We start from the raw sequence: 255,592 nt of genomic DNA, 5'->3' as shown, positions 1-255,592 counted from the left end.
AATCTGCCTTAAGCACCAGAAACATTAAATCTAAATGAAGAAGATACCACAACACAGAAACCTTCCTGAGCAAATTATGGGATGAGTCCTTTGGACCCAACACTTTTCCTAACTCATGACCCACTACAGAGCTGCTAAAATCAACACCTACAAGCTGTGAATCACTGTTTACTTCAACGGATTCATCCCTGAAAAATGATTTTGTACAAATGGTATTAGCTAAACCCTACTGCCATCACCACAGTCAACTCTCCAATAATTGATACAGTAAAAGAAAATATGCTTGAATCTTTGGGATACAGCAAAAACATGCATTTGTCTTCACTTCAAAGAATTATAATGAACAAACTAACTAGAAATGTTCTCATCCTGCTCCCAGAAGCATTAAATTACAACAGCCTTAATTTGGCTGACCTAAATCATCACTAAGAGACAACACAAGAGAGGTTAAGCCTGCGATAGATGCACAGGACGATGATTCCAGAAGTCTGGATTCTGTTTCTTCCCATTTCACAGAATGTGCAAAGCATTTTCAGTAAAAATGCCAGCTCCTCTTCAATTGCATAGAAGACTTTCATTTCCACATCTGAAATGACAGTGATGTGGGACTTTGGCCTCAAATCCTGCAATGACATCTAGCAAGAGTTCACACAAAGATACCATTTGAGTTTATGGGACTCAAACACCAGTTTATATTCCCAGATCCTATCTACTAACATTCTACTCGAGTTAATCCAAGTTGTTTCTATCCTCTTAACTAGCGGCAGAGAGGAACATCATCTGCACTGACACAGTATAATAGAGAATTGTTCAGCTATACACCTTGTCATCACAGCAGAATGATGTAGTCTACAAAAATTAAAATGTAACTCTCAGAAAATTTCAAATATTGAGCAGACCAACTACAAGTAAGCCAGACCCGAGTGTGCTCAAGAACCAAAGATTTCTTCCTTAATTCAAGTTTTTATGCAATAATCAGATGAACTACAGTGAAATCTGTGGTACCGAGCCACCTAGTGGTTACTTTCAGAAAATAAAAGGCTCATTTTCAGAAATGAAAATCAACAGGTGAGATACATGAAGAATTCAGGTAACATAAGCGATACAACAGTAGAAAGGAATACATCTACACCACTTGCAGTTTGCTCTGTGTCCTGAACACAAAACTGGACGTCCTCCAAAGACAACCAAATGTTGGGTTGGTTACTGGTTCATACACATCCTGCCAGTAACATTTTACCAACAAGTCTTTCCATGAAATAAAAATCACTAAGCTTGCAAACTGGAATAACCAGTGCTTTCGCTAAATTGTCAGTCACACTCATGCAACAAGAGTTTTATTCTGAGGGGCACTGAAGATGGGGCAAGCAACAGAAAAGGAGAGACTGAAGAATATATTTACCGCTATCATAGAAACATGGTTTGCAAATCAGTACTCCAACGTATAATCACTGAATCTGCTCCCTGCTTTCCCACCATAATAAATTGTAACTTAAAACTTGATTAATTTCTTGGTTGGAACTCCTATAGAAGCATAAGCTGGGACCTAAGACTTTGCACTGTTCTTTTAATTATTTGATTTTATAACAAAATAAAAAGAGCCAGAGCTCTTGAAATGTAGTGCTTTTATTGAGGTTTTATAATGACATACAAAATACAGTGTATTATCAAGATACTTATAAAAACGAATAGAGACACGATATCAAGTGCATGAGAAATATCAAAACACATTTGCATTGAAGATACAGGCTCCAAGGGAATCCTGTCCAACTATTTCAAAAAGGAACTCCTTAACAGTCTTCTCAGTAGTCTCTCTTCTTGTGAGCTACTGCTCGTTGTCCCTTGTTTTTTTTAAAGCAGTTGGAGAACTGTTACGTAGGAACAGAAACATAAAACTACCTACAAAGTCCCCATTGGATGAAAGCACAACTATGTTGCAGTTTTCACAGGAGACCGTAAAAAAGTAGTTCTTTGAATAGCCATCCTACTTGAGAATGATTTGGTAGGTTAAAGATAAGCCAAGGTCCAGTTCAGCAGTATTGCAGATGCTGTCAGAATACACTCCTTTTTGCAGTTCGCTCCATTTCAATATTTGGTCTCCCAGCTCCTCCAGCTCCATCGCGAGCATCTCTGTTTTTGTCAATGCAGCATCCTAAAGCAGAAAAGAGTTGGATTTCAATCTCTACACATCCTGTCCTTCTAGCAAGACATAAAAATAACCTAAACAAACATCATTGAATTCTTAATGCTGGGGAAAACAGACGGCTCGGTTCTTTTGCTACTCACCATATTCTTCATGACGCTTGGTATCCGAGGGATGCTTCTTACAGTCTGCAAATGGCTTTCAAGGTTCTCAATGAAAGTCACAGCCTCAGCCAACAACTCTACTACATACCTGTAACCAAGAATGAGCCCCCTACTCAAAAGTTGTGCAAAACAATGAGGATTTTCTACTTCTAAGCTCTTATTTCTTTCCCCTGTGGGTTTTCTTAGGCCTCTCTTCCAGTTTTATGTGAGTTCTTAACCATCTAATTAATTTCTCTGCAATTACACTTTTTTTTTTATGACTCTCAGGACCAAGTATAGCAGGAATTACAGAAGTGAATATGCTCTTCTTCTCAGAAACTGGACTAGAATTTTAGACCATGAGAAGAAGGACTATATTTTTAAAACAAGTACTACGCATGTTTGGGAATCATTCATACACTTGTTCTGAGCAAGTCACAGTGGAAAGCAGACACCAAATGCTGAAGTAACAATTCCTTCCTATAGAGAAGCATAATGAATCAAGCATTTAACATACCTGCTTAAAACAATACATTACAATCTTCAGAAGACCAATAAACTAAGCAAATATTCATAAAAATATGTATCATTACCTTTCTTGAATTTCGCAGTGAGTAAACAACTAGCTTTTAGTTGAGGCTCTACTACCATTTTCTATTTCTATTCTTCTCAATGGAAAAGCAAATGAAAGCAAGCAATTTTTACTGCCTGTTGGTTCAAATTAATTTGGACTCACGCAAACAAGAACCATTATTTTCAATACGCCTACTTGTGGAAAGTAGCCTCAATAGGCAGGCTCTCCTGACATCTGGGCTTTATCAACATCTTCCTAAGAGTTCTCTTCTCTTTCAGTACGGCTTCTAAGTGTCTGTTCATATCTTGCAATATTTCGCATTTCTTGCCTATAAAATAAAATAGCAAAGTTGAAACAAATGTTCTGCTAAAACAAGAGCAAAAGAAGGAAAGAAAGAACAAGACCGAAAGAAAATGTCTGATCTATCGCACTGGAGAGTTTAAACTCAAGAAAGATACCATTTATCAGATTATTTTTGTTGAAGTGTATAGGACTTAGTATCAGCATGCACCTCAAAGTCGTAATACCTAGTTTTAGAGATACAGCTTTGTTAATTATTTTACATCATCTATAGTTTTAAGTGAACTGTCTTTGAGATGAAACCAACCTTTTAAACTATACCACAGCATTGAAGCATTACAATATATTTTACTAGCCTAACACAGTAGCAGCAAGCTAGAAAGTTTTTAAACATCCATCAAATCATAATGGGAAAAGCGTGCATTAATAAAGAAACAAATACATATGCTCCCAAAACACTAAAATAAAAATCCAAGTAATTTTAGGGGCATACAGACATGGTAGAAATACACTGAGTTACTGGAAAAGCAGTAAAGCAGCACACAGGCCAAGGGAAGCAAATCAGGTTACTGATGATCTCAGAACTCCTGATGCTCCGCTCACCCTGGGGAACTGACCACACACAAGAAGCTATTTTGGAGAATTGAGTTACGCACAGAGCTTCTCTGGAGACAACAGAGAGTGAAAGTTCAAATAGTATGGAAGCATTCTTTCAGGGCTAATAAAACACCTGCCACCTCCAGCAAGCTATCCAGTGGAGACAGCTGCAATAACTTCCAGAGTTGTCATGTACTCAAACGAAACATTAATCTGCTGACGAAGTCATTTAACACTATTGGTTTTACTAAGGTACACCAGCACTTACCTAAGTAAAAAGGGTGAGCAATGTCTGCTGTCTCCTTCTCCAACTGCAGAATTTCAGCTTTCAGTTTCGTCTACAACAATAAAATCACCAAATGAAAATATATTTTTAACATAATTACCCAAATATTGTTGACCCTCTTGAGGTGGTGGAGAAAGTATAAAGGGAGAAAGCAGGAAGATGGGGAAGAGCACACATGTGAAAGAGTATTTGCATGAGAGCATGCTACCACGCTCTCTCAAGTGCTTCTACTACTGGGGGGGGTTTGGCCTATAGGAAAAGACTGCTTAAAAACAGCGATTTCTTGGGAATTTGGGCTGGAAAAGACAGATCCTGCAATTAATTCCTAAAGCATAGAAACTCTTATCTCCTACAAAGCAGTTTCGTAGCCTATATTCTAAAGGACCTCTCACAGCCCCAACTCATCATTTTCTGGCAAAGATTGGTTTGTGTTTTTTCAGCTGAGGGAAAATGTCCCTCAGATGAACGTCCCAGCTTTATTTCTTTCCACTGATAAACCAGCACAAGTGCAGATACCTTTCTGTGGCTGAAAGAGTTGTGGTCATTTTTGACTACACAAGAGAAGACCGAGTGAAGTACAGAAGAGGATGACATATCAGCCTCTCCAGACACACAGAGAACTGCTGCTTTGCTTTTCTTGATCACTGAGGACAAAAATAAACCTGCTTCGCTCATAGCACAGTGAACATTTGTCAGAGAGTACTTTGCATGTGAAACCTTCCAGCAAAGGAGGCTAAACAGCCACCTTACTGGGAGCCAGAAACCGTTCGTTCCTTCTGCCCATCAGTGCAGAATGATGTCAGTTGTTTAACTCATTCTCAAAAAAAGTAAATGGTGATTTGTCACACTGCTCTGCAGCTGCTGGAGCCCATATTGCATAATTTAATAAACACAGGTTTTATACCAGTTTTTCAGTTTTGTAGAGTTTTCTGATGCTTAGAAAATATCATCATAAAATACAAGCCAACAGCCAATTTAGGCAGTAGGAAATGATTGAGCTTATCTCTTGCTGACCAACAAAATAAATGGTCAAGTTGCCTATACAGGAACACATTTTTGTGAATATAAGTCAATTAGAAACTCTCATTTGTTCTTCAGTTTCTTCAGAAAACTTCGGGTAATGCTCCAGTCAGAGATGCAGGCTGCCGTGTCTTTCCAGTTATACTGAAAACCTTTGTTTCATGATTTTGTTCTTTTCTTGATGGCAACTCAGTCCACTGGGGAAAAAGTGCCAACTGTTAAGTGGCTAAACTGATAAAAAAAACCCCAACAAATCATGAAACAAGAGCACATTGCAGTCAGGTATCTCACCAGGTGCCATATATTATCTCTGAGTATTGAAGCATTGAGTGTACGCTGACAACAGTAAAGGCTGTACCTCATTGATTTCGGCTCGCATGTTGGCGATTTTTTCCATCTCTGAGAATTTCACAAAGCACGGGTCATTTCTACAGGTTAAATCCAATGTCTCCTGTGAAAAGAAAGCAGCAGGGAAAAAATGCAAACAGCAGCAAGAAACATATCATCAGGCAAATTCTCCAGATTGGCCTTTAATAGTCTAAAGTAACTGTTAATCTCTCGCCCTATGCAATACAGTAAGTTTCATCTGAACAACTCATAAAATATATGCATTATTTGGGGAAAATGAAAATAAAATTTCACGAAAGGCAGCACGAGAGCAGTCTCAACAATCGTGGCTTGGACGCTGCTGGAACGGACCAGAGGCCATCAAAAAGCCCTCACGTCTACGCTCCAGAAAAACACCCAGCAGAGGGTTCAGTAATTCCTAGCGAGGAAAGCTGCCATCAGCCAAAACCGTCAAGAGACCACGCGATAAAAAGGAAAACTTTCCTGTTTCAAATTAACAAGCAAACTAAGCTGCGGCCCGGACACCGGCCCCGGAAGGACGGGCCCCGAGGGATGAGGAGAGCTGCGACCTCAGCCCCGCCTGCCCCGAGCCTTTACCCGCAGGTACCGCTTTGTTACGCTGCTGCTGCTATTCCCCGCCGCCGCCATCTTGCGCGGCCGCTCTCCACGGCCCGCTCCCGGGCCCCGGGCCGTTACCTGGCTCACGACGCCCGCCCCCACACACCGCGCCAGCAGGGTGGCCGCCGCCGAGGGCTGCTCCGCCTCCCAGGGGCTGGGGAAGGCAGGGTCGCTCTCCGCGCTGCTCTCCCACCACAGCTCTAGGGGCCCTCCCCACTCCTCTTCCACTGCAGCTCCAGGGGTCGTCGCCTCAGCTCCAGCGTCCCACACATCCCACCACTGGAAAGGCCAGGCGCTGGCGGCATCCATTATGGGCTGGGGGGCGGGCGCTGGGTTGGGCGCGACAGGAAAGGGAGTCGACGCGCGTCCGGTTCCGGGGGAGCCGGTAAAGACTTAGAGAGCGTCGGTTGTGGAAGGGCGAAGGCGGGGCGCGGGGAGTTCTGCCGCCGCCGCGGAGCCTAGGCGTGCGGCGCCTGTACAGGTGGGTTGGGCCGGGCCGGGCCTGGCTGCCCCCGCCGGGGCTCCCTGCGAGACCGGGGTGAGGGCTAAGCGGTCTCTGTGGGACCGGAGGAGCCGGGGCGGGGGTGAGGTCGGGGACCGGGGCCTGCAGCGGGTCATTGCCGGCTTCGCCCCTTGCCCGAGGGTCCTGCTGAGCCGCTTCTAGCCGTCGCGGCAGGGAGCGCTGCTTCTCCCGGGCTCCTTGTCCCGGTTATTTATATGCTGTATTAAGCTTTATTCCCCACCTCCTGGCCACAAACCTGACGCTAATCCTCCGGCCTGTAACCCGGCCTGGTTTGTCCTGGGGATTAAACTCTGCTGGAGTTACAGGAGATGGATGTGGTGTGTCTGCATCCAGAGTTGCCGCAAAGGAGTCCAGTCTCTGAATGAAACAAACGTTTCCCAAAAAAAGCAAATAAAACTGTAGTTCTGACAGCAGTTCAGTGCTGGGAGATGCAACTAAAATCACGGCCAGTCTCCATGGAGAACCTCCTTACACTATTGGGCCCTGAAAGAGGCAAAATGTGGGAAGTATGCAATTTTTACAATTAGTTTTAACTATACTCATTGCATCGATGATCTGAAAGGTCCCTTCCAACCAAGATGATTCTGTGATCATGTCAATATTCAAACTACTATAATGAAGGCACTTCGAGCTAGGTAAATCTTTTAGGTCCTAGGTGTATAGTTATGAGAGATGAAAATGCCGCACTGAAATGGTTCAGTATGTTGAAATGCTTGTGTTGAAGACAGTAGACGTAAAATGACTTTTTACATTTGCTCTATCACAGAGACTTTGGATTGCAGTTCTCTAGTGAAGAATAACTGAGAGAAACTGGCTGAAACTTTCACTCCAACTGCGTACGCTTGACAGAGAACTGTTAGGATGGGAAATAGTGCATTAAAAGCCCACCTGGAGACAGCACAGAAAACTGGTGTGTTTCAGCTAACGGGAAAGGGACTTGCAGAGGTAATGTAACTGTAGGGGAAATGTGGCTTTGTGCGTGCACGACTGACACTTTTGGAGAGAAATTCCCACTTCGTTGTCATAATGCACCAATATATGTATTTCTCATGAGTAATGATGGATAATATTATTTCAGGAATATTTTTTTTCCCTTTCACAGAGCAGAATTTTGCTTGCACTGTCTTCTGATTGAGAACTTACCTGTCAGGGCACTTGTATGGTTATGAGCTTATGCTTTAGAGTGCATGTATGTTCAAGAAGCACTTGTTATGATGCTTTGCTTTTTAAAAGGCTGTAAACTTAAGGGGAAAATGTAAATTTTATAACTGTATTGTTACTTAGAAAGATATTCCACAATTTGTCATGTTTAGATACTTATGCTGTAGTCATATGAATAGTCTGTACAGGCTGTTCACTGGGCTGTAAGCACCACAAAGTTTATTACATTGAAAATTGTCTTGACTTCCACTTAACTGCGGAAAAACACAGAATGTCCTGGAACCATAAGTCGAGAAACAATTCACGGGATAGCCAAAATAACTCTATATTGCGATAATTTTCCGAGACTTCTTTTCTAAAGCATCTTCTTCCACTATCCTACCTTCTGTCTTCCCTTTTCCTCTGCCAGACTAAAGGAGGATGAAAACTACTGGTCTATCGGCCAGGGACTCGCTGGTGGTGATTGTCAAGTTTTTCTTTTTTTCAGCTCAGTGCCAAGTGTGCATTAAAGTGGTACAGGATGTAAGTAAGAATAAGGAAAATGGTTTACATAATTATTTAAAAAGGAAAGCAAGAGAAAAATTTCCCAATCCTACTCTGCTAAAATAAAGAGTTGTTAAGTAGCTGTAGAATATTTTTAAATGACAGGAATGTTTAAGAGAAACACACAAGAGGGCTAAAACATAAATGAGTTTGTGTCATGGTATTCTTCCTTCTCTCTTTTTAATTTAAATTCTTTGGCTTAAAAACTGCTCTTCCTAGATGTTAGGCTGTCTCCTTTATATCCTTTTTCCCTTCCTCAGATGAAAAAATATTTTTAAAAATATCTATTAAGCAAATTTTCCAACTTAGTTGCACACTGTGATGATTGGACATTGTGATACAAATGACAGTATGTAATAGTGATACAAATTTCAAGTAAAATTTTCAGCTGTGTAACTTGAACATTCAGAGTTGTATCAACTATTAAAATGCTGTATCTTTTCTTTCTCCCCCATAGTTTCCTGAAGATCTGCAGAAGCTAGCAAGCAACTTAAGGACAATAGACTTGTCGAACAACAAAATAGAGCTCTTGCCGCCACTCATTGGAAAATTTTGCTTTTTGAAGAGCCTTGCTCTGAACAACAACAAACTGAGTATGCCTGCTAATTAATATCTCCACAGATTTCTAAATTAATAACCTGACTTCTCTGAGCAGAAACTAAATGTAATGATTTAACTCTCACAGGATGTAAATGGGGAGTTTAGTCACCTAAACTGAAATCTTTGGAATTCATGTACAGGAAAAAAACCCCAAACCCATAAATTCTTCAAAACTAGTTGCCAACTTAGTTTTAATATCAGTTTTACAGTGACATGTAAGTACTTAAAACTGTAATGTTCCTGTGCTGTGACTTGTCTGATCTGAAGGTTTGTGTCAGGTGGTTTAGTACTTGCATGGAGAACAGGTAATAAAAGATGACCTGTAGAAAATGTTGCTGGCCATTCAGTGGTTGTTACCGTTTTTGTTGGATAAACTTCCAATGTTAGAGAAAAATTAGGATGAGGTGAAGAAACTAACTTTTTTATGTGTTAATTGTGTATTATCTGCCTTTTTGAAAAACAAATGTAATTTACAAACCTCTTTAACTTAATCGTGCAACTCAGGAGTGCTACAGGTGATAGACTAGTGCAGGTAGAACGAGGGATGAATGAACGCCAGCAGAGCTTACCCGATGAGGTTTATGTGCTGGTATGATACAGTATGAATTATCTGAGAACTTACTTTTGAGTGAGTTGTGTAATACCTCTAAAGGGCTGCAGCAGAACCGAAGCTGTGAATTGTGTGGTATTTCAAATGTCACAGAATACGGTGGCAAAGTGGTTAGTAAGGAGTATAACCGATAGGCTAAAATCTTCTCTGAGTAGTGTTTTCAGCCTGTGATTTGAAGGCCTGCCTTGTCTGCAGATTGTATTTTATTTGTGGAAGATGGTTAAAAAGCACGTTTTCAGTGGACTTAAGTTTCTGTGCAGGGATCTGTGCCTTCCTTGGAAAGTGGGGAGGAATCCTGTGAGAAATTAATATAGCACCGGTTTCCATGCAGAAGCTTATTTGAATTAAGTGGGTATGAATGTTTACTGCTTTTCGTTTAGCTCACCTCTTTGTTTTGTCATTTATTTCTAGCTGCTTTACCTGAGGAGCTGTGCAAGCTGAAAAAACTGGAAACACTACACTTGAATGGCAATCACTTGAGGCAGCTGCCGGCTGCGTTTGGACAACTTTCAGCTCTCAAAAACCTGAGCCTCTCCGGAAACCAGCTTCGGACTGTGCCTACACAACTCTGTGGCCTTCGCCACTTGGATGTGGTAGATCTTTCCAAAAACCAGATCCAAAACGTGCCCGACACTGTGGGAGAATTGCAGGCCATTGAACTCAATTTGAATCAGAACCAGGTCTGGTAACTGAGATATTATGGGCATGTGGATTTAGGACTTAGAACATCCACAGAACATAAGCTGAGACCATCAAAACTTTATACCTAAAATACTATTTGTGCTTCTGGACACAACAGATATGAGGCATCATAACTAGAATTTCTGTACTGATACATCCAACTGCCTGATCTGACTAACTAAGAAATCCTGAATTTAGTTGTAGAGAAAATTATTTGAACAGTTCTTGAGGAGGAGTCTGATAAACAGAAGCGTAGGTTGCCTGTCATCATGGAAGAAAAAAAAATTACTTGGGATTTTTGATCATTATTATTGTTGCTTGTGCATTGTTAAGTAGTTACTGTTAATGTAGATTATATTTACAACATGGTAATTGGTTCATATTAGTCTGAAACAAATCACGGATCACTAACATTTTAATCCTGTTTCTCTTTGTTTTTTTATTCCTGCCAGATTTCCCAGATCTCAGTGCAGATTTCCCACTGTCCACGCCTCAAAGTCTTGCGTTTAGAAGAAAACTGTCTAGAACTTAGCATGCTTCCTCAGAGCATCCTCAGCGACTCCCAGATCTCACTGCTTGCAGTAGAAGGCAACCTCTTTGAAATCAAGAAACTCAGAGAACTGGAAGGTTATGACAAGGTTTGTGTCTTTTTTTTGTGTCTTTTTTTTTTTTTTTTAAAAGAAGCTTCTGGTGAAGTCCTTAGCCAGTACCTCCTCAGAATACTAAGCTTTAATGCTGGTGAATTAAAGTACATACAGTGTATTGGTATTGTCACTGGTATTGGATTCGTAATTAACCTCTGAAAAGAATTTCAAGGGTTCTTCAAAGACTAACTTTCTCATAGGATTCAGGATCAGTGTTCTTTCATCAGCATCTTTTGAAGGGTAGCTATTAACAGGTGTGTGTCTTCACTTGCATGGGACAAAAAATAACAGATGCTTCCTATTATGCAGCATTCTTACCCGTTTAATGTTAGTTCATCCTTTACACTTGAGATTTGACTGTTCAGCACTGTGGGGAGTTTCTTTCTAGAACATTAACATGAATTACAGCAAATAGCAGAAAAAAATTTGGGTTTTTTTTGTTTGAAATTAAAGCTCTAATGGTTATGTCTGGGAAATGAAAATATGCTTCAGATGCAGAGTGCTTTTGAGTCTGAGAACAGAAGCTTATCTGCTTTCAACAGTAATGAATCTTGTATTAATTTCTGAATCTTATTTTTTTTTTTGTTTTCTTTGTAGTACATGGAACGATTTACAGCTACAAAGAAGAAGTTTGCATGATCATTATTCTGACCCTCTGTATTCCCAGTAAGAACAGTTAGTGACTGAAGCACCTGCTTCATTGACTTAAGCCAAGACTGATGAAGGTCGATGATCAGAGTACTTCTCCTCTAGTAGCCTGAGATGGTCTGTTAAGGCCACATGGAATAAATGAACTAGAGACCGTGGGTATTGAACTGATGAATCTGCCCTGGGGCCAGTTTTGATTTTTTGTGCCACTATAGCTATTATCACAACACATGTTCTCCTTTGTCAGGGGTTGTTCTTTCACAGAGAAAGGGAATGAGGGTTTCAAAGTTTCCAGTTCCCTTTTGTCAGGAAGGTGGCTGTTGATATGTAAGAGGATTATTTCTTCTGGAAACATTTTTCCATGATAGCACGTGGAAGTTCTACCACCAAAGCAGATCTGAAGCACTGTATGTCGCAGTAATCACTACTCTACAGAGAACTTTTACAGATGAGGTTTTAGTTTATAACCTGTATAAGTTTTTTTATGAAGCACAAATAGTTGTGGTTAAGTGTTTTATTAACCGCTTCTGGTAAACAAATCATGGTTTGAGCATCCTTCGTTTACACTTTACTGTGCGGGTTTTCTTTTCCCACAAGTAAGAATTGCACTACAGTCCACTTCTGCTTGAGCTGTATCAAATAAAAATGAGGTTCATCTTCCATGTATTCTGTAAAAACGTATATTGCTGGAAAACATAATATCCTTGCACTGACTCCTCGTGTACAGAGCAATGCTGAAAGTTTTAGTTGTCAGCCTGCTGCTGCCTTATTACCAAAAGCACCTAGAAAGAGCTATAAATGTATGCAATTATGTAACTTATACTGAAAAGGAAAATGTACTTGTTTATTTTAGTAAATAATTTTCAAAAAAATCAGTTCAAGTTTATTTGGTGTAACTGCTGCTGTTGTCACTTTTCGAAATAGTGCTGAGCCATTACTGAGAGCCATCACTTAGGTACTTGGTTCCATCAGTTGTTGGCAACAGCTGTGCTTCAACTGCTTTGAGAATACAGAGGATTGGAGTACATCAACACTTTGGTAGCAATTCAGTTAACATGTACTGCGTGCTCAAAGCAGTGAAGTAGGAGTTGTACTAAGTACATTTCTTGGCAAAATAAGCACGGTGCCATCTATTCCTAAGGAGACTGTCTTACCTTAACTACTGTTCTATACTTAAGCTTTCCTGCATGAGACAAGAAAGGCGTTTGGACAGCAAACTCCTTAAAGTTGCTGGTCTAATTTTAAAATGTATTCAGTGTCTTATGCCACCTGCAGTTAAGAAAATTGAAGTGACCTCTCTGCCAATCTTTTTCCTCAATGTAACCACTGTAATTAAAAAGTAGCAATAAGTTGTTCTTTTATAAGATGCTCAGAAGAGGTAGATAGTAATACTTATTTTAAGACAGCGACAGGGCCAGGGAACTATGTAAGATTTGAATTAAGAGTGTTTTAGGGAACATGAGCTCCTTATTCAAAGGACGGACATGATCCATCATTAAAAAGGGAATCAGGTTTACTTAAGAACCCCCATTCCAGGGGTCACTTTGTGGGAAAACTACTATCTTCCTGTGAGAAGTAGCTGACAGACAGTGGTTACACAGCTACTTCATTTTGCAAGACATAACTAGGGAAGTGCTTTAAAAGCACAACCTCTATGATACTATAATGCAAGGCCCTGTATAGTCAGAAATCTCTACAGCTTTATACCAATAGTCTCCACAGATTATGACGAGCAAATCCAGCAGTGAGTAGTTTAAACTTCCAGGCTTAGTTTTACATTTTAGCTCCTCCCAGTTGATACCTAAATCCCATTTGAAGTATTAGCTGCCTTTCCCCCCCCCCCCCCCCCCCCGATATTTGCCATCCATGAGACCTCCACAGAACAAAATCCCTCAGTTAGCAGATTCCCCCTTTTCATTCACCAACTCGGACAACTACAAAGGACTGGTCAATATCCATATGTATGCACTTGGCAAGGTTGTGCTCTTGTGGTTTTTGGGGTTTTTTTTTTTTTTTTTTGAACTGGAAATACCTGCTCAGACACGCTGCTTCTCTCATTTAACGCTTGTTTATCAGGATTCTTTCATCTTCAGCAAAGATGTGTAAGACAACACAGTAGATCAGAATATTTAAAACTGATGCAGTCAGCTATAAAAAAAAAAAATATTACTGCTTTTGGAAGTGTTTGAGAAAAAGTCAACATTTCTCATACTAATGATCACTAGCAGATTTAGAAACCTTCCAGTTACTCACTCTTAGGTTCCTCTGCTACCTTGGAGCTACAACAGCTACCAAAAAGTCCATAAAGTAAAAGGGAGAAACACCATGCAAATACTAAATGTTAGTCCTGGGTTAACCAGATTTGTTCCAGAACAGCAGAAGACTATTTCTGTTTCAAGAAAAAAAGCTGTCTGATACCCTCACATGTTCTAGCTCACAGCACTAAGTAACTGTGACTAAATCAATCCCTTAGTAGATTACATGCAATGCTGAAATGTACAGAACAGTGTTCTATTAGTAGTTTGATATTGTGAATTTCTTATTTTTCTCACCACCCCCACTCTACAAGTGACAATATGAAACAATGTTATTTCCATGAATAATTATGCTTGCAGGATTTTACTTTTGGAATTAGAGGTAGAAAATGTTACCCTAGTTAACAATATAAACCATCCATCTTCTTTGTGTCAGTCGTATTTTACTTGCTCTCCAACTTCCCATTTATTCAATCAGCATTTAGATAGTGCTTTGCTGTTTCAAGTGCAGCAAAAGTGAATTAACAGCTGCAAGTCACCGCATTGGTTACACAGCACATTGTGTCATGGTACAGCCTTCAGATAGGAACATTCTACACATTGCTGCGGAAGCAGCACATGCTGCAGTTCATACTATAGCCACCCCGCTGGTTAAAAGGCCTAATTCATCTTTCATCAAGGAGTAGGCTAGCTTGAATTTACCAATTATCTTACATAAGCAGGCTGTCCCTATTTTTTTTTTTTCCATAGTGACCAGTAGAAATACACTATATGAGAAGTACTTCTTCCAAGCCATTCCCAGATACGCTATCCTCTTGCAGCTCAAAACCACTGCAAGTCAACAGAACTCTGTATTTCTCCTCTACCTCCTCTCTTAAGAACATATGGGAATCCAAAGTTTGAGCAGAGAAAATACAATTTAAATTGCCTTGCAAGTGAAAATTGCATTGGCAGTAGGTTGAATCACTAGATTTCCCCTACTCAGTATTTGCTAGGCATCTGTTACCAGTATTTGACTGGTAAGTTTAGGTTATGTTACATAGTTCCTTTATCATCCTGAAGTATAGTCCCATGTTAAATTGCAGACTTTCATAGAAAAAAGATGGACACATTTCATAGGCTGAAGTTAGGAGATGTTGATGATGCAGGGATGAAAACCAGTGTTAAAAAAAACAACACAATATTCCTTTCTTTCCAACCACACCCATTCCTTTGTTAGCATTAGGATTTCTGAAATAAAAATAGAAGGGAAACTTCCGAGCTGGCAGAACGAGCTGCTACTGTGCAAGTTTTTCAAGGACAGGAAACTAAATAAGAACATTTATAAGAGAAAATAGTTTTAAAACACGTTCAGTTATAAAAGTATGTATTTTTGTGCACAATATGTAGTTTAACAATCAAAAGCAGAAACTGTAAACCTTCATTCTTAATAGCATTCAGAAGTACGAAGATGTACAAGTGTTGATTCCATCCCACAGATACGGAAATTGAAGCATCTATTCTATAGACAACAATGAGACAATCCAAGGTGATGACTGCGTTGTTCGCGAACATAAAGGCACCAACTCCCTCACGGATTTGGCTCTTGCTGCATCAGAAAATAGTATCGATACTCTGCTAATAGTCAAGCTTAGAGTCTCAGAAATTATTTCCTTGTGTGGTACTCACTGCAATATTTCCATTCTGATATACCAATCACAGCATTTTCACAGCCAACGTACTGAATTGTTGCTAGAGCTCAGGGAAGTGAAGAACATGGACATGTAATGGCAAGGGAGAAAACCATTCCAACGTTTGGAACTTCCAGATGCTACAGAGCAGGTTGCATTATTGTAAGCAGAAAAAGGTAACCACTTTAATCTTCTGTTCCAGGAGACAATCATAATTAAATAATGTATACTTTGCTTTCACAACCAGCAGCAAATATCCCTTGAGTTAACCTAAAGTTTCCAAAAAGGGGGAAAAAAAAGTATACAAATCCCCTATGATTTCTCATGGAAGCAATTGTTAGAAATTTACTATGCAATGTTCTTAAAAGTACTTCTTTGCTACTTGGGTTTTCAATCACAATTTTCATTTACTAATGGGGTAGATAATGAGCTTTTAAAATTCATTACCTTTCCAACTATTACTGGAAGCCAGACAGAAGCCTACTGCAGTATCCAGTCCCCTAAAAAGGACTTTACCATATTCACGTAAGATCACTGGCCTATTTATTACATGCAGCAGCTCCATCCTTTGGTCAGGTGTTTTTTTTTTTTCCTTTAAATACCAAGTTTTCCTGGGAGTGAACTGAGAATATACCAGTAATACTGACTGCATTTCTACTAAAAAGAAAACAAAACACTTAAGACTGTTTGTCTTGCATTTCAGCAGATTAGTGTCATCTCTCTAACCCTGGAATTCATTATTAATGGCTGCAGGATACTTGTGGACTGTCTTTCCAAAAAAACACCCCATAATGCTACTAGTTTTAATTATTCCTCCAATCCATTTGGTTTGAAGATTTTTGTCATCCAACATTGAGCATCAGAGGTTAGTCCAAAGTATCATATTCACCTTTAAGACATAATCTATTGCTGGGTGGAGTTGAAGTTATATAGGTTACTTGAAGTTTACTTGCTAAAAAAAAAATTTGAGAAAATCCTGGGAATAAATGAAATTATATTTCAGTAAAACCAAAATGTTTTTCTTCTTCATAGGAAGAGGGCTTTACCTCACCTGGTCAGAAACCCCTCTATTCTGCAACAGAACATGAACATTTTAGTTGCAAGCAACTTAGACGTAATATTTCTAATTGCCAGTCCCAAAGTCTGCAATAATAAACCGGTCAGGAATCTATTTAGAACTAGTTTATTTAGAACTAGCAAAGAGTTCTCAAATAGGCACTGCTTACTCCAGACTTGTGACAAAGAAGTTTCATAATAAGCTTCTCTGTTTTCAGTAGGTTTAAGAAGCTTCCCCCAAAGTCACTGCTGAGAGCGAACTCTGCACCAGGTCTCAGTCATTAATTTACACTGGAGAAAGGCATAAACTGACCTCCAGTGAAAACTGGCCAAAATGAAATCTGACACGGGATGCAAGAAAGCTGCATGCTTTTCTACTCAGTTTCTTCCAGTTAAGATGCATAATTCAAACATTTAAAAGTTAACTTTCATACGAGGGGCATATATTTTTCCATGAAATAAATACTTTAGGGAGACAGCTTTATGTTCTTCTACTCACATGTGCATAGGGTTCAGATCAGGTATATTTACACACAACAAATACTACCAGAACAACACAGCATGATTTCCTAGTCATGGCCTCCAAACCGATGTCAATTTACAGTAAAGAAACAGAAACCTTTCTATCCCTCCAGTTACCTTATCCTTAAAGTTCCTGTGGTTAGGAAGTGTTTTAAAGCCCTCAACCCACAAGCAGTAAGTAGTGGCCTCTTCAATTCTGTAATGCACAAACTCAACCCCAAACCCATCGTGTGGTTTGGACTGGAAAACTATGGTTAGCCTGCAAGAGATACAAGTCAGACAATATTCACCAAGTCCCTACTTTAGTGAAGACACTCAACTTATGAGGTATTTCAAACAGTGCAAAGTGCCCTCTCCAACTTTCCACAACTGTGAGTTCAGGTTACCCTGCTTGTTCAACTTCAATAAAGGACTATATTTTGTGTGCAGATAAAAAAAAGACTGGGAGGGGGAATAAAACATGCAAGAAGATTCTCAAAGCCATAACACTTTTAGCCCTGAGAAGTTTAAAGAAAGTGAAGGCAGATGAGTGGGAGGAAGTTATGTTGGCTGCTTTCTTAGAGTCAAGGCCACATTTACATAAAGTAATAAAATAAGAGAAAATTAATCCCTATAGAAAGGGTAATGCTTCATTTTTCCCAGCCCCTCATATTTCAGAATAGGAGAAGTTTCACAGATCCATGAATACGGTGGTTTGCAGCTGGAGAGACAGTGTCATTGAACAATGACAGCAGGCTTTAATTGTCAATTAGTTTCTTGGCTCTGATGTTGGCTTGCTCAATGCGTTCCCTGTTTGTATCAGCCTGAAAGAGAGAAATTAGTAGGTCATTTGCAGACTTCATTCAAAACAATTTAAAAATTCAAACTGACATAAACTTCTGAATTGCAGGTTATCATCATTGTGGTAGACAGAAGGAGAGTAACTTTTATAAGCTGGGAGAATTCCCTCTCTCCCCCCTACCCCCAGCCAGGATACGCTGTCAATTTTGGCAGATCCAGAATCAGAAATAGTTTTTTGGCTTTAGTTGACCCTCAAAACATACAGCAGCTTGCCTGAGCAAGTCAGGAGGAATATTAACAGAACAAGGGGATAAAAATTCCCTTTCTCCAAGTGTTTAGACCTAACAGAGCAGCTTTGTTGCTATGGACTAGAAGCAGCAGTCAAAACTTAAAAATGACCTAAGGGCATAAAGTCAGAATTATTTTGTTTAGTGCAAGTCCCTGGTTTTCATCCACACACCCTCTAGTGTCCTAGTGTCACAAGCAGTATGGCATCTGTAAGAAAAGTACTTCATGATTGTTTTACTATTACAAAGCATTGAAAGTCAGCCACAGCATCTGGGCTGAACAAATGTCAAAATACAGTTTTACTGAAAGGTATGATAAGGAGCTTTGAAATAATTCCCTGATTATCCAGTCTGCAGTGGGGAACTAGCAGGAGGGGTAACAAGCAAAAAACCTGCCTCTGCCCTCACCATGAGGAGTGGAACTCCTGACGAACTCTGTGCCAAGCATTAGCCATTTCACACCTTCATGCTGCAACAGGGTGGGAAGAGGATGTGGCCAGTTCAAGCCCTTCCCTCCTGTTCTTCCCTTCCTGCTCTTTGGGTCAAGGGTTGGAGAGGGGCAGCAATCAACTACAGAAAAGTGAGAATCTAACCTGTTAACAACACTCTGGAAACACACTGATCTAACCACTAGATCTTCTAAGAAAAAGCCAGTAACATCGGCTTTTATATTTGAGGTTTATTCAGACTAAGAGTCTTGCATAACGCTGCAGGCTACCAAAAATCACCCAGTCAAGCCTATATGTTTCCCAGGTGAGCTGAAATTTTTATTTGTTTTAAAAATAAAAATAAAAGCATGAACTCTATTCTCAAGTTAAGCTTAATATTGCTCTTTGTTTCTTTGCATGATACTGTCCTTTGGAGATTTACCCTCAACATTTTGATTTGGTTTCCACACTGTTCACTAGATTTAAAGGCAGTTATCAGCAGAAAAGGATAAATTTAAATACCCTGAGACAGGATGCCAGTCTCAAAGTCAGGAATTGCACTTAAATTTTTATTTCTGTTTTGTAAAGCCATTCTACACATTTATACGTTTCATCTGTTTTAGGAAGTTAATCTTTAAAGTAATACAATTTAAAAAAATTATAATAAAGATCTTACTGGTGATGACTAACTCCCTGTGTGGATGAAGGCACACCATGTCCCTGTGCACCTACAAAAACTATTATTCCAAAGTCTCCCCAGCCCAAATATAAACCTGTCCATAAGAATTAGATCAGCAAGTTACCTGTGTTTTATTTTAAGTTTAATGAGCACAGTGACTTTTTAGGAATTCCAGAAGAGTCTTGCTATTGTTAAAAATACCTATTCCCAACCACATACAAGATTCCCTGCAATCAACAATCCCCAAGTTACACCTCCAGTAAATGTTTGTCCTTTTGATCCGGCCAAGTTTAGTTGTTTTCAGAGTAAGCAGTGTCCTGTGCTGTATTTTTAGGTTTCCTGACACTTGGAATTTTCCACTACATACCCAAACACTAAGATGTATCTCTTGTTCAGATCACTGCAACCTAGAGGATGGTGCAATCTTAATGCATATTTGTTGCAAATACAGGTAAATAGGACAGTGAGCCCAATGCTTGTAACTTCTCAGTAACAACCTCTAAGCTGAAGGCAGAGAACACCTTTGACACTTACCTTTACATTTATCCGATCTATTTGTTTATTCTGGGCATCAATCTCATTGCCCATATCCAAAGCCATGTTTTTCAAATTCCCAAGAATATTTCCCACTTGAGCAAGATTTTCATCCATTTCATCTTCTCTGGCATCATTTGTTATCCTGTTCAAATGATTAGGACAATGTTTCCAAGAATCAAGAACTTGCTTTTCGCTACCCTGAATTACCTTTAATAGAAATTGTTTGTTGCACGGTTATCTGGCAGACAACGCATTCAAGGCAATTTTTCCCCTTTTAAAAACCTCACGTATTTCCATGCAAGTGGCCCACCAAGAAAAAGGTGCTAAGTTAGCTGCTATTACAAAAATAGCCTTGGAATTTAAACTTCCTCTGGTAGCTGTTATTTTAAGACACAAGTTGGTCTCAAATATACTTTATGACAAAAGTCCTTGATATTTTTAACAGTCACCTCAGTAACTGAGCACTAAGCTCTATGGTCCTCTCATCCAGAAGCAGAATAGCACCACTAAGAAAAGAAAAAATGAAAGTACAAGCTGAACGCTACAATACTGAAAGTGTGTCTGCCATCTCCTCTCCAAGCAGTAACAATTCCTCCAAGCAGCAGTAAACCACTTCCTATTTAGCAACTTCACCTAAAGTGCCTCTGAAAGAAGCTGACAACTGGTAACTTAGGATTTCTGCATTTGAGATTGAGAAATATGAAGAAGAAAACCTTGTAATATATCCGCCACTTGGTCCCCCAGAAGTCTGAGGCTGCTGCCGATTTATACTTCTTGGTTGCATGGATATGACATGATCTGCCGAGTTCTCTGTTCCATCTCCCCAGGTTGCTCTGTATGCCTTGCTGGTCTCAAAGTTCTTTGTCCTACTCCGTAAAAATAAGAAATCTGAGCTGCTACATCAGAAATATGGGTTCCTCACTGAGGTTCTGTATTAATCAAAGATTTTCAGAAACATTTGTCTTGTGCCTGAAAAGATTAGATTTTCTATAGACAAAGCCTTGTCTATACAATAGAATTTCTTATATCAGGATAGTACAGTCATAACTGAATTACTCCAGGGACAGTGATTAATTTGGTCTTAAGCTTTAATACAAGCACAGTAGTTTCCTTGAAGTAGTATACTTTACCAGAAGAGAAGCTTATGACAGTAACACGAAACTCCCACTGTCATAAGATAAAGTTGCATTTACAACAGGAGTTAGTCTAGAGTCAGAATTAGTTACTTTTCAGGAAAGAAATAGGGATGAAGGAAAAAACTCCCTCAGATACAAACAGCTACACCACACAAAAAAAACCTATTCATCTTTACTGGTTTATTTCTCAAACATTTTCTGTTGCCATGTCTTTCTTTTTAAAGCTAATGTTTCTCAGGTTAATTTTGATTATGAAATAACAGTAATCATGTTTAAATAGCTCCTTCATTCTCCAATTCAATTGTATTAGCTCCATTAAAGTGACAAATCAATTTACCATTGTACTTTTACCACATAATTCAGAAAAAAAAAAAATCAAAGAAAAGCACACTGACATGAAGCAACCTCAAGGATCACAGACCCACAAAAGCAGGAGGGAAAGAAAATATGTAACAGAAAAATAACTGATCTAAATTGGGGTCAGTTCTCACGAACCCTAAAGAAAATATTTCAAGTAGACTACTCTTATGTTCACCTAGTTTGCTGGCATTTTCACATTTAAACTAGATAATCCAGACTCCACTGCCACTTTTCTGCTTCTTTAAAAGCCTGTAAAGGGAAATCTGAAGTGTCTTTCAGTACATCTAACTTTAAAATTACAGATAATCAATTTCTATATCTATAGTGCCTTTCAGTAGCCCAGATGTTTCACATTGGAAGAGATGTGAAATTAGCTGTAATGAAGAAATATACTCTTCATTCTTCTGGCATTTATGTAATTGAAATGGGAAATTGTATCTCACAGGTCAGATCCTGCAAAAAGTAAAGTAATCTAGTAGGCATACAAAAAGGGGAAGAAATGGAATAATTTCTCAGTTCATAATGGAACTGATGCACCCAGCAGAACCTTCAAGAAACCTAAACCACTCAATTCTAGCTCCTTGTGGATACAGAGACTTAGAGACCTCTTTAGGTTCACAGCAACTAGATCAAGCATTATTTTTTAATCTCATTCATACCAAAGTCACAACAGCAGCAGAGCTTGTGTGCTTCTGGATTAGCAAAATCTTAGGTGCCAGAGGTAACTGAGAGGAATTTATTGAACACAAACAAGTGGCCTGAAAACTACTTGCATATCTGAAGTAGACAGCTAGAAACAGAACTGTTACTCAAACTAAGCACAGTTAAGAACAAAGCTTCTCACCACCTGAGTTTTTAACAGCTGTCTTTCATATTCATGTTTTTCAGATATGTTCCCTTTCCTCATGTTTCGTTTCTGTAAGAGTAAGGCAATTTATACAGCCTGTAAAACCAACAAGGGTGCAAGCAGTTTTTGATTTCCACACCTAACACACTCCATAGTAATTGACGTTTTCCATTCACATCAGTATTACAACACATCACAGTCACAAGGAGACCTGCATGCAGACATCATGCATGTGCCAGCACAAATCCAACAGAAGCATCACTTCAGACAACATGTTAAATGTACATCAGCACTAATAAGACTGACCTTGTCCTAAAATCCGCTTTCAGCAGTTAAGTGAATACAGCTTCTTATCCTAGTCTTCATTTTTAGAAAGCAAGAGTCAGTGTTAGGAGAGAATGGAGAAGAAAGAATAGTAAAGACCAGCAAGCAGGTAAATTGTCATTAGTACACAGATTATATTAGAGCCCTGCCAGTATTTTGTGTTTTCACAAAGTTTTTATAAATACTCTAAACCTAGGAGAAACAAGGAAAGCAATGTTTATGTCAGCAAGTGTTCTGTTTAGCTTCATGAAAAAAATGAAAAGTTTCAGAGATAACTGGGTGACAAATAACTGTCAGAAAAATTGATGTACCAGTAGGTACATGAAAGGCATTCACAGTTTCTTCTTCTTCCCTGCCCTCTACCTATCTAGTAGATTTTTCTGCACATTACTGCCCATTTTTGCATACAACTATTTCTTTTACTGTTATCTGTATTTGGAGTGCCACAGGAGTTCACAAATTCTGAGCCTGCTTAGTGTCAATAAGCTGCTCAGCTTCAGTGAAATAAGACTGTCAACTACCGAAAACAAAGACAGTGTGTCAAAATGCTCAAAGTTCATCAGCTTGATCAGAGTAACATAAAAGAGTAAGCACACCGATCCAGAGGTCAGGACAGAAATATCTGCCTTTTCAAGATACTAAAGGTCTAAGACTTTCAGCCTTAGAAGCAACATTTATGTATCCTAAATGATCCTCAAAGTATTATTCTGTTGGATTAGCAGACTCAGCTACACCAAGGAATTTTTACCTAGATTTCTGCTCTGAGTTGAATGGTAAGGGTTTTTTTCCTCATGCTAAAGAGCTAAAAATGAACAAACATACAACACTGTCACTTCAGTGGTCACTCTTTTAAAATAACTTATTTATCCTTCACTTGCAAGAGCCATGATCACATCCAGTTTACCCAAATCAATTTGATACTTTGCTGCTTAAAGATAAAGCTAGCACACCTCCAAAAAATAAATATTGTTTTCCTTATAATACTGATTCCTGGTCATTGTTTAGGTGCTTAGAAGTACAAACCAAGAGCCATACAGAAGATGACATTACTCCTAACTGACTTGGCTATGGCACCCATAACACTGGTGTGATAAAGCTATGTGAAGCAGGTCTGCAAGAATTTATGTAGTCACTAGTGAAAGTTTTAAGCTTTAACACCAATGTCTGTTCTCCTACTCTCTTCCTCCCTAAAGCATGAACATTTAAGTGCCTAGAGAACCAATATTGCCTTCTTCCTCCAAAACAGAAGTTTTCTTGATTTTAGTTTAATACAAAATGTACTTTTGTAAAAAAGTGATTTTTGCAGTTGAGTTTCTAATAGACAGGCACTTACATATAGCTATTTGCACTCCAATTTGGTCTCATCTGTATGGAGATTGATAGTATTCTACTAAATATAAGTTTTAAGGAGATTAGGGCACAATTGTGCAGGATGTTATACAGCAGCTACGTTTACAGAGAAAGGCGCACAATCTATGGTTAGATGCAATTAAGCTTCAGCTGCTCTCATACAATTTTTAAAGGGTACAGCTCTACAAACCAAAACAGTCAACTTCCCTAGAGTTTCAGCATTTTTTAATTAGATCTTATTAGAGACCACCTTCCAGTATATTCTAGAACTTCAGACCCAAGTACCAATTTAACTGACCTGTTACAAGGACAGACACAGAGCCCACAACATTTGTTGAGCTCTGTCAGCGTCTTCTCAGCTTCCCTCATATCCTTATTTATCTGGTCCATGCCTTCTTCTATGCGATTTAGTTGTTCTAGAAGAGAAACAATTAACTGAATAAACACAGATTGGGAGAAGGTGGGGATGGGATATTAACAATTCTTTCAAGCATGAACCTACAAGTTTCAGTTTCATCTTTATACCAAGCCTAATGCCTGCTTTCTTTCCTGCCTTCTGGGAATTTTTTTATTTTTAGGAAAAATAGTCAATGATATACAGTGATTCAGTTTTTTTTACTACATTAAAAATATTTTCCCTATATTTACAACAGCACTTCTGTTGCTGCTTTTAGAATAAATGCAGACAGTTACATTCATGCTATAGTGGAAAGGAACAGCTTCTGTATTATAAAAGCTGTATAATATGTTAACTAACATGGTCTCTCAGCTACTTTAAGATCTCTTTTAAATACTACAAACACATGGGAATAGCCAATTAGCAAATCTCATTTTCATATAAGTAGTCTTTAATAAGCCTTTAGTTTCAGCAACAACTCTTGCATGATAATCCTTTTTCTTAAACATTGATTTTTACTGTTAAAGGAAGAACTCACCTCCCTGTTCATCCAGCATGGTGATAGTTTTGATGCCAACATCCTGGGACTACAGAAATAAATTTATTTGCAGATATAAAACCAGATTTCAAAACATCAGTGCAAAATCAGAAGATTACTATAGTAGATTTGATAAGCCAAGCAAGTTCATATCAAAACACTGTGCTAGGAATAACTTCCTTAGTAAAGCTAGGCTAAGTTTGAAATTAGGTTAACAGGCAAGATTATTACCAGCCTGACATAGGATCTACCTCAATTAGTGGGGTTTTTGGCGAGTTTTTTTTTACATTACAACAAGATGATAAAATTTATTGTAATACTCATTAAACCATGACAATGTCAAGCTAAAAAAAGTAAATTTAGCTGTGCCTTGTTTTGAAAAGTGCCATTTACTTTATTCTTTATTCCTACACCCTTCAATAGGGCTGACAAGGTCTTTAGTCCTGGAAACCAGAGTAAAAGAAAGCAAAACAAAGCCTGCAAAAATGTTCTTGAGGATTCAGCAGAAGAGATCAGGAAGAAATAGCCCATCCCTAGATTTAGAACCAAGAAAGAGAAGTCAGCAGCGAGGAATATAGCATGGTACAGCACTTTGCTGGCTCGAAGTCTTGAATCTAGCATGCAAGCTGTATCCATGCTTTACTGTAAACTCGCAGCATAGAATTGTCTATATTAGGAGTTATTTTAGCTTCTATAAATCGTCAAACTATGATACCATGAGAAATTATGTTGGCTCATTACATGTTCCTAATATTTGTTTGAGAGGTATTCATTAGGTGACAGTGATTCAAATGCCCCACTGATACCAGTAGCATCCTCAGTCCCAGAGCAGCCTGCCACCATCTGGACAGTGAGTACAGGTCCTAAAGCAGCAGTGACAGAACACTTCAGGATCCTTACTCATTGGATTATTTTTTTAGTGTTCTCACACCGACCATAAATTGTCTCAAGTCTTCAGCACTAGAAGTCTGGGTATTAGCTTCAAAAGGCATTACTGTTTAGTCTCTGGATTCCCATTTGTTTATGGCATAGCCAAGTACTAGTAAAATTGTCTTGCTGAATCAGTTAAGCTTTAGGTCTACCAGAGCTGACTAACAGCTATCTTATCTTACTCCCTATCAACAAGATGCTCTGTATTTTTTGAAATTACAACACCAAAAGTAAGCTTTCAGTCATTGCTACGATGGGGCATGCAAGCCCTAAGAGTGTAGAGGAACAGATTTCTCATACAATATCACCTAGATAAACCCAAAATACAGAGTATTTGTTTCAAGTCATGTACAAGGGTGTTAAGTTTCATCATCATACTTCACTACCTTTAAAGTTAAACCTGATGAAGAGATCGTAAGAAGGTATAAGTAGAACTACTTTTGTTCAGAATCAAAAGCAGCCCTACCCTACTACCCTACCCAACTCCTCAAAGACATTTTCACACTGCTCACATGTAAAGTGAGCTAAAAGACAAATGGAAAATATTACAAGAAGCAAGGAATGCAGCAGCCAAAGCCATAACTGACCAGCACAGAAGACTCTTTGTAACTGATGTGTAACATTTGGATATTAGGCCATTTTGCTTAAGAGGAAAACAGGTAGGAAGGCATCAATATTGATCCTCTGTGATCTGACTTTACATAACATGAAAAACATTACGTTTAACTCATTGCAACTCTACTACTGAATTAAACTAGCAACTTCTAATATTGAGAAAGACAAAAAAGTGATTAAGATCACTTTGTGATAGTTAACATGCTGCTGCTTATACTTAAATTAATAAATCCCCAGGGAATTCAAAAGCTTTTCCTTACCTCAATGGCCAAGCCAAGAATCCTCCTTGTGCTTTCCAAAGACTAGAACGAGAATTTTAAAATGGGTGTGTTAACAACATATATCAGTGTCTGAAAGTCATCTTTACCAGTTCATTGCAGTAAGGCAACTAGTATACAAAGGTTCATCAGCCTGTCTATAGGTAATACACACTACAACACAGTCATAGCAGCAGCATAATAGAGGGTTTTTTCAGTAGTAGTTAAATCCTTGGGTTTTAGTACTTGCTTATCACATTGGAAAGTCATCATAAAGGAAAATATATTCATTGAATTCTGGTTAAATAAGAGAAGTCAACACAAGAATAGTGTAGGTAGCCAGACTGCATTGTCTCAGTAATCGGGACTGGGAGATCAGTACTTAGTCAAGTAGGTGGCTTTACCATTCGGAAGTCTAAACTCATTCCTAATTTTAGGAATAGTCTTCAGTCCAGTATTTACCAAAGTGAGAGTATAAGGCTATACCCTTGCAGAATCTCTACCCTAGACTGTCTTTATTTTTAAAAGTTATTGTAATCTTGGCAGGCAAGTACTATAATCCCAGATGCCTTCCTATAATATTTACCTCATCAGTGACCTGGTTGGCCCTCAGCTGAATTTCTTCAGGTGATAGTTCAGCCATGATGAGGAACTATTTCTTGTAAGTAATCACGTTAATGAGAATCTTCCCCCTGTATAAGAGATACCAGGTAAGCATCAGAACTTAGAAGACAGATTGAAAGCCTATATATTCTGCTTAGTACAACACCTGGTTAGGAGTAGAACGCACTGAAAGAATTATTCAGCTGATATGACAGTTTCCTTTCCAAGAGTTGACTTCCTAAACATTTTTTGAAAATTCTATCTATTGTTAGTTAAGGTAAAAATCAGGAAATGAAGTCTTAAAATAAAAAGCTTCTCCATGTTGAAAAAGCACATTGGTTTATCCAGTAATCCAGAAAGAAATTCATTAAGCATTTAAGTTACTAGAGTAAGCTTTCAGTGTTCTTCCCCTTCCCTTCAAGGGATTTCAACAGACAGGAAGGGAAACACTTTCACAGACCAAGCACCACCCAAAATGATTCCAGTAACACCCTAGAAATAGTTGTTCTTATGTATGGTGAATCCCTCAAACACAAAAGGATCTGCAAGAGTTTCAGGACTTATGTCTGCAACTCTAGCAAAGGTTTTCAAACCTACCTTTCTCATAATAAGGATAGGCTCAAGATTTTAATAACTGAAGTCCCAACACACCATCATTTAACTTTTGCTATAAACAGGAGATATATTTTTGCACAAAGACACAAGAGGAAAAAGCAAACCCACCAAGAAGTGCACTCTTATCAGAGCTGGGCTTTTTACAGCTAAGAATAACAATTTTTGTTGAAGGGATGGTAATAAAGCTGGCACTCCTAGCAATGGGAAAACGGAGCTCCCAGGCTATAAAGCTGTCAATGAGACAGCACATAACCTGAGCACTAAGAGGATTTTTTTAAATGAATTTTCCCCTTAACTTTAGATTAACCTTTGCTCTTTCACATGAGTAGCTTCCAATTAAGTTTACGTTATCCACTGAGATCACTCCAACATCTTGCTTAACAGAACTATGTTCCATTCTTCCCCTACAAGCTCAGTATTTTTAGAAGACATAACACTAGTAACTGCTCCTAGAAGGTCAAATCATTGCAGATTCACTCAGCTGTTAGCTAGAGAATGGATGCTGTCCACAACTCCTTGCAGGAAACGTGCGCACCTCTGAGGGTGAATTGAAATCAAGACACCTTTACAGGTGAAGTACTTCAGAATTTCGAGAATACTTCAGCAAGTCTGGTCTTTAGCACCTAACATACCTCCTCAGCCTAAGACTTTGAGGACCTAGAGGAGGTTTTTCTAAGTAGCTGTCAACTGTCTAGTTTTTTAAAATGATGGCAAAAACTCTCACACAAGGCCTCCAGTAGCTCAGTTTGCAGTAGTCCAATTTCATTATGTAATAAGTGACTTAAATTTTCATTAACAGGTTTAAGGTCCTTTCACAAAGTTTTAGGGCAGCTCCGTCCGAACTTTGAACTTGGGAATACCTTCAAGCTGCTTTGCAAAGCTAAGGATAAGTAAAGTAAGGACAGGGGGAAAGGACCTATTTTCACTGAATTAGATTAAGCACAAGAAAATTACATCAAACTAGTTCTTAGCGTAAAGACCTCACATTTACTTAATATTCAGAAACATGATGACATTTCAATTTTATAGTTGCTCTGAAAAAAAGCAATATCTGGTTTACTGTAATTGTTGCAGGTTTGGCCAGCCTTTCTCTACTCCGGGTGTCACAGAGTCAGGTACTTCTGCAGCTTAGAGCCATAATACACATCTCATCTTGGAGAGCAAAAGGGATATCATATCCACACCCTATGAATACAACAGCTTCCCGAGAATCCAATGGCAATTGCATAACAGGGCCGGAAACAAAGCTGTATTCCCAGAGCAAGCCGGAGATTTCTTTTTCAGCAGCCCTGGTGTCCTGCTTCCTTTTGCAGCCGTGGGTTCAGCCTCCCCAGGAGGTCACACACCAGCACAAGCACAACTGCTGGCCGAGTGACATAACCCTGGCTCAGAAGCTGTCTCTCAGTGACCCCAAAGCTCTACTGCAGCCAGTGCTACACACTACAATACCAGCTTCTTCGTTTTTGAGGCAAGGGCATGACAACAATATTCTCTAGCATGCATAAGAAAGATTCATTTATAAAGTAAGTCTTTAATGGGTAATAACACTTATCTTTGAACAGATGTTTGCAAATACATTATACTACTACTTTCACATCAAGAAAGCACCCAAAATCTGAAGAGAGAACTTATACTTTATCAGGCCAGTTAGTGAGTTTTGTTTCATTGAATATACTGCCAGAATGAATTTCATTGAACATACTACCATTGAACATACTGCCAGAATATTGTCCTGTACTACTAGAATCACGAATTCATGGAGAAGCCATTGAAAAAAACAAACCAGCAGCAAGACTGAAAACGGAGAAGGAAGACGACGGCAGCCAGCACTTCCACCTCCCAAGCTAGTAATTCTTGGTGGTACAGTTTGGAAGGTAACATATTACTGGAAGCTGACAGTCATGAATTTGACAGTCACGAATTAACTTCGGGACCGAAGCTCATGTACACTACACTAAGTTCACCCTGGCTGACAACTGCAATATTAATAAAGTGCTATGAAAGATAATGCCATGTTGAAATCTGATAGTACTTACATTGAGAGACATAGCAATTACATAAAGTAGCTCCTTCATGTACTATTAGCTGTGGAACTATTGCCCTCTCCACCTTTGTCCTGTCTATGCTAGCTCACGAGGGAACTAGCAATCCATTATTTGACATAAGTTAGTAGTAACACACTAAACCAGAAAGTGTCTGAAGTTGCATTTGACACCAGGCAATGGCTTGAAAACACAAGCACTTGCCACCAAACCTACCAGTTCTAAGAGCTGCGAGAGCAGCTTAGCTTCCCCCTGGCTTCCTCACAGCCTCCTGAACAAGTCCACTGCCAGACAGCAAGTTCTATGGAAACCCACAGCATCCCTCTCACTTTCCCCTGAAATCAATGGTATTGGGTCTTGAAACTATTTATGAATTGACCTAACACTAAAGAAATCCAGCTGCAAGATAGGATGGAAAAAAATCCCTCCTACACAGCAGATATCCATAATACAGAGCAAAACACTTACTTCCACAATTCCTCAAAGATGAGGTATGCACATGCTTATCTTGTGATGTTCATATTTGGACACTTGTAGTGTTCTGCTGCTTGCGAGATGAAAACATAATCTAAAGTGATAGTTCAGATGTTCAATTTACAACTGTTAGGATAACTGACCTATGTGGGAGGATGCTAAATAAAACCACTCGTAACACTTGGTTAAGAGACAAATGTTCTGACAATCTTTTATCACCGATAACAGGGTACAGCTACTTGATGGCCTTTTCTGATCATTTCTTGAGGTCTTATGTCACCTCAAACAGTGACAGAACCTTTTTTTCCTCTAGACTTCCCAGCAAGCTTACCCGCCTTCACTTTTTAGCTGTTGCCATTAGAGCTATGTAAAACAAGATAGCATCTCCTTCTTAAGGCAGGCTTAAGAACGCATGCTCTTTGAACTGGTTCAATTACAATATCTGTTTAAAGCTGAATATCTAAAACTGATGCGTTAGACTCCACAAAGCCATAGCTTTACTCCCACTAGTTTGTACAACTCAGTTGGCCAGCATTGCTTTCATAAACATACACACAGCCTGTCCAGTCACTCTGTAGAGGAAGCGAGTGCCATGAGGCAGAATAGAAAGACATTCCCTAGGCAGTAACAAGAAGACATCTCACCATACAGCATTTTGTAACAACCAAAAATGCACACAGGAGTAACTGAGAAGAAACCAAACATTTCCAGAAAAAGCCTGTTGCCAAAGATACATGCTTGATAGCTGCATGTCTAACTGGAATAGCTGGAACATACCTTGCAATACAGGGATGAGCTATCTCTAAAGTTAGAGTACCCAAGATGAGGCCATTTGTATTGAAATAACTCAGCTATTCCAACAGAACACAGCATACATACATAAAGAAGAGATACTCATTCCTCTGTCTTTCTGCCTAAGAATCAGAAAGCACCCACTGAGGTATCCAGCTCTTAAGTTAATGGTATATGACAAAATTACTTTATACCCAAAACATTAAGATTCCTCAATAAAGACAAAATATTCAGGGAGAAAATACTTGACATGGCTAAGGTGTTCCTGGCATGTATTTTTATTATAATGTAATATTTGCTAAGGCAAGCATTTATTTTAATATGAATGTTCAATGCCCATTTCCTTTGCTTTCCCTCTCCTACCATTTAAAAAGCCCTAGACACAAAGTAACCAAAATAAAAAGAAAAATAAGTCTACAGAGAGACTTCATAATAATATTACAACAACATCCTGCCATTTTAGTTCATTTTCTCTCTAGAGTGGTAAGTTTTAAACAAGAAACTAATGTGCCTGAATACAAAGTAGAACTCCTTTAAAGAAGGATGTAATGTCAGCTGTATTTACTTTTTGTTATCAGAAAGTACTCTGCAGTATTTACCAAGTTACCAGACTGCAAGGATTAAACACATTGAGTGCAACTCCCCCTCTACCCCTTAAGAAACTGGAACCTTTAACCCCTCTACCCAGGAAAACCTGGCACCTACAGACTACACAGAATTTAGCTCACTACAAAAATACGTTTTCTTGAATTAACAGGACTTATGAAACTTTTCTACCAGGAAACTTAGAAGACTACAACATAATCTTCATCTTAACTATCACTCTCTTACGAAAAGGAAGATTCATCAAGAAAGAAGAGCAGCAAGGAAATAAATACAGGGCCTGCAAATCATAAGCATTTGTCTTTTCTGCCATGTTTTATTGTGGAGATTGTGAGCACAGAAAAAGTTCTTTGAAATTCCAATTCTGATCACAAGCTTTAGATAAGATTTTATCTCTTCACAAGACTACTCATATTGTGCTAAGCCATCCAATAAGATCACTATTATAATGCAAATTAAAATTAGGATATTACTCCCCAAGCCAGTTGAGGATGGATTAGACTTAAGTTACTTCCATCCCTTAGACAAGGGGAACAACGAGATAAGGGAAATAAACTTACATCTGCACAGGCTTCCCTCCCCACCCTTACTATGCATTTAGTCATGGCTCCAAAAACCCTGAAAAAACTTCAATTCAGTCTCCTACGTGAAATTGTTAGGTTGAAGAAGGCTGAGGAAAAGACACAAAGATGATCTTGCAGAACTGTTTAAAAACTCAAGGTGTCTCCAAGGGACACTACAGGTGCTTTTGTGCTGATGGTGCCAGATCCTTTCAAAGCATCATTGCCTTAGAGATCTTAATTTGCTATCCCATATAGCAGCTGAAGCATTTTAGTAAATTCTTTGTTTCGAAAAAACTGAAGGTGACACATTGATACAAGCTATGGCTACACCTGTATTAGCAGTAGGATGATCCTGTGAGAGTACAGTGCAAGTCTTTGTTTGGGAAAGTACCGCTCATGTTACCGCAGCTCAGTATTTAACCAGAGTTCTGCCCCAACCCCAATTACTGAATTGAGAGCTAATGCCTGCCAAGCCATAACTTTCGTAAGACCGAGTGCAATAGGAGCAGCGGCCGACTGTCTGCAAGTTTAAGTCTCCAAGTTTAAATTACCTGCTTGTGATCAGGAAGCTAACACAGCATCATTTCATCCAACAGCAGCTCCCTTGCTGGGATTCCCTGACAACAGCGCATTAAAAACTTCAGGGAAAAAATAAAGCATTTGAATGGACAGAGGCTCAACATCAAGGTACTGTTTTATGCAGCCAGCTACAGCGTAGTAGTCATCTTTGGCACCCGTCTTCCCAGAGCACACAGTAAAAAATTAACATGAAATCTTTCTTTGTTGTATCCATCATTGGTCTAAGATACTCCTCTGCACAACCACTGTTTTTTCTTACAAGTGTTTTATTTTTCATTCAGAATTACTTGTAAACTTCATGCCAGCTATTTATGCCAACACTCAGTTTCTAATGTAAACAAGTTTCAAAAGCCATTACAACAGTGAGGTTTATAGTCTTCTCAAGGGTTTTTCAATCCCAATTCTCTTCAGAGGCATATAAGACACTTCCAGGTAATGCAGCTAGAGTAGGCAATTTACATGCTGTTTGAATATGCTTTTCAGCACTAGCTGAGAAGCAATTCTAAGGCTTATTAGCTCTAGAAAACCACAATTTACTCTCTTGTTTTACGGCAGCCATGGCATATTCAGGCTGTGCTATCCAAAGCACTCAAAACCCATAGGAGGTTTTTGCCTTAACGATCTTTGTGAATTTAAACCAATTACAGGGCACCACAAGGCCTAATAAAGTGCTTGCTCAATTGCAGCTACACAGTCCACAACTGGAAAGGACTGTACGCAGAAGAGGCTGTCAGAAGTGACAAGTTTTCTTCAACCAGACAGGTCTACTCACACCAGACCAATAAACTGTTCTGATCATCTGCACTTCCACAATCCAACTTGAACAGCCATAAGGTTTTGTCCGGCATCTCTGGCTGACATGCAGCAGTTCTGTGCGGCTGACAGACTGAATGCCCTTCAGAAATCTGCCATACATCCATCACATTTGCTAAATATCATAGATTAATTCCCCACCATCTGGGGGTCCTCTATTTGAACCTAGCCCCTTCTCTGCCAAGTTACCCATCTAATCAAGATCACATAGTTTTCTTCCTCTTTCACTGATAACTCTAAACTAGAAGTTAAGCACAAATGCTTCCTTTTTTTTCTGTTGAAGATATTTTGGTAACATCAATAACACACAGCAGGCTGTGCCTCGGTGCCTGGTTCCATAAATGGAGAATAAGCAAGACACCCACAGTTTTCTTTTGAGTAAGAAGTAAAGTGAGAGAAGAAGAAGTAACCAGCATAATACTTTTGACCATGGAAGACAATAGCTGTGAGAGCTGGAAGTCGGTATAAGATTATCTCTTTAATGCCAAAGCCATAAGGTTTATTAAGTCTGCCTTCTAGAATAATTTCTTTCTTTCTCTCGAGCTATTTTCAAGCTGTGAATAAAAACCACATAAACTTCTACCAAGTGTTCTAGCAAGACTAATGCTTACATCTTCATGTTGTTTTCCTCTTCAAAAATCTAGTGAAAGTTTTTGGCAGTCGACTAAATGCAGCAGAGTTGAATGGAAAACTTTCATACATATATGTCCAAGTTACTAGCTCTTATCAAGTCATGATATGAAAGAATGCTACCCTTTCTATTTCCCAATAACTATATTTGACTACCTCTTCATTTCAGATAAATCAGAAAAAAACACTTGTACTTTATCCTTTTCACATACACCACTAGTAAGAATACCAAACTATTAAACCTTAAAATACTACAATTCCCAGTTCACTACTTCTTTCCTTGGATGTTTCATATATATACCAGGGGAAAAAAAACTTTAAATAACAGCTACTAACCAATACATGTAAAAGTATCATTGAGAAATGCAGCCTATGCCTTCTTTTGGGTAATCTTACCACAAAGGTAGGAACTAGGAGATGACACAACCCTGCTGTTGCAGCAACTGACTGAAAGCCAGTATCTCATGAGCTATACTTTTAGCCACCAGTGAATTGGTACAGCCTCAGGTGATCATGGATGCTCTCTCAGTTCCTTCTCTTGTGAAGCAAGCTGTTGCCTTCCCCAAAGATGGAAAAATTAATGAAACAATATTCTTAGAAAAATGTGAACATTAATTATGAAATTTCTGTGCATTCTTGAAAAGATTAAAAATTAGACAGTTTACAAGTTAGATGGCTTTGTATCAAGGGTTGGGGTTTTTTTTGTTCTTTCAAATTCTTCTTATCACTAATATAGAAGGAGTTATTTGTTTTAAAACCCTTCCTTAACACAAACAGTTCTCCTACTTGCTAGCTGAAATTCCGCCCAGCTAGTGCAGGGTGGTACAAGCTATCAGCACCAGAATGTACTTCTCCATATGATTATGCCTACAAGATAAATGAATAAAGCATCTGTGACCCTGGGGAAAGAGGCAAGTACCCAAGAACAAGACACTACTCTGCATGCTTCCTGCATTCTCTTATCAGCTTCCTGAACACACTGCACAGAGGCGATAGCGCAAAGAATAGGCGCTAGTAACGCCACCTCCTCTGTGCAGTGCTTTCAGTTCTATACTCAACAATTCATTTTTGTCCCTGGAAAAGCCCCGTGATACCTCCTCTAAATCAGTTACTGGCCAACGCAAATGAGCAATCAACCCTAGACCCACATACAGACCATAACAGATTCCATTTCTTCTAATGACACACACTGTGCTATATGAAAAGCTACTTCAAAAACTGCAAAGCGGGGAGGCCAGGCACATAATTAGTTACTAGACTGTCAGTAAGCAATTAATTGCTCAAGTCAATGAATCAAGCAATTGGCATCATAGGAGGCTTCTCCTTTGTCCCTAAATACCTTCCTACATAGCTGTTCCCTCTGCAGCACAGAATCAGGTTTGCTTATGAAGGAGAAGTAAAGCAACACCCAGCTGCTTAGTTCTGAACGCTGAGTACCTACTGCCCTTTCTAAGAGAGTGAAAAAGAGGAAGGCAAATAGATAAAGTTGCATACAAAAAATTTCCAAAGTTTGTTTAGCTCATTTGCTCACGTTGTCAAATCACATGTATCGACTGGATAACCTTCCTTGTGTGGAACAAAAGTGAAAGTGAAAAAAGAAAAAAAAAGTGAAAAATAAAGCTGACTCTCCATTAGCTTCCCAGAAGTGCCAAGGGCATCAAGATGCAAGATTAAGAGAAGCACAAAATCACAGCTTACTTTTGCTGTCTGTTGCTTACTACGTACTACAACAGCATCTCCCCGACTAGTCTAAGGACAGCAGGACACCACGCAAGCTTCGGAAAGTGTAGCAAGAGGAGGCTTTTCTCCCGTACCCTACGAACGGCCCGATTCGGCGTCTCTCACCGAGCAGGCACGGAACACCTGGACGCCCCTCGCAGGGGACGGCCGGGCGAGGCCTCCCAGGGCACCAGAGGACGGGTGCGGCCCGTGGCTGCGGCTCGAAGGGCACCCCCCGACCCGCGCCCTACCGCCCCGTTACCCCAAAGCCGAGGCGGGGCGGCCCCGGCTGGGCCCCGCGATGCGGAGCCGAGCCCGCCCCGCCCGGGGCGCTACGCGGCAGGGAGGCGCCCACAGACCGGATCCCCCAGCCAGCTGCCCCGCCCAGAGAACCACGGCCACCGTACACCTACCGGCGCCGCCGCCGCTCACCTCACACCCCACCGGAGCCGAGCCGAGCCGCCACTGAGCCGAGCCGCCCCTTTAAGAGCCCATCTCCCGCCCGCCCCCGCTGCGACCCGAGAGCGCCTCACCGCCCGCCCCCCGGAAGCGAGAACCAGCACCGCCCAGCGGCGGCAGCGCTCCGCCACACCCAACATGGCGGGGAAGAGCAGACACCCCTGGGGCAGGCAGGGCAGAGCGGCGGGTACTCCCAACATGGCGCCAGACGAGAGCTTGTGCGCGTGCGCCGTGGTGCCGCGCTAGTCCTCGTGTGGGCGCTGGGTCAGCAAATAGGGCGGTTTGTGACAAACAGCCCTGCTTAAATCAGTGGGGCTCTCCTCCGGGTGTCCTGGCTTGAGCGACACAGGACTAAATTCTAATGCCTGGAAAAACGGCGCTTTTAGAAGACCGCAGTGCCTGAATGTGTGAAACCGCCTACTTTATAGCCAGCTATGGCGTGTGGGATTCAAGGTCTCGGTGTTTTTGAGCCTTGCCAGGTGCGGGGATGAGGAGGAGTGAGACCTGGGCACTTGACCTAAGCGGCCCAACAGGATTATTTCATACCATAAACATCACATTCTATATAATTAATTAAACAGAGTTTGCCGAGAAGTTCTCTCTCATCCTTGATGGTGGCAGTCCAGAGAACTCCTTGCCCGGTGCCAGACCCCTGAGCCCTTCCCTTCCTCCAGAAGCTGTAGCGCTCGCAGTGTCCCACATTTGCTGTCCCCGGCTGGGAGTGCACAGCTTCCTGCTGATAGAATGGGCTGAGTATAATCCTTGTATATTTTACATTGGTGTCAGGATCAATATCGGTTCTTTAGTATTATCAGTGTTAATTAGCTAGTCTTATTCTATTAAATCTGTTTATATTTCAACCCTCGGGTTTCCTTGTTTTTTCCCAATTCCCCTTCCTGAGTAGGGAGGGATCATCGAGTGATGGAATAATTGTCTAACCAACAAAAAATTGTTGTGGGTTCCTCAAGCCATAACACCAGGTAAGTTACTCTCTATAAAGAGGAAGCGTGTGAGCCCCTCTGCTATTACCAGAGAAGGAGACTAGAAAGGGAAAGCTGCCATTTGGAATCGCAGACCTTGCCTGTTGTGGCTGAGCCAGTGAGCCTTTCCTGAGGTGTGTTCCTTCTCAGGTGTGGGTAACTTCTTCCCTGTTGGGGCTGCCGTTCAGACCCCGTACCTGCCGTAAGGCTGCTAACTCGGAGTGGTGCTGGGAGCTCTCGCAGCATCAAGGCCAGAAGCAGCTCGCGTGGCTCTTTAAGCCTGTCTGAAGTTCTTCATCCAGTGACACCGCTGTGATCTCGCAACCGGCCCTTGGTTTCCCTTCTCTGCGGATGCTTGGAGCCCCCTTGGGCTTCTTAAAAATCCCCAGTGGATTAAGGTTTATTGCACACTGCACAGCCCGGGCATGAGCACATGTACTTGTCCTTCTGTCCTTCACATAGCTCCTGGAATGGATTTTCCAGCCGCAGCCACCCGGGCCCAGCACCACGTCCTCGGCAGCGTCTTGCTGCTGAGGTACCTGTGGTTTTCAGTGCCAGCTTTGTAGAGCGGCAGCATGTGACACTATGTTTACAGCGCCATACTTACACAAAATAATAACGTTTGTTAGCACTATCGGTTGGTAAATGCCCCTATCCGACAGGCAAGTGCCGCTGCCCTCACCTGAAGTGCCTCTGCCCAGGCGTCCCGCCGTCAGGACTACATTTCCCGACAGGCACCACGGCGGCGCGGGCGTCCCTCCCGGCGTGCAGCGCGGCGACTTTCCCGCTGTCTCATTGGCTCTTCCGAGCGGTTACCCCGCCCCGCCGTGCGCCGCGGGTCTCTGTGGGGTCGGCCTGGTGCTGGTGCTGTGAGGGCGGTGGGCTCTGGGGCAAGTGGTGGCCGGGCCTGCTCGGTGCCGGCAGGGGGATGGGTTTCCGGGCTTCTGCCCTGTCGAGGGGTGCGATGTGTGAGTATCGGGGGTGGGTGGGAGCAGAGGCCCGAGGGAGCTCTGTGGCGGCAGCGGGGATGATGGGGGGTTCCTCCGGCTCTGGCGGAGGGGGTGGCCTGGGGAGGGGAGGGGGCAGGCCTGGCCTAGAGGGGCTGTAGGCCTTGGGGTAGGCATACGTCTTGCTTTGCATTGTGAGTATCCTTTGTCGCTGGAGTAATCTCTTAACTACGTTATTCAGTTACATATAAGATTTGTGAGAGCAGTTTCTCTGTTGCAGATGTGTAGCTATCATGCTCTATATGCCTGCCAGCAGTGTTTCTAGTGCTGAAGTGTGGCTTTGAGTACAGAGTTCCTTAGTTAGCTTCCTCATGACATACAGCTAAAAGACATGACCTAGTGAAAGCATGTGTGAATATGTGGTCATAAGTGGTAACCTAAAAAGGGTGGGACTGATAGTGTGAAACGTGTTAACAGTATAATGAAATATGAGGTATTTAAAATTAAGTATTCATCATTGCAAGCAGGGTAGTTCACATGCAAATTTAAGCACACATGAACAGTTCTTAATACAATTTATGAACTTCAGCTTGGAAAAGTTTATGAACATTAGATAGAAGTGGCATTGATGATTAAATTTTATGCTTCAGTGTACTTTATTGATAGTGGTTTGGTTACAGTGGTCTCATGCAAGTAAGAAACTTTCCTTTTTGCCTTCCATCCTGCCCCTTCTGAAGAGCAGCTTTAAAGAAGTTTGTAGAACAGATGAGTTGTGTGGAGTGACCTGAGAGAGAAGAGGATTGAGGTTTGATGAACTTTGTTTTCAGCATGAGTTCCTGGGGCTGTTTTTCCTGCATCTCTGCTGGTTTTTTTGTCGTTTGGTACTTCTTTCAGTCAAGCCTCAATTACTATATTAAAGTAATTGAGCATTTTGCAGAACCGATAGATCTTCGTCTAAAAACCAGTTAACACTTAAAAAAAAAAATTGGTTAATAGTTTTGCCGAACTTTGAAATTATCTCCCCATTAGGACTGCAATATTTGGGATGAATATTGCAGGTTCTCCGGGACAATGCCGTGTAGCTTTGTAACTTCTTAGTTTGGAAAATAGATTCCTATCCTGAAGTCTCTTCTGTTAAAGATAACTATTAATTTTTTTCTTAGTCCTTGCTTCACTTCAGTTGAACTAGCAGTAAAAGGCAACTGCACTTGCATCATCACATATGTTCCACTATTGACCGATATTTTTTGGTGGTTTTTTGTATGTAAAGTTTGTTAAATAGGCACTATGTTCTAGTGTTTTCAATTTGGAACAAATAATTGGTTTTAGCCAAACATGTTAGTCTGTTACCTGAGTCACTGTGACCAAACTTCAGGTAACTTCTAGTCCATATGTCCAAGAATGTCACATGTTTGAAGAGATGTCAGCTAAATGCGTCTTAATTTATGGAGGGCTCTGATATCCAGTACAAAGAATAACAGTGGCCACTATCCTAGAAATACAGGTCCAAATTGTGTACAGGGATGCTAAGACTTGTATTTAACTTCATCGAGGTAAAAATAAGGTATTTTTCTACTTTATCTTGTAAAGATAAAATTCATAAGATACCTGGAATCAAATTTAAATTCATAAAATTCTTTTTAACATCTGGTAATCATCTTCCATGAGCTCTGCCACCAGATGGTGTCATAAGATTTGAGATACCATGACTCAAGCTGATCACAGAAAAATAAGAAGATACTGTGCATTACAAATAACTTCTCTGTTTTTGTGAAAATTTTGTGAATTTGTTGTGAATGTTTTTTTGTGAAAATGTTTTTCATATTTGTAGTGTAGATATTTCACATCTAGTCCAGACTATTTTATGTTTTAATCCCAAATTGGTGGAGCCCCTAATGTTCAGCCCTGGGACAAACTACCTGTCTTACAGAGGTGTGAGAATTCAGACAAACTCTTGTATTTCTATTGCCTGGTCGTTAACGACTGCTGTCTTAATGTTTGGAATCCTGAACTTGAATTTACTTGGCACCAAAGCTCCATACACTGACATGTGACCTCACTACCTTGGTTTGAGTGCCTCAAATCACTTTCCAGTGATTCTTAATACTCTGTAGTGACTGTATAAATAGAAGAAGTCTGATGACTGAATGCTCTTCTACGGGCTTTTTTGCATCTATGTATTCTTAGGGAATCTGCGTCATTTTGCCAAGGCCAGGTACCTGCTTCTGTGGAACTGCAATAGATGGGATGCATAGAGTAGTCTGTTTTGATTTATTTTCCGAGTCCTTGCTCATAAATTCTAATAAAGAGACATAGCATGCATGCCTGTGAAGGGTATTATGAGCTTAAATACTCTAGGAAGGGAAAAAGATACAGCCAAATGTTACAGAAATAAGTGTAGACTTACGTGGCAGGTATTTCTGTCATTCTTATAAGGGTCTGTTTGTTGAGGAACCTTTTATAAATTGACACAAGACTGTCAATAAGCTGACATGAATTCTTTTGTAAGTCACATAAATATCTAAATTGGGTAGGTTATCTGTCCCTCATATTGTGGATCGCTGTGTTGCTTCTTAATTAGACTTTGTCTCAATCGTTAGCAATTACGTTTGAGGCTGTAATGGTAGTAGGGCTACAAAGAATGTCCCCCTCCAAAGAGTGCTGATAGGGGTCTTAGTTGGAGTACTGTGTCTGGTTTTGGACATTTTTTTAAGAGTGGTGTGAGGAATTTGGAAAGAGGAATTCTAATAGGCTCAGGAAATGTGATGTTTGAGAAAAGCATCTGAAGAAAGAGTTTGCATGTCTAAAAACGGACTGGGAGTATAGGGGAAAACAGAAGCTTTCCAGGTATGTGGATTTTAGGTGTCCCTAAATGACCGCATACAGCAATAAGACCAGGCTGGATGGGGCTGTGAGCAACCTGGTCTAGTGGGAGGTGTCCCTGCCCATGGCAGGGGGGTTGGAACTTGATGATCTTTAAGGTCCCTTCCAACCCGAATCATTCTATGATTCTATGATAATAATGCTGAGCAGCTCTCCGTTTCAATTGGGGCAGTGTATATCCCTGAATCTTCCAGTGCGTAAAAAACTATCACAAGCAAGATAACAATAAGGTATTTACTTTTACAAGGAAGGAATTATCATTTCAGTTTACAGCAAGGAAAATATAGTTTGGGTATGAGGAAGTTATTAGCGTTGCTTGTATATAGGGAATTAGAAGATGCAGTTGGATTGTGACTTAAGGTGTATATATTCTTCTGGTCTGTACCTCATTCTTGGACTTACTTGAAGTAAAAATACATATCAATGAAAACTCTGTGTTCATGCCAGGTCTTCCTGTGCCCGCGCTGGTCTGTTTGTTTAAGGTATTTCTCTACAGCCTCCTTATCTCCAGTGTATACCTTCCCTATATAAAGCCAACTGTTCTCGTGGAATAGCATGCAAACGGTTTCTGATAGGTGTCTTCTAGGCTAGTTAGTGGATCAACTTTATTGCTCTTAAGAGGAACTTAAAGAACTTTGACCTATGAAATTACTCTCCCCTTTTGGCTCAATGTCAAAAATTTTGAGCACTTGGCCACCCAGTTATAACATTGGCTGTGCAATGGTGCTCTTTCAGTGCTGAGGGATCTGGAGTACCCTCAATCTGTCATGAGGATGAAGTTATATCTTGGAAAGCAGGGAAGAATTTAGCTTAAAAGTCTTACTTCTGGTACAAATATTTTAAATATTGGGCTGTTATACAGTTATCTCCTTTGCCATATTACCAAAAACCACCTGTGACTACAAAGTAGCTTGTGTGCTGCATGATGGTGTGCCAGAGGAGAATAACATTGTTAGTCATGACGTAACTTTAGTAAGTCCTGAAGTTTCTGGCTGTTGATCAGGTTGGGTTGCACAGATCAGCATCTCAGAAGAAAGGTTAAAGTGCTTCCCACATATGCCCATAAGTAACATTAAGGTAATTGGTAAAGTTACAATCTAGCAAGCAGATGCATAGTGAATTCAAGGTGCCTCAAGGCACTTTTCCTTCCTTGGAAGGAAAGATAGTCTTCGAATGTTGGTGCTTTATTCCATGTAAATTTTGCTTGAGGTGATGAAATTTGAGCGTAGTCCTGGGTCTTGTTATGATGAATTACTTTTGTACAGCATTCTCACAGCAGTACAGGGCTTTGATGTTTGGAGCAGCATGTAATACAAGGAAATGGTTTTATACTAATAAAGTTTTTCCCTAAGAAAATCTGTCTCCATTACTAGGCTTTACTAGAATCAAATTAGATTGGGAATTGTTATTGCTGTGTAACATTTGTTTATCACAACAGGTGGTTGGATACAGCTTTCAAAGGTCTATGTGGGGTTCTCCAGGTTTTCCAGTGAAAAGACCGGGCTTCTTGGCAGATTAGCAAAATAAGTTATGCTGATCATCAAACTAGTTATGATCTAGCTTAGCAGTGGTTGTTTAACTGCTTTCCAGGGCCTAAATACACTTCCATTCTGAATTCTTCTGAGCAAGGGGATTCTCTCCAAGTCAAAATGACCTTGTGTCCACCGTTTCCTCCCATCAACCAACTAATGATTTCATGAATGCGCTTCTTGTTGAGTTGCTTTTCCTCTCTGCTCTCCTCTCCTGTGTCTGTGGCAGCTGCGTTACTGTTCTACAGCTCCACTAGGATGGGTGCAATCGGTTGCTGCAGGAGAGGTCACTAAAGCAAAAGGAACGACATCCCTGTGAGGAGCCGAGGAGCATGTTGCTGCAGAACCTTCTGCCACAGTGAACTTCTAGACTCCCATTCTTGTCAAGTGTAGAGTTTCCACTGCTGTCTGGAGGGACGTGCAGCATTTAGGCAGGCCTTCAGACGGGCCAACACTGCTGAGCTCTTTGAGGCCTCCTGAGGATTTCTAGGCAGCTGGAATGCTGGGCTGCCTGCCCCACTCCATGGCACTTGTGGCTTTATATAGTCAGAGTGTTCAGCCACTGATCTGTAACAGATTTAACCTTGACGTACATTTTTAATGTATGTTATCCGGTAAGGTTGAATAACTGTGGACAAATGGATGTTGTAGCAGGAAGTAGTCTAATGCCTTATTTTCTTTGTAGACTATTTTTACTTGTGAGAAGTGTTCTCCAAAATCTCTGTAGCAGACTTGCTTAAGTTGATTAAAACTCTGTGGTGTTTCCAAGCTCTGGGCAGGTGCAGCCTATGGGCAAGTTGCATTTATATCACATTCTTGTAAAATGCATCTCTTTAAAACAAACGTAAAAAATCACCCACTGAACAGTTACATTCGCTCAAAATAGAAAGTTGTTTTGAAGGCTTTATGTTTTCCTTTTGTATGGCGATGGGTTCTTTTTGGCAAAGCCTTATCTTTGCTTGCAGTTTGATGCACAGTTTTAGAGTAGCTCGTTTTCCCATTAACGTCCCATAAGAGGTAATTTCCTATGCTATGCAGCAAGCTGATGATTCCAAAAGCACAAACTGTTAAATCTGATAAAAGCTTGAAGGTTGTTTGAAGTATGGGAATTTTTTTGTTAAGAATTCAAATATGCCTGCATTTACGTACAGAAAGCTATGTTTATAGAGTTTCTCCATATGAGGTTTCTCTGTTCTGTGATTGAACGGAACAGTGTATGATGAGATGAAATGCTGTTGCTGACTATGTGGCTCAAAAGGTGTCTGGTTCTTGTTGCTGTTGCATAGTTAATGAGGGAATACATTGAATTTATAATGCTTCTTGAAGTACTTCATGGAGGTTCTCTTACGGTGAAACTGAAGTACTTCAATAAAGTGAGCCTTGGATTTAGCAGGATTTGGGAGAAAGCTAACGATGAGGCAGAATGGTTTATCTCTATGTAGACAGTAAGTCAAGAGGTGATCTGGAAATAGAATGTGTGTCGGTCTTCTCCCGGTCCCTGTAGCATCTACTAAATCTCTGAACTTCTGAGCCCTTGCCTGTAAGGGCTTCTCTCTGTGGCAGTGAAAGTTTCACTTTTCATAGTGACATCCAATAGCATTTGAATTCCATTAGTATTTTTAGTACTCTGTCATAAGTAATGACCAGTTGATTGGGCAGTTAGCCTAAAACTCTTCCTGTAATCGTGTATAGTTACTATATGTTTTAATTAGCCAAAACAGGTGTAATGTTAACTTTACTTGTGAAAGCTCTTTAATGTTATGTGCTAACTGGTGTGAGCAAGTCACCACACTCAACTGGCCTGCTTTTCCTGATTAAAGTCCCATGCTGCTGTTCCACTCCTGTGCAGAATGAATTCTATAAATAGTTGAGTAATCTTGAACAAGATCCTGAACACATGTAGGGAATTATTCTGCTAAACTACAAAGTAGTGCTAGTGAAGAATGTTGGGGGCGTGGAGAATATTTTAATGCAAAGGAAATATCTGAAATTGGTGCAAGGATAAGCACCCATGCTTTTCAGGAGTAACTTCATATTAATCACATTAAAACCGCTCTCCTATATTGGGGAGGCATCTAAACCTTTGTCACTTGTGTATCATCATAAATAATTCTCTTAGCTCTCTTGCGTTGCAGCTGCGCAGATGACCTGTGTATAAACAGTATGTTGATCATGTGCTCCTACGCTCACCTAATAACCTACTGGAAAACCGTGAGGCTGAAATATCTCATTTTCTATCTGTACCCATATTTGTTTAAGTTTTCCTTGGCTCCTGTCTCAGTTTAAATACATTTAAAAACAAGTTCTACTCTTTATACATGGTTTCAAATGATTGCAAAATACTTTGTTCCAAAACTTCTGTGTTTTGACCTGCCATGAAGGCAAGTGCCTTTGCATGCGCATTACTGCTATCATATAATTTTATATGCATGCTTTATGTGACCTAGGCTGGTGCAAATTTCTGAATGATCTTGTACCTTTGTCAGGTCCATTACAAATGAAATAATATATTTGGATGTGTTTTAGAGTATCTTTCTTGAAATGAGCTGTGCAGTATGCTTGATTGTCAAAACAAATACCTGTTGTGATTCGAGTACATCAGGTGCCCAGGTGCTAAAGCTAGGAGTGCATGTTTAAACACCATCAGGTCTTTCAGTGAGATCAAGAATGGCACCCTAGGAGTGCTAGATGGGGAACATAAGAGGATGACTGAATCTCCTGTTGTGTGTTAAGTGTGTTTGTATTGGTATGATGATGTGGATTTTTTTAGAGAAGAAACTAAAGGTGAAAGGGCTATTGCTACTCTCAGTTCCTTCCCCTTTAGGCTGGACAGATGCTGGTGCATATGTTAACTGTAAATGGACATGCAAATCTGGAGGAAAAGAGTTATTTGTCAAAGAACCACATTTTGGAAATAGAATGAGTGTGGTTTTAAGTGCTTATTTTTGTTTGCTTACCATTGGACAATGCCACTGAATGTCATAGCTGCTTTAACTCTAGGTCTAAATCTGGACTTGGTCAAAATCCAGTTCTTGCCTTTTGCTCACAGGTTCTAGTCAGTACCAGATTCGGAGGGTTTGAGGCCCCTGATATAGAAGGTTGATGGTAAATAATTAGAATTAACTAAACTAATTAGCTGTGGAGATGATCTGTCGAAGGCGGCTCTGGTAGGTTAAGTTTGATGGTTATCAGCTAAGTTATCTCCGAGTTTGACTAATATAAGATAGCAAAGCTTGGGAGGATTTGTCTTTTTGTGCAGAGATATAAAAATGCCTAGTAGTAAATCCACTTTAGGGTGAGGAACTGCCTCTGCCAAGTCAATAAAACGTTACTGTAATGCTTGATCATTCTGCATTTTAGTGTCTTTTCAGAGAAAGAAAAGGGCAAAGATTACAACCTGTTGCTTAAGCAGACATGTCCATCTTTGTATTGTAACCTAGACTGTTATGTATCTCTCTAATTGCTCTCCTAATGAATTCAGCTTTATGATAAAATACATATGGCATTTTATTTGAGCTGCTGCTTTCATTTGCATATATGCAAATCTTAAGTAGATCAGTGTTAAAATGTCTAATATTCTCGTGCGAAGTCTTGAATAATCTTGTACCGTTGGGAATTATTAATGAAAGTCAATAGCTTTCATTAATGATTCAAATACATATGATGCCCATGTACAGCATGGTATTAGAGAATGTATCTTAAAATGCTGTCTAAATTGAGTATTTCAGTACATGCATATGTGTAGCTCTTATGGAGGTTAATGAGAAAAATACTGAATTTAGGCTCTATTTTATAGTGAATAAATGGACCGATAAACCTTGAAGACTGACGGTCTTTCACGTCATGAATGGCCTTCGTTTCATTTTCCTAAGGCCTTATAAATCTCTTATTTGAGCTGACCTGTGTACCGTAATAAAGATCTGAGTTTGATCTGCTTGGTTTCCCCCATTCCTTATCTCCCTCTCATCATCCTGGTTGAAAAGTGTTGTGTTAATCTGATCTGAGTAGCTGAGAGGATTCCTACAGATCTTTGTTTGCTTGTAGAATGAGTGCTGTGTCTTGGAGGACAAGGAACAAAATGAAAGAAAAGGAAGGCTACGTTTTATTATAGCTATTTTAGATGACTATTCAAAACTACCTGATCTTTTTGTGAAGAATATTGATTATGCGCAAGGGGTTTGTGTTCTTTTAAACTCAGCACAAGTGTTTTCATGAATAGTAACTTATTTTTACTTTCCTTGCTAAAAGAGATTAATGAAAAAAAAAAAGTAATCCTGAATGTTGGTTCTTTTTAAAGTATTTTTATTTGCAGGTATGGGATAAGATCTTTCCAGAATATTAAGCATGGTTCGAGAGCGAAAATGCATATTATGTCACATTGGGTACAACTCAAAAAAGGTAAATAATTAATGCTTTACATCTATCGGTAGATACAAGTATGAAGGTGTAATATGAAATGTGTGTAAGAAATGCTTCCATTTTTAAATTATGCAAAGTAGGAGGATTTTTCCCTCTAACAGGAATATTATTGACGTAGGTCCATTACAAATGAAATAATATATTTGCATGTGTTTTAGAGTGTCTTTCTTGAAATGAGCTGTGCAGTGTGCTGGATTCTGAATGTTAAAAATATTGGTCTTTGATTTTTATTTTTTTTTTAATCTTGTTGTATAAAGATAATAAAGTGAAAAGCACTCAAAACTCATTTGGCTATAAACTGTGCTATGTTAAGAGTACTGTAATGCACTTTTTTTTTTTTTTCCTTTTGGGAGATCTGTGTTTCCATATGGAAGGAGAATGTGGAATTACACAGCACAGCATGTGTTTTCATTAATGCATAAATTTGGTGTGTTGTCTTGTGTATACTGCATATCATGCAAAACCTGCACTGAAAACTGTTTCTTAATGGACCTTCATATATTGCTTAGGCGCATGGCACATGGATATCTTGCAAATACCAATGTATTAGTTCATGCAACTCTTCAAGGTCGAAGATGTTGCTTTCCCTTTGCAGATGGGATTGCAAGGACTGAAGAGGATAATGATTAGTATCTGTTCTTTGAAGATTTCCAAACACTCTGGCACAAACGCCAAGAGAAAGTTAAATCTTCTGAACTGCTTCCTTTTGCTGAATTATGAACATTCTTTCTCTTCCAGCAGCTCTCTTTCATTGACAATTAGTTATACTACCACTGCAGTTCATGGATTAAGGTTGCTGTAAACAACAAGCTGACGTCGTATGCACATCTCAGTTTCTGCAGTGCATCTGGCAGAGTAAAATAGTATGTGATGATGAAACTACAGCTGTGTCATTATACAAATACAGTGAGACTGCTGAGATTGCACAGGCAAACAGTGTTTTGATTACTATGATTCTGGAGAGTGGTATCAATGAGACTTTTAATAAAAAATGTGATCAACAGTAATTTGTCAAAAATCAGTCTAATAACCTTTGGTACATGCACTCCTGTTTGTCTCCTGGAATTCTGCTCCCCTTCTGTTGAATTGTAATGATTCATGTGCGTCCTTCCTCAGGAGAGGTAACATTATATGACTTCCTGAGAGTCTGACTACTTGTGTTTTCATGGTCATAGAAACGGGAATGGCAACTGCTACAGCCCTACAGGAGTAGAATACATGTTCCTGCAAGGCAGGAGAGTTCTCAAAAGTGAGCTTTTCAAATACAATACACCGTTTTGTTTTGACCAATTTTACTTTTTTCCCCATGTTGAAGGAGATGGAAGAACACATGAGAAGCATGCTTCACCACAGAGAACTTGAAAACCTGAAGGGAAGGTATGAGAACAATCTTGCATCCTTCCTCTCTATGCAGTTTGTATGTCACACTCTGGAAGTATTCATCTCCTATTTCCCATACAAGCTGAATTACACAATTTATTTTTATGCATCACTTAGTTGCATGCCTTGTGATAAAGCTGACAATGAACATGTTCTCTTCATGTCGAAAACTGAGGAGGCAACCAGTGATATGGAAAAAAGATTTCACTGCAGTCCAAGAAATACAGGAAAGAAAATGAAAACCCATGTTTTTTAGGTCTTGGCAGTTTCATGCTGGGTTTCTTGGAAGCACGAGTATTCTGCCTTCGGCAGAATTGTGAATACTATTTTTTTCCTTTTTAAAATGATTTTTAAAAGTTTTCAGTGATACAGAGACAACTGTTGATCTTTCAGACCACTCTGAGAAGGCTGATGTCTTGGATGTGAAGTTTGCATCTGCTTGAGTGACTGCCTCTTCCTCTGCCACCGTGGTCCAGATTCTTGGTTAAGGGACCTAACCATGGTGGATGATGTTTTCCTTCCTTGGTTTTATTTAGAACGTGTGGAAAGCAGGAGGAGGGAGTTAAGGGGTGTTCAGATATCGTGATAATATGGAATCAGGTTGTAACCAGAGTGCACTTAGAAGTGCTTTCAGGTGTATGTGCTTTGAGGTAGCCAGAGAGATCAGATAGTCTGCACTTAAGTATTTGACTTACGGACTAATTTTTAATCATCTTGCAGCACAAACTTTATATGGAAATGGCAAATCCCTTTTAAACACCTTGTAAAGGACTAAGAAGCGATCCTCTTTTAACTCTTGGAGATGTGGGATACTAATGCTAGTTAAGTTGTGCCAGGTTGAATTCTAGTAGAACTCCTAAACTGTTTTGTTTTATAATGTTTCAAAACTAGAGGGACTCTGCAGTTTATTTCTCTTCAGTAACTTTTTATATACGGAGCAGACATGTACAGCTGCAGAAAAGCGTCCACATTTGGAGTACAAGCTTGTATTACATATGTGCCATAGCTGAGGACGCTTGCTTGAGTCAGCTGTATAGTATTTTATGCTACTGTTGTGTATAATGGTGAAGTATGGCTGTAGTTCATCTAAATCAGCAACCTAATATGTTTTTAGGTTAAGACTTCCAGAAAATCTGTAGCGTATGTGTATGCCCACTTATATCTGCTAACATTTCAAATTGTCTCTCTAAAATATAAAATAACATTTATTGCAGGACAATAAGTAAAAAGATACTGCTTACTTCAAAGTGCAGTCAGCAAATAACGTCTGTTGCCTGATTTCTACTTCCATTTAATGTTTGATTAATTTCTCCGGGGCTTCACAACAGGTTAGTAAATTGGGAAACTTCCATCTTCAGAATTTCTGTCATCAGCCTGTCTTTCGGCTGGGGCTGTGTGGACTATCAAAGGATTATAATATGTTGGAAAGAAAATTAAATGATCTTTTCCTCTTGAAATTAAATTTGTTTTAGTGGGATTCAAAAAATCTTCAACTTGTCCAGATTAGAAAAGTTGTTATTTGTCACATTGGAAACGTATGAAAGCAGCTTCTTGGAAGCTATTTCTTTTTTTTTTTTTTTCAAATAAAAATTACTTTGTAGTAAAGAGGGAGGGCATAAAAATGATAAATTCCTCACATTCCCCATCCTCTTCTTTCTTTCCTTTGCCATGGCCATCCCTTGATCAGCCCTATCCTTCTTAGGATTTTTTGTTGTTGTTCTGAATTCAGCTACTTACTTAAAAAGAAACGAAAACAAAACCAAAAAAACCTAGATAATTTTGTTTTCTTCTCTGCAGTCCCTCACACAATGGGGTCTTGGGAGCTAGGAACATTCTGACACTGTGTCTGGAATCAAGCGTATCATGCTATTCGGTATCTGTCCCGTTGGGCGTGAAAAGGATTTGTTCTGTTACTGAACAGCTGGGAAGGGATTGCTCAGAAACCAGAACGTCCTCAGCACTAAACACTGCCGTAGGGCTTCTGGTCGGCTAACTTGTACAGCCTTCCTGTTCTGGACTTTCTTCTGCTGACAGTGGTTCTGAGATTCTTTCTCACCACAGAAAGTGGTGTGGATTACAGCTTACAGTTTCACATATTTTTCCATCTTATTTTTGGCCTTCTAAGGTAATATTTTTTTAGTTCATGACTCTTGAAGGTAACAATTTCTAGAAGTTATATGTTGTGTCTAAAATGGCAGTTCTTGGTTTTCCATTTCCATAATACTGAAATTAAATTAAATTTGTTTCCTCAGCATTACATTTTCTATTATTAAGGTAACTGTCTTCATTCTTTCAGAAGAATGTATGGAAGATGTTTGTTCTCAAAATCAATAATGAACTTCATTTTTCAGTGTGCAGCAGCAGCCTTGTTCTCTGTGCCTGTGCTGCTTCTTCCTCCCATTTGAGTGTAGTAGAGGTCTTTTAGGAGTCTTACAGCCTTACAAAGCAAAAGGTGCTCCAAGTAGAAAATAAGCACAAGCAACAGCCTTGTGAGTGTGGTTGAATTGTGCAACAGAGGATAATACCACTTAAGAGTGTTGTATCACCATCTCACTGCCTTCAAATTTGACATTCAAGTAGAAGTCACTTTCTAGACTTCCTGTAGGGAAAAGGTAAAGGAATTGCACGCGTTGTTTCACACTTTTCTCCTTCTAAGCTTAATTTAGTAATCTCAAGGGCTAGAATAATTTTCTGAAACATTTTGAGACTCTTCTCTTCTTGAAATCTTGCCCCATGTGATATAAAAGGAGTCAAGTACAAAGCTTTAGTGGTTCTTTTGTCTTGTTTCTTTTTAAATTGAAAGTGAAATATTGCTCTTGTACAAGGGATATTGAGTCTGCCATCTGCAGTACACATCCAGTCAATAAAGCTCTTGGATGTTTTCATACAGAGAATACCTGTTATTTCAAACTGCTTTTGGCCTTCGTGTTGATGGCTAAGATTGTGTGGTATTCCTGTATGGTGAGGAAATGTGTAGACATGATCAGTGTGTGTCCTGGAGTGTGCCCAGTTCTGGCTGATATTAATGGGGTTAGAGGAAAGAAAGAAGTGGAGGAAATCAAAATTCCTGTAATTCTATCTGAACTCCTAGCCAATTCAATTAAAGCAGTTGTTTGAGTAGGAAAAGTGTGTTGGTTTTTTCTTCAGGTTCACATAGGTTAAGAGCAGGACAGAGAGTTCCAGTCACTACCCGCTCAGGTCTTCTTTTCTTTCCAGAGTATCAGTTGGTACAAGAACTGCAGCTTAGTAACTACTAACTCCTAAGGCAGAAGCTGTAGAAACAAGTTCTTTGTCCTTAGGCTGGCTGCTAACTCCCTGGCTTTGTCCAAAGTATGCAAAACTTACATTTATTTATTATAAAGTCTATATATGAGGATGATGAAAGTTTTATGAAAGAATTGAAAGATGGGTCTTCTGAAAGATTTGGATTGTTCTCTTAAAATCTAATTAGTACCACTGAGGTATGTTTCTCGTTAAGTGCCCCTATGACTCAAGTGGAACTTTATGTAAAAAGAGCACCTTTTTCAGCAAGAAGCCGCTTCCTATTTGCAGTTTGCCTTGTGTGATGACACAAGTTAAAAATAAGTCCTATTAGCAATGCGTAGATATGCCATTTATGAGTCTGGAGAGGATTGTTCTGATAGCACTAGGAAAATTTGCTGATTGTATTTGGTTATCTTTATTGGGTTAATGAAATACTATATATAGGCTGTCTGAGCTTTGAATATCTATTAGTGAGTGTGAAGTGTGCAAAGTGAAGTACACCCCTCTCTGGAAAACACAGGCTAAATTTGTAAACTACTGACTTGGTAAATGAAATTTACGTTTCATCTGAAATTAGTTAGGCTGCAAAAAACAAAAAGATTAGATGTACAAAAGTGTAATTTTTATTAATTGTTCTATTTGAAATAAACCCCTCTCTAGCTGTGCTTGAATGACTGCATTGGTTAAGTATCTCAACTGTGTTAGGGAAACCACAGATTTCCAGGATAAATAAAGGATGGCAGCTGACACTCCGTTAAGCACTCCAGTAAGGATATTGGCTTAGTACCTTGAGTGAAGGTGCATCTTTTGATCTTTTTCTCATTTTATTTTTGACTTTTTGACTTTTCTCTGAGGAGCAGGGATTCATGTCTGCCTTTTTCCTTTACAGTTCCCTTTTTTTTTTGACCCCAGTCATGTCTGTGTCTTATAATGCTATTGTTACAAGACTTTGGTCTCAAGTGTGCCATGGGGGCATGCAGGTCTGCTTCTATGAAGAAAGCCTTGTGGAGTCAGGCAGCGGGTCCTAACTTGGTCCTGCTGAGTGATTTGCAGTGGATTGCGCTCTCATTAAGTTTTTCCTCACTTTTTTTTTAACTGGTGAACGTATTTTGCTTGTTTAGGTTTGTTATTAACAACGTATTTCTTTAACAGTAGAGTATTGAAAAGATTTGTCAGGAGAACAAATAAGGTATTTTTAGAAATATGAACTGAAAAAGAAAGGTAAAAAAAAATTGTAACCTTAATCCAGTATTCACTGAAACATGAGTAAAGCCATTTGTCTGACACAGCTGTCCACTTCCTCCAGCTGAAATAATTTCTGTATTTTTTAAGATAAGGCCTCTAAAGTAGAAGGCAGACCTCATGCACACTTGAACCAAATAAAGTACAGTGAACTGAAGACACCCTCCCATCACTCGCTGTGCTGTGGAGTCTTTGGATTCCAGGCAGCGGTCTCAGCTGTCCTGGTTTAGGTTATGTTGTGTCAGGATTGGCTGTATCCATGTACTGCCTCCTCCCTTTTCTAAATTTCACTGGGGGAAGGCTCGAGTCAAGGATTAAATGTAGAAGCTGTCACCAGGCTTCCCCAGTGCAGCTGGCACCATGGATGGGCTTCAGAGCAGCTCCTGCTAGCTCTGTAAGCCTTCCACTCTGCCTCCTCGCTCACTATGTTTCCTCTGAAAAGATTTTGAGTACAACAATTCAAGAAGAATTCCTCCCCCCAGTTAATGCAGCTTTATTACCAAGTCTTTTACCTCTTGATTGTTGGAAAAAAATCTTCTAAAAACTGACCATCAAAAAAACTAGACCTTGAAAGAAAAAGCCAGAGAATTCAAGTAACTTAAATATACTGAGCAAAACCTAGTTGCCTTGAACGTGAGCACATTCAGAGGAAACAAAGTAAGACCAGAGCTACCTGCCATGCCTGTTGGCAGAGTTGAAAGTCCACCCTCTGCCTCTCTTCCTAGGGACAGCAACCATGAGTGCCGGGTGTGCAGAGTGACACTGGTGGGTTTGTCAGCATATGCCAAGCACATCTCCAGCCAGCTGCACAAAGACAATGTTGATGCCCATGACAGAAAAGAGGAAGGGAAAGAAGAGGCAGAAGAAGAATACCTCGACAAAGAACTCATTCAACTGATCAAGCAAAGGAGGGAACAGAACCGGTGAGTTTTCCTTTCTCCTCGTAGGTCACAGATTTGCTTTTAACACAGTTGGGATACACTCCTAAGGCTTAGGTGCTCATGAACTGTAAACCACCTGTAGCCAGTGTACTTGTTACAAGAACAATCCAAGACACCTATGTAGATATTGTAGTTTCAACATGTAAATGTGATTCTGCTGAATGTTCTTGTTCTGCTGATCTACTGCTAGTAAGGAAGTCAAACTATTCTCCATTATGGATAAAAACAGTCCCCAGTGTGGAATCTTGCGTTTTGAGAGTCCTAATGTTTTTATTTTAATATTTGATACCCATTTAACTGAAAGGCTTAATAAATGTGACAGTAGTACTAATATTATTTGGGGCATGAGGTGTCTATAGGAAGCTGGCTTTTAGAAGCTGTTGCTGAAGACGCTTTGTTATAAAACTTTAATCTGTCTGGTTTTAAAGTGAACTGGATTGTTCTGTCAACGTCACACTGAAATCCCATAATCCTTGAATGAAATTTCCTCCCTGCTTTATCTTGCTGCTTACCTTTAGCTAAACATAGTTCTAGTGGCTCACTGTGAAATGGAACGCTGCAGAGAGTAACAAGTAATGCCTTTTATCTTCCATGTGACTCTGCAAGCGTGCGCTGCTAATAATGATGTTCCAGCTGGGAATAAATTGTTTGAATAGATTTACTGCATGGCAATGGTATTAGAGGCATATGATTTTTATGAAAGAAGCTCTTGCTTGCTGTGGCTAGATACTTCAGTCAACACCTCCAAGTACACAAATCTGGGCAGATTATCTGATTTTGACACCATTCTGTCATACTGGGGTGTCCCTGCGCTGCATGATGGTCGTGGTTTCATATTGGTCAATGTAGGTAGCAACAATGCCACTTTTTCTGCTTTTATGGTAAAAGAGTAATGCTGTCAGTACAGTGGTATTCTGAGGCAACTAAAATTTTAAAAAAATCTCTCAGCTGGATGCTGGTTTGGAGGGGGGGGACAAAAGAAGGTATATGGATTAAGTTACTAATACAGAAAATTGTTTCCATTAGATCATAATCTAGCTAAATCAGCTCCTAGAATTTAACAGTATCACTTAGACATTGTTTCTTTGAATTCTTGTCTTAGAGCTCACTTTGTCTTATGCAGTGGGCTGTTTCCCATTAGAGAGTAATTATTTGTGCATCTTTTAGCAAAACTGGAATGTGTTGAAAACTTAAAGGGTGATACAATATAAATTTTTGGTTTACTCAAATCAATTGCTATTGAACAGTAGTGTGAAAGTTTGCTGTCTTGCTTGTCCACGGATCTAAATGGAATGTATTCCTGCAATGTGAGAAAAAAGCATTTCTGTAATCGGTTTTTGGAAAAACTTTTATTAAAACTCCTCCTTTGGTAGAACTACTTAGAACATTTAGACTGCTGACCCCAGGAATAGCTGTCGGCATTAAGGTAGAATTTATCTTTAAATGTACATGTGGTAATTCACCACGTGTTTGTAATAAGTTGCCAAGTACAAGTACTATCCAAAGGGCAGTAGATAGTGGTTCTGGGAGGCTCAGACAGACTCAGCATTGCACGCTGTTGGAGTCTGTTGGTTAAAACAAAGACAAAATATTTTTTGTTCTGAGGTACAGCTTCTGTGGATGTATTACGTGTGTTTTAACTTAAGCTTTATAAACTGAGATGTGCTCTCAGTTGTTTTCTCCAATAAGTAGAATAACCAGCTAACACCAAAAGAATAGTCTTCAGAAAAAATAATTATCTCACTACTAAAGAATTTTTCGTCTATCAAGATTACTCAAATTACAAAGATTATACAACAGAAAGAAGCTTTCTTTTTGTTTCTTATTAGCCCAATAACTAGTAAATAGAAATGAATATTCTTTTCTGAGTTAAACAGAAATATTTAAGAATTAGTCTATTGAGCTGTTCCTGCACCAAATCAGTTGTTCTTGTGTGAGCAATTTTGAAATAAAGGTACAACACTAGTTTTGAAAGTCAAATACTACAGAAGCCTGAACAGTAAAGCAGCTAAATAAGTTATCTCTGTTTCTTTTTATTTAAAGGAAGAAATGTTTTCTTCCCAGTGCAAATAAAATGCATAAGGCTTACATGCTCTTTGGTTTCAGTAGAACGGCATCAGAATTTAGGTTTTTCTCAATTGTTTTGTAGGCAAGCTGAACCAAGCTGTGCAAACCAAGAACTGGAATGTGACGATAGGAGATCACAGAGAAGGCGAGAAGAAAGAGCTACTTACAAAGAAAGAGAAGCTTATGATCAGTCATCGTGGCATCATCATAATGCATCACAAAGGGACTGGAAGTGGGAAAAGGATGATTATATTAGTTCTAGACAAGGCAAATTTTCACACTCTCAGAGGAACCTTAATATAAGCAGACATTCAGGTGGCCCAAGGGGACGCTCTGGGTGGCACCAAAATGTTTCAGGAGGCTCTTCAAATCGGCATAACTATGGGAATTCTGGAAATGTTTGGCATCCAAGTGGGCGGGGAGGAGGAACATCAAATTGGCATCACAGTGCCAGGGAGAGAAATTCTACTTGGCACTCAGAAGGAACTGGTCATTTTTCCAGTTGGAATTCCAAGAGTTATGGAGGAAACTGGAAATCTAGTCCTCATGGTGCAAATGGCTGGAATTTTGGAAGCTCAGGAGATACATATTCATCAGAGCCAATTAAATATAATAAGGAAAGGTATGCATGGCAGCGGCAGGAGAAAGATATTGATGTTCTGTCATACAGAGATCGAAAAAATAGGAGTGACTCACTTGATTTCACTAGTGATAAACTTCCTTCTGAGGGGGCATTGGATTTTTGTACATCGAAGCAACAAGAAAGCAAAACTTCAAGAGCCAGTGGAAAAAGTGGCAGTCCTTCCAGAGATAAAATACATCGCTGGACTCCCTACCCATCCCAGAAAGCTGCAGAGCAGCAACCATGGTCTGAAGATAATGTTTCTAAAAATCCAGATAAAATGGATTCTGTATTTATGCCTCTTATTGATTCATCAATGAAAGGAAAAACCTGTGAAGCCAATGTTAGCCTTTCAAAACCTAAAAAATGGGAAGCATCTCCCCCTTCTAATGTAACCTCAGATCACCTTGATTCTTCCAAGGTAATGAAAGACTGTTCCAGTGCTGAAAAGCCTGACAAAGATGATGGCAGAAGTAATAGGATGCCATCACTGAAATCCCCTCTTCTGAATATCACAGATAGAAAGTTATCTTCCCCAAAGCAAGATACAAACAGTCTCTTAAAAAATGTCAAGCTTCTGCTATTCTCAGCTAGTGGTGAAGAGCAGAATCATTTGAATGCACTGAATTTGGAAACAAACGGTTTCTCCTCTTATTCGTCGAAGCTGCATGGTGCATGTGCTGGTAACTTACAAGACAACAAAGATGTGCTTGGTAGCAATCTTGGAGAGCCTGTTAATAGCTTAAGTGATGCAGAGCAAAACCCCAAAGATGTTCAGTCCAACCATTCCTTACAAAATGCTCCCTTGAGATCTTGCAAGGATACAAGTGACCAGAAAAAGGAAGAAACTGGGGAAGTATTGCCAAAGAACGAGTTCAGATTAGATTCGTTAGAAGATGTGAGTGATGATGATTTAGCAGGAAGTGAAAAGTCAGAAACAAAAGTTGAAAAGTTGGGTTCTTCTGTTAGTCCTTGTTTACCCTGTGACACTCCAGAAGGTAAACCTGCCACCCCTGAAAAGGAAAACGATGAAAAGCCGGCTCCTGCCAGTATTGCTTCTACTGATCTGAAAGATTCTACATTTCAGAGGGAATCCACAGCTTCTCCATCGAGCAGTCAGGACCATTTGCATGTGGATTTGAAGATCTCCTCACAGGATGGAGAAGGGGATGAAGAGCATGTCAAGTCACGTGATCACTTTGAAATGGAAGGTTTTGAAAATCCTTCAGATCCTGAGCTGCAAAAAGGAGGAAGCCAGTCACTAGGCGTTCTTCTTCCTGATTTAAGCAAACTTGGCCTCCCTGCCTCTCTGCAAAGAGACCTGACAAGACACATTAGTTTGAAGAGCAAAGTCGGTACACATCTTCCAGAGCCCAATCTCAATAATGCACGGCGCATTCGGAATGTAAGTGGCCATCGGAAAAGTGAGACTGAGAAGGAGTCGGGGCTTAAACCCACCCTCAGGCAGATTCTTAGTGCTTCCCGGCGAAATGTAAACTGGGATCAAGTCATCCAGCAAGTAACCAAGAAGAAACAGGAACTTGGCAAAGGTTTACCAAGGTTGGTAGCTTTCAGATCTAACCATGCCTTTGTGTTTGTGTGTTGAGGGGGGAGGGTTGTTTTTCTCCAAATCTGAAATGAATTCCAGAATCCTAAAACTAAGACTTCGGAATGAAGCTTGCTATACCATGATCTTTTGTGTATATAAATAATTTTGGGATTTTTTGATTGCTTGCTGCATTGGCTTTCTATCCGTAGATAAGTAATAGTAGTCTGCTGCTTAGAAAAGATTCTAATAGATTCAAAATTGTTGCTCAGTATCTGAATATGGACACTAGCAATATATTTGCTTTTCAAGTTCTAGTAAGTGGGAGAACATAAAAATCAAATCAAGATGTGAACAATGCCATGACAGTTGTTTATTTCTTCATTTATTCAGGACTGTAAGAAGTGCCTGCATTGCTGCAAGCAGAATAAATGCTGCTTCTTCATATGTTAATCTTTTAATTTGGTTCACAGCTTGGTTTTGTGTTTAGAGTAAGAAAATACTTCACTCTTGAAACTTTTTATAAACCTGAAGTTTTTGAAGCGCTTTGAAAAGATGTTACGTGTTCTTATTCCAAACTTGGTTTGGAATAATTACAATAACGTGATTTCTGAAATCATGCTGTCGGTTCTTAACCACTAAATCTCATGATCATGAGTCGCCAGATCTCTTAAAACAGTAAGGTGCATTTGGGGAAGGGGGAGGCTTTTTTTGTAGTTTTAGCTGGCTTGTTACATGTGTATTTATCTTTCTTTTTATCTTGTTAAAGGTTTGGTATAGAAATGGTGCCTCTTGTTCAAAATGAGCAAGAGGGTCTAGAACTTGGTGAAGAATCTGACCTGTCTACTCTGGAAGGATTCCAGTGGGAAGGAATTTCTTTAGCAGTGCCTGGCTCAGCCAGAAAACGTAGCTTTTCTGAAAGCAGTGTCATTGCAGACAGAAATCCTTCTGCTTATAGCTTCTTCAGTGAACAAGCCAAAACAAAAGAAAGTGGGCAAAGGCAAATAATTGCAGCCAGCCACTCACATCACATAACATCTGGGTATGAGGCAAGCACTGGCATTGAGGTTGACTTGAAACGGAAGACGTCTTCTCTTCCTTTGTCGCCGTTTATGTCTGAGAGAACTGAGACTAGTGGAAGGAGACACAGCCTACAGGCCACTTCTGAGGTCACAGGCCTCACCAAACAAGACCAGGAGAGCCCAGAGAAGAGAACACCCCTTCTTGAAAAACAAAATGTACTAGAAATCTCAGAAGAAAATCGTCCAGCTTCAAATAATGCTTCACTTCTTGCAGTGTCTAATAACATAGATGCAGCTACAGACAGTAGCTGCACATCTGGTACTGAGCAGAATGACAGCCAAGGAATTGGAAAGAAACGAAGAGCAACTGGAGTAAGTGTGCGATTTTGTCCAGCTTTGATGTGCTAAAATTTTTTTTTTCCCCTATCAATCATTATTCAGCTTTGAAATGATCTCTGCAAGGAGGACTTTCTCCATTTGATTGTCTTGTACATTGATAACTTCAAACTAATTTGCTTGTTTGACTTAATTTTCTTTAAGAATCTTTTCCATTTCTGCCTTCCTAGTGCAGGACTTAATCGTTTTTTAATTAGTAGGAGTTTTGATTTGGTAACTGGCATGCTATGTGGGTAAATGAGAGCTATTAAAATATATTCGTGGAAGTACTTTGTGTTGTAGCAAAGGTCTTGGTGTTTCAAAACCTAAATGGAAGCTAAGCTGTAGCAGAAACTTATTTTCCTTAGATGTTCCCGGTTTTATGGTCAAGCAAGGAAAGACAACCCTTTTTACAAAACTATATACTTCAATGTGAATTTGTTTCGCTGTTCTGTCTTGGACTTACCCAAAGGAGAAAAAAAAAAAGTTTCCCATCAAAGTCCTCAAAATGGTTTTGTTATATGCAGAAAGTGATAGTTTTAATTCCTCAATTCCTCATTGATTTAATCCTCTAGACCTTCAAATAAAATCGTAGAGCAGAAAATCTGACCCAAGTGCAGTCCTGAACATCTGAGGTAGAAGGCTGTTGGCTTGTTTAGTATTTCTTCCTACTTGATATGAAGACATGGCACTTGCTTTGTTGCCCTCCCTCTTTTAAGGGCAGAGGAAAGGACGAGTTATCCAAAAAAGTGCAAAATTACTTGAATATTCCTCTCTGTGGGTACAGGTAATGCTTGAAAAGACAGTGAATGTTTGACTTCTTTAATTTAGGCAAAATTGCTCTTGTAACTTTTGTTAATAAATTATTTTACTTGCAGGAGGGATCTTCTCCTGAAATCCCTAGTCTAGAAAGAAAGAATAAGAGAAGAAAAATCAAAGGTAAAAAAGGTGAGTATCATACAGATGTGCATTTGGTATAGAGGTTATAAATACCTAGTAGTATTTTGACTTGGCTAAAATGGTAGTTCCTTAATGTTACTTTGGTTCTTCTTGGGCTCTTACTGAAGGTCATGGAGTGGACTGTTCTTGGGTCTGCAACAGATTCTTCAGTGAAGAGTCCCATCTTAAGTTGTCAGAAGTTATTTCTAAGAGAAGACTTTGTGCCTTCTTTCTGCCTGAAGTTCATTTTCCCAATTGCACAGCTGGAGCCTTTGCTTTCCCCTATTCAGGGAAGAGAGGTTTGTTTCCTCTTCGGATGAAGTTCTGAAGGGAAAAGGACCCATTGCTACCTTCTAATTCAGCCATGCAATTTTCCTTTTCTACTTTTGTCTGGTCTTACCAGAAAACGTCTAGTCTGCATAGCTTGGGCTGTGTTCTGGTTTTGACATCATCAGCAATACTTTTTATTTTTTGACTCCTGCTTCCCTGTCCTTAATGGAAGTCAATGTGGAATGCTTCACTCCTTCCTGCTACTGACCAAAGAAAACTCTTATTCTGACATTAGACAGGTCTTTTTTCAAACATGTCTTAACACATCCACATCACCACTAATCAAAACTAGCCATCTGTGTTTTAGGGAGAATGTTTTCATTGGGAACTAAATCATTACATCACCCTCTGGGAGCTTTGGAGTCCAGATGATAGCTGTCAAATGTTCCATTTCTCTTTTTAAAATTGTTTATTTCTATTAAGAGTTGTTTGGAATGCAGGGCAATTAATATGGATCTTCTTGTGGGAACCAATATTTCACTAATTGAAAAGGTGGGGTCTTTTATCAGCCTCTGTCTTCAACATCTAGTGTCCCTTATGCAGAATAAGGACACCTTTGACTTAGTAAAATCTCTCTTTCCCATTACTTCAGCATCATCACTATTTCAGTGAATCTACTAGAGGAAAGTACAACCTGAGTGAAACTAAGTGCTCAAACTTAATTTGCTTGGAGAATCTGTCTGTAATGCCAGAGGGGTTTAGAAAGGAGCATAGGAGGATCTTTTACTGAGTACAGTGCTCAAAGACTCTTTTTGAAGAGATTGCAAACATGAATCTCACAGCCCAAAATCATCCTGGGTAGTAAGTGATTTTTTAATCATTGGGTTCTCTTTCTCTTAAGCTGCCTTTCCTTGGCCTCTGGATTAACTGAATGATTTAAATCTTGTTTAGCTTAAACTTGCCTTTGCCTTTTTGATTACATTAATGGAAAGTATGTATTTGTACTTTATGTACACATGTACTTCAACAAGAGCTCTTTGTGGAAGAGTGCTGGCAAAGCTATGATGGAAAAAAAGTTACTAGAGTCAAGGCTGAGATCCTGCAAAGAGTAATACTCAACTTTGCTCTTCTTTCACGTACATGTGACTGTTCTGTGCATAGATATTCTTTTTCTTTTATCACTCTTGATGCTTGGCCTAATTTATGTGATTTTTACTTTCTGAGGTGGTAGTATTTATTTTAGATATCATGTGTAACATATTGTAATATGCAATTATACTTTACATTTTGTTTCTTTTTTTAGAACACTCTCAGGTAGACCAGTTGTTGGCTATTTCGCTGAGGGAAGAAGAGTTAAGCAAGTCCCTGCACAGCGTGGACAGCAGTCTCTTGCAGGCCAGGGCTGCCCTGCAGGCTGCCTATGTTGAGGTTCAACGGTTCCTTGTGTTAAAGCAACAGGTAACAGTGGGCTTTTGAGACTGTGTGAACTAGAAGTTACAGCCTGAAAAACTGCATTAAGTAGGTGTGATTGAAACCACAACTGTTTTGCAGATAACCATGGAAATGAGTACACTGAGAAGTCAGAGAATCCAGATCTTGCAGGGACTACAAGGTATGAGATACCATAAAACTACAACAGTGGAATACTGACTCATATTCTTTGAAATCATCACCTTGTAAAAATACCATATAACTTGAATTCACTTGATTAAAATGTGCAATAAAATTGTAGGATTTCAATATTCAAGTGTGCGTTGTTCAAGTGTGATCTGTCTCCTTTGCTAGTGCCACCTAGTGGCTTTTTTACCAATTTTTCTCTTCCATGTCTGTCCACAAGAAATGAGCCCTTGGCATCACTAAATTTTATTGTAAAATATGAACACTTTTGTTCTGTATTTTGTTTGCTCTCCTCTTTTGCTATTAGAAACGTATGAACCTTCTGAACTGTCAGAGCAACTTTCCTGCAGTGTCTTAAGTGAGAGAAGAAATAGCAAATCTCAGATGGCAGCTGACTTAATTCCTGCAGGCTCCTTCCTGCCCCTTTTGGACACTTTATCTTCTTCTGTACCTCCACTGGGAGCTTCTGTTCATGTAAATACACCGTCACCATTCCAGTCTTCTGGCATCACACCTACCGCTCCTCCTGACTCCTCAGTACAAGTTAAACGAGAACCTGTGTCTCCAAAAGGCTCGGAAGAAAATGTGAATTCCGTACTCCAGAGCTCTCCAAGTGCTTCACAGGCAGAAGAGGTGGAGCAGAAGGATGGTATGTGTGGCTTCTCTTTGTTTTAAGAGAACTAGTTTTAAGAAAATCAGGAATTTTTTTTTTTTTCCCTGCAAGAATGTAAGTTGGGTCTCAAATCTGCAGCCTTTTTTTGCAGGGGTGAACCCCATTAACTTTTGTAGGACTTTGTCAACTTAATCTTAGAAACTGGGACTTTCTTCACAACACATCCAAATGGTTTCCTCGTTTCTGAAAATGCTAAGCACGTGCAAATTGTAATTATTTGCACCTACAGGTTTCTAGTTTTCTTTAAAAATAGAACAAACATGAATTTGCAGGTTACATCATCTCAGAAAAAATTAGTTAATTAAAAAAAACCCAGACCTTAAAACCTCCCCTGTAATTTTTGGCTTGTATTCAGCATGGTTCTAGTTTTATCCTGGAACTTCCCATCTGAGGAAGGTGTGGGGCAAGATCACAGAATCTTCGTGGTTAGAAAGGGACCTTTGAGATCATCGAGTCCAACCATGAAGATGTTCACATTTAAGCTGTATCTAGTTGGATGTGTAATTCTGAAGCATCGGATTTGTACTGTGGGGTGTTAAACAGTCCAACAGCTTTGTCTAAGTGTTGCTGGTTTCTAAGGGACTGAAGCAGGGAAATGTTTCAAATCCAGCCAGCTTCTCATTCGTGTTTAGGGATCCCACCCAATAAATGCAGTGAACTTGAACCATCCAGTTCTGGCTTATAGTTATTGCAAATGCAACTGGGGAATTTTAGGGTGTGGAAAACACAGCTGCGAGATGCTGCCTGTGCTCTTAGCCTGTCTCTGTTGAGAGGTTGGATTTATTTGTTCCTATTAGCTTCAAATTAAAATGACAAGGAGAGTGTGTTTGCCCCATCATTCAGTCCACCGCACGTGAACTGAAAAGCTTACCCTGATGGCCGACATTGCTGCCATTCCCAGGATAGAAGGTACGATGCTGCAGAGCAGGTTGTGCAGGACTCATCTACTTTGAGTTAGGTCCAAGTAACTTGGTAGAAATAATGAAGGCAGATGGGTTAAGCACAAGGTCTTCAAACTATGTCACTGAGGAGCTGAGATAAGCATGCATTGGTTAATAGTGGTCCTACAGTAGTGGTGACAGCTGGTAGGGGAGCACACAGTGAAGGCTGGTGGCATCTTAAGCCGACAATGTAGGATTCACCAAAGGTTGTTTGTCAGAACTTCAAAATCATATAGTCAGCCAGGAACATGAATGATGTGCCCTATTCCTTTGCTTCTGGGTACATAGGTGAACATTTTATTCCCAGGGTATGTTTTTTAAAGGCTGCATAGCTGACTGAAATAGCAGATCTGCATGTGCACATAGCTTTCAACGTGTAGGTATATGTACTTTATATGCACAATTAAGTATAAACAAAAAAATGCAGGGAAAGCAATTTTGCATAAATACTTATTGCTGGACAGATTGAATGTAACACTAGTCTCTTTTCTTCAGAAGAGACCAACCAGAAGACTCCAGTGTATCCAGTTATCTCTGCAACCATATCCCTATCAGAGCTGTCAACTTCTTTCCAACACACTAATCAAGATGTTCGCAAGCCTGCTGCGGACAGGGGAAAGGCTGGACTTCCCGAGAACCCTTCTCCTCATTCACTCGTTGTTTCCAGCAAGACAGAAGCAAATGATGCACTGACTGAAAGCTTTATACTGGATCGGTGTAGCACCCCTCTTCCAAAGCATTCAGTCCTTCTAGAAATGCCAATGGATAAAACCCCCAAATTGTCAGCGGAACTGTCTGAGCAGCAGGCGGTAACCACTGTAGTCCCAGCAGAAAAAGGAAACAGGAGGAGGAGAAAGTTAAGGAAGAAGAAAACTCTGAGGGCAGCCCGCGTGCCAGAGAACAGTGATACAGAACAGGATATAATTGACTCTAAGCCTGTTCGGAAAGTAAAGGGTGGAAAGGTTCCTAAAGGAGAGAAAGTTACTACATCCAATCCTCCAAGACAGGAGAATGGAGCTACTGCTCAAACAACAAGAAACAAAGATGAGAATGACAGTGATGCTTCTCTGGAGCTGGTGGAAGTTCCAGCGCCCCAGTGTGAGGTTGTTGACATTGGCTCATCGGAGTCAGGAGATGAGAAACCAGACAGTCCATCGAAGAGGGATTCACGCAGCTCTGTGGATCAAGCAGTCCTGGAGGCATCTTGCTCTGGTTATGATGAAGTGAGCTCTACCAGTGAGATTGGAACAAATTATATGAATGATGGGAAAAGAAGGTAAGATTATTGTAGCCCTCTAAAGTAAAAGCATTAAACAATATTCCTAAGAGGCCTCTCTTTTTTTTTTTTTTTCCCCTATTCAGAAAGTCTTACATCAGTAACTTTTAATTTCATTCAGGAGTGAAATAAGAGGGAAAATTTAGTCCAACAACTGAATGTGCCTTGTCAGCTACTAATTTCTCTAATGCAAGAGCAAGGCTGCCCTCCAAGGAAAGTCTGTTTTTGAGCCTATCTGTTACAGCCTATTTTCTACTAAGTGCAGAGTCTTGTGTTGTGGAGTATTACTTACACCAATATTTTGTCTGAAAATGAACGTGCAAAGTCAACTCTCCCTACTCTTTATTTCTGTGTTACAGCATGGCTGAGACGCAGACTTCCGTATCATCACTAAGAGGATCAAAGAACTCATCAGGTATATCTTTTCAGCATTTCTTCTGATACTTTGTGTAGAGTATCTTGCAGGACTTTGAGTTAAGTCTCAATTAGACTGCTTCCAGAGGGGAATTTTACCCTGAAGATAAAAACCTGCACTGAAAACTGAAGTAGGAAGTGACGCATACTCGCTAACGTCATTCCTCATTGAATGCATTGGGCCTTGAACCCTCCACATCCCCCCACCCCTTCCCACACCAACACTTCTGCTTCACAGTCTCTATAGAGCTGTAGGACAAACAATAACACAATCCTTTTTCTATCTTAAAGATCTTTCTGGACTTAACATCGTATAAAGGTCTTTCTGGCAATTTGTATTGCCTTCTGCCACGTACAGGCTCCAGCTGGGACCCACAATGACTTTAAGGTGCTGAGCTCACAAAATAGTTCTGCTGTTTGGTGATACAAACAACAGCGGCGTGTTTGCCTGAGTGTGTTCACATAGTCAAAGTACGTGTGTCTCTGTCCTACAGAAGTGTCTTCAGAGCCAGGTGAGGATGAAGAACCTACAGAGGGAAGCTTTGAGGGACACCTAGCTGCAGTGAATGCTATTCAGATTTTTGGGAATTTGTTGTATACCTGCTCAGCAGACAAAACTGTTTGTGCCTACAATCTGGTTGTAAGTAAGGTTGTGGGGATGGTGTTATGTTAATTGTAATCACAAGTTGCAAGTCTGTTTTTGTGAAGCCTCACTGTGTAGTTAAGGAAGCAGCTGCTTTTTCAAGCACTTAAGCTTTTTTTGTTCTATTCTTTCCTTCAAACCTCTCTTCTCCTCCTCCCCAACCCCTTCTCCCTTTGAGAGGGGTAAGGGGAGATAGATTGCTGCATGTGTCCTGCTTTTTTTAGCTGTCCTACCCTTCTCTGTCAGGCACAGAATCCGAGACACATTATGGGCCTTTATGTTGACAGACCCTACGCTTTCCTTTTTAGAGCAGGAAGTGTGTGGCCATCTTTGAAGGCCACACTTCAAAAGTGAACTGCCTCCTGGTCACGCAGACAAATGGGAAGAGCGCTGCACTCTACACTGGCTCAAGCGACCACACTATCAACTGTTACAATATCAAGGTACTCAAACTCTGTGTTGGTTAATATGTACTGCTTTTTTATGTGACTGTTTCTTTGCAAATATAAATGGAAAAAGCCTTTTAAACCTACATAAGATGGATGTGAGCTCCGCTTTATACCTCAGAATGGAGCAGGAAAAAAACCCAACCAAATAGAAAACCATGAAATGATCTACTACCCTAATCTTTTGGGTAGCTTGTCAGCAGAGTTTTTGCCAGAACAGCACGACGGGATACTGAATGTTGGGAACGTTAAAGTGCAGCATGGTTGTCTGGCCATGAACATTCTGTTTGTCTTGCTGTACTTCTAACTACATTCCTTATGGAAGGCACTGACTGCTCTGTAGAGCAGCTATAGATGAGCAGGTATCTATTATTCTGAGGACAGGTGGAAGAGTAGACCAAGACTTCCTGAAGCTGGACTTCTAAGAGTAAGTGATAGGAAGGCTTGTCTAATCTGTCGCTTGGTGGACTAGAAAGCAAATATCTGCTTCAAGGGGCAAAGTGCCAGAGGTTTTTGACTCAGGCCAGTGATTCATGGCACTTCCCTTTGAGGAATCCCCATGAAATCACCCAAACTCAAGCATGTAACAGGGTGGTTTTCACATATACATATATATAGTCTATAGTCTAAACTTCTGTGTACATTAGAGGTTATGACAAGAATAAAGCTTTTAGGGTTACGACTGGTTGCTGAAGTACAGTGAAGTCTCAAAGGTGGGAGTGAGCTGATTAAAACCAGTGTCAAACTGCCATGTGACACCAGACTTTCAGATGTTTTTCTCCAGCTCTCTTGGTCCAAAAAATGCAAGTTGTAGGTAGAAATCATCATTTGCTTCAGGCTTTTTTCCCCAGAATTGTTTTCAGTTAATGAAAATCTTTAAATTTCTTTCTATTGCCAGACCAGAGAGTGCATGGTACAGTTTAAATTGGAAGATAGAGTGCTCTGTTTACACAGTAGATGGCGGATCCTTTATGCAGGCCTTGCAAATGGCACCGTGGTTACTTTCAGCATAAAGGTTAGTTTCTTTAAATATTGGTAACTAAAACCCTGCTGTGATGCTCTTTCTCTCCGCTTTGTTTCTTTCCATTCTTCCTCTTGAGTAGTAAGTGTATTTGTAACTTAAGTTATTTTTGGTATAAGCGATCACTGTTGGCCCCTTTTTGTCCTTTATTTTGTCAGTGCATGGAGCTTTCCCATCTCCCCTTCCCTCCCATTGCCTTTCTTTTAATTGCTGTATTTTTGTCACGCTTTTCCTTAAGGTTCTACTTGGTCTACCAGTCATGTGTCACGAGAGGTTTTTTGACACAGTTGGTTATTTGTGAATCCTGCTTTCTTGCCCATCAAAGTAGTGGGAGAGACTTTAATGTGTTGCTGGTTTTGCCTGCTTCGTTTGCAATTATAGAATAGACTCATTCACGTGGTTTTTTTCTGGCAAAGAGGCTTAATCAGCAGTTGCCATATTTAAAAGTGAATAAAAATCATTGTTTAAAAAAACTATTTTTCTGGTTATTCTTATCATGGATCCTAGACTAATTTCTCAAGTTTATCCTTACAAATTTATTCTGGTTTGCATTTTTCTCATAACACTATTTCCTTTCATTGTTTTAACTCGGAAAGAGGATTTACTGGACCTTTGCTAAATAATTAAATATTTTTTTAAAAGGTAGAAAATCGAATCGCACCATAAGGAGTTATTTCCTTGATTTGGAAACTTGGTTGTTAAGATTCAACTCTTGCTTCTGCTGGAACGGTGTGTTGCTAAACTGAAATCAGATGCTATAACAAGTGCAACACAAAAAGGAGCCGGTGCTCTAGTCGGTGGCATAGCAAAGCTTTAATTCTTTAAAAACCATTTTTTTCCTCCCTCAACAGAACAACAAGCAGGTTGATACCTTCGAATGCCATGGCCCTAGAGCAGTGAGCTGTCTGGCCACAGCTCAGGAAGGAGCACGCAAGTTGTTGGTAGTGGGCTCCTACGACTGCACCATCAGCGTGCGAGACGCGCGGAACGGGCTGCTTCTCAGAACCTTGGAGGGTCACAGCAAGACTATCCTCTGCATGAAGGCAAGTCTCTGAAAATAGGGTTTTGACGAAGAATGCTTAAAATGGTGTGTTTTTTCTTCCTCATCTAATAATGAGCAGATTGTGGTAGGAAACAGAGGAGGATTTCTCTACTTTAAATGAGAAAAACTGAGTAGTTTAGTAGGAAAATTGTCTCTGGCTGGATGCCATAAGTCATGTTCCCAACAAAACTGTTGGGGGTGCATATGTAGGAAGCATTTTTATTTCATGTTGTTAGACTCAGGGAATCTTGAAACGTGAGTTTGTCAACAGAGGGAAAGTTGGGGAAAAGATGAAGCTACTTTTCACATACCCAGATTGTACAAACCTCAGATAAAGCTGGAAAAAATGTTAGTCTAGAAAAGTATTCCTTTATTAATAGAAGAATCTCTACCACTTATTTACAGGTTTCTGGCTCCTGAGATTACCAGGTGGAACATATGCTTGCCTGACTGCTTTGCTGTGACCGCTGTCATCTAACAGACAGGGGTTGAATTCCATAAATTGTATCTGTCACTTCAGATATTATGGGGCAGTGGCACAGCCTTCTTTGCTCTGTGGACTATCCCAGTCCTGCTTCCGTGGCAGCATACTGTGGTCCCTTCTTGATCCACGGTGGATCTGTTGAGCTTCCTTTCTAGATTAGTGCTTATCAGAAGCACCATCTTTCTACATCCAATGTTTCCAGGGAACCAGTGGGCTTTGCTGTGCGTGTGCAGAGCAGCGTTCTGCGTTCAGTTTGCTTGATCGCTGAGCTGCTGCTGAGCTGTCCCTGAGACTAGTCCACAGGCAGGATGGGGTGGCCTGGTGGGCTGCAAGTTAACAGTTTCTAATGTCAATTGTGAGGTGTCAAAAGTCATCGTTAGGATAGTGTAGTACATTTTCTAGCTCTTCTGTAAAGAACACAGTGTGTGCTTTTTTTTTTTTTTCTACTCTCTGTTAGTTTTAAGACTATCAAACTTAGGAAATATCACAGTACAACTTTAATCTCAACAGTGCCTTAATATTTTGTTTGCCCATTTCCGTGTCTGTTACAAATATAAAACTATTCTTTGGTGTTTCATTTTTTGTTTGTTTTCGGGTTTTTTTTGGTAAGGTTGTAAATGATCTGGTATTCAGTGGCTCCAGCGATCAGTCTGTCCACGCCCACAACATTCATGTAAGTCTCATATATAAAGTTGGAATGACTTTTACTACTAAGGCAATTAATTCCTTTGCTATAAGGTCAATATTTCCAGAATTTTTGACTGGTGGGGCAGAATAGCTTCCAGAAAAGGAAGTCATATGATTTTGTTAATGTGGCTATGCACTATAGCTAACTAAGGAGGGATGCAGAGGATAAAATACCTTGGGAAACATAAACATGCTGACTCTTTTAATATGATGTGCAGTGCCTTTTTATCTGGGGATCTTGCTTTTGCAAATATTACTACAAACGTGCTGATAATGTGGAATGGGTTCAGAGCAAAGCCATGTGAGAGATTCTGGTGGGGGAAGAGTTTCTTTATTGCAGAAAAAAAATTGAGGAACACAAACAGCATTCCAAACTAGCTAGTTCAAAAGCTGTTTTACTGTTGTGAGTGCTTGTTCTGTAGGCCGCCATTCTCTTCCTCTTTTACACCATCTTTCCCTTGTGCTAGCAGAAGCATTCATGTAGCTATGCAGTAAGTTAGATTAAGAACCTTATCAGAGATAAATTTTAATTGACGAGAAAAAATTGTATATTTCTGTGTATTTAACTAAATTTGCTCACTGATCCTTGTGGCTACATAAAACTGCTAGTGCTAATAGCACAGCACTAGTTGCAGGATAGGGGGGACATGTAATTAATGACGGAAAGAGGAGAATTAGGCACTTTTCATAGGGATATGTATTTCTATTGGACTGGAATGGCTTTGTATTAACGTGGGTAAAGAAAAGGATAAGTAGTATTTGATCATAATCTAGAAGTGCCTTCACAGGAAATAGAAGCCTAATAAAGGGTGTTTCCATTTTTTTGAGTTGCAAGCATTGAAGCCACCTATCCTATCTAGGTTAGAGAAAATGGGTTTGTTCTGTTGTGTTTTTTTCAAAAACAAACAAACCAACCAAAAAGAAACATCAATTTGCCTTTGATTTTTCTTGAGACAGACTGGAGAGCTGGTAAGGATCTATAAAGGCCATAACCACGCAGTAACGGTTGTGAACATTCTTGGGAAAGTGATGGTGACAGCATGTCTGGATAAATTTGTTCGTGTTTATGAACTGCAGGTAAGAAATTAGATGGTTACTAATGACATTTACCTAATATGTGTTAATTAATGATTTTGATTGAAGTCAAATAGAAGTCATCTTTGTACTTACTGGTCTCTGGCCCATCCTTCTTTTTCCTGTCACTCAGAGTATATAGTTTTCCCACCAGCCAAAATACATGGGTTTTAAAGAATATAGCCTAAAACATTTATTATTTTTTTTTTTAGAACCTGGGCTATCCTAAGATAATGACAGCTCAGAAAAGTGGGGAAACGTTAGTTTTGTCTGCTTGGAAGAGGAAGTGCTTAGTTGGACAGAAAGACTTGCAGAAGTAATGTAAGCAAAAGTGAGCTTTCATGGTGGCTATGAAGGTTGGAATCCACCGGGAGAGTTTAGCTGCTACCCAGGAAACTGCTCGTGGAAGCACTGTTATTCGCACGTCTGTGAAAAATGGCTATTAACTGTCACACTATTAAATGTCTCTTTCTGTTTCTTTCAAGTCGCACGACCGCTTGCAAGTCTATGGAGGCCACACAGATATGATCATGTGTATGACCATCCATAAGAGCATGGTAACTTCCTTCTTTTCACTGATCTCAAAGAGAAGGTTGTAATTTCCACAAGCGTATACAAGACACTTTAAATTTATTCAGATAATGAAATCAACCTGCTGACTAAGGCAGACGAACTTAGGAATGACGGCCAAAATATAAAGTTTCTATAACAGCTTTGTATTTATGTAATATTATTGTCTGGGGAAAAAAATACTTTCTGGCTTATTGTAGTCTTAAAACAACAGCTTTGTTTGCAGTGATGATTGCAATGAAGAGTCTAGAAAGAGTAAAATATTCCCTTTTTTCAAGCATAAATCCTGTTTGAATTTTACTGAAGACAGTCATGCAGATACTAGAGGTTTGACTGTGTGTGAAGTTTTTCTCTAGCAACCTTTGATAGAACCTCAACAAAGGTGTGCAGTTGGTTTAGGTGCAGAGATTTCTTCCTGCATCTGCCCTGCAGGATGGGTTTCAGAAGTACTTCTGCATAAATAACTTGCTCAAAATAGTCATTAAAAGCACTTAATTGTCTGCATGTGTAGGGATTTGAGTGCAAACTGTCTTTCAGATAGTAAAATAAGAGGTATAGACGTATAGTAATGTCTGTAATAACAGAAGAATCGAGTCTAACAGAACTGATCTCCTGCTAATTGCAACACGTTTTGCCCAAGCTTCACTTCTTGTTTGAGCGAGCTGGAGAGCGAAGTGCCCTCAGGCTTTGTGCTCACGGTCTGAAGCTTCAACTGTCTCCAGCAATTTTCTGTTTTGGGCATTCTCAAATCCAAGAAGTGTTCAAAGGAGAAGCTTAGTGTGGAGTGAACGATTATAATTTTCTGTAGTAGTCCTTAGCAAGGTGTAGCAAATTGGCTGTTACACCCTAGTGATGAATTTCCAAGAGGCAAAAAGGCTTGAACAAAGATAACAAATGAAATCTTGAGCTTGCAGATTTTTCTGTATTATGTGAGGACTTTTTTTAATAATGAATGTTCTTTGTGGAATTACAAGTGTCTGACATGCTTTTCTTTCCAAAAGATGATGGTCTGTAGAGCATTTGCCTAGCAGAAGTGTTTTTTAAGTTGTCATATTGCCTGCATTCTCAGGGTCTGTATCAGTCTTCTCAGCCTGAAATCTCGGTGTTCTTCCTCACCCTTCCTCTCCATCCCTTTTTGATAGAAATGTAACTGGTTAAATCCTGGGAATGCATTCGAGTTCACATTTACACCTAATATTTAAGTGGGTAGTAGCATTATATTTCAAAGTTTTCTAAACTTGTACACACGTGACACTACCAACAACAAAAGTTATGGAAACATTTCTTTTTCATTAGTAGGTTTTTGCAAACTATGAATGCAAGCCTTAAAAGAATTAGCTTAGACCTGTTTTTTAAATTTGAAGCCTTGCATGTTGTTATCTTATTGTTGTTAACTTCATATGCTCTACACGGAAGCCTCTTTCAAAATTATTATTCCCAGCTTGCTTATCTGTAAATATTTCTTTTACAGATCTACACTGGATGCTATGATGGCAGCGTCAGAGCTGTGAGGCTTAATCTGATGCAGAATTATCGTTGCTGGGTAATGAGCAAACCGATTTTAGCCTTCCTTTGTTACAGTTTTTAGACTCATTTTCTGGGGGTGGTCCCTTCTCAGGCTTGGATAGCTTGATCTTTAATTTTTTTATAATTCAATAATACTTTTTCAATGCGTATGTAAATTTTAAATGTAAGTATATATCACTAGTTCCCTTTTTCACATTCTTTCGTATATGTGCATGCTTTGGGGCAAGTCAGTAGTAACATCTTAAAATTGCCAGGAAAAAAAGATGATTTTAGAAAGTGACATTTAACTGTTTAAAACCAAAAGCTTCAGCTGAGTGATGTACCAAAGCGGATTTACTCTGCTAAATAAGTTTAAATTCCTAATGACTCTGTCTCAGGTAAGCTTAAATCTTGAAAAGGCTTAGATCCTCTCTTCTTCCTGCCATTCTTGCGGATGGTCTGGGCTTGGCTGGAGGCAGGAAAAAGCTCTGTAAAGCTGTAATTAAAGGAATAGAGACCACTGAGAATGGAAATGGGATAAAGAGGTTAAAAAGTTACGGGAGGCAGTGTGCATGTGGGCAGTGTTGGTAGAATATTGTTAAGTTGCACAAATGAAGGCATTAGCTAAAGTTCTTTTTCCCTGGCTTATTCTGGCATGTTTTTTTCTCCCAGTGGCACGGGTGTTCACTCATCTTTGGAGTTGTGGACCATCTGAAACAACACTTGCTAACTGACCACACCAACCCAAATTTTCAAACCCTAAAATGTCGTTGGAAGAACTGTGATGCTTTCTTTACTTCCAGAAAAGGTTCCAAGCAGGTATGTGGTTGAACTACCATGGTTGTATTTGGTTGTATAAGGTACATACTTTAACCCCAATTGTGGGACTTGATCCTATTTCTCTTAAAAATGGTTAAATTCTTCTAGTCTTAACAGGCTTAACTGCCTACAGTCACAGGCGTACAAGGCTAACAGGGTTCAGCCTGCACCGGCTGAAGAGTGCAGCCAAGCGTGATAACTTGAGATGTGGTCCATCCAAAACAGTTTGGTCCTAAAACATTACGTGGAAATGGGAAAATTCATGAAATATTAGAAGAAATTCTGCTAACTGCACTCAAGAAGTTATTAAGTTTTTGTAGGAAAAAATTTATTTTTAAGATGAACAAACATCAGTCTTGAAACAGATTTTTTATCCTCTTAATTTTCATCCATCACTACCCCCTTTCATTGTTGTGGATGCTGATGCTGTTTATTTTTCACTCGGGATTGGTTTTGCTAACAATCTTTAAATAAGTATAATGCATAAATTTCTGAATAAATGTTAGCGCACGTGGGGAAAAAAATGAAGAAAGCGTAAGAGTTAGATACCAGTCGGATTAAGTGATGTGGAGAGGGTTGGGGGTGGGTGGAAGGAGGGCTGTCACATGTAGACTGACTAGTAAAATCCACAGTTTGCTCCTTGGCCACATAAACTTGTTGAATATTCAGCAACCTTCTTGTTGAATGCTTTTCAAAGTACGTGATGGAAGGAGGATTCTGAGAACTAAGAAACGGGAGTAGAATCCTTAATTTCTCTTTAAGCACTGGCTTTGAATATGATGTGTTTATTTGATACACGTTTCCAGTCAGAAAGGAAGCTGGGTTTCATTTGCCTTAAATCACGTGGTATGTGAGACGTTTTATGTATGTGATTTAATACTTTGGCATTGATTATTTTTTAATTTATTTTTTTTTAATTTTTTAGAAGTTCTAAGCCAAAAAATGTATATTATCCAGAAGGTGTCTCAGTGAAAGTGACAAAGAATCTTTTGCGAAGTTTTTGATGATGATGATGACCTGACTTCTCTGGTCCTTTTCTAGGATGCTGTAGGACACATTGAGAGACATGCTGAGGATGACAGCAGGATTGACTCGTGAAGCTTTTCACCTCCCACATTGGGAAGTAATTTTATATGTCAGAATTATTCCAAATAACATCAATTTCTTACTCCGGTCTTTCCACTTCCTTTTCCCACTTGGAATGCAAAAATGGAGTGAGTGGGGCTGAGATGCCTTGCTACAGGGACTGCAGGTTGCACTGCACTCTGTAGAAATAAGGCTGGTCAATTAAGACTTAGCCCAAATTGAAGATTCTTGCAAGTTGTTAATTCATTGACAGATAAGAATACGGATAAGAATATTCCCTCCTCTTGTCTGCCTTGGTTTTTGTGTTGTGGGTGGGGTTTTTGGGGTTTTTTTTTTTTTTCTTTTAAGAACCACAGTCTGAGAGTCTTTGGGAAGTCAAGAGGGGTGTTGAGAACTTAACTTACAATAGGTGCTGGTGTTTGCAAACAGCTTGAAACGTGTTAAGTGTCTAAGACATGTCTGTTTTTATGTTGTATCCAATTTTTTTAGCCGATTTTAATAAAATTCTGCAAACCAGAATATCACAAATTCTAACAGTGTAACCTGAATATCCCGTGTACATTTTGACTTTCTTCATAAAAAGAAAAGGTAATTTATGGAGAACTGGAATAAATTAATTTTTTTTAATGTTAATTGTAATTTATTTTTTATTCCTTGTGTAAAAGTCGCTGAAACTGGCACGATGTATACACTGATATTCTGCCCTAAATACTGTACCTCCTGAGGTATTTTGTTCATTTAGAGGAAAGCAGTTGTTTCTTGAGAGGTACGTCAGGAGCAGCGAAAAAACCGGAATAGTGGCTCCACTCACGAGCTGTGTAATCTGTGTCTTTTTAAAAATAGGTCCTTATGTACAGGAAAGAAGTGAGTGGTGTCGGCTTTTGTTTTAATTAAATACCAGCACAACCACTGCTATCTTGATACAACACCGTAGTCGGATTCCTGTTTTCGACTGGAATCTGAGTGACTGAGCTTTGCAGTCCCGTATCTTCATGGCACAGGAAACCACGAGAACCTCCAAGGCTGCCTCAGTGCAGCAGCTTTAGGGACTGATTTGTTTCCGTTGTGAACTGGATTAATTGGCCTGGGCCGTATCAGGTTCACAAAGACTCAACTGGAGAGAATGGAGCAGGATTTTAAAGTCTAAAGTTCCCAAGCAGAAGCTGAGGATACAAAATGCATATTGCATGTAAGAGTCTTGTTTCCTACTAATGCACAGAAGGTGCCACAGCAAAGCCAGTGCAGGGGGAGGACTCCTTCTACTTGTTGGGGTTCCTCTGCAGGTGTCCCTTGGGGTGGAAAACTTCACCCATTAATTTTAGTGAAATGTATGTCTTGCATTTGCGATCCTCTCACCCATAACAACACTCATTTAGCAAAGAGCTCTCTTAACAATGAGACTAATCAATGAGGAGCTTTGTGTTCCCTTTTGCTTAACTTGCTGCTCAGGGTAAAAAAAGCAGAGGTTTCCTTAAACTCTGACAGAAGGTAAAGACAGCCCAGTGTCAAAACTGACACAACAAATTGAATGTACTATTTTTACTGGGCATCTCTTTCACCGCTACTGAGGCTTGGTGTGCCAACCATCGACCAAATCAGTTTTATAGCCTCATTCTTTGACTATAAAGAAGCCTTTTTAGGCCAGGAAAATGACTGAGGAAAACCCATGGATGCTCCATGGGAACTTAAGGAACTTCAGGGCCTTCTCTGAAGCACACTATTTTTGTATTGTTTCGGCAGACAAGTATAATTTCTCTGTAATTGCTTGACATCGATGTATTTTTTTGTGAGAGACAGGACTAAACCAGGAGTGAGGTGCCGTAGCATCCTACTTCAAACTCATGGGAACCTCTGAGGTTCTAGTGCTTTTGTGGTGATTTGTTTGGGTTTTTTTATTAAGCTGTTTGTGGACAGGAAAAAAACCACCCCAGTATGTGGCTCAGACCGCAGGCTGTTTTGAGGGTGGTTTTGGTTTGGTTTTTGGGGTGTATTTTTGTGGGTTTGGTGTTTCTTTTCCCTTTCTTTCTGTGGTCTGTGGATGAAGCAATTCAAGAGAGAATCCAGTTCAGGGCAATCTCTGAAGAGTGTGACTGTTCTGCGTGCAGGCTGTATTGCTCTAGAGCCTCCGAGAGTGTGTGGGGGGGTGTTTCATGACCTAAAAGCAGAAGACTGGGTAGTACTTAAACCATTTCCAATATTATCGATGTTCTAGAGTTTTTCTGAGTTTGGTGTTTTTTTGTTTGTTTTTTTTTTCTTTTTTTTGGAACCACAAGGAGGGAGCGTGTAGAAGTGTGGCGTGAACAATGCGAATATCTTGAGCTGTCCTTCCCGGACCGTGCTCGAAGTGAAGGTGTGGAGATGTGCGTCCTGAGGACAAGCACGTGGAGTGATTGTAGACTTCTGAGAAAATGGTGTGTAAGAGTAGATTTTGTTACTTCTTCCTTGGGATTCTTTACCTTCTCACAGCTGTTTTGGGGAAGGTGTAAAGATCTTTCTCAGTAGGTGTTGCAACAAACACAGTTATTACCCTGCATTTGCATTCCTGATCGCTTGTTGGGTTTATCTTTTCTAGTTGCTGGAAGCAGACTTCCTTTTCCTGTAGTCCATGATATTTCCTTATCTGTCCTTGAAAACAGTCCTCCTGAAAAGCCTGGACTTCTGAAATCCAGCTTTAGCTTTAGCAGGGGTATCTTTTTGCTACTTTGTAGGTAATTTCAGATATATTGTAAGAATCTTAAAATGGATAAGAGGCAGGAAAATAGCAGAGCTGCACAAATGTTTATAAAAATTTGGCTTTGTAAATTAAAAAAAAAAAAGTAGAAAATGCGCAGGGGTTCAGAGGAAAATGCGGTGCTGCTTTGTCCTGAGGATATCTTAAAGGGATTTGCTCTGAGGTTGTTGTGCAGCTGTGGAGATCTCCAGGCTTCTCTGGAGTCCTGTGGGGAGGTTTCCCACTTGTTCAGCGGGAATTTGGTGCGGCTTTTGCTATTTCCCTTCGCTTCTTCCGGAGGCAGTGGCAGGAGAGAGGTGCCAAGGGAAGGTCCTGGCTCGCTAGCCGTGAATGGGATCCTCCCCGGTCTTGCAGCTTCGGGGTTTGACTCCTGATACACCTCCGGTCGAAGAGTGCAGGAACTTCGGAAGGCAGGCAATTTGTGAAATTTAATGGACTAATATTTGCACGAGAAGCAGAACCGCACACACCAGCAGCCTGTTTCGGGTCTATTTTTGTTTTCGATTTGTTTTCTATGCAAGTAAAAGCTTGTGGGTGGAAGAGTGCGTAGAGTGAGGGTTTGTTTTGAGGTTAGCTGTGTTTATTTTATTAGTCCAGTGCTAAATAAGGAGCTGTGGTGCTGCTGTATGGCTGACTACACGTGGCAGGCCCTTCGGGGGGCAAGCCACCGCTTTCCTCTTAGCAGGACTGAGATTGCTCCTGTTCAGCTGGGAGCCCCCTCGGCGGAGAGAGGGCGCTCGGAGGCGTTGTGTGCTTTTCTGATACAAAGAACGGGGCGGGCGCTACTGAAACCAGTTACAACATTCTCTTCAAAAGGGTGAGAGCTTGCTGCGCCACAGGCATATACCAAGCCCTGCCCGAGCCCCAAAAGGAGGGCGTGAGTAGCATAAAATGATCAATTCAAGTTGACATACGCTGCAAAACTTAACCTTCCCCCATCCCAGTAGCCTCACACGTACTGGTCTATATTCATTGCTCCTTTTTCCTTCAAATCAGAAGGAAGAAAGAGCAGGTAACTGGCAGTGCAAAATGCGCTATGGCCTAACGCTGCCGCTTCTGTGTGCGGAAGGAGCCGGAGGGAAAACCGCCGCATCTCTTGGTGCGAAGATGCATTAAATATCCCAGCTTCTGCTTGCCTCCTGGCACCTGCCTGTAGATTTGCCCACTTTAAATGTACGATCAGCGCACGAGCTGACATCTGCAACACCGCGGGCGTTTGGCTGCGCAGGGTGTCTGCAGCAGGGCAGTTCTTTATGCGCATTTTCAAACCGTACAATAATGCCAGATCAAGGTGAACGATAACTGAAAACTCCCGATAAACTGTAGGTTCCCAGAAACCAAAAGTTGTGGCGTTGAGAAAATATTTATCCTTCCTGTTGAATTAAAACACGGGTACGGGTGAATTTTGGTTCTGAGGCTTGTTGTGGTACAATCATTCAAACGGTCCCAAGTTGTCCGGAGTCGCAGAAGATGCGAGGAAGGATGAGGAAACGGTTTCAGCTACTGTTTGTAAAATCTTTAATAGTGAAAGTAAAGAGCCATCTGTGTAGGTATAGATTCTGTTACATGCGCCTGCCAGCTTCTCTGATTTCATTTTGCTGTAAGCGTTAAAACAGTCCTTTTGAAGAATGGAAATGGAATAAAAGAACATGATTGAATATTTAATAATTTAAGCTGTGTAGAACGTGTGCACAGATTGACCTTGGGTTTCTTCTTTCACTTTGGTACAAAGCTGTGAGCGTAATAACAAAACTTTACACAGCAAAAAAAGAAGAAAAAAAAAAAAAAAACCAAAAGAAAAATAAAAGTTCCTTATATTGTTATGGTTTGTCAGTCTGGTTCTTTTTTGTTTTGAACAGAATGATTCCTTCACAGGATTTGGTAGAACTTGACTTTGTTCTGGACTTCTTTCCTTTAAGAGGATGGGCCCCTTTGAAGCTCCAGCAAGGGCAGGGATGTTGCAAGTCTTTCCTCCCAGCATGGGGGAATCTCAGCCCTAGTCCTTCGGCGGGGAAAATGGAAACTGTCCACCCAGCTGGTGCCACCAAGGTGACCCACTGACTCCCTTGCTCCACGGCCCCTTGCAGAGGGAAGTTCTCTAGAGCTTTGGTAGTTCGCTCACTGGGACTTTGGCAACTCAAAACTGGTGCTTAATCAAAAATTCTGATTTTGGTCTCTTGACTGGTAGATTCTGTTTTTCTCTGAACACCCCCAGGGGCACCTCTGCCATGTTTTCCTATGGAAAATAATAGCTTAGTGGAGAGAACACATGGCTGGAGCCCAGGGCTCCTCCTGTTCCAGTCATCTTAAGACCTTGATTTGGGTTAAAATAAAAGTTGAGTTTAAAGGAGAATAACTCTTCTTTGGATAAGCTATAGCATATTCTTACTCTTTCAGAGTAAGTTACAGTGCAGGACAACATTGAGAACTTCACAATCAAAAGGTTTTCTGTTTCTTAGTGGCCTTTCAGTTAAATGTGCTTCTTACCAGAATACCTTTCAGTGGATGCTATGATTTGTTTTTACAGTTTTGCTTCACAGCAGTGGATTGCTTTGTTACTTTTCACAAGTAGAGAACCAAGTAGAAGGTTCTCCTGGCCAAGTCTGGTCTCTTCACACCTCATCTTCCACATTTTGGTTTTCCTTTCATTTTTATATTGATTTCCAGTTCACCAGTTCTGAAACGCTGTCGTCCTTAAAGCTGGTAATGATGGAGCTCTCAAACTTAAGTGCTTTATATTTTTCAAGCATTCAAGGAGCAAAGGGGCAAGTGTTTGAGATATTAACCCGATTCCACGCTTGCCATAAAACGCCAGAAGCGGCTGTATATTCAGGAGAATGACGGAAGCATTCTCAATGTTTCTTCCTCCTGTTCTTTCATAAAAATAAGAAACAGCCCTAAGCGTTAGACCAAAATCCAGTTGATTTTATTTTAGTTCAATTAAACTAATTGAACTTACACATTCTAATAATCTTCCCAAAGCTGTCATGCTACCATAGTGTCCGATTCCGCTACGAGTCACTTCTTACAACAAAGAAATACACAATACTGGCAGGAAATAGGACCTGGGGGTGGGGATAAAGTGTGTGTGTGTGTGAGAATATATATATATATTTGTATGTATATACAGAGGTTTTCTGTCTCAAATGGCAAACAACTTTCTCGATATTATGGAGGATGCAGTAACTCTAAAACACGTGTAAAATGTCCAATGTGTAACTAAGATACGATGGGGGTACTACAAATGAGACCAAATTGCTCAGTTCTGATACTTTTGGGGAGGCGCTGGCCCGAGCCGTGCCGGGTGCTGCGGGCTGTCGTGCTGTGCTGTGGCTCTGGCGCAGCAGAGAACCAACCTGCAGCCACATCTCCAGCAGCAGAAGTGATGGGGACGCATCACTATTAACGTCATCTAGCACAGTCTCACGTCAAACATTCAGTCAACATTACGAAGAGGCTGAAATGATGGTATCAAAAGCAGGACGAAGAGTTAATGACTAATTACAAAGTGGTGGTAAACACCTCTGACTTTCACAGTTCAAATACAGTCCCAGTTTGGCCTGACTTGAGGGAAGACTTTTCCAGTTGTCAGCAGAAGTGAAATAACCGTGTACATGCCATGTCTTTGCCACACAGAAAAAGCTTAATTCAGTCATCAATAAATTAATCCTTGTTGCCTGAAGGAAAATGTCAGGGAGTTATAAAAGTAGTTACAGAACGCGTGCACTGGTCTTCTACTGGAGTACGGTTGTCTTTTTCCAAGGGATTCTTCCCACGCGCTGTTTATCTCGGCGAGTGAAGCACGTAATTAGGAAATGCTCATTTGCACTAGGGGTGAATGAAGCTTGCGGCTCAAAACAGACGCCTTGAGCCTTGTCTCGCTGAAGGTGGGCTCTGGCGCCGGCGTCACGCGTACATCGTGAGCTGCAGCCACTGAAAGAAGACTCAGAATTGGACGATGAAGGACTTGTTGGCATCCTGCAACAAACCCTATCGAGACACGGCCGTCCCTGCGGCTGGAAGGCAGCTGCTCACTGACCCTCAGTATGAGGCACACGGGCAATGGGGAACCGTATCTGAGGCCTCTTGCTCCTGTTCCTCCTTCCCTTGCGAGAAGTGAAGGGGTTTTTTGTGGTCTCCCAGCAGAAGACATGCTTTTAAGTTGAAACTTTCTAAGTCTTCTTAATCAGATTTATAAAAAGGTAAATAACTATGTTAAGCCCCGTTATCAGCGGATGCCTTTAAACAAAAGTATGTTTGATTTAAATTGCCTCATAAAAAAAACCCTCAAAGGTTTTTTGAAGCACTTTGAAAGATGATATGAGGAGTCCGCAGCTTTGCCTGTCAGCACCAGCTGGAGTCTCTTACAGAGCGGCTGTTGCTGGCAGATCATGGATGCAGGTATTTTCCGTGTAAAATACTTAGCAAAATTTTTAGGAGGTTTTGTGGACTCTTACCACTTGGATGACAATTTCAGACCAACTCTTGTAGGCTCCTTTGAGAACGTGTGCAATGAGTAATACAAATAAAATCTAGTATTGTGGCTTTGTGTTAGAAATACTGGTATAAACCAATTTACCTCCAGGACGTTGAGCTTAATGATGCCATCTCCATCTTTATCGAAGGCGTGGAATGCTCCTAAAGCAAGGAAACAAAAGCGTATAGAGTAGATTAAATTACTGTGTGTGTAAAGATGATCCCAAATAGCAAACCAAATCCTGCTCCTGCTGTGTTGTGCAAACTTGTGCGGATATGTACTCAGCGATCAGCACGGATTTCTGCCATGTTCTTCCTCATCTAGCTGGATCGATGGGCTGAGGCCAATGGAATGAGGTTCAACAAGGCCAAGTGCTGGGTCCTGCACTTGGGTCTCAACAACCCCACGAACGCTACAGGCTCAGGGAAGAGTGGCTGGAGAGCTGCCTGGTGGAAAAGGACCTGGGGGTGTTGGTCGATGGCCGGCTGAACACGAGCCAGCAGTGTGCCCAGGTGGCCAAGGTGGACAACAGCATCTTGGCCTCTATCAGAAATAGAGTGGCCAACAGGGCTAGGGAAGTGATTGTCCCCCTGTACTCCGCTCTGGTGAGGCCACACCTCGAGTTCAGTGTCCCGTTTTGGGCCCCTCACTTCAAGAAAGACATTGAGGCAACGAAGCTGGTGAGGGGTCTGGAGCACAAGTCTTATGAGGAGCGGCTGAGGGAGCTGGGGTTGTTCAGCCTGGAGAAAAGGAGGCTGAAGGGGAGACGTTATTGCTCTCTACAACTCTCTACCACTACCTGAAGTAAGAGTGTAGAGAGGTGGGGTTTGGTCTCCCAAGTAATAAGCAATAGGACAAGAGGAAACATCCTCAAGTTGTACCAGGGGAGGTTCAGATTGGATATTAGGAAAAATTTCTTTACAGAAAGGGTTATGAAGCATTGGAACAGGCTGCCCAGGAAAGTGGTGGAATCATCTTCCCTGGAGGTATTTAAAAGACAGGTAGACGTGGTGCTGAGGGACATGGTTTAGTGGTGGTTTTGGGATTCTACCAGTGTTAGGTCGATGACTGGACTCGATGACCTTAAAGGTCCCTTCCAACCTAGATGGTTCTATGGTTCTTTTCTATAATAGAAAGAGAAATGCAATGGCGTATTTTCTTTTGTGTTGTATAAGATGGCTGTCATATTATAGATTCTCTAAGCATGTTAATTATTAAAACTATATGCCGGCAGTAGTGCTTTGAGTCCAGCAGTGCGTGTCGGGGGTGAGGAGGGGACGCGGCGCAGTAAAACCGGGGCAGGACTCACTGAACATGGCGTCCAGGCGCACGAAGCAGCAGATGAAGCTGTCGAAATCAATGTTCATGTTCTTGTCGGCGTAGCGCATGGTGATGATGTCGTAGAGCTGGTTGTTCAGCCGAAACCCTGCAAAGGACCAGAAAGGGGGCTCAGCTGGGCTGTGGCCGGGGGCAAGCGCCGGTGCTGGTCAGGCCTCCAGGAGAGGTTTGGCCACAGGCGCTCCCCGGGCCCAGCTGAGGGAGCTGCGGCCGCTGGATGAAAGGAACTGAAGCTGCAAGGAGCTTCCCTGTGTCCAGCTGCTTTCTTAAACCAGGAGTAACGTTCTGAAATTGTGATTTGGGAGGGCCAATAGCACATGAGTTACCGCACGCTGCAAGCATAAAGAAGAGAGGTCTCCACCAAAGATTTTGCAGCTCAGCTGAGCCTGGTGAGAGCAAAGCCACAAAAACTGGGCAACAGAAACGTAGGAGGAAGCTGCTGTGAAAACAAAATTACAAAATGGTCAAAAAATAGATGAGGTAATTCCTCGGCGTGGTGTTGCCAAACCATGGCACTGACATGGCAGCTTCGCAAGGGCCTGTTGTGATTTGGGTACTGATGGTTCTTGGCTAAGTGCAAGGTCAGGTACAGCCTATGGGCTGCAAGACTGAGACATTTTTATTGCAAAATGTGTTCTTAGTTCTAAAGTCAGGGCAGGGGAGGTAATTAAATAATTATTTTTTATTTTTTTTTTACATTGAAAACTTTTTTGGTGAGAACGGAAACCTGGAAAATAAGAATGACCCGTATTTCTACTGCAGCAGGAGTCCAAATCCAGGTGTAAGTTTGTCCTTAACAAAGGATCGAATCAGATTTTCTGATTAAAGAAGCCATCTTGCTCCCTGAGAGAAGCAGTAACTGGTACAGCCCCCTGCTGGGGCAGGCCTGCTCTCCAGGGAGAGGAGAGCACCAAAGGGCTTGAGACAAGAAGCAAGAATAGTCAAAAGCCTCTCTTTGCAGAACAAGTTTCATTAACTGCAACTTTTGCAGAAATACTTTCTTCTTGGTGTGCAGGTAGGAGACTGAGCCCACAGTGGCTTTAGTGACACTAAGAAACACATGCAGGACTCGAGAAATGACCATCCGGTTGCCTCTGATGCAAACTGGGACATTAACCTGCTCTGCCTGGGTTTTGGTGCCTGTACACTTGGGTTGAAGGTTTTCCCCTGTTCATTGATTGTTACTTACACAAACATAAAGAATCCACAGCTTAAATGAAATCAAATGTCTGCAGCGCTCCCTGGTTCCCCTGAACAGTAGGACCCTGAGTGCAAGATCCTTAAGGCAGCAAAGCCTCATTCACTAGAAAGTTTAAAGAGCTGAAGAGCTCCATTTGGTTGGTAAGACATACAAGACTTGCCATTTAGATATTTGAGAAGCTCTGTTGGGGGAGAAAAAAAAAAAGGGATTTTTTTAATTTCTGTGGGGTCTCTTTAAAAAGCTGCACTGCGTTCCTGATTTCACCTGTGACAGATCAACCAAAATAAGGTTTCTTTGGCTGTTGGGCACTGAACACCGGGAGAAGTACCTGCATCTTTGACCGCATTGCGCATCTCGTAGCTGTTAATGGTTCCTGAATGATCTGTGTCGTAACGCTTGAAAATTTTCTGAAACAAACAAACAAACAAACAAATACACAAGAGAAAAAAAGCTCGTCCTTCTGTTGAATGTACCCAGCAAGCAGGTACGGGGTGTGTGACTCAGGCACTCGGAGGCTTTGCCGTTTGCCTTACATTGCTGCTGCTGGGCTGTTACCACAGAGCTCCTCTCAGTCACAAAGTAAAATAATTTGGATCCATGCTGTGAGAAGCAAAAAGCTCTCCCCTAGAGACTCAACTTGTTTAACTTGAGTTTACGCTGTTAATCCTCTCTCTTGATTGTCCTAATTAAGCTATTTGCGAGCCCTTAATCTAGTTCCCATCACCACCACCCTCCAATTTGTGTGCCTCCATGCTAGTCTCATGGGGGAAGTCCTTATATGAGTGCTGGAGCTTCAGAGATTCAGGCTATTTGCTCAGGCTGTGAGTAGGAGAGGAGAGACATTCCTTTTCTTTTTAGAAGCTAATTTGCAGTATTTTAGGATTTCTTCTTGTTGTACTGTACATAGAGAGGTCTGGTTTTCCTACACAAGCTTTTGTGCTCCAAAAGCAGTGAAGAAGAGCGCTGTGGATACCAGCAATACCTGCCAGCTTTTAATCTTGTCCCAGAGGTGTCGAAATTCATCGAAGTTTATCTTCCCTGAGCCGTCTGTCTGTGATGCAAACATTCAGGTAAAAATACCACAATATTTTTAACAAAAAATTAATTAAGCGTGCAGCTACTGGTGAAGGGATGAATGTGAAACTGAGTTCAGGATCTCCTCAGTGTTACAAGCTGGCTGAGCTACTGAGTGAAATATTTGTGACCATTTTGGTTATTGTTTATAGTATTTTCTTTCAGGAGTGTGAAGAACTATTTGTACTTTGTGTAGAAACAAACACCTGGTACAGCAGAGAGGTTTGCTCCTGTTGCTATTATAAAGTACATGAACGGGATGTTTTAGTGGGATCTTTCCAAATATCTCCAAATGTGGAACGTACTCAGTGTTTTTAAGACAACTGAGTTTATTCCTAAAATGAAGCTCTTTCTGCTTTGCTTAAAATGAACTGAGAACTAAGCAAAATGTTGACTAAGGCCACTTAAAAAAATGTGTTTAGGCTCCAACTATTACAGCTCTGGGTTGTAGTTACAGTTTTGTTCTGGTTATGTTTGAGTGCATTTATGTTCTCTCAAAATCATGGGTTACGTCAAGTAGGGAAACTGAGGGATGTTGTACCAGAGGTAACCCCCTATGGCATCTCCTAGTGTGTCTCGTTATACTTGCTGTAAGACAACTTCTGTATATGTTGCATGCTAAGCACACAGTGGAATGTATAATGCATATAAACTTAGAGACAAGAGAGAAACATAGTAAGTTTGTTGGCCAGAACTGTAGTTATGTTGAGTTGGTTTAAAATAAAAATAAAAATCATCTTTAGTACCTGAGCTGGCCGGTCGCTGATACCTAAGGAAGGATATCGTACTGATTGATTCATCCTGTAGTTCTCTGTTTTGAGACATTTTCATCTGCTGGCTACGCTAATGTTGAGACGACTGGAGTTAAGTTGTGCCAAACCAGGAATGCCATTTTATCTGAGTACGGACTATAACGTCCTGTTCTGCTGCCCTGGCTTATTAAGCTGTGTGTGTCTAGTGGTGGGAAATATAACTCAAGTGGACTAGTGGGGTATCAAGCACTCCCTTTCACCAGAAAAGGATACATCCATTAAAGCAATCATGCTGCGGCAGGATTCCAGTTCAAATCCTTCTGTCTTTAAGTCCTTATCTGAAATAAACGATCCCAAGTGAAAATAGGTCACGCAAGGCAGCAAGTGCTTCTTCCTCTTAGGTGTAATTCTACTCAAAGTAGAAGCCAAACCTACTTCCTTCATCCAGTAAGAAATGAATAGTAGAGAAATCTGAACAGACTCTAACATTATTGCTTGTGAGTTAGAGATTACTTTTGTTGACCTGTCATATACAATAAAAACCACTGGAAAACTCTAAACCAGCTTCCAGGTAACTAAGCAAGCCCATGGTCTGTAGGCTCAAGTTTGCTCAACAGGGAGAAAAACCTGCCTCTCCATTAGAATTTTTTTTTAAAGGGCATTTGCAGACTGCTTGAAATGCTGTATGATCCTTTGTGGTGCTTCCAATGAACTTTTGCTCATTTCTGCATTATCACTACTTGATCACTGCTAGAGAGCATCTCTATGAAAAGTTCAGCTCGCTGAAGTCTTGGCTGTAAAGTCTATGGAAGTGTGACTAGGAAATTTGTGAGGCTGAAACCATAAATAATTTTTAGAGTGAAACTTGGGGGGGGGGAAAGGGGTGGCGGAGAGGGTTACGGTATATCACAGACTTCTTTTTCCAGGGTTACTGAAAAATATGCTCAAACTCACGTTTTTTAACGACATTATTGAGAACGTTCCTGAGTTCTTCAGCATTGATCTCCATGTCCTGGTGGGAAATGTGGTGAAAATATAATTAATTACAACATTCCTTATTAAGCAGATGGCTTAATGGGTGTATATGCTAAAAATATGAAGTCTTTGGTCACTCTTCAGAATGGCATATATATGCTTCCAGCTAGAGCGCATTGTAGTTTGTATAAACATTGGTCCAAATTTTTCTTGAGGCTGCAGTACCAGGTAGGTCTAAAGTTACCATATAGTGCTTATTAAACTACAACTAGAACAACGACCGGTAATTTCAAGCCACTGTATAAGCCAAAAAGCAAAATGCGAAAACCCCTGTAACCCGTTTGCAGCCTCTCGATTTATGCAGTTCTTTGACCTGTTTTCACTTGTAACTTCTCTCGTTAAGCATATACTGGAGGGCATTGTATTTCTAACTTGTTTATATGTGCTATGCAAAACAGCACCAAAATAGTAGTGATAGAAGTAAAAGCCCAAATTTAAATCAGGCTCCCTTGTACACAATGGGAATTAATATATGTGCATATGAGGATAGCTGTATACTTAATTGGATTTTGATCTGATTTTGCTTAGCGTCAGACCTCAAAGGAAATTTGATGGAAGGAAATTCAAAGGAAGTTTTAAAATCAAGTGTTTTGAATTTGTGCAGCAGTTGATGTAGGTGCTGCTGTGACTTGGTTGCTTTGATGGCAGGGACAGGGATCAGTTGCATACTCACATCCCCTGCAATCTGTCGGAAAATATTCCTGAACTGTTTTTCCTCTTCACTCCCATCACGAGCTTTTGCTGAAGGGCGCTGAAAAGAGAAAAGGAAAGGAGAGATACGTTAGCCCAGCAGGGAAGGGGCCTGGGGGGCTGGACGGCTCAGTTGCCCTCATGTGAAGGAGCCTCTTACTGAATCTGGAGCTCTTTGGAGGAATGGGTTGTCCTCCTAGTCCTTTCCCCTTTTTTTGGTTAAATGTGTTCCTTGGCAAAACTGTTGAGTATTTAAATTCATCCCATTGCTCTCCTTTCTCTTGGAAGGAGCCTAAATAATTACTTTCACTGACAGATGTTTATCTTCATGTTTTTTGTTTCAAAGCATTGCAAAGGAGAAGTTTGGAGCAGAAGAGGCATATCTGCTCCATAGCCACCCTGTAGGCCATGAATTGACTTGGGCTTGAGAGCTCTTTGCAGTGGGGAGGGCCCTTGCTGGAGACAAGCAGCACGTGAGACAGCTTCACCTTCTCCATTTTCTTCTATCATCTCAGACACATGCAAAGAGCAGCCTGATCTCTGAGGCTCATACTGGCAAAGGAAACTACATTTCTCCCATCACCCCCCAATATTAAATTACAGGAATTATGTGTAACAAAGCAAAGTGAATTTCTTTGCTTAGTTTGTACTTTTTTTTTTGTCTAAATGGTTCCCACTTTGCCTCTGCACGCTCTGGCAGTTGTGCAGCAGAACAGCAGGCTCCCTGTAAGAAGATGCTCCAGCTGTGCCTCCAGACGCCAGGAGCCTGGATGCAGGATCTGGCTGCTGCATCTCACATCCCTCACCCACCCGCAGGCAGAAACTCTGGATTCGCTGCCCTGTTTTCCTCCTCTCTGGTAGTCAGAGAAAAGAGGAGGGGTGCAGGAGCTCCTGGAGAGGCTGTGATCATTTCCAGGAGCTTCTGAAGCCCCTTGGGTGTGATTTGTGTGATGCCCTGCGTAAAGCGGGTACCGCAGCAGGGGCTGAGCAGGAGTGGATGGAACTGTGCTGCTCGTGGGGAAGGGATCTCTCACAGCCAGGATCCTTGTATAAGAGCAGAACCAGGGGATGCTTTCAAGCAAGTAAATCCTCCAGCACAGGTCTTAAATAACTGTAAAATAAGTAACTGTAAAATAGTCTCTGTTCACTCATGTTCATTAGATCCACCTAAACCAGAAGAAAGTTATGCTAAGATTTGATGAGAAGTTGTGAAGTATCTTAGGACATGTCTTTGCCCCATTCCTCTGCTCTTCCCAGCTACTCTTTCATGCCAGCCAGACCAAGCTCTGTCCCCCCCCTGCCCTTGCCACTTGCTGCAGAAACCTTTTTCTCATCTGTGTGGGTTTTTTCACCATCTTTGCCAGCATCTTCATCTGCTGTCAGCTCCTTATTGCTGTTTGCTCTGTCGGAAACAAAGATGATAGGCTAGAAGAAGAAGAACGAAGAGAGCAAAAGAGAAGTGCAAGTTACACAAGAAATAGTGGAAGGGAAAATATTTGGTGACAGCCATTCTGTGGTAAAGCACATGCAGCAACAGCTTTCACCCCGAGAGCATGAACTGGGGCAGCCAGAGCTGGGAATGAAAGAAAAGAAGAAGAAAAACAAAAAAAAGATGGGGGGCACACAGACTTCCGAATCTACTGCTCTCATGCTAAAAAGCAAGCTGCAGAAGTATTTTTGGAAAAAGAGTACAATCTCTGGCTTCTAGCTTTCCTGTTCAGAAAGACAGTAACCATTTAAATGTTACTTTTTTTTTTTTTCTTTTTAAGTGAAATGAACCTCCCAGATTCTTGAGTCTCAGTTAAGCTGATGAACTTGCCCCTCTCTATGAAGGACAGTAGCAATGAAAACAATCTGAATCCTACGAAGAAATGGAGTATTTGTGTAGGAGATGATGGACTTTGCATAGCTAACAATGTTCTTTCTCTGTGTTAATTCTTGAAGCATCCAGCTGTAAGCAGCCACACACAAGTGTTCTGGTTTAGCTTATTTAAAACAAGGAAATCTGCTACAAGAAAGATGTGAATGTGTTAAGCTAGGGTATTAATTGCAATCAGCCTCTCTTCTGGTTACGTTTTCAAGGTCCTAAATGTGTTGTGCAGAATAGAAAGGAGAATCCTGGACTTCTGTGAGCAGAAACATCAGGAAAGAGGAGTAGCTGCATTAGGCAACAGCAAGCGAAAGTGAGGTCGTGTGTCTGGAGAAGGGGTGTCAGGGTGCCCGTGGAGGGGCAGGCAGGAAGGGCAGTTTGAGCAACCTGGAGGATCAAGCTTATAAAGCTGAAAAGTTTCTGTCACCCTTTTTCCACCCCTTTGAATGAGAGAGGTATACGATGCTAATGCTATTTCATTAGAATGTAGCGTAGGAAGAGAAAATCTTTGCTGCCTGCTAATGGCCTCTTTTCCAGTGCCCTTCATTAACTAGATCACTTTCCAGGCGCAGAGAAATGGCACCAAGGGACTCTGCTCCTGCTGCATGCATTGCACGTGCTCGTTGCCTTGCTGGCACTCAGTACCCACCTTGCCCTTTTTCTTCTTCTGTACAAAAAGAGGCAAAATTAAAAAAAAAAAAAGTTTTTTTAAACAGAATTATAGATTTTATCCAGATTATGCAGAGCTGATAATAAAGTTGTGTTTTTCTCTTGCTCTTTCTCACATTTATTTTTCCTATTTCTATATTTATACAATTTTTCCCCATTTCCTATATTCATACTGTTTTCACATCTCCAAAAATGAGGCAAACTGCACCCACCAAGAAATTGCATACTGAAGGACAGAAATTGCAGAAACCATAGGAAAACAGTGCTCATCTCATGTGGGGCTTTGCTTGGATAATATCTTTGTTGTACCTTTAGCTCTGACTATTCATTTTCTTTTTCCCAACCTGTCAGTGCAGTGGAGATTGGACTTCTGTGCCCACAGATCAGCGTTATCTGAAATGGCAATTAAACTCCACCAGATATTTTGTTATCATGGCAGCAAACAAAAGGGGAACGCTTCTGAGCGAGGTTTGATGGAGCTCAATTCTATGCAAGAATGTTTCCTCTGATTTTTTTTTTTTTTCAAGACTAATTGTATTGTTAACTTTAGTATATTCCCACAAAAATATGTAAAAACCCATGCTGACAATTGGAGCTTGTCACAGACGCTAGTTTGAATCGGTATCATTAATCCCTTTCCAGAAAGGGATGTACTTCAAAATAATGTACTTTTTTCTTTATTAGATGAGATGCCAATTTCATAAACAAAATATATTGGAGCACAAAGCTAGGCCTCTGCTGGTAAATGAACAATCTCCATTGATGGAGGCAAAGGCAATGCTTAGCATCTTTACACCAGCAAATTTCTAATCTGGCAAAAGATATTTGTCTGGCCAAATCAGAAAGTAGAGTATATAAAGCAAGTGTATAAAGAAGTATCATGATGAGAAGATGTGGGCATTTATGCTAAAGGAGCTGTGATGTGGCTGCAAATTGTTTCCTGCTGTAGGTTTCCCTAGATGTGATGCTCCTCCTCTCCCTGCCCCTATTCATGTACAAAACAGGCCCAGGACAGTACTTACCGATGGACGGTCTGCCTCAATCATGTTTTCAACCTCCCTAGAAGGAAGCAGAAAGTAAATAAATCAGGAAAGTGGCTGTTCCCAACATTGCTTGTTTCTGTAGCTGGTTTGTAAGCAGCCACTTGAACTTTCCAAACAGCCAGTGGTGTGGGCTGGCTTCCAACTGTTACAGCTGCAGGCTTTTTCCCAGTTTGAGCAGAGCATCCCAAGTACCACTTCCAGGAGGGCTGCTGTCCGCTTTACTCCTCTAAAGAGCCTTTGATAACACTGAACTTTGGCAGCTGGGAGTAAAACAGAAGCTGTTTGGCCTAAGTAGAGTGACACCAGCTGCAGTTTGCTGAGCTCTGGGAAAACAGTTGAAGAGCAGGATGAAAAATAAATAACTACCTACTTCTGTGTTTCATTCACTAGATCTGGTTCAATGATCTATCTGGCCAAAACTTCAGCCACTGGCTTATAGCAGTAAATCCAAACACGTTCATTTTCATTATTAAAAATGGCTAATGATACGTTTAAAAAGGATATTCTGCAAGTAGTAAGCTTCTCCAAAGATAATTCAAAGCAGCTTTTGGTAGACTATCAGGGAAGCTCAGGGAGATGAATTTGCAGCTTGGAGTTTCTAATGAGGTCGAGAAATTTAAGAGCAGGTGTAGCAAACTGGGAATATGACTAAAGCAGTCTAGTGAGCTCACTGACACTTTCATGACCAGATAAGTGGATCTGCAACTTACTCTGAAAGACTTCTTTTCTCTGAGAAGACCCTCAGGATGAATTCTCCCTCCTGGTGGGGTTCATATGTTGATGGGATGACCACATACTCGCTGGGAGGTAACCGGAAGCGCTCAGAGATTTCCCGCATGTTTATATAGGTCTTACTTCTAGCTTTGGAGGCATTGTAGAGGAAAAAGTCCTTTTGCAAGTGGTGCTTAGTACCATGCATCTGCAGAACAAATGAGTCAGTTTGTCTTCAAGGAAGTCTTACCCATTCCCTGGTGGCTTGTCATGAAGGCAGCACATGGTTGGGACAGAAAACACAAATGAAGGGGCAGCTTAGCAAGCAGGGAGCTGATGAGGGATGATAGCTGGTAACAGATACAGGGTCTGTCACCTTTAAGTTGCTGCTGGCTGGGTCTAGTTGGCTTCTCAGGGCTGCTCCAGAGCCCACCCGCAGAGCATTGGCTGACTTCTGCTCTGTAGGCACTTTTATCTGACTGATGATTTGGACGCTAAGTTGCGTGTAACCAGAGTTCGGCTACTTTCCTTGGAGGGTGGCACGGCAAGGAATGGTAATATGCAAACTCCTGCATGCAGTGTGGTAAGATGAAGATGGTTTCAGTGGAAATGTCTCCTTGCCTGGATAAAACGTGAATTCTGTATCTGCTATTGAAACACAATCAAACATTGTGTTGGTTCAAATATGAATATTAGGTCAAGAATTGTGGGCTAAGAACTCTTGCAGGCTGTTTTCTGCAGAAATAACCACCCATAAAATAGTCAGCAAAGACAATATTTTTGTGTTTTCCAGGTTACGTAGCCTTCAGGTGAGCTTGTTTGCAAAAACTGTGATGTCAATGATTCAGCTACCAGCAGGCTCAGTAAAACTTAATCTGTGTACTTTTAATACGTTTTTTTTCAATGCCTGAAAACACCATTGATTTTTCAAAAGAAATTCTAAGACTATAGAGAAACTCTGTGGCTGCAGGATATAGGCCATTGGCATTATGTGCAGGAGGAAAGGGAAGTGTTTTAGGGTGGTTCTGCATGGAGCGTGATGGCAAAGGGCTCGCTGGCACAGCTTCCTGCAGCCCGGGCTCACCAACCGACCACGCAAGCTGTGGCCAGGTCTCGTACAGAATAGAAGGACTGAGGAAAAGCTGCAAGTGAAAATGGGGTGCGGGTGAGAAGGAACTAAAAATTACTTGCAAAAATGTTACTAAAAAACACTCAAAGCAGAAGGAGTTAGCAGTTTCGCTTCTGCTACACCCCTGAAAACAAACTTGACTGGATGGTTTCCTGCTGACTTACAGCCAGGCACAACAGTAACACTAGCTGTGAGTATACACCAAGATGTCAATCTGCCTCCGTTCTGCTCATACCTCTTTGGGCACCTTAGGGAGAAACAAAGAGAAGAAACAGTCAGAGCTGCTGAGTGCGTCCACTTGTTTATAGATCGTACAGAAGGGTGTTCACATAGATTTCTGGGGATAATTAAAATGCCCCAAGTTATATAAATATTCTAAGCAACTTCTCTCTTCCTTTCTAGATTTCTTGGGGTCTACATGAGATCCACTAAGATCTGAACTAAATATGTTTGTGCAAGGAACTGAGTAAATGGACTTCGTGAAGTTGACAGTAGGGACAGAGGTTAATCACTACGTATGCATCTTGGATGCCTGTTTCCTTTTTTTATACAATTCTGCCAATGAAATGTTTAGTCTCAGCAAGGATGAAAAGGAGTTTGAAGAATTTGAGAGAGAATATATTAAATTCTGGTATTGAGTCAGTATAAAAGCCTAAAAAGTGTGTTACTTATAGATGGGGTAAACTCTGAGGTTACTATGAGCTGAATGGTTACAAAGCCTTGAATTTCTTTCCTCACTTCCAGGTTTCCCCTGAGTTCATTGCAAAGTAAAAATTGCAGTTCATGTAATCGGGCTGAATGATTCAGTAACTCTCTTGGTAAATGCATACTGTCAGGATTTGTGACCACGTTGAAAAAAATAAAGTCTAGAGCTGGTACCTCGTAGATAGCAAAGCCAATGGTGTACAGGTTGGCTCCCAGCTTGCGTTCTTTCCTTCTATTTTTCTGCATCAGTGCAACAAGGAAGCTGCAGATAACCTCTTCATCCTCGGGATCATCATCTTCCTCCAGGAGCTTCAAGCGATACTGGGGATTGGTCCAAAATGTATCTGTGAAATCCCACCAACAACCCAAAGCAAACGTGTAAACCTTCAGTTTTCTAATGATACCCATGATCAAAGAGAACTTTTAAGTTCCCTGCCTGTGGCTCCTGAGGGAAAGATTAGAATTGGGCTAATAACTATGTAAAAACCATAACATCTAAAAAAATATATACTTTTAACAAAACTGCACAGCAAAGAAGGATGTAAAATGAAGAACTGGCATCTGACAAACTTCCAGAGTGCCTAAAGCTACCAGAAAGTGGATTTCCCAAGTGAAATCTATTAGAGTGAAACTGTTCTCTTTTCTCTTACATGGGCCACTGTGAAATATTTGAACAATGATTTACCTTTGGGCTTATGAGGTGCTGTTGCAAACATAGCGACAGATTTCCAGCCACAAAATCGTGTACCTCATCTGCTGAGGAAGCAAGGCTTTTCCTGTGGTTGAGAACTGACCAGGCTGTGGTATGACTTAGCCTGTGGGATCTCATGCAGTCTCCATCAAAGAGGCCCATTGCTCACCTGGATAATTGCGGCAACCTCCAGCCGAGCAGCCTCTCACCCAGCGCCCTTCATTGACCGACACAGTCCAGGTCTGGAGTTTATCTGCTTCCAGAGTATCAGGTGTGAGGTTACAGATCTCAAGTTTTGTGAAGTGCCTCATGAAATCCTCAAATGATATCCTGGAGAAATTGAGGGGAAAATGAACCCAAATAGATTTACGTGGTGGGTGGTTGCCTGCAAGATCCTGGTGAGGTGGAGAGGGTGGCCCATGTCACTGCCACTATTAGGGCACGTTTGCAGTGGGAGCACCATGCTTTCCTAACGCTGGTTGGTCAATTAACACAGGTACATCTCCAAACTGGGGGAAACTGGGTTGAGAGGATGATGCATAGAAAGGGTGATGGAGAGCTTGCGGAAGCGTGGCATAATTAGAAGGACTGTGCTGGTGGCACTCCATAAACCCTGGTGGGAGGATGAGGGGATTGCAGAGCAGGGCTAATTGGGAATATGAAGGGGAACAGGGACTACTGCAACAGTTTTTGCAGATTTAGCTAGTGCAGTGTGATTCATTTTTGCTGTAGTTGCATATCTTATATAGGAACACAGGTTTTTGATTCTCACCAGAACTCCCCATCCTCCACGATCTTGTGCTGCAGGCGGATTTTCTCGGCTTCGTCAACGAAGTTCCACTCTTCTGACCTTCAAAGGAGTAAACAAATTAGATTACAATTTGCAATGCAGTTTTCATTAAAATTTCTAATCTTTACTGTAAGCCTCGTAGAGTGGAAAGTCAAGAGTCGTCTTGCTATATCCATATAATTTTTCCTTTGTCAGCCTTGCAACCATTTGTTCTCAATGATACCCTCTTCTCCAAAAAGCAATTCCCTGCTCCTCTCTGCCTTCCCTTCAGACATCCTCTTAGCAGCTCTCAAAAATCTGCTGAACTGTGTTCATTCTATTTAGCTTGAAGACAAAAATGTTTGCAGACTCTCATTGCTGGAGTAGCTATTGAAATTCCTTTCAGTAAAACCTAATGAGAAGCTTTATCCAAACTCACTCATGTACTGACATCTTGCTTCATCCAGTTCTTCCATGACTTAAAAGATTTTTCTACTGTCACATCTTGTTTTGAAAATGGATATTGCTGAACTTGCTAGACAGTAAAATCAGATTGACTGTGCCATTAGACTGGGCGTTCTCTTAATTTCCATTGATTGAAGCCCTTCTTAATGTCTTTTCTAGTTACTCTTTTCTTTTCACAGCTTCACCTAAGCACTGAAATGCAATCAGCTTCAAAGTTCATGTGTCAAAATAACAGCAAAGACAATTCAGATATTTCATTATTAAATGTTAGGGTCATGCACAAGCTGCATAAGGGCAAATTAAGCTGCAATTATTATTTCTTTTTTTTTTCAAATCATGTGAAGCTTCTTTTTACTCACTTGTCACTCCAAGGTCCATTCCATTCCACCTGCCCCCAGGGGTTTCTCAGTCTTACCAGACGGAGTTTTTTCCCTTTAAATGTTGTCTAATTGAAAAAGAAGGCAACAAGAATAGGCTGAGAGTAGGTTCAAAAGGAAACATTCTGCCTGCCAAACCGCTGATACCAGCTGCGCCAGTGATGGTGTTTTACTGGGCCATCGCCCAGCCTGACCTGCTTGGGGTGAATGCAGGAAGGCTGTAAGACCAGAAAGTGGCTGGCTGTGGCTACCTTTGCCCAAGCACACCATGGCAGAATACCTGTTTCCCTAGAAAGCCAGAACCTGGACAGGTTTGTTATTCTACAAAGCTTTCATTATTTAAATATAAATTTCATTTCCTTAGCTCATAAATTGTTTTGCTTTCCCTTCACCCCCGTAGCTTTGCTGACATGGATGGTGCTGGACCAGTAGCTACTCATAGCTGGAGGAAAGGGACCGTACATACCTCTTCCACGGCAGTGACAGAGTAGGCATGGCCTTTGACAAGCCCGCAAGACATCCGAGTTTCGTACTGCATTGGCACTATGGTCTGTTTGACACAAGATAAAAATGTGTAAGAGTCACACGAGCTCAGCTGGCTGCTGTGAGGCAGGTGTTGCCACCCAGGGCTTTGGGAGGGAGGATGACACTGTTTAGGTGAGAGAGGGCTTTGTCTTTATTCTCTTCTTTGCATTTGCCAAGGTGGCCTAACTCAGTGCCCGCAGAATTAATGTTGTTGGATAGAAAGGAGTGAAGCATGAACTTAGAAAAGCAAAATGTTAATAATATCAATTGGAAAGGACATTTTGTGATTTACTTTTTACCTTTGTGTAGGCTACTGCTTTTTGCACTCGGAACACACTTTGAGTATATATACATAGGATGCTTAATCAAAATGGTCAGATTTTCTATTAGTAGGACTATTCAGCCCTTTCTTGAGATAGTACGTTCTGGTATGGCTCAGTAAGGTTATTACATATTAACTGGAAACATAAGAGCAGATCAAGACCTAGAAGAATACTTCTGTCTTTACGCATGGCTGCAATCTTATCACAATGACGCTAAAGCACCCTATTTAATACACTGTTCCTATGAACTTTACTATTTTCTTTTTAATTTCTTGTGGAGATGTGCATTTTATTCCATAATTGTTAAAATCCTTATGTTTGAATTTTTTTCCAGCTGACATTCAGGAAGGGCGTAGCTTTCTTCAGCAGTGTGTGCTCAGGTGTAAATACATTTGCTGTCCTGGTAATTGACTGTTAGTGTGTCTGACAGATTTTTGTTTGCAAATCTCGGAATGGATGGTCTTTATCTGGGAGATAAAGAACTGAGAGGAAGATGGGGAAGTGCACACGGTTCACTGTGTTTGTAGGAGAGATCACTGCGAACAGTGGGGATGGAAGGCCCTGCTACGCACATGTGGACTATATGCGAAACTTCCCCTCTTCCATTATGTCTGTCACTGAGAGGTGACCGCAAGGCTCTGCCAGTAACTCTGCCACCCCTTTTTGAGGGCATGAGAAAGGCAGGGCTGGAAATGAAGAATTATTAAGGTCACACAGATACTTTCTCAGCTTGCACAGGGAGGATCTCGTCCAAGTATTTCCTGGCTGTCACAATTATTTTCTTTTATTTCCCTTCTGCTTCTCTTTCTTCTCTTTCTTTCTCCTGTTTCTATATTTTTTTATGCCTATAATTTCATATCTATTTCCTTTTTTCTTCATTTCTGCTCAGGTTGTCACCATCATTACTTATCAGAACCCCTTTCTCTCTTTTGTTTAAGAATATTAACTTCTGCTGGTGCCCTGGGCCACTTCTCTAAAGTGCTTCTGCAGTGTGCACTAGCTGCCTCTATCCATCAAGAGTCATGATTATTTTTTTTCTGGTGATGGCTCAGGAGTGTGTAATAACCAGCAGCAAAACGGCTGCCAGAGCAGCAACTATACAGAGTTTTCCAAACTTCTTTGAGCAGACAGTCACTGGGGAGGAAATTCTCCCCAAAACATGGGTGATTTGGGTAGCTGTGCTTGCAAAACAAGGCAGTTGAACTGGGCTTTCCCGAAGAGTTACACCATTTCAGTCTTTTAGGAAGACTAAATATGGATGTCAAAAGAGCAAAAACCAGCTATTTCTGCTGCAAATGCAGAAGACGGTTTGCGCAACCAAAAGTTTTAGATGGTGTAATTGGGGTGGGTGTTGGGTGTTTTTTCTCTCTGTAAAGTGAGAGATGTAATTTCATTGTCATGGAAATGCAGGTCCCTAAAGGGCAAGGCATGACAGCTGCCTGACAGAGAGAAGAAGAAAACAGTGTGTCCCTCTACGGATTCAGAAGCCTTTACGTTTCCCAATATGGGATTTTCCTTTCACGGTTTTAACATCCCTCTATTTTGCTATACACTAAAGTATGCTGGAGTTACTTTGTAGTTTATCATGCATGTAAATCTCTACATGTTTTTCATTTCCATAATTTTCATTTATACATTTTAAATGCATAAATGATCCTAAAGGCAGTAATCTAAAGGAACAATCCAGGAGCAGAGTCCCTTCTGTTGGTAGGCAGAGCTCCATAGCACTCTGTCTCAAAATAAGTTCCCCAAGAGCTTTTGTGCCTGGGGTGAGAGCTGTGCAGAGCTTGCCTTTTATTTCTCTTACACCACACCACACCCCACTTGGGGATCTTGTTCCATTCTTGTATTTTAATTTTCTCGCTTTCTCTGTACTTTGCAACTGAGGTACTTTATAAAATCCACTAATCGTGTCCTGTTCCCAAATACAATAACCAGTGTGCCACTTTGACATATTTGATGTGATTTTGCTCTCTGTTTCTACTGTACAGGTAATATCTGGAAATTATAAGCCTTTGCCACAAGCCAACAGCCCTTGGCCTCAGTATCAGCAAAGTCCTCTAGTATCAGTCGCTGTGTTTGAAAGGACTGAAATCCTTTAATACATATGTCAAATAGCATCCATAAGAACAGGTCTTTAGCCTTGGGATAACTCAGTGAAGTCAAATAAGGATTTAAAAGTGTAGATGATATGTTCCTCTAACTATTCTGTCTGTAAATAAAAGCCCTCTGAAGTCAACGCTTCTGGATACATACTTACCCAGGCTGGCCTCTCGTCTGTTCCTTGGTAGTCTACAGTGGAGTGAGTCATCTGCGCGTTTTCTAGATTCTTCACCATTCGAGCAATCAGTTCCCCAATGTCGCTTCGAGGAGCTGATCCGTAGGAAAAGCCCAGGTTATCCTGGTACAGAGAATGCGAGAAAAGTGTCAGGCAGAAACATGAGGCAGGGAGAGAGAAGAGAAATTATACAAGATGGATGAGTGGTAAAAGGCAGCATAGATAACTTCTCTCTCATTATATGCTAGATGGTCCATACTTATCCACAGTGGTTGATACCACTGCTTGTTCTTCTGCCTTTACTGCAACTTCATACTTCATAACTGAAGCTAGTTTTGTTACTTTCAATTTTAAGTTAACCACAGTAAATTAAGACAATTTAAGACTATGTTGGCAATTGAAGGGTTGATATCGCAAGCATTTGCACACTTAGCTCATTTGATGTGAAGATTTGTATCTTAACAGAGTTGCGGCACCCCCTTACTAACCTGGGCGAGGGCACTGAGGTTGGGGGGTGCTGGTTTTGCTGATCGCACCCCTTCTCCCTACCTCCACGTTCTGCTTCGTTTTGTTTCCGTTTTGGCGTTTGCTGTTTGCTAATGGTTGGTGTCTACTGCACATGACTCTGTCTCCTAATGGGTGGTGTCTAGTGGACATGACTCCATCTCCTAGAAATGGATGTCTGCTATATGGACTAAACCAAGCAGTCCCAAAAGGTGGCATGTATTTAATTATGGATGAAGAGGTCCCTCTCCTCTACCCGTTCTTATGGCTCATCTGCAAAGTTCATACAGACTCACATCAATGGAGCTGGCCATGAGGGATCCTCTGTCAATGGCATGCTTCATGATTTTATAGATATCTTTAGGGGCATCCTTTATCTCATAGAACTCTGTGACTCCTCCGGTGAAGTCCTCCATGGCTTCGGTTGTGTTGCCTCCTTTCAAAGCTTCATATGACCCGTGGAGTCTTGGGAAGAGAAAATAAAAATAAGACACCTACCTATATATTTATACTTAGCGCGCGTGTGTGTATAAATGAAGATATGTAAACACACGTACTACGAAAACCCACAAACTGTGACTCTCAAGTTAAAAGTTTTAAAACATGCCACCTGCATACATTAAAAAAAAAAAAAAGAAAAAGATGTTGAGAATCAAATGTAGACCTCTGAGTAGCAAAATGCTCTAGAAAATATGCTTTACCCCATCCCCAATTCAGAGTCATGAAAATCTATAGAAAAAGGCACTGGTATGTTCAGAGGCTCTCTACATGCTCATTGTAGGCCCTGTACATATTGGTTTAACCACCTCCCAGGCCAAAGCCTCAGTGGGGAGCCCGTCACAGTCCAGTGGGTCATTTTACTTTGCGTAGGCCTTTTCCAGGAGGGCACTCCAGAACTCGTTGCGCTGGGAGGACTTGGTAAAGACCAGCTGGTTGTTGTATGTGGGTAAGCAGTCATCGATGACGACGTCCACCCAGTCTCCATAGCGCCAGAACTGAATAAAGGCAAACAGAAAAAAAAAAAAACCCAGTGTTGACTTGGTGTAGGGAGGGCAAACCTGGCTGAAAAGCCAGGCTGAGAGAGGAGAAATGTGGAAATTAACTGCTTCGTAATGTGGCAAAAAGTGATGGCATTGGGAGGGAGGCAGTTGGACTGAATTCCTCTGGGCAACACTTGTGGACCACTGAGAGGTCCCTTAGGGAAGGCAAGGGAATTACGGAGAACAGTCAATCTTTTCCGAATAAGCGTTTCTTCAGTAACTTGTTTTTGACAGAGACCAGCTGCTTGTGGGCCTAAAAATAGATGCTCTTGCCAGCTACCCATGTGTCTGTGATGGCTGTAGGGCCACATCTGAGCAGCCAGGCAGGACTGGGCACCTGTTGCGATCCCTTACATGTAGGACATGGCAACTGGCAAATGCTCCGTTGGTGGATTAATGCTCCCTAATTGCCTGTATGGGCTGACCCTTCTGTGGCTGCCCTGTTGGAAGAGTTTAGGGTGAGGCAATTCAATCCCTCTTCCTTCCCTGCCATCACTCACGCTTCCAAAGGGCAGAAAAGTGAAAGGAAAGAGCGCACTGAGAGCTCAGCTCTCTCTTGGGTAAATAGAGTTCCATCTGCCTCCCGCTAGACGAAGGGACTCACCTGGAAGTGAAAGATGCCAGCGTAGTTTTGTATAAAGGACTGGTCGTGTGGTATAACCCTGCAGAGCAGCTTTTTATTCAGTGTCAGGCAGGCAATGGCAGCTAGGAACCAGCAGTCTCCTGTAAATGAGCAGAAGTAGCAGACAACATGAAGGGACAGAGAAACTAGAATCAAAGGGAAAACCAGAGATACTGTCAAGTGACACATTAATTCTCAGTGGAGCATTTCATCATAGCCTTTCAGGAGAGTGCTCTTCTCCATGTGTTCTGCAGACTTCAGCACTTTATTTATTTGTGCTCTGGAAATGCTCATTGGCATCATTCATAGCTAGGTGCACACCTGTTAAATAGATGTTCCCTGTAATTTAGAAAAAGCCTAAGATCTGATGAGCACTGTTGCCTGTGTTAAAATTTCCCTGTCCCACATGAACTCCTATCTAAATTCCCACGTTACTTTTCCTTCCAAGCTTAGGACAGAGACCAGCTGAGAAATAACTCTCTCCCAGGTGGAGCTCTGTACAGCTGCGCTCAGTCTCGCGTTTCCATGTTTTGCTCTCAGGATAACCCACTGTCCCAACCATTGTTCTGTGGGGTCTTTTTCCTGCTTCATTGCTCTGATGCATTTTCCTCTTTTTGAATCTGTGTTTGCACTGTTGCAAGCGCTGTCCCCTTTAGCTCTTTTCAGTTCCTCCTTCAGACTCTTGCACAAGCTTGCTGCCTCTATAGGAGCTCTGGGAAAGTGACTTTATCCCGTAGTACTTCTGTGTTCAGCAAAGGATGCCTCAACCCTTAATTAAAACCTCCTAGCTGCTACTCTAAGAGAGACTATAGAGTAAGCTTGCCTGAGCAGCGCGGATTAGTTGAGTGAGAGACTTATACGACACAGTGAAAACTATATCTGCATGCAGTGAGTTGTAAAAGAAATTTATGAAACTGGTGGAGTGATAAAACATAGAAATACATGTATGGGTATATTTTGGAAAGCCAACTCTATACACAGTTTCTTGCTGGCAGCTGGTGTAGTGCTATGTTTTGGATTCGGGATGAGAATAGTATTGGTAGCGCACTAAAGTTTGTGGGTGTTGCTGAGCAGTCAAGGCCACTTCTGCTCCTCACACTGTCCCACCAGTGAGCAGGCTGGGGGTGCACAAACAGTTGTGAGGGGACACAGCTGGGACAGCTGACCCCAGCTGACCAAAGGGATATTCCATACCATATCGTGTCACACTCAGTATATAAAGCCAGGGGAAGAAGAAGAAAGGTGGGCGCATTCCGAGTTATGGTGTTTGTCTTCCCAAGTAACCGTTACATGTGATGGAGCCCTGCTTTCCTGGAGATGGCTGAACACTTGCCTGCCAACAGGAAGTAGTGAATGAATCCCTTGTTTTGCTTTGCTTGCATGCATGGCTTTAGCTTTACTTATTAAACTTTTCTTTATCTCAACCCATGAGTTTTCTCACTCTTTTACTCTTCTGATTCTCTCCCCAATCCCACCGGGGGGCAGTGAGTGAGCGACTGCGTGATGCATAGTTGCTGGCTGGGGTTAAACCGTGACAGTTACCCCTTAGGAAGGATGTGGGGTCAACTGTGAACTGGAGCTTTCTAAACTATCCGATGTTTGGCAGAACTCAAAAAGGTGAAGAATGCTGTGAGTAGCTGGGGAAGGAATGGAAGACAAAAGAGAGAACATAAATTCATTTGTGTCCACAGTTTGGAAACTGTGAAGTTCTGGTCACCTAAAAAGAAAGACAATGGGGTTTTTTGTTCGTTTGTTTTTAAAAAAAAATACTGGGAAGGTGAGGACAGTCACAAGCACAGAACAACTCTTAAATGAAAAGATTAACACACGTTAGGATGCATTAGCTTAGGAAGAAGGTCACAGGTGAAGTTATAAAACCATAAAAGACATGGCAAAGCTGAGTGGGGAATGACTGTACGGAGCAGTGCAGGTGAGGGCCACGTGGATGACTGTTGCAGAGACATCACTTGTACCTAAGTAGCAGCTCTGTGTATCAGGGTCTCTTTGAGCATCTAAGCTTAAGTTCTTCAATATAGGGGTTGTCCCTGAGTACAAGGCAGGCTTAGCTGGAGGCCTTCAGAAGATCCTGCATGGAAATAATAGGACTAAATACCTGAGAAAATACAACAGTAGCTGATTAGATTTTTCTCTCAGTCAAGCAACTCCTTCTCTTTACCTCTCATCTTAACTCATTTTGTTCATCCTCAAATCCTGAGAGAAAGGGCCAAGCGGTGCTTTGTAACATATTCATGATATTAGTTCATGAAAAGCAAAACACCCTGCAAAGTGTCTTTCTCTTAAAGTTCTTCCCTAGGTTGCTACTAGGCAGGCATCAATGATTTGCTATATAGAGCAGGAATCAGTAGATGTGTAGTGATAGACTGAAACATAGGATTTCAAATATCACTTTGGAAGCAAAAGAAAATTAAGTGAGAGCTAAGCTCTGATGCAGACTTTAACAAGCAGAGGATTGAAGTAAGAATTTCATACCTAATTCTCCTTGGCAGATATCTGTTCTGTTGGCTCCACCAATGATAAACCGTGGATTCTCGCAGATTTCCTGCAAAATATAAACAGATGGATGAGCAGAAAAAACATGCATTATAATGCCTGTTTGCCACAGAAATAAAAAGCATTTCTTTTTGTTTTCCTGTAGGATAGTTTGTGATTATCAAAATCTCTTGCAGTTTTCAGCGGCAGAGTTTCATTATGGAAATGTTTTAGAGTCTGGATGTTCCAGACTTCAGGCAGAGCTTTGTCCGTGTGTCTACAGGGTTTAATAGCCTGGGGGGCTCCTTCTTTACAGTTAAAATGGGGAGAATAGGGAAAAATATTTTTTCTATACAATGAAAAAATAAACATTGGAGGAGAGAGGAGGGCAGGTAGGTGGAAAGAATATCAGGGGACCAGAGTAAAGTCTTTAAAAATGACTGCAGGTTTAAGGTGTCCAATTTGCAGTAACTAATATGCTGAGGTATTAATAGGGTTGGTGAGCACATTTCATTAGGAATGAACCCCAGTAATACTCCTCCTTGAAATTTGCCCAGTATCTGGTGTTTAATTCTCAGGAATAATCAATTGCTGGTTAAGAGATTTTATTCTTTTGCTCATGTTGCAGTATTTAATTGCCAATGCTGTATTCAGAAATGTAATAGCTATCATCTGTCTCCAAAGACAGGAAGCTCTTCTTTTGCCCTGCACTTAGGATGTAATTATGTAAAAATGTATTAGGTTTGTCAGTATTTACACTAGTACAGAATGGGCACAAGATGCTGTACAGGCATAAATAATTAAGAAATTTCTGTAGGGAAGGAAGAACCATGCAGAAACTACCAGTAAATGGAGGTGGGACTATTACAGGGTTACACAGAACCTCCTCCGTATAGGACAAAGAACTACAGGGTATAGGAAAGCCAAGGGAAGAAGTAGGTACAACCTGTCCTACAGAGGAAAAAAAAGTCCCTGCTTCGTACCATCACTCATACTTGAATGCTTGGTATGGTGAAGAAAAAGAAGACACTGAAGTTTTGGACCCATCCCTTGTGAGAGTAAGATACTGCAACCTAAGGACCACTTCACTAAGCAGCTGCAAATACAGAAGAAGACTAAGTATAGTCCAGGAACCAAATTTGCTGGAAGACAGGAGGGCTGGAGTGGGAAGGAGAAAGAGAAAGCAACTGGCAATTGTTTGTATGGCAGCACAGGCAGCTGATGCTACCTCTGCGGTCTAAAGCTTTTTTTCCCCACGTCATCAGCGCAGACCTGGATTTTTCCAGACTCATGTTTCAGGTCTAGTAGTTTCACTTGGCTTGAGCCCACTTTTTTGCTCCTTCAGAGTAATCAGCAGATTTGCTTTGATGTAAGTATTTGGATTAGTCATATAGCCAGAGAGACCAGCTTCCGGCTCCCCCCAGCAGTCACCTTATTCTTCTTGAGGGAGGGAAGGAAGGGACTGTCCTGTTATTTTGGGCCTTGGTCAGCTGTCCTGGGGTCCAGTTCTGCCAAGGCAGCTGTTTGAGATGCCTTCATGCTTTTCTCCACCCACTTGCTCTGTTGAAAATATTCTTCCTCGCATTGCTGTGGTGCTCTCCCAAAAACTAACTGTGAGATGCCAGGTTTTCATATTGTATTTTTTTCAGCCTCTATTGCTGTATTTTAGCTTGATCCTGCTCCTATTGATGTAACAAGCTTTAGAATCCAGCATGCTGTGTTTTAGATGAAGGTAGTTAGATTATGTGTAAGCATTTCCAAACATTAAATGTACAGGATTATTGTTCCTCGGAGCAATTTATTGCGTCTTTTGCTCGTTTGCTTTGGAGGATGGTTGGTAAAGGAATGTGGAGGAGGGAATCGTACAGTTGTATGAACTGATTTAGCTATAACAGAAATGCTTTTCTTGCATTTCTTTATGGTGGCCAGGTGTATTTAGTATGCTGTGGATATGCTTTTAATATCGTATTACTCTAGTTCATCTCCAGCTGTGCTAGTTGTGCTGAGCACAGCCAAAGTTACAGGGAAAGCTTTCAAGGTCTTCCAAGGCTGAGGAAAAGCACTCAGTCAGGAGAATGAGATGACCTGGTGCTCAAGATGCAGGTGTCAGGTCTGTCCTTCCAGTCTCCCTGGTTGAGCAAGCGATTGCTCTTCATGTCTCTGGTCAAGTTATCACAGAGAATCCCAATAGGCTGCACTTCGTCGATGCAATGATTCATCCGGAAAGAGTCTCCTCTGACCTGAGTGCCTCAGACTGCCTTGGTACTATCCAAAGGACCCGTGTTTTCACTGGGTTCATTCAGTTTGGACTGTAACTTCATTGCAAAGAGCTAAAGTTACAGCAAAGGAGTCAGAGAATCCCAGGAAAAACCCATTAGTAGTGCGTGCTGCTTTCTGGGCAGAGGGTACTTATGAGTCAGTTGGAAGAGAGCACTGGAAAATGCAAAGGCAGCAACTAAAAATGGCATTGGACCTTTGTTATACTTTCTTTAGCTTTACTTCTGTGTCAGGAAAAATCCTCCAGTCAGCTTATACTGTTGCAGCACAAGGCATTCATTCCTTTAAAAACCTGCTGTTAAACTATGGCATTCTAAGTAAATTCCCTCAACTGATTGATCCTATCAAGTAGCGGAAGCATCTTCTTTGGCTTGCCTAAGACAATCTGTAGAACTCCAAAACCCATGTGTTAATGAGTGGCTCAGAGAGATATGTTTGGGATAGAGACCCTGAAGTCTGCCCTTCTTTGGGAAGAACCTTCCCAAAACCAAACGCTCGGTCTGTGCATGCTCAGATACATTAGACAAGTGTGAGGTGACATTGTGCGTCTTCTTTACTCTGCTTTCTCATACGCGCTCCAGCAGTCTGTCTGCCCAGGGTGCTGGCACTCACCCACCCTCCTGCTGTATCGCTTTCCTCTCTGCAGAAATAAGGGAAACCCATCCCTTTAAGACGATTGACTTGTGGCTGCATCGAACTCATTCTCACACGTTTCCAGGAGCTGATGCAGCCGTGGCGACGGCGAAGGAATGGCAGAGCACACGTGCACAGGGCATGGCAGATGGGGGAGTCATGTTGCTCCCCCCACGTTGCTCATGCTGTTGTTGTGACAGCGGCACAAGGCCTTCCCCTGCGTCTGTAACAGCCACCCGCAAGAGCTCCTGGGCTTTCGCTCTTCAGTAACGTTCCTGTGGTTAGTGTTTTCTGTCACCACTGACTTTGCCATCGAAGCACAGAGCTGGGTGTTGAGGAAGTATGGCCAATCTAGAAGAGGCAGCCAAAACCCACCAGAGAAAAGGAGCTGGGTGAGCTCCTCAGAAGCACGTCCTCGCTGCCGGACAGCAGGGGCCGAGGCAGCGTCCCAGGGGCTGCTGCACCAGCGGGGAGCAGCCACCCAGTAGGAATGACAGGGAAAGAGGAGAACTCCTCCTGTAGTAAGACAGGGAATCAATTGGGAATTAGGAATTAATCCTCTGCCTGTGAGAGAGACTCAGGGTGGGAAATAAGAGGAAGGCAGGCTAGGGAATGCCCATAAGGTAGGGAAAATAAATGGAATAAGCAGGTAGAAGTGGGTCCTCACAGTGATTACAATACGTTCATGGTAAGTGGATGATATGCCGAACAACATTTGCAAGTTGGCTAAGCAACGTTGGGAACAACCAACTGAACAAAAGCATGTTTCAGACCATAACCTGTCCTTTTATTTCGACAGATTAGGAAGCCAGCAGAATGCTAAAGTAAAGTTCTAAGTGAAATAAGGTAATGTCTAAAAATTAAGCCTCAGCAAACCCAACAACTTGTAGCAGAACGAGGAGAATTCTTCTTTGGCAATTTCAGACAAGAAAATCCTTAGCGAATCATGAAAGAAGAAAATTAAATTCCATATTTCTTTGTCTACATATTTCATTCCATCTCTTATTTTTTCATTTTTGTTTACTGTATTTTAGTCATTGTATACACACTCTCTGAGCTTCCACAGCCCTAGCTAGTTATCTTCCAGGAGAGTTCTAAGGAAATACATTTTCAGCTTATTTGCACTGCCTCCCCTGACACACGCTTTCTGCAAAAATGTAAGCTCAGGGTGAATACTTCCATTTAGAGAAAGTAAAAGGCACTCAGCAAACATGTTACTTACACGTGGTCTTTTCCATTCGAACTTGATGGGGATTTTCTGGCTGTAGAAGAGGGAGGATTCATTCGGTGGGAAATCAGGATCTTCATAGAGAATGTTTTTCTCCAGGCACTTCTTGTGAAGCTCCTCATAGGTCTTCTCCTTCACGCTGATAATGGGCTGGTTGCGACTTATAATGGCAGAATAAATCCCCCCTGTGCCCCCACCTGCACCTTCAGTTGTAGTGCTAACAGCAGCGCTGGGAACTGACCCAGAACCTGTCTGCTGAGCCACCGTGGCATTTATGGCGGTCGGCATGGGAATCAGGCTTAAAGCAAATGTTGAAAGAAAGCAAAATCTTGCGAACTGGAAGGAAATTTGAGAAAAGAGGAAGTTGCTGTGTAAACCGCTTTTTCTATCTGTTGAAAGTCTCCCAGTCAAATTTGCAAGCGACAAAATTCCATGTGGTTAAGCACGTCGTGCATCCTCTCAGAGGGCAGTATTTTGTCGTAAGAAATTGGAATTTATTCCTTGATGTGGAAGAGGATAATCTGTTGGCTAACTCCCGTGCCTGAGTTGTAGTGTCTACAGCATGTGTGTGTGCCTGTCCTGTGCGTATAAACGTCCAAAGGGACAAGCTTTAACCCGTAAAATCTAAAAATAACTACAGGCAAAGAGTGAGAGAGAGGGAAAGTGAGAGGGAGGGGGTTAGTGAGATGGTGTCAATCTTCTGCGCAGCTCGTGCCAAGGCCAGGCATATTCCGGGGATAGGCTCCGTGTGCAGGCTGACTCCTGGAGCAAGCAGCTTGTCTTTTCCGTAAGTAGAAAGAACGGTGAAACTGGAAGCTAAACTCCCACTAGTTTGGGAACATACTTATGAAGTACTGCCAGCCAATAAACCAGTCCTGACAGTCCTGAAGGCAGAACTGTTGTACTCGACTTCTTGTTTTTACCCTTTGCTGCAGAAAAGATACACAGAGATTTTTACTAGCGGTGCTGAAAACACACTCCTAATGGTGAAAACGGTAATTATTTGATGCTGTTGAGGTCAGGTCATTACCTGCCGGCTGGGTTTGGCTCCTCTAGAGAGCAACTCACCAGCACTAAGATCTACCTGGTGATAGCTACTTCGCATGTAAAAGGCACCTTTTCATATAGGGGGCCCAGTGTGGAAACTGGGACATTCTGTGTGTATGAGGATGTACCAATCTTACAGGAGATGTCTGACTTTGCCCATTTATTTTGTCATACAACAGTACAACAGTGGGATAAGGGACAAATTCACAGCCTCTGTGAAAAATCTAAACATATGTTGCTCTTCTCTATAACTCAGTTCTTTAAAAGGTGACATTGTTTGTGTCACGAAAAGCCCCCTGACACCTTGATTTTTCTTTGATTGGGAAGTCTTAAATCACACGATGACATCAGTGTTATTTTTGCCCTAATGACACTCGTCTCTGGACTCTGGCTCTTGTGCTCATTGCTGACCTTCTGCCCTAGTACTATGGTGTTTTCCAAAGCACCGATTCTTTTTTCTTTCTCAGCCATTTGCTTGGTTTATACATTTCAAATCAATAGTACAATGCACAATCTCTACACCTCATTAAAAAAACCTCAACTAGGGGAACATTTAAAGAAGGTAATTTAGTTGGCAAGCTTGACTACCCTCTGGGAGTATTAATTCTCAGTCTTCTAATGGCGGCCAAATCTTTTTATCACGAATGCAAGCCTTGCACCAACGGGGCAACCAGAAAGGACAGATTCAAGTGTTCGTGGAAACTGGAATGCAGTTGCTTCAGGGTGGATTGTCCAGATGCAGAATTGATGACTTCCTTTCATCTAAATGTAATGAGGATTGCAGGGCTCATATTTGACATGACTTTGCAGGACAGCTTGGCAGAGCCGTGTGTCACTCTTTCCAGGATATTTCAAGAGCAATGCAAGTAGTGTGATGCAAGGGCCTCTCACTGCACAGCGTCAGCAAAAATGCTCATTTTGGAGCCCGTGCGTATGTTCTTTCCTTCATGTTCTCCCTTCTTGCCCAGTACAAAAATTCATCTGTTATGTCTTGTACACAGAGCTCCGTTTCAGGAAGAATGTCAGTAGCTGCTGGGGAGGATCAAGTGAAGGATTAACAGTCGTTTTATTTTTATTTTTTTCTTGGGATGGTCAGCAAGCGTCAGGGTATGTCCTACTGCTCCAGCTAACAGTTCAGCCAGTGCCCGCACAGGGAATGGCAGGTGGACACACGCTTCCCACTTCTAACCCAGTGTTGCTCTTTATGGATGTTCAGGAGTATTATGTGGTTATACCTGTTCAAAAAACAGCTCGTCCTTTTCTTATTTTTTACTGGACGGATGTTTTTGCTATGCAGGTCTTCTTTGTGAGAAACAGTAGTTGCTAGTAAAAGACAAATGGTGTCTTTAAAGAAACTCAAGTTACCATAGAGAAGAATGGATGTGCTGTTTGCTACAAACAGCAAAATAAACCCTTTGGAATTAAACTACCTTTTACAATGGAATATTTGCAAGCCGAAGTACCCCAATACCTGACCTGTTCAGACAGAGAAAAAGTGAAATACATGGATGATAATCTTTCTATTTCATTTTTATGAAGTTTTGTCTCCAGTTGTTTTCACTGATTGAATTCAATTACTTTTTTTGTAAAGATATACTATAAATTTATTTTTTCCTTTATGGCATAAATATGTGGAGAAGTATGTGAGTTGCTAAAAAAATCAATGTAAATTATATTCTTTGAAATTTATTTCCTCAAATCTAAAGAGACATAAAAAAGAGTATAAAAACGAGTCATTCACTTTACCCAGAGACCCTTGGAAGAATACTTTGTAATGATTCTCAACAGTAGAAAGAAGGTTGGAAGGAATAAGGCATGTAACACGCTTCATTGTTACTTTATTTCACTTACTTTCCAACTTCAGAAATAGCAGTTAAACATTTCATTAAAATGTTCCAGATGATAATTATAGCCTGTCAGAAGCGCTGCTATGCTTAAACAAAAGAAGCAATACTCAGTTAAAGCTTAGAAGCTGATAGAAAAATAGGGTCTGTCTCAAAAATAGGATATGTCTCTCTTCTCAGAGATGTAAAAATCTATTTGCTACCATTCTACCTGGATTTACTCGTCTGCATTAAGCACAGGAGAATTTAGGCTGCCAGTTCCTGGAGCGGAGGCTCACACTGTCTGCTGGAAGGGGCTGACAAACAGCTCTGCACAATAAAAAAGAAGGCACCTAAGGGTCTGGTAGGGAACAAACCGCACTTGGTATTCAACAGCGGAGCAGTCAGTTTGCTCTCACTCTTGCTGTTCCCAGAAATCTGCCCTGCAGAGGACAAACAGCAGCAGGTGGGAATGACTGACCAAGCACAGGGAAGACTTAGTAAGAAGAGCAGGGAACAACGTACAAATGGACGGTTATGTTGCCTTTAATTGGCAAAAATGGTGACCATCCTTCTCCATTTCCTAAGAGTTAATTTATTGATGCTTTTAGAAAATAGTTCCTTATCTTGCTAAAAGAAATCAAGTAAATTTTTCCCTTTTATATCCACAAAAGCCAACAGGACACTTGTTCAGATTTGACTCAAATCTGAATTGGTTTTAAAAATAATATAGTTGACAAGTGTAGCAAATAGAAAGGGCAAACAACTTGAGCTGTGGAGCAATGGTAGCCTGCCAAAAGAGATGGCTAATACCAAAAGGGCTGTGAGAACAGGCAGGATGTAGGGGATGTAGGATTCAGGATGACTCCTAGTTTTGAAAGGGAAGAAAGCATCAGGACACACTAGTTATGTTTGCAGAGATGGTGGGAAAAGGAGGGAAGGGAAATCAGGGTGAGTTGTAAAAGAATGGAGGTATAAGCACGAAGTGGGATGGCTCAATACAGAACTAATCCCATTAAAACTAAAAATTTGCTTCATAAATACCAAGCTAAAATCTCAGCCAGATACTAAAAACTGACCAAAAAATTACTAAAATATGTGTAAAGGAAGCCAAACCTTGGCAAGAGTTGGAAGATGTGCAGAAGCAGAGCTCTCCATAAGCAGAGTTGCTTCACTGGGCTGGCTTTAACCGATGACATTTAATCATCCAAAAATGCCAATTCTTTCCTAAGAAAACACTTTTTATTTATTTAGTTTTTTAAAGTAGTACTTGCAGAGAGCAGGGAGCAATAACACAGAAAATGTTTCTGTGTGAGCCTAGCTGCTACCCTAAGCCAGTATTGCATTTAAACAGACCTGCGCCTTTTCAAAATCCAAGTATCAGTTTCAAAGCCAGCTATTGGAGAGGCTTCTGCACTCCAACACTACTGACTCTTACTATTGCACAACTGACTGGCACAACCTACTCAAATCTTACCTTCCACGACAAAACTCTTTGGCCTGGTGTTCACTTGCCTGTGTACAGACTGCCTGATTTTCCATTGTCACAAGGACTGGAAAGGGGAAGTGTCTGTAATCACACTGAGTGCCTCCTTCTGGGTTTGTTTTCACAAGGCAATTTGCAGCCAGAACTCTGATGGTAACCTCTGCATCTGGCACATCTACTGATGCTGCTTGTCGAACTGGCCCAGATCTACTCTTCTCAAGAACTCCAGTCTCTGAATTGTGCGATTTCCAAATACTTACATTAAACCCTATGCTGATGAGCCACAATCTCACCCTATCAATTTCTGATTTTTCTGGTGCAAGTGAAGGGAAGGCAGAACCCAATTTTAATGCCTAACTGAAGCTAGCCTTGACCAGATATAATTTAGCTTTTTTCTCCAAAGATACAATACTAGTGCTATTGTTTTTGCCAAAGAGAAAAGCTATCCAAGTTTAAATTACTGCTTTAGAAGAAAAATTGTAGGAAATGTTAGTTTGGGATGTAGGTGGGAAATATGTTCCTTGATTTGATTGGATCCAAGTGAGCATTTTAAGTCCTCCCAACTTATTTCCCCCCAACTTCTCAATAAATTGTCTGATGAAGTTGCGTCCCTCTTCAGTTGATGCGAATCGCCCAGTCAGCATCTACTCTCAGGGCTAAATTTTCCAGTGTCAGTGCAGAGGTCTTCATATCGTATGTGAAAACCACTTCTTTTTCTTTCCCATCTGAACAGGACAAGAGAGTTTACCATAAGATTTAAGAAGAACCTTTCTGAAACACAGTTACACGTGACTCCCTCCAGTTTTTAATTCAGACTGTCCCTGCCACTGATGGAAAGGATTGCTTAAAAAAAGAAATAGTAGTCAAATCTGCCCAGTATACACCTACGAATGTAGCAGAATTGGAAAAACTATTTTTTCTGACCTTTCAAACTGTGGTACATCAAACTATGGAACTATTCAAGGATTTTCCCCAAAAAAATAACTCTTGTTGCAGCATAGGTTTTCTTCCAAGTACCCTAAAAGGCCTCGAGTTTGACAGATGGAGGCAGAAAGTCCACGTCTACATGATTCCCAAAGTGAAGAGAGGTGCTTGGAAAGCTGCTAGAAATGATAAGCCCTTTCTCTAGATGCCACTGCCTATCCATATGGGGTCCCTCACAACTTCTAGAGATCCCCACATAGTCAAGAACTCCAGACACTTTTGAATGAGCAGGAGAACATGAAGGTAATTCTGGTTTTGTCTGCAAGTTTCCTGTTCTAGACTAGGCAGGCTTACAGATCCAAGCAAATAGTTCTTCATTTGAAATGTTATCTCTAGTCATATTCTATGGAGGACAAAGTTATCTTAACTTGTTAATTCTGAACCACTTTTACTGAGGTATCTATTGCTTTACAAAGTAAGTGTTCTTTATTTCTGCACGTAATATTAGTGGTCAGTAACTGCTGGCTCCTTTCACTAAATTCTGTCCTTAATATTCAAAAAGTAGCAAATAAAATTAAACAAAGATGCTCCCCATGCTATATCACCTCCTTTATAGAGCTGTCAGTTTGCCACGTCTAGTGAGTGGCAGGAGTGCAACGGTATTTCAGATCATCAGAGTAAAATGGAAGTCAGTTCATTACCCTTGGAAGAGGCAGTCACAAAAGTGGGATGCTGTCCAAATCCCAGAATTATCACCCGCTCAACCACACAGGTAGTGTGGTATTGTCCACTTTCATCTGTGCACCTGAAAACAGAAAGTAATTTCATATACGTTAGCTCCTGTCCATCAGTAAAAGTTCAGCATCATGCAGAGAAAGTACTACTTCAGTCTCACCCTGGAAGTTCCCTTATACTGGTTTCCTTTCCTCTATTTACCTTTCTCCTAAAACAAGTAAAACTTTTTCCCATCATCAACTAATTTTTTACTGCGTGGCAGATTTCATAAAGTTAGGGGAAAAAATGTTTGGGAAGATATTTTGTGGCAAAAAGCATGGCTTTGACAATCAGAAAGGTTCTGGATTTTTGCTAAATGGTAATTAAAACTGCTAAGTATAAATGTAAAGCTAATTTGAACATTTTTCAAGTAATGCATTTCAGTCTGAGGCACAATTATCCTTCATTTTGTAACTAATTTAATTTTTATTAAAAAATTCTAAAAAACCCTCAAATCAAAATGAAGCTTTCCTTTCCAGAGTGAACAGAAAGTTGTATCATTCATCACAAAATGACTTTTTTTCAACTTCTAGATTTGCTAGAAGTTTAGCAACATTTTTATTTTCCATCCTGAATTTTTAAGCTTTTCAAATTTTGTATCCCAGATTAAAAAAATGGTTTGAAGCACACGTTTAACTACGTTATCTAAGCTAGTCTACAGTTTTGGTCTGTGTTAAATTTTACAGTTTTAGGACCTCCTGCATATTTTTGAACCCTGGAGGAATAAAGAAATGCCTGTAAAATAACTATTTATGTACTGCATAGCCCCATGGGCAACACACCTCAACAGTAAAAGTGTCATAGTGACATATTTAGGATTGCTTTCCTTACAAGCAGCTATGGATAGTTTTGGCTTTTAGGTTGTTTCACTCAGCCTTTGCGGGTTGTGTCCCTTCGTGCTTCCTTTCAAATGCTTTTCTTGTGTATTTTACTATGCTAATATATACGTGGCGTGTTTGTTGATGTCTTTTGGACACTACGTATAACGGTGTCTGTTTGTCGTTCCCACACAGAATCATCTCAAGTTGAAAGGGACACATAAGGATTATTGAGTCCAAATCCCTGCTACTTGCAGGACTACCTAAAACTAAATCTTATGAGAAAAAGCATCATCCAGATGCTCCTTAAACTCTGACAGGATTGCTGCCATGGCCCATTCCCCAGGCAGCCTGTTCCGGTGACTGACCACCCTCTCAGTGAAGATCTTAGAAAATACAAGCACTCCAGGTGTTGCCTATTTGCAAACCTCACAGTTTATCTTCTTTTTTCTCTCTGATAGGCTTTACTCTCGCTGATGACTTTCTTAGTATTTGAGTAAATCTGTAGAATCTGCAGATTTGACTAGACTGAAGCAATGAGACAACTTAGTATTGCTTGCGTTGCTGCCCTTAGACTTAACACAAAACATTGTTTAACTCTGCAGTTTTATAACAGATTCTGCATGGTCTGGGACTTCACTAAGCAATAGATGAGACTAATATGTCTACACCTGTAAGAAGGCTTGATGAACTAGAAAAGGCATTTCCAATGACAGTGTGTTGGTGGCTTTTGTCCATAACTGCTGTTACCTGGAAGATAGAACGTTCTTGTGGAAAGTGAATTTCCGATACAGGAACTGCTTCTTGTGGAGATATTGAAATGAATGGCCATCATCTAGGTAGAGCTCACCTATTGCACAGGCCTGTGAAACACACCAGGTGGAGTAAAAATTAACAGCAGCTTCTAATGCTGGACAAAGAAACTAAAAATGTCTCACTATATGTCATGCTTTATGAAGGGTGTGTGTTTATTTTTATTTAATGACTTGTATCCCTGGGAGGCTCAGGGCGTCCAGCTCCAAGAGTCCTTTGAAGACTTGGACATCCCGGTTTTGTAAATTCATGTGGGTGCCAGGTGTCACCTCATCTATTAGAAAAGGCAGTTATGGGAAGTTCTCTCTGTGTCCGAGAGGAAGTTTGTGGCCTGCTTATTCTCTGCTCCTTCCTCCAAGGAACTACAGGTGGAATGAGAAAGGTTAGAAAAATGTTCTGCCACTGCTATACTCAGTCTCATTTTAAGGGAACAGTGGGAGGGAGGTGGGAGCCCCCCCAAACAGGAAACGTGCAGGAGAGCCATTTGGCATACAGATGCAGATACCATTGTGCTGACTGAACAGGCAGCAAGGACCATAAAAAGGTCAGATGGAATAAAAGGCAACTTTGTAAAGGGAACATCATCTCAGAGTACCTCTGTGTCCAGGGCCACGTGGAGTTCGTAAGAAATATCTATCATCCATTCAGTGGATTTTCCAGCCGTGGTCTTGAGAGGTACCACAGTGCCCCCCCGCTGGAATACAGGAATCTGAAGAAAGGAAAAAAAAAAAAAAAAGAAAAAAAAATCCAGGCTAGAAAGGTTCATATACTCTGATCATATAATTTTAACTTGGAACAGGGATAACTGATGCTTGCTCTCATAAAAGCTCATTTTGAGCTTTAATCACAAGTACATAGAGAAACTATCCAACTAACAATGGGAACAGCAGTAATCTTCCTGTATGTGTGCAAGCGAAATATCTTTGCTTGGAGGAGTCACCCTTCCACCATCTCACTTTTCATCACTACCAGGACATATTAGTGTTCCATCTAACAACAGAGGAGATGGGATTTTCTTCTCTACAAAATCTATTTTACATTACACTTCTACATGGAAATTGAAATGTCAACTGATTTTGAATGTTGACAAAACAAAAGCCTGTATTTTTTTTTTGCCGCTCAATAGAAGTAATATTTTAAAATAAAACCATACATTCTCCAGTGTTACTGGGATCTTCAGAGTGCCTGGATCTTCCATTTGTTTAAATTTTCTGAAATCATACCAAATCTAGGAAAAATGAAAAAAGAATGAGCATGACATATGGCATGATCTGTTCCCTCTGCAGGTGCAGTGGCTCTCCTGCTTAACCTTACTGTCACTATTGCTAACAACCTACTTGATGTGCAAGAAATAGCATCTACTTTTTAAATCAAATAACCTTCTGGATAGAAAGAATAAACGCTTATTCCTGAAACATAAAAATAAGCTGATCTATTCTACAGTTTGCATAACATCTTGTATATCTTAAAGCATTTGGAAATGCAAAATAATGAAATACCGCTCTTTGTTTTTTTTAATCTAGAAATGCTGAGTTCCAGAATAAGCAGATTTATATTGAAGTGAAAATTAACAACACAGTTGCTAATAACAGGTCACAAAAGAGAGCTACATCTGAAACTTCCCATGCACACACTTGCCAGCAGGTGTAACTGCTTTCAGTGTGCCAGGCAGTCAATTCCCATAGAGATCTTGATAAAAATACTTTTCTTAACTTGTTTAGAGAGCCTTGTCTGTTTTTCTCCTTATATTGAGAAGAATTCTAAGTCCTCAGATGCATTAATGGAGTCATAAGGCTCTGCATGGTCTCACACACTCCTCTTTGCTGCTATTTTTCCTCTCATTCCTCTCTAGAGTCTAGGCTTTCCCTTAGGAACTATTTTCCCCAAATTTCTTCCCTTTTTCCACCTCTCAGCTGCTGCAGCCAAACGCTCTTTGTAGGAGTGGATCACAGTGCCATCCTGTGGATAAATAACTTTACTTCAGAGAGGAACTGATCTCTGTACACGTCAGTCTTTGCTACTCACAACCCAGCCTATTGACACTTGTATTTCCTTGTTATAATTTTCCCTCCCTGCAGCTTCCCTCTGCTTTCCTTATGACCTTTCTTCAAAAATCTCTTTTCTTCTACATAAAAGAGAAGTTTAACCCACAAAGAAATACATGAAAAAAGGGAATTGACAATTTAGTGAAGATGGTTTTTGGTGTTCCGTGAGAAGCATCAAGCCTTGAGGGGAAATTTAAATTATAGGAGATGTGAGATTTGTGCAACTTCATATTCGTTCTCACCTCCTCTGACCCCGGAAGGAGAACACTCACTGCCTTGGCCTCTTGCTCTGTGACTGGATGCACCAACAAAGCGTTTCCTGGAGAAAAACATAAACATGGCTGTGGTCCTCAAGGCTGCATCTCATCGGAGCAGAAGCTGTGTGCTCTGGGGCTGTCAGCCTCCTGTAGCTGTTTTAGGGGCTTGTTTGGGCACGCCATCTACTTAGGTTCACTTTCTACTGGGAGAAAAAGGCACGTGTAGGGAGCTGATGGCTGCTTGGGTCTTGTTCTGTTACGGCACTGGGATGCAGCTGGGCTGCATCGTACACCCACTAGATTGGAGGCTCTTCTGTGTCCCTCATAGTCTAAGAGATGACTTCCTGTTTGCTCTATGGTTGAACAAAAAAATACATTTTTCTAACCAAGAGTGGCAGACAGGAATGGCCTTGTAAAAACAAAACAAAACCTGCTTAAGCTTATTGCACTGGGGATGGTTCTTCTTTATTCCTAAAAACAAAATATTAATGTATATAGACTGTAAAGTTTGATAAACTTCTTCCCTCCTTGCTTCACTGCTGATGAGGCTGAACTCCCAGAGTCCTCTGAAATGCTCTGCTTCACCACACTTTGCTGCTGCATCCTGCCTACCTCGGTCAGACTTTTGCCTGAGAAGTGAATGTTGCCTCATCTGAAAGCCATTAGTAGGCATTCTTGAGCCCAGAGGTAACAAAAAAATAATGAAATGCAACATTCCCCTCCCATTCTCTTTTCCCTATCAGCTCAACGTGCTTTACACGAACATACCCATCTCTTAAGCTTAATTTCTGAGAAAACTGACTTCAGCAGCCAGCCATAACAAAGTAAAAACCAGTCAGTTTTGGATGCTAGCTGTTTGCTACTGTCACTTCTGAAACAGACTGTAGTCTTAGCTACTACAGCGAACTCCTATGTTTCAGGTCAAAACACTCCCATGTGTTTTTTCAAAGTGACCAGTGAGACTGAATTCAGGTTTTGCATCTCATATGACCCCTATTTTCATAGTGCTGTTAAAACTGGGTCCCTTAAGGAGGTCTCAAGTTCTATTTTCAGTGACACTATAATTTTTAAAGGTCTTGGGCAGAGTTTTCATGTTTTCTTTTTGTCACGCGACACACTGTCACCTCAAAAATATTTAACTAAAATTCCAGAGAAAGAGAAGACACCTGCTTACCCAGCATGTACTCATTTTCCACACCAAAAGTTTCTATTTTCCCTGGGAACTCTATCCAGAGAGGCCTGTAGGAAGAAAGATAATGAGATTCAGTTTCTCCCCTCCCACCAGTCTGTTCAAGACCTGGCATTTTCAGGCTCCATTTTCTCCCTCTCTTTACAAGGTAATGCTATCAAGAACTGAAGACAGGGCAAGGTCTTCTTCTGTGCTTTAAAGTACTCCTTTTGAGTCACTGATGAGAGTTTCCAGTAAACATGGGTTAAGACATTCCAATATACCTATGGTTTGGCCTCCTGCAGCCTCACTTTCTTCCCCCCTGCCTTCTTCCTTACAAACTTGCACTACATATCCCTTCCTTCTGGCAAAGGAGAGACGGATGAGCCTTTCTGTCACGGTCTACCAGCAATGCAGACACCTGATGAGCTAGTCCCCCAGACACCTGATGAGCTAGCAGCACAGTCCTTCCTGTTCTCAGCAGCTCACCATTGCTTTTACAGCGTGTCTCCTCTTGGTCACGACTGAAAAACCTGCACCAAAAGTTTAATTTCAGTCTTTCTCAAAAAAGGGTAGTGCATTAACCATCTGGTTATAGAACAAGCATTGTCTATTCAAAGAGATTGTGGCAATAGCAGCTCATTCAGAGACAGGGTCTGGGTTTCCTTACACAAAAAGCCTGGCTCACCTGCTCACTCATGATCATCTACTTGTTCGCTGCAGCTCTGCTGTTTATGTGCTTACTAATGAGACACATTTTCCACTCTGCTTGTCTCAGTGTAAAAAATACCGTGCTTCCTCTCTAATTCTGTACCTACTGCAGCAACTTTAACATAATCAAAGTTTTATTTAATATTGTGGGCAGTGCACGTGTCAACATAAGCTTCATTTCAAGAAAGACAGAAACTCAGTGTCTATGTCAGTGCATACAACAGGAGCATCTACACCTTTACAGGGCAGACAGATGTTCACGCTGTCTGTAATGCAAATCATCTTCAAAACTCAAACCACTCAGCCCTTTTCAAAAAGACATTTCTGTTTTTAAACCTTAGGTTTAACCTTAGCTTGTTATTTGCATAACAAGTAAAGGTAAATGTGGTGCAAAAGGAGTGTTCTAGGGCAACTTCAAAGACACAGCAACACCAGGAAAATTAATGACATTCATCCCTTGGTGAAAGGATTGTTGCATTCAGTTCTACCAAGACACTTTCTTAGAGGTAACAGAGCAAAAGTTTATTTTCTAATTTCATTTCCGTTCTAGATCATTAGATTCTCTACTAAAAGAAAAATTACAAAGAAAATTAAAAAGAAATACTGCAGAGATAAATGATCAAATTACCAATATGAAATAAGCTTTTATAACAGTAGCAATTCAGCAGTAACAAGTATTTTCATGAGGGGCAAAATGTTTCTAGGTCAGCAAGTTCTGAGTCCATTAAGCACTGTTTTAAGTGTGGGTTGGAATACTACGTAATGTTATTTATTATGAAGAGAAGTTTGCAGTCCACAGTATTTTAAATACATTAAAGGCTGTGCAGTGTCTATTGAATTAGTGTGTTCCAGGTGTCATTTGGAAAAAAACCCAAAACGTATTTTTCCTCTGAGAACACTACCAAAGCTTGCAGACTGCATGAAACTACAACTTAGTAATTTGTGTGTGTTTTTTCTTTTTTAATATTTAAATAAGTAATAAAAAAGTAAGAGTTGGTAATTTTACTTCCCTTCTCCAAGTTGAACATAATGACTAAACCTCCTGACTTATGCTCTTACCTCATAACTGGCTCAGCCGCTGTGTGTGCCCGATAGAACAGTGTGTATAAGTATGGCAGGAGGACGTAGCGCTCTCTAATGGCTTCCCTGATGATCTGGGTGTTCTTCTCCCCAAAGAGCCACGGTTCTCGCCGTTTGCTCTCCATGTTAGAATGACCTCTGAAGAAGGGCTGGTAGGCTCCAGCCTGATACCAGCGAACAAGTAATTCTGGTTCTGGATCTCCAATAAACCCTCCCACATCCGCTAGATATTGCGCAGACAAATAAAAATACACATTTTTGGAAATTATTCTGAAAAACGTGAAGTACTCCTCTAACAAACATTCCAAGTGTATAAATCCATGCATTTCACAGTGTGCTTGCAGTTCTGCTGTTGGGCAGCTGCTTGTCCAAATAAGAGTGGAAAACTGGTGTAACAAGTTATCCTTTAATAAAAATCTTAAGAGAGTTTTCTAAGTGAGTGCCTTCCCCAGTGACAAAGGACTGTCACAGTGGTGCTACTGAACACCACCTGAGGACCACTGCTCCAGGTGGGACTCAAGGACTACATAGGAGTTAGTGGAGAAATGATGGTGAGAGCCAGGTTATTGGCATCTGAAATCAGACTACTCTGTGAAACTGTCTGGAAATGCACTGGACTGTTTAGCTTTCCACCATCTGTGTTGAAGTTTCTCTCGGGATACAAGCTTGGTGGCACCAGTGATTTATGCATAGTGAGCAACTCCAGCTGAACACCTTACCTCCACAGAACGAAATCCCGGCCATGCTGAGGGTGAGAAGCATTGGAATGGAGATTTTCAAGTAACCCCACTCTGCCTTGTTGTCTCCAGTCCACACTGCCCCTGGAAATACTCAGTTTCAGCATTACACAGGAAAGTTGGGCGTATGCTTCAGCTTATGCTTGCAGTTAAGGAAAGAAGACAAGAATGGTCATGAACTACTGGTGAACTGCTGTTCACTGTAACTGTTTTTTCTTTATACACACATGCTCCTGGAATATGCAATAAAAGCAGGTAGTGGTTTGTCACGGGACACAGGTTGTTTTTCCGCCTAACTTGTACGCACTTTGACAGCCTCCCCTGATTTTCTTTAATCACTTGCACTCTTATGCGTCAGTATTTCTAAGATAGTTTCTGTCCTCTCTAGACTTTGCTACTACACACCAAACTTAATAGAACAAAGCAGCGTGGAAGACATCCAGCTAGTCCTTACTTACCATACTTCTGTGATCCAGCAAAGAAAGATCGTGTGAGGACAAATGGTCTCTCTTTTCCTGAAGAACGTCTGATGAGTCCTTCTGCAGTTGCCATTTGCTGAAAATCATAGACATAAAAGTCAGGAAGATAAACTCTGTAATTAGGATACTTTCTACATTGCCTTCCAAGGCAGGAAAAATAAGAAATCTGTACCCACAAATAATATTTATTATTAAAGAAACACTTTCTTACTAGAATATACTTGGGCAAAAAAGAATGTTATTATCATGTAGTCACAGCCAATGTAATTTACATCGTTATGGCAGAGGCACGGATGTTGCTACATTTTCTTGTGACCAATTACAGAGTTTATTTTAAATGTAGCAATACCCAGCACAGCAGAGTTTCAGTCCTTGATGGAGGTTACAGAATACCTACTACTATGTAAATTACCACATTAGACATACTCCATGAGAATGACTGCTGGTTTGTGTCTCCAGATACTCTACCTGGTAGAATCCGTAGAGGTTGTGTACTTCTCGATGCTCCCAGTTGTTGTAGTGCACAGCATCTTTCTGCATTGTTAGTTCTGCCCCTTTGAAGACTGAAGGCTCATTCATGTCATTCCACACAAAGAGGATATTAGTGGATCCCTATGACACATGGTTGCGATTAGGACATAACAGAGCCATTGCTGTGATATAGTGTGTTTATCTCTAGTGGGTGTCAGACCAGTCTAGGGTATGGATAGAAACAGCAGCAGAAAAGCAAGACATGGTAATTATACTCGTGTGGTCACTTGAAAGCTGCCAGTCATTCATCTCATCTCTCTTGGTAGCCCTTCTGGTCAGCATGGCAGCCTACAAGCCCACTCGATTTTTGTAGTTCTTACAAAACTCGGTAGGTATTTGCTATTCCTGCCTTCTGGTGAGGGAAAAGAGGCAAGGAAAAGAGAGGTATTAAATAGCCATGAGGAAAAAAATCAGAGAAGTCCAGAAGAGAAAAACTGGAGAGGAAAAGCAGCATGGGAAATGTCTACTACACATGTCTACTAGGGTAGTGGTTTCAACAACCCTACTGCAAAGCAGAACTTTGGGGCAGGGAGGGGGGAACTCGAGATGTCCAGCAGCATTCACCCAGACGCTTTCAGTGCTAGGCAGGAGTGCTGGAAGGAAGTCTGGGGTGAAGCAACCATGAGCTATGAGAGAGCACTCCCACATCACTCCTTGTGTGCTATCATGGCAGTAAAAGCTGGAATTGCAGCAGCTGTGTTGGATTATGGGTTGCTAAAATGCCGGCAGTTTGTCCATCCTACTGCTGCAACTAAGTGAGTAGGTTCACTGGAGGCATATGGGTTCCAACTTTCTTAGTGTAGACAAGTCCATGGAGAAAATTCCTCAGCGGTACTTCAGCTTATCAAGATATCTTCCTCTACATTATGATAATACAGCTACAAAAGCCACCAATTTGCTTAGCCAGTAGGCTACCTTCTATCTTTTCCCCATTTTCAAGCTTTCTGGGATATGTACATCAGAGCAAATAAATACACACCTTGTATGTTTTGAAGGCAAATTGGTCTGCATACCATTTTCGCACTTCAGGATTGGTGAAATCCAGGTAACAAGAGGAACCTGTGGATGTGGGAGATCCCAATTACTTACCTGATTTTAAGGGCATGCATGCATTGTCTTTGCACCTAAATACAGTGGCCTAAAGCTAGGATGCTTTCCACGATGGGCAGCAATATTGTGGTCGCTGTTGTTTGTGAGATAAAAGCTCAAGAGCAAGTTCCAGGCTGTCTTGGAACTCGGTGTGCCCCTTGCCATGTTCTGCAGACCAACAGACATAGATTCTCAAGGTCTGAAACTCAGCACCATTTAAGGGTGACTGCTAGCAGTTTGAAATACGTTCAGATATGAACAGGAAGCCAAGGAGAAACAGCATCCCTGGTATTTTGAGCTCAAACAGGAAAGTGTCACTTAGAAGCTGAATAATTACACCCTGCCATGCTACTAGAAGTTGTAATTTGTTCTTGATTTTTCCCATATTCATTCCTTTGACAAGATTGTGGGCTTTCTGTCTGCAAAGAAGGGGGACAACCTCCGTTGCCTCCCCGCAATGAGATTTCCTCATGAAAAATAACATGTCAAATCACTATATTATGATTGAATCAAAGCCTTCAGTACCAGGGTTCACCTAATTTCATCCAGCCTACATGAGCTGTGCTCACTGCAACAGACCAGGCTGCATTTCTGTTGCACAAGACAAGCTGGGAAGAGGGATGGCTGTTCTGATCAACAAATCCAACTTTTTTAGCTCTAGGCACTGGGACTATCTGCAGAGACAATTGCTGACTAGATCAAAGAAACCACAAAGTATTGGAAATCGTGAATATTTACAAAAAATGCAAGGAATGTAAGAATTTAATTCCACTTCCATGGGTCCCAATTAAACTATTCTGCAAAATTTTTAAAACAAACACCTTGAAATGTAGAGACAGAGTGGTTTTTTACCTGGCCAACAGATGCCCTCAAAATCTTGCCCATTTCTGTCTTTCACAAAATATCCTTTGTCTTTTGCCTGTGAATACAGGTTATATGTGGGATCAACCTTAATGTGGGGATCTACAATGACGACAAGCTGCCAGGATAAGAAAATAAAACACATCATTAGCATCAACTGTACTAAATAAACCAGGAAGAATTCACTTTTGATAAAAGGCAGATAAGAAGCTCACTTCAGGTAAAGAAGGTAGCTATGTCACTAATTTTAGAAAGCAGTTACCAGTGCTCGTATATGCTGTGCTAGACTTATGTGTAATAGCTGCATTTACAAGGAGGTCATGGATTTGTGCTTACCCATCTGAAATAAGGGCCAAAAAACATTGTTTCAGATATAAGCAAGTACTGCAACCCCTAAAAACACTATGTTTAATTCACTACTGTATTCTGTGAATGGGAAAATATCTGACTTCCATGTTCATGTACCTGCTTAAAACAATTTGCCTTAAGACATTTAAATATATCTTAGTTTGCACAGCATACAACAACAACAGAAGTTTTTGGTTTTTTTTAACATCCAGGTACTGTATTTTGCAGTTACTTTCTGCTGCCTTGCTGTAAAGCTGAGAAAGTACTATAGCTCCAACTAAGACATTATAAAACCTGAATGCTATTTCAACAGTCCCCTGTTTATTGACTTTTGGCAAAGATAAAGCGTTAAGCAATTCTACAATTTTTACATATTAACTGTGTGCACTTTAATACTCTATAATTCCAGGGAAAATATTTTAGCTGTAAAAGCAGAAATAAAGACTAACTAAGCTAACAGAATGCACATCATACTGGATTTCACCAGAAGAAAAAAAACATTTAGTTTATGGTAAGCAATCCCAGTTACTGTAAGCAGAAAATAAAAAGTATTATCAATACAAAGACAAGCTGAAGCAAGGACAGCAACTACTAATGGTAAAAGCTTGTGTTAAGTATAAAGGTTTTCTACTGTGCCCACCAAGGACAGCACTGGGCTGCTTCTATAAGATGGAGCTTCACATGGGTCAAACTTAGCCTGATGGTCAGGATACAGAACAAATTATGAAATAATAAAATGGCACGAGGAGCTGAATTAATAGTTTGCACACTGGAAGCAGACTGCAACACAGCCTAATGTACTCTGTTGTAGTTAAACTCTGCAGTTAAAACTTCGTATCTGAAGTACCTTGCCTAAAGCTAGATTGAGTAGCTTCACACTACAAAGAAATATCTTCTCTTTTCCTGCTACATTATTTACCTTGCGTTTTTTCTTCCTGAGAAGTTCTTGCATCTTTTTGGGGTTCTGGAATTTCTTTTTGTCCCACGTAAAATACCTCTTGCCATCTGTGTGCTCTATGTCCAGCCATATCACATCATAAGGAATGCCGTGTTCATCAAAGCCAGCATCTACTGCCTTCACATCTTGCTCATCCTCGTAATTCCACCGGCATTGATGGTAGCCCAGAGAAAAAAGCGGAGGCAGGGCTTGAGTGCCTAGGAAGAGTATATGGATGAAGATAACACTGTTAATGCCCTTCAGGATTTTATCTAGAGACTCTAGAAAAGTTAACATGATTAATATGTAACTGCCTGGAGCTAGGGAATGCTGGCCTAAGTTGAGTCTAAAGCATGTCCTTCACACATAGGTGGCTGAACTCTGGAAATATCAAACCCTACAATGGGCTCAACAGCCAGAAATAGCAGAGGGCTGTAATCATAATACAAGAGTGAAAAGGAACTTGATGCACCGTGATGCTGAAATGTTATTCCAGTAACCAATATAATTTTATTCTTTAATTTTTTCTCATGTAAAAATATTCCAGATGAGCTTAACTGTCATTAATGCAAACAATTACATAGATTTTAATCAGTAGAATGCAATTCCTGTGACTGTTCAAACCTGAGTAGTGTAAACAGGCCCACAGGTGCTGCAGTACAAGGAGAACCATAGAATTGCAACGTTAGGAAGTTTTAAAATTAGAAAACATGTCTGCGTATGGCAAAACGGAGCTGGGAAACCCTCCCGAGTGTGCACGTCTGCTTGGCAATATCCTTTTGTGATCTGGCTACTTTCCTAATCCTGTTCAGCTGAACCACATTCTCTCCATAACATCGGTGCAGCAAACAATCATTGCTAACACACTGAAGAACTGCCAGCGATGTTTCTGTGCTTTTAATTCTCTTCAGTACATAAAGAATTTTGCTTTCATAAAATGTTAGTCCTCTTGCCTCCATTTTTTTATTCTCTTCCTGAGACTCTTGCTTCTTTCCTTTCCGGTACCTGCATACCATCTCTGCTCCCTTCCCTAATGGACACACTGGACAGTCACCTATCTTCTTTCTCTACTCTCCAGGATACATTACTCCGTAACTTCAGTTTTTTCTCACTATAAGGCATCCTGTCTTGATGGTGACTGGCAGTTCTAGCCCTCTGTGTCTCCTCTCTTCACCTAAGGAGGCAGTCTCAGATAGCAGTAACCATGACACTAGGGAAAATAAGGATGGAGGCCTGTCTTCACAAAGCACCAGCCCTTGCTCTGCAACCTGCAGTTTGGGAACAACTGGCCTTCTGCACACAATAGGCTAGGTAAATATTAACCCACTCGTGGGTACAGCATGTTCCTCAGAGAATCTCTCAGGTACATGTGCCATACTGACTCCAATTAGGTGAGTTAGTACCTGTCAGTTGCGCAAACTGCTTGAAGATATCAAAAGCAGTGGGTCCCATCAGCAGGAAAACATCAATGATCCCACTTTCTGACATCCAGCGCACATCAGTGAGAGGCACTGCTCTCTGCTTAGCACTCTCTGCAGCAGATCCGGGTGGCTTGTGCTTTGAAGGAAACCAAGGTAAAACTGAATCTTTCTCTATCAAACTTTTGTTCAATGAAGGAACAAAGAAACCCACAAAATTCACTAACACATACCTGGCAGGTATTAGGAATACACACTGAACTTTTTTATATATCCTTCACAAATCCTTTACCTTGCATACTGCTTATACAAAATACAGAGGTAATGAGGAAAAATAGGTAATGAGGGGCAAAGTAATTAAAGCCTTTCTTTAATTAAAGACTATGCATTTTCTTCAGGATCTTTGAGTAACAGCCCTAACTACATAATGAATAATAAAGAAAATTAATAATTTTAACCATGTAATGAAGAGCTGGAATAAAGCAAGATTTTTTTTTTTTTCAGAAAAATTCCTCAAATCCAAGAGATTGTCAAGATTTTTGTCCACCCTTTTTTCTGCCTGCTACATCCACCTATGTAGATTATTTTCTGCTCCAACATTATATATTTCCTCTCTGCCTTCTCCTCTAGACCTGTTAAGATACAAATTCTGTAACTTCACTCTTGAAAGGAGTCATCACCTTGTTCTTTTCAGTGGTTTAATACAAGGAATTTAGCAGTAGGGACGACAGGAGGAAGAGATTGACAAGTCTTTACTAGGGAGCAAAAGATAAATCTCCAATAATGTTGTCATGTTCCTGTTGGCCCTGTCCAGGAGTGTTTCCTTATTAAATTCTGAGGAAAGTGAGCAACTCTCACCTCAGCTACTGCCTTTGTACTAATATCCACCAGCGTTTCTGAAGAGTTCAGCCAGAAGATCCCTGAAGTTCTGTTAGGCTTGTGTGCTAAGAGAAGGGGCACGGAACCATAAATGCCTATTTTGTCATGTATCTTGTGGCCGAAGATATCCAAATTATAAAGTCGGTAGGCATCCCCGTCACTAGGACAAACAAATAGATGTGTTTGTTATATGTAAGCATCCTGTACTGGGCCAATTTTAGCTCTATCGCTTTTACACTAAACTCAATGAACACTCAGTGAACACTCTGTATTATGGTCTTTTGGTTAGCATCCAGAGCTGAAATGTGGACATCCTAGACTACTGCTTCTTTGCTTTGGTCATAGTTATCTGAATCAAACAACATTTTTGCTGCCAGTGAGACTACTGCTCATTTGCTCTAAGTCCTAAAATATGAATTCTGAACTCTCCCATCCTCCCATGGAGTTTCTTTTTTAAGAGTTCTACTTAAACATGACCAATCCTGTAATTCTGAAAAAAACTGCAGGGAAAATCGAAAGAGAACAGAAAGAATCATTCATGAAATTGCAGAGCGGAAAGGGAAAGCAGAACAACTTACTCCATGTGGACAGGGGCTATGATTCAGCTTGCTGTATTATTAAACTAAAACATACATTATATAATATACATATCTCAAGCTGTTGTGTGCATTAAATTATTAAGATGATATCTCTCCTTTACATAAACAATACTGCTCTCAGTAGCAATCTGCCACCTTTACCTGGTGTTTTTGAGAAGAAGTGCTTCTGCGTGTTGTGGTATTCCATAAACATGTTCAAATCCATGTAAGGAGAAGTCCATGCCTACAGAACTAGGGCCTGTGGGAATAACAATCAAAGAGAAGATCACAGAGTTCCGTTCACAGGCTTAGCTGAAAGCAACAGAGCAGAACAACCTAACTGAAAAAGAATACGGAAAAGCAGGTTTTAATAATTAGCTCTTTCATACTTGATTTCGACTTCACTTTCATTATTACTTATGTACTATAAAAGTAATGTTTTAAACCAACTTTATTGTGTTTATTCTGATTTTGATCTGCTTAAGAAGATAAAATTAATCCCTTCAATAGAAAAAAAATACATGGAATAGTGGGTCACTTCTTTATTCTGTAGTGAAACTGCTTAAAATTATCGCCTGTTTCTATCCCAGTTCCTACAAGCCAAGCTTTGCAGCACAGTGGTACAGCAAAGTGGACTTTAGAGTCAGAGTTGCCTGTTTTCTACTCCTCTTCTCTTCAGCCTCAGCCACGGGAGTAGCATGCACAAGAGCCTGTGGCAGTGATATCACCTTGTCACATTACTCAATTCAGAGCAACTTTTGGCAGGTGACCACAGATCCCGCAGACTGACAAGCAGTTGCCTCAGGATCAGAACCTGACCATATGGACTTTATTCCTCCAACACAAAGTGACAGAAAAAACATGACACTGGCCTGAACAGCATGAACAACAAGGGCAACAGCTTCCTGTCCCTCTGCATCTTATCCGTGAACTGAAGAAGCTCCTGTCACCAAAAAGAAGCTCTCTCAGACTTCCCTCTCCCTCCTGCAGCTGCTGGGTAGTGCTGGTTGATATAAAAGTCTGAATGATAGTGGTAATGGACAAAGCTAACCAACTCAATTCATGTGGAATAAAACTGGACAGATAGCAGATGGTCATAAATTTTAGTAATCAATAATTTAAATTGTATTTGAGCTACTGACCTACATGTTTCTATAACCACCTTCTTATCCCTTAAGACTTCTCAGTATTTCCTTTCATAGTCACCCACAAAGACTTTTGCTGTGACAATTATTAAAGCTTAGGTATCATGATTTCTGACATGTCATGAGAACAAACTACAAGTGAAATCAATGTTATGTGTTGATACTAAAAAAGAAAAAAAAAGAAAATAATGAATTATATACCAGTCAGCCAATGCAGATAGGGTTATGCTGTGTCAGAAATGGCATACAGTGACCTGACGAAACGGGTCACATTTAATGTGTTCCCTCCTGACCAGAAATCTAATGAATATTCCCCGTACCTTTGTCAAATTTGTTACCCATCACTGGTATCTGGTAGGCAAGTTAAAAGGAGTGAGCAAGACACTAATAAACATTAAGCAGCTAAACAGAAAGCAGACAGAAATATGAATAAACACAGGTATCTACAAAGCAGTAAAGTTGTTTTCAGAACTAGACTGAGACTTACCATGAGCTTTGATGTCTAAGAAACGGCCAAATTTCTCTTGCCAGAGACCTAGATCCTCTTGTTTCTCCTGCATAAACAGAAATAGCTAAGCCTAGCAAACAAAACTGCTCACAACATGTATTTCTAAGAAAAATATGTTTATTCACATGAAATTTGCACATTTTTAACTGCTTTTTTTGCCACATATGGTTAATATAAATAAATCCAAAACATAATGCAGATCCTGATGCAGGAATTTACACTGAAGAACTGACGCGCTAGTGGAGCACACATGCACTGTGCTACAGCATAAAAGTAATATGCTTGGTCTTGGATAGAATCATAGAATGATAGATTGGAAGGGATCTCAAAAGATCATCCGGTCCAACCTTTTGTGGGAAAGGGAGCCTAGATGAGATTATCTAGCACCCTGTCCAATTACATCTTGGAAACCTCCAGTGATGGGGACTCTACAGTGTCCCTGGGGAGGTTGTTCCATTGAATGATTGTTCTCACTGTAAAAAATGTCCTTCTTCTGGATTTCGAACATGATTATGAAATGCAAAGATTGCATGGATGGAACCAAACAGGAAAACCTATACAAACAGAAACCAAACCTCTCCTCTAGACAGCAAGGGTCAGACAACAAAAAACTCTCCAGACTCTCCAGAGTCTTGCCTTTGTAACTGATATTTCTTTTAGCCTCCTTCAAATTTTGAGCCCTGTGCCCTGACATTCACTGTCCCACAATTTCCTCTTTTTGCAGCGTCTTTCCTGGTTGTCTTTTCTACATTCACCCCAGAATAAGCAAACGTGGCCTCTTGCAGCTGTGCGACTCCCCCAAGGCAAGCATGCTCCCTGGCAGAACTCAGAGTTCGGACACAAGGCAGCGTAGCTCCTGCCATTTATAACAGGATGGTGGAGTAAGCAGCCATCTGCTCTACAGGAGGCTAAAATTACATCACAGACATAACTCTACTTCCTGAGAAAACCGGTATGTGCCTTTATGCACTGCCAGGACCTGCTCTTTTTTCAGACAGAATCTGACTTCTGTATTAAGCATGAGTGTATGTGGAGGCACTTTTTTGGACTGTAATGAAAAAGGTCTTGTTGTTTTGAAATTCTCTTTGCAATGAACAGGGAATTTGAAAATGACCAAGTAGCACCACCAGCTCCCTTTTACACATCTACTCCAAACCAAATGAAAGAACAAAAGAGACAGAAATTCTAAATAAAAAGGCCAAGGAAAAACCATTTTTTGAGCTAGATCTACCTGACTGGTACCTTCTACAGCCCTGGTAAAACACATAAACCTTTATTCAACAATGAATCTGCAAAATATCTCAATATGAAATACCAGATCCTTTTTGAATTTCACTGGAAAGTGGTTAGACTATGTTTGTAAACATAGCACCAGAAGAAATAAACATGTGATTCTAATTCTCTTTTCTACAAAATATTCACGCTGGAATCGCAGTAAACCTGGATTACCTTTGAGGAATCACTTGCTGCCTCCTCATTTTCTGCTGTAGGTTTTCTAGTGAAAAAAAACCACAAACCCGACATAGAAATCATCAGTTTATTGTTAACGTAAGGAAGTATTTCAAACAGAAAATTCATATAGCATTATGAATTGCCTTATACATTATATAAAAGTGTTGGTGACTATTCTGAAAATTTATGTCATGTTAGGAGCTCTAACTGGCAAATCATTTTAATATTAAATGTCTTAAAATAACCTTCACTCCATATTTGAGTTAGGTTGATTTCTTGGCCTTTCACATTTATTTCTATCTGCATTAGCGATTTTCCCACCCAGAAGATCCTCACTTCTTTGTCATTTTCCATTAAGGGCTCTGTTAATTACAATTTTTGAAATAATGCTCTCTAGGAGAGATGCTTGCTATGCTCTTTTTCTAGTCATGACATGTCCTGCACTGTGGTTTCTCACGCTTCAAGCATTTTGCAGTGGGACTGACCTCTAAAATCTTGCAGCTATATGGCACATTGTAAGTTGAATAAAACTTACTTCATGAGTTTATATGGTGAATAAAACTTAGCTAAAGAGTAAGTTTAGTCATAAAAGGAGACAAAACTAATAACCTCATCCTCATCTACCTCATACTACCATCACTCATTCCCAAGAAAGACAAGTGTTTTACAGAATTTGCCATTAAATGAGGTTATCATTTTGCACGTGGCTGCTGCAAGGGATTAAAGCAGTCTGCAGTTAATTCATCTAGAATTTCTTCATTAAAACTTCACCATTGTACTTACTGGTATGAAGTAAAAGAGAAGACAGATTTCAATGCATTAAGAGCTTCTATCACAAATTACAGTTCCATGGAATTGTTTGTCTTCAGCTACAACACAATCAGTACATACTACGATGTGACAGACATATACTGTACCTATCACTGGGAGGTGGTTGTAGGTGCTCAAAATATAACAACCCGTTGGAATTCATGCTTATAACAGTCTCACCCTTGGACTGTAGCTCAACCTGGAAGGGGTTTGCTGTGATTTGAACTTTGTAGTCCTCATTAACACTTGACAGCACCAAAATACCTGCTTCCTTCTGGGATATGAAGAGTCTGGCAAATGAAAAGCAACAACAGCTTAATATGAATCAGCAGCACGTGAAATCCACTGTAGCTAAATAACCATTTGAAACAAAAGATGGGCTGAGAATATCTGCATACATTATAAAAACCTCAAGGCTAATGTTGAGGCAAAGAATGCCAGAAATACATGCTGTGTTTGGGGTTCACTGCACAGTGCCACAGGTGGCTACAGAACTGCCATGAAAACTATCCAGAGTTTACATTTCTTTCACGTTAACAAGTAATGCTTCAGGTAAAAATGATGCATCATAACAAGTAGGCTATTTTCTGATGGGGTCAAATAGCCTCAAGTTTCCCATGTATACATGACAAAACTTTCTCCTATGTATTCAACAAGAATTTCTGAAAGTAAATTAACCACATGCACTTTTATTTTCTCTTCCTGTAACAACTTTGTATTGTGGAGAGGTAACTGTAGTGTAGCACAAATGACGGAGAAGGGAAAACACTTGTGCAAATGAAGCTGTGTAAGTTACTAAGGTGCTAAATCATCTTCCTATCAGTTACCTCTGGGTGGTAGGTTCCTTTATAAGAACATCAGGAACTTTGTATCTTGCTCTCAGAGGAGATGCCTCATCAATTTTAAGCCTGAAAATATTGCCTTGTATTTCACAAATTTCTACTTGTAGAAGAACCTGGGAGCAAACAAATAGATAAACTGGTAGTGATAAAAAATACCAACTTACTTTTCAACTCAACATCACCAAAAACTTACTGTCTGGAAAAAAAATGCCTGCTTTCTGATTTAATGTTCTTTAGCATTGCTGAGCAACAATCATCATCCATATGAATTTACACCAGCTAACTCTACCTCTCCCCTTTGAAGAAGCGACTCTTTTCAAGTGGACTCTTTATCTTCAAGTCTCCCATGTCTAGCATTTTGCAGCTCTCCCCACAAGCATGGAAAACGGGGGTAGTATACACTGATCTTGAAGTTTAGACAATTTCACTACTGTGCTGGCAATGTAGGAGTGGGATACTACCGAGATGTGGGCTTTTTGCAAAAACGTCAGTGCTCTGTGTTCATTAGTATTCACAGTGGTGCTGACACTGATGAACTCTGTCAGAAAGACACCTAAAGAAAATGCCTAATACTGCCCTGCACACTGTAACTTGCTATTTTAGAGTTCAGGGAACTGGGAAGTCACTCTCTTCTAGCTCATACAACATGACTCATTTTTCTTCTGTGGAGGATCCCTAACACCACAAGTCCATTTTTTCCCATTTTTTTTTCTTTTCTTAATCTCTTCTCCTGTAACACACTAGACTGGCTGAAGAATTTTGGCCTGATCTCTTTTCCCTCTACCTGGAAGCCAATCACCCCTGCTCTCTTCAAAGGCATGAAAGAATAAAAAAGCCCTAATACCAGAGGGAGAGTAGGCAAGAGAGAAAAGATTCATTTGGAGTTCCAGATCGTGCTTCCTAGGAAGTATTTTATGTTATGCCATCATTGTATGAATGCCCGAACAGTCTAGGAAGCCACAGAGCCATCAGTCTTTCATCTACCTTAAAATCTAGACAAAAAATAGGGTCCTTTTTCTATGCTAAGTGCAAAGAAGGTCAGGATTAACAGGAGAGGCAGAAAATACATTTATGCAGAGTATCTACATAGTGTGATGCTTAGAGCATGGAAGAGAGCTGTAGTTCCCAACTCCCATAATCTGAGGATGGGTTACATTGCCTGTTCCCAAGGGAATGTGCCAGCTGCTATGCTGAAAAATAGAAAAATTAGACAAATAGAGAAATTAGGGAAATAGAAGACACTCCTCTTCCTGGCTGTCTTCTTAAATGCAAAGAAGACTTCTTTTTCCCAAAAACCTGCCTTTGAGCAAACACAGGTAGACAAAGGTACGGTCAGGAGGTCATGGAACATAGGTCTTCTTATTCCATTACACAAAAAGAATTTACTATTTTGGAGTAGTGGAGAAAACTCTGAATTAAAAACATTTTTTTTCAGATAAAAAGAATTCTATTCAGATTTTTCATAAAGTCATTAAAGATTTTCTTTTTTAAGTTCCTTAGAATACTTGTTCTCCTTGCACAGTCTCAATCTGTCAAATAAATACTGACTGGTAAGGACATCTTTAGGCTGTAATTTGCATCATATCTTAAACATCTATCACTGAAGAATCTCAAAACTTGCAAATATTATCAGACTTCAGATAATCAGATAATATTCACTACTCTTTCTGTAAGCACCCTCATGTTAGGTGGGATCTCACCTTATTTTCCTCATGAATAATTTGGAATTTGACATTTTCATCACTTAACATGACTGAATCCAACAATGCTCGATACAAGGATTTTCCAGGAGGTAGAAGTTTCTGACGCCTGTCAAGATAGAAAATTATTTTTAGTCTCCCTAATTGTTGTGGCTTATATCACAGAGAGAGACACAATATTGTTAGAAATATTTACTTAATAATTTTGTCTTGATTTTTTTCAAATACAATTATTATCAGCACTTCAAGTCAAGGGGAAAAAGAAGGAATATAATTCTGAGCACATGTACATGTTTACAAATTAGATGTTAGAGGGGTTTGATCACCCATCACCACTCTAGGTTTTTTTTTGAACAATAGTAGTCTTAATTCAAGTGTCCAACTAAATTTTCAGTTGTCCAGTTACATTCTTCTTCTTTCCATGACCCCAGAAATTTCAGCTGAATAATCTGTTTTTCATTTTCTGTCTTATACCCCTGCTGTATATATGTTTGTATATATTTGTTTGTATATTTGTGTTTGTATATTTGTATTTGTATATGTATACGTTTGTAATTTTTAATCTCCTAAATATGCACTGAGGAAACAGTTTTTCAACAAGCCTGCTGATTACAGAGTTTTCACTACAGCTTTTGGCCTTGATGATGTTTTTAGGACAGAGAGCCTGAAACAGAGGCTCTTTCAACTGTCTGTAGAATACTCCTTGCTGAGCCCAGGTTTTATGAACTATTTGAAGATAAGTAAGTGTCTTGGAGGCTACCTTAAAGGGAAGCTTCTTCAGTAGTAAACTGACTTTGTTTCCTTGCAAACAGATATTGCACAAATACGAGCAATCAGATAAAGGATTTAACAGCTAAGATAGAATCTGATGCTCGCCAACATGTGGCAATGTCCTGCTGAGAAATGAGTTAAGTTAAAATGGTGGCATGCTAGAAAGGGCTGGTGTGAAAAGAGGAAGAAGCATTTTTCCTGCTTCCATTGGAAAAATGTTATTTGGGGTTTTCTGAACATAATTTCCTGCAGAACAGAAATTAATATCTGAGACTGTAACTCAGTATGTCAGTGACTAATTGGTATAACACTGGGCAACCATTCCTTTCACTCAGGCAGCAAGGGAGGATAGGAGGAAAAAAGTGGAGGAGAGAGATCTCAGTTAGAAATGGGATGAGAAGGATTTGATGCTGAATTCTGGCAAAGATTCAACAGTACTGTAATCATGTATGCTATTGTCACAGACTAATGGTTTCTATCGAAAATTCCGTTGTTTTAAACTACAGATATTCAAGAAATATCCACATCAAGAAAACAAGCTGTGTCTGAGTGTACCTATAGTCAAAATACTGCTGGGGCTTTGTCAGACGGGAGGACTGACTCTTTTGAATTCTAACAGAAGAGGTTCTGGATGTAAGAGTCCACCTTTTAAAATATGCTGGTTATTGCTTGCTGACAGGTGAGTGGAAAACTCAATTTGAAAGACAAATCCTGAAAGTACCAGACTTGCTGTGATTAAAAATCAAAAACTACTTCCTGTATCTTTTAATATTACTAGTTTAAAGAAAAACAACAAACAAAAAACCTACACTATAATTCTTCTTTTTACCTGTAAAAAGCAATCTGGTTGCATTTCTTAAAGGTGCTTTTGTCCACAGCCTCATCTTGGACACTAGAAAGAGCAGATAAAGAAAATGTTTATGTGTTGACCAAACACCTGCTGAATGATCAGATGATGGGAGTCCTCCTCAAGCAGGGTAAGTATTAAAGAGACTGCAGACAATGGCGGTGACATAAAATGTGTTGGACTTTGAACTACTGTGTTTGGATATGGGAAGAATTTCTTACACATTTAGTTCCATGCTGGGCCTTTTCCTTTTAAATTTTGGTAATTTTGGCAAACAAATGAATCTGTGACTAACAGAGCCGAATTTCAGTACGAGTAAGTTCTTGGAAGACAGATCTCTCTCTGCAGTCCATACAGTCAAATATTACCTTCCAGTAATAAGAATGGAGAGGGAGGCAAGACTGGCAGGAAAGGAGAAACCCTGCACCCTTCTCTTCTACCTGCAGTGGGATCGAGGAGGGAGGGAGGCTTCTGATGGCCCTGCTGACAGCTCTACGTCATCTCGAGGCTTGAGGTAACTTTTAGGTCTATCAGATAACAGTAAATTTTTGGCTTGCCTGAAAAAATGGTCTGCCAGTAGTGCCTATCATCAAAATACTCCCCAGAAAATGCTGAGTTCCGACACACATTGAAGCAAGTAAGATATTAGTACTGGCAGACAAAAAGCTTATGCTTAACAAAATACTTATACGTGACCTATAAAATGCAGACAGCAGTCATGAAGACTTGGTCACAATTACTGTGAATTAAATATTAACAGACCTGGACTATTATTAGAGACCTCACAGTAACCACATATTTAGGCAACTTAACCCTTCCCATTTTTGCCTGAAGATATTCATGCCCTTTCGGTATTTAACACCCTGCAACCGGAGCCCCTTCCAGCGGCGCAGCCCGCACCCCCATCCGCGGCCAGGCAGGCAGGGAGGCTCTGCCCTGACAGGAGCGGTGGGGACCGCACCGCCACGGCCCTCCTCACGCCTTCCCCCCACACCCGGCCGGCTCTGGACCCTTACTGGGGCCGGGCCCGCACCGCGCCGCTCCCCGCGGAAAGCTGTGGAGCCATCCCGGCAACACCGTGAGGGAGGAGAGGGCCGGCCGAGGAGCCGCTACCTGACTTCCCCCGGCGTGACAGCCTCCATGGCGGGGAGATGGGGCGGCCGCCCTCCCGCGGCGGCGGAGCCCGGGGGGGGCTCCCCTGAGGGAGCGGCGGCAGCCGGGGGAGCGCGGCGGGGGCGCCCCTCCTGTAACGGCCTGGCCTCGCTCGCGGCAGGTGCCGACAGCCCCGGCGCGCCGCTCTGTCCCCCGGGGCGGTGACAGCCCGGGCCCAGCCGGGGACCGGCTCCGCCCACCGCGCCGCTCCCGCCGGCCCACGACAGCCACGTCCCCCCCCCGCCGCGGGCAGCGGAAGAGGCGCGGTCAGCGCGACGGCGGCCTCCGTGCGGCGGGATGGCGGCGGAGGCGCCGCGTTCCGGAGGGTGGCGACGGCGGCGGCCTGAGGCCGTCCTGCTGCGGCTGCTGGCCGTGCTGCTGCTGGCGGGCGCGGCGGGGGCCGGGCAGCGTTCCAAATGGCGGCTCCCAGTGCTGATGGTGAGTGCGGGGAGGGCGGCCGGGGCGCCGCGGTGGGGGGGCTCGGCCAGCTGGCTGTGGCGGCGGTCGGAGCGTACGTGTTGCGTGGCGGGGGGTGGGAGGCCGCTGCTGCTGCTCTGCTCGTCCTCCTTGGGAGGAGGAAGGGAGAATGGCTCGGGGGTCCGCGGAAGGGCCTGTTCTGCGGTCCCCGCCCGTCCTGTCCCGCTGCCGGGGCCCCTGTGCCAGGCTTGTGTCCCTTTTGGCGGTTCGGAGGTGGCCCGCCGTCTCGGTGGGTGGCGGAGGGAGCGTGGCCCCCGTGCGGTCTGTGGGGACGGAGGCTGCCTCCCCGGCCTCGGCCCGGCCGCGGTGGGGCCTGTGTGGGGAGAGGGCGCCCGGCGCCCCCCGTGCGGCGGGGCTGGGGCCCGGCATCGGGAAAGCTGGGCCCCTGAAAAGCTGAACCGAGAAGAGATGTGGGCCTCCGGGAAGGTGAAGGGATTTCCGGCACTTCTGTTGTTCTGTGCGTGTTTGGAGCTGTGTGGAGAAAAGCTGTTTTGCCTCACGTCAAACCTGCCTTGCCCAGGGTGGGGAAGGGAGTAATGTACATTTTCTGTGAAGCTCTTGAGCTTCAGGAACAAAATTGAAGGATCACGGTGAACACTCCTGTTGATTCTTGGAACAAAATTTTTTTGTTGTTGGGTAGTCCAGACCTTCTCATGAGCAAGAAAATGCTAATTATTTCAACAAATGGTGATGAAATGGATTCAGTTTTGCAGAACAAAAAGCCCCCAAGCCTCCTAAGCCATCTTTAAGAGCAGGCTGAAGGGGTGGTGAAGCATGACTGGAAAATCCAGTAAGGCTGGCTCCTGATTTGGCACTCGTTTTCATTGGTGTATTAACTTAAAACTCTGAGTGGAAGGTGGTGTTTACTTAAGCTCGGTGACATTAAGCCCACTAAAATGTTTTCATTTTTTGTACCTTTGCAGGGGAAGAAGTTTAACTTTGGGAAGATTCTCTTCAGCAACACCACCATTTTCCTGAGATGTAAGTGGTTACCTGCTGTCTCTGCTGTTTGACTACTTTAACATTTGAGACTCAAAACTCTGGGAAGTGTTTAACTGCACTGGTTGCAGTGACAGCTAATCCCCTTAGCACTGGATGAAAGCTCTGATATGATGGGGTGTGTTAACAGCCTTGAAGCTTCGCAACTGCGATCTGTTCAGGCCCTCTGTGGAGAGGTCAAGATGTGCAATGGGAGCACTGCTTCATTTCAGATAGCGGGTAATCAGGTGTGGGATGTGCTGAGCCCTACTGTGAGGTGTGCTTTCCCTATTTAAGATACGCTAAATTCCTCCAGCTGGGAGATCTGGTGTTGACTGGGACAGGGGTTCTTTGTATTGCAGGGTGACAGATGTCAGTATGCAGAAGGTAGTGCTTTTGAGGTCCTGTTCCTTTTTAGCTGGGTGCTTCTGGGAGTGGCAAGGGGGGGATGTCGTTGCACACTATGGCAGAGCTCTCCTGATCACAGTGTGTGAGTGTGCTACAGAGCAAACACGTTGGCAACCTCCCTGTTTGTTCTTTCTGTTTATTGCTCTTTGCTGATCTGGCCAGGGCTGTGGGTTATGTAGGTTACAGCTCAAAGGAGAGTTTCTGTAAAAAATACTCTCTTACCTATGAACGTGAGGACAGCATTTAGATAGCAATGAGATGATGTAGGTGACTTGTGGAAGTAACTAGCTGATTTAGAAAGGCTTAAAATATTTCCCATGTACTTTAAGGCGTTGTTTGTGCCAGTTCTTACTGGTTTGGGGGCGGTAAACTGTTTGATGCCCAGCTGCTAGTTGGGTAGTTATACAGGTACAGTGCTGGTGAATGTCTTTCTGTGCTTGTGTCAAATGAGGAAATCAAAGTCACTTTAGAGAGAATTAGTGGGATCTGTGCCTTTGTCACTTCCCAAGACTTAGTTGCTGTAGTAATTGTGCTCTTTTTTTTTTTTTTTTTAACATGACAAAATTAAGATAACATGAGGATTAGCTAATGCTTCTTGATGGAGTTGCATATTGCTGTGCTCTGTTATGTTTAGTACTTAACCTTATTGATTTTCATGTTAAATTTCAGATACATGCCCTTCTTGGGACAGTGTTTCAAAAGGAGTTTGTTAAAGTGTCTCCATTAATCCACATGAATCTGAAATAGGAGGCTAGTATTAGAGTGGTTATTAGTGGAGGTCCATCATGTCAGGGTTAAGGTTTTCCCACTTGTCAAGTGTAGCTCAAATGCTGAGTTTCACTGCTTGCAGCGAGACAATTGCAAGTGTGCAGATGCAGGATCAAAGTGTAGAAATCTGATGGTTGGGGAAAAGGAGGGGGTGGTTTGAAAGGGCATTTGGAGCTTTGCTAAGTGTTAGGCTTCCTTGACTGAAGTTTAGTAGAAATAGTGTACTCATACTAATGTGGCATCTAAGATGTGGGTCCTCACAGTGAAGTGTGTGTTAAGTCTAAATATGATGTGTACAGCTGAAATAACCAAGAGAAGGAAGGAACTAGGACACGGATAAAATGAAATTTGTTTGTCACAAGATAGGTTTGTGGCAGATCTGGCAGTAAGAATTTGATCTCCTGCATCCTGATATGGACTTCGGCTGCACTGTGCTGTCAGCCTTTAAACATGCATTAAGCCTTAAAATTCTTAGTGAAGACTTTCACTAAAAGACATTAAAAGATTTACATGAATTTAGATAATGAATCACTGAAAGAGGAAGGAACAAAGGCTAGGGACTTATTTTCAAAGTTTCTCAGCCTAGATGAGGCTTAATCTGCATATGATACTGGGAAGCTTCAACTTTACGTATTGTTTCTTTTCTGCCTGTGTGGAAACTGAGTTCACTGAATTTCACTTCTTCTCTTTCAAGTTCTTCTCTTTTGTTTGCTGTCTGTTGACTTTTTCATCTGTTCTGTGATGCTTGTGTGGACAATATGACCCTTCTTGCCAAACATGATCGCTCATGGGTTGTTCATGTTTCTGGTGAGCACCTGCATCTCCTCATCCGCTTTGTCTTCGTTTTTCTTTCCCCTTCTTGATTTTTAGGTTATTTTTTGTGTGTGTGATGTATTGGTGTCTGATGCTTTCTGCTTCTGACTGGGAAGACTGCCACTTGTGTTTAGTATTGTCAAGAATGAAGTTATGTTTATTTACTGCTTTTCTTAAGTGGTATTCTAGAAGGCATTTAGCTTCCTATCTAAGATCATGGGAGAAATCCTGCTCTCTAAACAATTGCAAAGACTGCATTTGAGTTGAATCTTGCAGGTTTTGTTTGAAGGTGAAGGAACGTAGATTTCCATGTTGCTGAATTCAAAAAATACCATGCATGTCTTTTATGTCTTTTAGAGTACTTAATTTTCAAAGTTTCTGTAATTTTGATGTTTGCAGATACTGGTGGATTGTTCTGGTCACAGCCTGTTTTACTTTTAGTTAGTGTTACTGTTGAACATAGTTTCAATGGTCTTATTGAAAATCCTATTAAAAATAAATAGGCTAAAAGGTATTTTTGAATTCCTCCTCTTTTTCGGTAGCACTTTTTTGAGATGTTCCTCACGTGGTCAATTTTATCAGAAGAGCATTTGTCTTCTAAGAATTTGCCATCTCCCCATGTCACTACAGTGCTTGCGTTGCTTCTTAGTTTCTTTGTTTTGCCTTCTGCAACATTTAGGGCTAGGTGGAGAATGTATGCCTTGTTTTCATGCTTGCCAGAAGGTGTCATAAGGAAACTCTTACTTTTCAGTGATTGCATTGCAATCTTTTTTTTTCCTTTTTTTTTTTTTTTTTCCTTTTAATCATTGGTATTAGAGCCTTGGTTGTTGAGTTTTTAGCTCTACATATACTTGTTTCAGTAGTCATGTGGTTCGAAGTGGGATTAGTCAGTTAAGACTCCAGGACAAGGTCTTTTTTCTAATTGCATTTTTTACCTGCAGTGGTCAATATGGAAGCATTCATTAAAAGCTCTGTAAGTGTGACAAATTTGTGAGTGTCTACTCTGAGATGAATGCTGCCTGTGAAGATGTGGGGACTTCTTAGCCACTAGAAACATGCTTTCAACTCAGAAGGGTTTTGCCATCTGTTGACTGACAGAACCCAAACATAGTCATCTAAATGGCTCTTCCAAAACTCTGAATATCACTGCTCATTTTGTTTTTGGGTGAAGCTTACCTTCTTAATGTCAAATTCTCTTCATCAGGCTTTAGTTTCAGAATGAGATTTGAACCGCAGAAATCACACGATCTTTCCTGAGGGGAGGGGGGAGTCTTGTGTTTCACTTTTCATGCATGTTGTCCTCTAATAAATCAAAGCAGAAAGTTGTCTTATTGCTGTTTTAGGTAGCATTGTGGCTTTGACGGAGTGAGCTAATATATAGGTTGTTTGTCTTTTGGGAGTGTGTGTGGGGGTGGATGTTGACTTGTAAAACCTTACCTTTTCATTTATTTTCTTGGTGATGATGTTGGTATGTTTAAATTATCTGTGCAAATTGTCCTTAGTATCAACCTGTTCCTAGCTGCTGTCTATCTGCCATGTGTCCCACCCATCTTGGAAAGGGAAATCCTTTTGTGTATTGTAATCACTCAGTTCACTGCTGTTCTCCTCTTGGTTGGTATTTGCAGTTGCTGAAATATCCCTGATTGTCTTGACAACAGAAAGTTTCCAAGTGATCTTCAGCTCTTTAATAGAATTGTATAACGTTATCATGAAATTCTGTTTTCCACATGCTTCTTTCTTTCACTGAATAGTATTAGATTACTTGAGGAAAATGTTTTTCTATTGTTTTGCTTTCTGTTTTGTGTTTTAAAATAAATTTAATTATGGTAGTTTGGCACAGAATGGGAGGAAAAGCATGGCAAGTAGAGGGTGGTTTACATGTTCTTATCTCTCTCTTTTTTATTTTCAGTTGAAGGGGATGAAAAAGCTTGTGATCCCTCCCAAAGTTACAATGTCACTTGGTACTTAAGATATTCTGACTGCTACAATGAGGTCTTCAACTTTGGGGTAAGAATTGTGTGGAAAAAAATGGGTTATGATTTCTAGGGGTGAGGGGATTGAAGATGTCTCATTCACATACTTGTTGCTCTTTGGGTCTACAAGACATGCTCCACTGAAAAATAACAAATTTCTGGATCATTGGGAATTGAATGGGAAGGAATTGATTCACAGCTTGCTGGAATTACTGACTTTTCTAGTTTTTGGGTAATGTGGAAGTGTTTGTCAGAATTCCTCTTAACCCAGACACTTAAATAAGGGTATCAACTCTAAACTGAAGTGTGTGAGTTTATGGTAGATGAAAATGTTATTTACAAAAATGCTTAATGACAGCAAATATAAAAAAAAAAAAAAGAATATTTTCATGTTTAGTTTACATTCTGTTCTTTATGGAATCACATTGGAAGTATTAGCAATTTATACAAAGTGTGTAGAGTTTCTATCAAATGTTGTAGAACACAACTGTGGTTTATACTGTGTAACACCTCTTCTATTTCATGTTTACTTAAAATATTAATTATGGCAGTTGTAACTACTAACCTACCACAGTATTGAGGTCTATAATCTTTAATAACGTGGAGTTTGTGTAGACTGAAGTTTCTGCTGGCTCCTGCACCTCCACTGGAGGAATACTTTTTAATTGGGTATTAATTCTTATTCAAAGCCTGTATGGGGTTTTTTTGGCCCTCATTTTTATAGTCTTGCACAGTCTTGATGGCCTTTATTCTATTAAATTCTTTTCAAGAGTGCGTGCAGAGGGAAGTTACGGTGCTCTCCAGCTCTGGCAGCTGCCTATTGAGATGAACCGTTGATATATTGGATGCTAACCTATTTTCTGTTCTATGTTTTGCAGGATGAACAGGCAGAGGACTATTTTGGGGCGACATATGAAGAGCATCCGGGTTGGTCAGGATACTATGCCACAGCTTCTATTGTCTTTCCGAATTGCTCTGAGCTCTTCAGGCCTCAGGTATGGGTAGAAACTTCAGTTTGCTCTCTTTTCTCATACAATATACAGAGAAGGTGGTAGTTCCTGTTAGGTGAGTTAGCATCGTATATAAGAATTACTGTAGGTTGGGAGGTACTTGTTTTTATCTGTTTATGACAACCAAACTGGAATGATGATTTCTTCATTTTGCTTTATTTCTGCCTTGCTATTCAACATCTGCCCTGCCATGGGGGTGAAAGAAGACCCCCAAACCACTGTAAATTTCAGTGCTTGTTTTTGTTTGTGGTTCTGTCTCCTGAACTTGTTTCACTTGCAGAAGGCTACTGCTAGTTCAGTAGAAGTGTGAGTCTCTGGCAGCGGAGTGAAGCTCCCACTAAATTTGGGTTGATGAAGGACTGGCGTTTTTTGCTCAGATAATGTTAATTTATCATAATGAAAATGAAAGAGTGTTGAGAAATGGGTTACTTAAGCACTGATAGCGGGTTAAAAATGAAAAATACACTAAAATGTGTTTGAAATAAATCAAGCAGAAGAGAGAAGACAATGCAAAACAGCATAGGGAAGTAATGTGCAAACAGGCTCTACACCAGCTGTGTACCACCAGGCAAAACTGTGCGATCATACTAATGACAATATCAATATAACACACTGTCTTTCTTTAATGATGTACTTACTTAAGAATTCAAAACAAATTGTGCAGTGTTGCATCTCTAGTCAGCCATTGCTGATTTAGACAAAGGGTTGTGGATAGACAATACTGGGAAGTGTCTCATAACTATTGAACATGGTGTTGTGGTTTTTTGTTTGGTTTTGTTTGTTTGCTTTTTTTTTAAGAAGGACCTAAAGGTGACTTGAAAAGGGTTTTTAATAATCTGCATGCCTCTTTGATGTGTGAAGGTGGCTTGAAGGGTTTTTTGAAAATAAATAATCTGTATGCTGTCTGCTTTGTTGTTTAATAATATAAGAAGTGTCAGTTCTACTTCTACTTGGTTTTATAGAAGAGGTCTTGTGGATTTAGCTGTGTAATGTGAACTCAGGCATCTTAAGTGAATGTTCAGGTTGGTGAAACAGGTTTTAAAAGTCTAAGTGACTTTTCCTCCAATTCCTTTGAGAAGTCTACTGAAATTTTAACAAAAGATATTCCTCTCAGATATTAATTTCTGAAGTTTCACAGAAAATTCTCCTTTTGATTGTTCAGCTTTTTTCTTGTGGTACAGTAGTTTCACTAGGTTTCAGGTCACCGTAGTTCAGGAGAGTTGGCAAAATCTGGATCCCTTAATAGGTATCCACCCATCTAGGGACTTTTTTTGCATAGACTAAGGCAGAAATCTCCAAATCCTGTTTCTGTGTGTAGACTTCATCTAGTAATGGAGTTATCCTACAGATTCATGTTTGGAAAATTAACTTCACTACTGTCATGTCTGTGGGTCCAGTTCTAAAAATAGCCACCTGTTGTCTGAAGGGAGGAAAAGCAACTTTCAAATGAAAAAATATTATTCTAAGACTCCTTCCGCAAATGAACAGTTGTTTGATTTAGAAAAATGAAAGCTCTCTAATACAGGTAGTCAGAGAATCCTTCCTTATAATTGAGTTTACTGGAAGCTGTTCTGGTAAGGTCATGTTAATATAAAGCGCCTATAAGTGTTGTACCTTCCTTATATCTTGCAGATTTTCTATAAAGAATTTGTTCATCCAGAGCCTCTCTCACCTGAGAAACGGGAGGTAAAGGTGTTTTTTTTTTTTTTCCCTTCTAATGAGTGAACGTAGACATGGAAGAGAGAGTTTTGGCATATTGATTTATCTATTTTTCTGCTTTTCTTTAAGGGCATCAAAGATAAGAAGGAGAGTGGAGGAAATCACACAATGGTGGTGGATAAAACTGTATGTATATTGAATTTAAACATGGCTTGGAATCCAACAATCTTAAATTATTATTTTTCTAATTTATATTTCTTTGTATGAGAAATTGCTGGTAGCATTTACAGGGATGGTGCAATTCTCTGTTGCTTTCACACATGGAATTTTTTTTTTTTGCTCGAAACTAGGTAGCATTGTGTGGGGAAACAGAGTAACTGCTGCTTCTACATGTGAAGTATAGAACTCAAACTGTTTAGACCGATGGTGTAAATTAATGTCTTTTTTCATAGTAATTTAAAGTAATCATGGATATACTCTGTTTTAAGTGGTGATTAATACTTACAGATTATGTTTGGTTTCATCTTTAAGTAGCCAGTCTTTTAAAACGTTGTGCCTAGCAAGTTGAGTGATTATGTTTGATTTTCAGATCTGTTAGTATTTTTATTATATATTATGTTCAGGTCTTAACCAGGAACGATTGTCGAAATAACTTCAAATTGAATGTCCTGGATGCCAACAAAGAAAAAGTATTTAACTCCCTGTGTACTTACAGGGCCATTTACATTAAAGCTAAAACATAAATAGCTATGTGTGCAATTGTGACATAAGGAATCAATGCGGCAAGAGATTGAGGTATTTTAAAGGCAAAATTGGTGTATAAAAATATATCCATTTTCTTTTAAGTTTACTGTGTTTTTTAACTAAGTTTTAATTTCAGTCAGTATCAACATAAACTTTTTTTTATATATATAAAATTTTGTTGGCTGTAGGTTTCAAAGTCAGGAGGTTTCTTAAGAGAACTGCATGCTCTTAGTACTGAAATTCCCTTGGAGAGGCAGTTATGAAAAAAAAAACCTCCTTGTGGCAGTTCTGCAGTGGTCACGTGAGTGACGTACACGTAGATAGCCTTAGTTTTAACTTTAAAGCTCTTGTTAAATATTGCAGTTTCTGAGATGGCTAGAACTTCTTCAGTTGTGGAATTAACAATTTTGTATGCTGGAACTCTAAGAAATCTTTGATTTGTTTTATGGTGCAAGTATTTATCTGGGCAAGCTTCCTCTGTTAGTTCATTGGCAGGATTTGAGTCTTATAGGTATGAGAGTGGTTGCAGGGGCAGTAGTAGTTTCCACAGGAAATGACTACTATGGAAATTTTCTACTTCTCAGCTACCTCTTCTGTCTTACACTATAAAAGTCAGCCTTCACCAGGGAGCTGAGCTATTAAGTAGGTGTGCTGTTGCCGAACAACTGATTTCAGGAGGAAAGGAGTATCTCTGTGGTGGTTCTAATGTTTCTGGACTGAAAGCAAGGAATAGGTTGCTTTGCTGAATTCTTTGTAGCTTTTGCGGTACCTTTGCGATGACTCATGCAGTAAGCCAGATTAAATTTGCAAATGAGCCCTGATCACCTCCCAGGTCTTTGAGGATTCTTCTCGATTCAAACAATTAAATTTTAAGTATTAGGTCTAATAAATAGATCTAAAATTTATGTATCGAATATTGACTAGCAAGTTCTAGGCCTGGGAAGAGATGAACTTTGTTTTTACATAGAAGATATCACCTGTGTATGGCAAGTCTACTTCTGTCTTTTTCCTATCTTCTTGTCTATGCACTGTCTACATGTAGACATTTTATTTTCAGGCAATGAATGCTGTTATCAAAACTTGGCGAGATGGGCCATATATATTTATTGTGCATATTGGAATTACAGCTGCAAAGGATTCTACTACCAAAGTTAAAAGAATGGTGAAAACACTTCCCTCGGATCAAAATAAGCCCTTTACAAGTAAGATAGCTGTTTATACAGTACGCTAAAAATATAGTGCTATTTGTTTATGTATACCAGTCTGAATGTATTCTGAGGTACTTCTAATATACTGTATGGTTCATTTTCATAAGACACGATCTTTCACTTCACATAGATGTAAGTATTGCTTACTACAACTCTTTCTTAAAGTAGTTGATTGTTAGTGTCTTGAAGATATTAAGGCTGTTGGTCTGTCAGTTCAATGATGGAAGTATAGCAGAATCCCAAGCAGTTCAATTTTGAGGCTTGGTGGTGTGTTTCAAAAATGTCCAGACAAATGCAGTGGTTTGTATTAATAAGCTCAAATCATGTGGAATACAAAGATCATAATTGTCTCCTTGAAATTATATTGTAGTATAGCTAACAGTGCATTGATAACCTATCCAAACTTTAGAGAAGTTTGAAAATCCCCTTAAAAAGTTAACTTATTTGTGTTTCTGAACTTCCTGTTACACATGAATCTCTAGCACAAATTAATACTTAAAGTACTGCCATGAGTTACTTGGTAATGGAACATGTAATTTTAATTGCATGCTTTTAGCTGTGTTATGAGTCTTAACTTTCTTTGATTAAAGTGCAAGTTAGATTTGAAAGCTGTGTGAAGATTGGGAATTTTCTTTTACACTTGAGGAAAAATCAGTTAAGTACTTTCTCCTGGTTTCTTCCTTTTGGTTCTTGTTCAATTTGGTTATTGGATTGTCTTTTGACAGTGATAGTGGAACTGAAGGGGCCATATGAGTACCTCTCACTTGCAGACTATCCTCTGATGATTGTAAGTAAAACAGCTTTTCTTTGACCTATAAAATTGTCAGTTGATTTGAATCTCAAATACTCTCCTTCCATACTTTAGGAAACACAAAGGCAGTGTCTCAGGAAAATTTAATGAGGGTGCTTTTGGGTTTTGGGGTTTTTTTTGGTTTGTTTTTTTTTTTAGGTTCTAAATAGGGAAAACAGGCGTAGATCTCAGATATTTGCATGTACCACTAGTGTTGTCCTTCTCTGGATTGTTTGACTTAATGTCTGTCAATTTGTAGTTCCAGAAGTTACCAGTATCATTAGCTCTAAATTGAGCAGTTTTACTGATGCTGTTTTTCTCCTTAGCTCTTATCTTAGAAAATTTGCTGTTCTATGATCTATTTTTTTTTAACAGCTACCTTTTCACTTGTCACTGCTTTGTTCTTTTACAGCTTAATCTTCTTTCCTCCAGTAGGTGTTTTACACCCCATGAGGAGGTCCTTAATACTGCCTAACAGTGAAAGCATAACTGAACTTCAAAGAACTAATTCCCTTCTTATTTCAAGGAGTCGTTGACTTGGTTGCTAGCTGCCCCTGTCCAGGAGGCTAAGAAAATAAAAGAACTTCAATATTTATGTAGTGTAGACAGACTTTAGCTGGGGATCAATAACAGGAAAGGTCTGTAGCCTGACTGTATTGGCAAGAGCGGCCTGTAAATAGGAGAGCGTGACAGAAGTAAAAAGCTTCCAGCAGCTCTGTTGACATGTAATTCACTAGTGTGAATATCCCCATGTGGCAGGTCCAGAAAAATGTCTCTGTCTAAATGTTTCTGTAATGAAGCATCTGAACATGAACTACCAGGCCTAAGTCCTTACCATTTGAACCATGTGGATTAGTCAGACGTGAAAATCTATAAGGACCAGTAGGCTGTTCTCCTAAGGGAAGGTGTTTTCAGTTTGTGAAAGCTTTTCTGGATTGTGCAGCTCATGTCAATGCTTGCTTGGTTTAAAAAAAAAATCTACCTCCTGACTTGCTCTTGTACGTGCTATTATTTAGAAAACTCAGCACAGAGTAGCACTGTCAAGCTTACTGTTCGCTGCAGGAGACACATGCACTGAAAGTTCTTCCGAAGCAAGTGGCACTGGACTGAAAAAATTGAAATCACAGAATGATAATATTTAAAAGAATATCTGGGTTTCTTTTTCAGTTCCAGGTTTTTGGCTGACCTAAAGCTTGGTCAAAAACTGAGTTTGCTGGAAGTTAACTTTTGAGACAAGTTGTCAAATTATTTGAACAGAGGAATTACAACCATCAGATGCTTATCTCTGTTCTGTGGAATGGTGTGTAAAGGTGACTTGTAAGCTTATTTGCAGAGTAATGTAAATGTACAATCAAGTTTGTAATAGAGTAATATGTGAGAAGGGGTAGAGTTTCTAGTACTTGATAATTTGCCTGAGCTCTTATCTGAGTTCAGAGAGCTAGTAGCACTTGATATCTTCCTTAGAAGAACTGCCTGTGAATAAATTGTCAGGCTGCCCTTCAAGATAGAAATTGCTCAGAAATTCAATTACTCTGATTCCCTTTGTTGGCAGTGAGAAATTAGACTGTCACTGTAAAAGAATCCAGAGAAGACAAATGAAGCAGTGCCTTGTTTCACGTTTCTTTTGTATATAAAAACTTCAAAAGTTGCTATATTCAGGGAGAAAATAGAGCTATCTTACAGCTGTTGAATGCAAACAATGAAATTATTTTTCTGGGTCTAAGATTTTCCTATTTCTTGCTTCTTTTTGTGTAATAGTTTTTCATGGTGATGTGTATTGTGTACGTGTTCTTCGGAGTTCTATGGCTTGCCTGGTCAGCCTGTTACTGGCGGGATCTCCTGAGGATCCAGTTCTGGATTGGTGCTGTTATCTTCCTGGGAATGCTCGAGAAAGCAGTTTTCTATGCAGAGTTCCAGAATATCCGCTACACAGGGGAATCTGGTAGGTAGCAATTGCAGCTTGCAATTTAATTGATGGGGTATAGCTCTAATGACTTAGGCTAAATTGGGGTGACAGATGCATATTAAGTATATGATTACTTGAGGATTGTTTCAAAACACAGAACAGGAAGCCAGAGTTTCTGCATCTTTTTATGTATTGTAAATGTGATGATTTGTGTTCTTCTAAAGCTAAAATGCTGTTGCTTTCTCTGACTTCTGAGTGTAGCGTCTTAGGGACTTAAAGTGCTAGATTCTGGAGAGTATTCACTGTAGTGCTGGCTTGAAGCCAGGTAACACTTCCTAAGTGTAGCTCGTAATTAATTTCTGACAACTGGTACTGGCCTTGGAAAGAGACATTGAAACTCCTTGTTCAACGTGGACAGGATTGCATGTGACTTCTGGTATTCAGCCCATAGCCTGATAATCCATCTTAAGCTTTTCTCTCCATGTAAAACTTTGAGACTCTGGTTTTGAAGTTTTTAGGATGGATGCATACAAACGAAACTCTGCAAGTAAAACTTCATTATGACTTCGTTAATTGGCCACACCCATGGTACAGAAGGTTTTGTTGGTTGACTTGTTTGGAAGATCATCCAGGCAGATATTATGGATATAAAAGGTTTATGGATCATTTACTCTCCACATTCTATGGTAGTAAAGTTTTTCAGTACTTTTTAATGCTAAGTGAGCCATCTTTTCTGAAAGCTTACTCCAGATATAGGTGACAAAAAGATCATATACTGTAATAGCCTACTTTCTGAAAATAATGATGTCTGCTCTCATACCACAATTGCATGCAGTAGTTAATGAAACAGAAATTATATTTTAATAACCTACCTTCCTCCTCTTTTGCTTTTGGTAGTTCAAGGAGCTGTAATACTGGCAGAACTGCTTTCCGCTGTGAAGCGCTCGCTGGCTCGAACTCTGGTCATCATAGTCAGCTTGGGATATGGGATAGTCAAGTGAGTAATTTTGTCACAGGTCTGTTGTGTTCTATTAAGTGTTGTTTTTTAATAACTTAAGGCAGTATTTGTCCCCCTGTACTTTGCTACTTAAAGGATAGGTGCTTTAGTTAAGTGCTGTAAAGGTCTAGACTTCTTCACAGGTCAACAGAGACATACAGTTACATATTATGATTACTCTTCTTCCCACCCCATTCCACGTACCACTGTTGGGTAGGTTTCTGAGTCACTGTTGAGATACTCCACTGACTGGAATGGGAGCTTTACATGCCCTCCTTCTGGGCTAGAAACGGGGGGAGTGAAGAATCACTGATAGGGGAGGGGATCTGCTTCTGCTGCCAAAATTGATGCTCATCTGTCTGTCCCCAGCTGTATTTGATGGTAAAACAACATGCTGTGTGGTCTTGGAAGCTTCTAGTAAGTGTGGGTGTGCTGGGGGAACTGGTGAAGAAGAGGTGGGCTAAGACTTCTTGAAATGGTCGTAAAAAGCTAAACAGGTTAACTAAGGAAACACGACTGTTACCAGTCTCTTCCTTGGTCACATGATACTGTAAGAAAAAGTGAATAGTAAGCTTCCAGCACCACAATAAAATTATTTCTGGATCTAGAACTAGCTTGTCATGAGGACCTTTTATTCACACGCTTCAGCCTTATGTTACACTCAAGTAGACACGACTTTGTTTTTTCCCCCTCTTAATCTAAATTTCACTTCGTTTTCCTACAGGCCTCGCCTTGGAGTTACTCTTCACAAAGTAGTTATGGCTGGAGCCCTTTATCTATTATTTTCTGGCATGGAAGGTGTTCTTAGAGTCACAGGGGTCAGTAATAACTTTACATTTTCCCAGGCTACTATCTTTATTTACTTAGATGCTAAGGGAGAATCCCAGGGCTATGCTGAAAGAAGGGAACAGAGACAATGAAGTGTTTAAACTCTGAGACTGGGGATATGGATTATTGACAATTGTTTGAAGTTTGATGTCTTCTTTATTTATCAGGATATAATTCTGTGTAATTGGAAATCATTCTAATAGTTTTCTGACTAGCCAGGTTTCAGAGACTATATTTTGCCTGGACCCTTGTGTCTAATACTTCTGATTAGTTAGGGCTAATTGCAGGCACAAATGTACAGCCATCACCATGAGTTTAAAAAAAAAGAAACCAAACAAAAAAAAAAAAAGAAAACCAAGCAAACCAACTTCAACAACAACAACAAAACCAAAAAAACCCAAAACAACCTCCCCTGCCCACCACTCCCAAGTTTGGAGGCTGTAGCTGGGGAAGTGTGTGTAAGTGGTGGTGCTGCTACTTGCTTCGTTAAGAAGCAGGTCTCAGAGTGTAGATTTCTGTTGTTCTGTTTTTGGTATTTTGGGATAAGGTATTTAACATGTCATATATTTGGTACTTTTTCAGTTTTTCTATGACACTGTGGCTCTGATAGCAAACTTGGCCCTGTCCCTGATTGATGCCTGTATTATTTTGTGGATATCCTTTCATAAGCTGCAGAATGTTACAAGCTTATTCATAGCTTATCATTTCTGTCTCATACTTAAATGGAATAAAAGGCGATTTGCTTGTTGCAGTTGGGACTTTAATAGTCTTTGATGTACACACAACGGCAATTTTTCCCACTTTCAGTCAAATTCATGGTTGCCGGCAGAGTGTTTGGCTTATCCATGGATAGTGTAAAAGATTTAATTCCTAAATCTCTAACAAGCTGACTGCTAGTTTTCTGTAATGGAAGTGGCCAGAGCACATTGTTGCAGCAATGACCTCAGCAGAAGCTCCTTTTAATGGTGCTAGATTGACTTAATCTGGAAAACTACTTCTTGTCTTGCTGGTGGAGAACTGAGAACTGACAGTGTGGTATTGTCACTTCCCTGTTGTGCATTGGACTAAACTCTTGGTTCAAACTGTCTGCTTCTGTAGTAAAACTCAGAAGCATTGTGGTGGATTTGTGGCTTCTCATAAAATAGCCTGACCCTCCTTACTTCTTCTGTACCTTATTTCCTTTTTCGTTTTGTTCTTATTGGCTCTCTCTTTGTCTCCAGGCCCAGAATGATCTTGCCTCCTTGGCTTTTATTCCCCTGGCTTTCCTAGATACTGCCCTGTGCTGGTGGATATCCTTCGCTATTTTACTTGGTGGGGTGTATTTTCTTTCAAATTTGTTTGGTTTGTGAGTCTTTTTGCCTGAATTTTTTTTTTTTTAAATCAGCTTCAAGTATATGTTCTTTCTACTTCTGGTAAAGTTATTAGAACTTCTGTAATTGAGTGTTCAAGTAAGCTTCTGCTACAGCCAGTGCAAGCTCCTGAACATAGACTAGTTAGAGACAGATAACAGACAGACTTGATTGTTGAAGTATGAAATTAATTTGTTCACCGTGTAGCACTGTAACAGTACCATAGTGGTATCCTTTGGAGAACAGACTCAATTTATGGTTTGGGGAGAAGGTTTCTTTGCAGCATCAAACCTAAAATTCTTTCTGTAAAATCTGAACTTACCTGGAAGTAGTTAGGTGACAAAATGGGGCAGTGTTAACTTTTTGGTGTCTTGGCATGTTACATCCAAACAACTGTAATCTTGTGTGATTTTAGCAACTGCTGTCAAATGCTGAACTCAGTCATGTATAGCAAAATCCCTATAAAGTGTTTTTAGTAAAAGTCAATCACAAAACTCTATTTAAAACATGAATAGTTTGCTGCCCAGCCGTGACAACACCAATTCTCTCCTACCATGATGGGTCTCCTAAGCACTGTGGAAATAAAACTGTAGGCAAAAGGGTGAATATGTTTGCACAGTCTAATTGGATTTTAACTCGCTTCTAGTTCAGACTTGATTTTCCGTTTATCAAAAGTACATCTGATACACTTTTCTGGAGGAACAGGCCATTGTCCAAAACAGACCCTTGGATATCATCTTTGTGTGACGAGAGTTCTGGGTTTAGCTGACTAAATAACATAAAAGGGATGGATCTTGGTCTTTGCCACCTTTGCGATAGGATGAACTTTTTTTCTGCTGAGACGGGTCTGCCTTTTTGGAGAGCTAAGTGTGTGGGTGGGGTGGGAGAGCTGTTGATCATGAGATTTGTGTCCTGTGACCAGCTGGTCCCTTCAGAGGCTTTCCTTGACTTTCCATACATATTCATCAGCTTAACTCAAACAATGAAACTGCTAAAACTTCGAAGGAATGTTGTGAAACTCTCTTTGTATCGGCACTTCACCAACACGCTCATTTTGGCAGTAGCAGGTAAGCAGGAAATTACGTTAATCAAATAAGAGCACTTTTATAATTTCCAAGCAGATTGAGTTTGGTGACCTTTCTGTAAATGCAATCAAAATAATTGGTATTTCTAACACTTGACCCATTTCTAATAGTGGGCCCATGCCAAGTTACGTTGATACTTCAGAGTCAGTGGATTATTAGTCCTGATGTTAATAAGATCAGTAGTTCTGTGCACCTCTGAGGGAGCACTTTTGCCCCTCCTAAAGGTGCTGGGATCAAAAGATTATTATTCTGTGCTGTTAACTTCACAGGGGTAGTTTTTGCCAAAATTATAGTATCACTGTGTACTGTGGGATTTTTAAGATGTCTGAAGACCAGAGTGATTCCTGGAAAAACAGTATTCTTAGTATTGTCACATAATGCCTTCTGTGTTCTGGAAGAATACAGATGCAGATTCTCTTTCTGTTTGTAGTAGTGATGAGCTGAACTTCATTAATAAATCTGTTGGTGCTTCCAGGTGCTTAGCTCCTCATCTGTTTGGAAATACTGTACCTACAGTAAGCAGAAAACTTATAAGCACAGTGCTTTTTTATTTAAACAAACAAAAAGGTGCATTCCTTTTAATCGACAACTGTGATTAAATTCCTTGCAGCATCTGGTTTTTAGTTATCATAGAACACTTTAGCGGAGGGAAATCTCGTCTTCTAAAACTGTGGTGAGAGCATAGTTTGAGCATTAGAACTCTTATGGGTCAAGATCTGAATGCTTGGGCATTCAGTCTGATCAGATGGCTCATTTGCTTTGAGGTAGGCTTTATTTCAACTGAGAATGAAACCCTGGTTTGGAGACTAGATGGAATTAATATAAGAATAGTGAATAGGGATGAGGAGTTTGGCTGAAAACTTCATACTTGATTTATGCCTTGTGTCTCTGAAGAACCAAGAACAGAATATACTGGTCTGTGCCTAAACTACCGTATAAAGTCGGTGCAATAAATCAATCTCTCGTTTTCCAAAACTAATAAATTGGATTCCAAAAATTCACTATTTAGGTCTTTGCCCTTTGTTTGGGAAACACAGTTCTGTTAGTAGTATATTTGAATCAGCATATTCTGTAGTAATAAGCAGCTTGTTTGTTGTTTTAATCTTGCAGCATCTATTGTATTTATCATCTGGACCACCATGAAGTTCAGGCTGGTGGACTGTCAGTCGGTGAGTTTATATTGAATGCTTTCTGCAAGTGCTGCCTCTTAGTAAGTTTACACTTGGCGGTATAAGAGGTGAGATTGAGCATTCTGGAACAGATTTTTCTGTGGATTGTGTCTAGAGTAATATGCCACATGCTGAAACTCTCTGTGTTGTGGGAAATGAGCCTCTTTGTCAGATACTTTTAGCTCACCCTTGGAAAGAGCTGAGGACGTGGAGTCTCTTTCTTCACAACTTTTTCTATTTGTGCTGTTCTTTTCCTTGACAGGACTGGCAGGAGCTATGGGTGGATGATGCCATCTGGCGTTTATTGTTTTCAATGATCCTTTTTGTTATCATGATTCTGTGGAGACCATCTGCTAACAACCAAAGGTTAGCTATTACCTCTTTCTAAAAATACTGGTTTTTGGGAATGCTTGTTTATTCAAAGAACTACTGATGGATGATTTTTAGTTGCTATATACTGATCCGTAAGGATACTAAGCAATGTGTGTAGGGACTTCAGGAAAAGTAAGTGTAGGAAGTCACATAGATAAAATTAGGTCTGTTCCTCGTGGTGAACGTACTTAAAAAGAAGCGACTTAAACTTTTGTTTATGTAGCTTAGCATAGGTCTTAAAAACAATGACTACACAGAAGAATCAAGTCATGTGAATGTCAGAGTAATGAATCTCTTGAGTGGCAAGAGATATTCTAACATAGCTTTCATTCTTTCCCTCCTAAAGGTTTGCTTTCTCACCGCTGTCTGAAGAGGAGGATGACGATGAGCAGAAAGAGCCGATGTTAAAGGAAAGCTTTGGTAAGAGAAACTTTTTTCCCCCACCTCATTTCAGTGTTGAAGAGACACTTCTGTGGAGGGAGGTCTCTTGTTTTCTGACAAAAAGTTCATTACTGTTGTAAAGGCAGAGTCAATGCCTCCTTCTTGCCATTGACCTATGCAGTTGTAGAGGAAACATTGGCTTTACGGTTAGTATTTACGTTGCCTGTTTAATTCTGGGATTTTCAGATGACACTGAATACACTGCTACTGTTGTGGTTTCTTTACCGTGTCCACTGTACTTTGTTTTATTAAATATGACCAGTCGTAGATTTGCATCCAGTTATGATGGTGGATATCTGAGGATCTCTCAGATACTGTTGCTAGGCAGTGTTTTAGTTTGCAATTCTCTTTTAAAATCCAGTTTAAAGATTTTAATTTATTATCTGTTCTCTGAACTCTGCAGTCTGCTTCATTTTCCATATTAGGGCCTAGTACAGGAATGTCCAGTTGTAAACATATGGATGAATATGTTTACATATTAATGAAACTTCCTACGAATGAGTCCTGCTCTATAACACTAGATTGCATCTTTCTCTCTAGTCACAGAATCACATGGGGTTGGAAGGGACCTCCGGAGATCATCTAGTCCAACCCCACTGCAAGAGCAGGTCCACCTAGAGCAGGTTGCACAGGAACTTGTCCAGGCGGGTTTTGAATGTCTCCAGAGACAGAGACTCCACCACCTCCCTGGGCAGCCTATTCCAGTGCTCTGCCACCCTCAAAGTGAAGAAGTTCCTCCTCACGTTTAGGTGGAACTTCTTATATTCAAGTTTATGCCCATTTCCTCTTGTCCTGTCCCTGGGCACCACTGAAAAAAGACCGGCCCCATCCTCTTGATGTATCCTTTAAGTATTTATAAGCATTGATCAGATCCTCCCTCAGCCTTGCCTTCTCTAGACTAAAAAGACCCAAGTCTCTCAGCCTCTCTTCGTAAGGGAGATGCTCCAGGCTCCTAATCATCTTTGTAGCCCTCTGCTGTACCCTCTCCAGCAGTTGCCTGTCCTTCTTGAACTGAGGAGCCCAGAACTGGACACAGTATTCCAGATGAGGCCTCACCAGGGCAGAGTAGAGGGGGAGGATAATGTCTCTCAACCTGCTGGTCTCCCCTCCTACTATAAAACCCTTTCTCATTCCTGCCTCCCAGCTCCCTGTGATATCTGTTGTCCTTCTAACACCATTGTTTATAAGTTTTGTAAAATGTAGGGTGACATACCCACTGCTGCTGTCTGTCCACAAATCAATTCTGCTGGGATATCTCAGTGCTGTTTCACTTGTTTAGGAGTGGAGGGGGAGTGTGTAGTCCCTTAGGTGCATTTGCCAAATCAGCTCTATCTGGCTGTCTGCCAGGCTGGGAGATGCATGCTGGCTCTCAGCTCCTAAGTCAACCAGGTGGATGGTCAGCAGTCAGTAGGTAAAACAAGTTTTCGGAGTTGCGTATGTCTCAATGGTTGAGGTTGGAAGGGACCTCTGGTGGCCATTCTGTCCAAATGCCTTGCTTAAGCAGGGACCATGTCTACATGGCTTTTGAGTACAAGGATGGAGATTCCACAGCCTCTCTGGGCAGCTAGGAGTTCAGTTTCTACACTACTTAGATCTGGCTTAAAGTAAAGGACTAGAACTTGATAATTCTTAGCTAAAACTGCAAAATTCAGGAAAAAAATAGGTAATCCACCTGTCAAGAAAAATACAAGCTTTTCAAAGGGAAAGCATTGTCTTAATGAATAACTTGTCTATCTTACTCTGTCTCTTTGGATTTGATGAAATATTCTGAAAGAACACTCAACACCTTCACTTATGGTCTATGAACAATTACAGTTCAGTTCAGTTATCCTAATCTTTTTTCCTTCTTTTTCTCTTCAGAGGGAATGAAAATGAGAAGTACAAAGCAAGAACCAAATGGAAATGTAAAAGCAAACAAAGCTGTGAGTATGCTTTCCCTGCCTCGAAGGATATAGATCCATCTCTCTTGTTTGGTTGCCCCCAAGTAGTAGCTCACAAATTTGAGTGTCGTGGTTTGCTTTAGAGCAGGAGTGAGTCAAAGTATCGTATGTTTGTAGTACTTCTGAAGAGAAAGTAAATACAGTTTGTTCATCTAATTTCCTGTAAGTGCAATGGAAACTTTAGAATGCAGTCTGTTCTCCAGGAATGTTTGTACATAAGATTTTAGGTAGAACTGCATAATACTATATTCTGATAGTGAATAAAACATCATTTTAACAAATTTGTCAGGCTGAGAGGGAGGCTGAGCCATATCTTAAATTAATTGCCCTTCTAATTTTGAGACTTGTGATTCATTACTTGAATGGGGTGATGTGCATATTATTATGTAGCTGCCTAAATTGTCTGGGTGGAACATTTTTAATATAGCTGCATTTTTTCCACATGGCTTATAAGCAGAGGTGGTTTCACATTCAGCTAGGAAGTAGAAAATATGTCTCAATCTTTTCATGGAATTCATGCCTAAATTTAAAAGTGGGAAGAACCTGTAGGAATTAATGATAATAGCAGTAATATTTTTGTCATTCACATTGTTCTCAAAGATTGGTTGCAAGTGTATACTACTTACCTGAGGATAACATGAAAATAAAAACTTTTCTATTTTGGGAACTGGGGGGGATCAGAAAGGCTCAGGTCTCCAACTTCAAAACAAGCTTGCTTGTGTTGTGAATGGGAGTGATCAGATTGAAATGAGAAATTCTGACAATACAGTTTAGCTTACGTTAGCAAAGCCTAGCTTGTGCTTTTTACAATAATTATTTAAGTATAACATTATCTAAAGATAATGTTCTTTTTGTGGGAGACTGAACTAGATTGGTAAATAACCAAAGTGTCCTGAGGGCTTGCTTTTCCTAGTCACCATTAGACTATTACAGGGTTGACAGTAACTTATATGTGGGGTTTTGGTGGGTTTTTTTTCTTTTTTTTTTTTTTATTGGAATGTGTTTTCTGTAATCCAGAAATCAAGTTGAAGGTGGATTTTTTTTTTTTGAACTGACACTATAAATACATTGCTCTTTGTCAAGTAGGCTAAGAAGAAAAAGTCTTGCATGTGACAGCATGTTGGGAAAACCAACTTTTGTTTTCTGTGTAATTTCTGTACTTGTAGCAGGAGGATGACCTGAAGTGGGTAGAAGAGAATGTTCCTTCGTCTGTAACAGACGTGTGAGTATTTTTGTAGTCACAATAAGAGCAGGTTGCTTGAACACAGGAACACAAATGTATTAGAATGCCTTATAACTTTTATGGTGCACTTACATGAGCAGATACTGAGTTCTGCCTGGAATTGGCCTCTGACTTTTTAGCATGCTTCCCCTTGGCTTTATGCAGTCTGTCAGCCTTACAGGTCGTGCCACTTGAACACATGCTGACTTAAGAAACACCACCTTGGACTGTGAAACCACAGACTGATTTGTTTGCACTTCACTGAAATTACAACTAAATAAATAAACCCAGAAAACAGAGAACAAACAAACCCTGTTTTTCCATTTAGTGCTCTGAAAAGTCCTTTGAGTATCTTGCCGAATGTAAACCACTGAATAATGTCATCTAATTATCAGATTTATTTGGAATGCCTGTTGAGTCATTTTTATACTTCTGGCAAGATAATCAGCTATGTAACCAGTCCATATCTATTCTGCTTTTAATAATTTTTACATCCTAAAAATGTCAGTATCTGTGTCTACATTTTTTCATAGCAAAACAGAAGTTCACAGATTAATTATATTCACAAATCTGAACAGGTAGTTTTGGCAGAGGCTGTGGATTTAAGTACAAAACTCTGCTTGAGGTTAAAGATAAGAAATCGAGTGAAGTTTAAAGAGGATGAAAAAGTGGCATTTTCTCAACTGAATTTGTTTTTCCCAGAACTTTTTGAAGAATGGTAGGATTACTTAAGAAAACAAGGACTAGACTGGTATAAGCTAGGAAAAGGCACTTTGAGGTAGTCTGCCGCAGGGTTTTCTGTTCTTGAAAGTATGATGAGGGTTGTGAAGAGATGAGATCCCAGTAGATGGGAGGTCTATGGTAGCTGAAAAGGCTGTGGTACTGGTGTAACTTGTTTGACATTTCTGGGATGTGTCTTTACAATATGGTCCCAGACTGTAAATATCTTCAGTGTACTTCAGCACTGTTCCCATAGAATGATGCAGCGTTTTTTCATGGCAACTTGGAAATGGTTCATTTGGTAATGAGAAGATTAGAAGAAAAGCATTTTAGAACTGTGAAGGTCATTGAGGATACTCCTGGGGCTCTTCCTCTTTTGTGTGTCTTTCTCTAATTTCTGTCTGTTCAGTTGAAAGGTCTGTCTTCATTATTGCTCTCCTGTGTCTTAAAAAGGTGCAACATAAGGCTGAAAATGGTTGTCAATAATAAGCTCTCTTAACTATTTCTTTTTTTCTCCCCACTACTGCAGTGCTCTTCCAGCTCTTCTGGATTCAGATGAGGTCAGTAAACAAATCTTCAGTTCAAATTAGTCTTCTGACATGCCAAAGGAGTCATGAGTCAGCTGTTAACGACATGGCTTATTAGAACTGGACTTGCTTGCCAGTGCAGCAGTAAAATACTACAAGGAGGGGAGGCATAGTGGGGACAACCATGATACAGCTTAACCATTCTATGATTCTATGAGTATTCTAAAAAATGGTATATTTGCTGTGTGAGTTGGACTCCTGACTTAAAATGCATACGGGTGTGCATTTGATGTGAATGGGCGAAGCATACCAGAATTATTTCTGAATAATGGAAACCTGTCGGGGGAAATGGCAACGTTGGGTGTTTTGTTTTTCAGGAAAGAATGATTACACACTTCGAAAGGTCCAAAATGGAATGAAGGATTAGTTTTTTGCTATTGGAAGTGGAGACGCCTCTTTTAAAGTTGCTTGGTGGAGCAAGTGCATCCTGCTGATTTTTCTTGATCTCAGCCTTGGAAGTTTGATGCTTTATTGTCATGAGAGCGTCTTGCTGTGGAAGAAGTTCACAAGGACAATATAAACCTTTTGGAAATTTGAATTTACAAAGTTGCTGCGAGTTTGGATTTTTAAGCAATTTAAATGTATACTATTCCAGCACCTTCTGTAACTTTTCAAATATTTAATCTGTGAAACTAAAATTCCTAATGTCTGCTTGAGGAGTTTATATTTCAATGTTAAAATTGACACTTAGAGGTGAACTGCCTGTACCTTTTTGGGGGGAGGGTGGGGACAGATAGAAATAAGCACTGAAGAAACAACAGACCCCTTTTCTGGTAGATAATGGCTTACTGCTGTTGTATGTCATGTGTCCAACATGAATGAGAGGTTTTTAGAGAAGCTCCTGTTAATGAAGAAAATTAAGATGCCAGAAAGGAAGTATTTGGAAAAGTTATAGTGATATGAGTTTTTAACAAAATCAAGTGCAATTTTATTCATAACACTGTGCAAGAAAGATTTTCTATTTTAAATGCCATTGACCTATAGGTAACAGCTGCACAGAGCTAACACTTGCTGTTGTGGCACATCTCATTGCCGGCAATGTGGTGGATGCCTGGAAAAATGATTTGCCCTTACCTTCCATGTGTTGCATGATTTGATTTAATTTAAAAACAAACACACACACCAAAACCATCACCAAACCCACTCCGGCAGTGCTTCACAAGTGCTTGACTGTTCACATTAAGCAGATACTAACTAGATGTTTCAGCAGAACTCTTTTCTCCCTGCACATGTGACATCTCCCAGTGAGAAGCCAGCACTCTTCTATGAGAAGATGGCATTGCTTTCTAGAGGGTGCAAGCACTGCTTACCTCACTTGAAAGAGGCTTTAACAGGAGTCCACAGCGCTGGGATAGTTCTGTTCCCAGTGTCTGTTTGGAACTACCTCCCATGTAAGTGATTTGATGATGGGCTTTCCTGTCCCAATTGGTCCCTGTGGCCAAGAGGTACTCTGCGATCACTGTGTTTCGGACAAAGTTGCAGATTTCTATATAATTGCTTTTTGTTTCTCCTTTGAAAAAGAGCTTTTGGACAGTGTTCTGTTTTTATTCTATTCTATGCTTGGCTGTAGAGGCTTCACTTGCAATAACTTACACATGGAAACCCTTTGTGGACTGTATGACAGAAGCTATAATTTGGGTTCGTAACCTTTACAACTGATAATTACCAGGCAAGCAGCAGCACAGCTGGACTTCTGGAGAGCTAATGTGGCTGCTCCTGGAATGTCATAGGGAGTCAGCTTTTCTGGTTCTTCACTCGTAGCTATGTCAGCAGAAGTGAACATGTGCCTGTACTTCATTCATTCCGCTGTAAGGTCTGGTAGCTTAGCTCTAGTTCATCTTTATCAGCAATTTATACTGAAACAGGGCACTTCACAGTACAGTAGCTGAGGCACAAGCGCATAGAATCTTCTGCTAGCTGTGCTGTGAGGGCAGCAAACCCTCTGTGGGTGGGCAGAGATAAAAAGCTGTGGCTCTAACACCTCAGTTTGCCTTTGCAAGAGTTGCTGGAGCTCTTCTGCCATCCCCTTTAGGCCACAGATACAATCTCTAATTAGAAAATAACATCTAATTTGCTGTGCTCAGTTGATACAGAAGAAAAAAACCATTACCTCTGTGTCCTTTTGGGGAGAGAAAATTTTGTGAAATAAAGCTACACAAAACTCACTATTTAATGGTTTTTTTTTTTGGTTTTGGGTTTTTTTTTGTAAGTCTTATTGTTTTGGGTTGTTTGGGCTTTTTGGAGACAAATAGGGAAAAATGTTCTCTACTGGAAGCACAAAAGAAGTTTGTATGTACTATTTAATAAAAGTTAGGCAAAGAGTAGAAAGGCTTACAATGTGTCTTTCCACTTTCTTACTACCTGTTCTCTCACAAGAGAGATTACATCTTCATAAAGCTCCCTCACTGTTCTTTAACTCTTTATTGCATGATATTTTATAATGCAGTTATTCCCAATAGCTCTTTTTTTCTTGTTAAGCTTGACAATAGAGTGGAAGTCTGTCATTTGAAAAGCTAATATGGATAGGGCACACGGGACATTTCTGAACAAAAGTGAAATATCTAAACGGTTTCCCTAATTGCGTTCCTAGTTTAATAATTTAAAGGCTAAAATATATGTAGTAGCAGCGTGGTGTGGGGCAGTCCTCTCTGCCTTCTACCCTTCCATCCCTGTAGTAACTTCCATCAGTATTTGAAGTCGGCCTGAATTCCACAGGGGCCTTTTTCCTCCCTTAGCTGTTCACTTGTGTTTCTCCTCATTTGGCAGAGTTTCTGTACCCTTGGAACGCAGCATCTGCTGCCTGGCGTGCAACAGGTACCTGCTGTGACTTCCCTGTTTACAGTCTTACGGAGAACTTTTATCAGAGCCCAGTCCCCACAATATCATGCAGACTGTGGCAAATGCACAATTACTGCCGTGGTCGCGATCGCAGAAGAGGTGGCTAAAAGCAGTAGATGAGATGTGGGTGAGGAGTGAAAGGGTTGTGTGCAAGGCAGTTGCAGCAACGTGGTCTTTTCCCCTGATAGCACGTTCAGTCACATGTGCTGGTTCTGCTCGGTTTGGAAGAATGGATATGAATTTGAATTAAGTCCTGGGTTTGCTCCTAAAGACGTGTGGGCTCCGTGACTTGTCAGGGAAGCTTTGTCAGCAAGCTAGCGCGCTAGAATGCATGAAACCAGACACTATGCAGGATTGTTACCTTTAATTATGTACCCGGGGAGGATTTAATTCAAATTTATACCCATTCTTTCAAAACAAGTATTGTAATTTTCAAACAAACCATACAGACTACTCTGAAGACTTGGTGAGGAGGGAGAAAACATGTCTACTGTTAGGTCTGAGATCTGCATAAGTTTTTAGTGACTTGAATGGTGTGTAGAAGTTGAACTCTCTTTAGGAAATTTGGCTGCTGACATCAAGTATCTTCATCAAGCTGTTCCTAATTGAGATGATGCTCTGCTTGCAGAAAAAATAAACATCTCCCAGGAATTTGGATATAGAGGGAGTTTTTTAAAGTTTTTGTGCCTGATTAGTTCTGTGTGTATTTGTTTATTTGTGAGAACTAGCGGTGATGCAATTCTAGCATGTGGATGCCATGTAGAAAACTGAAAACAAAGTAATAACGAAGATGATGTTGACCAGCTTTTCATTAGGGTGACAAAATGTTCCTGCCAGGCGCTCTGAAGGAGGGACTGAGTAGTAAGAGATCACATGGCGTGGTAAAGAAATGCAAGAGGCTTGATAGGCACTCTGTGAGTCAGGATCATAAGACCTGGGGTTGGGAAGGGTGTGTTTGTCTCACTCTGCAGATCTAGTGAGACTTTGTGGGCTTTTTTTTTATACTCTTCTGTTCACTTTATATGGCATTCTATGTTGTATGCTAAAGGAAAAGTATGCTACTTCGTAAAATCTGAAGAGGCCAATGCCTTGCACATAGTTTGCACTCTGGTAAAAATGGATTACAGCCATTTACATGTGAAGTCATTAGTACCTGGTGTTACTAAAACTTACATTTCCTTTAACTAAACTGGTGCTACATCCCTCTTCCTTTTGCAGGAATCCTTGGTCACGGAGACCAGATACATGCCTGAGCCATAACTCCTTTGGCAAGTTGCAGTTCTGGGATCTGCAAAGGGGATGTCACTTAGCACGGTTTCATGCTTCAGCAAGGTTTCATTCCGGAGCAGCAAAGAAGTTGGATGCAAGAGCACCACGCTCGTTCTCCCATTCCTGTGCTTGGATCTCCTAGCACACAGCGTCCTCAGTCCCTGTTTTTAGAAAAACAGTGGTCTCTGTCAGTGGAGATGCTCAGAGAACTTGGCAGCAGGTGCTGCTTCAGTCTGGTTTAGGTAGTTCAGTTTCTAGGAAAGTGAGGTGAACTGTTGTGCCTCTCCACAGCCAAAGTGAAGGCAACCGCAGCCTGTTCTGGAAGGGACAAGGTAACACGGAAAGATTTCCTCCTGGAGACTGAACTTGACTGGCCAAATTCATAGGATAAGTTCATTAAAGTAAAACTGAGGACCTCCAAAAAATAGACGTTTACTTAAAAGAGATGCTTTGCTGTTCTCATCTGGTTTCCTTAGGTTACGCGTGTCAATTTTTGTCCTTCCACACAGGGTGACTTTCCTACCCGCTGCATTTTACCTTAGCGAGTGACAACCTGACGACTCCGACGCTAACGCTGTTGTGGGAAGACACAATGAGCGCCTTGCAGCCTCTCCCCTTTTCGGCCCGAAAGGGGATTATGGGAGGGCGAGGAGCGTCCCCTGAGGGACAGGGAGCCCGTCCCCCGCCGCCGATGGCGCTGGCCGCGCCGACCCGCCTTTCCCTGTAGTGCCCGAGCCCCGGGGTAGATGGGACGGGCTGCGCCATGGCGGCGTGGCGACTCCGAAGCCGCCCCGGGCCGTGAGGGGAGGCCGGAAGGCACGGCACCGCCCGCTGAGGGGGCGAGGCCGGGGCGGGAACCGCGCGGAGGGCGGGGGCGGAAGCGGCGGCGGGGCGGGCGCGGGGGCTGCCGGGAAGGCCGGGGAGCTGTGGGTCGGCGGCAGCGGCGTTTCTGTCAGGGCCGTCCCACCGCGGCCGCCGCTCTACCTCTCTCAAGTCGGCGGGCGTTAGGGTAGTCGGGCCCGGTGGAGCCGCCGCCGCCGCCATGCACGACGCCTTCGAGCATGTGCCGATCCTGGAGAAGCTGCCGCTGCAGATCGACTGCCTGGCAGCCTGGGGTGAGCCGCGAAGGGGGCCGCGGCGCTGCCGCCCCGAGCCGCTCCTGTCTCCCGTCCCGGGCGGCCGGGACGCCCCCTCAGCCGTTCTTCGTCCCTGGGGCGGGCCTGGGGTGACCGCGTCGCTCGGCCCGCGGCCGGTGGCCCTGCCGCCTTGCAGGCCTGGGCTTGCGGGGAGCGTCTCCCCATGTTTCGGCTCATTGCGTTGGCTTTGGTGCCTGCAGCTGGGGGGCTGACGGGGCCGAGCTCCGCTCGCCGGGGTGCCGGCGGTCGCCCACGGCTCACAGCCTTGGCCGCCCGGCGGCAGCCCTGCTGAGGAGGAGGCTGCCATGATTCCCGGTGATGCAACCGCCGGCCGGTTCCTTTCCTGCGGAAAAGCAAGGAAACCCAGAGATACTTGCCCATGTCTTGACTAAAATTTATCTTGGGAAGACAGTGGTGTGTTGAGGTCTTAAGTTTGGAATCTGTTTGCATGTGTTAGTGGCATATAAATGTAGGTTATATTTTTGGGCATGCTGAAGAGTCAAGGTTTTGGTCAGCTGATTGCACTGGCTGTCATAATGATAAGGCCTGATAAGGCTTTTCAGGCTGCTTGAACAGTTCTCATCAGAGGTGCTAACATGGCACAAAATCGGTAATTAAAAAAAACTTCAGACACTGAGGAATTGTGGCCCCTTTAATCTGTTTTAAGAACAAAATTATAACCTGGATAGTAGTGCCACACTTAAACTTGAGTTGTTTATGCTAGAGTCATGTAGCAGAGAACATGTGAAGAGAGTTTATTCCTGCTTTGAGGCTTTTATCTCTCTGAAAGCATTTATTTTGCTGAAGTAGAACAAAGTCTAAACCCACAGGTTTGTGACAGTATGGTTGTGTAAAAAGAGGTGTAATTCTGGCTCTAAAACTTTTCTACCAAATAGTGGAAGAAAGATCTTGCAGGAAACAAGATTTTATTAAAAGACAGACATCTTTGGTAATGAGAGAATACTAGATGTAGAAAGAAACATTTGTGGATGCTTCTTTTCTATATGATGTTCAGCAGGGAGGGTGAATTTCGGTCTTATTTCATGACCCAATAAAGATTCTATGCCTTTTGTATGCTATAAATGCTGTAAATAGGAAGGGTATGAAACTCCACCAGATAGAGAACTTTTTACACAGAAACTTTTATCAATCTTGAATGACTGCTGGTCATCCAAGGGATTCAAATGCCACTTAAGCAAAGCTGCTACTGCCCTTCCAGGTATACCTGACTATTTCAGAAAGTTTTTATAAAAACGTAACTATTTAAAAAAAAAAAAAAAAAAAACAAACCCAAAAACCAACCAAACCAACGCACATAGAACTCCTTGGGCTTTTTTTTTTTCCTGACAGTTCTTCCCATTATGTAATAGTGTTCCTTTCTGGGAGATAGTAGTTTCTGAAAATAGTTAAGTGCCTCTTTTGACTGCACACAAGATATAATGGTTTCCTTCTTTACCTTTCTATAAACAAGTGGGATGTGATGTCTGGGCTCTACTCTCTGTCCTTTATCTTCGGCCATCCCCTCCTCAGAATGAAAAATACTTTGAGCGCTTCCACCAGAGAGATGATAGAAGGTCCTCTGGCATTCAAAACAAGTTTCCAAGTGTTGTGATAAGTGTAACTTGACTTGGAAGGACTTCGTTGAAACTAATTAGGCTCTTTTTCTCCCCTGTCTTTGTAGAGGAATGGCTCCTTGTTGGTACCAAACAAGGGCATCTTCTGCTTTACAGGATCAAGAAAGATGCAGGTAAGTTGATTTTAAGAATGATACAAAAAGTTGATTACATTATTTTTATTTCCTGCCTTTTAAGAGGCTGTAGTGATGTTAACACAAGTATGTTCAGCTGCTGATTCTTTCCTACGTAGAGTTTAATGAATATTTGTGTGGGATCGTTTGTGAAAGTGTATGTACCATTTATATTATTAAGAAAGATAGCAAGTAATATCAGCCTTTTTTTTTTTCTGTTTTAAAGTATGTTTTGTATCAGGTCTCCATATGTTTGAATTTAGTAAGTTAGTGTAATTTTTGTGAATAGAGTGCACAAATATGCGCAAAAGCAGTGTGGTGTGCAAATTGCCAGAAGCTTGATGTCTTCTGTTAATGAAGGACTGGATTAGTGAAAGAGCAACTTTTTTCAGTGGGTCCACGAGCATCGAGGGGTGGGGAAGAGGGATCCCTCTGAAATAGTTCTGTCATGTGTTTATTCTTCTCCCTGCCTCTTTGACAGTCATAAGTGTTCATAGTCTATTCTAGAGATGCCACAAATAGAACTATTCTATATTTGGTTTAGTTAAAATTGATTTTCACTAAACAGGTTTGTATTTCACATTATCTGCTATTACGTAGAAACTGATGTTATTGAACACAGTAATGTTGTGTAGTGTGTGACAGGAAAGAAAAAAAAAAAAGCATCTGTTTCCAAGTTCATCAGCTCTTGGAAAGATGTTCATTTGTAGCTACTTGTATTCTAGAGACTGAATTCAGTTTGCTTTTTCTAAACTTGTAGGCCGTCTATTCCAATCAGAACATGCTAGTCTTGAGTTGCTAGTGTCTTATCTCATGTGGTAAATTTCTCCCCCTTTTTTGCATCAATGCCAGGAGAGGTTATGTCATCAGAAAGTGTCTGTAAGTCTTTATCCCTAAAACTCCTTTTAAACCCTTGTGGTGTAGTGTTTATTCCTTGTCTACTTTGCAGTGATGTGCTCCCTAGCAATTTAAATTGCTGACATTTGATTGATGTGGATAAAGTCTTTATGGGTATTTTTGTATCTCTGGGTTTCAAAATGCTTAAATATAATTCTTGTAATTTAAAATTCCCATAAGGCAAAAATGTAACTCTTGATGAGGCCCTCGGATGGGTACAAGAAGTGTAATTTACTTTTTCACCTGACTATGTAGAAGACCTGATGCGTTTAGCTATTAAGTAAAAGATAGCAGAGATATGTTAGAAAAGTCATTCTTTTAGTGTTAAGTGGCCAAGTTTGCTTCCATAATTCTTTGTAATCTATTTAGTGTAAGTTATATGCAGTCATAAATTTAAGGGCAACTTCAGTTTACGTAATCTCTCAAATCTTTCTGGTAGGTTGCAATAGGTTTGAAGTGACACTAGAGAAATCCAACAAGAACTTCTCAAAAAAGATTCAGCAGGTAGGAAATGCTATCTTCTTGGTTGGGGGGACAGTTTTCCAGTGTTTTCAGCCAAGAAATGCAATATCAAATGTACTTCTGGAGTCTCTACTTAGCTTAACAAAAAAATTCCCCAAAACTATATAGGTTCTTCTAGAGGTGGTACAAGCTGGTGTTTTTGTCCACTCTTCCCATAACAGGAATAAGCTTGGTTTGGTTGATAAAGCAGAAAGCAAAGAATTGGAACTTAAAGGTTTATTTTTGGCTTTTATGGAAATGCTGCTGTTAGCAATAAATCTTCAGCTGCTCTGACTGAGACTATTTGTAAAAATTATGGTAATACACCAGCAGACTGTAATATATAACTCGACTCTTAGATAAAATGTGAATGTAATTCCTCGTTTGGAATGTAGAACTGAAGAAACTGATTATCCACTTCCAGTCTTGCTACCATTTCATTTTTTTTGGTGATCTTTCACTTGATTATATTGATACTTAAGAAAGCACTTATCTCAAAGATTATGCAGCCTCTTTCAGCAACATTCAGTGTATACTTCAGAAGTATTTCTGTACTAGTAACATACCACTTACAGAATTTTTTTTACCAGCTTAGGTTGTAAGCTCTGTGTGCTTGCTTGTAAAAACTGACTGTAAGTGAAAGGGGTTGCAATAGCTGGAAGAAGGTTGTGCATAGATATCTGCCTTGCTGTTTTCATTATTTTGGGAGTATCTAAGGTGCATTTTCTTAGTCTATCTATAATCAAGCCGCCTTCAGAGGTTTACTTTATGAGTGGAGTTCACTAATAGAATTCTTTCTTTCAGATTCATGTTGTTTCTCAGTTTAAAATTCTGGTCAGTTTATTAGGTAAGTGAAGAAACTGTTTTAATATTTAATGAACTCTTCTTGATGCAGTGACTTGGCGGAACGTGGCACCCTTTCCACACACCTGCGTAGTAGTCTAGTTGTTGAAAAGTCATTGGGTAGGATTTAGGCTTTATCATTTTGCAGAGGAAGCATTATGCAGCATAGATTGAGAAGCAGCTTTGCTTGTCATAAGCCAGCTTGGAGAACAAAGTATTAATGCTAAGTTTTGCGATTAAAAATGAAAACATACATATGTGCACTAAAGCATGTGTGTATATATACATGTATGTATATATATAGTTTGTCTGTGTTGGCATGTGTATATACACATATATACATACATGCGTGTGTATGTGTGTGCACCACATGAGAGGGGCTAAAACTTCTGTCCAAACTTGTTTGATATATGAGACCTACTGTTGATGTGTTACACCAAATTCAATTTATATGCAGATGGAGATCTTTTACCATCTTGTGGAAGATCTGAGTTTGCTTGTCTCTGGCTAGCAAACCTTATGATCTTCCTATGTCTTTTCTTGCTTATGTTGCTACTCCCTTCTTTATGATCTCCAAGTCCCGGCTCTTCCGACTCCAGCATGCATAGATTTCTGCTGCCTGCATCCTCGTGCGTACAAAAACTTGACCGCAATACCCTCCATTTGAAACTGTTCACTTTCCACTAATTCAGGAGCCAGTTCGAAATGGTCTTTGTTCATACAGTCTTCCATCATGAACTTGCTCTGCTCTGACCTGCTTGCTGTCCCTTCCACTCCTACTTCCTCTGCTTGGTTAGCACGTGTTCTCAGTTCCTTCATTTTGCCAATGCTGGTGTTAGTTGTCTTTTCTGCATTTATTGCCTTGGTTTTGTATGTGTTTCAACACTTACTTTTCAGCTTTTGGGAAAACTTTCATTTTCCTTTCTTGCAGCTCTTAGTTTCACAAGTTCTTCTTTTTATGTAAATGTAAAATGTGATAACTTATTTGAATAGGCAATGAACTCTACATGTATTAAATATTGAATAATAATTGGAATTTTGTTTAAAACAGAAAATAACATTTATGTCCATGACCTGTTGACATTTCAACAAATCACCACGGTTTCCAAGGCAAAAGGTGCATCTCTCTTCACTTGTGATCTACAGGTAAGAGGAGGTACACAACAGCACAAATGTCCTTACTGTTTGTAATAAGGATAAGTTTTTTATGTCGCTGTATAGATTAGGTTTGTTAATTTTGTGTTACAAGTTGTTTGGGTACTAGCGCTTTTTAAAATTAGCGCATAATGGATGTTGAAGCTTTGCTTAAGGCAACAATTTTAAATGTAGTCAACTTAGTTTTTTCCTGTGTTTCATAAGATGTTTTCCTCTGCCTGTTATGATTGTAGCCTTTAATCTCCTGATACAAAATTTCAAGGCGTTTGCATATCCTGTGGTTAATTTGATTGGCTTCTTTTTTGAAAGGTCATCTTCCAATATAAAAGCTATTCCCTTCCCTTAAATCGCCAGTGTACTTAGGTCATAGTAGTTCCCTTCGCCAAGCATCTCCATCACTGTTTTTATTACGTTTTTGTTTCTGTTAAATTGTCTTGGCCCAAGGATTCCCAAGGCAGTTGTGGTAGATTCAGGCCATAAAATGGTTCCATAAGGTGTAGCAATTCTCCGTTCATGTGCTTTGATTTATTAAATTACTCACTTCTATCCAAGTGAGTTTCTTAACCTACCCATGTCATTCAGAAACTTTATTCATAACCAGAAGAGATGGCTTAGTGCTCTTCATCACTTTTTATGTCTTTGCACCATGGGAGCCTAGTGTTAAATATTTTCTAATAAGTACTTAAGGTTTTCTAGCTGTTAAAACTAGTAATGACTTTCAAAGCACCTTTAAATCTGGCCATTCCAAAGTGCCTTGTTGTTTGTGTGTACAGGCACTTAGATTTTCTGGTATTTCTTGCCAGGAAACTTCTCCAATAGGCTAGAATATTAAATAGTTATTCATGTTTTTATCTGTCAGCATTGCGTTGTTCCATTTCCTCCCCTCTCCTATACTGCATAGAGTTCAAGCTATTTATCCTAGTCATCAGGGCTGGGCTGATAGCTCTCTATACTTATCTTCTGTTTGTGTCTTTATGTCTTTGGTGCTCTTTGTATTTTTTTTTTTTTTTTTTTTTTTGTGTATTTCCTTGCTGTCACAATCCCTCCCAAAGTTCATTTTTAAGTATCCCGCCGCCCTTCTCTCTGTGCTTCCTTGTTTAGGGAATGCCCTCCTGACATGGATAAACAAAGCTGCTCTTCATCTGGCAGCTTTGCTTCAGGCTGAGGATTCTTTTGGCCCTTTATTATCTTACTTGCCTCTTAGTTTATGAGCGCCTATGAGTTAGGCCTGTCTATTTTCACAGCAGTCAGATACCGGGGAAGAGGTGCTGAGAATGTGCGTGGCAGTGCGGAAGAAGCTACAACTTTATTTTTGGAAGGACAGAGAGTTCCATGAACTACAGGTGAGTCGTGTTGTCTCTGTAGTCTAGCAGGCCTCAACAGGGAGTGCAGTTGCTCTTCACTGCTTGCTGTGCAGTCCCTGTTACTCAGAGGCACTGCTGACTTCTAGAGCTTTGACTCTGGTTGGTTCTGCAGTGATTTAACAATTAAGCAGCAAATAAAAGTGAAAATACATGGTTGAAAGCACAGTTAATGGCATTAATACAGTTTCATACATTAAATCCAAGCCTGTGTTCTATTTTAACATTCTGGTTGTAGCACACTTGCAAGTCAGTGAAATGTACTAGTGTGCAGCAGTTTTCCAGGTATGTCATTAAGTCAGAAGGTAGTTACTGACAAGAAGCATAGAAAATTGCTCTTGTGAATATCACAATGATAAAAATAAGCAATGGAAATGGGTAGAGAATTTTTCAGCTATGCTGCTCTTCTAGAAAATTACCAGCTAACTCTGGGCATGCCTCTTTACTGTGCAGGAATCTCGCCTTTTAGTTGAATACTGCCATTCCTTGACCAGCAGGTCAGGTGTGTGTGGTGGGGAATACGACATCAATAACAGTGCTTCCTGTTACACTCTGCGTTGCTAGATTTGACTTTTGCTTTTCTCTTGTAACAGCCATTTTAACCTGTTTTCCTCAGGGAGACTTCAGCGTACCTGATGTACCCAAGTCTATGGCCTGGTGTGAAAACTCCATCTGTGTAGGCTTCAAGAGGGACTATTACCTGATACGGGTAAGACTGGGGTTTGCAATACAGTGTTAAAGAGGAGTTGGATAGCTGTAGACACTATAGAGGCTGCCTCTGTGCTCAGGGATTTGTCTAACAGACATTTATGAAAAACAGGATCTGGTACTCTTGCTATATCTGGTTTTGGAAGGGCAGTGTAAGTCTGTCCCTTTAAAGTGATGTTTTGTCAGGAATTGATCTTCTGTTTATTGCTGTTGAAACCAGTGTTTGAAGCTCTTGCAGAAGAAGGGCATCGGAAGAGATAGATTTTGGTTTGGCAGCGGTTTACGTAAGCTCACTTTGCATTTTATTTAATGTATTAAGAAAGGAGATAGCTCTAAAAGGGAAAAAAGACTAAGAATATCTTCTTATCTGGCAGACAATGGAGCTTAACTGTGGTTTTGGTTTTTTTTTTTTGATTCTCTTGCTGAAGTCATTTCAGTTTGAAAGTCTTTAAATTTACTGTCATCAATTTAATATTACAGTTTCCACTTATGCTTCATTTGACACCTATATTTAGTTCTCTTTTCTGCCCTTACAATTGACTGAAGATGAGGTGCACCACACATAAGTATGATTGCATACATAGGTGGTAACACTGACCTGTAGTCAACAGGAAAACTGCACAGTAATTTTTACAGTCACTTCAAACTGACACTGCTTGCAGAAGTGATGCTTTTCTGCAGCTCTCTGCTAGATGTTTATTCCCGCCATTCTAGAGATACGAGTAGTTGTGCAGCTGCTCAGGTAACCAGAGTGGAGACTTGCTGTCCAGGTGTCTACTTTGGTGCTTGACTGACCCGTCCTTGAATGACTTCATTTCACTAAATGGGCAGAAAAAAATATACATGTTTTTATGGTATTGTTTTCTGCTGGCTAGGTTTTGATTTATAAGTATGCTTGAGCTGTAGTGCAAGGGAAGCAGCAGGAACATATAGCTGGAGTTGAAGGAGAAGGATTCTCTGTTTTGGTGGCAGTGAGTTGTTAGATCAGCTCATGGAACAGCTTTTTGGATTTTTTGGTTTTTTATTTTTTGGGGGTGGGTTCAGTTACCTAGACAACACGTGGCCACAAGAATGAGTGGCTAGGGCAGGGGAAAAAGGCTAGGCACATTGCTAGGCTTTTTTTGTTTTATGTGTGACAATGCTCACTCATGCCAGAATAGAACCATGTTAAAATTTTGGCCTAAACGAAATCTTCTGGTCACATCAAGAAGTGTTTGGACACTTCAACTGATGTTGCTACTGTGCTATGCATTTTATAAACCTGTATGAGTTATGAGCTCAGCTACTGTTACAGTAACAGGACTACATCATCTCAGACACAAAAGTATTAATTCTTTATTTCCAAATGATGTACAAGCAATATAAATGATGATATGCAGAAAATTTTATTGCTACTCTTTAAATTGTGCATGTCCTGTTAGTGGTTAGTCTGGGTTGTAAATCCCTCTAGGGATTTTTGACTTTGGTCTTATGCAATAAAGGTTTGAAATAAAGGTTATTTTCAACAACAGGGTTTTTATTTTCTTTCTATCCTAGGTGGATGGAAAAGGATCCATCAAAGAACTGTTTCCCACAGGGAAGCAGCTGGAACCATTGGTAGCTCCTGTAGCAGATGGAAAAGTTGCAGTTGGCCAAGATGATCTAACAGTTGTGCTCAACGAAGAGGGGATCTGTACTCAGAAATGTGCCTTGAATTGGACAGATATTCCTATAGCCATGGGTGAGAATTTGCAGTAATGTTGTTTTAAATTTGCTTCTTTACTCCTTTGTATATGACAAAATAGTTAGCTGGATTTGCAGTGTGACAGGTTCTAAAGTATTTCAAGTTGTACTCTGTGGAGTGTTTCATGTGTTTATTTTTGTTTCTTCCCTTTCTTTGCTTGGAGTCTGCATGCCTGTCTCCTCAGAAAACAGGCATATTGCATATCTTCTATCAAAAAGGTTTGAGATTGAAGATGGTGTGTTTAAGCACTGTAGTTCTGGGCACCTGAGTGACACAGAAATTCCTTAAGTTGAAAGATGAACAAAAAGCCTGGTATTAGTCTATTAGCAAACTGCTGTCAGCGTTGGATGATTGAGCTTTGTTTTTAATAAGTAAAAAAGGGACACAACGGGGGAAAAAAATTTGAAGAGAAGCCTAGCTTTAAGTCATGGCTTGTTTTAAGGAATACTTGAGAACAATCGGTTTACATTTTTCACTTGTTTCATTAATAGAACACCAGCCTCCCTACATCATTGCTGTTCTGCCAAGGTACGTGGAGATTCGCACTTTTGAACCCCGGCTGCTGGTACAGAGTATCGAGCTGCAGAGACCACGCTTCATCACCTCTGGAGGGTATTGAGTATAACTGATTATTACTTTTTTTGGGCTATCTGGGTGTATGGTAGCACTCTGAAAAACTGGGGGAGAAAGAGCTTTTCTAACTCCCTTGGCTTAAGAAGTAGCATTGAAGCAATCTGTTGTTTTTTATGAAAAGACGGGTGGAGGCCATACCTTGAGGAGTAAGTGACAGAGTTGAGCGTCTTTGGGAATTTTTGATCACTGGAGATACATTCTTCTTCTTCTTCGCAATATTTCTCAAGTTGCCCTTGTATCTAATTGATCCATGTGTTTATTAACCAAGATTGGGGTGGTGTTTTTTTTCAAATAAGGTATTGCTTCTTTCTCAGTGCTGGAACTTAGTAAATGACCTTTTTGTCTTGTTTGCAGCACAAATATTATATATGTGGCAAGTAATCACTTTGTGTGGCGGCTCATTCCAGTGTCCATAGCCACGCAGATCCAGCAGCTTCTGCAGGACAAGCAGTTTGAGTTGGCTTTGCAGTTGGCAGTAAGTACTCAAAAACCTTTGGGTTTGCAGCGGATGCACTTGTGCACAAGTACACAAAAGGATTTTTTTGCCTTCTGCTTGACTGTAGCTAGTTTGGAGACTTTAACCTTCTTACTGTCCACTTTGCATAAACTGGTAAATTCTAGCCTTTTTTTGACTGAAGTTTTAGTGTTGTGCTGCCAGTTCTCTATATTGATCTATTGTGGTTTAGGTTTTGAGATATAATCTTGTATGTGAAAGATTATGTCTCTTAGCTATTTAATCTTCTTTTAGACTTTGAAGTCAGTTGGACTTCAAAGTCTTCAGACTGCTTGTAAACAGTTTTGCTTGGAGTTGTGTGTTTTGATTTGTCAAATGACTAGTTTTTTCTTATAGTGGCCCTCCATATTACTCCTGAAACATAATAATTTTTTAGAGATGCTGAAGCAGTGTGTTTAATTCTATTGCTCATACTGTTTTACGATTTTCTGATTTTTCAGAAACTTCCCTGGAACTACATTAAAATTAATTAATTGCATTTTGTGTTGCTAACTTGAGGAAAAAAATTTTGAGAAGACAAATGAGTAAAGACATAGTTGCTGTGATTGAGTAAGCATATAGATAACCAGAGGTAGCTTTCAAACCTTCCAGGTTATCTCAGTGACACAAGAATCGTGGTATCTGAGAGTGGCCATCATAGGTGTTCACTTTAGAAGATTATAATTTTTCTTCCTTTTCTCTCCAAAGGATAATACTCTGTTATTTCTGTAGAGTGTTTCCTTCTCATTTACCTTGCCCAAGAGTTTTTAATGTTGATTAATTGATTGATTGTTGATTAATGTTGATTAATTAATTGATTAATTTGTACGTGTGCAGGAAATGAAAGATGATTCAGATAGTGAGAAGCGACAACAAATTCACCACATAAAGAACCTATTTGCCTTCAATCTCTTCTGCCAGAAGCGTTTTGATGAATCCATGCAAGTTTTTGCCAAGCTTGGTACAGGTAAATGCTTGGGTTGGCATTGAGATACCTGGGTTAGGAAGAATGAAACGAAGCTCACAAACTATTGTTGATTTTTTTGTTTGTTTTCTGCTTTGTTTTTGTTTTAAAACAGTGTGTCTTGTGCAGACCAGTCCCCTCTGTATGGCAAATAACCTAGGCAGCTATTCGTCTGGTTTTTGTGGAACTGATTATAATACTTAATTAGTTCCAGTCAGTGAGTTAAATAATGAATTTGCCCTTTGTGCAGAATATGTTTATATTGTAGGCTGTTGTACAGTGAGTGTAGCGTGTACACAGACCCTTGAGGTTGAAGGTTTCAGCAGCTGCCAGAAGCCGACTTGTAGCTTGGAAAGAAAAATAAGGAACGTCTGTAAATTTGCAAAATCCTTGGACTTGGACCAAACTGAGGGACCCTTAACCCTATTTCCACCTTAATGGACCAAGCTGCTGAAGCTGGGAAAATTTTCTGTGGTTTTGGAAGTTAAAATAGTCTGATGCTATTTCTCTGGTTTGCGCTAGGATTATTGAAAGAACACCTGAAGACTGGACTGTACCATAGAATAGTTCTTAAGACTGAGAATCTTTTATTGGTGACAGCACTTCCCCTGTGCATTTAAATGTAGAACTTTTATTTGTTTTGAGACACTCTACATCATATTTACTTTGGAAAACTACAATGAAAGAAAAGGGCTGAGAACTCAAAATACTTTGAACTTAAATTAGAGGGCAGTAATTTTGAATTTGCTTAGACTCCATGAAAATGTGTGCTCATTAGTTACAGAAGGTGCTATTCAGTTCTTGTTTCAAAAGCACAGTAAATCTTCTCTGAAAACACTGCTTGTTCCTAAAAATCCTGTCCTACTGTCAGAGTTGTTAATGCTGGGATTCTGGGAGAAGAGCAGTAAGAGGATTATAATAATGGCTTGTCCTTCAGGTGTGCCAAGCGCACAGCTTGGAACTTGTTGTGCTTGGACTTTGAAACAGTCTTTTTCTTGCCTCTTTAGCCTTGTTTTAGCTTCTTTCCTTTAATAAGCAAATTTTGTTATCTGGAACCTTGGTGGATATACAGGTTGACTACAAACAGCTCTGTTGGAAAGCTAAGTTTGCTCAAAGGTTACATATATTTAAGAGTTTGCAAAAATAATGTTATGAATGGTTACTAATACTAGTTATTTTTTGCTTAGATCCCACTCACGTGATGGGTCTGTATCCTGACCTCCTGCCCACAGATTACAGGAAACAGCTACAGTATCCCAACCCCCTGCCAGGGCTCTCTGGGGCAGAGCTGGAGAAGGCACATTTAGCTCTGATAGACTACCTAACTCAAGTGAGTGCTCCTATATCTGTTTTTAGAGCAGGATTATTTAGTTTTAGCATACTTTGTTGGCTAGCTTTGTGCAGGAAGCAGCATGCCTACTCCAGCTCTGTAATGCTAGCCGTAAAGGGCTGTCTGCATGGTTGGAAGCTCTGACAGTAACTTCTGAGAAAGCAGGGCAACTGGATGATGTGAGGTGCCTCACAGATATGTGGGAGACAGCACACGGGACTTTTGTGTGGGGTGGACAAAATTTACTTATGGACCAGATCTTAATACGAGTCCAGTATTTTTTTTCTAGTAGCCTTCTGAAGAGAACTTGATCTTTTGTTTTTCTTTGGTGACTATTGTGCAGGCAACTCTACCCAAAAGACAGGTCAAAAGCACGCATTAAAAGGTGGAACTGTAGTGGGTAGTGGTTCTGTAACTTCTATCCTCTTTGTTTTAACTGGAATCTGAATTTTTCTGTTGCTATTCATACTACACTAAAAGGAAGCTTGTGTCTGAAGGAAGATCGGTTTTGTGCTTGGTAGTTCAAAATCCAAACTGTTCTCCAACTGTTTTAAATGTCTCCTGACTTCTCTACAATGTCTCTGTTCAGGTTAACAGAGTTTCCTTCTGACTATTTTCTCAAGAGTCTGGGCATCTTGCAAAACTGTAAACTTGCAAAAGAAATGTATACACCTGAATGTGGTTGGAAAGGTGATGTGTTGAGTAGTCAGTAATGATAAAAATTCTTTAGGAAACAATTGATTAAAACACGTTATTAAATTGGTTTAGTTTAGTATTTTTACTTGGTACTTTATATTTGCTGAAGTGGGATGGAGAAATACATGGTCTTTTCCTGTTAAAATTTCATTTGATGTCCTGCAGAAAAGAAGTCAGCTGGTGAAGAAGCTAAATGATTCTGACCATCAGTCCAGTACCTCACCCCTCATGGAAGGAACACCCACAATCAAATCCAAAAAGAAGCTGCTACAAATCATTGATACCACCCTGCTAAAGTGTTACCTCCATGTGAGTTTCTGCCTGACCTAGAGACTTTTCCTTTACCATGTGAACTCTGTTGGAATTTCAGGTTGAAATGTTTAAGGAGGAGGATAAGGAGCTGCTTCAGAAATTCTCACACGACTGTCTGTCTTTGCTCTAAAAATGATCTGTGAAACTTTGGTGTTAGCCAGTTTGCTCACTGGTCAGGAAGTAGTTTCATGGAATAAAGCAGATGTGTCCGTTTCTGGTTGCTGTATCTGTCAAACAGCGTGACCATGCCTGTGTATTTTGAAGTTCTAACAAATGCTTCTCCTGTTGCCTTGTACTGTTAAATGCAGGAGAGTACAATCTTTGCTGTCAATGATGTTTTTCAAAGCTGACCTCTATTCTTGAAGGGGAGTAGCTCTGGTATCTGTCCCAACAAATTATTGAAATGAAGATGGGTCTTGTTTTAAGATGTTAAACTCCTTTCTTATGCTACAAGGCTTCTTTTTTTGTTTTGTGGTTTGGTTTTTTTTTTCCTCTTGTCCAGTTCCTGTTTTGTGCTATAAGCTTAGGAGATGCCCATTAGAAGTATGCTTAAGTGCTCCCTTTTTGCTTGCAGACAAATGTAGCACTGGTGGCACCATTGCTACGTCTGGAAAACAATCACTGCCACATTGAGGAAAGTGAGCATGTACTAAAGAAGGCACACAAATACAGTGAACTGATAATACTGTATGAGAAGAAAGGTCTGCATGAGAAAGGTAGGTATTTGGTTGGGGCAGGGAGAAGAGAAGGGATAGGAGCATGTATTCCTAGTATTGAGATACAACTTTTCCATGAGCAGGCAATATTCTGAAGAGACTTTGTTTCTGTGTCTGTTTTGAGATTAAATTGGTCTTTGTTCCTGTTATTTGTTTGGTCTGTGTGTTTAAAACAAACCTTTGTTTTGTCTCTGGTAGCAGAACAGGGAAAATGCACTTTGTTGTTGTACAAGTCGGAATGACACTTGTGGTTACAAAGGAATGACCTTTTTGTTGTTCTAAAAGCATTACAGGTACTGGTGGATCAGTCAAAGAAAGCCAACTCGCCTTTGAAGGGTCACGAGAGGACAGTGCAATATCTGCAGCATTTGGGTGAGTGTGAAGGAGAGCATTGTTTTTGTGAAGTTGTTAATCTTGTTGGGCTTAGCCATTACTTTCCTGTTCAGCAACTTTCTAGAGACTATCAGGCTAAAGGGTATCCTTGTTATCTTGTCTGGTTTCTTGCATAATGCAGACTTCAAGGATTAGTTCACGAGAGTCTTGTTGAAATTTGAGTATGTTATTGGAAAACATTCCTTATTTCTGCTAAAAATTTCCATTGGTAGAAAATGTGCTGTAGTATTTTTAATTTTCTTCTAGTGATGATTTACCATCACTGACAAAAGGAAAATCTGTCCTCTCAGTTAGGTTTTCCAGCTGAAAGTCTAACTTCCAGTTGCTGGGGTTGTAGTATCTTTCCCAAGATGAAGAATCCTCTATGAAGTTTTTATTTGCTGTGTTTAGGTACATCTTGATAATGACCTCACAGTTGTAGTTGCTGGTCACAGCATCGTGGGAGGAACTTGCTTGGTTGACTGTTCACTGTGAACTCCCAAGCCCTTTTTTGGTTTTTCTACTTTTGAGACTAGTCCTCTTCTATCCAATAAGGTTATTTATTTCTAAATTCACAACTCTTTAAAAGTATTGTGCTATTACTTTGGGAGTGAGTGGTTTATAAGGGAAATACCTTTGTTCATAGTCTTACACAGTTGGCTTCTATTAGCAATATGTTTATTCAATGATAACAAATTACTTACAATGACATTGAAACCTTTCCTGTTTGTGTCTCTCTTACATTTCTTATTTCATTGGTGTCATTTGGTAATGTCACTCATCTTAGAGAAGTGTAGGTATGTTATATTCAGCATACAGCTTTACAAAACAAACTTCTAATCTTATTTAAAAAATAAATCTATCATCTTGGTAAATAAATCTCGATTGACCTATGTCAGCTGTTCGTTTGTTTTACCTGCGATCAATGATGTTTAAGACCTGTAATTAATCCAAGTTGTCTGGAGTACTTTTCCAAAATCTTGGCAACTTGCTAAATTTCTCTTAAACTCCTGGAGCTTCTGTGTTTCAGAACCTCCTGAAAATCAGTTTTCCTTTTTGCTTCTTGCTCCACTCTTGAAAATTGCTATGAGGATATTTGGGTCTGTTCGCTACAGAGTAATGAAATACAGTGGAAACAATCTACAAAGTTAACTATTGCTAATAAACAGAATGTTTTACACAAGTGTCACTTGCAGATTCTTCCCCCAAGTAAATAGCAGAAATATAAAGCTCTGTGTGCATGTTTTTTTTTTTTTTTAACTGCATTGTCTGTTCTGCCTTGCCGAATTGCTAAGTGTCATTTCTGGGTCCCTTAAATAAGATGATAAATGCATTTCAGACTATGGGGCTTCTACAGACTTTTTCCCTCTGCCTCCCCTTTGGTGTGGCCTCTGTAGTTATGAGCTTCTAATCTAAGTAATAAATGATTATTGTTTTTTAAATTATCTTTAAAATTTTAATTATGCAGGATGTATTTTCAGTTGCTTTCACTTACGTTCTGAGTGAAGTAGAAACTCTTTAGTCATATCTTGTCTATAGGTTTTTGGGCATTTAATGAAATGTTCTTAAATAGTTCTTAGGTAATTAGGGAAAGTCATCAAGTACGTATTACTGATTGGATTTGATACTTGCCGTGTGTCAACTGAGTAAGCACTTGTTGTTTATTGCATCAAAGCAAATATTAATTGTTGATTCTGTGATTAACCATGTCCATCAAAACTATACTTTATCTGCGCCGAGGTAAGCACAGGAGAATTATATGTTTGATTGGATGGTAAACAGTTTTCTGCGTTACACCATTCTTTATATGTTAAAGTAGCGTTATGCAAAACTTCTTCCTAGTATAGCTCGTATTTAAACTAGGGATTTGTTGCTGAGAAAGTTTAGAAATTCAGTGTCTGCTTTAATTCTACCAGCACAAAACATCCTTGCCTGTGACCTTCCCCGTGCAGCTGAATGTTATATGCTGAGGGAGCCAGTTGTTTTGTTCCGTGGTGTGATGCGATGTTGGCCTTTTAGTATTCTGATTTATAAGCTTTGGTAGTTACTTGATGAGTTCCACCTCTGCTTCTGCCATTGTGAGTGTTTTCAGTAGATTGTAACTTAATGTTTGGTTTGGTTGTGATTTCCGCAAAGGCAACTTGATCAGTGCTTTGGAAAGGAGCTATTCTAATTAATATTACACTTGTCTATAAGGAGTTAGACTATTGTTCTACACGAGAACTTACTCCCATGACTTATCCTGTCCTTTATTTAAATTTTCTCAGTGAGGCTAGCAAATCCATTACCATATAATGCCCTGTTAATTCAGAAGGTTAATTGACCCATGACCTTAGTGCTGTTTGCCAAGTCACTGCTTTGTGTCTGAAACTTTGAAATTGGCTCTTCTGGGGGCAATGTTAATTGTTTTACTTCATAGTGTTCATCTTCTGTGGTGTTGGTTTTTTTTTTTTTTTAAATTGCTACTATGAAGGTGCTGTTTGTTTTAAATATTTAAAAAGTAACTTACTCCTGATGATGATGTGGGATGAAGAAAAGCAAACAATGGCTGCCTTTTTATAGAGTTGGTGTAGGTTTCTGTTTCTTGTATAGTTGTGGTGTTGTTTGGGCAGCGAATCCCTCAGTGGTTCTGGTCAGGAGGGTGAGGGGAAAGTCATGTTTCCCTAACATGTTTTATAAACTTTGTGAACTGAATTGTCCAAATGAAAGTATTCTTTGAGAGAGGCAGGTCCTAAATTTTCTTAAAAGCTGAAAAGTTACTACCTGTCATGTAGTTTCTATGCCAGTTGCTTCCTACTGTGATGCTTTACTACTTGTTACGAAGTGTTTGACCGTTTGCTATGTCATTAGGCTGGCAGGCTGGAAATGGACTGAAGGAAATGACACAAGTGGGAAGTACAGTGCTTTTTCTACCCTGATTTATTAAAAAAAAAATGTAAGGGAAGACTTTTGGAATGTGATTAAGACAACTGAGCTTGGTTTTGGTCTGAGTTGTTTACGTTTGGCAGTGCTTAGTATTTGAGTTAATTCTTGTTTCTGTTTGAAATCATGTTTGCAAAGTAAGGAAGTTGTGGCTTTAGTCTGGAATGTGTGATTTGCTTGACTTGAGTGGGGAGGAAGGACAAACCAGATTCTTCCTGTAAATTAATCTTTGCTGGCTCTGAAAGCACCTGCTTGCGTTGTGAGTAAATACATCTTTAAGATTTTAACATTGAGCACTGCTGCTTTTTGTGTTCCAGGCACAGAGAACTTGCACTTGGTATTTTCCTACTCTGTCTGGGTGCTAAGAGATTTTCCTGAAGATGGACTGAAGGTAAGTGTGGTTGAAAAAGGCAGTTTGCAATTGAGATTTTTAGTACAGTGTATGGAACTGGGAGAACTCAATGTAAGAAGCTGTGTATTAATGCTAAATCCAATTAAATATATAATTTTTAATTTCTATTGTGGTAAGATTATCGGTAGATAGAACAGGATAGCTTTTCAGTTTTTATTATCCTTTTCCACCCTTGGAATACTTTATCTTCTAATAAGTACTAGGAACCTTTGATACAACATTTAATTTTGTCGATGTCACGCTTTTTGCACAAGAGCCTGATTGAGTATTTGAATGTCAAATGTTAATTTGCCTTTCTTATTTTCCCTTTGATATAGAATTGACTCCCTGTATTTGGGAGGTGTTTGGCACTGTAAAAGAAGAGTCTTAACTAAGGCAGAAATGTGCATGTTGGTATCTCAGATGTGAGATAACTTCTGAGTGCATGAATAAGCTGCTCGGATTTTTTTTTTAGATACTTCTTGTGCTTACTATTTGGACATGCGTGATGATATGCTGGGTTTCAGTGCCTCAGAGAAAATACACTGCAATACTTAAAACTTAAGTAAAATCAACATGCTGTGATTAAAATTTTGTTTAACAGATATTTACAGAAGACCTCCCTGAAGTGGAAGCTTTGCCACGAGATAAAGTGCTCAGTTTCTTGATAGAAAATTTTAGAAGCTTGACTATTCCTTATCTGGTAAGAACTCAATCTCTAGTAGTGCATGACATTCAGTACAGCATGTTACATGTAAGGCTTTAGTTCTCCAGGCTTTGGAGAATGCTAGAACCCATGCTAGAATGCTAGAATGCTCAGAGAATGCTAGCTTTGCCATAAGCTGTGCAAAGAAAAAAATAACTGAAATATGTGAAATCCTGAAGTTAAGCTTGGTAAAGGAAAGCATGGAACTCTTGCTTGCTTATAACAAATTACTTCCCAGAGGAAGCGTCTATAACTGAACCTGACCATGTATTTACAGGAACACATCATTCATGTCTGGGAAGAAACCGGTGCAGAGTTTCACAACTGTCTGATCCAGCTGTACTGTGAGAAAGTGCAGGGATTAATGAAAGAATATCTAAGTTCTTTCCCTGCAGGTATGTTTAGCCTTAGCCTTAGCCTTAGTGGGAACACCAGGGGCACGGGACAGCACAGGGGAGCTGTCACAGTGTATTGCTCTAAGCCTTCCCTGTTCACATCCAGAAGAAGATTCCCAAGTGATGAAGGAACTGGAACAACAAAAATTGTGGGTTTGTAGTCTAGGGAGGCAGTCAGCTAGAGCCTTCCCATCTTAAGGGACCAAGTGACACATTGTTTGCTATTAAGTGGAATGGCAGCTACTGCTCCCTGAATTTTGCATGTTAAGGGTAGGGAAGGGTCTTGAATAATTGAGTCTATTGTTTAACCCACCACTTGATGTGTTTTAATGAGTTGAAGTAATTTGGCAGATGCATCAGAATCCCAATCCATGTAACAGTTTAATCAGCATTTGGTTCCTGCTTGTAATTATTTGTTTATCTTCTTCTGTGTACTAGTGTAGTGAAATAGTTGTAACGCTGTAGCTTGTGTTGTTTTCTTCCATACAGATAAAACTCCAGTGCCTGCTGGGGAGGAAGGAGGAGACTTAGGGGATTACCGGAAAAAGCTTCTACTTTTTCTGGAAAAGTCTAGCTGGTATGAACCTAGTCGACTAATTAGTGACTTCCCTTTTGATGGTGAGTTCAGTTTCCATAGATTAATTAAAACCTAGCTTATTGCATTGTACAGAAAAACCTCTTCACTTTTTGTAGAATCATAGTAACTAGAAATGGAGAAGGTGGCTGTGTCTGTAGTTGTGGGCCACTGCTGTGTATATTAACTCTGTGTTTGCTGGCACAGTTGGGTTTACCAGTCTCTGCAGGATTCCTGTAACTGTGGCCTAAGACCTTGTGGTGTCTCCCATTACTTTTAAGATTCAGCTGGACAGGGCACTGGACCATCTTCTCTAGACCATGCTTTTGCCATGAAAGGTTGGACCAGGTGATCCTTGAGGTCCCTTCCAACCTGGTATTTCATGATGCTGCTGTTCACTTAAATATTTAGCCTAAATGTTTGATGAGCCTGAATTCCTCAACAGATCTGAAGTGTGTCATTTCTTAAGGTTACTTAAGAATTTATAAAATGTTACTGAGACTAGTGTGAAGTTGACTTACAGTCTTACTGTAACTTTAACCTGTGCTCAGACTACAGGTTATAGTTCGTTCTGTTAGTCTGGTTACTAATGGAGCTCATGTTGTTGTTTCTCTGTGTAGCTGTTGACTAATTCTTTGTGCTATCACTAGGTCTCCTAGAAGAACGTGCTCTGCTCTTGGGTCGTATGGGGAAGCATGAACAAGCTCTCTTTATTTATGTTCATATTTTGAAGGACACAAACATGGCTGAAAAGTAAGGGGTTTTTTTGTTTTTGTTTTTTTGCAAGACTTAGTTTGCTCACTGCCCTGTGGATGAGATGTGTAGTGAAATGTTGCTGCGTGTGGAGCATGAATGCTGTAAGCCTTCAGGATCTTCTGGGTTTCCATGTTCCCTTGACTTTTAGGCTCTTCCAGCCTAAAACCTGGCTGTTAATTACAGCTGATGATGCCAACTCCTTGAGGTTTACCTTTCCATGCTCTTCTGTCATTGCACTTTAGAGCAATATGACTGTCATCAATGACTTCTTTGTTTCCACCTCCTCTTACTTTGTGAACTTCTGTATGCTATTTTGCTTCCTTTCTCTTTGGAGAGACATCCGCTAGCCAAATGCAAAGCTAAGCTCCTTCAGTTAGCAGAATCCTCTGGTAAAGATAGGAGATTTTGCTTGATGTATTGTGTCAGGGAACCTTCTGAGTGAATCTAAAGTACTTACGTGAAAATAGAATTAACCAGTACTGACAGGTATAGCTGAACATTGGAGTTCCTTTTAAAGCTGGTTTCAGCAAATACCTATTAGAGGACTTTTAACCCCGCTATGTGGCGTACACTAACGAACACCTTCTCACTAAAGAACACCTCTTTGTGATTTGGATACAGTAATTAGATATATCTACACGTGTATTTTTATGCATGTTGTTGATTTGAGACATCTTTTTTCCCTTTTTTTTTTTTACACAGCTGAATTAAAGCTTTTTAAGTTGATTGGAAGTGGGAGACTTGCACAAAACCTCCCTTTTCTCAGCATTGTAATGCGGCATAAATGGTGTAATTTTGTTGTGCGACTTGGTTAATTGATCAGCATTGGATGTAAGGTCACCTAACTTGGCTGGCTTCAGTAGTGAAAGCATTTAAATGTTAATTTCTGTGGACTGATTCTCTGGGTTCCAAAAGTGTCCATGCATTTCACTTGATTCTTCTCTGTTCTAGCTACTGCCATAAACATTATGACAGAAACAAAGATGGCAACAAAGATGTAAGTACCTTCATCTTTCCAGTCTTCCTTTTCAATAAGGATGTCTTAGACTATTCATGCTGTGTTAGGGACTTTAAAGTTTTCTGTTTGTATAGACTTTTTCAGGGTTTGTGTAGGGGGACAGGAACCTATATATAAGCTTGTGAAATTTAGGAATTACTAGATGATTGGAGTTTTATTTCTTTTTTTATTTTAAATTTGGTTTTTGTTGAGGATGTTACTGTGTTGCTGAGTTGAGCGCATATTGTGTAGCTAAAGTTCTAATGGAATTCAGAAGACACAATACTGTGTGTGTATTCCACATACGCCTACAGAAAAATTAATGGTAAAAAGCAATGAAGTGTCTAAAGTCTAAAGGTTATAAATGAGTTATGTAAGATAAGTGAGGGAGGGGTGATTAAACCTACTTTATAGAAAAACTTTAGTGTAGAATGCAAGTCTTAAAAGGCCTTGGACATCACTAGTACTTTTCGGTTTTTGTTGCTTTAAGGTAAGAGCTGTTCAAATGAACACTTTGGAATTTTGAATGGCCTGGGTACAACTTAACTAGTACCATTGCTGGGTTCTGCCAGCACTGTCAATTGTGGATGTGTGCAGTGGTTTCAGAACTTTTCATTTTGTGTGCAACAGGTCTATCTGTCACTGCTCCGGATGTATCTCTCCCCACCTAGCGTTCATTGCCTGGGACCAATCAAGATGGAAGTGCTGGAGCCTCAAGCCAATCTGCAGGCTGCTCTGCAGGTTTTGGAACTGCATCACAGCAAACTGGATACCACCAAGGTAAGAAAGGCTTGTAAATACCCAGTTTGTACTGTGTTGGCAGAAGGTGACAGAAGGTACTGAAGTAGGCAAAAAGCCAAATTGTAACAGCATCAAGCTAAATGTGTCAATTTCTATTCTGTTTTGTTCTCTATTCCTTTTTAGTTTTTCCTAACTAAGTATATTTTGCTCCAGGCGATAAACCTACTCCCAGCAAATACACAGATTAGTGAGATTCGAATCTTCTTAGAGAAAGTCCTTGAAGAAAATGCTCAGAAGAAAAGATTTAATCAAGTACTCAAGAATCTTCTCCATGCAGAGTTTCTGAGGGTAAGTACCCACTGCCTGTCATTTTTTTGAATGGTGTTTTCGAGCAGATGTTCGATACTTAAAATAACCACTTTCTATGTGGAATGTGTGTGCTCTAGGTGGTGCTGCCGTGCATCTGAAATGAGTAATGTGCATCAAGTAGGTTGAATGTCCCTTTTTCAGGAGATGGCGAGTACCTTCATTTTCATTTGGATGAGGTGTGTGTCTTTGCTGTGAGTCTCTGGACTCACTGTGCTCTGTTGTGCGTTGCAGGATGGTCTCAGAGAGCATGGACTGGATTTCTTTCAGATAAACTGAACCAGATGATGTAGTCCAGTAGTTCACCTGAATATCCCGTAGTGGTTAGAATGCCTTAGTCTGGGGACCAGTCTAGTCGGAAGCAAAGTCCTGCAATGCCTATAGCGTGCGTGTTGGGTGTTCAGTAGCACCTGCTCTGCTCTACAGTCCTGCTTCTTCTGTGCTGTACAACTTGCTAATGTAGATAAAGCCACTGAAAATTAAACTTTGTGACATTTTTCAGTTTCTCCAGACTAGAAGGGAGCTGTAGTGTGGCATTGCTTTTTGAAAAGTTTTGGTTTTTAATTTTTCTTTAATTTTTCATTTTTTAGGTCCAGGAGGAGCGGATCTTGCATCAGCAAGTGAAGTGCATTATTACAGAGGAAAAGGTGTGCACTGTATGTAAAAAGAAGATAGGTAACAGGTAAGAGAGCATATATTGTAAATCTGAATCAAGTATGAATCGGTACACTTACATTCCAAGTTTTGCAAAATTCTTAGTTTATGTATATATATACAGAGAGAACAGCAGTATGAGGGAGAAGTTTGAAGAGTGGTTGAATTACAAATTAAGTCGCTCAAGTGGGTGGCTGGGAAAACATCAAAGCTGTAGTCAGTGAAGTTTACTGCAAGAGTTCAATCCAGCTTTCGACAAAGGAGAATAAAATCCCTTCAGAAACTTGTAAGCTTTCTTACTTAACAACTCTACAAGACAATGGTGCTTCTCATACTGAATTTGGAAAATCTATGAACACTGCCTACTACCTGCTTTTTAACTAGAATTAAAAAGGATGTTATAAAGAATCTGAAAGTGATCCTTGTATACTAGTTCTCTATATCTGATGGCTTTGTGGTTCCCTGGTTGATTTATATTATATTAGGACACCTAAAAGTAGAACTAATTCACTTGATATGTGGATGCCAATAACTTTTCTTCTACCATTCCTAATAAGTAATTATGAGTTAGTATAGAATGCAAATTTTATTTGCGCTTTTTCTTTTTCATCTTTGAACTCCAGTGAAAGGCCACACAACTAGATTACTCATTTCTTTCTTGTTCATATGAATCCTTTTGAGATATCAGTAGCATTCACAAAGATAACGAAAGGTTCTTTTTCCAAAACGTTTTAATGAACATAGGTCTAAATATACTTATTGCTATGCATATTCAATTGTTTGCTGTTAGTGTGTAGCACGTAGCATCAGAATTTTCATTTGCGTATACAGTATTGTTTTGGTTGTCTAGGATTTTTCTAATGCTGTTAAGTTCAACAAGGTTGTGAAAGGCAAGCATGTCAGTGTGTCACCCAGTCTTTATTAACCGTGACTTCCAAGTAAAGTGTGCCTATAGACAGGAAAATGGGTATTATTTTTTTAAAAATGAAACTCTCATAGAGTTCTTTTGTCTGATTTTCTCAAGAATATATTCAAGCCTGTTTAAATGATATATAAACAAGAAAGTGTTGCTTTCATTTGATCATCAGATTCTGCACAACTTGGATGCTCTTGTTTCAGTAGTGAAAAATGTTTGTCTGTATTGATAGTTGATTTTTGTGTTTTGTCTCTTTGCAGTGCATTTGCTCGATACCCTAATGCAATTGTTGTGCATTATTTCTGCTCCAAAGAAGTCAACACATTGGACACTTGACCTTGTCATGGTCAGCTATCCCAACATTCATATGAAATTCAGAACTGTCGACTTAGAATTTGATGCCTCTGGGATTTTTTTGAGGCTTGTTGCTACGTTCTCTTACACTGGGTAGAAGTCATTTGTATCTGTGGACTGACTGTACCTATCTGGCAATATTGATTAATTAGAAAATGACTTTAACCATGTTGTTGTAGTACTGGCAACTACACTGAATCTCTTGGTACTCAGATGAAGAATAGAAACTGATTTTTGTAGTGAGTTTTGTATTGCACTCCAACCTTGCGAATGAGTTGTTAGACAACTGGTGGGTGTTCACCACAAGTCAAGTTTTACTGTAAAACTTGCCTCCTTAGGGTGACAATGTTGTGATTTGGCCTTGTATGTAAATAGTTCTTCAAAAAAAGAAAATTCCTTTAAAGTCTTTGCAGCTGTATCAGTGTTGCATGGAGACCGCCAGGTGTTTGGCATAGAGAAGACTTCTGTGCCTATTTCTAGACCTAGAAAATACAATTTTACTTTCATCTCAGTAATGGGAATGTTTAAGTGCTGGCCAAAGGAATCTTTTTATTGATATTCAGTGTTATCACCTGACCTTCTGATAAGAAGTTCCACAGGAGATAGTCAGACAAACAGTAGATACCACTAGTAAGCATCTTTTTTTGCCTTTTTACTTTAGTTTGAGCTGTAAATTGAATTAACTTGTGTGTTATTTGCACTGAATATATTCACTCTTAGCATGAGTGGAAGGTCAAAGACTATTCTAAGAAGTTCACATCTGCACTCATACTAAAAAGCAAAGAACACCGTGTAAAGCAACTTCTGAAGGGAGTGAACTATAGTTGTTGCTTGAGCTTCTAGGCTACACTTGATATTTGTATATATAAGTTCTTTAGTCTTTGGTTCGCTTCCCAGCATTGAATAAAATCCAGACTATTTCAACATCTCTCTATTTTAAATGCTCTAGAACTGCGTTCTGCTCAGGCTGGTACTGCTCTTAAATTACTCTTGGGCCAGAAGTCTTAACTACAAGACGTACTCCTTGTAGGCTGTAAAATTCGTGTCTAACTTATTTTTCCACAAACTTGATAGCAGATTGGTATGAGGGATATTAAAATGTTTGATCAGTGCAGAAAGAATCTGTGCAGTGGTAATGAAAAGGCGGCAGCAGCAAACAACCCAGTTGAGTGGCTGTTCGACTCCCAACATCCTGGTCTAGCAATACTTATAAATATGTAATTATTAAATAGTTTGGAGCATGGCATGTAACTACCAGATATCGCCTCTTAACGAACAAGTAGATGAATAAAGCTGGTCTGCTTAAGGTGTAACTGGATCTCAGTTAATGTTATAGGTTTACTTAAGCCATTGTTATGTTAGAGTTTTTAGGAATGGATCTGCTGTAGGCTGACAAGAATCCTAACTTATTTTCATTTGCCAGTTTTACTACTTTCCCTTGATAACTGTTTTTTCCCTTTCCACATGTGTTTGTATTTATTGTTCATATGCCATGCATTCTTACGGATTTCTTGGTCCAGTGTTTTGCTACTTCTGTACTTTGGATGTCTTGCGCAGTATTGCTACTGATGTCTTTCTGCAGAGGCTGGGTAGAGGGAATCCGTGGTGTTAATGTTTTTAACCTTGTATTTCTTCTATTTGAAGAAGAGAGCCTAAAAATACTTATATTGGATTTGCACATTCTGTATAGATCTTTATATACTAGTTCAGGTACAGAGGGAAGACAGTTTGGGAGAGTTGTGTTTACAGGTCATTGAGAATGAAAGAAGGGTATTTAAAAAGGCCCTGTATTCTTTATATAAAGATATAACAATATTGTTCTGATTTTTACCTATCTTATGTTTAGTACTGAAAGTCTGATTTTTATTTACCTTCATTGTCTGACACCAGGAGATCTGTATTCACAGATGAAGTTCTTCATTGTGCTCTTACTTACATGGTTACGGTTGTGCTTCTGTTCACCTCCATTGCATACCTTTTACAGAGATGTGGTTTGTGCTGTAACTTTTTTTCGTTGGTTCTTATAATGTGGTTTGGGTTTACTAACCAAACAGCAGGTTTATCTAAAGCAATAGATTGTAATAAATATTGCGAACCACTGTGTGTTTCAGTCATTGTGCAGTTAAGCTTCTCTGGGCTGCTGTAGATATTTTTTTTTTTTTTTTAATATATTAGTCCTCACTTTCTTCTGGAAGTCAGACCCTATGTGGGGTCTCCCAGTATCACTCCTGCTTCAGTGTGTATAATTCAAATGAGGCCATGCCATGACAGCTGTCATCACTTCTCAACTTTGGTTTTTAAATCTACAAGTTTATAGTATGCTTGTGAATGTTCTCAAAAACCTACTAAACCCACTTTTGTATTCTCTCTTTGAATAATGTTTTTGCAAGTCTTATACCATTAAATATGTACTTATTAGAGAACACTAAAATTACTGACAATTTTTTTTGAGTGGTGGTATGCTGTTTTGGGGGGATGTTGAGCTCTCTATGACCAAATCAGGAAATGGTTAGATTTACAGGTTTGCAGTTGCTTGAATTGTAGGTCATAAACTAGTCTAGTGTTGGAAGTAGAACACAGATCTTCAGTTTTCCCATTTCATAGAAATGGGAGTTATCAGCACTGAAGAAGAGTCTTTTGTCTCCATGTTGGACAACTGAGTATATTGGTATTTCTGGAGAAGACCAACCCTCCAGAAAAACCCAACAATCCAGACCTTGATAGCATCCTTTGGAATCTTCATCTCCTAATTATGCACGGCATCTCGGCTCTCCTCTTAGTCCTGCTAATGGGAGTAAAAGGGGACCCTTGCGGTATCTACGCACATTTTAAGTACTATATTGTATAGTTGGTTATGGTATCATTTATTCATGCTGACAAAAAAAAATAACTGAATGAAATGTAGATAGAAATCTACCTGTGCCACCGTGGGGATGCTAATCTGAGCAGAAGTAAAGTTACCAGATGTGAGGCCTTCTTTGTTGCCTCATGTTTTGATGCCATTTTGCTTGTTTGTATTCTTAGCCTGTCAGGAAGTGACAAAAGCAAGTAGCTTCTCTTTGGATATTAAATTGGCTGTCAGTAGTGCCTGTACATAGCTAAAACTGCACACAAACACTGCTAATGGATGATCTGTTGACTATGGAACAATTCTTAACCATATGTTCTAAAGAGCTTTCAGTTTTTCTTGATAGAGAAATTCAAGAGAAATACTATAAACACGAGATCCCTGTGCTGAGATTTCATTGGAAGAGGAGAGAGGACTTCAGGAGAAGGCAGGTAAACCTGAGTTTAAATGCAATTGGGTACTCACAAGATAAAACACAGGCTTTACATACTGCCTGTAATAAACTGTTTAGAATAAGTGTGATTTCTCCATATTAGCTCACTGTGTGAGGCTGCCTCAATTTTCCTGTAATTTATGGTTGAGCTACATTAGATGAAATATAAGTGAATCACATGTATGATTTCTTTGGAGATTTTCAAGACCCGCTTGGATGCAGTCCTGAGTAGCATTCTCTAAGCAATCCTGCTTCAGCAGGGGAGTTGGACTAGATGATCTATACGGTCCCTTCCAACTCTAAAAAAAATTCAGTGAAATTCAGTGAAATTCTGCAATTTTTTCCAAGATAAATAAAATGTAATGTGACAGTCCTTCACTTTTAATGTAGTGGTATGTAGTAAGGCAAAGAAACTGCTTTTTCAGCCTAGTGTCTATCTTTACCGTACCATTTAGTACTACGTGAGAGCTTTACAGCAGTTGCTGGCTGTTTTGCAATGGTATTCTGTTTGCTTTTTGCCTATGCGTTAACTCTAAAGTCCATGAATTCACTAACTAGTACTGACTTGTTTGTGTTCCAGGTGTCGGTGCCTATGTTTTTACTAATTTTCTTAAATTATGATCTAGTGACTGACACTAATGACAGGAAATGATTAATGAATGGGACCTTGCTGAGAATGTGTCACATTCTCATGTTTGTGTGGAGCTGGTGACATGCTGCAATACTCGCTTTAGTACACTCTCTGCCACTTTGTAATTGTTGAAACGCTTAAGTTTGTTTTTTGGTCTGCTGCTTCAGTTTAAGCTCTCTAATGAAAAGCTTAAGACAAGCCAACTGTCACCAGCTGTTAATAAACAAATCAGTTCCACTAAAAAATTTTCTTTACTATTTAAATATTTTCTAAGGCACAATAGACTCATAAAAAGTCTGGCCTATCTGTTGTACAATTTTCAAGAACCTTTGGTGGAAGAGTCAAGACTGTGCTGCATGGAAATGAGAATAAAGGGGCAACTTGCGAGGCCGCTCACATAGCGAGAGGTTAGACGTGGTGGCCAATAAATATTCCTTGAGGCATCCTAATGCAGACCAAATTGTGGTGTCTCTGCTCAGGCTTCCCTGAAACTTCTCTGAACAGCTACAGTCAATGACAAATTTGGCTTTGCTTCAGGCTTGTAAGATGGGAATTTCTTTCTGTTTAAACATTTAATTTTTTTTTTTTTTTACAGTATGCTGAAACTCTGAAAGGGTTTAAAATGGCCAAAGCCCTCGATCAGGTTGCTGTAACTCTCAAAATAAATCTGGACTGGGGGTTTTGAGGTTGTTGCTTAATCATGGAGTGGTGCCTCCTCCTGCCCAGGGCTTCCCTGTCGGGTGCTGCTTTACTGCCCTTATCTTTCACCAGTGTTTGAAAAACCTGCCAGCGAGGCTTTGAACTGGGTTGTTTGGGAAGCGCAGGCCACTCCTCCGCTTCTCGCAGCTGGAGCGCAGCCCAGTCCTGCGCAAAGCTTCACACCAAGCCTGTCACGAGCAGCCCTTCGAGCCGGGGGACTCTATTTTCTCTGTTTCCCTGTCAGGTTTTCTGCGGAGACGACGGGACCTTTTTTCCATGTTCCATGAGGTGCTGCGGGGCCCATTTCCACCCAGAGCGCTGCCATTTCTGGCAGCTGTGCTTTTCCAAAGGAAGGAGAGGAAAGAGGCTGGGTTTTATCACTGTCGGGTAAGGCAAATTGTAGCACTGTCTTTGAGACAGCATTCCTTGGCCGATTTGTTCGGCAGTGACATCCTGTTCCTGTACGTGTGGAAAAGCAGTCCTGGACTTCTGCAGGAATTAATCAAAAAGTTTATCATTAAGGGAAAATTTTGGAGAGCACTAATGGTAATGGAGATTCCAGGTTTTTATTAAATTCAGGGTCTGTGTGAGGCAATCCTTAGGTTTTGCAGAACAGAATTAAGTTGATGCCATGTACTTTTTTGGGGGGGAGAGTCCAGAATACTGCGCTTCTCATTAGTAGAGTCAAAATAGTGCTTATGTGTTTTCTTTCAAAATATCCTTGATATTTTCTTCTTTTGTGCTCTTTACCTTATCCCACAGGGCTTGATAATCTAAAGTAGACAAAGATTAATGATGACTTCATCCCCTGTTCCTAATGCAGCACAACCGCATTAGATAAGGTGGTTTCAATGTGTTTGTCCTTTAACTGGTATATAATTACTCCATTGTATAAGATGGTCTGACCAATAACCTCGATTTTGAATTGCACTAAATGTTGGTGAAGGAGCCTTTGCCTAGGAGATCTGATCTGTCATCTGACTGCCTATCCTGTGTCTGCGTTGTCCCCCCCAAATCTACAGCTTAAAATTGAGGTGACCATTAAATGTCACAAGGTGGCTTGCTGCCTCTGTGCCTCTCTGCATTTCTGCTTGCTCTGAGATAAAAATTATCTTGTTGACTTTTTTTGTGTTGTTATTTAGTACTTGGGAAGACAGAGTAGAAGAGACTAGTGTTAGCCTGCTGTGATTTCCGTTAACCCATAAACCACTGGATGCGATGTTTCCCCTCAGGTGCTTACTTATATAGCATATAATAAAAAAATAATAAAAATAATAAAAAAGTATTCTGGGCTGTAGGAGAGTAAAGGCTACTGGGTCCTGTAGCTGGGATAACCTGTTTTGCAGTGGCTTGCTGCTGCGTCAGCACCTTCAGTTCAGATGAAAGACACACAGCTGTTAGCAGGGCTGAGTGTGTGCAAATTCAGTCTTGTACCCTCATTTAAGGATTTCAAGATTTTTTTTGCTTCAGATGCACTCTCCTGAACTCTGGAAAAGGGGTCATTCTGAAAAATCATTAAACTGCAAAGTAGAAATTGGCTGCTTGCATCTATCACGTACCTTGGTGTGCTGTCACATAGACAGAACTGTCATAATTTGTTGTTCATTTCCCAAACAGATTTCTTGCCTACTTTTTCCCTGATAATTCAGATGGAGCATATCTGATGCTCTCATGCTTCATTACTCTGCAAGCTCACCTTGCAACATGTTATGACCTTGGTGTGCCTTGGCTAAGATAAGTGGAAAAGGCATAATTTATAGCACAGACTTAGAAGCACAGTGAAATCTTTATTGTGTTATATGCCCTTACATTTTCCACACCTAGGTCATAATTTATCAGCTGTGTAATGATGTCTAATCAAAGATTGTTAGTGACCTTTGGAGAGGACTTTCTTTTGAACATGTAACTGTATGTTGACAGATGGTGTGCAATAAAAGAAGGATATGCTATCTTCAGGGTGTTCTGTGCTTCCTCTGCTGATAAGTGTCAGATTCCCAGGCGATAGTCAGGCTACGTGAGTGAAGATTGCTTTGGCAGCAGTAGGGGTGTGGTTGTGTGGCTCATTTCTCAACAGCCCGAAGAGTTGCTGCACCTTTAGGCAGTTGGTGAGAATAACATATGCAATCTTGAATTTCTCTCTGTAGAAAATTAATGTGGAGTAGTGTCCACTTGTGAAAAGCATTTTGAAATGAGATTTAAGAATAGAAAAGGTTCTTAGCTGGCCAGGATTGTGTCATAACTGATGGAAATGAGGCAGAATCCCACTTTCACAACCCTTTCACGATTGCTTCTGGGCAGTGTCTGCACTCAGTCCCTTCAAGCTATTTTCTGTCGTCTTCCCCTGCCCTCCCCCAACTTCTCCTTCATGATGTTCTGGGATTCAGTCAGGCTTTTTTTTCCTCTTCATGTCTGGGCATTTAGATACTAATATTACTTTCCAAAAATAGCCTTCTGGAAGCTTTTAAGAGCGAGGATTACATTTTTATCTATGCTGGTAAAATGGTGTGCACGCTTAGAGTGCCGATACCAGCAACAGTCCAGAATGAAAAAGAATTTAAGGTTTGTCTTTTCTTGCTCAAACTGCCATGAAGTATGTGTTCCTACAAGAAAGTGTTTTTTTTCCTCATTGTAAACAGCATATGCTTTCTATGTCTTTAGATCATGCTGTAAGAAGTCTACTATTACTCAAGCATGCATGTGCCCTTGGCAAGTAGCCTTAAACTAGCCAAGTCATGATTAAAATTGAGCTGCTTCAGCGTCTGTTTATCCTTCATCAGGAATGAACCAATGAAGTAATTCAAAATTGATCTATAATTAGAGGAAACCCTAAATAAGGGCCTTATTTTCTGAAGTCTGTGAGGAGTTACCCTAAGACATCACTCGTGCTGAAAGGGAACCGAGTTTCCTTCTAGGCTCCTTTAGTTTTCTTCCAGGACACTGAAAGTGCTGCATGTGTTCCCAGACTGACTCATTAATAGTTTATTTTGGGCTGGCTGGTCTGATCCATTTCTCAGGACTGATATTAGTGTGGTTATAGAACAGGCATTGCAGTTGAGTTACATGCTGAGCTTGTTCCTCTCTTTTCAGTGGGAGAAGCACCCTTACTATAACCTAACAGTGAAAGTCCTCCGAGCCAGAAACATCAAGGGTACAGATCTGTGTAAGTATTTAGTCAAGGTATTATGAAAACAGGTGGTTTGTTCCGTGCATACCTGTAACACACGTAACATTATTATGGGAACTTCATACCTACACATAGAGTAGGTAAGCCTTTATGTCTGAACAAAGGCTTCTCTTGTAAAGCATTATGTATATTTTAAAAGCTTGATGTGAGGCCAAGCTGCAGATTAACCCTGCTACTTTGCAGAACAAAATCAGGTAAGTCCTGGTAATGTTTATCTTCCCTGCTCCTTTACATGTCCTATTGTGGCCCATTCAGTGTTCCTTTGTCTGGAATCAGCTCTCCAGTCGTGGCAAATTTCACCCTTGCTCCTGCTGAACAGTCTTCTTGCACCTGGGAGTAGCAATCTTCATTTCTAGCTTCCAAATGTTTATTTTCTCAGTTCAGCAAGGTGCTCTTGCTGCAAGGAGGGCTAACAGTATCCTGGGCTACATTAGGAGGAGGATTATTGCCAAGAGGACAAGCAAAGTGATCCTTCCCCCTGCTCAGTTCTGGTGAGGCTGCATCTGGAGTAGTGTCTAGTCCTAGGCTTTCCACTACTAGGAATACTGAAGCTACTGAAGAGAGTGTAGTGAAGGGCCATTCAGACTGTGAACAGACCGGAACATCTCTCCTACGAGGAAAAGCTGAAAGATCTGGGACTGCTTAGCCTGCAGAACAGAAAGCTCAGGGGGATCATATAGATGTGTGCAAGTTCCTGAAAGGGGAGTGTTAAGAAGATGGAGCCAGACTCTTTCAGTGGTGCCCAGTGACAGGACAAGAGGCAGTGGGCCTGATACCAGCAATAAGCTTTTTTGAAAAGCTGATCTTCCTCATTTTGAATAGTAGTTTCTTTTATGAAGGGCTTTATGGTTTGGATGAACCAGAAATAAGAAATATAGGTACCTAATGTTCAATTTGCTGCTGTTTAGAGACATGTACTCCATTAAAGACTTCATTAAAATCCAGCCTTAAATTTGCACATTTCTGTGATGCAATGAGATGTAAAAAATGAGGAGCTCATGCAAAAGAATGTGTTTGATTAAGGTTATTCTGGTGTCTATCTCTACACTGTCTGCTCTAGTGTCAAAGGCAGACTGCTACGTGGAACTAAAGCTGCCCACAGCGTCTCCTGTTGTCTCCCGAACTCAGGTTGTTGACAACTCTGATAACCCAGAATGGAATGAAACTTTCCAGTATCGAATCCATAGTGCTGTCAAGGTAAGGCGTCCACTTTGTGGGTCTGGTTGGGCTACCTGCATTAGTGTACTGGCTTACTTTTGGTACTTCATTCAAAACCAGGGGATCTTTGTTATGTTCTAAACCAATGTTGCTTGTTAAGGTGTCAGTCGTCTTCAGTGGTACAAAAAGCTGTGCTATGCGTGTCCAGTGATAGCCATAGCGGTTTGTAACTGCACTCTCATGTAAATTGCAGCTAGAATTTTTCATAAATGTCCTTGCAATGCAACTCGGGAAAGGGAAGGTATAGCACTACCTGGTGGAGTTCAAGGAAGTTCTTTGATAAAGCAAGTTTCTGTTTGAAGGTTGCTTCTACCTTCACAGAGTAGCTGTTGCCTTCTTGTAGCTCTACTTGTATTACACAGCCAGGTGGCTGAGTGGCAGTAATGGGAACTAAATTTCAAATTGCTTTGCCACTTAGTTCATTCAGTCAAGTTTTGCCATCAGTTCCTATGATCAAGAAAAGCAAAATTCAAACTCTTAGATATAGTATATCTCTCTGCTCTCCAAGCAGGACCTAACAGAATATTGAACAGAGTCTTCAGACTGTCAGCATCAATTGTTGAAGTAGACACTGATGGTAGAGGGAAGAAGGAAACTGTACTTCAAAAGATTAGCTTTAGTATGGCACTGTTATTTTGAATAACATTTTAGGCTTTGTAATAAGGTGCTTATTAACAAGAAGCTATCCCCCTCACTGGAGTGCCTTACCATAGCAAAATTGTAAACTAGGCTTTAGAGCACGTGAGCTTTTATTTTGCCTTGTGGGGTCATGAGGCCTCAGTGTAGTTACTGCTGTGAGGCTATGCCAGCACAATTCTAAGTTCAGTTTTGTCTCCTTGGAAACTAGCTGCTGCAAGGCCATTTTTTGGGTCCGTATCTACTCACTGTGTCTATTTCAAGTGGTTTCTGTTGGATTTAACTGCTCTGAGGCAGTACTGAGCTGCAAGTGATAGGTCTCTGTAACATCCTGGACTGAATCATGATGAAAGGGTGGAAATTGCTATTGCTTCCCCAGGCAGATCTGTGCCTGAAGCTGGTGGAGAGTACTGCCATGCGCATTCAGGTGGTGCCTCACTCTATTTGGGAAGCTCAGAAAATCCTTTAGCTGTCAATTAGGAGCTTTTTGCTTAACTATGCTGTAAGTCCTGCTGGAAATAGTGAATTATCTTCAGGAGTGGGAAAGGGGAAGGGTACTGATAAAGTGTCTATTGTATACTACTACTCAGGTTTGTGGAAGTGTTTCTGTCTCTTCATCTAAGGCTGTTTTTCTTCTGTTTGGTTTTAGAACGTTCTGGAATTGACACTCTACGATAAGGATGTCCTTGTCAGCGATGAGCTCACGTCTATTGTCTTCGATGTAGGAGGCATGAAGCCAGGTCAGCCCCTGCTGCGCACTTTCAGGCTGAACCCTGAGGTTAGTCCCTGGCTTCTTCCCAGGTCAACTGTGAATCTCTGCGGCTTGTCGTTACAGAAATCCAGCAGTAGATGCTGGTTGATTTATCTGTTTTGTAGAAGCCAGAAGGGGAAAATGTGTCAGCAGGTGATGACATCATATATGGTTTTACTGTCATTTGAGATATTTGTAAAATCTCTAGTGGTAGGGGTTTTTTTTGGTGCGTGTGTGTTTCACAGTCTTTGGGATGCCCAGCTAAACGAACTTGGGATGACTGCCGTCTTTCAGAAGATGTTAAGGCACTTTTAAAGGGAATTGATTTTTCAGGAGACTAGAAGGGCATAAACTGGGCCTAAAATGAAAGACATTTGCAGTCAGCAATCATTATGGGGACTGCAATTTCTCTTATTTATTTGATCATCATCAGTTTGCAGTGAAGTTTATTGCTGCAAAGGTTACCTCTATATGTCAAAAAGCCTAAAAAAAAGCTTATTTTCACTGAGTTATGTTCAGTTACATTTAACCTCTGCTTCACATGGGTGACATAGATGTGTATCAGTTGCTCGAAGTCCCTGTACATCTTTTTGTGGACTTGCAACAAGACAACTTGTTTTATATAGCTAAAGCCATATCACCGGTCTGATCTTTTTTTTTTGTAACTGCCTCAGACACATTGCTACATTAGGTCTGGATTAAGGGTGAGCTCATGATGTGTTTTCTTGAGAAATCGGGCTTCAGTGCTGCTGGTGTGGTCAGAAGCAGACTAACTGGTATGCAGTTAGCAGGGAGGTGTTGGTCAGTGTTGCAGGCACTTTAAACTATTTGTGATCATGGAAAGATGCTTAGTAACTCCCTCGTTGCCACTAACTCTGTCCTGTTTACTGAATACTTAAGTCATCTTGATCAGTAGTTCTGGAACTGGAAACTTCAACTTCAGTAAAGAGAATTACCCAAATTGGCTTCTACTTGGTTACTTTAAAAGTTGTGCTAGGTCTCATATCAAGCACTTACTCTATGTATGCTATGGTAGGGGAAAATGTGGCTGGATCAAAGTCCGTACAAGACAAAGACAGTGATGACCTAAGAATGCAATTTGCTGAATTAATAAATGGGAGGCAGCACAAAGCTTCACACACAATCTGCTCGCAGAGATGGCGCTGCAGTGGTACTTGAGCCAGAAGAGGGTGTGTTTTTTCTCATTAGCAGAGTAATGCATCTGAAAGCCAACTCTCACTTGCATGGGCTTGTCTCCTCAAACATAGACATGTGTGGTCATATGGGATATGCCTGGGAAGACAGGAATGTTTAAAGAACAACAACAACAAAAGACATAAATTTTGGAAGGTTTAAGTTTAACTGGAGCTTTTCTAAAAGCAACAAAACCAGTTAGTATAGTTTGTAAGAGGAAGAAAGCTTAATCTCTTTGAAAAACGTCTCATAATTTTATTTAACATCAAGGGTCACCTGTGTCCAACCTTTATTTTCAAAGGCTAACGAAGAGCTGGATGTAGAGTTTTACTTGGAGAAATGGTGAGTCTTACCCGAAGAGCTGAAAAACTGTTGCCTTGATCACTTTTTCTGTGCAGGGACAGTCTTGCACATAAAAGGCTAATGCTTTACAATTCGCTGTGGTGTTTGAGTTGATTCGCTCGTGGTTGATCCCAAATATCCTTAAAACTCCAGTCACCAAAATTTTTGGGGTACCAAAAAAGAAATAAAATTGTGCTGGACTTCATGGGAATGGCAGTGCTGCAAAGGAAACGAACATTTTGTGGATGAGTTACCTAGGAGTGGAAAGCTTACGCAGTTAATCTGGCAATATAAACAACTGAATACTTTATCTGTCTGATAGAGAAAAGCTGAGCTTACATAGACTAAGTTATCCACATAATTGAGATGGGGAGTTGTTATAGCACATGCTTATAGTTGTGCAGGAATGTTTTCTTCAGTATTTCACACGCCCCCCCCTTTTTCTGTGAAGAGAAATATACTTGGTGTCAGTTTAATTTGCATAGATCTCTCACAATGAGGACCTTTGTCCCTCACCTCTTATCTGGGCAGTTAGCTTGTAAAGTAGGGTGGAGCAAATTAAAACCAGAACTCATTTGCATTAAATCTTCTCATTTCACAGCTCAGATGCCCCTATAGAGGTATTGACCAATGGAGTCCTTGTGGTGAGTACATGGAAGTCAATTACATATATGTTGGGATTTACTCCTGAATGTAGGCTTTTAGTAGTGAGACGACAAGAATTGTTGAGAATTCAGCTCCTGCATCCAAATAGCTCCTAGTCTCTTCAGCATCTGCCTCTCTCTTTTAATTTGCTGGTTTAAAAAGCTTCCTCAATTTTCAAAACTTGATACCAACTCACAGAAAAGGTGATTAGTTGGTTTTTTTTTTTTCCCCCAGTGGAGCTATTTTAAAAGATGTAAACAAAAAATGTCTTTAGGAGGCCAAAGTATAGTACAGTCTTTCAGATTGTACAGTTTTCTAGCCTAGATGCTTGCCATGTATAGTTGCCCCTATTTATCTTAACACCTATTATTTCTAAGCTTTTATCAACGCCATTAGTAAGTAGATGGTAACTCTTGAGTTTGAGAGTGGGAGGCTTCACCTTGAGGGATTTGTCTATTCTCTTGGGGCAGTCAATCTAAGAAAATCGATGCATTATATATTAGAAATACAGATGTTACCACCTCTTTTTTCCTCCCAAAGGAAAGGGATTGGAGTGATGTTTTTTAATAAGGAGAAAAGGATGGGAAAGAGTTCATCATCGTTGGAATATAGGGTTTTAATGTTTTTTCAGGGAAAAATGGTAGCATTTAACAGCACAGTCCTGCGAACTGTTTCACAGGAGACAGTCTTTTGTGTTCCTATTTCCCTTAGCAGATCAGTCTTACATTCAAGCAGTGGAGTAGTTTTTTATCTTTTAGATCAATTATGTCCTAGAAAGGAAGCTCATAATTGAATGGTACGAGAGACTAAATTTTATGAGGATGTGGACAATCCAGGACAGAAAGTCCTGGCAGAATTCAAGTTTAAGTGCTTGCTTGGATCTGAACAGTTTCTGAACATGTACTCACATATGCATTAAAAAAAAAAGGTAAAACAACAGAAGAACCGCAGGTGTTGAGAACTTGTAACTATGATGTACTGATTGTTAAAAAAAAAAAAAGTAACTGGAATAGGAAGGGTGGTGTTGATTTTGAAACAAGCAAATAGTCCTGTCCTACTGAAACAAAACTTGCTCTTTATTTGAAAGATCAAAATAATCCTTAGTGTTTTTTTGACAGCGTGAGGCTGCAAACCTACCTCTAATATAGTAGGTGGATTAAGCTTCAACAAAGAAGTTAACTGAAATCTTGTAACGAGAGCTGGCTTCTTCTTTTCATAGGTTCATCCTTGCTTGTCTCTACAAGGCACTGTCAACATAGAGGAAAAAACAAAAGAGAACTGGCAAGGTAGGGCTGCCTGCACAGTTTAAGTCAGATCTACTTTTCAGCATGTTTATTCCTTGTGAGAGAAGGGAGACTTGATTCTCTGTCTATACAGTGCATTTTTATTTACTGACTATAAAACTGACTTTTTAAGTTAATCTTGCTTTTATTTTTAATACCAAATAAAATTGGGTCACTTCCACTGGGTGCCACACGAGAGTTTTTGCTTGTGTTTTCAGCTGCTTTTACCAAGTATCTGATTTTCGACATTTATTTAAATGGCTCCTGTGGTCTAAACTTCTTACTCTAATGAACAGGAAGCTGCGAGGTCAAGCTGTCTGTTCCAGGGGCATATCAGAAGCAGTTGTGTATTCCTTGGAGACAAGATAATGAGCAGGATTATGAAACCTCCTTTGTCTTTCATGTGGATAAAGAAATGTGTCCAGAACTGCAAGTGGAGCTGGAGCAAACCATATCTGTCCTACAGGTAAGCATACCCACTCACTGCTACAAAGTTTACAGCCCGCTTTTGAATAAATCCACTTGGAAATCAGTGCCTTTGGTCCATAAAAATGTCCTTAAACTTAAATCGAATAGCCTTAATTTGATCATAGGAAGGCCAGGGACTTCTTCAGATGTTCAGGGATGTCAGGTTTGGGTGTATTATTCAGGTATGTGTGGATGTCAAAAGCTTGCATTGGAAGCAAGTTTCTTGTGGAGTACTCTGTGTATGCAGTGCACACAGCTCTGTAATAAGAGAGCTTGCTACTTCCTAATACAACGTGGGAGAAAACACAAAGATTTCCTGGCAAACTTTAATTTGCGGTGCTTGTAGAAATGATGATGATGTTTTTTAATTACATGCTCTTGTTTGTTCATAAGGCTATTATCTTATTTCCTATTTTGTGGTATTTTTTTCTGTATGTCTAATGGTGTTGCCTTGTTGGTATCTCTTCCAAATCCCACTTTGAAGACAGAAAGCAAGTTTGCTTGTGAGCTTTCTGACACATGTCAGATCACAACTGTTTTTGGGGAAATTTTATATTTGGAGATGAAGATTTTTTGCTTGTAACAGCTATATTAAAAAAAAAAAAAGCAGCAGCTATTCGAGTGACAGGAATAATCCCAGCAAAGATTTGTCAGAGAGCAGAATGATCTTGAAAAGCCTTAGACTTTTGGGAAAGGTTTAGTTATAATGGTCTTAAGGTTTGCTTGCTGTTTTGATGTATGAAAGTCATATCTTTAACTTTTTTTCTGGAGTGCTCAAATAACATTTTGGGTTTTTTTATTAGGATGGTGTGAACCCTGATATTGAAAAGCATACTACAGTTCTGGGATTGGGGACTGTACCAGTTAATTCCCTTCCTATTGGACAGAAAGTTGATAGGATCGTTTCTCTGGGAGAGGTAATGTCAACATTTTTAACTTGTTTTAATGTGCTTGGGATAACTTTTCCCCCCATTGCTATAGGCATTTGGAAAGTTAAGCTGCACATGATTCTTAGGGGTGCTGTTTTGTTGGATATCTAGAACGAAATACTGAGATTACTCAGTGCAGTTCTTCTAAAATGTTGTTATGGTTGGGTCTTGCAAAATAAAGTTCATCACTTTCCAAAGCAAGAAGTCTGTTAGGGTGTGAAAGAAAAATATCAGAGGAGGAGAAAAGCAAGAAGCTTGCAGAAGAAACAGTTCTTTTCCCCACCCTGGTCTCTGAGTACGTATTTTTACTTTCTGTGGAGACTATTGAAAATGTCTGAAATTGGTGCAAGGGAAAGGTGTTCCAAAGATGTAGTTTTATGGGTAAGAGTGCTGTTCTGATTAGTATCCAATGACCCCATTGATGTCATAACCCCTAGTTAGTAGTTCCACCTATGTAGTTGCTATCAATTTCAAGATGTGTTCTCTCTTTTCACAGGGGCAAAGTTTGGATATGAGTTTGAAAACTGAAGAAAGGTGAGTGGGAACCTCAAAGACCTCTAAAAATCAGGAAAAGCCTTTATTCTCACAGTCAAGGAACTGAGTGACTCTCCCTGCTGTTCTGGGGAGGTCTGTTGTCTCCACTGATCTCTTGGGATAGATTAAAGAAAAATATCTCTGGTTATTTTTCTTCTGAAGGCTGTGACTCTTCACTTTGCAGATACTATCTATTGGATTGGCATAAATTCTGCTGAAATCTGAACAAATTTTATGTTCGTAATACTTAAATGTAAAATATCTGATGGTGTAAATATTCCCAGAATATGTCCAATGCTGTACTGACAAATCAGAAAGGGCATCTTGGTGTGTGAAGAGCTCGAACTATAAAATAGAGAAAGGGTGAAAGAAAGAAGTGATAAGGAAAGAATAACGTGCAAAACCGAGCAGTTGGCTAGTAAGTTGATAGGGTGATTTGATCTATAGTCATTAACTGAAGATGCTGATGCCCTTTTACAAACTCATAACAAGTTTATTGGTGTTCAGTTGTCCTCTCTGCCTCTTAAGTCCAGAAACTTCCTTTTTAAAATCACTCTTCCCCTCATTTCTCCATCCATGTCAATACAGTGATCTCAATTCTCCTCATACAGTCACCTTTACCTACTGAATCTTTTCTTCCTTTGTGAAATTCTTGAAGCTTAATCTGAATACTGCTTGACACAAGCTTTGTATTTAGGGAGCAGTTTCATTTTTAATTTCAAAAGCTGTTGTTATGCAATAGTTGGTGTATAGATATACACTAAATTTAAGAGTTTGATCTAGTGATTCAGATCAGCACCTGCATTGTGTGTTCATGGAAATTGCTTTTCCCTGGTAATTAAAAATCCTCCAAAATTTTTTTTTTCTTAATTTCTATTTCAGCACTTGGGATCTTGATATACGTCTGGGTTTTGACCTCTGTAAAGAGGAGAGAGAATATCTGGACAAAAGGAAGAAAATAGTTTCTGAGGCACTGAGGAAGACTCTTCACTTAAAAGAATCCCCTCCAAAAGATGAGGTATTGAGCACAGTGATGTAATGAGATTCCTAGAATCCTTTGTGCTTGATGATAATTAGGTATTGTAGGATTCTTTGCTTTTAACCAACTTGGCCTGTAACCAACAGAAAACATGATTTGCTTTCACTATGGCGTGAGATAGATTGCTGTAACATTTCAGTTCTGAAGCCTCAAATGTTACTATATTACTAAAATTTTGACGGGTGTGCGCGTGTTTTGGAATGCAAAAAAATGTAATTTCCGAATGTATGTATTTTCTGTAGTTGAACTCTTATATCTGAGGCTTTGAGCTCTGAATTGTGATGGGAAAGCCTGTTTCAGAATGGTTAAATTGAAGCTCTGACCACAGGAACAGTTTCCTAATTGCTGATTTGAGGACAACGTTATATCTAGTTAGCCTGATACCTTGCTCTGTGATCCTTGGGTGCTGTTAGAAGATTGTTTGCTTATTTTTTTTTTTTCTTATGTGTATGTTGTATGGGATGCAAGTAAAGGTGTGATAATATACACAACAATTTCAGTAAGTGACTGTCCCTAAGATGACACTGCTATGTTTTAAACAGCATATTTCAATTACAAAGCAGAGAAAGAAGTTGATTGAAGTGAAATCTGAAATTGCTTGAAATGTAAATAGAAATAGAGATCTTATGTCTTATTTTTAAATGAATGAGGCTTAAATGGGACTAGTTCTGTAATTTATTGGCAATTCAAAAGTTTGAACTTTTGTGACTCCTGAGTTTTCTGTCTGCAGGTTCCAGTCGTAGCGGTACTGGGGTCTGGAGGTGGGATGAGAGCACTGACATCGTTCTACGGGAGCCTTGCTGGGCTTCAGCAGCTGGGTCTTTTGGATGCTGCAATATATCTGTGTGGGATTTCTGGCTCTACTTGGTAAGTTAGATCCAGTGTTGATTCCAGAAACTTACAGGTGAATATGGTAGTGTTGATGCAAAATAAGGCCAAAACTGCATTTGTGCCATCTGTAGACAGACAACAACGTCAAATATTTTACCAGTTCTCACCTGTGAGTTCTGATGGGGAACCTAAAGAGTCTAAGAGATTCATTATCACTTCAAAACCATATACCTGCTGGCTAAATTTACGAATCTGCTGCTTTTGCAAGCCTGGCAGTTGAATATTAGAATGTATTACATGAATAAAACCGGTGTATGTTCCCTCAGAGCCCTGCCTTCAAAAACTTTCCCCATTTCCTTGCTCTTGCCAAGAAGACAACTGAGGTGGTGCAAGTCACTGGAAACACTCCCCCATGGGCCACTGTGTCATCCCCTTCTAAAATGGCATATGTGTCTGAATAGAGGAATAGCACCAGCTTGCCCTTTGGGGGACTGGAGCAATGTGCTGAGACGTTAGACATAGCTAGAATGTTTCAGTAGCCCAGTTCTTGGAGTTTGTGGTGAAATCATCCCTCATAAGTACACTTTTGTGAAATGGTTTTGCTGAGGAGTTGTGCAATCTGACAGTAAAATCCTCCCTTCCAGGGCTTTGTGTGTTTAATTAACTCCTATGTACCTAGTATCCTCCCACTAGCCTTGGGATCTGGCCTGCCCCTTTTGGTTCGGGGACAGACTTTCAAACAAAGGTAGGCATCTGTTCATGGTGATAGCTAATAGTCCAAAGTAGTTTTTCATTTAATCAGATCTATGGCCACTGTTGCTGTATGCAGTAGCACTCTTGCTGTCTGCCCATCAATCAGGGTTGTTACGGCCTGGAGTTAACTCATATTTATGAACTGGTTCACGTGTGCTAGTGTATGATGCTTGGGACGTCCTTGAGAGGTCGCTTAGCAATCAGGATGAAGCTGTCCTGTAGGTGCCGGGATTTTCAGCATGTTTTAGAGTTCAGATATCCATTATTGTGGTCTCTTTTCTCTTCATGATATTTTGCCTTCTAGCTAGACTTCTCAAGCTTTTAGTTCAGAACTGCAGCACTAATTATAACTAGCTAAAATTGTTCTTTACACAGGGGTCATTATTACTGATGACATTAATATAAGCATTTTCAGGTGTTTATCTACACTGTATCAAGACCCTGACTGGTCGCAGAAAGACCTTCAAGACGCAATCAGAAGAGCTCAGGGTGCTGTGTCCAGCAGCAAAGCAGGGGCATTTTCCCCAGAACGACTGAAATACTATTTCCAGGAGCTGAATGCAATGGAGATGAGTGGACGAAATGTTTCCTTTACAGATTTGTGGGGCCTTATTGTGGAATATTTCTTACAACAGAAGGTAAAAGAGTTCATGTTTGGATGTGCACTGCTGTTTGTCTTCCAGGTGGGAGCTCTGCCCACCCACATGTTGTGTGTCAAGAAATCAATTACTCTATTCCAGAACAGCTCACAAAGGTAGAGATGTAGGTGTGAATAAACACAGGGAATTCTCATCTCTTTCTGCCCCAGGTTTCCCAGTACCCTTCTTTACTAAAGAATTTTGAAGTCATATAGATCAGTGCTGTAGAAAAGTGGAGCGTTTATTTGGAATGACTATTGTTAAATAGATCTTGTATTGGGCAGGTTAAGCCTGAGAGAATGAGGTTGGTTTTGCAAAATGACGTCACTGTGCAGTATTTGTTATGCTAATTGAAATCAGAAATCAGAGGGGTAACTAGTTTATTAATTACATCAGACATTGTAAACATGCAACTGCTGAAATATTCTTGCAAAACCTAACCATATGCATGAACAGAGGGAGGAAAAGGGTTTTGAATTTGTAGTGTTGTTAGTTTAAAAATGCTAAGCAACAGCTTCAAATTATGAAAGTATGGGTATAGATAAAGTGTGCTTCTCCTTCCTTGCTTGTAACCAGGAAGATCCGTCAAAGCTGTCTGATCAGCAAGAAGCAGTGAAATGGGCCCAGAACCCCTATCCTATCTATGCAGCTGTCAATGTGAGACCCAACATTAGCAGTGGTGACTTTGCAGGTATGAACATGCCAAATTTATTTCTGTTTGCTGAAATCCATAAATTCCTTTTATATATCCGATTGTTCCTTGGGTAGTGAGTAGCTGAAAACAGGAAACTTGGCTCAAGCAGCAGTTGGTAGTGCAAGAGGCATTAGGATAATGATTGGCAGAGTGTTATCATCCTGATGGCAAATGGCTATAATGGAGAAATGAGATTCAACTCTGCTGGCCACTCTGCACCTTTTGCTAGAAAGTGCCTGAAATTTTCAGTAGCTGAGAGGGAAGGTTCTTATAATACACAAGTCTGCGTCTGAATTGGAGAACTGGAATCCTTGGTAATTGGGTAACCTACTTTCTTTTATAGTCTCAGATAATCGGTTTGTGTAGGATTCATGTAAAAGGATGGATTGGCAACTTGGTAGCTTGCATCATCAAAACTGGTATTTAGCAGCCTGGGTTCTTTCTGGTTATACAGTTACAGTGAAAAACAAAGGCCAGTCCTATTCCAGGTCACTTGAAACTTTAAATATGATGCAACAAGTGAGGATAGATGCAGTGAGACAGGAACACAAATGCTTGTGTCCATCTGTGTACCACTATGGGGCTCCTTTTTTTTCTTTTTTTTTTTTTTTTTCTTCTTTCTGGAGGAATGTGTGTATGACAATGAATTTGACTTGTAAATATTTGTGGAAAGCTTTCAAGCATGAGGGGACACTTTGACAAGCAGACAATGAAGTCTGAGACAGTGGATCAGTTGAGATTTGAAGCAGTACTGTAATAGTTAACCATCAGAATGGTTTAAAGTGAAAGTAAAATAGGCAGGTTATATCTGCAATAACGAAGTGATGATGGAGAGAGATAGGATTTTTTCCCAAAAGCCAGGAAGAAAGGAGGTTTTTTTGAATTGAAAGGAGCTGTATTGAGTCAATGAAAGCCTGTAAAAGAGTTTTTATTAATCATGTGTGGGAAAGAGGCTCACTGAGAACAATGACAGGGAAATCCATACTGATGGTGAAAGAAATGGAGGGAGACTCCCTTCTGTCTCCGTTGTGTAAGCAGAACTCAAATGAGTATTTTCACCTATGTTTACTCTGAGATGAGTAAGTATCCTGTTGACTTGTTCTTAGAATGGTGCGAATTTACTCCCTATGAAGTTGGGTTTCGCAAATATGGAGCTTTTATCCGAACAGAGGATTTCGACAGTGAGTTCTTCATGGGGCGCCTTGTCCAGAAACGTCCAGAGCCTAGGATTTGTTTTCTACAAGGTATCATGTTGAAGTGGTGAATAAAAGGGGGAGATGGAAAGGAGCCACGCTGCTTTTGGGACTCAATAACTTAAACCTGTATCTTTTTGTCTCTTCCTAAAGAATTTGAAGGGGAAAATTTCAGCTCTTTCTCCAAAGGTTTAGATATAGTTTCATAGTATTACAGTTGGATGTTCTTGAGTCTGCAAGCAGACTATTATGGACTGCCTGTCCATAATGAAAAGCCTTTTGAATATTAAATTATTCTATATTTCTCCTGCAGGAATGTGGGGCAGTGCCTTTGCTGCCAGCTTGGATGATATCTGTCTGAAGGTTGTTGGTCTAGGACTGGGCTTTCTAGACTCTTTCAAAGATGTTATCAAAGTTGTAGGTAAGAATATACTTTAAAATAGTTGGATTTTTTAAAGGATTCCTGGTTTTGGAATGATTATACGAACAATATGACTCAAAAACGTGCTGTGTGTAGTTGGATGGATTTGGACAGATCCTGCTTGTACTGTGTATTATTTCCTTCCATCACACACATAGCATATAGTGAAGAGAGCAACTATAATTTTCAGTAAATTTTCTGTTCCTCTTTTTAAAAATTTTTTATTATCTGACCTTGACTATAAATTTGGGTTAGCTCTGGGAGCTATCTTAAACACTGGGAGCAGTGCGGGGGTCTTAATCATGAGAAGAGGAGGAATAGAAGCTGGACTGCTAAGCAGGAAGTAGAAAATAGGTGTTCAGTTCCCTCCTTGGACTGATTTAGATAACTTTGGATAAGCTGGTTGTATGTTTATGCGTTGTTCTCCATTTGTTTGATGTCTCCCTAGCAGTGAAAAGGAAGTACATTAAAGGCTGAGAGTTGCTCAGATGCATAGTTATAGCCTCATAGTGAGGGGAGATATTTTTTTCTTCTCTGCTTTTGCAGCCCTAGTTTTTTTTCCCCCTACGCTTTTGTTGTTGTAACTATAAATGCTACTGTGTGTGGATGACTGTTGTTGTCTTATGAGACAGAAGTGGTCGTCACTTGGTAATAAGGGTTTCTTGGTGTGGATTTGAAATGAATATGGCCAAGGATTTATGAGCAATGCTATTCCCTTTAAATAGGGGAGGTAAATTATCCAACTGTCGAATATGCAGCTCGCTTAAATTTCTTTACAATACTTTTTTATTAGAGGACAAATTCAGCCTTAAGACAACTTATTAAGCATTGTAGGAAAAAAAAGTCTGAGTGAGCTGTTGGAGCTGGGCAAACATTTGCTATGTGTTCTGCATCCCTCTGTGGCTTCTGCAGATGACTGCCGAAGATTCCATTTCCGAGATCCAACACGACTGAAGACTCGCTTGGTTATACCTGGGGGCCCCTTGTTACAAATTTTCCAGGATTTCTTCAAGTCCCGTGTCACGTGTGGAGAAACCTTCAACTTCATGCAGGGATTGTATCTTCATAAAGATTATGTTAACGTCAAGAAATTTGTGGCTTGGGGAGGTAAATGAGTCTGTCTGTATCTGGGATATAACAAAGTGTGTTAATATTCTGTAACAGTCAGTTACAGACATAAGTAAGCTTGACTTTATTGGAATAAAGTCGGGGAATTTACCCCTTCTTATACCATAGCAAAAAATTTTGTCCGTTGCGTATGCTCTGTCATATAAGGCAAACTGATCATCAGACTTTACAGGCCAGTCTCAGATCAACGTGTATGTTAGAATGTCTTCTTTCTTCTGATAGCCGTAGCATAAGCTTTGTTTGGTGCTTTTACTGAAGGGTATGTAATGAATCGTTATAGTTACTTGTGTTACTTGGAGTGTCTTCCAGGCACTCACCTGGATGCGTTTCCCAACCAGCTGACCCCCATGGAAGAGAACTTGTACTTAGTGGATGGTGGCTTTTCTATCAACTCTCCCTTTCCTTTGGTACTTCAGCCAGAGAGGGATGTGGATGTTATCTTGTCATTCAATTTTTCCTGGGAAGCTCCGTTTGAGGTGAGAGGTACAGCTGAGCATTATTTCTTGAAGACAGAAGCACAGAATCATATTCACAGTGGCAGATGATGTTGAACAGAGACACTAATGAAAGTGCATTACGATAAATCCTTACCTCTTTCAAATGTTATTGTACTATGCTTTTACTGTGAATGTCATGAGGAGATAGAAAGTGATATAGCTAATAAGATTCAAAACTTTTCAGAAGCCTAAATAGATCATTCCTAAAATAAGAGTGTTTGTTTATAAGATAAGAGTGTTACACAGCTGTACACATCTAATGGAAAAGTGGCTATTGGTGATTTTCTTCATGTAAGCAAGTTATTTTCTGTATATACAAGTGTCTATTTTTAAGTGCAGAAAAGTCAAGGTGTATATATTTAGAGTAACAAAACATAAAAAGAGTTCAGCTGCAAACTGTTGATGTTTGGTAGCAGTTCTTAGTTCTGTTCTTCGTTGTTCTTCTGTATCACCAGCCAGAGAAATTGTTTTTTCCAATTTAGCAGTTGCATTTCTGTCACTGCTTTGTGAAAGTCTCTCTCTGTTAGATTGTAGTTAGATAATCTTAGAGGTGTTGCTGGTATTCTATCAAAATTCTTTTTGTTCTTTGACAACAGGTTTTAGAGCTGACTCGGAAATACTGTGAGGAGCGGGAAATTCCTTTTCCAAAAATCAAATTGAGTGAGGAAGATGAAAGGAAGCCAAAAGAGTGTTACATGTTTGTGGATGATGATAATCCAAAGGCTCCAATTGTGCTTCATTTTCCGTTGGTGAATGACACCTTCCAGAAATACAAAGCTCCAGGTAAGGGAGATATTTTAAGATTAAGAACTTTTGGGTGCCTTGATGGGGAAATTCAATGGGCTCAGTGTCCCTCCTTTCATTCTTTTTAGTATTATCCTGTACTTATTAAATTGTTACTTTCATTTAAGACGGGATCGGCTTCCACTGATTTTTTTTTTGTTGTTTTGTTTTTTTTTTTTTTTTTTAAAAGAGTCAGAGAAGAGGCTGACAATTGGAAAAAGATAAAAATCTAAGGGCTGGAAGAATCAAAATTAGCCTATGTTTTTGCTTCTTTTGTAACCTTTCTGCCCTGATACCTGATTTTGTTACTTCTAATTACTCTAAATATATGGGAAAGCACTATAAATCAGTTCAAATAATAAGTTAATTTGTTTATTGGCTATGAGTAAACCGCTAAGCAGCAAAGTGTCATGGACCAATTTGTATGTCAGATCATGTAACTCGATGCCAAGTGGCCTGTGCCCTTGTAGCATAAGGTCAAGTGACAAGCAATCCTTGGGTCGTTTAATGTGATTAATATAGACTGTAAGGCCCACCTCAGACCATCAGGCAAGAGCACTGGGGTGAAACACAGAGCTATACCTTTAAGAACATACAGACAAAATTCAGTGTCCTATTTCTCCAATGCTGGGGGTAAACAGCATCCTGAAGAAAACCTTTGGAATCCATAGAATCATAGAATGGTTAGAGTTGGAATGGACCTTAAAGATGATCTAAGAAAAGAATATGCAGTACTGATGCAGGCAAGGGAGGTGTAAAGTTAATGCTTATTGTTATGTTATCTGTACCATACCATTGTTATGCTACCTGTTAATACTATCTGTATTAATACTGTGATGATTGCCAGGCCCTGGCTGCATTTCCTCAGCAGTGATGAACAGTTTCAAAGTGTGGGGCTTAAATAGTTTCAAAGTATTGGGCTTGAATGTGGCTGAAGACTACTATTTCAATAACAGCAACAAGCAAAAGTGTTTTTAGCAAATTTCTTTAACTTTCATCTTGGTTTTTAAATTTAAGTGGCAGAGTGCTCAAAATGCAAGTTGCTGAATTTTAAAGAGTATATACTAGCCTCCTAAGGTAAGTTCAGCTCAGGGTGTTAAGGTCTCTTATTTCAGTGTAGAACAGCACTTCTAGGAAGAACTGAGCTTTGTATTTCCTATTTTGAGTGTGATAATCATGGATGCACTAACCAGTTTATTCCAACAAAAATAATATTTTAGTCCTGTATTTTGGGGTCTGGTGGAATAGAAAGGATAATAATATTTTTATGTTCGGCTTCCAAGCATTTTGGATTTCCTGAAGGAAATCTCTGAAGAGGAGCTTTGGGGAAAAAGTTAAGGTTCAACAGTTATCCACCTCCTTGCAGAATCCAACTAAAATAAGTATCACAGTTGGGTTTTTTGTGTGTGGGTGTTGTGGTTTTTTTTTCTTGCTGCAGGAGTTAAACGTGAGTCAGAAGAAGAGAAGTCCTTTGGTGACTTCGTCATCGAGGCAAAAGATTCTCCCTACCGTACACTAAATTTCACCTTTGAGCCATACGATTTCAGCAGGTTGGTGGAAGTGAATCGCTACAATGTTCTGAACAGCAAGAACACTCTCTTCAAAGCTCTGAACTTGGCTCTGCAAAGAAGAAAGTTGAAGAAAATGATCGATGCGTCCAATACATGAGCAGCTTCTGTAACTGAGGATACAGACAGGCTGCTGTGTATGAAAGCCATGTTGTTCAAGATGGAATAATGAAAACTAATAGCTGGAAACTATCTTCTTGGGAAGGGAGTAGCATGTGTGACACTGAAAATTCATTCCAGATGACAGATGCTCTTACGAAAGCCCAAGGGATGTACAGTACAACATGGATGTTGCTTTGTCGTGTGGGGAAGAGTAGGGAATTATCTAGCCCAGTATCTCATGTCACAGTGGCTGATACCAGATGACTAGGGAGATCTATTCAAACAGTTCAAGCATCTGGACATAATCATCAACAAATTAGTAGAGTTTGGAAGAAGAACCTGTTTTTGTCAGAAGTGCAGCAGTGTTTCTTCTTAACCTTTATCTTTCTTGCTTTTTGAACCTCCCTCCGTAAACTTCTACAATTTACATCACGTGGCAAGGAACTCCCCAGATTCTAACTATTCACTGAAAGAGGAAATGTGTCCTTTTGCTTTCAACTTGCTACTGGCTGATGCCAATGTACTTTCAAGACTGAACAGTCATTATCTGTTTTCCATTTTTGCCATTCATGGTCTCAAAGATCTTTCTGTTATTTCCTTCCTACCCTTCTTAAGGCCTATAATGGCCTTTAGTCTCCCGAAAGTTCAATATAGAGTACCTTAGTTTGGTAACCATTTGTTTTTGAGGAAATAGTAGTTTCCTTTTAAAATATTTTATAATTAAAGACACATCTTGGGATTGTGTTACTTCTTCCTACAGTCTGATCATCACAAGCTGATGAAACTTTAAAAATGCTACAAGTCTCATCTTTCTCTTTCTGTGTAAGAGGAAGGAAGGCTCCTTCGAAGAGAATACTTAGATATTTTTTCCTTACACTTGGGCCTGCAATTCAGCCAGACCTTTGTTCAAGGAAGTTCTGTGTGCGTCTGTATATTTTTATAGACACCGACATTCGAGGTAGGCACACATTATAAATGTGAATGAATAAAACACAATGCTAGATGCTGCTGTGCTGTGGGATGGAATTCACCACAATTTGCAGAATGCTCGGAGAGAAATACTGTATTATAAAATTGAAAATATCTAATGCAAAAAGGCGGCAAGCAACCACTGTTTACTTTTTTGGCTTTTACATTGAGCTGAATGTACTGATTCTGTATTTGAAAGCTGGAGACGGGAAATTCGTCTTATCTGAAATGATGTAAAGGATTATAAATGAGTATGATTTGGTATGTTTTTTCATGTTGTTTCTCTTCTAATAAATATTAGTTTTGCTAATGTGCTTTTCACAATTTTTCTTATGAAGACTTGTCTTGATATATTTTTCCTTATTTTAATAAAAGGTAAGCAAAAAAGTCAGTGTAATACTATATTGCATAGTTTCTTTTATTACATCAGGATACCTGGCAGTGGGAAGGTGACTTACCAAGTCCATCTCAGACTGGTGCCACACAGCGGTAGAAAGTAATTTTTTCATTGTGAGACTTCTCTTTGAGGAAGCATGGCTCAAAACAGATTTTTTTTTTAGATGTATTTCAGACAGTGGGTGATTAATCTCCCTTGATATCTGGAAGGATGTATCTTTTATGTCCTTAGCACTTTTTTCCTTAAGTTGAAATAAGAGAAATAAAAACTTAATGTTACTATTTTTCTTTGTAGTTGGTGGTGTTACAGCTACCTGCTTTTTAGGATTTGGACATCTGTCATATTTGCTGAGTGACTTTTGTATATTTTTCCACAGAAGATTTTCAAGTATTCTTGCCTTAGCTACCTTTCAGCCGGCCACCGTCTCTTTGAATGTTTTTTTGCAGTAGGGTGGAAGTTCCCTTTGTTCCTCTTGAGTTGTTCCTTTTTTTCTGATGTGAATCCGAATTGAACTGCATGGTTTGATTTACTTGTACTTTCATGGTTTTGATGTCCTTTCCTAATCGGAGATGCTTGCACACTGTGGAGATATAGGTAGATACCAGCATATCGATGGTAAGGTGGAATATTTTTCCTCCAAAAGCTGTATCTACTCAAATTTGTTAGGCATTACAATGGAGTCTTTTAAAGCACAGCTTCTCTGTAAGCTCTTCCACAGTGGCAGTATTTCTTTGTAGGAACAAGATATGGGTCGCTAAAAATTAAAATTAATTTCCTAAACTGGTAAGTAGCAACCTCATTTGAAACTCCATGTTATGGCAGGGTAGTTGTCCACAAAAAAGTCTGCGCACTCACTATGTGGCATATGTTCTTCAGTCGTGTTAAAATGCTTCTTCCCTTGTAGGAGGAAAGTGTCTTTTGTCCTGGCATTTAAATTCAAGCCTAGTTATTACGGAGAAATCAGCTGGGTGTCCCAAGTAAAAGGAATATTCATGAGAAACGGGAAGTAGGTAAGTTTGGGTTTGTGTTTATTTTGCTGAGTCGCAGGGTTAGAGGTCTCTCACAAAGGAATGCCAATGGGGAAGGAAGCCCTGAAAATGGGAGGAATGCCCAAGGAAGAGCTCTCATGGGTGCCTCAGTCTTGCTCTTGCTGTATGTTTACAAGAGTAGGTATGCATGCAGGCAGCATGTTAGTCTGGAAACAAGGTGTATATAAAAATAGCCTGCAGGCCAACCTGTCTTTCTAGTATCTTAGCTTTATTCTAAGGAAGGCCTAGTTGGTAAAAACTGATTGTTGTGAGACAGAGTGCACTCAGCTAATCGTATATTTCTCATGATTCATACCCTTAGCCACACAGTGTTTTTCCCGATATCAAACACTTGCTTATTTGCCAAGAATGCTTAACAGCTCATCATATAAGTGTTCAAAAGGGATTTTCTCAACTTGAGGTTTTTTGGTCACCATCCTATGGTGTCCTGCAAGATATGAACTACTTTGGAGCACCATGGAATTTTACTTGCCAAATTTCCTTCTCTTGCCAGGATGTAGAACATGAAGTAGTGTCCTTGATTCTATGATGTCGTCTTTTCTATGTTGTAATTTTGGCTTTTGGTTTACATAGACAGAATTTATCATGAGGTTCTGGGAAATGTTGTGTGGTCCTACTTTGTGGTGGTTTAGGGAAAGGGAAGTTCATGTAACCTTTCTTGGTTATTCTGTCACTGTCTCCTGTTGAATTTGATAACTCATGCATCCCTTTCAGTCTTTTTAATATGTAATGCAGGGTCCATTGGAACACTTTCTATGAATGAAATCTTTCATAAGAAGCTTATCAGAGAAGAATTTCTATATTCCACCATTAAATGGGTTTATATACGTACACAGGCACATACACTGGAAGTTTGCTGGATAATGGAGGAAAAAACCCACAACAAGTATTTTATTGCCTCTGTTCTTGGTGAAGGGAAGTTGGACCATTTAAGCAACCTTATCTTCAGAGTAATTCTGTGAAATAATTAAAAATATTTCATATTCTACTCTAGAGAGAGTCTGCAGAGGCTTGGAACTGCTGTTACCAACTGTTATCCTAAGAGTGCTACCTGGGCTCTCCTTTCAGTTTCTCTAATCCCTATTCTTCTCTGTCTCTCATATTATCCAAAAGAACTCACAAAATTTGAGACACACTTTGAGACACAAAATACGTATAACACTTGGAGGGCCATATATGGCTCATGTTGGTGCTGTGCCAATGCTAATACTGAATAGTATTAAAAATTTGATTGATTTATTTTAATTCATATGGTAATACTGTTACAGAAATGGGCACAGGATCCTGACTGTTCCATCTTTCTGTGATCAGCTATTCACTTAGCTGCCTTTTCTGCCTTTTCTTTCCTCTCTTTCAAATGTGTTGCTCAAAATCTCTGTCTAAACCACACTTGTGGAAAAATCCTAGTCCTACAACTTTCAATGAGTCTGGGTCATTACATCTAGCTCCTAGTGCACCTTGAGGCCAGGTGCAAGGTGGTTGTCCTTGCCCTGAGCCATTGTGAGTAGTCATTGGCTCTGACTGATGCTTTTGGTTGTTGGCTTTGGGCTCCCAGAAGCTATTGGGGTAGCTCCGGGAGATCCAGGGACTCCTAACAGAAAACCAAACAAATTCAGTGCTCCAAAACCTGGCTGGATTACTCCACTTGCTGTTATTCATGCTGTGGGCTTGAGGTCCATCTGGGTAAGGATCTAGCGCAGACAAGGTCTGATCCACACATGGCTTGTGTTTGCAGACAAAAGGTATCTGTGAGTGGGACAGAGTCAGTTGTGGGAGAAGCAAGTAGAGACAAGAGCACTATCATACAGGTGTCAAAGGTGTACCAGCTGCACTCTAGGAATCAACTGAAGATGTCAAAGAAAATGGAGAAACTGAGTTCTAAGTAACAGCAGCTTTTTATTTTTTACAGCACTTTTTTATTTGCCCTGTGGCAGGATAACTTGGGTTATTCTAGTTCTTCATAAATGTTCAGAGTGAATGATCTGTATAAGGTGATAAGCATTTAAATGAACCTGGATTTACCCACCAAAGTAGCTTAATTTATGTGCAAGAAGCAACAGTTCTTCAGGATTGCTTTTTTTTTCTCTTTTCCAGGTAAGACTTTTTTGTAACCTTCCATAAAATAATTAATTTCTGAAGTATGGAGAAAAAGGAAAGAAAGTTTATATATATATATCTTCCTGATAAACCTAGCAAAATATTGCAGGAAGTTAGTACTTAAAGAAGTTTGGAATACTAAGCTACTGCTTATTCTGCAGGAAACCACATGTGATGATTTGCAGAAAAATAAGGCTTGGCAGCCATTTCTAGGGTAATGAGTTTCCAAAGGGTGTGGGAAGAACAAAAGAATGATCCAGTTGGAATCATAAGTTAGTATATAGAGTTCATGGAATTTCTTCATACAGTCATTAAACATGTAAAAAATGGCTGGATTGCACAAAGCTGTCTTTGAAAAATAGTGATGAACAGATTGAGAGCTTGTGAGTGAAAGTCAGAAGCCGAGCCAACAAAGGAAACCTCATGGTTGGTGTTTACTGCAGGCCCACCCGATCAAGGGGAGGATGCGCAAAATAACACCAGAGCTGTCCTAAAAAGACTTTAAAATGTTGGAAACCCACTTCAACTAAGAAAATAAAAGTGACAAACCTGTCGAGGTGAAGAACTGTGGTTTTGATTATATTAGTAAGAATTGGAAGTTGTGCCAGTGAATTAAGTTGACTCTCGCTTAAATTGCAATCACCTCGCTTTGTTGTCCCTACCACAGAATCACTGTAAAAACAGTTTTAAAAAGACCTTTTGGGTTTGATTTGAACTAAGCAAATTAGCCTGGTGCTTCAGACTCTTAATAACCTAATCTTCCAACTATGACCATCCTCAAAAAAGAGCATACTGCCTGCACCTGCAAAACCACCTATTTGTATAAACAGGCATTACAGATAAGGTAGCCTTCCTTTTGTGGGGTTGCTAGATCACCATGCATAAGGACCTGTTTGCAGTCACAAAAATATGGATTTATTTTCTTCCACGGATGGAGTTATGTTCTAAGTAGGTAAGAAGCTTCCCTAGCTGAAGCTTCTTTTCAGCCATAGAGCTTAGCAGCTAAGATTTTGTAATTCATTGCGCTAGTTGTTGGTGCTGCTGTATGAGTAAACAATGAATTCTTATGTGTGTTAAATAAAATACTTTGGAAGATTTTTGTAATAAGAATTCTGTTGTGGATTTTTTAAGTCTGAAGTAGTGAAGAAACAGTATAAAGTGGCTAATGGGATTTTATACTCTATTAAGAAAATGGTGACTTCATACGAAAATAACTGCTTGTTCATCTCCGTTCCGTGTCAAAGTCGCAAACTGCTTTGTGGCGGCAGATCTTCTGACTGCATCTCCAGTCACCTCCCGAACACAGGTCTGCAGGATAACTGCAGTGATCCAAAGTGGAATGAAACTTAAAATGCCACCACCACAATGCTGTGAAGGTAAAATTTATGGTGCTTTGTTAGGTTGCCCATGGCAGCACTGGATAAATCGCAGCTGAGACAAGGCAAAGGAGGGAACAGGACGTGTTTAAGCCAGCTCTGTGGAGCAGAAGTGTTAGTAAAGGCCTGTCAGTCTGACCTTGGTGCTGGGGAAGGTTATGGAGCAGATCATGTTGAGTGCCATCTCGTGGCACATACAGGACAACCAAGCGAGATGGCCCAGTCTTCATAGGTTTATGAAAGGCAAGTCCTGCCTGAATAACCTGACCTCCCTCTATGACGAGTTGACCTGCTTAGTGGACAGGGGAAAGGCTGTGGATGTTATCTATCTAGACTAAAGTAAAGCCTCTGATGCTGTTTCCCACAGCATTCTCGTGGAGAAACTGGCTCCTCATGGCTTGGATGGGCATACTCTTCACTGGGTGAAAAACTGGCTGGGTGGCTGGGCCCAAAGAGTTGTGGTGAACGGAGTGGCCAAAGAGGCCAACAGCATCCTGGCCTGTATCAGGAACAGTGTGGTGAATAGAACTAGGGAAGTGATCATCTCTCTGTACTCCGTGCTGATGAGGCCACACCTCAAATACTGTGTTCAGTTTTGGGGCCCTCACTACAAGAAAGACACTGAGGTGCTGGAGCGTGTCCAGAGAAGGGGAGCAAAGCTGGTGAGGCGTCTGGAGCACAAGCCTTATGAGGAGCAGCTGAGGAAACTGGGGTTGTTTAGTTTGGAGAAGAGAGGCTGAGGGGAGACCTTATTGCACTCTACAACTACCTGAAAGGGAGAGTGTAGTGAGGTTGAGGGTTGGTCTTTCCCCAGTAAGAAGCGATAGGAGAAGAGCAAATGGCCTCTGTAGATGTAGTGCTGAGGGACATAGTTTATTAGTAATTTGGCAGTGCTAGGTTGAAGGTTGGACTTGATCTTAAAGGTCTCTTCCAACCATTAAGATTCTATGATTCTGCTTCAGTTCTTCTGTAACAGAAGTTCAGCCACAAACCTTGTTGCTCCTGCTTCATGCTGATGTGGTGAATAAGACACTACAGGCCTTCTGGCAGCTTGAGGACAGCACTCGTGCTCCTTCCAGTCTCCTCAAGCTGAGTCCCATTTAAGAATCATGGTAATTTGGTGTATATACTCCTGCAGCAGAGTGAGCCCTGAGAGAATCCATGCTGCATGTGAAGCATTAGATCAGGAGTGATGTCTTTACAAATTGGCTGGGTGTGTTTTTTTGGTGAAAGTATTGTGTTCCAAATCAAGGTAAGGAAACAGACTACTACCTTTTCACCTTGTAATACACTAGGGCAGTTTCGTTTCCCTTCTCACTCCCTGTCTTAGAGCTAAGATACTCTTGATGGCAACAGATTGAGACATTGTGGGAACTAAGACATGCATGTAAATCAAATGACATCTATGTCAGAAGTGGGCATTCACCCACAGATGGCTAGACCCAATGTAGAGACATGTTTGAGCAGTTACTGTCTGGAAAATCCTATTCCTAATGGTCTCTGAGGTTATGAACTATGTATTTGGGTGACTCATATATGTCTCTGAAGGGAAAGGAGAAGAAATATAAATACAAGAGTTGGATGTGGAATTTTTCTTAGGAGGATGATGAGGAGCCTGCCAAGTGGTGTTGAATGTAAATTTATTTGTGACCTAATTTTTGTAATTCATGGTGGTACTAATAAGCTTTCTTGCTATCCAAAGGAATGTGATCATGCATATCCCCGTGCGGCTCCTGTCTTAGTGTAAAGATAATTAGAACACTGCTGTGAGGAATTGTGGTCTTTGTGGTGTAAGGAGAAGATTAATGCACTTGAAAATGTCTCTTTACCTATTCCAGTATTTATGTAGGATATATCTAATAATTCTTCCTCCACTTCTGACTCTCCTGGTGAAACAGTAGCAGAGCTCAGTGAAGTGGCACAGAAGCATGAGATTGTTCCTCTAAGGCACAAAAACATTCTTGATTGCATGAAGGCATATTGATAACTCTTTTCTCCGTAAGACTATAGCTTCTGACTGTGGATTTCCCAAATAGCAAACTGGGAGGAGAGGGAAGATTGCAGCAGTGGTATCAAACCTCACTTCTATTGGCCCTTCATTTCCAGAGCACGGATCACCCCCACTAAGGCCATCGTGACTGGTGTTTTTGTGATGATGAGTGAAACTTTGTCCTGAAAGTAACTGAATTTTACAGTCTGCTTCAGCACCGGCAGACATACCTGCATGCCTTTTTTTACCCATCACATTTTTCAAATGCGTTAAGGGGAGGTAATGCCCTCTTATGTGACTCTGCAATGACTCTCCACCCGCTCCTCGACAAGGCATCGCCTGCTGTGTTTATAGTCTCAAAATATTGTAAGAAAAGACCTTGAGCTACAGGAACAGTAACTTCATTTGTCTGTTGCAAGGGCAGGCTGCTGTATTTAGTGGGCATGCTATAAAATTATATTTACTACTGTCTATTTCCTGCAAATGTCTGAGCAAATCTCTCTGAAATGAACTGTGTGTGACAGAAGGATCTTTCAATTTCAGGGCAAAGTATGTCAGTTAGAATTGGGGTTAGTGATACAGGAGAGACCCAGGAAACATTCTGTTACTAACCATAAGCTTTGTAAATTACTAATGACAAGTTTTGTCGTGTAGCCGTCGTCTCTGCTGTAGTTCTGTGGGTGTGTAATCATGCCCATGATTTTGCCTCTTGCACTTCTATCGCTTCTATCCACAATTGCAGTTAAGCTCAACAGTGCTGTTGGTGCATGGGGGTTTTTTTGTTTGTTTTTTTGTTTGGTTTGTTTGTTTGTGAACTGGTTATTGGGTTGCTGACCACAGTTAAGTAGGCTCAAGTCTGCCAAGAGTTGTGTAATGTCCTACAAACCAGAAGTTGTGATGAGAATTCCACAGAGGCTATGATTCATGCCTCATATAGTTTCAGCCAAGGGTGTTGATGTAAATATCAGGCTGAGTTTACCTTAGGGGTAAACACATAGAGCTGCAAAGCTTGATTAACTAGGTGTGATAACTCGGAGGAGAATGAAAACTGGTCAGAAAATGGTGGACGAAACTTCAAATCCTTTTCTCTTAAAACAAAAAAAAAAACATCCTGCAATATCATATGTAATTAAATTTTACATGCAACCTTTAGCCTTAAAACAAACAAAAAATATCATTACATAACCCCAGTGGGGGAAAAAAATTCTTTATAAAAGGCTAATTATGGGTACTGGCCCTGCCAAAGCTGACCATCACAAGCATTTCCTTCTGCTTTGTAACAAGTGGAAATTAAAGTAGGTTTCTGCAACTTTGTTGTGAGGTTAACCAGTCTCTGCACCTTTGCAACACATTCTTTTCCATCTCCAGCGTGAAGGGTTCCCATTGCAAAGCAGTTATACACATCTAAACCTAAACTCTGATGCAGCCATTGTACACCTGTAGAATTGTTATGCCCTCATCAGAGTTAGCACACTCACTGCAGGCACATCCATGCTTTAAACGTAGGGCGTGGGGATATTTTTCCTTTAGTATTCTGCCACGAAGCCAGTCACTAACATTGAAGAGCAACGGAGTTCCCCAGCTGCTAAGGTTATTTCCCAACTCGCCAGTAAAGCCAGTTCCCCTATGTTAAGATTATTTCCTAGGGATTTTTTTTTTTCCTTCTAACAAATCAGGTTAATTGAAAAAGCAGAGCTGGAAGTGAGAAGCTTGGCAAGGGAGCAGCTTCAGAGTGGATGGGACTGTATTTTACGAGCGCTTCATGACTGCTTTGTCTGCAGAAGTTAGCCTGTGTTTTGTAACAAGGTGTTCTAGAAAATGACATCTGGACAGCTGCATTCATTACTCTGTTGTGAAACACAGCAAGTTTAAGCATGTTTTATCTGCAAATTTCACCTTCACCATTACTGGAATCTGCATAATAATGCATATGATGCTTTAAGGAAAATATTACATCATAGGTTCATTTAAAATGTGTCAATAGCATTAAAGCAGTGTGTCAGGAAGAAATGAGGGGGGGAAAAATCAGAAAAACATGTATTCTGGTTGAACTGATGCCAGATGGCACATACCTGGGGTTACATGCAGAGGTCCCAGTCCTGTAGGTTTCACAGTACACGTCAGGAAATGGAAGTCAGCTCCATTCAATTAGCAGATGATTCAGGATTTCTCTCACAATTTGCTGTCCATTTTCTATGCAACTGTCGTGGGAAGTTTATTCTTTGGTCAACTGTTTGGGGCAAAATCCCCTGCCTCTCTACTTAACTGTCAGGTCTCTGCTGCTGATTGAAATGTAATTATTCTAGAGGCATAATTGTTTTTTGCTTTTGTAGATGTGTTGAATTCAAAGGATGTGTGTTTTCAATGACAGGAGAACTGCTTTGGTGTTTTTATTTTTGTATCCTCTTGAGTCAGTACTCAGCAGAAGCACTGGAAAGTTTGATTACCTTTTAAAAGGTATACTCTTTAGCAAATCCCGTGGCTTTTAAGGTATTTCCCCTGGTGCTGGAAAAACATGGAAATGCTAGGGGAAATCAGTATTGGGCTGTCAATAGAAATAGCAATAACCAGCTATCTTTTTCTTTCCTATGTTACTGTGTTTCTGGAAATATGCACAGGCAGCATAGGAATTAAAAAGCATTTATGGATCCACCTCTGAGTAGCACAAAAGTACATATGCTTAATGCACTTAGTCGCCAGGACACTTACTCTCTGCCTTTAATATCTGATTTTTGCCCGATGCTTTATACTGTGACTCAGAGGTCAATGTGAAATCTCCAAACTGTTGTGCCAGTATCCCAAGAAGCCTTATTATGTGGACCTTGTTTCCCTTAGCATTACAGGTAGGATTAATTTGAAATAAATTTGCAAGAAATTGTAATGTTTTCTCTCTCTCACTCTTTCTTTTTTCCCCTGGCTTTTTTTAAGGCATTAAGGCTTATGAGGTCATGTTGCCTGTGCATGTGTATTCTACTCTAATATTTTCTTTTTTTTAACCTGTGACTGATCCCAACTGAATTTGACTTACTTATCGAAGACAAATCCTTAAAAGTCCTGTGGAAATAGATATCTGGATAGATGGTTGAGATATTTATTAATGCCAGCCTTGCTGATGATGACCCACCCCCAAGGAGAACACTATGGTAAGTCATTGCAGTGTTCTGAAATACTGGTGAATCCACTGATTTTTATTTTTTTCAGCCCAACGATTGTAAAATGACTTCATTCATGATATAAGTAATTCCATGGGATTTCTGAGGCCCACGTAAAAGGTTATTGTTTCTGTGTGCTCTTTCTCTTCCTACAGTCAGCCCTTAGGTGGCACTCTTTCAGAGGAGAGTACAGCAGCTGTGTATCTGCACCTGATTTTCTCTCTCAGCACCATCCCAGAGATGCTGCTCTCTGTTCGGAGGTCTGACACTTCTGCTTGTTCAGAGCATCTAATCCAGATGCTCCTCCTATGAGAAGCACTGTTTGTAGTATTCTTCAGTTCTGTGGAGCTGAAGTATTTGGGGATCGGAGTAGAGGTTTGTATCTCCCAAGAATTCTTTAAAAAAAAAAATTAATGAGATGTCACACTGTGACTTCATTAAACAAATTCTGGTTGAGCTGGGGCTGAAGTGTAATAATCCTTTAACAAATGAAGAAAACAGGCACTTTTGAAATTGGATTAGCTCATTAGTCTAATGTACCACTATAAATGTCATTATCTGTTATCATCCTATAGGAATTTATGAATATCCTAAACATTAATTATTGCTTAGTGGAATAATGGGAAAAAACTCTGTGGCATTTTGGAAATTGTCCGTGGCGCTTTCTTTTTTTTTTTTGCAAGGGAGAATTGCATGACCACATGCGTTTATCTGAATATCTGATTTTTTTTTTTTTTTTTCCTAAGTCCTCCTTTAGTGGCACTTACTCCATTGTGCAGAAGAGTTTGGGAGATATGATATAGAATTTCACTCCAGATGTGAATAAAAAACTTCTCCAACTTAAAACTGTATTTTTCTCTATTTTACATTGGATATCTAAGGTTGGATATCAAGCCAAAACTTTATTGATGCTTATTAATTCAGAGCAGTTGTCTTTTCATTAAATATCTTATGTAGACCTTATCTGGATTACTCTAACTGTTGTCACCCGGAGAAATATGCAGTCCTAGGGAGCATCTGTTCTCCACTCAAATGGATAACCTGACTCTTCAAGTGTGTTAAGTTAAGACACTCTCCGGTCTTGAGGTCTGGCTTTGCTTGAGAGTGGAGTATTCCAAGGTAGCTGTTGCTCTGAGACTGGCTAGGCATCCCTCTGCTTGTGGGAGATGGTGAGTGATTTTCTTTGATCAGATGTTTCTTTTCCTCTTTCCTTCACTTACTAAGACGTTTTTATTTCAACCCAAGAATTCTCTGGATTTTTCCCTTTGTATTCTCTCCTCTGTACTGCTGCTGGGGGGAAAAGTGAGCGAGCAGTTGTGTTGGTCCTTAACTGCTGGCTGGAGTCAACCCACCACAGTTTATTATAGTCATGTTGTGTTATCTCCTTACTTCATTTATTTGTAAGTCAGATAAGGACAACAAATCCATAGACTGCAGGCTAAGCTTTGCCTTACGCTTAATTTTCTTTGGGATTTACCTAAAGCAGTCTAAATGTTCCAAGCCCTAATTCCCTCTGCTTGAGACACTATGACTCTTCCTTTACATCCATGATAGAGTTCAAGTATTTATGCTTGATTCATAGTCTTGCTTGCAAGGTCAGTTGATAGAAGACCCCAACCAGTCTTAAATCCATAGAATCATTTTGGTTGAAAAAGACCCTAAAGATCATGTAGTCCAACCATAAACCTGTCACTGCCAAGTCCACCACTAAACCATGTCCCTAAGTACCACATCTACACATCTTTTGAATACCTCCTGGGAAGGTGACTCAACCACTTCCCTGGGCAGCCTGTTCAAATGCTTGAAAACATTTTCATTGAAGAAATTTTTCCTAATATCCAATCCGAACCTTTCCTGGTGTGACTTGAGGTTGTTCTTTCCTTTCTTCCTATCACTTGTTACCTGGAAGAAGAGGCCAACACCCACAATGCTACAAACTCTGTTCAGGTAATTGTAGAGAGTGATAAGGTGTCCCCTCAGACTCCTTTTCTCCAGGCTGAACAACCCCGGTTCCCTCAGCTGCTCCTGATAAGCCTCATGCTCCAGACCTCTCACCAGCTTCATTGCTCTTCTTTGACATGATTCAGCACCTCAGTGTCTGTCTTGTAGTGAGGGCCCCAAAACTGGACACAGTATTTGAGGTGGGGCCTCACCGGTGCCAAGTACAGGGGGACAATCACTTCCTTAGTCCTGCTGGCCACACTATACTGATGCACACTTCTGATACACGCTCAGGATGTTGTTGGCCTTCTTGGCCACCTGGGCATAATGCCAGCCATGCATAAATAGGTGTCCAGATAAAGTATATGAATAGTTAGATCACTGTTAGTGGGCTTTTTAAAAATATTTTATAGATGCTGCTGCTGCACACCTACTGGTTGCCCTCCTTTGCTGTACTGTGTACAAATGCTTTCCAAAATAAAAATGGAGGAGGGAAGCAAGCTTCTAGCTGTAAGTAAATAACTAAAGTGTCAGAGTGGTGTAGGATGAAAATCATAGTCACTGGAGAGAGCTGGGCACTTTCAAAGAGCAGTTCAGCCCTTAGGCACTGCCAGAGGACATTTTAGCCTGTTTCCTTTCATTAGCTAGTGATGGTGACTCATCTGCAATTACAAACCCATACTTGATACTTACCTCTGTCCTCCCATGTCTTTGTAGGAAAAGCCCACAGCTGTAATCAAAAAAGTAATAAAAGTGAGTGTTAATGAAGAACAAGGGCTGAAGATGTCTTGAGGTCTTTTCTTCTTTTGCTTTAGGAGCATGGTAAATTCCGTTGAGTGGAGGCTGTTAGCCCACATGCACAATCACACACTTGACTAGTGGTGTGGATCCCACTTTAAAGCCTCTAGTGTGAGATCACCCTGTCTCCCATACATTAGTGTTAAATAGGTGGTATCTTCTGGACTGAGCTGAAGACACATGTGGGTCCTGGGTGCTGTGACTTCAGCATTCCCTGAGTGGTGAATGGGGTGATTGTTTGAGAGGAAGGTGCTCTTGCGTAATTCAGTCCTTGAGTATAGCTGTCTCCTCAGCAGTAACTCAAAGCAACTTGTGCATTTGTTGTCATTATCACTTGTGTCAACTCACCTCAGATTGTGTTGAAGTACTTACGAAATGACCTGAGAAAATTGGCGTGACTAATTTGTAAATAAGGCCTAAATTGGCAATGCTGAGTGTGAATACTTCTTTATGGTCATACTGAATCATGTATTAGAACAAAAGTTTAATTCTAGCAGGATATGAACACAATTGTTAGACTTATGTGCAATGGACAATATTAAGTCAAGCAGTTTATTTGTTATTGTCCCACCAGAAGGATGTTTCCTGTGGTCTTCTCTGTATTACCGAAGCGGGAAATGCAGCTTAATGTTTCTTGTTCTTCGTCTTTCCCAAATGCTTTAAACAGATGCTCTGAAAAATTGGACAAAGACTTTATTTCTTATGGATTTCAATCACTGTCACTTCAGATTTTGTCAGAATCTAGGTTTAAAAGGGGTTATGAGTGATTCAGTTTTGGAATGTTTAATTTGGGTCACGTAAATGAAGTATGATATTTAGAGAGGGTGTCTGACAGCTTTTATTTTAGGGGGTTATGAAGAATAAAATCATTAGTATTTTTAGAAATAAAGTTGGACCCTGTGGCTGCGTTGGTATATCAGAGCTCAGATCAAGAGGTCTCTTTGGCTTTTTATCACAGCACCTTTCTGTGAGAAGTTAGCAGTCTTGCAAGGCTTGTGAGCCAGGCTCTCAGGGCTTTTCCCACTTTGCCTTATATTAGCTGTTAAATAGTTGTAAAAACCCTGAAAGAAGTTGGAGATGCCACCGATTATCAGTCTCAAATTTCTGTGACAGGGAAAGTGATTCTCAGTGTTTGTCAAAATTGATCTGGCATCTTGGTGGCAACTGGGAGTCTCCAGCTCTTGCAGCTGCATCTCAAGAGGCTGCTGAGCCTGTGGTGCTGCTGCTGTAACTGGTCAGCTTTGCCACACCAGGTGCCGGTGCTGCAAGTTTCGTGGCCCTGTTTAAGTGTCTGTGTGACTCCTGGCCTCATATCGCCATGCAACTGGTACCACTGAAGGCTTCGGTTGTTCTAATGGTATTGGTGAAACACTGTCTTGTCTTCTGGCCTGCGGCTTCCTGACTTCTGAGTCACCTGTGCCACTGGTCACGATGCACGCTATTGTATTATCACGTAACTTCCTACTGCTGCTGGGCTACGGCTGCTTTTGCATGGGAGAGCTGTTTGGCTGGATTTCTTCTTTCTCATGATGTACAGACCAAGTATGTATAGTATAGCGGCGTAGCTGCTCGAGCAGTTAATATTGCTTGCTTTAATTTATGAAATCCACAAAAGGCCCAAATGTGGAGACTATGGAAGAGGTGGGAGTTGAGTGGGGAGCATGGCATATTAATCTAACTGGATGGGTGACTTTTGTGCTTGAAGAGCTGGAGAGAATCCACTGTCATCAAACTGAGCCATAAAATGACTTCAGAGCCTGAGCTAAGTGATGCAACGGCTCTCGTGTTCAACCTCCTGTAACAGCGTCAGCTGCATCTCTTGTTACAAAGCAGGGAGTGTTGCTTCAAAAACATTATCAAATAATTAAAGTGAAATAGATCTCTACTGTAATAAGACTGAGCCACACAATAAAAAAACCAGCCCAACAAAAACCCTGTAGCTGGGAACTCATCACACCATTTTGCATAAATGATAGTACAACCTAAAGCAGGAACTTTTATGCATTCAATGCCTGAATTTATGAAAGACCAGACTAATTATAATGATCATTTGAAACTTTATCTAAGGCAGATCTCCTCTACAGGGCACTTTGAATAGTCAGATACTTTCATTAGAAATGGTTGAAAGTCAGATTTCTTTTTTTCGTAAGAAGTCCTGCTGCTTTCAAAAACGGATTTTCTGTCTGACTTAGAAACTTGGGCATTCTAAAAAATAAAATAAATAGTTTTTTTAAAAAAACTTATTTCAACTGCAGTTTCTCACTATTGAATAATAGCTGGTGTCAGCGATTTTAAAAATGTTGATGCAATAGCTGACTTCTGTCATATTTTAGTAATTTAGGTAATTTATTGAGTGCTATTACAGAAAAATAATGTGAAATCATTCCAAAATGAAAAAGAAATCAGAATTGACAATTTTAACATGAGTGTTTAAATATTTTGAAAAAAAAAGTAGTTATTTGTGTTTAAAGCTCATATTAATTTCTAACAATTTAATTGAAAGTAGCACTTTCATTAAAAAATGTTTCAATAACAGAAGTTCCTGCTGGCTCTGTTTACCCTGCAGCACCCCTTATGTGACAGAAATAACAGAGAAGAAAAGCTACAGGCTGTTTCCTTTAACTATTTGCCACTGCCTCTGAGAGCCAGCCTCCACGTTGTGGCTCTAATTTGTAGTGAACTTGTTGAAAACCCTTGCAGTTTCTTATCTGGCTGGAGGAGCTGGTGGGAGCTGGAATGCTGCTGTTTGGATGTTCAGGTCACTCCACTTGGTGCTGCCAAAGCGCAGGTATGGATTTTAGGACTAGAGAAAGTAACAGTAGGTGTCAGTAGTTGCAATGTTCTGCCTGGTGGTCTCTAGCTTGTGAGAGTTGCAACTGCCCCAGGATATCCCTCTGTGTGCGGTTATTCAGACCTTACAGTGATGGATAACGATTTTATTTTGGAATTAGCCTACGATGAAATGGTTGACCCATCTCCTCCTTTACCCTAAATCACTATGGTGCTTAAAAAACAAAACAAAACAAAAAAACAAAAAAAACCAAACCAAAAAAACCCCCAACCAAACAAAAACAAAACAAAAAAAAAACCCCAACTGCATAATTTGTGCTTTTGAAATCAGTGGGAGGTGGAGCTATGAGTCAATCTATACAGTTCTTCTTCCCTGCCTCAGTTGGTTGGAAAATAGCGTGGTCCAGGATAACCTGCCAGCTGTGAGACATACAGACTGGACCATTATAGCGTTGTCTTTTATGAAACGGAGATACTTATGGGATCGTCAGCCTATTCACCTTTGGTAAGAGAAAATCAGCGGTGGGGCAGGAGGATCTGTTTGGCTGTCTTGGTTGAGATTGTTTAAAAGCAAACGATTGGGGAGTTTTGATCCTTACATGTCAAACGGGTCTGCAGTGGGCAGCAGGAGCAGCAGATAGATACTCTTCGTGAGATGGAAATGCATCCCATCATAAGGAGGAAAAATGGTAGGGTTCCCTGCTATTGTCGTGGTGAATCTGGGTAGAAGCTGAAAACTAGGAATTGTTGACTGCTGGGTTTCATCACTGGCTCCTCTCTTGGCTCCTTGTCCTCAGGGTCAGTTCATCCGAGCAAACCCACGCAGGAAGATTGGAATCGGGAGGAAGAATCACGAAAGGCCACGCAGCGCTGAAGATGAGGTACTGTACAGAGCACAGCTCCTGGGCTGCAGGGAGAGGGCTGTGGGGTATGAACAATGGCCGTGCTACCTGTAGTCTTCTGCCAGCCTTTCCTGTCTCTCCCTAAGCTTAACTGTTATTATGAGAGGTGATATTTTTTTAAACTGTTAGTTAAGGGAATATTTGTTTCTTCTGTGAGTGTGCTCTCAAGAGAGGAAAGCAGTCACTATGTCTTAGGGGTTGGGAAGGTGAGGAAGGTGATGCATTTGTGGTTCTGATGCTGGGCAAGGAACCGGGAGAGCTGGATTTTAGTGTGACATCACTATATGATGGTAGTCATACCTCATAACACCCAGGGCTCAGTCTTCTTGATTTTTCCTTTGCTTTATGGAGGCAGAGCAGCAGATAAAATGATTATTCAGTGCCTGCCACTTAAGATAATTCCAAATGCTAATTTTTATGAAACGGAACTGGTAAATGTGTTGGAAGGTGCTGAATGTGGTAAATACTGGATATGTAACAAATTATTTCCCTTCTGAGTACTGACTGATTGAAATAATATTAAATGATAACTTAAAAAAAAAATTAAAATTCTGTGATGTGGGCTTTTCCCCCCTGAGTTTACTGAATCTGCTCCCTGGCTGTGTTCAGTGCAGAAGTATGAGGCTAACTCTTTGCTAGATCCAGGAGAGCAGTGAACTCACTACCTGCTAGCACTGTGGCATAATACTTGGGTTTGTGTCTGCGTATTTTCTTAGTACTTCAGCCATCTCACGAATAAGTTTTCTCCAAACTCCTGGATATGGATGGTACTAACACTGAGGATGAATAATTAATCCTCTGTATTTGGGATGAAAAGTTCAGCTTTCAGCAGTTCAGATCATCTATTCCTGTCATTCTCTCTATCTCCATAAACATTGCTGCCAAAAGTTCTGCTGAGATTGATGAGTTTCTGCCAAACCTGCTGGTTTTGTTCAAGTGACACTTTCTGAGAGAAAACTGTTGGGTTGAGAATTTTTCCAGTAAGCTATAAATAGCATCTAGCCTGGTGACTTACTGCTTTTTAGATGATTAATTTACTCCTGTAGGACACTGGCAAAAGAAGAGGTATGCAGGGAGACAGTTTCTCAGAAATCATGATACTTTGAAGATTTAATTGCTCCTTTCAATTTAATTAATGGAGCTACTGATTCTGCATGTAGCATTTTACTTCTGATGCTCTTTTGTCTTGTTTTTCCTGTAACCAAGTATAGGGTGGTTTTTAGCTGTGATGGGGAGTGGAGGGAGAAAACAAAAAAATGGAGAGGGTTGTGGAGCCTTCAAGCTATTCCCCTGTAGACCCCTCCGCTGCGGGATGTCAATATGTTGCTATACCTCAGTGCTTCTCCTTGGTAAATCAATCAGGTCAGCCTAGTGTTTTGCCATGTGAACAAATTTTTTAAATCATTTATTATGCAAATAGTCCTGAATAAGCCAGGGCATTCTGAATCACCTATTTGTGCTTTTGTTGTTTGGGTTTTTTTTGGTGCATATATGCATTCATATGCAATTATAACTTTTATTCTTGCTTCTTAGTGTTTAATTGCATAATCTAGCACACTAGCAATTTTACTCTCATCCTATCAAATCTGTAATTTGGTTGGTGTTTGCAACTTTCCATTTCCTTATGTTATTTAGAGATTTTGTGATTCATGCTTTATTCAGTTCTGGTTTTCCTCCAGCTCCTGATCTATGTACATGTATCAGTTCTGCATGCTGTAGTAACGCGGTTTCATATTGATTAATGTAGACCTCATCTATGAATGACAGGTTATCTTTACTCAGTGTCACACAGAGAAGAAAAAAATAAAAACCCTAAAAAAATACAGGTTCTTCTACCTGATGTCAAATTTGCACTGAAATGCTAGAGCTGCCTTATAGGGAGCTGGACCTATGTGTGAAATGGAAGAATGCTTACCCCGAGCCTCTGATTTCAGCCTTCCTCCTGCTGGTGTAGCTGAAGAGCTCTGGAGTCCCATAGTAGGCTGTTCACTTCTAGAACTGTTCTCTCCCTTTTTTAGTCATTTATTTCCTTTTAAGGGTCAGGTATTTTGGTATGGTGACGGATGTTATGGCATCACGTATCCCACAGCCGGATTGGGCAGTAGCAGTGATATCTTGACGAGGGCGTTATAAAACGGAGGGTATCTGTCCTGTTCTGCAGCGATATTAGACAGGCAGCTGTCCCTGTGGAGGCAGGAGGGCATCCCATGGTCCCGCAGCTGGCACACAGGGAAGTGCTGTGCTGTGATCTGTTGCACTTAGCCTGAAATTTGAGGAGCAAACCCTGCAGTAGTTTAAAGCTAGCTGGATTTTACAGGGGCAGTCGTGTAATAACTTTTTTTTTGGTGAAAACTGTCTTGTGATGTGTCTTAACTACTCCCTGCATTAAAACTTAACCTCCAAAACCTAAATCTTTAGAAAACTTAATATTAAACACAACTAGTTAGTAGACACTGCTGGAATCTGACATTATATTGTTTCAAATCACAAGAAAGAATTTCTTCTCAGAAATTGTCTCAAATAATTAAAATGACATATATTCACTGCATTAACGTGAGAATGGTCTTTGCTATGCTATAGTATAGGCTGTGTTAGTTATATGTGAGTTATTTGCCAATAATTAAGGTATTTTTCTCATTGTTCTGCAGCCAGAAGTGCCTCAGTTATGCTGGCTTACTGTAAAAATTATAAGCATGAGAAATCTCCGCAAAGCAGATCTGTGTAAGTATCACCAATGGCGTGTTTGTAGGTTAGCAAGAAAATCACTGTCACCTGAATTTAATGCTCTTGTACACCTGTTGCTTGGATTACAGTAATGTCTCAGGTTCTTTGGCTGAAGAAGTTATATCTGGTTTCATTTTTGTTTAGACTCAATTAAAACAATTTAGAAAAAAAAGTTAACAATAGAAATGAAATAGAATAGACATTCTGTGTCTGGAAAGAAAGTTATCTTTCCCTTCACTGGCTGCTCCGTGGTATTTCCGTTTCCCCTAACTCTACAATTCCCCTTTATGCATGGGTTGCCCATTTCCCTTCTGAAAGGACATCTTTGTGGAAGGTACAGGAAAAATCAGTAGTTGTGTTGGGTGCTTCTCTGTTTGTGTCTTCATTGTTATATCACTGTGAGTGCCTTGTGCATTACAATTAGAACCAGGTCAAAAAATCCCCAAAACTAAATTTTCCATTTTTTTTTGAAAAAGCCAAGTTTCAGGAAGTGAAGTCATATATGAATTAGCTTGGAACCTGAGAAATATTTGAAAATAGAAGTAAAAAATCAGAAGAGCTGGAATACTTCAGTACTGTTGAAATTAACTATTTTGGCTTTTGTTATCAAACAGAACTACTGGTTTAAAATTGACTTGTGTTTGACATGAATGTAGGTAGAAATGTTAAATAACTCTACAGCCAGAATGTTTTCGTTTGGGTCTAATGAAATATTTAGGACTCCTCAGAGGTTAATCTTTTTTCCCTTGACTGGGCAAAAGAAATAACAAGAAAGTACTGCTGTACTAATTACGCATCTTTTTGTTAACACAGTGAGCCAAACTGATTGCTACGTCAAGCTGCGGCTGCCAACAGCTTCATGTCGGGAAGCCCGGACAAGGACCGTACGCAACTGCAGAAACCCTGTCTGGAATGAAGCTTTCCACTTCATGATACAAAGAGAAGTAAAGGTAGGATCTGCACCTGTGACAGTGAGCAGGCACTCTCTAAAGGGGACATCTTCACCTGCTGCGTGCAGGGTCTTCATGAGAGCCTTGAGGCTCACACAGAGGCTTGAACTCGGTTACGCTGAGGAATAGGATGGTAACGGAAAGATACAGAAAGCATCAGAGACAGCATGAGAGATGCTATTTCCTACCAGTAAGTAAGTATGCAAGCCTTGGTATGGATTCTGTGGTGCCCTGACTGGTCTCTGTCATCTTCTAAGCACTAGAACCCCATGAATTGGATGGGAGGTTTTATAAACTCTTTAGAGGATTAGTTACGTTTTTTTGTATGCCGCTGTGAAGGCATTTTTGCTGTGTGTTGCCATGAGCTTGTAATACCTGCTTTATTCAGTAACAGCGATGCCGTTTGTAAATTATAAGAAGTACTATAACTTAATGCTATTTTTAAAAAGAAATTAAAAATATCTGTTAATACTAACCATTTCATCATTAAACAGGCATAATTTCAAAAGTTTAACAGGTTATATTTGGTATGTACATACCAAACCTTACATTTGACTTACAGACTTACAATAGAACCATGCCTATCCCATGCGGCTTTGAATGAGTGTAAGCTCAGAGAGTTATTGATCACCTGTAATAAAGTTAAATGCTGCTTTCTGTCCCAGAACAGTTATTGTAGAGTTAGCAGAAATAGATTAGCAGTCAGAGTGTGAGTGATCCAAGGTCTAGACACGGGGTCAGCTTCCTATGGCTTAATAGTGCTGTATCTTCTCATGCTGCTGTGGGTAATCTGAGCACTGAGGAATTGCAAGGGGAATCACTACAATTAATCTTGTTAAAAAGAGTTTGTTAATGTGCTTTACCTTTCATTTGTAAAGGGCTAAGAGTTTGGTCTCTATCACTACTTTCTGCTGATACGCCAAAATTTCTCAAGATAGTAATTTTGAATCTGCCAAGGATCACGATGAACGGCACGTGTAAACTCTACTCTGTCCAGTGCATATTACCATTGTGCATGTCACTTATGCTGCCTTTCTTTTGAGCTCTTGTTCTTTGCCAAGGCTGATGATTTACCTCTTGTAGGGCTAATCCGTAACTTTGCAATCTGAGCTGCAGGGGCTGTGAACTGAGCTCCATGCTGTCACAGAAGTCTGGCTGCATAGAGCAATGTGAGGGCTGTGTGCTTACTCGTGCTAGACCTTCCTTTTGGGTTCAGTAGTCCCAGAACATGGCATTTACCTCCTTCCCTTCCTCTGTCCTCAGAATATCCTGGAGCTGACAGTCTGTGATGAGGATACTTTTACACCAGATGACCAGCTTTTGACTGTTCGCTTTGATGTAGCTAAAATCCAACCTGGAGAAAAAGTTCACCTGAATTTTGAATTGAATCCAGAGGTGAGAAATGAAAAGATGAGTGAAATTAAGAGGATAGATAAAATAATACTCTTTGGCCCAAGTTACTACCTATATGAAACATCAGGGTTGTTCTCACACACAAAGACTTTGTTAAAAGAACCTTGTTAAAGCACAAAGGTAAATGCTTAGGGTTTAGGAGGGGTCAGAAACAGTCACCCCTCTGTTGTGATTGCAATTAGATGCAAAATGACTTTCCTATTCTGACTATTTTTGAGATTTCAAAAATATCTTTTGAAAAAAAGCAGAACAAGAGTCAAAAATGAAGAAGCTGATGGTTAGAGATCTCGTCGCTGTTGTAGGAGACTGACAGAGCAGGGATGGGAACAATCCTGGCCCCCTTTCCGGGAAGCTGCCCTGACCCTTTGGCTGGTAGCTCACTAGGGGTGAGCTTCACCAGGGGTTTTGTCCTGTGCTTCCAGGCTTGGTAAATGATTATATATTCTCATGAAAATCTCCATTTTTTTTCCCTCTTTTTCTCCTTCTGATAAACAACTTTTTAAAAAAAAGTAATTCTCAGCAAGCCTGTTTATGAGCTTTTGTTACAGGGTTACAAATTTCTTTTAGGGGGGCTGAGCCAGCACAGAATGGGTAGGGCTTGATGAATGAGAATCTCCTCTGTATTTTATTCTTTTCTTCTAGGTCAGTGTGTGACCCAGGAGTTCTATTTTCTGCGTATGTCTGAAAGGATATTGTGTTTGGTTATATTAAAGAGGGAATAAAGAGTTTCCTCTGAAGTGTTCAGTGGGCAAAGTTGCTGAGAGGACAGGTGGAGAAATCGCACCCATCTTTTAAGAGAGCAAAATATGTACTCGGATTACTTTCCACAAAAATGAACACTTTCTCTGCTTGGAGGCTGTGTAGCAAAGAGACTTCAGGGCTTTTTCACACTTCTGAGAAGGGCTTGAGTTTACAGTTCCTAGGAATTGCATGTGAGCTCTGTTTATTTCTAAACCACTGTGTCAGACAGGCTTTCTGGAAAACAACTTTTGCTTTTTTTTTTTTAACATTACTTTTGCTTTGGAGAGTGTTTATTTACTACACTTCTAGAAAGCAAATCCTTACTAAGGATTTCAGTATACCTGTTCCAGCTGACTATGGCCTTCCTTAGAAAAAGCCTTATGTGATTGAGATCATTTGAGTGTGATTCAAGCCCTGAGTTTGCTCTGAGGCATGTGCAGAGTTGGCTTAACCCATTGACTGAGCAAGGTGGAAGTTGGGGAGATAAGACAAGGTGAGCTGTGTCTCAGGAACGTCTGAGGAATGTATGGTCAAGCCATACTTATTTGGCTCCCAACGTCACAGATTATAGTCTGTACATGGATTTTTAGAACACTCAGGGTTTTTTTTTTTTTTTTAAAAAAAAAGTGACTTAGTAATGAAACATGCTGGGCAACCTTAATAATAGGCAGTACGTGCCCATAATGATTTCTTTCCTCTACCACGGTATCTCAAAAGCAGGGCTGAGGAAGCTGGATGGGTAATGTCAGAGCATCAGGATTGCTTCCTGCTGTGTCTCTTGCTCACTGTGTGGTCTAACAAGTCTTTCCATTGCTTCGCTCCAGGATTTTCACCCACAAAAATGTGAATGGGACTTAGTAGAAATAGAATTTGTGTGAGTGTGTGTACAACAGCATAAGAAGGGTGGAAACATAAGGCAGACACAATTAGGGAGACGTTATCAGCCAGTGTCTCCTGAACATTGTTCCTGCTATTTGGCCAAAGTTGGAAGATGCTGCCAGTGAGTTTGGATAGTACACTGGTCACAATCTTGATGAATCTAGATGCTTGATAAAGTCTGTCTTTCATGTCTGTAAGGTGACTGCTTTCTAAAATCCATCCCTTAGCCTTCTGTTACAAACTTTTGCAACTACCTTAATTTTCATGAAAGGGAGACTGGAAGAAATAAGTGACCAGAACCATCTGCTGCTGGGTTACATGCCACGGATCCAGCTCTCAGAGAAGCCACCTGAGAGGTCTTATTTACTGACATGAACTAGTAAATACAAAAATTCTCACTTTTCACCTTTACTGTAGTGGTGATTTTACCTTGGCAGCTACGTTATCAGACTTGACACAGTTTTCACAGTCTCTTCGCAAAGTTAAAGTATGTTGTGCAGCCAGGCAGAAGATATTTGGCAGTACGGGTTAGTTCTTCTGAATATGAATGAAAAAATTTAGCCTCCCTTGTCAGAAAGAGATTTATATCTTCCACTAATTAGTGTTTTCCTGCCTGTGGGTGATATAGAAGATCTCTCTGATATGTTTTTTGTGTGGTATTTCCTGGACTGGCTGTGCCCTTTACAGGCTGATCCAGCAAATCGCTGCAGCTAAGTAATACAGTTGTTCAGTCTGTCTTATGTTGTTGGTGTGTGACTCGTGTTACTCTCCTGTTGCTGTTCCCTGCTCTTACACTCTTCCCCCTTTTTCATCTTTACTTGGCCTTGTTGACCTCCTTTCCCTCACTCCACAGATTCACTCTTCTTTCTTTTCTCTTCTTTCCTTCACCCTGGAAATTTTTATTTCCCACCTTTTTTTTTTTCATGTTTAGTCACGTTACTCTGCAAATTCTTTTGTTTTAACCCAGACATACTCAGCACCTAGGTCCATTTATTCTCAAGTATGTTCTCCTACATCATTCACCTGTTATACCTCCCTTCCTCGGCATTCATTGACCCATATCTCATCCTCGTAATAAGTGAATACCAGGACCTTCATCCCCTATTCCATGATACTTACTCTCTCCTTCCGCTTGGGGGGACAGTTGGTTTGTAAACAGTACAGCGGTGAAGAGACATGAAATGAAAGGGTGGCTGAAGAAGGCTCTGTCCATTTGCATTATGATGCAGAGAGTGTGGGAATAGCAAAATCTTGCAAGGGGAGATGGACTAGATGATCTCTAGAGGTCCCTTCCAACTCTGACAATTCCGTGATTATTCAAAATTTTCAGAGCTCTATCAAAGGAAAAAAATTTATTTGTTCATTTTCCTTAAATGAAAAAATAAATCTTATTTTCAGAATCAGGAAGAACTAGAAGTGGAATTTCTACTGGAAAACATGTGAGTAAAGCCTAAATGTTACAGAATTTGTCATCAGAAAACTTTATATTTTTAAAGAGAGTCATAATGCAGCATTGGGGAAGTGGCTACATGTACGTGTGCTCGAATATCCCATCTCAGCATCTTCCCCATGTTTGCTTTTCTGTCCTCAATCTGGTGAAATCCCTCCTTGAGTGACAGTCTCACTTACTATTTGTAGCTGAGGGTGTGTATTTATTTTGTAATTCAGCCTAAGGAGAGATGGTGCTGATCAGGGGAGGTAAGAAAGAGGTAGTGTTCCTAGGAGCTATGCTACTGTGACCTGGCAGTGAGCACGGAGGTGAAAGATGGAAGTGCTGATGGCACTTGGCAATGAGAAAAAACTGAGCTCAGAGAACTATTTGCATTTAAAAGATTATTGCTCATATACCCACTCTTAAATAAACCTTTTCCTTTTTGCTTTTCAGTCCAGGTGTATCTGAGAACATCATTACTAATGGCGTACTAGTGGTAATTCTTTTATTTTTTTTATGCTTATGTTCTTATGGTAGGGCAGACTGAAGGATGTAGTTGGAAGAACTATGCCTTTAGGCATAGCCTTTACTCTTTTCCAGATGAGACAGGGTGTGGCTGTAGAGTTTTGAATTTGGTCATGCTTGTAGTACATTCTATGTTGGGAGAGGCTTGGACCAGTGCTCTGCCACAGTGCCAGTGAGCTGCTGACTGATGAAATGGTGACAAACAAGAAAACTTGGGAAGAGAGTGAATCCAGTGTCACTGCAGAGTTTATTAATGTCTGCCTTGAAGCCAAAGGCTTTTCACCCCATGTCCACAATACTGTGTGATGCTCCTGTGCTGCTACTTCCTCCTATGCAGCACTCTCGTGGGGATTTTTAGCTTTATCCCAAAGGTATTAAAGTACAGGTCCATGTGTCCAATTGTTCTGCAGAGTTATAGGTATCCTTTAGCTCACTCTTCTGTAGGCAAAAGTTAAAGTGTGGCCTAGATGGGAACAAAAATTTCTTGTGTTAAATGTTGGGGATTGAATGGTATTTAAATGTAATGGGGATAGATCCCCAGCTATCTTAGCTCCTTTGACCACAGTATTGCTTGCATGACTTATACAAGAGAATCAGCCTCTGTAATTTCTTCATGTTCACAGGACATCATGGCCAAGCCTGTTGTCTCCACAAGACCCCTAGATCCTCAGTGAGGATCCTGAACTATTTCTGTGACCAGTGATTTTGTTGCTTGTCTCTTCCAGTCTCGTGAAGTTTCCTGTTTGGAAGTACATGTGAATGAAGCAAAAATGCAGAGCCCTTACACAAGTGAGGTTATTGATTTAAATCATTTGTCACTGCTTTTTGTGCTATAGGAGGTGCTGCTGCATCTAGATAAATATTTGATCTGTTTTCATGTCTGTTTGTATCAGGGCTGCTTGGGGATTGAGGTGTTTCTTGAATTACCTGCTTGCTAATAGTGAGACTCCTCTGGAGATGGCGTGACAGTGTAGCTTAAGGGAAACTGTGGAGGTGGCTGGGATACTCAGAAACATCTCTGCAGTGTGATGGAACTGAAGTTCCTGTGATGAGAACAGGAAGTAAAAGAGGGGAGACACAGCTATGAGAAGTGGAAGGACTACGGTGGAAACTCAAGGGGTGTGAATGCTGCCAGTGGCATCCACTGGTCTAACACATGCGCCCTGTCGCTTGGCTGGGGAGAAGCTGCAATGCTGCACCGGCCTTTGGCTGCGTATTCAGCCTGGCCCTTGTTCATATTGATTATGGGGGAGGAAAAACATTGTGGCCCAAATTAATGTTGTCTGCACAAAGGCTGAAAATTGGAGTATTTCTATTTGTTATTTTTCAGGGCTAGTTAACATTTCTCTATGGTTTGCTTCTTGTTCTTAGGGAGAGATTTCACGTTCACAATGAAAGGATCCTATGAAGGAGCCCAGGATGTTTCCATAGGCCCTCACTGCAGACGGGGAAGCAGTGAAACCACTGTGTTCCACTACGTCAAGCACAGTCAACCCAGACTGTACATCACACCACCAAAGGAGCGTGCCTTCTGTCGTGTATGTTTGCTTGTGGACAGTGGTAACAGCTAAAGTAACTTTTGGGACAAGCATGATGAATTAACCTTTCTCTGGTAGACCTGTACCTGTGGGTTGTAAATATTGGTCTCCTTATAATAATTTTTTTTCCCACTTTAATGTAGTGTGGCTCAGCTAGGAGGGAAATGGATGTAAGTAGTCCCCTGGCTGTGCCTCTCCATTCTCTGGACTTGGGGAAGAAAGTGACAGTGATGAGAGTGAGTAACCTTTGACGGTGTTTGGAATTATTTCAACCAAGTGTAAGCTATATCTATGTGATATCCGGTCTATTATTAATTTTGTTATTAAAATTATACTAGCTGAGTTATATGTATGCTCAGCTGTGCATACATTTGAAAGTATAACTATTATTTAAGGAAAAGCAGCATATCCAGAATTACTGATTGCTTTAGAAGTATTTTAAAAGCAAGATCCTAGTGATGTTTGTGTGCAGAAGGCCTGAGAAAACACCAAAGATTTATCATTAGACTATGTATCTGAATAATTGCTAATACTGTAAAACATGCTTTTGCAAACTTTCAATTCTATTTAGAATTAATGGTGTTCCTTCTTGATTCTCAGGGTGAATCTTATGAGGTGTCTGTGAAGGAGGAAGATGGGTAAATATTTTACTACTTTTGAATGAGTACTTAAGCCATCTCCTATCCTTTCTTAGTATCATCTTTAGATGAAAAGAAGTCACAGCTTAAACTAGCTCATTTCAAAACCAGGAATAAACATTGTAATTGGTTAAAGAAGACTAAAATATGAGGAAGTTTTAATAAAATGATACATGCTTTCAAATTGGTTGCTAAGAGTTTAGCATAGAATAGGTGGCAGGTAGTCATGGGGTATAACCAGTCATGATGTTTTTCCCAATGTTGATGCTTCCTAATTTTGATACTTAAGAATCCCTCTGTCTTGTAACCTGTATCTATAAGACATACACTGAATTTCACTGAATTTTTTTAGAGTTGGAAGGGACCGTATAGATCATCTAGTCCAACTCCCCTGCTGAAGCAGGATTGCTTAGAGAATGCTACTCAGGACTGCAATACACGTTTATGTGTAATCCGTTTCTAATGTGTTTCTAACACTGTTACACATTTACCAGTCCTCTGCAGGTCATTTTTCAATGAAACAAGTGGATAGTAATTAATTTGTTGACTGGCTTGCAGTGATTTTCTGAAGGGCAACATTACCCCCTACTGATTAGTTAGCTACATTGCAAGCACTAATTGCAGACAGATGATAAATCAGAGGTTTTTCACTGAATATTAATTATGAGTCACAGAAAGGACAAAATAACCTTTTGGCTGATAAAACCCTGAAACAGTATCACTGTGAAAACAGAAGTTAGAGAATGAATGATGCATATGGTGTTCATAATCAGGTACGGATATGAAGGGTTACATTTAAGAGTTGTTTTCTGACTCAAGTATTTCCAGCACAAATTCTTAGTAGAGAAAAGCCTAACACGGTCTTAGGGTCACTTTGCCTAAAGCATTTTAAGTTTAAATAACTGCTTTGGCCCTCTCCGCTCTTCAGGAAACACGTACAAAGCAAGAGAACGTGAAAAGGTGTCCAAATTCCAGAGCTCAATTGAAACAGCTGGAATTCAGTTATGTTCCTTGTTTTTCATCAGGAGAGAATTTGATTCATTTAACTTCCTCATGATTGTGTGAAATAGTTCAGGACATGATTCTGGTCTAAAATATCCACAGGGCCTGGGATATCCATATACCTTCTCTCATTTCCGTAGAAGAACCTTCATATGCACGGAAGTAGCCTTTCTTTAAGCTGGTTTATTGTTGTTGCTGTTGTTGCTTGATGCCTCAAGCAGTAGCTCTAGAAATGGCTTATAGGTAATGTATCTTGTTCTGTTCTTGTGCTCCAGTTGCAAGAATTTAGATTTGCGTTTGGGGTTTGATCTATGCGTAGAGGAGCAGGATTTCATCTGTAAAAGGAAGAAGGTAGTTGCTGCTGCTCTAAAAAATCTTCTTCATCTAGATGAAGACTTGCAAGAGGATGAGGTATGTGGGACAGCATCTTGGGAACTGAAAGTATTTTGTCCCCCTTTGAATGAAGTGAATGTAATGTACTTGTATATAGGTCTTCCACATCTTCTAGACTTAAATGTACAGGCTGGATTGTCACTTGGACCTAAGACCATGTTCAAGAATTTTTGACGCAGAGTAGGAAAAAAGAACTGCTCGTCTGACCTCAGTTTTACTCAGGATTTTAAAATGTGTTTTGAGGGAAAGACGTCAGAAAAAAGTTAAAAAACATATGGAAAAGACTCTTTACAAATCTGAAAATAGATTATGCCATACAAGAGCCATGCTTACAGCTTCTGATTTACCAAAGCATCACTGATCAGGAAGATGCTTTCAGCGTACACGAAGTCCCACCAGAGTTTACACAGCCTAAACACGCACCTAAGTGCAGACAAGAAGAAGGTGAATTGAGTCCAAACCTACTTGAATCAGGGTGTTACTTTTACTTGCTGTTACTTGCATGCCCATCACTTCTCTATTTCATCTGGTAATGAGCGACTCTGTGCCTTTGTGTGTTGAGCAGGTGCCAGTGGTGGCAGTCATGACCACAGCAGGGGGAGTGCGGTCCATGACAGCTATGTTTGGCAGTCTTCTGGGTCTCCAGGAGTCAGGTGTTTTGGACTGTGTCTCATACATCAGTGGTTTATCTGCCACAACGTGGTAAGGCGCATCGGGCTTGTGCTTGCTCTTTGTGTTAGCAGAGTGATAACCTGATGAAGCATATTGTCTTGCTGATGAATTTTACTCAGCGTGACACTGGGACTCCTGATGCTTGACTTCCTTTTAGTGCTCACCCATTTCATGGGACCGCTCAGTGCTGTAGCCCTTATCTCCTTTAGCTACAAGAGAAATTGTGTGAGAACTACTATATTTCTATAATGGCACAGAAACTCCCTTTGTGTATCTCTGGGGTTATCTAGCTGCATGTAACACTTCAGAAATCCTCTGGTAAGATTTGTCTGGCTCAATTCTTACACGCTTCTGAAAAAGAGGATTTAAAAGAAAAGCCCTGAGAAACACAGAGTGTCATGCCCACAATGCTGACTGCCTTGCAAAACTTGCAGGCTTTAAAATGTTCTACCTCTGGAGGGCTGCTCTAAAAAGATACAGGAGAAAAAATGGGGTGGGGATGAGAAGGGGTGACTGGAATCTGCCCAAACTCTGGGAGCTGAAGTCTCAAGCAGACTGGCCCTGTGTGTGCCAAGTGTGAGGTGACCCACATGCTGCATGCCCAAGGAGGGGAGCTCTTGCACTTCTCCAGGGCAGTGTTTGCTGCTAAACTCCTGCTGAACGTTTCACTGGGAGTCTGAAACAGCTCAGGGAGCTGGCCTCAGACAGAAGCTGTGGTTTGAACCTGGACAATCAAAGGGTAATTCTAGTAAAAGCTTGTGTTAAGTTATGGGTATTGCTTTATTACTGTCTTGATTCTGAGAAGAAACAAGCTAGGATGATTTTGAATGTATCCCTGCAGCAAAAAAATTGTTGTACAGTCTAAAGTCTGCCCGAGCTTTGAGCTGCTATTCCAAGGTAAAAGCTGGAGGCCAAGAGCCTTGTGTATCCTGAAACAAAATGCTTATGTGTGGTACAAGCCCATGAATCGTCATGCACCCAGTGATGAACCATGGTATGTTTCTTTTTACCAGGACCATGGCAAAATTATATGAAGATGCAAATTGGTCACAGAAGGATCTCGGAGAGCCAATTGGTGATATCAGGAAGCATGTGATCAAGAACAAGCTGCACTGTTTCTCATTGGGTCATATGAAATATTATGAAAAGGAGCTTTGTGAGAGAAAGCAAGAGGGGCACAAGCTGTCCTTTACAGATTTATGGGGACTCTTCATTGATTGTATGCTACGTAATCAGGTATTATATATCCATCCCTTATTCCAAAGAATTTCTAACTTTTCATGTCTAAAGTTCTGGATTCAGCTATAGGAAAGGCTCTCAAAGATTCTGAGGGATCTTTCTTGGGCTTTTTAGAAGAAAAACAACACAGTTTAAAATATAAGCATCTAGGGGAAATGTCTGAGCATGTAAAAAGTCAAGGTGTTAATGAAACTGATTTTCCATCTTTAATTTCAGATCAAATGAGCATTCTAGTAACTTACAGAGGAGAGGTGGCTCTGACAGAGCTAAGTCCAGGCATAGCAATATATAGCCATACCAGCAAACAAAGCTGTATTGAATGAAGTCAGACCCTGGTTGACTTTTATCTGCAGCACCTCCAAGGTAGCTAAATATCTTTGTCTTTCATTAAAGCAAGTCATATCCTAGTGACCCCGCAGACAGGTTTCTCACATTTTCACTCTATGCCCCATTCTAAAATCCCTGGAAGCATCAGTGATAATGCTTTGGTGAAGGTTGTTGACAGGTAACGCATGAAAGCATTTCTGTGGTCAAACAACTGAAGTACACAGAACAAAATCTGATGAGGTTTAGGAGAGGTTTCATTGATACTTAAGTACAAACTTAAATACTCATCTTTTACAATGACTCCTGTTCTTTATAAACAGGAAAGTACTCACAAGCTCTCTGACCAGCAACTGGCAGTAAATCAGGGGCAGAATCCGTTGCCCATATACCTGTCCCTCAATGTCAAGGATGACTTCAGCACTCTGGATTTTAAAGGTGATGATTATTATATGCTCTTCTGTAAATCTAAGGAGTTTCCTTTTAATGCTGGGTGAATGCCAAAAACTTTTACAGTAAGTCAAAGCTAATAAATGTTTTAATTAATTTCTTTTTCCCCTGTCTTCACATCTGGGTTCTGACTTGGATTAAAAACGTACATCCTAATACAATGCTAGGAAGATACCTGTGCAAAGACACTGCCCTGTGGGGGGCAGAGATGCCTTTTGCTCGCAACCTTGAGAGCCACCACTGCTGCTCTTTCTCTCTCTGGTCCCCAGCTAGTCCTCACAGCCCCTTTCAGCTGCTGGGGTTCCTCCCCAAGCAGCAGTAGTCCAAGAGAGTTGTGAAGAGCCGGGGGAGGAGGGGAAGGAAGGGAGGATAAGGGAAGATGTGGAGGGGGATGACAGCAGAAGGCAGCTGCCAGCAGCCAGAGAAGGATCTGAGGAGGAGCTGTGCCCTGTGCCCTGATCAGTGTTGCTGATCTCTCACTTCTTCCACGGTATTTTCTGGCTCAAACAAAGCAGGGTGTACTGCAACTGAACATGATCATCTGCCTCTAGGCATGATCTGCAGTCCCAGTGTATTCAGCCATGGTTTGGGTGGGTTTTGGTCAGAGCTTTTTTAGTTTCATGAGGCAGAGATTATCAGAGTCTTAAGAACGAACAGTAGCTGGTGTCGTCGCTGACTTAGAAGAACTAAAAGTGCCACATCTTGAGCAGGGCCTTAGCAATTGATGGACTTTTAGACCCAATTTTTGCTTCTTGGTACAGAAATGGACCTGAACCCTGAGCTGAACGAATTTTCACAGTGTTAGTGGAGGAAATGTATTTAGCTTTTGCATTCACCAATCTAACATGCAATACATTGAAGGGAAACCTGTTTGTTTCAAAACATGGTGGTTTGGACTGTCTGTCACCAACATGCTGAAGCTACAGGCCTTGTTCTTCCAGCTTTTGATTCTCTAAGCTGTTATTTTCACATGTGTTCAGGTGGCTGCAATAAATCCTTCTTGATGCCTTGTTTGCAGAGTGGGTGGAGTTCACACCTTATGAGGTGGGTTTCCTGAAATATGGGGCCTTTGTTCGTTCAGAGGATTTTGGTAGCGAGTTCTTCATGGGTCACCTGATGAAGAAGATTCCAGAGTCCCGCATCTGCTTCTTGGAAGGTGATTTACTATTCAGAAAAATATCACATTTATCACTACATGATTGGCTACATAGAGTTGGTATCCAGTAACTGCTGGTCTGCAAGTACCAATACTAGTACACCAGATAATGTGTCTGATGCAACTTAAATCTCAAATGAACCAGCTCAAAGTGACAGAAGAGGAACCAAATTCTTGATACAAATGCAATTAATTTGCTGAACCAAAACAGAACAAACACATTAAAACTGATCTTTTGAAGTATTTAAAATCACAGTCTGACTCTTATAAACAGCCAGGTTTCTAAAATGGTCTAGTCATAAGCCAGACATTATGTAGAATGGCATGGAATTTGATATTCATACTAAAATTCGTAATATTTCATAACTAAACCAGTGCTAATTTAAACAACCACAGAGACTGAATCCAAGTAGGTTGCTATAGCTGTGCTCTAAAAATTCAAAGTAGTATTAAGTATGTAGTGTTTTTTTTTGTTTTTTTTTTTAAACTTTCAAGGCACATGGAGTAATATATTTTCCCAGAATTTTATGGATGCTGTCTACCTCTCAGGTCATTCAGAGGACTTTTGGCACAGATGGACCCGAGGCACTGAGCATGACATTGGTTAGTTATTTGGATTACTCTTCACTTGCATCTGCATTGTCTTCACACTTTTCTGAAATATGAAGCCTGACATTTGGTAAAGGGTTTGTTTTTGTGTCCTGTTTCTGGGTTAGGTGACACCAAGCCTTTGGGAATGAAGGAAAAACAGGAGAGAAAAACAGGAAAACGGGAACAAACATTGTACTGCTCACTGTGCAACATCCCTGGGGAGTTTTGTTAGTCACAAGAGGGTTGCCATGAGTCCTTTGGGGAGGGAACAACAAGGTGATGCTGTGGCACTGAAACCCACCTCTGCCCAAATCCATCTGCATTCCATCACAGATGGGGCTGTGGTGGTTTGGCTGCCTGGCCCCTCTTTCTTTGTTATTCTTTGTATCAGAGAAACACTCTAAATAAATTGCAGACATGTACTCTTTTCTCATTCTTCCTACAGAGGAACACCCTGCTCTGCCCAGGAAGCCTCATGAACAGCCAACTTGCTTATCCATTCCCAAAGGTTGCCTTTCCAGTACTCTTCGAGAAATGATGACTGGACGGCCAGTGGTTTCAACTTACCATAATTTCCTCAAGGGCTTGCAGCTACATAACAAGTATTTAGAGAATGAGAGTTTTTGCATGTGGAAAGGTAACAGTAAATTGTTTTAGATGTATCTTTGAAGGTGATTTGAGTGCCGATGCTTGCTAAGGACAAATACTTGATAAGTTTTAGCATAAAGGCAAATTTTGATTAATATTATTTGATTAGTAGGTTTGTAGAATTTGTTTTGCTGAGTCCCAGATGACTTACTGCTGATCTTGTTTCTGTCTTGGAGAAGCCACAGCAGGCTTGCATGTGGCTTTTCTTCTTTTTTTTTTTTTTTCTTTTTTTTTCTTGCTTTTCTTCCTAGGAAAAGCCACAAAAGAATGACTTACAGCTTCCACTGAAGCTAAATAGCCACAAATTTACACCAGTTGAAAAAGCAGCTTAATGTATCACTTTGGATGAAGCTGAGTCTCAAAACTTCTCCCTCTTACTGATCTCAGAGCTGAGCTGTAGATGCTAAAATTGTGTCAAAGACAAATATTTAACTGGGCTTTGTGTCAAAGACAAACGTGGGTGTGGGCTGCCTTTTCTTTCTTTCGTTGTTATGCTGATTGGGGAAAAACTGGACTTAGTCCTGCAGTAATTAATTGATAATACAAGTTTTTGACTTGCAGACACAGTGCTGGATTCTTCTCCCAACCAGCTGAATGAAATGGGTGATTACCTCAAGCTGGTAGATACAGCTTTCTTCATCAACACCAGCTGCCCACCGATTCTGAGGCCAGAGAGGAAAGTGGATGTCATTCTGCATTTAAATTACAGCGGAGGATCACAGACTCTGGTGATGTTTTGAAGTAACGGTTCTTTATCTATATGACTCCAGCAGCTGAATTACCGTATTTCTTTTTTCTTTTCCTTTTTTTTTTTTTTGGTGTCAGAAAATGGTCTGGTTTTTATTAAGTTATGTAATTAAGTAATTAACTTTTATTAAGTTAAGATCATATCAGTGATACATTCAACACTGTGACCATAATGTCACTGTTTTTATTGGGTCTATTTTCAGTAGCTTTCTGGGACATGCTAATGAACACAGATGCATAGAAGATTACCTTTTCTGTGTATCTGCAGATTTATCATTGTGGTACCAAGTTCCACCAAAGTTAATTTAATTAACTTTTACAATGTAATTAGTTAATACATAATTTTGCTATTTTTGAATGAAAATTTGGAGGTTTTCTTTTGTGTTTGACTCTTGGTGTTTGCATAAGTTGCAGTCAGGTTTGTTTTGCTGTGTTTGAAGAGATCTTGAGGGGCATATATGATTGAAATGAATGTAATTTATTTGTCGGAGGACATGAAGACATTGATCATTAGATGCACTGAATGCAAACGGTTTGACAGGAAGGTTGGACTTAGATGATCTCCAGAGGTCCTTTCCAACCACTACAATTCTGTGATTCTCTGAACTTGTGGTCTGAAATACCATATGTAATCAAAATTTCCTGATCCAAATCTGCTACTGTGCCCACTAAATCACAAAAATGATCATAATTTCTTATAAATTTCAGAAAACAATAATCTTTCTTTAAAAATTTACGGTGTTAGCAAATGAATCAAATTTCTATTACCCAGGATATATTAAAATCAAGAGGATATGTTTGTTCCAGTGCATAGTTTGCCTTATTTGTAAATGTGTATATCAATTACAGATTGCCTAGTGCAGCAAAATATCAGTTATGGGGCTTGGTAGCCTTATTTCAACCTCTTTTTGTGTTCCAACTCTCCTCTTTGTTGAACCAGCCACTGGACCTATTCTCAGAGTACTGTTTGGAGCATGGGATCCCATTCCCCGGCACGGAGCTGAGCCAGGAAGACCGGGAACACCTGAAGGAGTGCTATGTGTTTAAGGACGGCTTAGAGGCACCGATTGTGGCCTATTTCCCACTGGTGTGTGATACCTTCCAAAAATACAAGGCACCAAGTAAGTTAAGAGCATTAATCAATCATTTTTTGAGGTTGTCACATCCAGTTTATCTATTGAATTTGCTCCTCTTCTAAAACAAGAGACTGGCAAGCTTCCCAGTTGGCTAAGTGATCATATTCCCAGTCCTGGTGTGGTGGATATAGTGTTGGCCAACTAATCTGGGACTGAGCAGAACAGTTTCAAAATTGGAAGTGTGAACATCTGTAGCTTGAGGAAAACCCCCTTAACTGGCATCTGGGACAGTTTGTCTTCCTTTGATAATAAAGGACAGGAGGCAGCTACTAAGTTATATCCACTGGTAGCTAACACTGTCACTTAAGTCTTGTAATGAGATTCTATGTTTACTTTGTTCACAAAGCTAGAATCCTCTTGTTGTTTTGAGAATTGAAAGTGCGGAAAACATAATGAAGCAAAGGATTTGCCAGGGTAACAAGCTGCTTTGATATCTATCATTTTTGAAAAGTTGCCCAATTATTTTCTTTAGTTCAGCAGTAAAATAAATAGTGATTTTTTTGTTGTTGTTGTTTCACCAGAAAAACTACTTGGCAGATTCAGTTTCAGTTTACAAATACTTTTGCATGCATTAACTTAAATTTTCTTGTTGCTAATTTAGTATGATCCAGGAGATTTTCCCCCAAAACTGAACAAAAATCTACATCCCAGCTTATTGGAAAAGACCTCATGTAGGCCATCATCTCATTAGTCCTGGTGCATGTGCTTAAAATCTCAGCCACCTGGGAGGGAGGATTCCCAATCCAGGAGCTTCTTGGTGTCATTTTCTACCAGTTGGTAGATAAGGAGCTGTCATCTCAGTACCCAATGGAAAACCTAAAAATACAAAATTCCAAATCTGCAAAAGTGAAATATTCTGATGGAAAACTTTCATTTAGAGAGGAAAGCATTTTGCATGGAAAGTTGTTCTGCCATGCTGTCGTCGAGCAGCGAAGTGGTGGATTTTACTAGTGCAGCAGATGTAGTATCTATACAGTAATTAAATCTTGAACCATTTTTCCAGGGAGAATTCAGTTTCTTGTGGCTGTTACTGTGTTTTTGGCATTGTCTGTTAGGTGTCTTTCACCTCAGTAATATTGCTGTGTTGAACTTTGTTACGTTCTTATTCAGATGTGGAGCGCAGTCCCACAGAGATGGAGCAGGGAAGAGTAGACGTGTCCAACTGTGTTGCTCCCTATGGCACTGGTCTGCTTACATACACTGAGGAGAATTTCAACAAGTTGCTGAACCTGTGCAGCTACAACATCCTGAATAATAAACATTTAATTCTTCAGGCTTTGCGAACTGCAGTGGAACGAAAGAAGCGATTTAAAAACTGTTCCTCACCTCAGTTGTGTAAACTCTCTTAAAGTATATTTTGACAGATGTCATCAGAAGGAGATCTACAAATGTTTTGGTAATGGACTAATTCAGGGAACATGAATACATACAGAATGAACATCCATGTTAGCTTGTTGAAAAAGGAAATGATGTATTTTATTCAGTACTGCGTGTAAGGACCAATGCTCGTTCTGGCAGAGAAGTAGATAGCAAATCATGATTGCTTTTAAAAATTGTATTCACTGTTTTAGGGAATAGAAAGGCCATTGTAGACCTATAGGATCCTTTTTGGATATACAGCCATGTAAGAATGAGATTTCAACCTCACAAATGTCTGTGCCGGATTTGGAGGCAAATCTTGGTGGTATGTGGTCTTTGAACCAGAGAACAGAGCAAAGATCAAGCAAAGCCTTGCCTCTTTCACAGATCTCTGTGACAGTAAGGAGCAAACCAGATACCAAAAATATTTGCACCAGAAAAAGGAAGGCTGAAGAAGAATGGAACTGCACATGATGTCTTCTGTTTTCTCAGTATCCATCTGTTTGGCAGAAGTCTAACCT

At 40.3% G+C, this 255,592-nt stretch overlaps 10 protein-coding genes across 28 annotated transcripts; 6 read left to right on the top strand and 4 right to left on the bottom strand.

The window, feature by feature from the left end:
- Window positions 1–1,612: 1,612 nt before the first annotated feature.
- On the bottom strand, window positions 1,613–6,338 carry HAUS2 (HAUS augmin like complex subunit 2). Its single transcript, XM_074148852.1, has 6 exons — window positions 6,108–6,338; window positions 5,422–5,514; window positions 4,026–4,095; window positions 3,056–3,188; window positions 2,287–2,395; window positions 1,613–2,152 (listed from the first exon to the last, which is right to left on the bottom strand). Exons 1-6 carry the CDS (start codon window positions 6,336–6,338, stop codon window positions 1,985–1,987), a joined length of 804 nt encoding a protein of 267 aa, XP_074004953.1. The 3' UTR covers window positions 1,613–1,984.
- A 64-nt stretch (window positions 6,339–6,402) lies between these two features.
- LRRC57 (leucine rich repeat containing 57) lies at window positions 6,403–12,323 on the top strand. Its single transcript, XM_074149096.1, has 6 exons — window positions 6,403–6,510; window positions 7,319–7,497; window positions 8,714–8,849; window positions 9,878–10,146; window positions 10,600–10,785; window positions 11,389–12,323. The coding sequence occupies exons 2-6, from the start codon at window positions 7,414–7,416 to the stop codon at window positions 11,428–11,430; spliced, it is 717 nt and encodes a 238-aa protein (XP_074005197.1). The 5' UTR covers window positions 6,403–6,510; window positions 7,319–7,413; the 3' UTR covers window positions 11,431–12,323.
- Window positions 12,324–14,888: 2,565 nt separating this feature from the next.
- Window positions 14,889–36,388, bottom strand: SNAP23 (synaptosome associated protein 23). Of its 3 annotated transcripts, none has more exons than XM_074148567.1 (8): window positions 36,273–36,388; window positions 26,994–27,099; window positions 26,411–26,452; window positions 24,606–24,654; window positions 23,969–24,086; window positions 20,367–20,519; window positions 19,651–19,795; window positions 14,889–17,745 (listed from the first exon to the last, which is right to left on the bottom strand). In XM_074148567.1, the coding sequence occupies exons 2-8, from the start codon at window positions 27,048–27,050 to the stop codon at window positions 17,680–17,682; spliced, it is 630 nt and encodes a 209-aa protein (XP_074004668.1). In that variant the 5' UTR covers window positions 27,051–27,099; window positions 36,273–36,388; the 3' UTR covers window positions 14,889–17,679. The 3 variants fall into 3 exon arrangements, with proteins under 3 accessions (XP_074004668.1, XP_074004667.1, XP_074004669.1); XM_074148566.1 differs by having other exon boundaries at window positions 36,254–36,385; XM_074148568.1 differs by lacking the exons at window positions 20,367–20,519; window positions 36,273–36,388 and having other exon boundaries at window positions 15,047–17,745; window positions 26,994–27,050.
- A 10,594-nt stretch (window positions 36,389–46,982) lies between these two features.
- On the top strand, window positions 46,983–79,577 carry ZNF106 (zinc finger protein 106). 11 transcript variants are annotated; one of them, XM_074149133.1, is made up of 21 exons: window positions 46,983–47,036; window positions 48,373–48,434; window positions 53,669–53,866; window positions 56,034–58,133; window positions 58,889–59,513; window positions 60,395–60,464; window positions 62,029–62,183; window positions 62,277–62,337; window positions 62,650–62,991; window positions 64,710–65,232; window positions 65,592–65,647; window positions 66,141–66,286; window positions 66,598–66,732; window positions 67,634–67,750; window positions 68,608–68,799; window positions 69,893–69,955; window positions 70,927–71,046; window positions 71,529–71,600; window positions 73,085–73,156; window positions 73,792–73,938; window positions 74,980–79,577. In XM_074149133.1, the coding sequence occupies exons 1-21, from the start codon at window positions 46,983–46,985 to the stop codon at window positions 75,034–75,036; spliced, it is 5,367 nt and encodes a 1,788-aa protein (XP_074005234.1). In that variant the 3' UTR covers window positions 75,037–79,577. The 11 variants fall into 11 exon arrangements, with proteins under 11 accessions (XP_074005234.1, XP_074005231.1, XP_074005242.1 ...); XM_074149130.1 differs by having other exon boundaries at window positions 64,455–65,232; XM_074149141.1 differs by lacking the exon at window positions 53,669–53,866 and having other exon boundaries at window positions 64,455–65,232.
- A 1,084-nt stretch (window positions 79,578–80,661) lies between these two features.
- CAPN3 (calpain 3) lies at window positions 80,662–108,959 on the bottom strand. Of its 5 annotated transcripts, none has more exons than XM_074149606.1 (24): window positions 108,666–108,959; window positions 104,534–104,603; window positions 102,026–102,144; window positions 101,243–101,376; window positions 100,678–100,846; window positions 99,860–100,000; window positions 97,218–97,301; window positions 96,734–96,819; window positions 95,913–95,990; window positions 95,310–95,470; window positions 94,624–94,793; window positions 93,980–93,991; window positions 92,615–92,823; window positions 91,884–91,920; window positions 90,842–90,859; window positions 89,637–89,747; window positions 88,306–88,383; window positions 87,552–87,609; window positions 86,871–86,935; window positions 85,754–85,822; window positions 85,100–85,178; window positions 83,542–83,658; window positions 82,335–82,393; window positions 80,662–81,688 (listed from the first exon to the last, which is right to left on the bottom strand). In XM_074149606.1, the coding sequence occupies exons 1-24, from the start codon at window positions 108,957–108,959 to the stop codon at window positions 81,662–81,664; spliced, it is 2,445 nt and encodes an 814-aa protein (XP_074005707.1). In that variant the 3' UTR covers window positions 80,662–81,661. The 5 variants fall into 5 exon arrangements, with proteins under 5 accessions (XP_074005707.1, XP_074005708.1, XP_074005709.1 ...); XM_074149607.1 differs by having other exon boundaries at window positions 89,646–89,747; XM_074149608.1 differs by having other exon boundaries at window positions 89,646–89,747; window positions 90,842–90,856.
- Window positions 108,960–111,399: 2,440 nt separating this feature from the next.
- On the bottom strand, window positions 111,400–138,850 carry GANC (glucosidase alpha, neutral C). The gene is made up of 24 exons (XM_074148945.1): window positions 138,663–138,850; window positions 137,532–137,594; window positions 135,932–136,040; window positions 134,217–134,344; window positions 133,497–133,679; window positions 132,577–132,622; window positions 131,107–131,173; window positions 129,637–129,733; window positions 128,876–129,056; window positions 128,003–128,156; window positions 126,582–126,817; window positions 125,306–125,432; window positions 124,344–124,423; window positions 123,302–123,445; window positions 122,813–122,909; window positions 122,337–122,438; window positions 121,597–121,840; window positions 119,833–119,897; window positions 118,644–118,720; window positions 117,510–117,584; window positions 116,952–117,065; window positions 116,294–116,406; window positions 114,653–114,756; window positions 111,400–113,752 (listed from the first exon to the last, which is right to left on the bottom strand). The coding sequence occupies exons 1-24, from the start codon at window positions 138,689–138,691 to the stop codon at window positions 113,643–113,645; spliced, it is 2,745 nt and encodes a 914-aa protein (XP_074005046.1). The 5' UTR covers window positions 138,692–138,850; the 3' UTR covers window positions 111,400–113,642.
- A 99-nt stretch (window positions 138,851–138,949) lies between these two features.
- TMEM87A (transmembrane protein 87A) lies at window positions 138,950–164,476 on the top strand. 2 transcript variants are annotated; one of them, XM_074150028.1, is made up of 20 exons: window positions 138,950–139,139; window positions 140,102–140,159; window positions 144,055–144,152; window positions 144,997–145,113; window positions 146,761–146,814; window positions 146,917–146,973; window positions 148,589–148,733; window positions 149,465–149,526; window positions 151,288–151,471; window positions 152,333–152,432; window positions 153,157–153,250; window positions 153,843–153,914; window positions 155,568–155,676; window positions 156,805–156,863; window positions 157,126–157,229; window positions 157,582–157,655; window positions 159,537–159,598; window positions 160,783–160,838; window positions 162,088–162,118; window positions 162,463–164,476. In XM_074150028.1, the coding sequence occupies exons 1-20, from the start codon at window positions 138,999–139,001 to the stop codon at window positions 162,502–162,504; spliced, it is 1,719 nt and encodes a 572-aa protein (XP_074006129.1). In that variant the 5' UTR covers window positions 138,950–138,998; the 3' UTR covers window positions 162,505–164,476. The 2 variants fall into 2 exon arrangements, with proteins under 2 accessions (XP_074006129.1, XP_074006130.1); XM_074150029.1 differs by lacking the exon at window positions 153,843–153,914 and adding an exon at window positions 154,481–154,549 and having other exon boundaries at window positions 138,959–139,139.
- A 2,691-nt stretch (window positions 164,477–167,167) lies between these two features.
- VPS39 (VPS39 subunit of HOPS complex) lies at window positions 167,168–193,720 on the top strand. 2 transcript variants are annotated; one of them, XM_074148595.1, is made up of 26 exons: window positions 167,295–167,367; window positions 169,070–169,135; window positions 169,982–170,014; window positions 170,472–170,536; window positions 171,338–171,380; window positions 172,428–172,522; window positions 173,776–173,874; window positions 174,509–174,601; window positions 176,137–176,320; window positions 176,815–176,935; window positions 177,311–177,431; window positions 178,287–178,416; window positions 179,601–179,743; window positions 180,605–180,748; window positions 181,326–181,467; window positions 181,753–181,839; window positions 185,079–185,152; window positions 185,757–185,855; window positions 186,136–186,253; window positions 186,743–186,871; window positions 187,478–187,580; window positions 188,535–188,580; window positions 189,211–189,360; window positions 189,535–189,669; window positions 190,278–190,369; window positions 191,518–193,720. In XM_074148595.1, exons 1-26 carry the CDS (start codon window positions 167,295–167,297, stop codon window positions 191,591–191,593), a joined length of 2,661 nt encoding a protein of 886 aa, XP_074004696.1. In that variant the 3' UTR covers window positions 191,594–193,720. The 2 variants fall into 2 exon arrangements, with proteins under 2 accessions (XP_074004697.1, XP_074004696.1); XM_074148596.1 differs by lacking the exon at window positions 169,982–170,014 and having other exon boundaries at window positions 167,168–167,367.
- A 2,720-nt stretch (window positions 193,721–196,440) lies between these two features.
- PLA2G4F (phospholipase A2 group IVF) lies at window positions 196,441–218,403 on the top strand. The gene is made up of 20 exons (XM_074148479.1): window positions 196,441–196,609; window positions 199,310–199,382; window positions 200,467–200,603; window positions 201,910–202,038; window positions 203,507–203,547; window positions 204,149–204,191; window positions 205,412–205,478; window positions 205,772–205,941; window positions 206,747–206,860; window positions 207,369–207,406; window positions 208,289–208,424; window positions 209,176–209,312; window positions 210,445–210,667; window positions 211,244–211,358; window positions 212,468–212,605; window positions 212,868–212,975; window positions 213,888–214,082; window positions 214,413–214,579; window positions 215,197–215,383; window positions 216,822–218,403. Exons 1-20 carry the CDS (start codon window positions 196,499–196,501, stop codon window positions 217,049–217,051), a joined length of 2,559 nt encoding a protein of 852 aa, XP_074004580.1. The 5' UTR covers window positions 196,441–196,498; the 3' UTR covers window positions 217,052–218,403.
- A 15,687-nt stretch (window positions 218,404–234,090) lies between these two features.
- On the top strand, window positions 234,091–255,061 carry LOC141465528 (cytosolic phospholipase A2 epsilon-like). The gene is made up of 21 exons (XM_074148992.1): window positions 234,091–234,117; window positions 234,410–234,493; window positions 237,163–237,235; window positions 238,052–238,188; window positions 239,452–239,583; window positions 242,620–242,660; window positions 243,107–243,149; window positions 243,904–243,967; window positions 244,550–244,716; window positions 244,860–244,952; window positions 245,317–245,354; window positions 246,632–246,767; window positions 247,315–247,451; window positions 248,435–248,657; window positions 249,308–249,422; window positions 250,453–250,590; window positions 251,086–251,193; window positions 251,627–251,818; window positions 252,391–252,557; window positions 253,517–253,697; window positions 254,823–255,061. Exons 1-21 carry the CDS (start codon window positions 234,091–234,093, stop codon window positions 255,059–255,061), a joined length of 2,535 nt encoding a protein of 844 aa, XP_074005093.1.
- The last annotated feature ends 531 nt before the right edge of the window (window positions 255,062–255,592 follow it).

Source organism: Numenius arquata, chromosome 6 (assembly GCF_964106895.1).
Source record: "Numenius arquata chromosome 6, bNumArq3.hap1.1, whole genome shotgun sequence".
Lineage (NCBI taxonomy): Eukaryota > Metazoa > Chordata > Aves > Charadriiformes > Scolopacidae > Numenius > Numenius arquata.
This window is presented reverse-complemented; position numbering and strand designations above follow the sequence as displayed.

Coding starts and splice junctions, on each gene's coding strand:
- TMEM87A (XM_074150028.1), top strand. CDS start 138,999: ATGGCGGCGGAGGCGCCGCGTTCCGGAGGGTGGCGACGGCGGCGGCCT. Junction 146,815..146,916: donor TCTCACCTGAGAAACGGGAG/GTAAAGGTGTTT, acceptor CTTTTCTTTAAG/GGCATCAAAGATAAGAAGGA. Junction 153,915..155,567: donor ATGCCTGTATTATTTTGTGG/ATATCCTTTCAT, acceptor GACTTTCCATAC/ATATTCATCAGCTTAACTCA.
- ZNF106 (XM_074149130.1), top strand. CDS start 46,983: ATGGTTCGAGAGCGAAAATGCATATTATGTCACATTGGGTACAACTCA. Junction 59,514..60,394: donor AGAAACGAAGAGCAACTGGA/GTAAGTGTGCGA, acceptor TTTTACTTGCAG/GAGGGATCTTCTCCTGAAAT. Junction 65,233..65,591: donor ATGAATGATGGGAAAAGAAG/GTAAGATTATTG, acceptor TCTGTGTTACAG/CATGGCTGAGACGCAGACTT.
- HAUS2 (XM_074148852.1), bottom strand. CDS start 6,338: ATGGATGCCGCCAGCGCCTGGCCTTTCCAGTGGTGGGATGTGTGGGAC. Junction 4,096..5,421: donor TGCGAGCCGAAATCAATGAG/GTACAGCCTTTA, acceptor TTATTGTTGTAG/ACGAAACTGAAAGCTGAAAT. Junction 2,396..3,055: donor ATTGAGGCTACTTTCCACAA/GTAGGCGTATTG, acceptor TCTTGGTTACAG/GTATGTAGTAGAGTTGTTGG.
- GANC (XM_074148945.1), bottom strand. CDS start 138,691: ATGGAGGCTGTCACGCCGGGGGAAGTCAG. Junction 133,680..134,216: donor AAGGAACCTACCACCCAGAG/GTAACTGATAGG, acceptor TTCATTTGCCAG/ACTCTTCATATCCCAGAAGG. Junction 122,439..122,812: donor TGCTGGATCACAGAAGTATG/GTAAGTAAGGAC, acceptor GAGTATTTCCAG/GGGCAGTGTGGACTGGAGAC.
- PLA2G4F (XM_074148479.1), top strand. CDS start 196,499: ATGTTCCATGAGGTGCTGCGGGGCCCATTTCCACCCAGAGCGCTGCCA. Junction 196,610..199,309: donor CTGGGTTTTATCACTGTCGG/GTAAGGCAAATT, acceptor CTCTCTTTTCAG/TGGGAGAAGCACCCTTACTA. Junction 199,383..200,466: donor CATCAAGGGTACAGATCTGT/GTAAGTATTTAG, acceptor TGTCTGCTCTAG/TGTCAAAGGCAGACTGCTAC.
- LOC141465528 (XM_074148992.1), top strand. CDS start 234,091: ATGGGATCGTCAGCCTATTCACCTTTG. Junction 238,189..239,451: donor TGATACAAAGAGAAGTAAAG/GTAGGATCTGCA, acceptor CTCTGTCCTCAG/AATATCCTGGAGCTGACAGT. Junction 249,423..250,452: donor CAGCACTCTGGATTTTAAAG/GTGATGATTATT, acceptor CCTTGTTTGCAG/AGTGGGTGGAGTTCACACCT.
- SNAP23 (XM_074148567.1), bottom strand. CDS start 27,050: ATGGCTGAACTATCACCTGAAGAAATTCAGCTGAGGGCCAACCAGGTC. Junction 20,520..23,968: donor TGTGTCTGTCCTTGTAACAG/GTCAGTTAAATT, acceptor TTTACGGAGTAG/GACAAAGAACTTTGAGACCA. Junction 19,796..20,366: donor AGTGGCGGATATATTACAAG/GTTTTCTTCTTC, acceptor TCATTTGAACAG/GATAACAAATGATGCCAGAG.
- VPS39 (XM_074148595.1), top strand. CDS start 167,295: ATGCACGACGCCTTCGAGCATGTGCCGATCCTGGAGAAGCTGCCGCTG. Junction 173,875..174,508: donor GAGAGTTCCATGAACTACAG/GTGAGTCGTGTT, acceptor TGTTTTCCTCAG/GGAGACTTCAGCGTACCTGA. Junction 179,744..180,604: donor TGATAGACTACCTAACTCAA/GTGAGTGCTCCT, acceptor GATGTCCTGCAG/AAAAGAAGTCAGCTGGTGAA.
- LRRC57 (XM_074149096.1), top strand. CDS start 7,414: ATGGGAAATAGTGCATTAAAAGCCCACCTGGAGACAGCACAGAAAACT. Junction 10,147..10,599: donor TCAATTTGAATCAGAACCAG/GTCTGGTAACTG, acceptor TATTCCTGCCAG/ATTTCCCAGATCTCAGTGCA. Junction 10,786..11,388: donor AACTGGAAGGTTATGACAAG/GTTTGTGTCTTT, acceptor TTTTCTTTGTAG/TACATGGAACGATTTACAGC.
- CAPN3 (XM_074149606.1), bottom strand. CDS start 108,959: ATGCCGACCGCCATAAATGCCACGGTGGCTCAGCAGACAGGTTCTGGG. Junction 104,604..108,665: donor TCGAATGGAAAAGACCACGT/GTAAGTAACATG, acceptor TATATTTTGCAG/GAAATCTGCGAGAATCCACG. Junction 81,689..82,334: donor TTAAGCTCAACGTCCTGGAG/GTAAATTGGTTT, acceptor GTCTTCTTTCAG/TGGCTGCAGCTCACGATGTA.